General features: G+C 42.0%; 2 protein-coding genes and 1 pseudogene across 10 annotated transcripts; 1 reads left to right on the top strand and 2 right to left on the bottom strand.

Annotated features, from left to right (window-relative positions):
* Nucleotides 1–63,720: 63,720 nt before the first annotated feature.
* Bbs10 (Bardet-Biedl syndrome 10) lies at nucleotides 63,721–67,132 on the bottom strand. Its single transcript, XM_038314900.1, has 2 exons — nucleotides 66,593–67,132; nucleotides 63,721–66,246 (listed from the first exon to the last, which is right to left on the bottom strand). The coding sequence occupies exons 1-2, from the start codon at nucleotides 66,955–66,957 to the stop codon at nucleotides 64,293–64,295; spliced, it is 2,319 nt and encodes a 772-aa protein (XP_038170828.1). The 5' UTR covers nucleotides 66,958–67,132; the 3' UTR covers nucleotides 63,721–64,292.
* Nucleotides 67,133–72,289: 5,157 nt separating this feature from the next.
* Osbpl8 (oxysterol binding protein like 8) lies at nucleotides 72,290–198,683 on the bottom strand. 9 transcript variants are annotated; one of them, XM_038314591.1, is made up of 26 exons: nucleotides 198,372–198,683; nucleotides 197,331–197,372; nucleotides 156,905–157,010; nucleotides 149,657–149,695; nucleotides 144,160–144,196; nucleotides 137,975–138,112; nucleotides 117,949–118,019; nucleotides 111,569–111,646; nucleotides 108,850–108,951; nucleotides 104,749–104,952; nucleotides 102,990–103,074; nucleotides 101,152–101,323; nucleotides 99,574–99,811; nucleotides 98,737–98,921; nucleotides 94,410–94,491; nucleotides 91,627–91,725; nucleotides 90,885–90,981; nucleotides 89,174–89,272; nucleotides 85,897–85,994; nucleotides 83,856–83,945; nucleotides 82,164–82,300; nucleotides 78,988–79,173; nucleotides 78,226–78,313; nucleotides 74,636–74,741; nucleotides 73,983–74,085; nucleotides 72,290–72,424 (listed from the first exon to the last, which is right to left on the bottom strand). In XM_038314591.1, exons 3-26 carry the CDS (start codon nucleotides 156,944–156,946, stop codon nucleotides 72,292–72,294), a joined length of 2,709 nt encoding a protein of 902 aa, XP_038170519.1. In that variant the 5' UTR covers nucleotides 156,947–157,010; nucleotides 197,331–197,372; nucleotides 198,372–198,683; the 3' UTR covers nucleotides 72,290–72,291. The 9 variants fall into 9 exon arrangements, with proteins under 9 accessions (XP_038170519.1, XP_038170518.1, XP_038170520.1 ...); XM_038314590.1 differs by lacking the exon at nucleotides 197,331–197,372; XM_038314592.1 differs by lacking the exons at nucleotides 149,657–149,695; nucleotides 197,331–197,372.
* Nucleotides 198,684–224,187: 25,504 nt separating this feature from the next.
* LOC119803755 lies at nucleotides 224,188–224,283 on the top strand (annotated as a pseudogene).
* The last annotated feature ends 64,075 nt before the right edge of the window (nucleotides 224,284–288,358 follow it).

The following is a 288,358-nucleotide window of genomic DNA, read 5'->3' as shown; positions in this document are numbered from 1 at the left end:
CACACACACACACACACACACTACTTCTGCCAAGCACTGTTTTTAGGATGTTGCCTTTGAAACTACCTGAGGCAAACAACTCTCTTCTAATCTGTCATGAACATGCACTTTGTAGAATTCAACAGAAGTGCAAGTCTAGAAAAATTAAAAGAAAGGAAAGATTCAGGGCGAGTTCTCTATTCTTAGATTCAGTACAAAACAATGCTGGCATGCATGCTGCTTTAAAGCCTTTTGCTGCTTATGCTTCAGATTTGATTTCCATGTGTACTGGTAATAAGTATGTGTTTGGTGCCATCTCCTCTCCTTTCCCTTCCCCTCCTTTCTCCTCCACTCTTGTCCCTTCTCCTTCCCCCTCCTCTCCTCTCCTCTCTTCCTGTTCCCTCCCATCTCCCTTCTCTCCTTTATTCTCCCCTCCTCCCCTCACCTAAGCTCCCTTCCCTCCCCTCCTGTCCCCTTCCTTCCTCCTCCTTTCCTCTCCTCGCCTCCTCTCTCCTCCTTCCCCTCCCTTCCTATCCTCCCTCCTCTTCTTCCTTCTCCTCTCCCCTCCCTTCCTTCTCCCTTCTGAAGGTTGAACCCTAGGTCTCAGCAGGGGTACTGGGCAAATGCTCCACCATTGAACACCATACAGATTATCTGTTGGACTTTGAGTAGCATTGCCTCGATGGATGAAGAGTCTACCAAATGGTGTATTAAGTGTGTGTGGACATATATGTGCAATTTTGTATTCTCTGTCCATTCAGTTATAGGTTTGAAATAAAGCTAATCATTTTGTATCAATAATCTTTCAGGAAGCAAGATTTTGTTTGGAAAGATGTTTTGTTTGGAAAATAATTTTTTCTTATAAATATTCATGTGTAGAGGTTTCCAGGAGACAAAGGCATACAAATCAAAACATATTTGAGATGCCCGCCCCCAAGAAAACCTAATAGTACTAATTTCCCATACTTAGTATGCACCTAAGGGAGTCCAGCCTGGGAGAGCTGGGAGATCAATCACAAACTATGGCATAGTGTTTAAATTATATAAAATACATCTACATCCAGTAAACACTCCAAGTAATAAGAGGTTATTGAAGGGAAGACTTGTAAAGAAAGTGGTGTTTCAGGATGATCGCTGGAGGCAGGGGAAACAGAGACAGAAAGGAAGAAAGGACTCTTGATGGGTTTCCTAGCCAGCACATCCTATTTGTTCTTGAATGAAATCTCAGAAGACAGACACAACCTATGCTTACATTATAGTTCATTGTCAAGTCAGATACTGAGCTATCAATGGGTGACCAAGCTTTCACAAATATTTGTGATCACTGATGTATGAAGACACTGAGAATCAAGGCAGGCCAAGAGACAGGCAAAGAAGTCATTTTTTTAAAATGCTGTGAGGATCTATAAATGTTTAAAGTTCAGTTTTTTTTTTAAATTAAGCCCTCATTAACGCAACCTCCTTAAAGTTTTATTTACTTAAAACTTTTCCTTATTTGAATTTCCCCTTCTTGCTGTAAGTTTGAGGAGGAAGGTAAGATCAGAGCAGATGCTGACAGGAGGAAAGGTAGATGCGTGCCATTTAAGAGCGGTTTAGGAGCGGCTGCAGTCAAAGCTGGAACGCTGTTGGCATTTGCTCGCTCTTCGTCTCCCTAGAACTCGGAGGAAATTGCATTCTAGTTGGTGGAATGCCTCAGAATGTTAACATTTCCACGTTATATGAAGAAATCAGATTTGACCTTCAAAATAGTTGAGAAAAAGACTTTCTTAATTTCACTACCTCATCACATGATAAACCCTGACTGTGGGCATTTTTAAGGCGACGGGGAAAAATTGTTAGATCGGTTTAGTATATCACATGATCCTTTGGGGGGGGGTGAAAATGATAAGCAGGGTTTTAAAATAGGATGTTCTTGTTTTTAGGAAATGTGTGGTGTGAGACTCTCCAGGGAAGTCCCATGGGGTCTGCAACGTGCTTTTAAGTGGCTCAGCCTTAGAAAGATTCACATTGATAGAAGTCATTGTGGGAAATGCTGACAGTCAGTGTAGCTAAAAAAAAAAAAAAAAAAAAAAAAAAAAAAAAACATTCCTCTAAACACATGCAGGGCATGCGATGAATGGAGGGCTGTAAACCACGGATCTGATATTGTAAACTACAAGACAATCGTACAGAGAGTAGGATATCCTTACATCCTTTGTTTTCAACAATATACCCTTGCAACAATCTAGATGCTGAATTCAGATTTACAGTGTACAGACTCCTGCAAGTTTTGCACTAGACACGACGATGCAGGGAGAGCCAGCGCCCTGTCATCTGACCAGAACTCAACTTCCCTCCCCTCACCATCCCTATGCCCACTGCCAATATGCAAGAGCAGCCCAGTTTGTGCATCCAAACATCACCCACGCCACAGCCCTCCTCTCCCGTTCTCACATCTGATCCTTGGCTCCACCAGGATCTGGGCGGTCTACCCTCAGGAACAGACTCCAGAAGATGCAGGGAGCGGTAATCTTATAATTAAGATACCCAGAGCACGGAATTAAGATGAAGGATTAAGAACGGGAGAGAGGAGGCAGAGGCAGAGGCAGGCAGATCTCCGTGAGTTCGAGGCCAGCCTGACCTACAGCCAAGACCACACAGGGAAATGCTGTCTCAAAACCCCCACCCCAAAAATGGGAGATGGGGACCAGCAAGATGGCTCAATGTATGAAAGTGTTTGCCACTAAGCCTGATGACCTCAGCCCGATTCACAAAGCCAAAGGACAGAATCAATTCTGTGAATTGTCCTCTGACCTTCACACGTGTGTTGTCACGTGTGTGTGCACACACATTCATATCACACTCACACATATAAATAAATACATAAATATACACATACATAAGTAAATAATAAATTAAAGGTTTTTTTTAAGAGTGGAAGATACATCTCAGATGGCATAAGTCTTGACTCATAATTCCCCTCATCCTTTTGTAGACTGCAAGGTAGGGAAGGGATTAGAGAAAGAGAGGTTAGTAGCGACGGGAGGGGGCGGGCTACAGTTACAGTTACATGAACAGTCCACAGTTACAGAGAAATCTTCTATTGATGTCCATTATTTTGTAGGCTAACACACACAAAAAGGTTTTTTAAGACAAGTGGAAAGCAAACAGACCTCCCCCACCCTTTTTTTAGTTGGTTTTATTGAGCTCTACAGTTTTCTCTGCTCCCCTTCCTTCCTCTCCCCCTCCCCTTCAAACCCTCTCCCATGATCCCCATGGTCCCAATTTACTCAGGAGATCTTGTCTTTTTCTACTTCCCAAGTAGATTATTAGATCTATGTATGTCTCTCTTAGAGTCCTCATTGTTATCTAGGTTCTCTGGGATTGTGAATTGTAGTCTGGTTTTCTTTGCTTTATGTCTAAAAGCCACTTGTGTGTGAGTACATATGATATTTGTCTTTCTGGGTCTGCAGCCAGACATTCTTAAAGTATGATTTAGTCAAAGGGGTAAAGATTTTCATTGCACTTATTCTTTCAAAAGGCAAAATACATTTTAAAAAATTACTAAGCTAGGTTTGGTGGTCCACGCTTTTTGTCCAATACCCAAGAGAGAAGGGAAAGGACTGCCATGATTTTGAGTCCAGTCTGGACTAACGTAGCACGATCATCCAAGGAAACAAACAAAATGGGTCTAGAGCAATGATTAGCAGGTAGGTGAGCTTGGCAGGCAAGCACAAGGACCCGAGTTCAAATCCCCAACAAATAAATCAAAATCTGGGCATGGGCAATCATGCCTAACCCCAGTGTTGTGAGGCACAGAGACGGGGGCTTGCTGGCTGGTGGCTGAGCTCCTGATTCAGTGAGAGACCCTGCTTCAAAGGAGTAAAACGGAGAAGCATAGAGCAGGTTACGTGGCATCCTCTTCTAGCCTCCACGAGCATACATAGGCACATATACCTGTCACACATACATGTACATACACCACACATATACATCTTCCCACATACACACAAATAGAGAATAAAATAAGAAATTTTAAATTATATCAAAATTCACATTGCACTGGTGCCACTTATACATATTTAAGAAGTCATTGTCACATGACTAAAAGTTCTTTGCAAGTATTATTTTTAATATTTACAACCCCTAACCCAATAATTGTTCTAGCACACTATCTCTAATTTCTGTCAGGATACTGATTTTAATTTTTGCTTCTGTTATTAGTGTCATAACTATTGTATTTGTATAATTTAGTTCAGGGGATTCGGGCCTTCAAATGGAAACCTGTTAGCGCTCATGCCAGGAAGTGGCAAGGCACTTTATAGCAATGTTTTTGCTGTTAGTGATGGTGGTGGCTTTTGTTGTTGTTGTTGCTTTCTCTGTGTAGCTCTGCCTGTCCAGGAACTCGCTCTGTAGACCAGGCTGGCCTCTGCCTCCAGAGTGTGGGGCTTTAAGGAGTGCACCCCCGCCCTCTCTGCCTTTCTTTTTAAATGAAATTTGTCCGTTCACTTGTGAAAGAGTATTATATGCTTACTACCCTTTTCTAGCACACAACAAAACCATTTTGTTGTTGGTGGTGGGGGTACCTTTGGTAATATCGGTGATAGGTAAACCTACTCCTACTGCAGCTGAATCAGGCTACTGAAGGGACAGTGAGCACGGACTTGGAATTGGAGGTTAACCCTTGGCTTTCTGAGTTGGTTGCAGCTGGCTTCAGCGCACACGCGGTTTCCCTTGCTAAAACTTCCCCAATTCGCGTGCTGTGGAATCTAGAACTTCGCTGGTCATCTGCCTTTAAGTGAAACTGACAGAGTCTCCTTGCTAGCATAAACAGGGTGGGTCTGAAGTCAGCAGGCTCCCCATCTGACATCTCGCTGTCAAAGGAATGACTGTTCTGGGAGAGAGGACATTCTGCAGCCAGGAGCACAATCAGTCCCTTGTTTGTTTGGTATCTGCCGAGGCTGCGCAGGGGAGGTTGCGCAGTGGCTTTCCTTGTGTCAAGCGCTTCTTGAGAGCTCAACCTGGATACCAGCGAGAGGCTGCCCAGACTCCCAATCCTCCCCAGCACCAAATCCTTTGATTTGGGTGGATTTCATTGTCTGCAGCTGAATACAATTCACCACAATCCTGGTTTCTTACCACATCCCAAGGTCTCAAACGATACTTAGAAAACGTTTTATAGAAGAAAGTATATAGTCTTTTTATAACAATATGCATTTTTTCAATTAATATATTGAGTAAACATAAGATTTTTTTGCCTCCTGCTTAAAATTTGTTGTAACAGGATATAACCTATACATTAACATTTGAAATTTAAAAAGAATAATCTAGGGCCTTGGGTAAAGACATTCCTGGCTTGATCCCCAAGGCCCACAAAGGAGAAGAGAACATCACTGCCACAGGCTTTACCTTGACTTCCACACATACACATCATGGTACCTGTGCACAAACATACATACAAGTTGGTTTTTTTTTAATTTAAAAAATAGAAATGTGGCCGGGCAGTGGTGGTGCATGCCTTTAATCCCAGCACTCGGGAGGCAGAGGCAGGTGGATCTCTGTGAGTTCGAGGCCAGCCTGGTCTACAAGAGCTAGTTCCAGGACAGGCTCTAGAAACTACAGGGAAACCCTGTCTTGAAAAACCAAAAAAAAAAAAAAAAAAAAAAAGAAAGAAATGTGATAAATATGATAAAGTTGTGTGAAATATAAATGGTAATAAAGGTGAACTTTTTGTAGAAAAAATCTTTAGAGATAATAGTCCAACATATTGCAAAATGAAGTCATTACCTCCTTTATAATCACCATGGTTTGTGTGATAAAATGTGATAAATCTAAGTTTTTAATGGGTAGAGCTGGGAATTGTTGGTTGCATGTTATCTTAAGGTGTGTTGGTTTTGTTTACGCTGCATTTTGTTTAACTCTGTGAAGCTGTGATTCTTTGCCTGTCTAAAACATCTGATGGTCTAATAAAGAGCTGAACGGCCAATAGCAAGGCAGGAGCAAGGCAAGGTGGGGATGGCAGGCAGAGAGAATAAACTGGAGAAACCAGGAAGAAGAGGAGCAAGGGAACAAGGAGAGGGCAATGTCAGGGGCCAGCCACCTTGCTACACTGCAAGCCATGGAGAAAGAAGTAAAGAAAAGCATACACCATGAAGCCTGTCTTTGGATCTCAACAGAGAACACTGGAGAAGAATTAGGATTGACAATCTATCTGGGCAAACTGTCCCGGCTATTATCTGGGCTGGAAGCTGCTGCCCCTCTCTACCCTTCTCCCCTATATGAGAGAGTAAAAACTTCTCACAGGCTACTGAACCCTTGCTTCCTAGTCTCTCGTTTTCCCTGCTGGTATAGTTTTGTATTCCTCCTGCTAATCTGTCTGCTCTCAGCTTCTCCAGCCAGGTCCAAACCTTCAGAACACAAAGGGGGATTCCTTGGACCCCTATGCCAGATACTAGAAAACAATTTACATCCAACTAAATGGAGACAGGAAGAAGGTACCTTGTGGAGTTGGCAGTCTTGCTATTCTCGGGCGTTCGCTTGCCTTTCATTTAAAGCCTTCAGGGGAAACGGGGCCCCTCCAATTTTGCTGAGAAAACACCTGTAGAGGTCATTGGAAATGGACCTGTTAGGACGGCCCTCTTGTGCGTGCGCTTTAGCATCTCAGACAGGGATTTAATTCACTGTGGTCCCAAGTGCCGGCTGGGAGCGGACCGCTGCCCTGGGACGTGATGTGCTCATCCGACTTCCTTCCGGAGTGCAGACGTTATTGGTCAGCTCTGGTTCCCGAAGTTAACAGGAAAGAATCAATTTAGCCTCAAATGCAGTGGTCACGGACAGTGACCAAAAAGGAGCAAAGGAAAACAGGTCGGCACAGACTGACTTCCCCTGTTCGTGAATTAAGGTTGTCGAGGTCGTGAGCCCAGGGCATTGTGGGTCACGATCCACCACTTACGTGTTGGATTACAGTCATGTTACCAGACAAATGGGGCAGAAACCTTGGGATTTAAAGTCATTGTTAGCTGTAGGGATTACAAACTGACTTTGGATAAATGTACTGTACAGGTATGTGTGGCCTGGAGGGATTTTTTTTCTTTCTGTAGCTTTAAATGTGATTTGGTCAAGTGCGAGGGTGCATGCCATTAATCCTAACACTTAGAAGCAGGCGTATCTCTGTGAGTTCTAGGCCATCTGTGGCCCACATAGTGAGTCCCAGGCCAGCCCAGGCTGTAGAGTAAGCCTCCATGATGGTGTGAATGTTTATGCTTTCCCTAGGTTCGTGTATTTGAACTCTTGATGATGGTGTTCATTTGGGGAGGCTGAGTGGGTGTGACCTTGCTGGAGGAAGATCACTTTGCGGTTTCCACGCAGCTGCTTTGCTGCCTTGCTCCCCTTCCGTGTCTGGCACCTACCCCTCTGAAACCCTGAGCCCAAAAAACATTTTCTGCTACGAGTTGCCTTGGTGGTGATTTTTAGGTCATTTCCTCACAGCAACAGAGAAATAACTAAGATAAACTTTATTGGGGGGGGGGGGGATGTGGTTTGGTAGCATATCTAAGAGTCAAAAGATTTTATATAAAAATGAAGAAGATTCCTAGCTTCTCTTTAAAACATAGACTTCTCAACACAGATCCCACGTTGTTTCTTCATGAAATTTGTCTCCTGCTTCTAAATAACAGGAACTCAGTCTCGTTTCGACTGGGAAGTTAAGCAGGGAAGGTGGCTGTGGTTTGGCACCTTCGTTTCTCTGATCTCTCAGCATTTCCCCCTGTATCTGACTTTGGGCTTTTATTATTAAGATCTATTAGAACTCGTGCAACAATACACAGACCCTGCAGCCGAAAAACTAAGACAGTATTAGCTGAGACTGACTAGGATGGCCTCTGTCCCAGCACTGGGCCAGAAATGTCTATCAGACTTGCAAAGTGGAGTGGGCCAGCTGACTAGTTAAAAAAACAAAACAAAACAAAACAAAATTTATTCACAATTTTGTGGGGAATCAGGGGAGCAAGCACATGGTTTGGGAATTGTCTAGGATCTGAAGATAGCATATCCTAGGGATCTGGATGCCTGGCTATGGTTCAGTGAGGATCTGTGTGGGAGTTGCCTTTGTATTAGGGGTAAAGACCCAAATCACCTTCAGACCAGCTGAGTCGTGGCATTGAGATCCTGGGGATATGGTTCAGTCAGTAAAGTTCTTGCCTAATGAGCAGAAAGCCCTGGGTCTGATCAAGAGTTCAATGTCATTCTAGCTACAGGGAGAGTTCAAGGCCAGCCTTGGTTACTTAAGACAGCAGTAAAAAAATAACAGGAGAAAAAAAAATGGCTCTGAGAATTCTAACAATTTTGAATTCTTTTTTTTTTTTCCTGAAGGTAATTTTACTATAAATTTTATTGGGGCGGAGAGGGGGCAATTTTAGCACAGGCACACACACCTGTGGCACGTGGACGTCTGAGAACAACTTTCCAAGTGGGTTCCTATCTTCCACCATATTTGGTCCTTCTGCTACTGCCATCTCTGATCACAGGAGTGCGGGGGGTTATGGTTCCCACCACCTCGTCCTGGTTTATATGTGGGTTAAAGGGAACGGAACTTGGGTCATCAGACTTCCACAGCAAATGCTTTTATCTGCCGAAGCATCTTCTTGGCCTTCTTTGAGACTTTTTGTTTTGGTTTGTTCCTTTGCTTTTCTAGACAGAGTCTGGCTACATAATGTAGACTGGCCTCAAATTTGTGATTCTCCTGCTTCGGCATCCCTAGCGCTGGGATTACAGGGTTGAGCCCTCCCTGTGTGTTTGTGAATAATCCGACAGGCAGGGTGAAGGGTGGAGAGGCACAGAGACAAGAAACGGGGCAGATTCCCCCCTGCACTGGAAACTGAGCGAGGACTCAGCTCCACCCTGACCTGGCCCACCTCGCTGACAGACATGGAGGACCAACTTCAGTTTGTGAGCTCTGCAGGTAGATGACGCTTGGGGTCAGATACCTTACTTCAGCAGGTGTTCCCACAAGTGCTTGGGGTAGAACTTTTGGTACTTACACAACTCTCTGCTCCACTTTAAGGAAGTAAAGGAGTAAAGGCCCCTGCTTCACTTTCCCTGCTGGTCCATGTCAAAAAAAAAAAAACAAAAACAAAAACAAACAAAAAAAAAAGTAAAGATGCAAGAAAACCCCGAGCTCAGTCACTCTGCAGAGCAACCCTCGGTAAAGGAACTTCTTGGACCTGCAGGAGATGCCAAACCAGGCCAGGGACCACAGCCATAAACCACGTCCCATAGCTACAAGGCTGTTTCCTGCAGAGTATGCCTGCATAACCACAGCCCTAGGATGGCTGGGCTGCCATAGTTGGTGCATGGCTAGACTGTCATCTTACTAGGCAGAGCCAGTCGTGGAGGCAGGGTTGGTCGGGACCAGTGCCATTATTCCTTATTCCTCATTTCTACCCTGGATAACTGAACCTCTTAGAATTTAAAATTAAAGGTCACAGACAAGCCTAGTCCTGGTTAGTTCATAGGGTCTATCTTTCTTTCTTTCTTTTTTTTCTTTTCTTTTTTTGGTTTTTCGAGACAGGGTTTCTCTGCAGCTTTTTTAGAGCCTGACCTGGAACTAGCTCTTGTAGACCAGGCTGGCCTCGAACTCACAGAGATCCGCCTGCCTCTGCCTCCCGAGTACTGGGATTAAAGGTGTGCGCCACCACTGCCTGGCTCATAGGGTCTATCTTGTACAGGTAAACTATCCAAGCTTTTCATATGAAGCTAAAAGTTTTCCCAGTCCTTGTTGAAATATTTATGATCTCAAGGGTTGAGATTAAATTATGAATAAGACTTGTACCTATGAAGTGAAACCAGTCCTTAACGATTCTGAAATAAAAATATAGACCATAACAGGAACCATGCAGGGAGGCATTCACTGCGAACTCTTCAAATCCCCTCCCCCATCTTATGTACAGTTTAGTGCTATATCTGATGGGCAATTTTTGTTTGTTTTGTTTTGTTTTTCGGGAAAGGGTTTCTCTGCAGCTTTGGAGCCTGTCTGGAAACTAGATCTTGTAGACCAGGCAGACTTCGAACTCACAAGGATTCTCCTGTCTCTGCCTCCCGAGTGCTGGGATTAAAGGCGTGTGTCCCCGCTGCCCGGCTGCTGATGGGGAATTTTAAATTGCTGGTCTCTTCTTTCTGTCCTTTTTCAAAGAAGGTTGAAGCTAACAGAATAGTTCATGTTCCCATACTCAGTGAGAAAGGGAACGGAAGCAGGTTGGTCTTTGTCCTCACTGGCAGACCTATGCACCCTTGTTACAGAAATGGAAGCAACAGCGTTTGTAAATGTGCCTGCTGAGATATTTTTGATGAATTATTATTTTAACCTGGAAAGCTTTATTAATGTCTGTGTGTTCCCACAATCAATAGTGCATTTTTTCTTATGTTTTATATAACAGATAACTTCAGTCTACATATTTTTTTACTCAAGATTTTTTTTAAGACCCGAACAAAATGTTGACTGTGAATCTAGCCTGTCAATTTAATGTTGACTGTCCATTTATGACTGCATTGAGGACTACCAATTGGTTCCCGTGTTAGGAAGCATGATCTTTCCTTAAAGATAACTGGAGATTTATTTTAACAAAATCCCATCTGCAAATAGAGAAATGGCCAAGCCGGGCGGTGGTGGCGCACGCCTTTAATCCCAGCACTCGGGAGGCAGAGGCAGGCGGATCTCTGTGAGTTCGAGACCAGCCTGGTCTACAAGAGCTAGTTCCAGGACAGGCTCCAAAGCCACAGAGAAACCCTGTCTCAAAAAAACCAAAAAAAAAAAAAAAAAAAAAAAAAAAAAAAAAAAAAAAAGAGAAATGGCCAAATAGGTAATAAGAAATTCACATCAGAATGTATGTAACTGTTATGAAGAGTGAGGGAAAGATATTCACTTGGGAAGATGTACATGATTAATTACTAAGCATATAAAATAATCTTGTCTTTGTTTAGAATATCTAAACATGTATGTATGCATGTATATGCTAGCTATATGCATGGGAGTTTCCATACACACGGCAAACACAGCCAGTAAACTCAACAGTAAGCCAACAAACAAAATGTTGATTGAGAGGCGTCGGGACTGGGTAGGACTGGAGGAGACGGCAAACTTTAGTTTAATGCCTCTGTGGTATTTGATTTAGTAAGGGTTGTGATTATAAAACAGCAATCATTACAAATGTTAAAGTGGAAAAAGAAAAAACACGATTTTTGCTGCAGGCTTGTCTTTCTAGATGCTGTGTTAGAATGGCACCTTCCAAACAGGGTTCTCTCTCCTCCCAAATTCCAAGCAAATTCCTCACCCTGGTGCCAGATGGTGAACCATTTCACACCGCCATGTGAGTAACTGGTGTCAGCTCAGCTGGTACTCTTTTCAGAGATGCTGGGGCACTTTAAAGGGCTCTAGATATTTGCTGTAAGTGCACCTGCCACCTCTCTGATTAAACATGACCAGGGGAACAGCATTGGGAAAGGAAGGTTTTCTGGTGGTGGTCACTCCCACATACCTTAGTGCCTGCTACAAGTCCACATGACCAGGGCAGGTCAGGGTAGAGCCCCCACCCACCACTGGCCACTCACCACCCACTCCGGCTCCTTACAGCCTCACATCTGTCATACTTTCCTTTAAGAACTGGAGGGGGTGCTGGAAAGGAAAGAAGGTATACAGCTGTTGCAGAGGACAGGAATTCACATCTCAACTCACATCTGCCAGCAACTCCAGCTCCAAGGACACTTCTGGCACTTGCATACACATGCCCACACACACGGTACACATGTCCACACACACACGCTCACACACCCACACACACACACACACACACACACAGTACACATGCCCCCCCCACAGTACACATGCCCACACACACACGGTACACATGCATCCACACACACGGTACACATGCCCACACACACAGTATACATGCCCACACACACGGTACACATACTTAAAAATATAATTAAACCAGAAATATTTTTCCCTGTTTTTCTCCCTAACGACTACACATACACTCCTTGGGTCTGCCTAGAAATCTAGGATTAGTTATAAATCTTTCTCCACGTGGACTGGCTACCAGGATTGATTCCGTAAAGATAGCCGGGTTTGGACTGGTCTGTTCTGTGAATAGACCCAAGGCTGTTTATTAATGCCTGTGATAAGTGATACACCTTGGCTGATAGCTTGTCCCATCAGTTCCCTCAGAGCCTCTGAACTCCTGGTCCCTTGCTTCTGATGCTATCAATAGCCACTCTCCTATGGCCCACGTTCCTAACACCAACAGCCTCCAATTTCTGGGGAGCTCATTACCACCATATCAGAGATCTAATTTGGGGAATTTTAGTTGTCAAAGTGTGAAAAGTGTCAGAAATTCCATCCACATTTTGAAGACAGATAGTTTAAATTTTTCTGTCTTTCCAAAACCTTCCAGGAGGTTCTACTTATATGAACTCAGAATCTACAGGCTGCCTAAGGAAAAGGCCTTGTATAAAGAACAGTATCAGTTCCCAGGGAATGTCACTGGCACACCCCTCAGGAAATCAACTCCACAGTAACAAATGGCACATTTCAGTTGTTTTATTATTATTATTATTATTATTTTGGTTTTTCAAGACAGGGTTTCTCTGTGGCTTTGGAGCCTGTCCTGGAACTAGCTCTTGTAGACCAGGCTGGTCTCGAACTCACAGAGATCTGCCTGCCTCTGCCTCCCGAGTGCTGGGATTAAAGGCGTGCACCACCACCGCCCGGCTGTTTTATTATTTTTCCTTTCTATTTTCACCTGTTTTGTTTTGCCTGACAAGACCTCACTCTGTAGCCTAGACAGGCCTGAAATCACGGGTTCAAACCCAAGCCTCCTGAATGCTGAACAAACACACCCGACAGATGTTTAAACGTGCTCCTTGTCCCGAGGGGGACAACTAGAGTCTCCACGGCCTTCCTTAATACGTTGTCAGTTTTTTGACGGCAACGCAACATGTGAACGCAGCATGAGAGAAATTTTCAGACTCATTTTCCAAGGAAAGTAACAGATGCTGCAGCTTTGTTCCTGAAGATAGACTCAACACCTCAAGATACTGCCATGACTCTCTGTGGCCTACCACCCTGGTCAGGTCGAGTCTCCCCAGAGCTCAGTGTTCTGAGGAAACCCCATTCTTCATTTCCTGTGGATGCTGGTTCCCACAATTCTCACTGTCATTTTCTGGGTCTCACTGGGCTCAGATTCTCAGTGTCTGCTGATGTGGACAGCTGGTTGTTCAGCCAATTGTGAGCACATTTCCTCTTTATTAAAAATATTCGCCGTGGAGCAGGAGAGATGGCTAGGCAGTTAAGAGGACTTTGATTCTCAGCACATAGACCAAGTGATTAATAGGCACCCGTTCCTCCAGCTCCAGGGGATCTGATGCCTTCTTCTGGTGTATGTGGGCATACACACACACACACACACACACACACACACACACACACGGTATATATCCACCCACACAGACATACACAATACACACGAATTAAAATTAGAGTATTTGTGTTTACCTATTTTGTCTGAGGAAACACACAATAAACCTTACTCTACCTCTGCTCAAGTTCAAGGCTGGCTGGAGATGGGGCTCAGAAGTAGTTTTGATGTGTGGAAAGAGGCACCCTAATTTACTGCTGGGGGACAGATGGACATATACACCCAATGTGGCCACTGGAAATCTGCATAGAGATTCCTCAGAAACAAACAACAACAAAAATCAACTTAAAGTACAACTGCCTTCTGGTCCAGCTCTGCCGCTCCTGACATGCGCCTAGACTAGAGGGGTCTGAGTCAGGGCTACTTACACACCCACATTTACAACTGCGTTATTCATAGCAGTCAATGTTGTAAGGAGGGCCTGCTTGTTCATTCCATCCACCCAGCTAGTTTAGCCCCGAAATAATCACACAGAAACTGTATTAATTAAAACACTGCTTGGCCCATTAGCTCTAATTTTTTATTGGCTAACTCTCATATCTTGATTTAACCCATTTCTATTAATCTGTATATTGCCATGTGGCAGTGGCTTACCAGGAAAGATTTAGTATGTCCAACTCTGGCGGCTCTATGGTGGCTCCCCTCCGCCGCCTTTCTTCCTCCTAGCATTCAGTTCTGTCTTCCCCGACTACCTAAGTTCTGCCCTATCAACTAGGCTAAGGCAGTTTTTTTACTCATTAACCAATGAAAGCAACACAGAAACAGAAGGACCTCCCACACCAAGCCAAGATATGGAACCAACTCTAAATGTTTATCAACAGATGAAAGGGTAAAGATATGATATCTGTGTATAGTATTTATATATTACATGTGTATGTATTTTAAGTAGAGTTTTATTCAGTCACAAGAAGAATGAATTATGTTGTTTGCAGGAAAATGGATGGAATCAAGTCAAGTGAAATAATCCAAACTCAGAAAGACCAATAGCACATTTTTTCTCATGTGGGGAATTTAGGTTTAAGTGTAAACATACATGTGTGCATGTAAGGCATGAAAATAGAAGGTGTGAGTTGGGGAGGACTGATCTAAAGGATGGAAGAGTGGGAAACAAGAGATGGTATTGGGGCAATAAAGTCAAAATGTTGTACATTTTCTCTTACACACACACACACACACACACACACACACACACACACGACATAAAATAGACAGAAGATGAAGGGAACCAGTTGGGTGGGAGGCATTATGAGAAAGCAGGGTGGACTGAAAACGAGCACTGTACCAATGATATTCATGTCTGAAAATGTTACAATGGAATCCATTATCTATTTGCTGTCTAAGCAAATCAGTGAAACAAAAAGGACACACTAGGAGGAGGAACAAGAAGAAGTGGGATGCTATGGTCTTCGAGACCTTATGAACTTACTGCTTCAGGAGGTCTCACAGCAGGTAACTGTTTACACCAATCAGAAGTCTCAGCAGCATTCAAGAGAGCAGAGGAGAGCAACACTTCCCATCCCCCTGCTTGCCTAAGTGGAGGCCACACTGTTCCAACCGCAAGATCACACAACTCGGGCTTCTACAATTCCTTTAGATTCAGAAAAATAATACAAGGGCATAGGAAAGGGACGGCGTGGCTGGGCACAGGTGTAGACTAAAGTCCTAATGAAGTGGGTGTGAAGATCTAGTTGGCTGCAGCTAGTGGCTATACATCGCGCACCACCCCAGCCACAAAGCAGGTCACTGCAGGATGCGTTGGGTTTCATGAACTGCTTATACAAGAACAAGGAAATGACAGCGTAGAAAGAGGCACGGTCAACATGGGGTTGCTTCAGGTCACCTTGTACAAACTGAAACAAAAGGCATTTCCTTACGCTGGTGGTGTGTGATATTTTGTTTGTGTTTTGTCCAAACAAAGCTTGCTTTGAATCAGAGGGCAGAGCTAGCCACTGGTTAATCATAGAAGTCTGGAGGACTGGACAGAGAGACAGGAAGTAATAAGGTGGAGCCGAGAGAGGCTCTCTGCCCTTTCGGATGGCAAAATGTGGAGAGGTGGGGAGGTGCTGGCGGTTGCTCTGGTTCTCTGATCTTTCAGGTTTTTATTCCGATATCTGACTCTTGGTTTTATTGATTAAGAATAATTAGATTAATGCTTCACGCTGGCTCCAATAGACTGGGTCTCTTAGGCTTGACTGTGGGGCGTCTTCTGTTTGTGAGAAAACTGGTCATGAGTTTATCAGTTGTTTGTCCATTGGACAGGATCTGGAATCATCGAGGAGATAAACTCTTGGGATGTAGTGGGCAGTTATCCAAATTAGGTTGAGGTTAGGAAGATCCATCCTGAATGTTGGTGGTACTATACCACAGGATTCCAGGCAGCACAAAAAGGGGCTGAATGCCAACAAGCATCTCTCTCCTGACTGCTGATATAATGTGACCAGCAGCCAGCTCAGGCCCCATAACTTCCTACCACAGTAGACTGTACCTGCAGACTGTTAAATCAAGTCAACCCTCCTTCATTAAGTTGCTGTTCTCGTCTGGTTTCTGTAAGATGCAGCTTGGGGACAAAAGGGATGATTTGGCTTACACTGCTATGTCACTGTTGATCAGGAAGGGAAGCAGGCAGGAGCTCAGTGAAGCAGGGATCATGCACCAATGCTGCTTCCTGGCTTGCTTTTTGCTTCTGCTCAGCTAGCTTCCTTTTACAACCCAAGACTACCAACCCAGGAATGGCACTCCTTCCTTCCTGCACTTGCTCCCTGTCGCTCCCTCATCTGTGATGACCTGAGGAGAAAGCAGCCACCTATAAGCCTGGAAGAATCTCAAGAAACAACATCAGTTGACACTCTGATCTGATACTTCACAACTCTGAAGAACAAATGCTTGTTACTTTTGCCACCTGGTCCCTGGCATTTGGTTACAGCATCCGGGGCCAACAAACTCACAAGTCAAATATGTTACCATTTCTGCTGTGAAATAATGTTCAAACTAAGTGTGCTAAAGACAGTAAATACTATTCTTATTTATAATAGATCACTAGAAGAAGTAGTTAAATAAATATAGATTTGAAAAATACCCTAGTTTTACTCTAATTATATACTAAGATTGATCTAATTATATACTAAGATCTACCGAACCATTCTGCATGCAAATCCATTTAACAAATCTCCTTGTAGAGGAGGATTTGTTTGCTATCTCAGTTATCAATTACAGATGGAATGCCCACTATGCACCAGGAACTAAATTTGGAAAAGATTTTAGGTCCCTGACAAACCATCCCTTTGAAGATATTCAAAGCCAATAATGGAGAATCCACCCAGCACATCAAATCCTTTACTAGACAGATGTCCTCCTTTTCATACACCCACATGACAAGATCAGATGACCAGAAATGATCTCCCTTTCTTAGAGAGAACTGAATCACACACAGTGATCTAATTGCAGGAGTGTTTGGCCCATGACATTCACAGTTCATACCTCAGTGGGGGAGTATATAAAGATCTACACCAGGAATGCCAATATGGAGCTTAGCCACTGCCGTTATAAATAGTACCACAATGAGTGTCTACCTAAGACAGCACCTAACAAATTTATCAAGATGTCAGTTGCGCCAACATTAGCAGGAATGCTGTTCTGATAGGTTTTTAGGATATACTACCAGTGGGTAGCCGTGATAGGTTAACTTTCATATGGTGGTATATTAGATCCTGGCTACTTGCTAGGCCAAACACTAGTCTCCCTGGTGTTGAGAAGATATCTTGTAAATGTGATTGACATTCTACAAGCAGTTGACCTTAAGTAAAGGACATTAGCTTGTCAACGGGCTATGGAAGATTATGTATATACACATCAAAGTATCCCACCGCCTTTATTTTTATGAGAAAAAGCCAAGCTGACATGTTAACTTTCTGAATACCCCCATTGCTCTCTCGATTTATCTTTATTGTATTTTATAAGTTGCTTCTGACCAACAATTGGTGGCATTTGCCCACTTCCTTAGTGTGAATGCATTTAATTAATGCATGGTGAGGACCTTGCATTATTTCCCCGTCAACAATGGTTTCCCATTTTCCATTAGTTCTTGATCCTCCTCCTACTGAGCATCTCCTGTGATGCGCCAGCTCAGTTTTGAAGCGACACACCCTGTTTTGTCTTCTGACTTTTCCTTACAACAGATGACACCATCCACGACCCATGTTCTATCCTGACTCCACTCAGTGCATTACTGATTGCAACAGATAACTCCCGCTCCTTCTCTCCACCTACGGGTTCAGCACTAACACATTTTAAAATGGACTTAGCTCCAAATTTCACAATAACAAACACACACAGCGGGCACGGTAGCAACAGAGAACAATGCCGAGTCACGGGTAGCATCACGATTGCCTTTGCCATTAGAGCTTTGTCCTCATGTAACCAAAGGGGCCTCTGCTTTCAGCACTGTAATGGCAAGGAATGGATTGCGGACCTGTACCTGCTTCCTGACGAAATGCCGCATGTTTTGAAATGCGCTTGTCCTTGTTTGGATAAAGTAACAAGACAGAGTGTTCTCTGCAGAGAGAGCTCTTCCTGCCACCCGCTTTGGTTGCACATGGGCCATTAATAAGGCGACAGTGATGTCACCCTCCTGGCTCCAGATGCTGGAGATGAGGCAGAGCTGGCGGGTGAGCTTGCCCAGGCTGTCACAGCTCTTAGTTTTCAGCGTTTTAAGTCCCGGACAACCTTCATAATCTGAAGGAATCCTGTTTTTACTGATACCATTCTCCACAAGAGCTTTCTTTTCGCGCTAAGGGCCTCTGCTCTCCAGATTCTGGCCACACTATGTTAATTATCTTTCTCATCAGTGTGACCAAAGACCCCACATAAATAAAGTAAGGCAGGTTTCTTTTGACTCGTGGTTTCAGACTAGCCACAGCACATAGGGCTTCATCCCTCAGTCTGGCACTGCAAAGGGAAGGATCGAGAAGCCTAGCTATTCTCTTCCTTGTTATGGGTGAGATGAAGATGTGGAAGAGGAAGAAGCAGGGCCTGTCTCTTTGTCAACAGTATCTCTTGAGTTTTGTCCTCTTTGTTATTTGGTCCTATTATGTAATGGGTTTCACATCCATCCTCATTTAGTCTTGCTTCTGGGGGATGAAAAGTACCCAAAGAGTCAGGCTCAGCAGAACATCTTCCCCCAAAATATGCTACTAATCATGTAGAGCCTTCCACCAAGAGTGGGATCCCCAGAAACCTGCCTGAGTGAGTCATCCTGCTATTGACAGAAAGACAGACAACGCAGGAGGGTGGAACTCCGAGATGCTCAGGGCTGACCCAGGGGATGCTTTATGAAGTGAGACTGAATACATGAAAACAGCACATGTTCCAATCAGGAGCAGCCCTTATCACAGGATATAGTACAAAGAACACTGCTCAAGAGACGGGGGCCACAGCTTCCTGGTAGAACTCTTGCCTCGCGCAAGCAAAGCCCTGGATTTGTTCCCAGCATCGTAAGAACCATTACCACAGGCAACAACAAAAGTAGCTGCTCTGGCCTCTTGTTTACCCACCACCTCTGAGGAGGTAAATCTCTCCAGCCTGGGAAGCAAATTAAAGACAGTGACAATATAGGTACCAGCAAACCTCAGTAGGCCCTCTGGGGTAGAGGTCACCCCAAGAACAGAGCACAACCCACAGAGTACTTTCTCTTGTCCTATTTCCTCAATTAGAATCTTGGCCTGATGCACTTGTCTGTGTTCCTTCCAGAGGTGTCTAGACCTTAGATCTAATTACGCTGCGTGTTAGAACACCTGCACTGAAGGCATTCCGTCAAGTCCCGTCATCCCCGACAAGCTGCGTCCTTTGGCCTGGGTTTGTCTCCTATCATTTTACTTATGTCTGGATCTGCCTGGCGGGGGAGTTCATTTTGATATTTGGCGAGATTCAGGCTTATTCTCGTCTCACTAGAAGTTAACTGTTCGCATAAAAGTTTATTTGTTACTTCATTAGAATTCTACCTCTGATAAACTAATGATCCTCTTATTAATTATATGCCAAGTGGTCTGAAACGCCACCCCCACTTTGGGCATTCATGTAAGTGAAGGGTTAGTGAAGGTTGCATAAATTACAAGTTTAAACAAGGAACACTCCAATTTCATCCCTATCTAGGAGCCAAGAAATCGCTAGAACTTGCCCACACCTAATTTTATGTCATTAATTCTGTTTTGCTGATGAGGAAACAGAGTCACAAAGAGGATAAAATGCTCAATATCACATAACTAAAAAAGCTAGAATTTGAACTTCAGAGACACTAAACTCAAAATACTGCACACAATTGCACCTCCCCATCAGCCCACCTTCCCAAGGCCATGAGGCCTTCTATGCTGGGGGACTCCACTGACTCTCGAGGTAGACACAGCTGTCTTCCTCCCTGTGGGCCCTCTCAGTACCCGTTTCTAGTCCACTCCCTCCTGTGTCAGCCACCAATACCTGGAGGAACTCTGACTACCTGGGAACTCAGTGACCAGGTGGCTCAGGAATCATGTAAGCTGTATTCACACTCTTTCCTGTCCTCCATTGCGGTCTGACAGCTTCATCCCAGCCCTGAAGGAGACCACATGCAGGGCCCCCCCTTTTCACTCTACCTCCATTCCCTGGGGACTCTACAAAACCTTGTAGTGAGTGGGTCTAGCTTTCTTCCCTCCCAAGGACCCTCTCAGTTTCCCCTTCTAGCCCGTTCCCATTTCTTCACGTCACCCCCTCTGGTGGTCAGAATGAGAATGACCCCCATAGGTATGTAGATTTGAATGTTTAATCACTAGGGAGTGGCACTGTTTGAAAGGATTAGGAGGTGTGGCCTTGTTGGAGGAAGTTTGTCACTGTGGGTGGACTTTGAGGTTTCAAGATCCCAAGCCAGGCCCAGTGTCTCTCTCTTCCTGCTACCTGTGATCCAGATGTAGAACTCTCAGCTACCTCTCTAGCACCTTGTCTGCCTGTGTGCCACTGTGCTCCTCACCATGACGATAATGGAGTAAACCTTTGAAACTGTAAGCAAGCCCCAATGAAATGTTTTCCTCCATTAAAGCTGTCATGGTCATGGTGTCTCTTCACAACAATAGGACACAAAGATATCCCCAATACCTAGAAACATGTCTGACCTCCAATGCCCAGTAGCCGCACCTGGCAGGAACTCAGAAGCACTACCTACTAGACACTCCACAACCAACACACACTCGTCAGACCCAGAGAAGACAGCAGAAAACAAGGAAGAGAATATCCATCCACCAAAGCCAAGACCAGATACCAACACTTAGAATTACAATTTTCCCTAGTGGAAAAAACGCAATCATTAACACTGAAGATAATATGTCTCCACTAGAACCCAGCAACCCCATTAGAGTAGGCCCTGAGAAACACAATGTAGCTGGAGCACAAGACAAGGACTTCAAAATAGCTATTGCATCTACGTTCAGGTACCCTAAAAAGAATATGAAGAAATCCATTAACAAAGTCAGTGAAACCACTAGAATAAAATAAAGAGAATTGTTCAAGGCATGAAAGTAGAAATAGACTCACTAAAGAAAACCCAAACTGGGATAAAAATTGGACATGGAAAATTTAGGAAGTCAGACATGCTACTGCAGAGATATTTGCTCATCCCCTCTGAACGCTATGAATGTGTTTTATTTATTTTTTAATTTATTTTGATTTTTATTGGGCTCTACATTTTTCTCTGCTCCCCTCCCTGCCTCTCTCCTCCCCTTCAACCCTCCCCCAAGGTCCCCATGCTCCCAATTTAATCAGGAGATCTTGTTTTTTCTACTTCCCATGTAGATTAGATCCATGCATGTCTCTCTTAGGGTCCTCATTGTTGTCTAAGCTCTCTTGGATTGTGATTTGTTTTATTACTGTTGGTTATTAAAGCTGTTTTGGCCAATGACTTAGAGTAAAGTCAGGTGGGAAATCCAAACAGAAATATAGAAAGTATGCCATGTAACTACCAAAGGAGACAGATGCTGGAGCACCAGAACCTTACCTGGAAGCTAGAGCCTCTTGGTGACACACAGATTAATAGAAATGGGTTAATTCAAGATGTAAGAGTTAGCTAGAAATATGCATAAACCATTGGCCAAACGGTGCTGTAATTAATACAGTTGCTGTGCGATTATTTCTGGCCCGGCAGCCAGGGAATGGACAAGCTGTCTCCTTTTATATCCATGCTCAATACTGCTCTGGTCACAATCGCCAGACATTTGAAACAACTGAGATGTCCATCAGTGACAAACAGATAAAGAACATGTGGTACACTGACACAATGGAATATCACTCAGCTGCTAACAAAATAAAACCACAGAACTCACAGGTGAATGGATGAAGCTAGGGAAAAAATTACCCCAAGTGAGGTAACACAGACCCCAAAAGACAAATACGGTATATATTCCCTTATATGTGGATGCTTGCCTTTAAGTCTTTGATAAGCAGGTTATAATTCATACAACCACGGAGGTCAGGTATAAAGTAAGGGAATGGGGGTGAGGTCAGGGAACTAGAATACAAAGTTGTAGATGGTTGGGGGCAGGGAGTACTAATCAGAGATGGGGGAGGAAAGGAATATAGGAAGAGGCAGCTAAAACTAAAGGCCATTTGAGGGTTCATAGGGAAACCTAACACAGTAGGAACTTCTTAAAATATATACATATGTGAAAGAAAACTAAGTAGGATCACCAAATAGTAGGGGAGGCAAAGTCCCAAGTGGACATCTCTCATCACCAAGGAAAATCTCCAGTGCCAGAATGGCTTATTTCTAATTGGTTTGTTGGCCAAAGGAACCCCCCCCCGCCCAAATCTCAGGCTATTGCCAATGCTATTAGTTGCTCACCACAAACTCTGGTAAGGCGCTATTGCTGAAGACAACACCCATATAACACATTGAACATGGAGGGATGGAGCTGGTGCCTACCTAGAGCCTCCATCCCCACTGATTTGTGCTCACAGCATGCTCTGCATGCTCCCGGAGGAGAAAGGGAAACATCAACCCAGCTACACACCCTTTGCTCCACAGTGGTGACCTGACTACATGGTATGCTGGCAATATAGTGGTACAAAGCTTCTGAGAGTAACCAACCACTATCTGATTGGATTTAAGGAGATGACATGGCTTGCGTGGCTAAGAACCTGAGACTCGATAGACCTTGGACCTAGTGGAAAACCAAACACTACTGTTCTGCCATTGACCTGTATCTAGCAAATGATACTGTAATAATATTCTGCTATACTTCTAGGTCTTGATCAGCCATCATTGGAGAAGCTTCATCCTGCGGTCAATGGGAACAAATACTGAGATCCTCAACTGGACAATGATCAAAAGATGAGAGACCTTGGAATACCCAGCCCTGAATGCATGCCTCCATCAAATCCCTCCCCTGTGGAAGAACACTTTCCAGAGAAAATAATCCCCAAGTGTTTTTGCTCTGCGTTAGACAGGGTCTTACTATGTAGAACAGTGATTCTCTACCCTCCTAACGCTGCGCCCCTTAATACAGTTCTTCATGTTGTGACCCCCGACCATAAAATTATTTTTGTTGCTGCTTCATAGATGTAAGTTTGGTTCTGTTGTGAATTTTAATGTAAATATCTGATATGCAGATGGTTTTAGGTGAACCGCTGGCATAAGACTATGAGTCATAAATTTCATACGAGGACAAAATGAATTACTGCTCCTGTTTTCCTAAGTGTACTGGGTTGGACTTGTGTTCCTGTTAAACATGAATAAAACATGAGCATCTCTGGGAGGTGGTACTCCCAGGTCGCAGCAAGGACGAAGGAAGTGCTACCGAGGAGTTACGAAAAGACCAGAAAAGTCTCTTTTGTCCCTACACAGATAACGTGCAAAGAACCATGACGTTGTGAGAGATGACTCTGCTCTTACCTCTCTCCTTGCCGTGGGAATAAGAATCATCCAGAAGTAACATTTTATAACCGAGACGTGAATGGGAGCAGAAGAGGTCTGGGTACCTTTGTGCACGGAGTTCTCTACCTCAGTGGTTCTCAACCCATGGGCCGCGATCCTTTTAGCAAATCTCTGTCTTCAAAAATGTTTACGTTGTGATTCAGAAAATGATTTTATGGTTATGAAGTAGCAATGAAAAATAATTTCACCGTTGGGGGTCACCACAGCATGAGGAACTGTACTAAAGGGTCACAGCGTTGAGAAGGTTGAGAGCCACTGTTCTGGCTGCTTTCTGAGTCTTTATCAAGTAATCATCCTTCATGGGCCCATAAATATTCATTCGTTTGTTCATTCATTCATTCATTCATTCAATTCTTCAGCTATTTAGCTAGTTGGCTAGTTTTTTTTTTTTTTTGTTTTGTTTTGCTTTTGAGACAGTCTCATTATGTAGCCAGGATGGCCTCAAACCATGATCCCCCTGCCTTAGAGACCTACTTGCCAAGTGCCAGGGTTGAAGGCCTGTACTAGCCCATAAAGTCTATAATACATTTTAAATCAAGTTGCCTGCATATATACCCCCTCCCAGTACAGACCATGGGCTAAGACACCCCAGAAACAGCCCTGCCAAGACCCTCACTGCGGATTCTTGGACCTTTTGTAATCATATCCTAATCAGTCTTTGCTTTTTGCTCTCTTTGTTTTCTGGATCATCACCAAAGTTGTCAAGGTGCAAATTGGATCAAGTTTTCTCTTCTTAAAGACCCTTCGTATGTAGGAAAGCAAATAAAAATTTCTTGGCTTGGGATATAATTTCTTTTCTAATCTGGCCTCTAATTGTTCCTTTAAACTTCCCCTTTATAATACCCCACTCTATGTTTGAACCATACTCTTGGCGGTTTTCAGATCCTCAGGCCTCTAAGTGTTCTCTTCCCACTCTCACTGTATCACTCAGCTTTGTACGACCTTAAAAAATACCTTACAAAGAAAAAGGGCTAGTGCTTTGGACATACTCACTCCATGTCCTCCCCTTCCCCCTTTCCTGGTCCCCTTCATTGTTCAGACATCTGCCATGTCATTCATATATATACATATATGGTATATATATGACCTTATGTATTTATATATAGTCGATGATCCCATAAATGAGGAAAGCACATGCTACCTGTCTCTTTCTCTTTAAAGCTACTATAAATGTATTAACAATGTGTTAGTGAGCGTTCAAAATCGCTGGAGGTTTCAAGCTGACAAGCTGGCTTTATTATTTTGGGCAGCATCATAGCCGGAGTATGTGGACAATAAAACCACTCCTCTCTCAGACTTTGTGGTGGGAGGGAGGGTCGTGGGGAGTAGACAGACACAGACTGGGGTCCTGCTTTCACCTTCAAGGCTACAGCAATAATCTGAAAGCCTCCTACTAGACCCCACCTCCCAAAGGCATTACCACCTCCCCAATAATCACTGGGGAGCAATGGTCTTCACCATCCATACCATCTATGGGGGGCTCACCATCCATACCATTAGTGGGGGGCGGGGGTCACTGCCATTCCTTTAGCACTGCTTGACTTTGTTGGTGACCCTGCGTCTCTAGCAAGGCTCATTCAGTTCTCCCCTGCCACACCACATCCATTCCACTTTCCCAGAGAGAAGAAAAGCAAGAAGAACCAGCTTAGCGTGAAAGCAGAGGGGTTAGTAGTTGAAGTCAGAGGAAGTGGGGTACCTAGAAGGCCTCAGGACGTTCTATCCTGAAAGCACTAGAAAGCCATCTTTCATGAATTATGCTCCCCCGACTCATACAAATTATATAGTTGCTTCTGGATGCTCATCTGAGCTAACTGTCTCTATGACAACGGTCTGGATCCAAGTCACAGAAGGTACGGCAGCTTCTGCTTTTGTGCCTTGGGCATTCCTGGGTCACTTATAGGATGCTCAGCTACTCTGTGGAAGAGGCCATGGGAGGGTGCAGACGGAAAGAGAGGTCGCACAGGACCATATGGTAACAGGAAGGGACGGAGCCATCAGAAATGTCTATCTGTCCTTGGCAGGGGGCCAGACATGTGAGGAATTATCTTGGTTGTTCCCACCCCATCCATAGCTGCCAGAGAGCTTCGTGGGGGACTGGCAAGGTGACTCAGTACTGAGTAGTGTTTACTGCTCTCACCGAGGCCCTGATTTGGTTTCCAGCACCCACATCTATCGACATAGATCACAATTGTAATTCCATTTCCAGGAGGATCTGACACCTTGGGCCTCCAAGGGCACCTGCACTTATGTGCATATGCCCAGATGCAGACACGTCATTGAGAAATAAAGAGAATGAGAGAATTTACCTGAGCCCAGTGTACCCATGGAATCATGGGAAATGATGTTTATGCTGAGCTACTATGTGAACCACTAAGCAAACCAAGCCTTCAGAAGAGAGAGTGATCCTCAGCATCAGGCTTCTGTGTGAGACTGTGTAGGGAGAGAATGTGTAGCAACTATTAATGAGATTCGTGCTCGGTGGATTGGAGCAGGTGGGCAGAATTGATACTACACACCCAACAAAGAGTTACGCGCACACTTGTTGACCTAGACAAACCTTCTCGTTCCCCATCATCCAGTCAGTAAAAACGAACAACTTCAGTGTGACCTCTATCCAGAGCTGGAACAGACAGGAAGGGGAAGCAGCCATCCAGCTGGCAAGAAGCGGGAGAACAGGGAGCCAATATCCGATTAGATGCTGCAGCAGAAATGGCTGGGGCTGATTACCAGCTAGCCCTCTGAACTGCTGGTCAAGGGCACAGATTTCATCTCAGCTCATTTGGCCGTATTCCACAGCCACAGAAAAAACCTTTAGCCCCAGCCAGCTGTCCAAATTGGCTGTCCTCCGCTAGCCTTGAAAACGCTGGAACAAGACAACGTCCAATTCACAGCTTTCTCCCCCAGGAAAATGCTCGGCAGGATGAGCCCATCTTTACCAGCAGTAGCATCCCAACAATGGGGTTCTGACATTCATCTCCTCTCTACACCATCCTAAATTTGGTCCTCTACTTCAATTCCCTATTTTTGTTAGCAGGAAAAGTTGCTTCTTCCTCATCCTTCAGATTTAAAGCTTTGACATCATTTCATCTTTTTTATTGTGATTCTTTTATCCATCATATACCTAGAAGCTTGATCTTATTTGATAAGAGAGAGAGAGGGAGAGAGAGAGAGAGAAAGAGAGAGAGAGAGGAGAGAGAGAGAGAGACTCCTAATGTTAGGAGTATAGCTTTTACCACCAGATGTGGCTTCATCTCCCCCTTTACCTTGCTATTAATTTTTTAGATGGCATCCAACAATTCGTTTTCATTATGAGGACTTCACGTGTGTGTATCATTGCTCCTCTCTTGTATTCCCTGTGGATTTCACTCCTGGAACACTTCTTGGTGTGTCCCCTAAACTTATTTCTATAGCTCTAGCTTGGGCATCTGTAACCCTTACATGAGATCCAATGCTTCTTAATAGCTATTGCGGCAAGAGGCATGCAATCTCAAGAATGTTCAGGTCTTTTAAGCATGAGAGGCGACTGAATATAAGAAAACTGGGCATTCTGTGGCCCCTCTGGGAATCAGAAGCGTGGATCCTGCTAAAGGTGCTTAACACTGTCCTAACCGCATCACAGAATTCCATAAGATTAGAGCCAGTCTTCACCCCAAACACTTTAAGATGTCCAGGATCAATGGCATTCTGTAGCACGCGCGATGTGTGATAGCGTTGACAGGACCACGCTTCCACTCCGGTTAAAGAAATGCCGTCATGATTCACAGTGCTCTTTCCTGCGGAGCTCAGTACACCCTCAGGATCCTTCTCACCACAGCTTTCAGAGAGCAACTGCTGTCTGTAATTTTCTTTTAAAGATTTATTTATTTATTATGTATAGAGTGCTCTGCCTGCATGTGCCCCTGCAGGCCAGAAGAGGGCACTAGAACTTACTACAGGTGGTTGTGAGCCACTGTGTGATTGGTGGGAGTTGAACTCAGGACCTCTGGAAGAACAGTCAGTGCTCTTAACCTCTGAGCCATGTCTCCAGTCTCTACAGACTGTAATTTGAACATCCTCATTAACACCAGTTTGCCCCCGTTTGCCTGTTTGTTGTCTGAGGAAGTCCAACCAACTTAGCATGCAGGCCAGAGCCCTCGGGAATTTTGAATACACACAGGTTGTGGCTTTCCTCCGGCACTCAATCAGCCACCTCACAAGATGCTACGGTTCAGGCTCAGTCATGTCGGGTGAGCAGCTCTGTCTCTAGACTCACCACAAGGGACCGATTCTGGTCCTGGTAGGGTTGCCCAGAGGTAGCCTGGATCAAAGTTCCGTTTTAGCTAAAGCCCATTTCATGGAAAATCCCTACGGTGGTTTGAATGAGAAACATCTCCCATAGGTCAGATATTTTAACACTTGTTCCCGGTTGGTGGTGCTGTTTGGATAGGCTTAGGTAGTGTGGCCTTAAGGGGAGGAAGCGTATCGTTGGGGGAGGGCTTTGGAATTATATAGTCTTGCTCCATTTCCAGCTTTCTCTCTCTGCTGCATGTTTGTGTTTATATGAACTCTCAGCTTCCTGCTCCAGCCACCAGGCCTGACTGCTGCCATGGTCCCCTGCTATGGTGGACTCTTACCCCTCTGGAACCAGAAGTCAAAATTAACTTTTCCCTACATCACTTCTGGTCACGGTGTTTTATACATAGTGTTTCCAGCTATATCAATAAAAAGTAATTAACACAGTCCCCTCTCCCCACAGCCTGTTGTGTAAAGGGCAGAGTCAAATGCTGGCTTCTGGTCCACACCCCCCAATGATGATGTCTTAGGTTAACTCACTTGCAGCTTAGCCATTTCCCAGAATTCTGGACTTTGTGGGTCATTTGCCAGTATCTACCAGTTGGTTCAGCAGCATGAGCAGTGTGTGGGAGACGTAGCCAGGTTATATCATGGCCAGAACAGACACCGTGAATAGCAAGGTTTCCCCTTGAGGACTCATTCCACCCTGAAGATGTTGTTCCGGTGACTTTGGATCACTTTTATTATTTTTTTTTTCTCACTGAATCAAAGCCAAAGACACCAGCTTTCTTCCTTACTTGGCAAGGCTTTTATTCTTTTTTTTTTTTTTTTTTTTTTTTGGTTTTTCGAGACAGGGTTTCTCTGTAGCTTTGGAGCCTGTCCTGGAACTAGCTCTTGTAGACCAGGCTGACCTCGAACTCACAGAGATCTGCCTGCCTCTGCCTCCCAAGTGCTGGTATTAAAGGCGTGCGCCACCACCGCCCGGCTGACTTTTATTCTTTTTATCTAGACCAACTGGCTTTGTTTCTATCCTACAGGAGACAGTAAGACAGATCTTAACAGTATCTCATGCACTAACTCAGAACCTCAAGGGGAATGATGGGAAAAGGGACAGAGCCACTTAGTTTACGAGGTATTCGATGGAGTCGGCTTGTCCATGCTTTTGATCCCTTTAAGGGGTCTTCAGCCTTGTGCTTTCTATAGTGGATATTACACCTGTCTGATGTAGACATGATATCCTTACAGAGGCTTGACAATAGCAACAGTGAGTATGACAAAGAAGGGCTTCTTTCTGTGTCATTCTAAATGCTACCCTTATTTTTTATCCAGGTTAACATGCTTCTTACAAAGCTGTAGAATGATGGGGTTACCAGGGCAACCATAGCTAGAGATACAGCAGGTATGAGAGTCACACTGACGTGCTAGAGTTGGGAGCCCAGATCTTACAGATACCCAATTTTCAACTACTGAGCTTCGTTGGTCTGTTGTTAATTCCTGGACATTTGGACCACTGAGGAGTAAAGACACTTGCTGTATGAGTCTGTTGTTCCGAGTTTGACCCCTGGGACCCCATGCTATGGGTGAACCAGCTTCTGAAAGTTGTCCTCTAACCTCATGTGTGCCCACTTCACCCACAAAAATAATGATAATACATAAGTTAGAAATAATCCCTTTTCTTTCATGCATTTGCTTTTATTCAAAAATAAACTTTGCTGAGGACTAAATACTTATGTCCCTTTCATATCCAGATGCTGAGATCAGTGTGGTGGGATGGTATTTGCAGGAGGGATCCTTGGCACATAGCTAAGTCATGAGGTTGGAGCCTTTACGAATGAAGGAAATCACACCCTTATAAGAAGAGAAATGGCATCACTTGAAAGAAAGGCTGTCACTCTCTGTCATGGGAGAATACAGGGAGAGGGTAGCCACCTGTCAATCAGAAGACCTGCCAGACACTGAGTCCACCAGCACTTGGTCTAGAAGCACAGAACTGTGAAAAAGAAACATTGTTTCCAAGAGATCTAGTCTCTCCTGATTTGTAATCTCAGGCAAATGAAAACAAACGCCCAAAGAATTAGCTACAGGTAAAGACAGGAATGAGCTAAGATCCATGCTAAGGACCATTTCCAGAGTCTCTTTTTTAGGGAGAGCGGTTCTTGTCATCTACAGAAAAGGCCAGGGGAACAGTTCACCCATAGAAGTCCCTCCCAGCAAAAGAGAATGGTCTATGTCTCTACTTCTATGTTTACTAAAGACAAAGATATCACCCTGGGTGTTGACAACTAGGGTGGCTTTGTGCAAAGGTCAGAATGTGGTGGAAAATAGCCCCCAGAAGTACCTATAAGTCAACTTGGTTTGCTCCCCAGCTGTGGACTGTAGGGTGGCCCTCCCCGGTGCCCGCCTGCCTTGGTCCAAGGCCTGCATGCAGCTGCTAACCTCCCACCCCGACTCCATGCAGATATCCAAGTACAGGGTGCTTCTAAGCCTCACAGATTACCAAGCACGTGGGGCTGTCATTTATGAAAACTTGCGAAGGCTTTTAAAAGTAGTTATAGCTTCTAGTGACCATTTTGTTTCCTGTTTAATTGAAAGGATCACTTTCAGTGAAGACTATTCCACGTCTGCTCCCACCATGACAACACCAGGAGTCCTCGTTTCATTAGCCATAGGGTTAGCTCTGTTAATGTAAGCACCATGGTGATGGGTCATTTCTGAAATAACCTCTCCTCTCAGCTGAGAAGATGTAGGATGAGGGTGAGGACAAGAGTTGGGCAAGAGAGTCAGAGACTGTGGTATTTAACCCAAAGTCTGCCAATGATGGTCTGGAGAACTGGTTCTGCAGTCTTTTGCAATGTTGCAAAATTGTCGCAACCGTTTTCTGATGGTCCCAAAGACCATCAGAAAACACAGATGTTTACATTGTGATTTATTACAATAGCAAAATTACAGCTATAATAAAGTAGCAACAAAAATAGTTTTATGATTGGGGCTTACCACAACATGGGGAACTGTGTTAAAGGGCAGCAGCATTAGGAGGATAAGAACCATCACACTGGAGAATATAGTATATTGGACAACTGACAAAATTGTATCTCTCCTGATCACTGTATGGATTTTAGCTTCTGCATCATTAAGATATCATGAAATGGGGGAGGATCTGGGAGGAGTTGGGGGAGAAAAAAGAATATGATCAAAATATTTTATATAAAAAATCACAAAAAACACAGATCTTATTAAGATATAAATACAAACATCTAATAAATTTTTTTTCCCTAAATCACATGATGCCCTGAAGTAATAATTAGAAAAGAAATCCTGAAAGTGGTAACTTATGCTACCACAGGGAGGGGGTAGGGTTCTTTCAAGGCATGAGTAGTCAATCTCTATGCCATCATGGGGTTTCTTGCAAGGCAACTGTAGTTGCTCTCTTGATATCTCTACTTTTTTCAAAGTCCCCTTTTACCATCCTCAACATTCAGTTTACTTCTCAGCAGATGCCTATTCTTCCCTGCTGTATATAAAGTTCTAATAAATCTCCTGCGATATGACTTCGTCTTCTCCCCACTAAATGTTGCTGTAAATGGCAGACCAGGCTACAGGCTCCGTGGTGCTCTCTGAGTTACTTTGAATGTGGGGCTGGTTGTAAATAAATCATAAACGCTCCACATGGTTCATAAATTATTCATTTTGCTTGTGCTTTCTATAGAACATGGTGCATCAAAATCAGATCCACTTGACCGTTATCTGGTTGGGGGAGGAGGCTCAGATCACTCTAACAACAATTCAGCTCTGGAAAAGGATTTTTTTTTAAAAAAAAATCATTTCCACATAAAGAAGTAGCAATCTTTCCTACACCCCAGTGACAAAGAGAACACGAGGAGCTAAAGAAACAGAGTCCTAATGTCATGGGGAAGTGTTAATAATGTCATGGGGGTGGTATTCCAATAGAAATAAAAAGCATTGCTTTCTCCTTATGTGCATTCTCTGTCTTCAGCCTCGCAGGCCAACACCTGGCTGTCTACTAGGGTCTACCCTCTTTCATAAAGGAAGACAAGGCTGGACTCAACTTACTAGGAACCTCCCATCTCCAAAATTACAGCCAGAACTTGGTTGTTTGGAGAGGATTCACTATATTCCCCAAGGAAATAGGGAAGTGATTCCATCCCCACGTTAGCTACAGAGGACCCTAAATGGAGGCCAAATGACACCCTGGAAAGTGGCCAGGTCCTCTCAGGCAGGGTTCAGTATGGAGCAGGACAAGCTGCCCTGTGTTTCTGTCTTCCTCACTTATGCCCTAGCATCCTGCCAACTAGACCAGGGGTTGGAAGAGTGTGAGGAGAAGGCCAGAGTGGGCTGTACGCCCATATCGGGAGGCAGTCAGAACGGGTGTTTCCCCAGTATCAGAAAAAGCAGAAGCTTTCAAAAATAAATAAAACAACAGACTTATAAAGGCAGACACACACACACACACACACACACACACACACACATGTTTATGAACCTTGAGATGTGTTCCCTTTTAAAAACCATGATAAGAACCTATCTCCTATACCCTTACTTCAGAAAGCTCCATGGTTTGGTGTGTCTTCCTTGAGCCTGTCTGTTTGCTTGCCTCTGGTGACCCGTCAGCTGAAGCAGGAGAGGATTTGTTGAGGTAAAGGACCACATCCAACAGAGAAAATTGCAGAACTTATCAAGTTTGGGCCAAAGGAGCTCTTGAATTTTATAGTGAAAATACCTGAGTTAGAGAATATTTTTTTTAAAAAAAAAACCCCATTTATCTGGAGTTTCTCTTCCCAGTTTCAGTTTTCCATGGCCAACCATAATCCAAAAATATTAAATGGAAAACTTTAGAAATAAGAACGTATGCATTTAAAATTGCATATATTCTGAGTAGCATAAGTGAAATCTCACATTGCTCTGTTCTGTCCTCCCAGACCCAGATAATTTCATTGTCCTGCAAATCCAAATGACATATGCTATGTCTCTATTGATCACTTGGTAGCGATCTTGCTTGTCAGATCATCTGACAAAATTCCTACAATGTCTGTGTTCAAGAGACCCTGATTGTATACAGCAATGACCTCAGAGTTCAGTCGGAGTGACCCTGGCAATCGAGACACAAGAAGTGGAAAGTGCTTCCTTTAAGCAAAATAAAGTGAAGATATTCATAAAGAAAAAAAACCCTCAATCTGATATTGTAATGTCTACAGTAAAAACAAATCTGTCTTTGACATTATTGAAAAGGGAAACAAAATCTGTGCTGGTTTTTCTGTGTACACCTCAAACTATAGAAAGCAGTAGTCACAGGATGTGGAAACAGTTACAGTAGACAGGACAAGAAATTTGTGTGCATCTTGTGTTAGCTTCATGTGGCTGGGGTGCAATGCTTGATGTAAGTTAAGACATGAAAGATTTTGCTCTTTTCAAAATTTTCAAAAGTTTCAGTGCTCCGTAGTGAAGAGAGTACCATGGAGCTGCTCACCACTAGGCAGACAGGAAGCACTGTGGTGCAGTAACAGGAAGTGTAGAGGTGAAGTAACAGGAAGTGCAGCAGTGTAGTAACAGTAAACACAGAAGTACTTAGCAGGAAGTGCAACGGAGCAGTAACAGGAAGTGCAATGGTGTTGTGGTACAGTAACAGGAAGTGCTGGTGTGGTAACAAGAAGCAGCCAGTGAGGAAGGGAAAATAGAGGTCAAAGAGACATCAAGAGTTCTATCATATGTAATAGTATTTGCTGTGATGGTTGCAGAGACATATTCCTATTATACACAGATGTCCCAGTAAGAATGCTAACACAGCAATGAATCCTACTTAATGTCTAAGTGTCATGGCCTTTCTCCATTCCCACTCATAAATCTATAATTTAATAGCAATATCGCCAGAAATACTCTTTACAGTAAAGGTCATGTCTTAGCCTCCTTGTGTAACTTGTGACCCAAGGCTTCATCTTCTCAGATTATAATCCTGAAGGTCCTCACTAGTCACTTTATAATTTTATTTATTAAATAAGAGGGAACAGAGAGAAAATGGTTCTTAGCAACCCTTTGAGACTGGACAGCCACCAAAATCATACCTCCACCTATCACTGAGCTAAGCACAGCTGTTGTTTGAGAAGACCACTCTTTCCTTGAGAGCTTCTCTTGTTACTGACCCCTGAACTTAAATCTTTGCTCAAACTCCCTTTTAACAAACCTAACTCTGCTTCAGACTGGCTTCTTCAGAAATTCTTTTCTGCAGCAAAATCAAGGACTTGTTTTACCTGAGATGAGAGGAGGCCCTAAAGCACAAGAAAACTCCCCAGGTTGCTGGCGGCACTACTGGGCTGTGTTTTGCTGTATCACCAACACTGTGACAAAATATTCCCCAAAGATGTGGACCCGGTGACTTATTTCCCTCCAAGAAGTTCTCGCTTTTTACAGTTTTGCCACCTTCCAACAGTTTGTTCAAAATTTAAAACCATCAGTGGGTCAAACTACTTACCAGGTCAGAGCCTCTCCCCAGTCCTTTCTAGAAACATCCTCAGAGGAACACCCACAGTGCCTAGAGAACCTTCTGGGTGTTTCAATCCAATCAAGATTAACCTGGTGTGTATGTGTGTGTGTGTGTGTGTGTGTGTGTGTGTATGAAGAAACACTAGACCCAAGGCTCAGAGTTCTCCACAGTTGGGATTCTCAGCACACACTACTTGTGAAGAAGGAGAATTGACTCTAGTCAGAGAGCGACTGATTTGGAGACAGACTTAGAGACAAATGGCAAAATTTTTCCTGAAAATGGAAATTTAAGTTCCTCGGTTGACTGAGTAAAACTGTGATCTCAATGAGCAAGGAGTGGAATTACTGAATTCGGGCATTATGTATGACACAGAATATAGTGAAGTGGTCTTCAAGAGGACAGGAGCGTGTCCTCCAGGGATCCACAAACACTCCTCATGAGAAAAGGGCCAGCTCTTGGTCTTTTTGCATGAGAGATGTTCTGCAACCCAGAGAGATGTCGAAATGGCACTGACCAAATACTATTTTCTCCAAGTTCCAGCACCCTTCTTCGCCTCTACCCTTTGCTCCAAATGTGCAGGAATCAGTGGAATCCCGGGGACAGAGAAGGAGGGGGTTGAAGAGCAGCCCCCCTCCCGAAGTCAGGTTCTGAGCAAACACTCTTAATTAAGAGATGGAAAGTTTGCTCTTAAATCTGTCTGGATTGCACAATAAGTATAACTAAAATTGTTTTAATATTTAGAGGTGGTGGGTGAAGCAAAGGATCTGCCCAAGATGAAATCAAAAGTCAAGGGCTGATGTGGGAGAATCTTCTGTTTGTGTTGATTTCATTCCTTAATAAAGAAACTGCCTTGGCCAGCCCTTAGGTGGGTGGAGTAGACAGAACAGGAAGAAGGAAGTGAGGTAGATGGCTCAGTCAGATGCTACGCCTCTCCTAAGTTAGACAGACTGCCATGCCTCTGCTCAGGGAGAGAGACGCGATGAAGCTAGAAGCCAGGTCAGACGTGCTGAATATTTCCCGGTAAGACACCGCTCGTGGTGTTACACAGATAATTAGATATGGGTTAGTCAAGATGTGAGTAAGAGGCTGAAAATAATGGGCCAGGCAGTGTTTAAAAGAATACAATTTGTGTGTTGTTATTTTGGGTTATAAGCTATCAAGGCAGCCGAGAGCTGGGCTGCGGGAAGCAGCCGGCAGCTCATCACTACAAAGGGCAAAGAGAAGCAACAGAGGTTTGAGGCAGGGGAGGAAGGAAATAAGAGGCTCCTCCAGAGTGCCACCATTTTTAAGCTAGGTACCCTGAGACGATACACATACTGCAAGGAATGAGTAAAGTCACAGCTGCCATGCGCTAACTTAGACACGAACCAGGACTTGGAGAATGGGCACCCTCGTGCTGTACACCAGATCTCTAGATTTCTCCATCCTACAAAATTCACGTTGTTCTCTCTCTGGCTCTTGTCTCTCCATGTCCCCAAGCTTGTTCTACTCCATTTCTATGGATTTATTTATTTTATATAGTTTAGATTCCACGGGTAACTGGCAAATGTTACCAGGTGAAGGTTTCTCCTCGGTTCTTTGCAAAAGAAATAAATCAGCCAAGAGACACAGGTGAAACTGAAGTTTAAGCTAAGCGATAATAGACTCCAGAGAAAGCAAGGGGTGGGCTGAACAAAAAGGAGCGGTAGTGTAGACGCTCTCTGAGTTCTGTATATTGGAGTTTTTATAGTTTGTAAATATTCATGAAGCCCATGGAATATTCAAGAAAGAAAGGTGGCCCCTCCTTACATGCTGCCCCAAGGCATGATGGATCAAATCTTCCTTTAAGCATATATCTTCCCATGATTATTTTCAGATACCCAAAGGGTATCTGGGGCCTGGGTTTCATTCATACCAGGAGGATCCTAAACACAGCGTCAGTAATATTTAACCACAGGGCCATTCTTGGCATCAGGAGGTAGCTACCAGAGCGCAGCTGCAGTTTCCTTGGTTACCCGTTACGTAACCACTTACCTAACAGGCCAAGATGGTGCAGCGTATCCCTCAGCCTGACACCTTCCACTCTGAACCAAATTAGCAAAATTGTTTTCTTATTAATGACTGAGTAGCACCCAGTTGTGCACACACAGAACAGTTTCTCGGTCTCCTTGCCTGTCAATCACACACAGATGCTGTGAAGAAGGCGTGGATCAACGTGGGAGGTGTGAGTTCCTTGCTTTCAGTCACATGCCCAGAACAGGAACGCAGAACCCATGGCTGCTCCGCTTCTAGCTTTGCAGGAACCGTCCACACCATTTTTCAGAACAGATGCATTGATTTCCTAATTCCTCAGTGTACAGACACATGGAACAGCCTTTCTTCTTAATGTAGGCAGTCTGTCTTGCCGTGATGACCAGGCTTCCTTCAACCTGAAACCCTCTCACCTCAGCCTCCGTAGTGTTCCAGGTGCCATCACACCTGACCACAGACCCCCATCCTTCTTTTCCTCACCCTCAGTTCAAGAACCATCTTAGGCTTCTGTGGCTGTGACGAAACACTATGACCGAAAACAAATGGCAGGGGGGTTGATATGGGTTACAAGTCCACATCGCTGTTCATTGTTGAAGGAAGTCAAGACAGGAACTCAAACAGGGCAGGGACCTAGAGGTTGGTGCTGCTACAGAGGCCATGGAGGGATGGTGCCTCTTGGCTTGCTCAGCCTGCTTTCTTATAGAACCCAGGAGCACCAGCCCAGGGATGGCACCACCTACCATGGGCTGGGCCCGCCCACATCAGTCACTAATTAAGAAAATGCCCTACAGGCTTGCCTACAGTTTGCTCTTTCAGAGGAGTTTTCTTCATTGAGTCCCCCCCCCCCCACCCGCCCCTTAGATGACTTTGGCTTGTGTCAAGTTGACATAAAAACTAGCCAGTATAAGTACCTTACCGGCATGCTTGCTGTCGTTCTGCAGCCACAGCTCCCGTGGTTCTGATTTGCATTTTCAGGATCCTGACTGATGTTCTTCCTAAGGAAGCTTCTGCCGCTTCTTCACGCTTCTTCCCTCTTCTGAAAATTTAAACTAATCGTCAGTTAAGATACAAAATTCATCTCCTGTAACCCTTAGTGTTTCCAACTCGTATCGAGAATATTTAAAGCAGTTTGTACATATTTAACATAAGACAGCATGTTATAGATATTAGGGTCTTTGATGAAGGAAAACGTTATGTAGATAGTATTATTGAAACAACCACCTTGGTTGGGTCCACCGAGAAGCTGGTCTATAAGACCTCTGCTAACACACTGGATCCATAGGTAGTTTAGTGTTGCTATTATGTACCTTTTAAGGACTTGATTCCTTGCTTTGAAGTTTAATGTAGCGAAGAAGCTAAAACTAGGACAGGAAGCAGAGACCTATTGTGCGCTGGACTGAATACTCAATACTGTGTGAAGTCGGAAGCGGTTTATGTGGGCAGGTGCAGTCGACGGGGTTTTCTGCGGCTCTTTAGTCACCCAAAGGGAGAGCGTGGGCCTTCAAGGCGCGGATGAGAAGGAACACTTCATCACAGGGTGGGGAGAAAGGACACAAATGGGAGAGCAAGCACTCCCATCGTCCCAGTTCCTTTTCCTTAAAAAACGAACTGCCTACATCTGTGCCTTTAATTATAGCCTTAAAGGATAAACTCCAAAATGTCATGTGATTTAAGATGCCTTTTCTTCTCCAGCTTCATTTTTAGCCACCGCCACCCCCAGACTTCATTAGCAGAGCTGCCAAGGGAAGAAAATATCTCAGATGGTGCCCCATTCACCAAGTTTGAGACCAAACCCTAAAAGCCATCTTGGTTCCAACCTTTCGTTTTCCTGGCTTTTTTCCCAAAGAGACCCAGGCCCCAAGTCTAGAATTTCCACATTCTCTTTATAAATACAAACCAGATTGTTGACACTTCTCTGCTTAAATTATAAATAGATAGATAGATGATATATGCATACATACGTACATATACAGATATAGATGGTGGATAGATAGATGATAGATATAGATGATAGATAGGTAGATGATAGATATAGATGATAGATAGGTAGATAGATGATAGATAGATAGATAGATGATAGATAGATAGATAGATAATAGATGACACATATATACATGGTAGATAAATGATATATATATATATAGATAGATAGATAGATGGATAAATAGATGATAGATAATTGATATGTAGATCTCTCCCTTTTTTCTTTATGAGAAATCCTTATCTTTTCCTTTGAATAGATTTTCTTTAAGAAGTGCATCATGTTATCTCTACGTAGAGATCTCCCTCCCTCCCTCCATCCCTCTCTCTCTCTCTCTCTCTCTCTCTCTCTCTCTCTCTCTCACACACACACACACAGAGAGAGAGAGAGAGAGAGAGAGAGAGAGAGAGAATTTGATTTGACCGTATTCTCTTTTACCAAGAAGCAATGTGTAGAGTTCTACACAGGGCTTTAGTTTTTAACATTTATTTATTCATTCATTTAGGTGTGTGTGTGTGTGTGTGTGTGTGTGTGTGTGTGTGTGTACACGAATATGGAGATCAGAGGGCAACTTGAGGGAGTATGCTGTTTCCCTCCACCAACTGGCTCCCAAGAATTGAACTCAGGTTGCCAAGCTTGGTGACAGGCACGTTGACCTGCTAAGCCACCTCCCTGGCAGCATATCTCTTGATGAATGTATTACATTATGTGCCAACTGCTTGTTACTCTCCCCCAGCCAGACTAAGAACCCCATAGGGACAGAGTCTATGTCACAATTGTCTCTAACCCCCACCATGTAGCACACGCGCTAAACTATATTAAGAGCTCACTGTTTGTCAAATGAGTGAATGGGTTACAGGATAGATGAATTAAAATGTGGAGGGGGAATTCTCCATGATGCCAGGCTACTGCCCCATGCTGGTATGAGCTGTGAATGCACGGCAGGAGCAGAACATTGGCGGAGAGGTCAAAATACAGTGGAGAGTTAGCTCAGAGAAGAGCTTGAGGCAGCATCCCTGGATAACTTACTAAAATGACTCTCAGAAACCCAAAGCAGAGATGCTGAGGTCTTCAGGAACAACTGTGGGAGTGAGATTCAGGGGAGGGGGGCTCTTTTATTTACATACTAATCCCAGTTTCTCCTCCCTCCTCTCTTCCTGCCCTCCCATGCCTACGGGGGGTGGGAGCCTTTTTTCAATATTTTTAATTGATTTTATTGAGATCTACATTTTTCTCTGCTCCCCTCCCTTCCTCTCCCCTCTTCTTTAGTCCTCTCCCATGGTCCCCATGCTCCCAATTTACTCAGGAGATCTTGTCTTTTTCTACTTCCCTTGTAGATTAGATCCATGTATGTCTCTCTCTTAGGGTCCTCATTGTTGTCTAGGTTCTCTGGGGTTGTGATTTGTAGGCTGGTTTTCTTTGCTTTATGTTTAAAAACGGCTTATGAGTGAGTACATGTGATAATTGTCTTTCTGGGTCTCACTCAAAATGATGTTTTTTAGCTCCACCCATTTGCCCACAAACTTCAAGATGTCATTATTTTTTTCGTTATGTAGTACTCCACTGTGTAAATGTACCACATTTTTCTTATCCATTCTTAAGTCTAGGGGCGTTTAGGTTGTTTCCAGGTTCTGGCTATGACAAACAAAGCTGCTATGAACATAGTTGAGCACATGTCCTTGTGGCACGATTAAGCATCCTTTGTTTTTTTTTTTTTTTTCTCATGGTTTATTTTTTTTTATATTTAAAAATTTCCATCTCCTTCCCTCCTCCTCCCCCCTCCCTCCCCTCCTTCTCCCCTTTCTCTCCCCTCCTTCTCCCCCTTCCCTCCCCTCCCCTCCACCCATACCTCCCCTCCCTCCCTCTCAAGGCCAAGGAGCCATCAGGGTTCCCCACTCTATGCTAAGACCAAGGTCCTCCCAACTCCCCCCAGGTCCAGGAAGGTGATCAACCAAGCTGAGAAGGCTCCCACAGAGCCCGTCCATGAAGAACAATCAGAGCCCAGAGCCATTGTCCTTTGCTTCTCAGTCAGCCCCCGCTGTTGGCCACACTCAGAGAGACGGGTTTGGTCGCATGATCCATCAGTCCCATTCCAACTGGAGTTGGTGATCTCCCATTAGTTCTGTCCCACCGTCTCCATGAGTGAACGCACCCCTCTCGTTCCTGACTTTCTCCCTCATGTTCTCGCTCCTTCTGCTCCTCATCGGGACCTTGGGAGCTCAGTCCAGTGCTCCAATGTGGGGCTCAGTCACCTTCCCCATCTGTCGCCAGCTGGAGGTTCCCTCACGGTCCTGACTTTCTTTCTCATGTTCTCTCTCCTTCTGCTCCTCATCAGGACCTTGGGAGCTCAGTCCGGTGCTCCAAGGTGGGGCTCTGTCATTTTCTTCATCTATCGTCAGGTGGAGGTTCTATGGTGATATGCAAGAAATTCATCAGTATGGCTATAGGAACTGGCCTTTTCAGGCTCCCTCTCCTCAGCTGCCCAAGGAACTAACTGGGGGCGTCTCCCTGGAAACCTGGGAACCCCTCTAGGGTCAAGTCTCTTGACAACCCTCAGGTAGCTCCTTAAATTCAGATATATGCTTCCCTGCTCTCATATCCACCCTTCCTATATCCCAAGCACCCCATTCCTCCGAGCTCCCCCCGCTCTCCCCTTCACACTTTTCTCTCCCCATCTTCCCTTGGCCCAGTCTTGCCCAACCCTCAAGTTCCCAATTTTGCCTGGCGATCGTGTCTACTTCCAATATCCAGGAGGATTACTATATCTTTTTTGGGAGTTCACCTTCTTATTATCTTCTCAAGGATCCCAAACTTATAGGCTCGATGTCCTTTAATCATGGCTAGAAAACGAATATGAGTGAGTACATCCCATGTTCATCTTTATGGGTCTGGGTTACCTCACTCAGAATAGTGTTTTCTATTTCCATCCATTTGCCTGCAAAATTCAAGATGTCATTGTTTTTTACCGCTGAGTAGTATTCTAGCATGTATATATTCCACAGTTTCTTCATCCATTCTTCCACTGAAGGGCATCTAGGCTGTCTCCAGGATCTGGCTATTACAAATAATGCTGCTATGAACATAGATGAGCATATGCTTTTGTTGTATGATTGGGCATCTCTTGGGTAGATTCCCAATAGTGGAATTGCTGGGTCCTGGGGTAGGTTGATCCCGAATTTCCTGAGAAACCGCCACACTGCTTTCCAAAGTGGTTGCACAAGTTTGCATTCCCACCAGCAATGGATGAGTGTGCCCCTTACCCCACAACCTCTCCAGCAAAGGTTATTATTGGTGTTTTGGATTTTAGCCAATCTGACAGGTGTAAGATGATATCTCAAAGTTGTTTTGATTTGCATTTCCCTGATAGCTAGGGAGGTTGAGCATGACCTTAAGTGTCTTTTGGCCATTCGAACTTCTTCTGTTGAGAATTCTCTGTTCAGTTCATCGCCCCATTTTTTAATTGGGTTAATTGGCATTTTACCGTCTAGTCTCTTGAGTTCCTTATATATTTTAGAGATCAGACCTTTGTCAGTTGCAGGGTTGGTGAAGATCTTTTCCCAGTCAGTAGGCTGCCTTTGTGTCTTAGTGACAATGTCCTTTGCTTTACAGAAGCTGCTCAACTTCAGGAGGTCCCATTTATTCAATGTTGCCCTTAAAGTCTGTGCAGCTGGGGTTATGCATAGGAAACGGTTCCCTGTGCCCATTTGTTGTAGAGTACTTCCCACTTTCTCCTCTATCAATCTCAATGTGTTCAAATTAATATTGAGGTCTTTAATCCATTTGGACTTGAGTTTTGTGCATGGTGATAGATATGGATCTACTTTCATTCTTCTACAGGTTGACATCCAGTTATGCCAGCACCATTTGTTGAAGATGCCCTCTTTTTTCCATTGTGTACTTTTGGCTCCTTTATCAAAAATCAGGTGTTCATAGGTTTGTGGTTTAAGATCCGGGTCTTCTATACGATTCCATTGGTCAACTTCTCTGTTCTTATGCCAATACCAAGCCGTTTTCAATACTGTAGCTCTGTAATAGAGTTTGAAGTCAGGGATGGTAATGCCTCCAGAAGTACCTTTATTGTATAAGATTTTTTTGGCTATCCTGGGTTTCTTGTTTTTCCATATAAAGTTGATTATTGTCCTCTCAATCTCTGTGAAGAATTTTAATGGGACCTTGATTGGGATTGCATTGAATCTATAGATTGCTTTTGGTAGAATTGCCATTTTTACTATGTTGATCCTCCCAATCCACGAGCAGGGGAGATCCTTCCATTTTCTGGTATCCTCTTCAATTTCTTTCTTCAAAGACTTAAAGTTCTTGTCAAATAAATCCTTCACTTCCTTGGTTAGCGATACTCCCAGATATCTTATGCTATTTGTGGCTATTGTGAAAGGTGATACTTCTCTGATTTCCCTCTCTGCTTCCTTATCCTTTGTGTATAGGAGGGCGACTGATTTTTTGGAGTTGATCTTGTATCCTGCCACGTTACTGAAGGAGTTTATCAGCTGTAGGAGTTCTTTGGTGGAGTTTTTGGGGTCGCTTATGTATACTATCATATCATCTGCAAATAATGAAAGTTTAACTTCTTCCTTTCCAAATTGAATCCCCTTGATTCCCTTATGTTGTCTTATTGCTATTGCTAGAACTTCAAGCACTATATTGAAGAGATAAGGAGAGAGTGGACAGCCTTGTCGTGTTCCTGAATTTAGTGGGATAGCCTTGAGTTTCTCTCCGTTTAATTTGATGTTAGCTGTCGGCTTGCTGTAAATAGCTTTTATTATATTTAGGAATGACCCTTGTATCCCTAATCTCTCCAAGACCTTTATCATAAAAGGGTGCTGAATTTTGTCAAATGCTTTTTCAGCATCTAATGAGATGACCATATGGTTTTTTTCCTTCAGTTTGTTTATATGATGGATTACATTAATAGATTTTCGTATGTTGAACCAGCCCTGCATCTCTGGGATGAAGCCTACTTGATCGTAATGGATAATTTTTCTAATGTGTTCTTGGATTCGGTTTGCCAGTATTTTATTGAGAATTTTTGCGTCCATGTTCATGAGTGAGATTGGCCTGTAATTCTCTTTCTTGGTTGAGTCTTTGTGTGGTTTAGGTATCAGGGTAACTGTAGCTTCATAGAAGGAATTTGGCAGTGACTCTTGTGTTTCTATATTATGAAATACCTTAAGGAGTATAGGTATTAGGTCTTCTTGGAAGTTCTGGTAGAATTCCGCATTGAAACCATCTGGTCCTGGGCTCTTTTTGGTAGGGAGGTTTCTGATAACAGTTTCTAATTCTTCGCGACTAACAGGACGATTTAGAGCATTTACCTGGTCCTGGTTTAACTTTGGTATATGGTATTTATCTAAAAAACTGTCCATTTCTTTTACATTTTCCAATTTTGTGGCATACAGGCTTTTGTAGTAAGATCTAATGATTTTCTGAATTTCCTCTGTGTCTGTGGTTATGTCCCCCTTTTCATTTCTGATCTTGTTAATTTGCGTGTTCTCCCTCTGCCGTTTGATTAGTTTGGCTAAGGGTTTGTCAATCTTGTTGATTTTCTCCAAGAACCAGCTTCTTGTTTCATTGATTCTTTGGATTGTTTTCTGTGTTTCTATTTTGTTGATTTCTGCCCTCAGTTTGATTATTTCCAGTCTTCTACTTCTCCTAGGTGAGTCTGCTTCTTTTTTTTCCAGAGCTTTCAGGTGTGCTGTTAAGTCACCAATGAGTGCTTTCTCCGTTTTCTTTAAGTGGGCACTTAGTGCTATGAACTTTCCTCTTAGCACTGCTTTCATTGTGTCCCATAGGTTTGAGTATGTTGTGTCTTTGTCTTCATTAAATTCAAGAAAGACTTTAATTTCTTTCTTTATTTCTTCCTTGACCCAGGTGTGGGTCAGTAGTTGACTGTTCAGTTTCCATGAGTTTGTGGGCCTTCTGGGGGTAGCATTGTTGTTGAATTCTAATTTTAATCCATGGTGATCCGATAAGACACAGGTGGTTACTAATATTTTTTTGTAACTGTGGAAGTTTGCTTTGTTACCAAGTATATGGTCAATTTTCGAAAAGGTTCCATGAGCCGCAGAGAAGAAGGTATATTCTTTCCTATTTGGGTGGAATGTTCTATAGATGTCTGTTAAGTCCATTTGGTTCATTACCTCCATTAAGTCTTTCAATTCTCTGTTAGGTTTCTGTCTGATTGACCTGTCCATTGGTGAGAGAGGAGTGTTGAAGTCTCCAACTATTAGTGTGTGTGGTTTGATGGCTGCCTTGAGTTCTAGAAGTGTTTCTTTTACATAAGTGGGAGCTTTTATATTAGGGGCATAGATATTCAGGATTGAGACTTCATTCTGAAGGATTTTTCCTGTTATGAGTATAAAGTGTCCCTTTCCATCTCTTCTGATTGATTTTAGTTTGAAGTCAACTTTGTTGGAAATTAGTATGGCCACACCCGCTTGTTTCTTAGGGCCATTTGCTTGATAAACCTTTTCCCAACCCTTTACTCTGAGTAGGTGCCTGTCTTTGTGGTTGAGGTGTGTTTCTTGTAAACAGCAAAATGTTGGATTCTGTTTTCGTATCCAGTCTCTTAGCCTGTGCCTTTTTATAGGTGAATTGAGTCCATTGATATTAAGTGATATTAATGACCAGTGGTTGTTAACTTCAGTCATTTTTAGTAGTAGAGTTTGTGTGTTTCCCTTCTTCTAGTTGTGCTGGTGAAGGGTCACTAGATGCCTGAGTTATTGTCGGCGTTGTTGGACTCCTTGGTTTGTGATTTTCCTTCTATTACTTTCTGCAAGGCTGGATTTGTGGCTGCGTATTGTTTAAATCTGTTTTTGTCCTGGAATATCGTGTTTTCTCCATCAATGGTGAATGCAAGCTTTGCTGGGTATAATAGTCTAGGCTTGCATCCATGTTCCCTAAGTGTCTGTAGCACATCTATCCAAGCTCTTCTGGCTTTCATGGTTTCCATTGAGAAATCAGGTGTAATTCTGATAGGTTTCCCTTTATATGTTACTTGACCTTTTTCCTTTGCAGCTCTTAATATCTGTTCTTTATTCTGTATGTTTTGTGTTTTGATTATTATATGGCGTGGGGATGCTTTCTTTTGATCCAGTCTATTTGGTGTTCTGTAGGCTTCTTGTACCTTCATAGGAACATCCTTCTTTAGGTTGGGGAAGTTTTCTTCTATAATTTTGTTGAATATGTTTTCTGGGCCTTTGAGTTGTAATTCTTCTCCTTCTTCTACCCCAATTATTCTTAGGTTTGGTCTTTTCATGGTGTCCCAGATTTCCTGAATGTTTTGTGTTAAGAATTTGTTAGATTTGTTTAGTTCTTTAATCTGTGAGTTTATTTCCTCTATAGTATCTTCAGAGTCCGAGATTCTTTCTTCCATCTCTTGTATTCGGTTGGAAATACTTGTCTCTGAAGTTTCTGTTCGTTTACTCAGAGTTTCCATTTCCCGTCGTCCCTCAGATTGTGTTTTCTTCAATACCTCCATTTCATTTATCAGGTCTTGTACTGTTTCCCTTACCTGTTTGATTGCTTTTTCTTGTTTTTCTTGTTTTTCTTGGGTATCTTTGAGAGATTTATTTATTTCGTCTACCTTTTTGTTTGTCATCTCCATTTCTTTATGGCAGTTTTTTACCTCCTGTTTAAGGTCCTCTATTATTTTTATAAAGTACTGTTTAATGTCGGTTTCTTCTATATCTTCTGGGGTAGGGTGTTCAATTCTTGTTTCGGGATGTCTGGCTTGTGGTGGTGTCATGTTGCCTTTCATGTTGTTGGAGGAGCTCCTGCATTGGCGCCTGCCCATCTCTTCCTTCAAAAGGAGCGCGGAGGTGTTTGGTGTCCCCAAAGAATGATGGATCCTCCTGCAGACTGTGAGGTCCCCTTGCAGGCCAAGCAGCTCTCAGACAAAGGCCTACCTTGCTCCGGGCAGTCAAATGAAGGAGGGGACCTCCCACCGGCCTGGGTGCACTCAATTCCAGGTCCCCAGAGCCCAAACAGGCTGAGCTGTGGGATTTTGTGGCCCCAAAGACGGGAGGATGAGGCAGGGGGAGGGGGGGAGGATTCTGGGTGCAAGCTGGGAAGGGACAGGAAGAGAGAGGCAGTATCCGGGGAGAATAACCCCTGCAGGAAGAGCAGGAAGTGTGCTGGTGGCAGGGGGAGTTGTGGAAAGTCGGTGGTCCCTCTCCGGGCAGCTGCCGCGGTTCGGGCACTCACTCCTCACTCACCCCAAAGAATGATGGATCCTCCTGCAGACTGTGAGGTCCCCTTGCAGGCCAAGCAGCTCTCAGACAAAGGCCTACCTTGCTCCGGGCAGTCAAATGAAGGAGGGGACCTCCCACCGGCCTGGGTGCACTCAATTCCGGGTCCCCAGAGCCCAAACAGGCTGAGCTGTGGGATTTTGTGGCCCCAAAGACGGGAGGATGAGGAAGGGGGAGGGGGGGAGGGTTCTGGGTGCAAGCTGGGAAGGGACAGGGAGAGAGAGGCAGTATCCGGGGAGAATAACCCCTGCAGGAAGAGCAGGAAGTGTGCTGGTGGCAGGGGGAGTTGTGGAGAGTCGGTGGTCCCTCTCCGGGCAGCTGCCGCGGTTCAGGCACTCACTCCTCACTCACCCCACAGAATGATGGATCCTCCTGCAGACTGTCAGGTCCCCTTGCAGGCCAAGCAGCTCTCAGACAAAGGCCTACCTTGCTCCGGGCAGTCAAATGAAGGAGGGGACCTCCCACCGGCCTGGGTGCACTCAATTCCAGGTCCCCAGAGCCCAAACAGGCTGAGCTGTGGGATTTTGTGGCCCCAAAGACGGGAGGATGAGGCAGGGGGAGGGGGGGAGGATTCTGGGTGCAAGCTGGGAAGGGACAGGAAGAGAGAGGCAGTATCCGGGGAGAATAACCCCTGCAGGAAGAGCAGGAAGTGTGCTGGTGGCAGGGGGAGTTGTGGAGAGTCGGTGGTCCCTCTCCGGGCAGCTGCCGCGGTTCGGGCACTCACTCCTCACTCACCCCAAAGAATGATGGATCCTCCTGCAGACTGTGAGGTCCCCTTGCAGGCCAAGCAGCTCTCAGACAAAGGCCTACCTTGCTCCGGGCAGTCAAATGAAGGAGGGGACCTCCCACCGGCCTGGGTGCACTCAATTCCGGGTCCCCAGAGCCCAAACAGGCTGAGCTGTGGGATTTTGTGGCCCCAAAGACGGGAGGATGAGGAAGGGGGAGGGGGGGAGGGTTCTGGGTGCAAGCTGGGAAGGGACAGGGAGAGAGAGGCAGTATCCGGGGAGAATAACCCCTGCAGGAAGAGCAGGAAGTGTGCTGGTGGCAGGGGGAGTTGTGGAGAGTCGGTGGTCCCTCTCCGGGCTGCTGCCGCGGTTCAGGCACTCACTCCTCACTCACCCCACAGAATGATGGATCCTCCTGCAGACTGTGAGGTCCCCTTGCAGGCCAAGCAGCTCTCAGACAAAGGCCTACCTTGCTCCGGGCAGTCAAATGAAGGAGGGGACCTCCCACCGGCCTGGGTGCACTCAATTCCAGGTCCCCAGAGCCCAAACAGGCTGAGCTGTGGGATTTTGTGGCCCCAAAGACGGGAGGATGAGGCAGGGGGAGGGGGGGAGGATTCTGGGTGCAAGCTGGGAAGGGACAGGAAGAGAGAGGCAGTATCCGGGGAGAATAACCCCTGCAGGAAGAGCAGGAAGTGTGCTGGTGGCAGGGGGAGTTGTGGAGAGTCGGTGGTCCCTCTCCGAGCAGCTGCCGCGGTTCGGGCACTCACTCCTCACTCACCCCAAAGAATGATGGATCCTTCTGCAGACTGTGAGGTCCCCTTGCAGGCCAAGCAGCTCTCAGACAAAGGCCTACCTTGCTCCGGGCAGTCAAATGAAGGAGGGGACCTCCCACCGGCCTGGGTGCACTCAATTCCAGGTCCCCAGAGCCCAAACAGGCTGAGCTGTGGGATTTTGTGGCCCCAAAGAGGGGAGGATGAGGAAGGGGGAGGGGGGAGGATTCTGGGTGCAAGCTGGGAAGGGACAGGGAGAGAGAGGCAGTATCCGGGGAGAATAACCCCTGCAGGAAGAGCAGGAAGTGTGCTGGTGGCAGGGGGAGTTGTGGAGAGTCGGTGGTCCCTCTCCGGGCAGCTGCCACGGTTCGGGCACTCACTCCTCACTCACCCCAAAGAATGATGGATCCTCCTGCAGACTTTCAGGTCCCCTTGCAGGCCAAGCAGCTCTCAGACAAAGGCCTACCTTGCTCCGGGCAGTCAAATGAAGGAGGGGACCTCCCACCGGCCTGGGTGCACTCAATTCCAGGTCCCCAGAGCCCAAACAGGCTGAGCTGTGGGATTTTGTGGCCCCAAAGACGGGAGGATGAGGCAGGGGGAGGGGGGGAGGATTCTGGGTGCAAGCTGGGAAGGGACAGGAAGAGAGAGGCAGTATCCGGGGAGAATAACCCCTGCAGGAAGAGCAGGAAGTGTGCTGGTGGCAGGGGGAGTTGTGGAGAGTCGGTGGTCCCTCTCCGGGCAGCTGCCGCGGTTCGGGCACTCACTCCTCACTCACCCCAAAGAACGATGGATCCTCCTGCAGACTTTCAGGTCCCCTTGCAGGCCAAGCAGCTCTCAGACAAAGGCCTACCTTGCTCCGGGCAGTCAAATGAAGGAGGGGACCTCCCACCGGCCTGGGTGCACTCAATTCCAGGTCCCCAGAGCCCAAACAGGCTGAGCTGTGGGATTTTGTGGCCCCAAAGACGGGAGGATGAGGCAGGGGGAGGGGGGGAGGATTCTGGGTGCAAGCTGGGAAGGGACAGCTAAGCATCCTTTGGATACATACCCAAAGGTGGTATTGCTGGGTCTTGAGGAAGATTGTTTCTTAATTTTCTGAGAAATCACCACACTGACATCCAAAGGGGTTGTACCAGCTTGCATTCCCACCAGCAATGCAGAAGTGTTCCCTTTTCCCCACAACTTCTCCAGCATAAGTTGTCATCAGTGTTTTTGATCTTGGCCACTCTTACAGGTGAAAGATGGAATCTCAGAGTTGTTTTGACTTGCATCCAGCACTCTTAATTACCAAGCCATGTCTTCAGCCTGCAAATTTATTATTTATTTTAAATTTTATTTTTTGATTTTCAGTTTTTCAAGATCTGGAGTAGTGGATGATTCCCAGAGAGCTGCTGGTCTTTAGTCTACACTGGAGCCTCTGAGAGGTAGTTCTAGCACCAGTGAAGGAATGCCCCAGCAGCAACGGATAGACAAACTTGCCAGAGAGGAAGAGGACCAGCAGGTAAAAAGGAAGCAAAAGCTTCCTTCTCCCATGTCATTTTGCGTGGCTGCCACCAGAAGATGTGGCCCAGGTTTAGGGTGGGTCTTTTCACCTCAAATGATCTAATCAAGAGACTCTCTCTTAAGGCTTTTGCCCAGCTCCTTGAATTTAGCTCATTCCAGATGCAGTCAGGTTAATAAGATCAACTATTATTCTAGGCAAGTTCTGTTCCCTTGAGCATTCTTGAGAAGGACATACACAATTGATGTTGGCTTGGTATATAGGTAGAGGTTAAATTTTACCGTAACTTCACAGAGATTGGTTTTTTTTTTTTTTTTTTGGCACTCCATGTCTCTGAGTACAACAACTCTAGGGGCCTCGTGACTTCCTGACGAACCTCTTGACCTCAAGCAAACCAACAACCAAGGTTAGGTCCCAGCTTAGGAGACCCACAGAACCCAGCCATAGCTTGTCTGTATTGACCTATCAATTCCCTGTCAAACCCAGTGTCAGGTTTTTGAACGATGGTCTTGAAGCTGAGGTTTTGAGGGGGGAGGCTCTGCAGTAGGGTATAGAGGGTTGGAGCAGACAGGCCCATAGCAAAGGGATTCAGCAAGTCTGATGCCCTTAGGAAGGTCATGATGTTAAGTTAGCTTTCTACCCTATACCCTATACCTATACCAAAACATCTGACATAAGTTTTTAAAGAGAAAAACTGGCTTGACACCCAGTCTTGGAAATTTTCATTTATAACGGAATCTAGATCTAGAAGGAAGCAGCAGATCATGGCAGAAGCACGGGTAGGCATTAAAGGGCTTGTAACACTCCTGGGAAGAAGGCAAGAGAGAGGTCAAAGTCAGGGAACACCTTCAGGAACCTGAGGATCTCCCATGAGGAGCTAACTGTTAGGTAGATCCTAAAATCTCACTACTGCTTAAAAGTGCCTCTGATCCATGAGACTTGGAAAATATTTAAGATCTAAGCTATAACAACAAAAGGAGGAGTCAGACGACAGAAAACTGATCTGAGTGGTCTCGCAGCCCGAGAGGAGCGAGGGCTCTTTCAGTGAATGCAGGTTGAGGGCCACATCTCAAAGGAGCAACAACAGGTCAAAACACAATCCTGTTTCCAGACTAACATGATCAGAACAGGACTACCAGCCACAGCAGCCTAATTTAGCTTATTCCTGTATCTGGAAGATTTAGGTTAGGAGACACAGCAAATTCCTAGTGCAGTCCTCTGTGCCTTTACAGGGCTACAAAGATGTCTGAGCAGTGACCAGACTGTCTCAGAGTTAAGAACACAGAAGGAAAGGGCTCTGTTACAAGATATTTGATCACACTGTGAACCCCGACATTGTGTTATTTAAATAAAATCGACCATAGGTGAAGAGGCAGAGCAAACAACCAATTGACTGGAAGTAATATGGGAGGGTAAGTTGGGAGGTGGGAAAAGGGGGGGGGCACAGGAAGGGAGGGACATCCGCTTGGAGGACTTTTGTTTCAGATATCATAGGTGAGAATCCTCCTCTGGGAGGACAGTGACAGCAGAGGAGAAAGTTCAGTTGGCTGTTTCCTCTGCCTCTCTGAGCTAGCAGGTTTTCACCCCAGCATCTGACTCCCAGATCTTTATTGCTAAAAATAATAAAAATAGAGACATAGTTAAAACAACATTTACCTCTTACTTGGAGGTGGCTGAGGCAGCAGAGGTCGGTCATGAAGGCTTTCCCAGCAGTGGCCTCAGCAGTAAGGTAGTGGCAGCTGCAGAAGGGGCAGTCAGCAGCTGAGGCAACAGGAGGATCAGGTGCACTTACTGTGCCTCAGATTAAAAAATCAACAGGGCCTAGCAGAGGAAGTCGGTGGTCACCGATCAAACCAGAAAAGCATGTTATCAACGCAAATGAAGACGGAGAACAGACACCAACTCTCTGATTCTGATTCCGAATGACAAGAAGTGAGGCTACAATGGAATGAAGAATAAAACTGAGGTAATATGCGAATCTCTGCTTCCCAGGATTCACCAAGAAGAGGTGCAGAAACATCAGAAGTGTAACTGTAGCCAAGTGGTTATAGGATACATCAAGGAAAACTCAGAGAGAATGGACACAAGGTGGCTTCATGTTTTATGTTCTTGGTCATCTTTTAAAATCAAACACTGACAGCTGGAGGGAGGGGAGAGCATTGTTGCTTTTGTTTTGGACGACAATAAATACTGAGCAGGAACAGTATCTCAGCTGGACAGAAGGCAGCAGCAAGGCTGAATTTTGCACCTGTACCAGATGTAGACTCAGACTCTTCTGGAACAAGAGAGAACATGGAAAATTCTGGAACAAGAGGGAACATGGAAAATTTGGGCCCATTAAGCAGACATTCTGTCATACCAGGAATCAACAGCAGGAGTTATTCACAGGGTCAGAATCCCACTTCCTCTCAGAGGAACCATGAAAGTGTGAAGTAATTATATGAGACCTCTAGTTAACCTCTTGGAAAATTTTAGGTCCATGTTTTCTAGCTCTTTCATGATTCTTAAATACAAAAGAAAGATGTTCTTTCTTGTGGCATGGCTTTTAAGTTTCATCAGTGCCTTCACGTCCAGTGACCTTGGCTTTCACTCCCATCACAGGCATAAGTTTGACTAGGAGTACTGTGGAATCCTGGTACCATTGGTGGGGAGGGGAAGGAAGACCTTCAGGGAGGAGGGATAGATAAAATAGTTTATACTAGTCACATAAGAGTCGTTGTTGTTTTGTGTGTGTGTGTGTGTGTGTGTGTGTGTGTGTGTGTGTGTGTATGTATGTATCTGTGTGAGCTTAATTGGAGTTACCCTACACAGGCTTCCTCCCAGAAGCTATTGGCTGCCAACTTAAAAGCCCAATGCCAGGTATGGGATACCACCTTATGATTTGTTGGTTAGGGATATCACAGAGAACGCCCCCCCTCCATACAGGATATTGTCATTGCTCTTGATTGCCCACCAGAGCTTAATCGCTGAAAATGCCCCATACTTTGGTCACAGGACTTGGAGAGATCATGTTGGCACTAACTAGACAGGAATCTTTCTTCCCACTGTAGCTTTCACAGTCCTGGATGGTGCCATGTAGGCTTCTGGTGACAAAGTAATCAACCATCTACCCACCGGTGAACCACGTGTTCACAGGAGTGGCTAGTGTAGCAAGATGTGCCCATGATGTAGTATGAATGTTATTGGGACAACCAAACTCTTTCTAATGGGATTCAAGATTCAGTATACAAGAGGAAACTCATGTCGGACACTACAAATCACCATGATTGGTGAGCTAATGCTCTTTAAGGGTGAACCTAATATTACTTTTCTGCTAGCTAGACATAGTATCAAACTTTCTAAATGTGTGTCTCTTTACTTACAGATTAATGAAGCTCTCAGACCTCACCAGATGAGTTTCTTTGTATAGTGGATGGCAGTTAATTAATAAAACTTCCAACTTATCAGTGCACAGAGGAGTCAGTAGAGGCCTGAGTGACTAATGGAACATCTGTATTACCACCCTGTCCCAAGGCTCAGTGGGGGACATTTCAGTAAAGGGATAGGGGAAGATTGTAAGAGTCAAAGATTTTTAAAAGCGAGAAGGAAGCTGAGTCTTCTGGACATCACATTTCTGTTGCTGTGAGTGCCTGCATGAGACCTGTATAAGATCAAGCCAACCAAAGTCCTATCGTGGACGGAGGAGGAGTTCACAAGTTCCTACCCTTAACTGAGAAGATAATGGCATTGAAGGTTTCTAGGGGAGGGTCAGTTTTCTTTAAGGGTATGTGCTGGTAGGTCAATCCATGCTCTAGGGAATGTATATATGGTCAGCAGAAATTTAGCTTAGCGAATTGATACAAAAAGAAAGGACACAGAGTTGGGAGAGGTTGGGGGGCTGACCTGGGAGAAATTAGGTGAAGAGTTGAAGGATAAATATGATGAATGAGGTGTGTAAAACTTAAGCTATCACATATTCTTCTGTCCCGAACCCTGCAGTGGTATCTCCCATCTGGGAGAATCAAACCCAGCTAGTTGGCCACGTCAGCATGGACACATTTCTGGTTCTTTCTGGCACCACTGCCTCCTATGTCCCAGTCCTGACTATTGTCATTGTTAGGACAAGATTGACCCTTGGTCTTCTTGCACCTCAGATATTCGTCCTCAAGATTCCCCATGAGTCTCTGCTTAAAGCTATTTCTTAGGAGATGTTTTCTCTCTTCCCAATAGACAAAATGGCAGCCTTACCCAGGGGTGTAGGGGTTTCCAGGAGTCCTGCAGAAGGGGAGTAGATTAGCACAGAAATTATTCTTATGCAAGAACACCCTGTAGCGGGGTCTATCAATGCCTAGTTAGAGGCTGGATTTCCTGGTCATGCTTCTGGCTACGTGTGTCCACGTGATTGTAGCATACACAGACAGTGATTTAGGGAGCAAGTGTGACTTCAGGGGAGGCTGGAAGGAAAGTTGTCGGTGCAGACTATGCCATTTTTGGTTTTGAATTATTTGACTATAACTGACCCAGAAACAAAATAAACCTTTCAAGCGCAGATCTGCCGCACACAGAGAGAAAGCCTGAAATAGTAATAAGGACCTTGCTGTAAGCCATGCCAACTGTGTGGAGGAGAAAAGCTGAGACGCACATGGTGAACCAGCGAGATGGTACAGTACAAAGGATGCGGCCAAGAAAGAGAATATCCATCAGGTCTACCTGGCTTGAAATTTCTCCCTATTTGTGGAAATGTGGGAATACCCTTCCCTGGCAGGCTACAAAGAGAAGAGCACAGTGGTGGGGGGAGTGCGGGGAGCAGCCAGTTGTGCAGTTCATTTCCTTGGGGAATTTCCACAGTCCTCTGCTGGCTCCTCCCCAGCAGATACCAGCTCAATTTGGTCAGCATACCAGATGACTGTCTCAGGAGCTCACTGAACCAAGGTGGTGGATGTGGTCAAGTTATTACAGAAACTGTCCCGGGAACTAGGCTATGGCAAACCTAGGTGGTCACCTTGTAGGGACTAAGCTGTATGCCAAGTCAAGTCATATTCTTTGTCAGGAAGCATGAGATCAGACCAGTAAGAATCAATGCCCTGTACTTCTTTCCAGGCTGCTCATGGCCCAGTTCCCCAAGAACAGACTGGGCCTCCTCTCTGACCACACCCATGTCCTAGGAGATCCTTGTTAGCTCCATAGTTTAGATATCACGGGATGCTCACATATCAAAATTTTATCATTTTAGCCCATGTGAATTTACAACAAATCTCTCTATATCTATCAAATGTATGGAGGATGATCCTGAAATAACACTAAGGACCCTGATTTAAAGAGACCCAATTTATGTGTGGAAGGACAGACTGTGGCCCTCTGGGAAATGAGCCCTTTCTCCCTCCAAGTTGCTTTTGCCCAGGTGTCCCAGCAATGGAAGAGTAATTCACCCACAAAAGATTGAAAAAGTACAGTGAACACGAAATACTGCCAATTAACTTCAACCGATGTCACATATATACACATGAACATGAACACGCATGTTAGTGAACCATCTCAAAGCAAGCTGTAGACATACTATTTTTCCCCAGCTGCAATGTGTATATGTCTCATAAATAAGGTTCTTTCCCTACATCACTAGGTGTTTCTTGGGAAATGCAAATCAAGTTATGAAATGTCTTTTCTAAAAATTCTCCAGAGGTTTCCCTCCACACAGAATTGAGGAAGAGAGGGATTTGGGTAAAGCAGGTGTTAAGTGTGTGGCTGTGCATGGGAAGGACATAAATTGAAGGGCGGTGGGAGCAGGGCACAGCAGGGGGCAAACACAAGGAGACAGGCATGTGCTGTGCATCTGCCTCCAGCTAAGCTTGCTGTGCCCAGTGATGTGAAATCAGCAGCCGGCAGGACAGGAGGAAGACCATGGGGGAACTTTGGGGATGATGGATTTTTGTCAGTCTTGATTATGATGGTCATAAAACTGAATTGCTTGTTTAAGCTTCCAGCACTATATAATGACGGAGCTCTGCTTGGTTACCATATGTAAACCATGTCTCAATAAACCAGGCATTTAAAAATGCTCTTTTTGTGTTAGCCAGCTTGTCTTGGTGTCATCTCGGATTTTGTGATTTTGCCGATAAGTAGTAGTATGTTGGAAGGAAGGGGTTGTGTGGCTTACAATTCTACATCACCGTTTACCATTCTGGGGAAGCCAAGTGGGAACTCAGGCAGCAGGTCACACCATGTTCACATTCTGGATCAGAGAGGAATGAATACACTCCCACTCCCTGCTTGCTGCTCGCCTAGTTTTCTTCTGTCCCACATAAGTCAGTACCTCCTGCCTGGGGAGTGGTGCCACCCACAGTAGGCTGTTCTGCCGACACTCATGAACAATCATGACAATCCCCTATAGACCAACCTGATAAAAAAAGTAATCTGGGGGCTGGTGCAAGGACTAGAAGTTCAGAGCACTGGCTGCTCTTCCAGAGGTCCTGAGTTCAATTCCCAGTAACCACATGGTGGCTCAGAGTCATCTATAATGAGATCTGGTGCCCTCTTCTGGCAAGCAGGCATACATGGAAGGAATGTTGTATACATAAGAAATAAATAAATATTTTTTTAAAAGAAAAGTAATCTGTTGAGACTCTTCCTTGATGATTCTGAGCTGTGGCAAGTCAATATTTAAAACATTCACGGCAGCTTTCTGTTACTGTAACAAAAATGCCCGAGACAACAATTTTAAAAGTAGAAAAATTCATTTTGGCTCACAGCGTTGGAGGGTTCAGTGTGGTTTCAGTAGACCTTTTTACTTGAGTCTCTGGCATGCTGACCCATCACAGTGAGAACATGAAGCTGAGGAAACTGATTGGCTCGTGCAGCTAGGGAGCAAACAAAAGAGAAGAAAGGAGCTAGAGTTGGTCCCCTTTGAGGAATGCCCTCAATGACGTAAAAACTCCTACCTAGACCCCACTTAGAAGCTCCACAACCTCTCAGTAGCATCAAGTTGGAGACTAATTCTGATCCAAACATTAGCATTTTTCATTTTGAAATTTTAGTGTCAATGCATTATAATAGTGAACTTTTTTATATGTTTTTTTTCAATTCAAGCAGTTTCGATTCCTAATGTAGCAAAAAGGCAACAGCAATGAAGTTTAACTCATATAGTGATTTACCTATAGTTACATAATGTGAGGTGTGTGTGTGTGTGTGTGTGTGATCAGCATCTTTCAAAGTAAACTAAATACAATGGTTTTGGCATCAAAAGTAACAAGCTCTCAAGACTGTAAAAATCACAAAGAAGAGGATTTTTACAGGTAATAAATCAAAGAACTTAATGTAAAGGCTGTGCTTTGTTTTATTTTATCTTGAAAAGCTGTTACATTGAGAAAAGAGTTCTAGGCTCAAAATCCGAATAAAGAGACTGTTGCTTTGTTTCAAACTCATTACCCACATGAAGCAAAACAGATTTTCCTGACTCAGAAGCTGATACAGTGGTAGAGATACCATCCCTGGTAAAGAGATGATGCCTGGAGCTCTTGTCATTTCAAGAGTGATGTGGTTGGTGGCAGCTCTGGATTTAATTTTCAGCAGCCAAGCTCTTCAGAATTTCAAGGTAAGATGCTGTTTATGAAAATATGAACTATGGAGGGAGGCCAGTGAGTGAAGAAAGACACCTGCACCCAAACCTGAGGACCCGAGTTCAATCCTCAAGACCCTCAGGGTGGAAGAAGAGAACGGACCCTTGTAAGTAGTTCTTTGACCTCCATCAGTGTGCTGTGGCACGTGTGTACAATCAGATGCACCCACCCCCCCACACACACACAATAAATAAATAAATGAAATGTAGTACAGACATAAAAAGAACATACAATTTGACGTGGGATTCCCCTCTGTATACTGTGAATACTATTAGTTAATGAATAAAGAACCTGCCTTGGCCTGTGATAGGGTAGAGTAAAGCTAGGTCCGGAAAAGAATACTGAATGCTGGGAGAAAGAAGGCGGAGTCAGGAGAAGCCATGGAGCCGCCGCCAGAGGCAGACGTATCAAAACTTTGCCGGTAAGCCACAGCCACATGGCGATACACAGATTAATGGAGATGGGTTCGTTTAGGTTATAGGAGTTAGCCAGAAATATGCTTAAGCTATTGGCTGAGCAGTATTGCGAATAATATAGTTTCTGTGTGGTTATTTCGGGGCTGAGCAGCCGGGAACAAACAAGCCATCTCCTACTACAACAATTGATAGAATTCCATTGTGCAAACATACACAGGCCATCTATTCGCTGCAAGGCAATGAGGATGAACAGCCCAAAACAGCAGCTGCACAGGACACAATAACGGACTCTCGCAAACAGAAAGACCGATGCAGAAGAGCACAAATTCATCTATCAGATGTGTAAAACCTGGAGAAACTACTTAGCATCACAAGTGTGTCTGTTGCCGGGGGGTGGGAGTTGGCAACTGAAAGAGAGTGTGATGGGGATTTCTTGGTGTGGGCAGTGGCTACACAGATACAGTATGTACTAGTTGTTGAGCTGAGGGAGTTGTCATCCCTCTCGTATCTGTGTGTTTCTTGTCCTTTCTCAGCACCAGGATGCATTACCTGCCCCCAGAAAAAGCCTCATGCGTGCATCCTCTCCCTTTCCCATGCTCTCTCATTGACTAAGGGGGAGCCTCTTAGTGTCAAGGTGCCCAGAACCAAGAATGGCTTGGAGGGTCTTGGAACTGCAGCCGAGAAAGGAGCAATAGAATGACTGTCTACCAATATTCTTAGTCTTCTCTCTGGATTTCTATTTTTGAGACTTGGCTAAGATTTGAGCAGTTTCTCTGGGCTCTTGTGTGTTGACTGAGGTTTCAGTCCTGCCTGGTTCCCACAGTCCTTAAGTCCCAACGAAATCACACAGAGGTCTGTATTAGTTATAAACTGATTGGCCTAGTAGCTCAGACTTCTAATTAACTCTTATAACTTATATTTGCCCATTATTCTTGTCTATGTTAGCCACGTGGCTTGGTACCTTATTTGGTGAGGCAGTCACATCTCGCTTCTTCTGTTACTGGGTCAGGACTGCAGAAAGAACTTTCCTCTTCCCAGAATTCTCATTGCCCCACCCCTACTTCCTGCCTGGTCATCCCACCTATACTTTCTGCTTGGGTACTGGCCAATCAACATTTATTTAAAATATAAGTGACAGGGTACAGACCATTGTCCCACAGCACTTGTGTGTATGTTGCATGTGTTCCTGTGTGTGGGTGTGCATACATGGATATGTACGTGGATACAAAGTACAAAGTACAAAGGTCAAAGTCAGGTGGTTTCTTCAGGGGCCTCCTGTCATATTTTTTTTAAGATTTATTTATTTATTTATTATATACACAGGGTTTAGCCTCCATGTATGCCTGCAGGCCAGAAGAAGGCACCAGATCTCATTATAGATGGTTGTGGGCCACCATATGGTTGCTGGGAATTAAAGTTAGGACCTCTGGAAGAGCAGTCAGTGCTCTTAACCTCTGAGCCATCTCTCCAGCCCCTGTCTTATTTTTTTTAGACAGAATCTCTCGTTAGGACCTGGGGCTTGCTCTTTACATTTGGCTGACTGGCCAGAAAGCCCCAGGTCTGTCTTTGCCTCCCCTGGGATTACAAGCACTCCCCACTATGCCCAGCTTTTACTTGATTCTGGGGATTAAACTGTGTCCTCATGCTTGTGTGACAAACACTTTACCAACAGAACCATCCCCCACCCCTGTGTTCTTTCAAACTGTTTTAGTTGTTAAAGCCACAAAGTTGGGGCTCATCTGAACTGTAAACACGGCAGGTTTCCAGGTCAAGATGTTCAAAATGGCGGACAGGGTGTAGCTCGACGTGTTTTTCCTCCCAAGATCCCTTCAAATGACTGAAAGAATTTAAAACAATAACTTAGAAGCACTGGGGACTCAAGAGAGACTAGGGAAAGGCTTTGAGAAGCCAAAGAGAAGTCAAAGATGTTGAGGAACTAGAAAAGAAACAGTAAAGAACTTGGGTTGGCTGAAAGAGCCCAACAACCCTGGCCAAGCTGAAGCCCTGTGTTTTGAATTGGGTCCATTGTTTCATCATTGTTGAGTTTTAATAGATCTTTGTATAATTTTTGGTAGAAGTGTTTTGATGAGACGTTTGCTTTGTAACTATTTTTGTCTTAGCCTGTAACTTGCCTTTGCTTCTTACAGTGTTTAAGTCAATCTAAGAGTAATGTATCAGTTGTTTTACATAGCTCTTACCTATACAGGTGTTCACCCATCTTTTCTCTGAGATGCTCTATAGTATTGCATATATTGTGTTTATGATTAAGTTCAAGTAACCTTTGTGATATCTATTAATGTTTTTTTCATAGACTTTAAAAACTTTTAAATTCTGCGTTTGGGTGAGTCTGTGTATGAGTGTGTGCACATGAGTCCAGGTTAGAGGAATCCCATCCACCCACATCTGGAGTTACAGGCGGTTGATGAACCACCCAGTTCAACCCTAGGAATTGAACTCAAGACCTTTGCAAGAGCAGCATTGCTCTAACTGCTGAGCTGCGTTTCCAGGCTCCTGTCTACATTTAAGGAAGAAAAGACAGGAGAAGAGGGAGTAGAATTTCTGCCCTTCAGGCCTAGTGAGAACACTGGGCCATGAATCCTCAGGATTTATGAAGCACTATTTCACAACTGCTCTCCTCAGTTAATTATCTAATTCATCTCTAAGGATGATAATCCAAATGGCTTCGTTTGAAAGCTATCATTATTTATTAACATTAGAAAGTCGATGGAGAGATTTTTGTCTGGGTCTCTGCAGGCAGACTGGAGTTCATTGGAAACCAAATCCCAGTTCCCTCCAGGTCTCTTTACCACAAATCAATAGACCCCAAACTCACTACAGCAGGTGGAACCCACAGAAATGACACACTGGAGTTGACGCATCTCCCTGTATGAAGAGCAACAACCTCTGAGCTTCTTCTGAGAACCACGTTAGGTTTCTGCCTCTGCTGGCTTGCTTCTCTACTTGTTGTGTGTGTAGGTTGGGGCTGGGTGGGCATTCATGTGACACAGTATATGTGGAGGTCAGAAGACTGGCCTTCCACCACGTAAGTTCTGGGGACCTGACTCACGCTATCAACTGCTGTGGCACGTCCCTTTGCCCACTGAACCATCTCACTGGCCCTGACGTCATTACTTTCTTGTTAAACTGACAAGAAGTTGAGGTCTTGACCGAAATGAAAATTAATTGTTGAAATATCAATTTAATTATATACTAAGTTAAATTGAAACAAACCATGATTATGCAAAACCATTTCTAAATTATGGAACCCTAAAGTACTATCTATTTATTACATTCCTGGCTGTCTTAGTGATGTCTTAGGTGCAGGACACATGCCAGATTGCTTTGCACAAATGGCTTTGGGAAGATTACCTCTCTGCCAGTCTCTTCTTCATAAGGTATGGACATCTTGATAGTCAAGGTGGGATAATTGTTTTAATATTTTATTTTTATTTTGAAAATGTGTATGTGTGTGTGTATCTGAGTGCCGGAGCTCTCAGAGGCCAGAAGAGGAGAGTGTTGGAGCGCCAGGAGCTGGAGTTATAGGCTGTTTTGAGCCACTGCAGGTAGGTGCTGGGACCTGGACTCAGGTCCTATGCAAGAATGGCAAATGCTCTTAACCACCATGCATATCTCCAGCCCAAGGCAGGGTAACTCTGAAGGTTAAATGAGTCATTATACTGGAAAGGCTTGAGCCTGGGTCCAAACCCATGGTAAATGCCCAGTAAATTACACATATGATCCATGAATACTTAGGTATTTTGTGAGAATGAAAAAGAGAACATGATTGTGTTCTTGTTCTTTTACTCTATGTCCAGATGGACACCAAGCAATGGTCTGATACATGGTAATCTCTCAAGGTTCCCTTTCCTTCTGACACCTCTTTGTCCTCTGTTTCTTTGTCTTTGTTACCTTCCTTTCTTCCCTTTCTTTTTTCCTTCTTCCCTTCCTTCCTTCTTTTCTTCTCTTTCTTTCTTTCTTTCTTTCTTTCTTTCTTTCTTTCTTTCTTTCTTTCTTTCTTTCTTTCTTTCTTTCTCACTTTTACTGTCAACTCCTTCCCTGTTTTTTCTCATCATGTAGACAGTGGGGAGCCCATCACCAGGTGACTTATCTTGTGGGAACTCTTGGATCTAATGAAGTTTCAGAAACAACCATGGCCACCATGAAGGCTTCCAAATTTGCTGTTTTTACCAAATTTATACCATGTCTGCATCCTTACCATGATTTTTCTTAAAAAGATTTTTAAAATTATGTATCTATTTGTGGGTTTATGCAAGCATGTGGAGATGCCCAAGAAAGCTGAAGACATCTAATTTCCCTGGAGCTGTCAGTTCCAGAACCATTTAGAGTTGTGTCCTTGATAGTCTCTAAATATTAGGGACTTTAGGCTACATGTCTGTGAGCAGATGGTCATGCTTCTCAGGTCTCGGGCTGAACGGAACTGGGGTAGAGTGCCTAAGTGGCCAAGACTGCTTACATGGAGTGAGGCGGGCATTGATACACAGGACTGCCATTGTGTGGCATGGTAATAAAGAATAAATGGTGAGGGGCAGGTGGCAGTGACTTACTACACTATTTCATAACTAAGTTTTATTTCCCCTTGCAACAATGCCAATTCACAAGTCACTATCATCTATGATCATAGGCAATGTCAATAATTTCCTGATGTCACATCCTGTTTGATCACCACATCTTATGAACATACTAAGATGCAAGCACACACATACAACACACACGATGCAACATACACACTCACACAGGCATCTGTATGGGTGACAGCTTGTAAGGCCTACAAACCATAACAATCACCCACACAGCAAGCTACTCCTAAGGGTGCAACAGTGGCATTTACATCCCTGGGGTAACCAGCAACTGTTGATGGAGAGAGGGCCCACTTGTTTTTCCTGGCCACCTGACTAGCTTACACCCGATATAATCACACAGAAACTGTATTAATTTAAACACTGCCTGGCCCATTAGCTCTAACTTCTTATTGGCTAACTCTTACATCTTAGTTTAACCCATTTCTATCTATCTGTGTATCACCACGAGGTTGTGGCCTACCAGAAAAGTTTCAGCACATCTACCTCCAGCCGTGGATCCATGGTATCTCCCTGACTCTGCTTTCTTCCTCCCAGAATTCAGTACTGTCTTCTCCGCCTTCCTAAGTTTTGCCCTACCAGGCCAAGCAGTTTCTTTATTGATTAACCAATGAAAGCAACACATAAACAAAAGGACCTCCTACACTAAGCAACCACCTGATTGGACTTAAGGCTTGCTCAGTGGGAGGCAATTCATATGCAGTGCTGTAAACTTACCCAATACCCATGGCTGGGGTGGTCACAGACCCCTGGAGGAGAACTGGGAGGACTATGGGGGCTATTTATTTATGAGGGCAGCATTAGTGTTTGGTCAAAAGTGAGACCCCAGCCCTCTAACACCCCTATATCTAAAGAGTCTGGAATGTAATATTGAGTTTGAAGTGTCACCTCAGCCCCTGTCCTGGGAATTGCCAAGCACTTGGACTCCAACTCCCAGCCTGCCAAGCGCTGACCCCTCCCCAGGGAGGGTCAGGACCATTCCCGCAGGGTATTTAGGCTCTATCCATTAACCTCTGAAGAAACTTCATGACAGCAGAGTAGAGCCAGCATCTAACCTAGTATTTGCACAGTGGGGATCTACTGACTGAATAAGCTAGAAACAGGTATTGGGGAATGGGTGTGATAACACTCTGCTACTTAACACACACATTTAAACACTTGGTGTAAACAAAACACAGTTTTGGGTGTTACAGGGAATTACTGAAAGTAGAAGACACCGTTCTTATTTGTGACTAGATGTACGGAACTGTGGTTTGCACCCCGAAGCTCTTAAAGTGACATGCAGACGCTTGTCAATTCACACTAGAAAAACTGTCAAACTATTGGTTGCTATTGAATTCTGCCAATACATCAAAACTAAGAAATACAAATACTAGCTTAATGCAACTGCACTAAATGCTTACCAGAGTTCAGGAGCCAGAAGAGGAAGAATACGTTTCCCATCTTTCTTGGCATTAACTTCCAGTTATGAAAGGTGAATTTACAACGTCGTCATTTTTGAACAGATTGTCAGAGGTGCAGATTTGGAAACTTGACTCTTTTCGTGTGCATGCAAAGTGCCACAGTGTACATGTGGGGCCTGGAGGGCAGCTCTGTGGATTCGGTTCTCCCCTTCAAACTCAGGGTGCCAGGCTCGGGTGGCAAATGCGTTACCCACTGAACCATCTCCCTAGCCCCCAACCGTTTTCACCAGAAACTAACTAAATGACACACAAATGCTTTCAGAGAAACTTGGACTTTTATTTACTGCTTTAAAAAATTTTTCCCACAGAAAAACTATTTTAAATAAAGCATAACATTTTATATCATGGTGAGAAACAACCTTTTTCAAACCGGGAGATGACATGACCTGGAAATACAGAAAGTTCAAGGAAATGAAGTGGAAAAAATACAGCAAAGGGAAATATACAGACACACTCCCTTAGACACAGGCTAACACAGACCTGAGACAGGTATATAACAGGAGAGAGACATTTTTAGCCAGGTTTTGTTCCCTAGAACTGATATTTGTGTGCAAATAGTCTGGGACTCAATGTACTTAAAGACTGGATTGACTTGAAAGTCAGCCAGAAGTCTGTTTTAATTTTTAGTTTGAGTTGAATAAATCTTTTTTCCTGACATTTATTGTTCGTATCTGTGAATGTGTGTGTATAGGACACAGGACAGTCCGAGGACTCCACACTCTTCTCCTTCCAGCCAGTGGGCCCCGGGCATTATTAACCACAGGTCCTCAAGTTTGCCTTCTCCCTGTTCCCCGATTCGAAGTTGGAGCATCAAAAAAACTTGGAGTGTTAAAGTTCATCTTCTGAATCTTCGTCACTACTTTTCTGAGGTTGTCTCTTAATATTGATTATTAAATCAATGGTTAGTATTTTCGCCAAACACTGCAGAACTGAAGTTAGTAACTGGTACTTCCCGGCTACTGGCTCCAGTCCTGACTGGCCACTTACCACGGGTTGACTGGTTTGCAGTGCGTGGAGAGAGCGTATATATGTGTGTGGAAAGCTGGCCTTTCCCTTCTGAGGCTTGCAAAGGATTATAGGGATGCCTAAAAGTGCATTAGCTATCAACGTACCGACCGTGGCTTCAGCTGATTGTCGACACTGCTTGGCATAGTTGAGAAGATAGTAATGCAACAAGATCTCGAAATTACCACCCACTGGCAGAACACAGCCCGCTGGGATAGTTGATGAACAATAACCCCGGGAAGTACATGCCTCCAGGGACTTGTATATCACCGGCAACGTGTACCCTTTCCCAGGATTACTTATGGCCTGTACATTTTCATGAGAAATTTCTGTTCTAGTGTCTTCTGCTGTAGGGTTTCCAGTGGAATTTTTCTCAATCGACAGTTCATGGCCATCAGTTATCCAGTTTCTTTCTGGAGACAAGCACTTCCGTGTATCACCTGTTGGAGATGCATCTATTGGTGTCTCCTTCTGTGCTGACCATGGCACAGGCCTTTCTAATTCTGTATCGGAAGCCACCAGATTTGAATATACTTTTAAATACGTTTGAGTGTTTTCCGATTTATTTTTGTTCTTTACGGTTATGTCTTGAGACTTACCAATTTCTGGCAGGTGATGACTGTCTCTGCTACTGTTAGAAGCAGGAGGACTGGAGTCGCACTGATCCTCGGTTTGCATAATGTAATTTAGGTCAAGGTCGGTAAACAAGTGCTGGAGCATCTTAAACGCTCCATGCAAAGCACTCTCATGCTGTTGAACAAGACCCGGAACCGGTCCACAAAGGATCATACAGTGAGGTATGAACACACGTGTGCTCATCAAGCCAAGATGAACATACCTTTTGGACCTAAGGATGAGGGGCTTACAAAATTTCACCGAAGTCGTATGCGAAATCTCACCCTGTGAAGTGACCTGTGGCAGAACACAAGGAGGAAGGCCGGCAATCTTCTGGATGAGAGAAACCTCTTCAGCTGATAAGCACTCCACCACGGATATGCTATGTAGTCTTGCGCAGTACACAACCAGGTCTGGCTGCTTCACACTGGACAGGAGCAGTTTTATATTCTGACTTTGCAAATGTTTCATTATTGCCTCCGTCCTCTCCACGATCCAACACTGAGACGCCTGAAACTGTGCCTCCGAATTTAGCATCAACTCTGATTTGGACGATGACAACGGAGGCTGGAGGGCTTCTGTGACCATCACCATCCTAATGTCACCATCTGCTGGGCAATACACAGAGAAGTCTCGGTGAAGCACAAGGCCGTCCACAATTCTAGAAGAGGAAACAGGAAGGCCTGAGACACCAACATTCAGCTGGAAAAAACAGCTGTCCATCAACTCAAACACTTCGATCCCATGTTCACAAGCCATGCACTCGAGAACGTAGTCACACGTCAACTGCGAAATGAATCTGCAATTGTTTCGTCCCACTCGTCCACAAAAATATGCTTCTAGGAGTGACTCTAAAGAGCGCCTGCGCAGTGTTCTTCCTTTAGCAGATGAAGAGAAGACAGACAAATAGTGCTTGCTTAAATACTGATCCACAATACCGTCTAGTATTTGTGTCTGAAACATTAGAAGAGCCTGGGAAACAGATTTCCACTGACTACAGTTTTTCCAGTGCCTTTCATGGGTTTGAATATTTTCAGGAGTGAATGGATCTTTTTCTCTGATTGCGTCAAGTCCTCTGAGTAAACGGCAAAGAAAAATGACAAATGTTTTAGCACCATCTCCTGTTTTTTTAAGGTGACTGGAAACACACGCCACTATCATCCTGTATAGGGAGGGGGAAAAAAGTAACTCAGATTTTCTACGTTGGTGCAAAGTTAAAAGCTTCAGACAGACATAAAGACTATCGTCTTTTTGACACACAGACTTATCTTTATTTTTTTCTAAGCTACTTTGTTCTATCCTAAGATCCCAGGGGCTGAAAAGAGAAATGTTCTAGGTAGCTGATGAGGTTTGGGGTCCGGGACGAGTCATTTTGGACAGCACGCTAACCCCGTGTGTGCACTGGTCTTATAAGATCATTATTTCCCCCCCCCAGGATCCCCGGTCTCAGGGATGATAGAGACCGAGGGAGACTGCGGGCCTGGCGGACGGCAGGGGGCGCGAGGTACCTGGCTAAGGGATGCTCTAAGTGCAGCGCCTCCAGGAGGCGGCCTCCATCCCGGCTAAGCAGCACCTCGCCGGTGGGCTTGGTACACAACACTAGCCCGCCCTCGGGCCCCACGCAGCGGCTCGCGATGGCTTCGAGCACCTCAGCCACCCGCAGCGCCGCGGTCACGGACCCCGCACACGCCATGGATTCCGGGTCCCGCGGACCGCTTCTGCGTAGCTGAGGGAGGAAGAGCCGGACCGCTGGTGGGCGGGGCCGGAAGAGGCGGGGAGGAAGCCGGAAGTGCAGCCGCTGGGCTCGGCGACGCGATGGAACCCGCCCGGCGCCCGCGGAGATTGGGGTGACAGTGGTGTCTCCTGACGCCATCCTGCGCTCACCGCGCTGCTAGGTCTGCACTCCGCGGGTTCTGTCCCCGTCCCGGGTCTGTCTGTCTGCTCCTACGGGGACCACACTGTATTAACCGCTCTCCCTGACGTCACGCACGTGATTTTAGGATGCTGGACGGCCGCGGAGATTGGCCACCGCCCTTTTTAGGCTGAGTTCCGCTGGGGTGTGCTATCTTTACTGCGTTCAGGTGTCTAAGACACCCCGACTAGTTTAACCACTTGGGCAGAAATGATAGACGTTTGCCTTTTATTCACAGCGATATAAATTAACCCTGTGTGTTGCATACAACCCCCAAGCAGAAATGTTTCATGTTAAAACACAGGCTTTTGAGGAGGTCCTTCCAGTCGATCATCCGTGACATTCAGAAAATAACTTCTGTGGTCCCTGATTTCCTCATATATGTATTATATATATTTAAAAATGAACATTTCTGAGGTGGGTACAATAGAAAGTACTTTGTATAGTCTCTAACTCAGAGCCAGTAGAATCAAGAATTTGTCAATTTACTCACAACATTCTTAGGGCGGACCATCACTCCTGGACTGTTATATCCACAAGAATGCAGAACAAACATGTCAATATTAGCAGAAAAGTGATCTAGATACACACTGATGTTTAACAGGTTTTCCCCTACTCCATATTCCCATGCAGAAAAATAAAACTGTAGGTTATCCTGTTATTTCTAGAAGTAGCAAATAAATTCTGAGGGGTAAGCTAGAAGGGGAAGAAAGGAGGAGGAAATCAGGTAAAACTTTTCTGAGGTTTAGGTGATTGGAGGGGAAAACATTTCAATGTTTAACGGTAATGCTTTTTTTAAACCTGGTTGTATTCATCACGTGACATTATCTTAATATATAGACTTAAGTAGTGAGTTATTTCAAATATCTAAATACTACAATCAAGGTTCTACTTGATTGAATGCACTGTGTAGACATGATTCAAAACACTTGTAGCTTTTCAGAGACTGCTTTCGTCCTTATTGTGTAGTTCTTGGGGTCATTTAGAAACTCTGAGCCTCATTTTTAATGTATGAACTATGTATAATAACTACTTATTTAAGAAAGAAAATGGGGGAGGGGAGGGAAGGGGGAGAAGGAGGGGAGGGAAGGGGGAGGAGGAGGGGAGGGAAGGGGGAGGAGGAGGGGAGGAGATGGAAATTTTTAAATATAAAAAAAATAAACCATGAGGAAAAAAAAAAATAAACCCTAACAAATAAAAACTGAAAAAAAAAAAAAAAGAAAGAAAATGAAGTGCCAAGTAAGACATACATTAGGGATTCTGTTAAATCCCTGTCAAGCCTGTACCCATCTTTTGCACACATACCCCCCAAACAAAGCAAAATAAAGAGAGAATTTAGTTACTACATTATATCAGGAGTCATTGGATCACAGATTGCTTTTAAAAAGTTTATTTAGAATACCTACTTGTAGAAGTTAACATAATTTTACAGATCATTAGAAAAATTCTTTTCTCTCTGCAAACATAACAGGTTAGGAATAATAGATTAGAAATGTATACATTACAAAACCGCCTGTGACTATCTATACATTAACTATGCACCTTAAGAGAATTCAGCAGTGTGCTATACTTACACTGCAGGTAACAACACACTTATAGCCTATCATACAAAACTGACCAGTGGTAGTGCTTGACTTTATAAACAGCCATTAACTGATGTATTTAAAATTAAATGTGTATTTAACATGCCAAAAGTGAAAGTAAATCCAACCGAAGGTCTGTGGCTCATCATTCAAATGTTTCATGGCATTTCTTTCAAATAAAGAATTGCAATATTATGGTACTGAAAGAATTTTCATGACAAATGAAGAGGCTAATTTTTCTAAATACCTCAGAGTATAGACACATTCATTTTTGTCAAGGTTTTCCTGTGGCTCTTACTAAATATGCTAATCTTATTAATAAGACACTGGTCCTGTACAATTTTAAAAGTCCATCTTCACTTAAAAACTGTAACAAAATAGTATCATAATTGTAACAAAAAGTGGATATACTAAACCCACAAAATATGTAACAAAATGAAACCAAATTATGCAGTGGTGGCAGGTCATACATTTTAAGGAATCTCTTTATACACTTAGTCAAATAAGAAAGAGATTGAAATGTAAACTTATTGAATTATGGGAGGTTCCCCCTATAGGTCAAATTGGAAAATTTGATATAAACATGAATATTTTCTTTATTTATATTTAACATAATTCCAAATAACCTGCAGACTCATGTATGGCTCATTTTATGCCATCATCCTTGTACATAAGACAAAAAAGCAAAACAAAACTATTTACTGCTGACTAGAAATGCTAAACACTGGAAAAAAATGAAATTTTATACATTTGCTTTTAAAATTTTGATGAAGATATTCTTCAAAAAGTTAAAACTGCCTTCCACAAGTCTGTGAATATGGCACGAGTTGACACTCAAAACAGTGTGAATTCCATCAAAAAGGCACTGTTTACAATACTCAGAATAATCTGACAGGTTTACTTTAATGATGTCTGAGTAAGAATATATTTGAAATAGGTAACTAGACAAATCCTTATAAAAGTACAGCGTTACTGTTTACATATTCCTCAGCTATAGAAAAGGAGATGAAGTGACAGAGGAATGACCCTCTTATGACAAGTAAGCCTACAGACACCTTGAACAGATTCTGTAACACAAAATAAGAAAAGTATTTCCTTAAAGGCACAAAAGCATAAAATAGTAAATGAGGACTGTATCTTACAAGGCCAACTTTTCAATGGAATGCAGTTGTCAACTGAGCTGTGACAAAGATTACCACTGTACCTTTCTAAGTCATATAAGAGAAGTAGCGACGGGAATCACACGCTGACTGTGTAGGCTGTCACACACTACAGCTCCACTGCTCTCTTTTCTAGCCAGCAACATCTCACTGAATGGGGGACAGCTAGACATTTAACAACTAAAAAATGAAAATGCCAGTAATTATTACTTCTCATCTAAATTTTCATGTGAGAAAATAATGTTTTAGATAAATGAAGAAAAGTGGTCATAGAGTCACAAACCCGAGAAACCATGTGGAGTTTTCAGACACTTTGGAACAGTGAGTCACACACGTTATGAATCCACTTATGAATAGAGATCACCCTCAGGTCAGAATGTTCAAAGTCAAGCCACACTGTCTGGCTAAACTCAAGGTCAATTATACACGAGTTTAAGAACTTACATACGAATCCAGCAATTCCTGAGTTTTGGGTTCAGTTCACAGAAAGAAACTCATACCACTAAAAGCGTCAGAGAAACATCTGACTGAACGCAAGCTTTTAGTGTATAAGAAACAGTCACCCTGTTCATTAGTTTCTGACTCCTGGGTAAGGACCCATTAACATCAGCTCTGAAGTGAAATTAAAAAAACAAGACAATTACCTTTCCAGTCTCAGATATCAATACAAATAAAGCCCTGTTCAAACACATGAAACAATACAAAGGAGTAAGACAGAGCCCTAAGGTCACCAACAATTGAACATTTCAGGGCTTAACGATGAAACAACTTTTAGCGATCAACCAATTAAGTTATATATAATATAAATTAATACTAATTTAAAATCATATAAAGATCAAGTTGTACAATATTTACAAAATATCACATCAATGAATAGGCAGTTGAGCATAATATTGGTAGTAGAATATGAATACAAAAAATATATTGACAACTATGAAATATGACCCAAAACTCCATAATGATGAATACTGGATACAGGTATACCTTGTTTAAGCTGTTACAAGTTTAAACTATTTTCATATGAAAAACAGCATTGTTTTGCTAACACCGCGTGGGGATGGCTTTTCATGGAAACCCAGGTACTGAAGACAGCTCCATGTGGTCTCAGCACTGTGGTGGCCATCTCTGGCTTTGTATCCCTCACACAGAGCTGACTGACTTGCACCTCAGTCTCTCCTTAGCTGAAGGCAGGTGGAGCTATGCCAACAGCTCGCTCACAGTTTTTCACTGTATAAACCTTTCTGAAACCTGTAGTTTGGAGAAATATAAATTTCATGACATGTTCCAAAACTTAATTACCTTTTAAAGAACTGTTTTTGACAATAATAAAAAGTCAAAATATTGAACTGAAGAAACAGGCAAAAACCCTTAGGAACAGACTCGCCTGAGCAGGAACAAAAGGACTCGTACAGAACTAGCTTGCCACGGGACGATGGAAGGAGGTGATAAACTTCATAACTTGATATTCTCAAATGCTCAACTTATTGCACATGTAAGCAAACTGATTTTAATGTTTTTAAAATAAAGGCCACTGCAGTGTCTTTTCTTACTGCCTTTTTTTTTTTTTTTTTTGGCTTCAGAAGTAAAATATCAGAATTTTTCTCTTCTATTTTCTCATTGAGCACTCTAGTGTCGAAATGAATGCCAAAATGTTTTTCATAAAGAAAATGCTAAATTATCAGGGTTTCACATACCCTATAAACACTAACGTCTGGAAGACATCCTAGGCCAGCTGACTTAAAACCAGGAAAGGATGGCAAATAAACTTGATCATTTGTCAGTCAGTGCTTAAGGTGGGATTGTAACATACAGATCCATGTAGCTACATACCAATCTTTAATATTGATATATATATATATATATATATATGTGTGTGTGTGTGTGTGTGTGTGTGTGTGTATATATAAGTACGATACACCTATATCTGCAACATTAAGTTCTAGGAGTTAGAAATGCTTGTGTAAACTCTTTAAAACATTCTACTTGTTTCTCACGATATATTAATTCTTACCACTCACACTTTTCTTGGTGTTTCTAAGACAACTGAGCTAGATACCTTGGAGATGGTTTTAACAGCATAATGTACTGAATTAGTCATAGTATGTCTATTATATATCTATCATTTCCCACTGTAATTCCTTAATTAAAGTTGTATGCCAGTCTCCTGAAGAAAACAGTTGACTATACATATTTATAAGATGATGGCATTTTGTCATGAACAATGGTATCAGAATATGTCATAACATACGGCAGAGCAAGACACTACTGTCAGGGAAGAGTTCTTGTGTACACATGTGGGCTTATCATACGCACATGTAGGCACAGTCTCACAAAAGTGTTCTGGCACTTAACACAAAGCCAATTTTAATGATCAAATAGAATAGCTCTTGTTTTGGGTGAAGGATAAAAGACGTGAAAGGAGGCAGACACTTCTACATTGATCTCCTAGTTGTCCGTCTGGTTGAGAAATGCGGTGTTTACTACAGAGCAAACCAATCAGAACTGGTCCCAGGCTCATCTTTCCAGTTCACGGAGTCAACTGTTGAGAACTTCTATTTAAACATAAAGTTTATTATGACCTGAAGCAAAATCAGAAGGAAAATGACGAAGTAGTCTTTCTGTTGCAGAAAATAATCCGTAGCAGGTGCACTTGAAAGTAAGTGATTTCGAAGAGCCATAATATTTCTAAAAAATAAGCAACAATAAATTTCATAATTATTTCTCAGAAATGTTAGCACAAAACATCATTATAATAGTTACTATATTGTCACAAAGTGTCTAACTACATTACCTCAAGTAACTAGTTCAATCAATTACTATTCTAACCAAGACCAGAGATGCCAGGATTCGGGCTAATCTGCTTTAAGTACACTGGATTGATTTACTTTGACATATTAAACAGAATTAGCACAGTTTAATGATAATGATACAAAAATATATTATCATCTCTGTTACAACAGTGGTTTTAAGAAAAGTATTTGTTCTTAGTTGCCTAGGTTTCTTTTATCTTTAACTGAGAGACAAGAGTGGAGTAAAAACTGTAAATTCTCCAAGGGGAAAAAAATGCAACAGATTTCCTCTCAAGTTGAAGAATATTCAACAGCCTTTCTTATGCTACAAAAATGTAAATTTAGTCATGAAATATAACATCTTCATGACATCTTAAATGTTTTTGGCTAAAAGCAACTTGTGAATGAATCACTGTCACTTTTTTTTGGGGGGGGGGACACCAACTTAAGGCTTAATTAAGGCAGGATAATAGCCAAGATGCACATGTCATTCCGTCTGCTCTGAAGGAGCTACAGTCCCGTGGGGGCTAACAGCACACAACAGCACCTCTGCAGCGTCCTTGGAATGCTCTGCAGCGTCCTTGGAATGCTCTGCCTAGACCAGGCTGGAGATCTGCCTGTCTCTGCCCCCCAGTGCTGTGACCAGAGGTGTGCACCCCACAGAGGAAAGAGGGGCAATCTGTGAAGCCTGCTGCAGTAAGGGCAGTGGTCCAGATATGGGCATACACATAGCATGGTCGATGTGAGAAGCTTCATAGGACAGCATGGGGCAGGGCAGGTCCAGGGAACAGCGATGTGGCTGGAGATAAAATAGCAGCTCCAAGAACAGAGAAAGATTGCTTGTATTTAATTGCCCTGAACATATATCCAACACTAATCCATGCATAGAAAGCAAGAAGGCTTAATACTGAACATTTAAAAAGTTCATGTAGCTAGTTTAAGTAATGGAACAGGAACAGGAACGTCTTTCCTCCAGGATCTTCTGTTAAGTGTTAGTAACTATTAGGCACTAGATCATGAAGTGACGTGTGTGCGCGTGCATGTGGACAGTCCTGGTCTCAGGTAGTGACCATTTACCCACTGCAGTACAGGTACTTGAGGTATTTTAAGACGTGACACATTACACTTACACATCAGCCATGCACGCAAGAACAAGCACGTCCGTCAGCTTTCTCAAAACTACCCGGCCTCCACATCCAACACAGCTACGTTCCTAACATGCTATTAGCAATAAAACATTCTACCCTCAGAAAAAAAAATCTCACAACTCCATCTCCCCTACTAGCTAGTTCAGTGTGGGAAGAATTTTGTAAGCTTCAGACATCAGGCAACAGAGGCAAGGACTCTATTTTTAAACTTTACAATGTTATAAAAATGTAGAGTTCGCATGATTTCCCTAACAGGGCCTTTACTCCTCTGGGCTCAAACAGCTGGTCGCTGTCAGAACATGTTACCTCTTAATCTCTTCCTGTGTCTGTTTTATAGACTCAACGGAGCTCTGAATGTCTCCCAGGTCGATTCCCTTCTTTCTTCGTGCACTTGGCTTTACAGATTGAGCTAAAAGACATTTAGATTGAAGTTGTGGTCACAGTCTATAGATGAATTTAATAACTTGTCTAATAAAAATTTTCTACACATTGGCTTGAATGGCCTACAGATTATTAAAATAAACACTGTGTTTATAAAGTCTGAACATATCAAATCAAAGCTGGAACAATGCACAGAGTACTTTAAATTACTTAGCTTGTGGAATCAGTTTTATTTTTAATTCATTAAAACAGACAAAAATAATTCATTTAAGACCTGTATTCATTTTGAGAAACTAATACTCTCTTCTCCTCCTAGCCACTGGCACAGATCTGAAGAACTCAGCTTTCTGGGACCTTCAACTTCTAGTGCTGCTGTTAGCTTCATTCCCTTCCTAGGCTTGCTCAGATCTTTCTCTCAAGGTTTTTAGACTAAGGTTTAAAAACTAAGGACCTGATTCCTGTCTCCTTACAGACTCTTACACTCTTGACTTCATTTGAAAACCACTTACATATTCCTAACAGCACAGTAAAAAATTTAAGATTGCTCCCATCCAACAGTCTGCACTAAACATCTTTACCTTCACTTCCAGATGAGTCCTGGATGTCGGGCTCTGGGGAGGAGTAGCCCTTTGCCACCTTCTTCTGTTGTCTTGTTGGTTTATGCTTCATTTTTGGAACACTAACCTGAAAAAAATCATATTATGCAGGTTTGTACTGTCCTGCAGCTAAACCACCTGCACAATGTCAACAGCACTGATGGCCGTGATGTTTGGGAGTCAAAGCACAAACAATCTAACGAAATTTAACAAGAAAGATGCACTGTACTTAGCAATCCACTCTCTTAGTTGATCCTCACTGGGTACAGAGACTACAGAGAAGAAATGTATGAAGTCATCTCCCTCCCATTCCTCCCCTTCACAGAGCAGTGCTGAGGCTATTAGGTTGGTACCTTTAAAACAAATACATCTCCCAACTGCTGCATCTCTTTCTCATAGCATCACCAGGGTTTTCAACAGCAGCGTTGAGAAAACATTCCATTAGATGATGTTAGGTATACTTAGGCAGTTTATGGTAAACAGAAAATATACTACTATTTTGCAGTACACCTAAGCTTACTAAAAACATCTATGTGTAGGCACAAGATTCAAATGTAATTTAATTTAAGTAGGATTAAATTTTCTGTGGAATAATAAACTGTAGACTAATAATAGTTTGTAATTCTGGTCACCAGTCTACAACTTAAAACCTAAATGCAAAGGAGGAAGGAATCACAAGCTTTATTTCACAAAGCTGTGTACCCATCTTCAGATTCTCTAGCTCTTCACTCTCTCCTTCCTCAGGTAGCAGGGACACTGTAATCTACCTTTTGACTCTGAAAATTTGCCTACTTGGAAACCGTAGAATATTTGCTCTTTAGAGTTTGTCCATGTTGTAGTGTGGAGCAGAATTTAATTACTTCATGCATAAATAATATTTATTAATAGGTAAACTCATTAACAAATACATGATATATTTATTAATCATGTACTATTGATAATAAACAATAAACTATGAATAGCTGTTTTGTTTATGCATCTCCTGCTAGTGGATCCTGCACTCCTCCTCTCTTCTGGCCACTGTGACTATCCTGCAATCAATACTGTTACCTTTCCAGTTCTGATTTTCAGCTCTTTTGGAGTAGAAGAGCTGGGTCACGTGGTAATTTTGTAGTATATGTTCTTTTAGGGCCTGCTAAACTGTGTCTCCCCATTGGCTGCAAAGTTTTCCATTCTCATCAGCAATGTACTGGGGCTCTGGTTTCCCCACACCTTCACCAACACTTTATTTTCTATTTTAATTTCATATTAAGTGGGATGAGACAAACTAATTGTGGTTCTGGGTTGCATTTCATATACTAATATTAACAATTTTAAGTGTTTTTGGTCATTTATGTATCTTCTTTGGAGAAATGTTTAATCAAGCCATTTGCCTGTTTTTAAGAACTAGGATGTCTTTTGTTAAGTCAGGGACTCTTAAATATTTTGGATATTTAAACATGGTTAGATAAACAATTAGCAAATGATTTCCCTCATTCTGTAACTTGTCCTTCTGCCTTCTTCATGGCATCAGCTGTTTGATGATGCTTAAGTAAGGTTGCTTTGTTTGTTTGTGTGTGGTGCTTTGCCTGAAACTCTGTATGGACCACACGTGTGCCTTGCTGCAGGGAGAGGCCACATGGGGGCATGAGATCCCCTGAAATGGGAGTTATGGACAACTAAGAGTTGCTGCGTAGGTGCTGGGAACAAACCAGGTCTCCTATAGGTGCACCAAGTATTTTAACTGTCCAGCCAGCTCTCTGTCACCCATAGTTTAGCTCTGGTTGTTGTTGTTATTAATGATTTTAATGTCTTATTAAGAATCTATTTTCACACACAAATTCATGATGACTTAGATTGTTTTCTAAGAATTGTATAGTCTTACATCTCATTTTATGTATAGATCTATTCTAAGTGACTTTCTGTACAGTAGAAGTCAGGTAGATTCGCCTCAGTACCATTTGTTCAAGAGACTACTATTTTTCTAAGGAGTGGGAGAAATCATTGACAAAAATACATTTTAAAACGTTCTTTGAAAACTTATTTTATGTATATGAGTGTTTGCCTGAGGGTGTCTCCACATACATGCAGTACCTGAGGAGGCCAGAAGAGGGTGCAGATGCCCTAGAACTAGAATTGTAGGTGGTTGGAGCTGCCATGTGGGTGCTGGGAATGGAACCCAGGTCTTCGGGGAGAATAACAAGTGTTCTTAACTGCTGCGCCATCTGTCCAGCTCCTTACAATGTGATTTTTATGGGTTTACAACTAGACTCATTTTCTTCCACTGGCCTATCTACCATGCCTATCCTTCTATCCAAATGACTGCTTTGGTTACTGTGGCTTTGTGATAAACTTTGGAAATGTCTTCAACTTTGCCCTAAAACAAACAAAGATTGTTTTATCTATGCAGGGACCCTCCCAATTCCACATGAGTCTGAGGATCAGCCTTTCCATTTCTATAGACTGTTCTGGGGTAGCACTGCATTGTAGTGATTTGAACTCTTCTAGTCTAGGAATAGGCAGTCTTTCTACTTCTTGTGTCTTATCAAAATTCCTTCGCACAAGTCTTCTACATCTTAGCTCCATTTATTGCCAGGATTTTACTCTTCTGGATGCTATTTTAATCTAAGTGTCCATTTTATACCCTGCAATGTTGCCAGAGTTGCTCATTAAAGTTGTCCTGGGACTTTTAGGAATCTTTAGTATTATCTAATAAAAACATTACATGTTCCTTCCTGCTGCCTTTAAGGCTCCATTTTCTGGCTTTCAACAGTCTGAGCTCACTCTACTCAGACAGTTGGACTTCGATTTACAGATTCCTACTGTCAACGCTGGGCGTATGGGAGCCTTTAATTAAGCATGTTTTATCCATTACTGTCTGATCTCCTTGTGGACTCCGTAAGTTACATGACCCACCAGAGGGTGCTCCTGTGGATCTTTAAGGTTCTATTTACCTCTCCATCCATTTGTCCCCTCTCCTTTTCATACAGGATAATTTGAATAGCTTTATCTCTCATGTAACTGATTTTGTCTTGTACCTACTTAAATCTGTTGTTAGATTCTCTAGCAAATTTTCCTATTACTCTACTTTTCAGCTCTCACATTTATGTTTAATTCCTTTGTATAATTTCGTGTTATTGATACCCTCATGTGCCTCTAGGTAGTAGGTACCCCGAGAGGTGGTGTGTGTGTGCCCGCACGCCTGTATACACATGTATGGTCTGCTCTCTTCCTTCTGGCATCAGGGACTTACACTGGAACACAGACCTCACAAGCCTGTGAGTGTGCCCAGGAAGAGGTGAGGAAGGACTCCTATAATGCTACAATGTCTTCCTACTGCTTTCAAGTCCTTTCTTGGTCCTTCATTCCTTTAGTTGCTGGAAATGGTTCAATATTTGGAAACTTTTGGTAGATTCTATTTGTGTGTGTGTGTGTGTGTGTGCGTGTGTGTGTGTTTGGGGTGTGTCAAGAACTTGGAGTTATCTATTATGTCTCTTACCTAAAATTTTAAATTTTAAATGTAATTATCATGGATACTAACAATTTAGCAAATTTATAAGCCTATTGGACCTAGCTCCTTTTCTGTTACATACCATTGGAGTGCGATGTTTCACTTTGGTCTGGATAACACCATCTTTTTCAAATTGTATCATATCATTAAGTGGGTCCCATGGTCGGGTACTAAATAGAAAAAAGAAATTTAAAAACCACAGGACTCAATTTCTTTTTATTAGATTTTCATTAAGTAATTACAAAGACTGGTTTGTCTATATCTAATATTTGTCTATATCTAATATTCTTAGCTTATTTGGAAAACTAATTATTATCATAGAATGTAAAGTAAATAACAGAACAACAAGTTTAAAATGTCACACCGTGAACCCAGATATAATGGTGCATGCCTTTAATTTCACTACTGGGCAGAGGCAGGCAGAACTCTAAGTTTGAATCCAGCCTGGTCTATATAGCAAGTTCCAGGACAGCCAGAGCAACATAGTAAGACCCTGTCCCAAATAAATAAATGAATAAATAAAAGTAAAATTTTACACTATGGGCTGAAGAGGTGGCTTGGTGGTTAAGAGCACCTACTGCTCTTGCAGAGAACCAGAGTTCAGTTCCCAGCACCCACGTGGTGGCTCACAACCGTCCACTACACCAAGACCAGGAGCTCTGAGTTTCATGGGCTCCTGCATGCACATGGCACTCAGAGCACAGAAGCTGGCACACATACACTTACATTCTTAAAACGTCTGTAAAAGTTCACCCTAATTCATGTTGATAATAAATATACTAGAAAAATAAAGCCAAAAATTATGCTTATATTTTTTTTTAAAATAAATGTTTAAATTACTTACTCTGAAAACTTATAGTGCCATTCTCCTGTGAGTGGATCAAGTTCAAATAACTTACAAGCCCACTCTTCATTTTTTGTTTTCCGATCTCTGGCAGCTTGTCTTTGAGCTTCTTCCAAAACATACTTTTCTTGAGTAGCTTCTGTTTGGTCTTTGGCATTTATAGCTCTTGTTACTCGTTGCCAGAGTCTAAATAATAAATAATAAATAAGTGTAAAAATAATATTTTAAAAAATCAACTAGAAAAATCAAATTATACAGATTTTTGTTGAGAGCAAACATTGCTCATGTGGATTTCTGACAACACTTATACTCATATGATAGAAATGAGTTAAGAAATAAAACCCAATGCTTTGCATAGGCAACAACCACTAAATGAAGGTTAATTTCTTTTTGGCAAGAGAAATCAATGGCATGTGTTCTAAAATGGTGTGGGAAGTCCTTCTGTATATGTGTTGGTTTTATTGGTTAATGAATAAAGAAGCTGTTCCAGCCTATGATAGGGCAGAGTAGAGCTAGGTGGGAAAACTAACTGAATAATGTGAGAAAGTAGGAGGAGTCAATGAGATTCCATGTAGCCACCGAAGGAGACAGATGCCCGAGAACTTTACTGGTAAACCATGAGCCTCATGGTAAAGTATAAAATAATAGAAATGGGTTCATCTGAGATGCAAGAGCTAGCTAAAATATGTACAAGCTAATAGGCAGAGCAGCATTTAAATAATACAGTTTCTGTGTGGCTATTTCAGTTCTGGGTGGCTGGGAAACAAATGGGCAGTCTCCACCAAGAGAATGGCACACTGACGTGGTTTGAAACATTTGGGGCTGATGCCCGCTACCCACTTCAGTCCGGATGCTTTTGTGCCCTCTCAGGAGTTGGGAGGAAAGTAGCTGAGACCATGCCATGACTCATTCATTGCTCCTCGCCTGGGCAGGTGGCAGGATCAGGTCTGCTAGGAGTGCTCAGGCAGGAGAACATGGTGGATTCCTGCTGCCATAGAGCTGAGGTGAGGATGGCTCCTACCTTGCAGTCCCAGAGCTGGAGGTGAACGTACCTCCACCATATTGAAAACCTGAGAGAGGTGGAGCCAGCATCCAGGGCTGCTGTGACCAAGATGCTTACCATTTAAACAACGCTTTTGGTCAAAAAACTATTATCAATATGCAATAAAGACAGATTCATATAAAAATGACCTCTAAATGGGTCACAGTGTTGGATAAATGTACATAGGCTAGAGAATGAGAGGGGGGGGGAAACGAATATAGACAGTTATAAAAGAGTACAGATAGCCATAGATTAAAGGAGTAAAGAAAATAAAATAAATATTAAACTTGTGAAAATAGAAATAGAGTAAAAAATAAGCCACATAAAGATGGAATATACAGAGATTATGGATTATTGTGTTTTCTTTGAAGTTTTTGACTGTAAATGAGCTAAGTACAGAGAGCTATTTCATTGTATGGGCTGCTCAGCTAAACCAACACATATATTTTAAATGTATCCTGACTTCAAAATTTGAGTCTAAGGATTTGTTGCTTTGGAAAAGAGGTTCTACTTTTGTTTCCACAGAGGCTGAGAACCTCTGTGGAATGAAATCCGAACAGAGATGTAGAGAGAGAGTAGGCAGTCAGAGAGAAGCCATGTAGCCACTACAGAAGACAGACCCTCCATCAGACCAAAACATTGCCAGTAGGCCATGACCTCGTGGTGACGCACAGATTAATGGGGATGGGTTAGGATATTAAGACCTAGCTAGAACTACGAAGTTTCAGCTATCAGTCAAATGGTGCTGTGAATAACACAGTTTCTGTGTGACCGGGAATGAGCACAGCCTCCGACAGCACTAAAACACCGTGGAGGCTGATGGCAGGGCTGAGGGCTGCAGTGGAGCATTTCTCAGAGTAACCTCAGGATGAGCCACCAGAGATCCTGGATGCATGAATTACCAGAGAACGTTGAAATTCAGTCTCTAGGACTGGGCCAAAGAATAGACTCTAAATGTTTCCTAGATTGAAATCCACAAATACTCTTGGGATCCACTGATGTAACAAAAAATAGCACGAGAAAAATGATTCCCCTATTAAAATTTATCTTTTTTCATCAGCCAAATAAGAGCATAATATCTGTATCTCATCCATCTGAGAGGGTAACATGTAAGAACTGAAACAGGCCTTGAAATTTGTTATACACAAGTTACTTTCCTATGCCTTCCACTTAGCTGATAAAAGTTTCCTTTTCTAAGTTTTATTGTCTCAGCCTTAACATTTGCTGAGATGGACTCAGCAAAGGACACCTGTAGGCCCAGTACTGGGAAGCAGAGGCAAAAGGACAGTAATAACAGTTCAAGGTCACTCTCAACTATACAGCAAGTTAAAGGCCATTTTGCTCTGCATAAAATTCCACATTAAAAAAAACATTGAATTATATACATTAGAAATGGCTTCATGTCCCTTTGGACAGGGAACATCACGTGGTTACACCTGAAGTAGGACTTTGAAAATTAATGCATACATATTTTCCAATGCTGACATTCTGTACTTATGTAGAAAATAAAGTACACGTAGACTTGGTTCATGGAAGCAGGACTACAGAGTAAGAACTCACAGGTATCAAGTGTGTAGTAAAGCAACATTTATGCAGAATTCTTAACACAAAGAAATATAAACAGAAACCTTATCCGAAAGGGCTAAGAGTTCTAGAGAGAATTTCGTGGCTGAATAACAGATGTGATGGCATTAACGATGGCACTGCCCAACTGGTTTACGTCCTTTGGAAATCAGGGCACTGAGTGGCATTATTCTTGTTCCAGAGGACAGAACAAAGGCAGCTGTTTTACATCCCACGACACCGATCCACAGGCGGATACCAGATCAGGAAGCAGGTGCCAGGTAGAAACTGAACTACGAAGAACTGGTTCTATAATTTTATGCAAACAGATATTTAGAGCACGGGAGTAGGAGAGAGACCAGGATATTTCCGTTCTGAGCTGCAGAGAAACAAGATGATCTGTGAAGTATTTATGTCACTACACCAACACAGAACGCTCTCAGTCCCACAAATGACAAACTCTCTTGCCGAGTTAACTCAACAGCATATAGAGAATAGTGTGGCTACACTATTATGCAATTTGAAATACTCATTAATGTTCATGAAGTTAGCTAAAAAATTGTTTACTTACTTCTCTGATTCAAAATCATCCTGTTCTTCAAATTTCACAGTGTGCCTTGTTAATCTCCACTGTTTAATGTCAGGCGTCGGATTCCAGAAAACCTCTGAGCTGTCAGTCTTTTTGTCATTGATGACAACTTCACTGTCCTATGTTTAAAGGAATCAAACACCAATAGAGTTATCTTTATCTACAAGAGGACCACAAAGTATTTTCAAACAAATGTAACTAGTACATTTCTCAAAGTCCCAAATTCTTTCCATTTGTATAAAAAATAGTTTAAAAAAGTAATTCCAATCAATTAGAAAAACAGGCTGATTACAAAGAATGTTCATAAAATTTTTGCTTCATTTAACAAATTTCAAACATTACAGGCAAAACCTAAAGCTGCAGACCACAGTGGATACTGTGGACAATGCAGATCAAATCACTGAAACATTTCTGAGACCCTTAGCGTTAAAAATTGAACACAATCTTAGACATTTTATATTTGTAGAACACCTATTTTTCTAGGTGTGGTGATGCATGCATTTTAATACCAGCACCCAAGAGGCAGGGGCAAGTGGATCTCTGTGAGTCCAAGGCCAGTCGGGCTGCAACATGAGACCCTGTCTCAAAAATTTTAAAATATGACAATGATGGCTTATCAGTGTTCCAAATAATACTCAGATATGAAGTCAATTATAACATTTTGCAGGGAACCAGGGAGATGACTCTATGGGTAAAGGCAATTGCCACCAAGCCTGACTACTTCTTCCTGAGACCCACACAATGAAAGGAGAGAACACACACACACACACACACACACACACACACACAAATTTAGAAATAAACATTTTGCAGAACCTATGTAGCCATTGGCTGAGTCTCCACATATAGCTTCATTTTCATCCTATTTTTTGCTTATTATACGCAGAATAGCATATACTTAGTGTTTATAGTAAAAATGCATCTAAGAAATATACCACAATCATATAAACTCCTTGTAAGGCATTATATAAATGTGAACCTAGACTGGCAGAGAAGTAAACCAAAGCCAGTGCCTGTACACACCACTGCACCTTCCCATCCTCCTCCAGAGAGACGCGACTAACTGGACCCGTCAAGTGCCGCGCAGCCAGAGGCCCAGCGCTCAGCTTTCTCAGCTCACTGCAAACACTTCAGATTCAGATGCTGTCTGCTTTAGTTTCCTTCCCTTTCAAAGGGGCGCATACTCTATGTGTGTCCGCTCGAAGGCTCAGCTGCTGAAGGTGCTTGCTACCAACTGTGATGGCCTGATCTTGATTCCTGGAGCCCTCATGGCAGAACAGGAGCCCTGAATCCAGGGAGCTGTCCTGTCTTCCACATATGTGTCATGGCACACACGCACACACATGCACATACACACATACACAGAAATTAAATAAATAAATACAATTAAAAATGGGCATCTATGTGCCAAGTTTATAAAATCAACTACATATTAAATGATAAATACAAGCTATATACTTAATAAGGTACATAGTAAGTGCCACATGATAGCCACTTCTACTCATTTAAAGTCTTAAACATAAAACAGTAAATAAAATGTCACTGGGAACATAGTAATACCAAAATACCTGCCTTTAAGATAAAGTTTATTTAGTGATACTTTTGTAATATGATTATCTATTTTCTCCATCAGATATAATTAATTTTGTAATTATAACATATAAAAATACTTACCCAATGGCCTTCCAAAGTAGCTAGGACTTCTTTTCCCAATTTAAGTTTCCCTGATATTTGATTAACGTAATCACTACTTCCTAGAAATGGCTTTAAAAAAAAGAAAATATTGAACATTTTATTTTATATTTACATATCCTGTAGATACCTACACATCAAAAAAAGAATTATATAGTTAGTATATTCTTGAAAGTAAAAACAGTAAAATCCTGACTCAAATTTAAGTTAGAGACTTTTAATAAAAACAAATATGAATTATGACTATGAAATATAGCTAAAAATAGACTGTGAAATTTAAATAATTCAGAACGATCACATGGGTATAAAGACCTGTAGTCCATGCAGTAGGAGTGCCGTTCTTGCCGACCCGCCAGGACTGAGCCCATCAATGTGTAACACACCAAGAAAAAGAGCTCAGAAAACTGAGGGAATTAAAAATTTGAAAACAATTCTTCCAAAAAATAAAATCAGAAGCAGAACACTTTGGGTCACTGTTGTGGGACATGCTCTTGTACACTGTAAAGATTTGTCACTTGCATTGGTTTAATAAAATGCTGATTGGCCAGTAGCCAGGCAGGAAGTATAGGTGGGGCAACCAGATTAGGAGAATTCTGGGAAGAGGAAAGGCGAGATGTAGTCGCAAGCAAGAAGGCAAAAGAAGCAAGATGAGAATGTCTTACTGAAAAAAGGTACCAAGCTATGTGGCTAAACATAGTAAGAATTATGAGTTAATTTAAAAGATCTAGTTAGTAATAAGCCTGAGCAATAGACCAAACAGTTTATAATTAATGTAAGCCTCTATGAGTTTCTTTGGGACTGAATGGCTGAGGGACCAGGCGGGAGAGACACTTCCATCAACAGGTCACTATACTGTCTTACTAATGTCTTTCCTCAGAGACACAATTTTGATGTTTCAATACTTAATGACATGAGTAACTGTTTAAGACCACTTTTTATCATGATGTTTAAACTAGTATCTCCACATTTATAAAACTGGCAAAGCAAAGGGCACAGCATCAAATAAGACTTAAGAGTTTCTTTTCATTAGAAAAGAGATTCTGGTTACTAGAATATCTACATGGAAGCAATTAACACCTATTTTTAATAGTTCCTATTTTTTATCTGAACACAATGTACTAAATTATAACTGACATTGTGAAAATGTTTCAGACATTCCATTTGTTGAAGCAGACCGAATTTTCCAAAGATGGCTTCAACAGTTCCTACTCATTTCCTCTCCGGCCCCCAGGCTCTTCTTTAGTGAGACCTTGCCAACCTCCTACTGAGAAGTGCGTCACTGCATCCCTCTTCCCCTGAGCCTGGGTGGGTGTACAACTCTCGACAGAAGAGACAAGATGCTGATGGAAGGCAGCTGAGTTCTCTGTGCTGCTAAGAAAGACCTCCAGCTGCCTTAAAGCCGCCAGGCAAAGGCCACATGAACAGGTGCTCAGAGTAACAGCTATGGCCTTTCAGGTATCAGACTCACAAGTGAGTAAGTCTTAGATTCTGGTCTCAACTAAATCACTCATATTTTCAAGATTTCCTGATACCCAACATTTTTTAAGAGAAAAGCCATCTCCAATATTATCTATCCAAATTATCCAAAAAAGTAGCACATGATTATTCTTAAGTATGTAAGCTAAAATAACTTTTTATAGAGAAATAGTAACTAATATGAAATTGTCTTACTGTAAGCAACCACAGTCTCAATTCACATCTACTTTCTGGGGTTTTATAAAGCAATGTTTTAATTCACAGAGATAATTCAATTATTTAATTCTCATTTCCTCTATAGCAGCAAGTTATATCATCAAAATTAAAAACAAAAGGAATGGTGGCTTTCATGCTAATTTATATCTTCCAAGGCTGTCTCAGGCTAAACCAAGATACTCACAGAGAATGCCCTTGGATGTATTTCTCTTTGATCTGGCATAAATCATGTTTTTATATTTAGTTATTATACAACTAATTTGTGGTTTTTTTTTGTTCAGTATTTACAACACAGCTTCCCCTTAATTAGGTAATAGCATCATTTACTAACCTTTAACTTAAATTCAAGTACTGCACTGTATCCAGTCTTTTGGCAGGTAATATTGACAGTCCCACCAAGCTCCAATGTCATTGTGCCATAAAGAATTCCTAAAGAAAAAGGACAATTGACAGAAGCTCAGAGACAGTTGCTGACACAAAATAAGCAGGGCGCTGTAACTGATATACTAGGAGAAACGTCCTGCCGCACTCAACAAAAAATGTGAAATATGGACATAAAATTTGTTTTAGAACATAAGAAAGCACATTCATGTCATGCTTAGTTGGCAATTCTACAGACTTTCTATTTGATGTGCAGTGGCGAGCCAATGAGACGAGTCGGCATGAGAAAGCACTTCCTGCCATACCCTAGGATCCGAGCTGGACCGCTGACTACGTGGTAGCTGAAAAAACCCTACTCCTACAGGTTACAGTCCGACCTCCACACATCCACAGTTGATCACATAGGCAGCCTTCAGCCGATGCCCACTGTGCTGCTCCAAGGCCAGCAAGGGCCGTGACATGCTTTTGCTGTGGAAACTGACTGGTGGATGCCGAGGTGCTGTGGGGCAGTGTTCTGAGGTGCAAGGCTGTGGCGAGCCTTTCAGAGAGTACATGCTAAGGCTTCATTCAGTGGAGTCACAGTGTTAGCTGACAGTTCAGCGGCAGTACTCAGTAACATACAGTGAAGATCAAATGTCTGAGAATATAAACCCTGTGTGCTTATTATGTTATGTGCTCATTAGGTGATGGGCACACTGCGTAAGAGACTCGGAGTAATGTCACCTCATTACCTTCTCTAGAAACCATGGCTCAGGATGTGCTAATTCAGGGTTTGTTGTTGCTTTATAGAGTATGAGCACTACACATACAAGAACCAACTCCAGGAGAGTTAAGCAAGCCAGGGAACTCCTATTTTATAAAATAATTCGCAAAACTTAGCAATATAGAAAACACACAGAAAACTTTGCTTTAAAAAAATTCCCTGTGCTTTAATCTCATTCTGTAGAGTGGGCCCTGCACCTCCCAGGACAGCACAGTAGAGCTAGGGAGCCGGCCTAAGACGAGAGAGTAGGAACTTATTCCCACAGCCTGTCACACGGTGGCGTGGGTGAGGGAGAGACACTCTATGCCCTTCACCACCTCCTACAGGTGGGAAAAATTGGTCCGTGGGGTACAAGAGTGGAAGAGCCGATCCTGGTGCTCCCCAGCTGCAGGGTGGCCCTGCATCTAGCTGACAGAGGCTCAGGTGACCCCGTGCTGGGAATGTGCCTAGGAGATCTGGCTCCACTCCTCCTCAGCCAAACGCGGCCTGTGGCCAGGGGGAGAGCTGGCCCTGAGGTCATCAGAGTGGGAGAACTGGCACTGCCCCCACCGGCAGCTGCACATGGGAGAGCAGGTTCTGCACCTCGCCTGGACAATGCAATAGAGCTGACCTGTTGACGGGGTACAAGTGAGAGGCCTGCAGGGCATGAGAGCAGGACTAACCTCCACCCCCAGGCCATGTGGTGGCATGGGTGAGGAAAAATGCTTCCCTTCCCCTTGACACCTGAGACAGGTAAGAGAGCTGGCCCTGCCCCTCCACCATCAGCAGCACACAGGAGAGTAGGTACGGCATTTGGCCTGGGTAGCACACTAGAGCTGACCCTGTTGGCACAGGCATAAGGGGGCTGCCCCTGCCCCGTCCCTTATATGCCATGGGATAGCAAGGTGCAACAGGTGGTAGAGCCGACCTCAGGGGCATGAGAATGGAAGAGCTGGTCCTGCCCCTCCCCACGGGCAGTAATCTAGAGAATGAACCCTGCAGCTGGCCTGGGCAAAACAGTAGAGCTGGCCCTGGTGGTGTGGGTGTGCGGGAGCTGGACCTAAGCGTGTGGGAGCAGGAGACCTGGCCCTGCTCCTTGCTGCCTACTCTATGAGTTAGCTAGCAGGAGCAGGGCTGGTGATGATGAGGGAAACCTGGCAGGCTGACCAACTCAGCTACTACCCAGGCTCAGAGTCAGGGTTACAGGGTAGCCCACCCATCACCCACCTAATCTATGAACTGTTGGAGCATATCAAAGGGCTGAACCTGAAGATCCAGCACTACAGAATCTCCATGACACAAGACAACAAGTGGATATCCGACAGGAGTCCAGTGAGGCCACTATCAAGGGGGCAGCAGAAGCCAGAGGCCTCAAGCCAGACCAACAACTCATTGCAAATAACACTTGAAGATGTATAGACTGTGAGACTCACTGGAGTCACGTGCCAAGATTTTTTCATTTGTTTTTGCTGTTGTTTTGTTTTTTATTCTTTGTTTTTGGTTTTTACTTTTAAGTTTTGTTTTGGGGGGAGGTTGCAAGGGCAGAGAGGATGGAAGAAGCAAGGGACAGGGAGATGAGAGGGACTGTAATTCATAATGTAAAATCCACAAAGAACCAATAAAAAATTAAAAACATTGATTCCTATTCATTTAAAATGGTATGCATTGTACTTCACTCCTCTTTTAAGAACTATATACAAAACTCAGTATTATCTAGCTTTTGTCAAATAAAAGCTAGGTGTTGCATCACACAACAGTGACCTCAACACTAGGGAGACTGACGCAGGAGGATCCTGAGTTCAATGGCAGCCTGAGCTATACTGCAAGGTTATAATTCAAAAGAAACCGAAATCCAGATTAAGGAAAAGAAATTGTCAAACCAGAGTGAAGAAAAACATTTAAAGAAATTGATGTATTGAAAAACATCAGACGGAGCTGGAGAGATGGCTCTGCGGTTAACAGTAATGACAGCTCTTCTAGAGGACCCAGGTTCAATTCCCAGCACCCACGTGGCCGCTCACAACTGCCTGTGACTCCAGCTCCAGGCCTGCTGACCCCTCACACAGGCACGCACGCACACAAAACACCAATGCATAGAAACAAACGTAAATCATTAAAAAAGAAGAGCAGATTAAACTTTATACAGGGTGTTAATGCAAGAGTTCATGAAGTGGCTTCCAAGGGTTCTGAAAAAGGCAGATTCATTTAATTACAAAACCTACACAGGAGATAAATGCAAGGAAATCCCACTATCACAACGAAATTTCTCACAATGGATGTATCACAAAAATAGGCATGGCTATTGTGTGTGAACGATTCACCACAGAAGTCGTCCACAAACAGCGATGCTCTCAAGTAACTGTGGACCAAGGTTTCTACATAAATATGTCTATCCCAAAGACAAATGCCATTCACATACATTTATTTACAACAAAAACAAAACAAAAAGCCAAGAAACACCTGCTATAGATATGGAAACTTTTACCTTTACAATGAGCATACGGCATTGTCATTACGTAATCTTCACCTCTGTTCAAGAAAGTTAACCGTGCTTCTCCCTCTAATATCGCGGACAGTGAGTTTCCTAAAAAAACATTGTTACATTTCACAAAGCTAATCCAACCAATTCAAAACAAAACATATTATTTGGGACATCTACATTCCTCCAGGAGAAATATTTAAAATATCTCCATCTTAATGCATGTGTGAAAAGACATCCTCATCCCCTCATAACTAAAACATCCCTTGATTCATATTCCCAATCTTAAGGGTATTTTCAAAAGTCTGCAAATATTTATGCACAACCATGACTTGCTCCTATCTCTACATCAACTTCTCTAGATTCCGACATGAGCGATACCGTGAGATATGTGACTAATATAACTTCATAAGTTATACACCACCTCTTCAGATGTCTTTACTCAAAGAAAAATAAATTGTTGGGACTGATTGAGTCCTGGCCTTCAGCTGCTCTTCCCTGCTACAGCCTTCTAATTGAAGTTACTAGAAGCTGTGCCTAGCCTAGAGGATCAGTGGATGGGATTTTCACCTGCTGGCCATTGACGGCTGTGTATTTAAGCCTCCGTGGTGCTATTAAAGAGGGGCTTTTGTACCAGCGATTGGAGGTCCATGTGTTGGTCTGTCTCTGCGTGTGTTTCCTCAACCTCCAGCCCCTTGCCCGAAGCTCTCGAACTGGATTCTAGCGCATAAAGCGCAGACCGGTGCGGTGCGTGGCAATAAATGAGAATTTTTTTAAACTTTAAAGTACCCTTGTGAACTCTGGGTTATTTCATATTATAAAGAGCTAGCCCTGATGCACATAAGTTCTGTTAGCATGTAAGAAAATAGAAATCAAAGTGCAGAAGCAATGCCTGAACATAAGCCACGCACCTGGGGCTCAGTAGAAAATGTCTATGGGGTGAAACAATTACCTATTAAAGCCAATTACACTGTAGCTGGGTTGGGGAAGGGGCTGAAGCGAGAGGGGGAAGAAGTAGTATCAATATAGAACACGTGGAACTGTAGAAAAAAAGAGAAACCCAGTCCAAATCAAAAGAAAATTAAATAGGGGGAACATCTTTAAAAACAAAAGTCAAGTACCATATTCCTGACGGAAAGTTGTTAGACTTTAGATTTCCTGTCGCAGACTAATTTCTGACTCTCTCCCCTCTTGTGTAATTAAAATTTAGACTTCTGTTTACAGATTTTATCTTTTCTATTTTACCCTTACGTTTGTTTTCTCCCAGGTTTAAAATTCCTTAGTTGAATTTAATTCTCTGAGTTTTTAATAGTATGTTATTTGGCTGAAGGTTAGATATCATTATTGAATGACCTATAACCAAACTGGATTCTTTCTATACTCAAAGACTAAAAGAGAAAGATCAATTCCCTCAGGTATAGGGAGACAAATCTAAACAAACTGAAGGTAAAAACAGCATAAACCCACTGTGCACGAGAGGCACGTAGGCACTCACTATGTGTTCCCACAAGTGATGCTTTTACACGCATGTTAGAAGTTAGATAAAACGCACCTTACTTCTAAATGTGCAAGGTTAAACAGGAAACAGTATTAAAGATGATGCTTAAGCGACGTGAATTCCTTGCCAAAATGACAGAATTAACTTATTTACAGATAAAAACTCACCAGAAAATACTACATTTTGGAATAGCACAGTTTAGGACAAGGGGAAACTCACCATAAAACTTGGACTTAGCCAGGATGCTACCACTAAGGCAAAATCCATCTTTTCGGTTACTAACATAAAAGGCAGATATTGGTGGGTGATGGGACACCTATTGAACACAGGAAAGGGCATACATTTAACAAAACAAACATACTACTCTGCTAGCATTAAAAGTTCAAATCTGAGAATGGGTAAGAAGGAACAGCTGGGAAGCAAAGATGAATGTCAGTAATCACAGCCTGGATCTCTAGCTCCAAGGAAGCCTACCTCCCGGCATGCACACCCAAGGCAGGGTGTGAGTCAACAACAGTTGTGTGGGAATGATAATATAGCACTTCTAATTTGAGATTATAACATAGCTTCCATGGGGGAGGCCTTAAGGACACTCTCTCCCTCCCCAAGCCCTCTCCTGCATGCACACGCACACACAGGTGCTTAAAGTTCGAGTAACCAAGTTTTTGTGTTGTAAAAACTGTATGGAGCGGCCACATGCTGAGGAACTAAATTCTCCTCACAACAGCCATGGGATAATCATGAAAAGCAAGTGCCCACTCCAGTCAAGAGTAAGGCTAAGTATAAACTGGCAGACATCCTGATGACACCCACGCAGACGGCCAACCGTGATGGGCTGTGACAGCCATGCTCACCAGTGTGGTCTGGAGCAGCAGCCAGTACTACAATGTTCAGTGCCTATCAAGCCTTCCCTCACAAACAACTGAATAACAGTGATTTACCAGGCTAGCTTTTCTCATACCTGCTCAGCAATATAGAATGTTTTGCTGTTTGTTCTGGGATGAATCCATAAACAACGGAAAGTCTCACCAAGGATAGGATTATATGGTTTCTTCAGTCCCTAGTTAAACAAAAACAACAACCAAAAACCTACAAGTTAAAAATTACAAACACAGGTTTAAAGTTAAATTGCATTGTCTGGAAGACCACCTTATAATTCTTCAGAGTAATGAAATTTACATGGAATAAAAATATAGCTTTACTCAAGATATGGTCTAAATATAAATTTTTCAATTTCTGCCAGCAAACAATCTAAAGATAACATATTAAAAGGCAAAAACAAAAGAGCTCAAGAATTAATGGGGTGAAAATTTCCAAGATATAAGATTAAACATGTCTGAATATCTCAAAGAGTAATAAATAAAATAAAAAAAATAAGAAAGCAACTCTTGAGATGCAGGACATTCCTCTAAGATGTTGACTCAAGAGAGCAATGGTTGCTTTAAAAAGCCCATAACTTAAACTGACTAGTTCACCATCTCTATCCATGCATCTGCTGCAGTCTGGCCTATATTTTGGTTACTGCAATTAGTGCAGTAATGAACATGGGGTGCAAATGTCTTTTGAATATAAAGATTCCATCTCTTTCTTGTATTTAGCCAGTATTAGAAATGCCAAATAATAAAGTATTTGTATGACAACATCTCCATATTTTAGATTTTTTGAAATATGCCTAAACTTAAGTAGTTTTCCAGGTTTATACATATAGTTCATAATATTCTTAGAAATAAAAACTAAATTTTCAAAATTTGTTTTGAGATTCTTTCCACGAAATTCTACTGTGTAATAATTCTCACTGCTTGACCAGCACAATGCAAAGGCACAGATTCCCGTCACTGAAGGAGGGTGTGGACACAGAGACTGTCCTATCATTAAGTTAGCGGTGGTGTTTCCATCGTTGTAGGTTAAAGCACTTTATTCTAGTCTCATAATCTTCCCACCACGTTTCTCACCCCTGCTTTCTGACTGTTCTCCGTGGGGTAGAGGGATAAACTAGAACACAGAAAGGCTATCTTGGCTGTTGCTGTGGTCCACAGAATTATACAGTGAGAATGCAGCTGACAAAATCACCAGGCTACCCAGGGGGTCACACATTCCAGTGGAGGACACCCAGTTTGCAGAGCTTTGGGGATAACTGCCTTTTGAACAGTCGCTGTCATTTCTGTAACTCTTTTGAAGCTATAACGCTCCCTTTCCATAGCAGGATTCGTCCCCCAAAAGTCTCATCAGTTTATTAACCAATTATTGGGCATAACACCCTTGTACTGGTAACTGGATGACTTTCCCCCACACTGTGGGACCCTGGTATGAAAGTACTCACTCAAAGAAACCTTTGTTCTCACAGTCAAATCCACATAAAGCTACCCCCACAGTTCTCTTCTATGGCAGGACATCCAACAAGGAGAGGAGCCTTGCAAACAGACTGCACTCGGAGCCTCAAAGGACAGGCACTGAGGAGGAGGGCTGGGCACCTGATTTCTCTAACTACTGCCTTAGGAGAGCACAACCCAATGGCCCCTGCTCTACCCTAACAAGCTATTAGTGTTCTGTACTTCCCTTCACCTCAGTTACAAGATCTTAGTCTAGGAAATTAACTGTGCCTTCACCCTAGAGTTACAGGAGGAAGCTTTGGATCACTCAACCAGTCCCAAAGAAAGGAATTCCTTCTCACCAGGGTAGGGTAACAGTGGGTACAAGCACCCTCCACTTAGCGCAGGGCTGGAAGCAGCAGCCTTGGGTTTTACACTACACAGCCAGTTTTTCACTTCGCTCTAGTGCTGAAAGGTTCCCCTTAATCAGCTAAGATTTAGTGAAAATACTAATGTGGATTAAGCCATTTTCCTCCTCCGGTTTACACGGGTTGCCATCGCTACCACAAGGCTATGGTCCCAGCCTCAGTGGAAGGCGGGGGCGGGGAGGAGGAGGCTCGGAGACTGCGCAGCACCGCCACGTTTTCTTCCTCTTTTTTTCTATTTACCAATCACAGACTTCTAGCTTAACTAACCACACAGATGCAGTTAAAAGGCAAAACTCCCTTTACCCTCTCTTAGAAATCACAGCCCCTTTCTCTCTTTACTCTTTCCAGGTATGCCCGGACTCTTCAGAACCACGCTCCCTCAAGACAAAAGTAAGATGATAGTCGCCCTCTTTGTCAGCTTTATCTATCAACTTGGCCCTGAACAACACACGTTTGGTCTCCTTCCTATTGCCAGAGAATTGCTAATTGTGCCTGTGTGGGTATATAAACTGGAAACCTGTGGGATCGAGAGAATCCTGGAAGAAAGAGACACGAGGAGAAGACCTGTGTGAGCCGATTCACTCCTTTTACCCTCGGGTCCCTTTAGTATATCCCCGCTAGCTGCAGCGCTCCTTTCCTGATCCTGAGAGGCTGACTGGGCTGGTCCCCAACACCCCCGACAGGCTATAGTTCCCACATAGATGCTTTTTATTGTGTGACTTACAGAACACTCATCTATTATAATGACTAAGGAAATAAAGGATCACAAACATGAACTGTTTAGACGCCCTTCAGAGTGCAGCTGGGTTTTCTGTGTGCTCAGGCAGTGAGACACCACAGCAGGTGAAGGCTCTGGTCTCCAAGTCTGGTGACTTGTTTGATCCCTAAGACTCACAAGATGTAAGGATAGATTGGCCTCCACATGTGCACCATGGCACCCAAATACCCATACAAATATATAAACATAAATAAAAAGGAGGAAAAAAGAAGCAAAACATAAACATTACCTTTGGCTTTTTATAGAACCCTGACAAATACCATTTTACAACTTTCTTCAAACGGAAATACGGATTTTCTTCTAGAGCAGCCCTAAAAAACAAAATGGTAAATATAACCATTTTGTGCAATCACAAATTCTCTTTCATACTTACTATGATTTATAGCTGGAAACCTAATTCATGCTTAAGTAAACAATAAAAGTCATGTAAATTTACTTCTAGAATACCTTGCCTTGCTGCTGGAGGGATGGCTTCCTCTTCTAATAGGGAACCAGAGGTCACTCCCGGCGCCCTGTCCAGTGGCTCACAACTGACAGCAACTCCCTCTCTAGCCTCCTCCTCCTCCGGCCTCTGCATTCATGTGCATATACCCACACCCCCAACAAATACACACGCAATTTTTTAAAAAAAACTATTCAAAATAAGTCTGTAAAGAATCATGTTTTCTTTTTTAATCTGGTTACCTTATCCCAGTTTTCTGATTCTTTCATATACTACCTAGGACACTGCTGAATATTTTTGAAAGTTCCAAAGCAAAGTGTCCGAAATGGAGCTCAGGAGACCCAGGATTAACAAGGAGCTCTGCGAATAACTGGGATTAAAAAGCAAACACTCTCTGCTTTCCAAATTTCTGTTGCCTTGCACAAGAACCACAAGCCAAAAAACAAACAACCCTAGTTCTTCCATAAAAACAAATATGGATTTTTGAGATTCATGCCTTGTGTGGTGCCTTGAAGCCCAGGCAACAGCTTGATTAAAGGGCTTCAGGACCATTTGCCAGAGAAGGAGCAGCAGTCGCTGTTCACCTGGTTGATGTACACAGAAGAGAGGACAGGGGCCTGATGGTAGCCTTTCCGATCAAAAACTGTGTGGGTTTGTGTCCCAGCTATAAAGCTGGGTTTCATGTTGCAAGTGTGAAAGAAGAAAGAAGAGTTAAGATCATTTCAATCAGCTGTGTTTTCCCACTCAGTCCCTCACCCTTATGTGTTACAATTTCAGCCAACAGGGCTTGCCAATCATAGCCCTTCACTCTTCCTGTGTGTTAACAGGCCATTTTCCACCTGAACCAACTACCAGTGTAACATTTAGTCTATAGAAGAAATCTGGAGGAGCCATGACTCAGCTTCCCCCTCCCTGACCATTTGACCACTACTGCAACTGATACAAAGTACTGACTGTGAACGTTCACAATGACTTTTACTGACAAGCTGTTTGCACTTTTGTTTGTGATGCAGCTATTTATAAAGAGCCATTCTCTTTTACAAGTGCATCTGACCATGGAATCTGATTTTTGAAGATAAGGTGCAAGGTGACAGAGGCTAGACCCTGCTTTATTGACAACCAGAAAGGTTGCATTTGGATACTTGGTTCTTACTTGTAGGTAGTGCTTGGGAAAGTTTAGGAGGTGTGGCTTTGCTGGAGGCATCACTGAGGGCGGGCTTTGAAGAGTATATTGCCTCTTCCCAATTCTAGTCTGCCTTCTCTGTTTCCCACTCCTGCCACAATGCCTGCTCCTTGCTGGCAGGCCAGCTCACCTCCCATGTCATGATGGGCTCCATTATAACTCTTCTCTCAGTAACTTTTCTTGGTATTTTGTCATAGCAACAGAAAATTAACTAATACAGGCTTATTTTTAAAAAGACTCTTTTAGGAGAGAACTCAGTGGTTAAACACATGAGCTGTCCTTGCAAAGGGTCTCAGTTTGGTTCCCTGTACCCACGTAAAGAGGTTCACAACCACCTGTAACTACAGCTCTAGAGGCCATCTTCTGACCTCCATAGGTACCTACACTCATGTGTACTCATATGTGCCTGCATGCACAGACAAAATACATAATTTCAAAAAATAATATTAAAACGGTGGTGGCGCACGCCTTTAATCCCAGCACTCGGTAGGCAGAGGCAGGCGGATCTCTGTGAGTTCAAGACCAGCCTGGTCTACAAGAGCTAGCTCCAGGACAGGCTCTAAAGCTGCAGAGAAACCCAAAAAATAAAAAAAATAAAAAAATAAAAAAAATAAAAATAAACAATTCTTTCTTTTAAAGTTTTCTTCAAGCGTAAATGAGCAAATACAAACAGTCCAACTTTATAAAAACAATGTAGTAACTTCTATTTTTTTGTGCCTTGGTGGCTTGCTAGAAACCATTATCATAAAACAGTAGATGACAATTAATATTCAAGGTGTCAACCACCAGAAGAAATTCCCTGATGGAAGAATCTCATTTAAGCAAGGTTATGAGACTAGGTTAAAAGACCTGAAATGTCTTTTGCATCTGCTGTCCCTTTACATGTTTGCTCCTGCAACTTCTCTCTGATATGGCATGGTGTGAGTGGATGTGGGGAGATTCCCCACTGGCATGTAATCTCATGAATACATCCTGATCTACTGGGCTTTTAAATCTGTGGATTATCAAGAAGGTGACCCCTCCTTAGCTGTACTGTCTAACCGCTAATAATAATGTTAGCTTATGCAGAGTTCTGATGAATAAAAATGAATACAAAGAAACGCTACTCAAGTGAGGGGTTATAAGATCCCCTAGGAGCTGTCTTGGATCACAGCTCAGCCTACATTAAGAAAACAGCTGTATTTCCCCAGCTGCCAGATAGTTGTACACTATTAGCTGATTTAAAACTTCAAAGTAGCTTTAGATGCCTTGCTAATGGGTTTTAAGATAAACTATCCCAGATAAAACAGCCCAAGGACGTAGAACAAGCTGTTCATCTGCTGAACTAAGGTAAAAAGTGCGAAGCAACCTAATTGCTATGCCAGTCTCTCTGCTAGGTCTGGCTGATAACCTAGCACAGTGATTAACTCTCTGCACAAATTCCTAACCTCAGGTTTATGGCTTTTGTTCAGATACACCACAAAGAAAGATTCTCTAACTGGCCAGGGATACAAAAAATAATCTGACTTCATAGCCCCAAGAAAGAGTTACAAGTTTCCTTCTTTATGGTCAAGGGTTACACACGGTGCAGAAAGTACACTCTGATATTTAAAGCACTGTGTCTCGAGAAGTGCCAATTTGCGCAGACACCAAGAGATTTGCAGTAATCTATCTGCAAACAGACAGTCTCCAAGTCTGAGAAAGCCTGGCTTTTATAACCACAAAACATTAGTTTAAAATGTTTATACACTTATAAGTATAGGATATAGCACAGAATTTCTTTATTTTTCTTATACTCCTTAGTAGTTTAGTTTAATAAGGCTACTTCTATAGAAAAGAAGATAAGGGCTGGAGAGATGTCTGGAAGAGCGTACTGACTGCTCTTCCAGAGGTCCTGAGTTCAATTCCCAGCAACCACATGGTGGCTCACAGCTGTCTGTAATAGATCTGGTGTCCTCTTCTGGCCTGCAGCATACCATGTAGGCACAATACTGTATACATAATAAATCTTTAAAAAAAATAACAAGACTGATTCTCATTTGCAGCTGCCACCAATAAGGAAGCTGACCGAGAGAAAGCACTCCTCCCTTGCTCTGTGACAAGTTTAGATTTACTGCATGTGAATTTTCGGGATGACTCTGTTTCCTATCATTTACTTAAGAAATGAGATGTGACCCACAGAGGAAGCAGAATGAGCGCAAAAGCTTCTACCTCGATGTGACCTTTGAACTAGACTATTTTGCTACAGCCTTTACCTGCTTTTCCTTATTTTACATGAGGTTCACGTTTAAGAACTGTTTCTGTTTCATTTTTCCCATTTCTTTTCCTATAGGCTATTGGATATCTTCACTCTATTGCTAGCTGGGAGTTCTTTTTACTGGAGGGAGCGGGACAAATCAGTCATGGCGGGTCTCTTGCCTAGCCCTCGAGAGCTAGGATCACAAATGTGCATCACCATGCTGGTATTAAGAGCTCTTTTTATCTTAGGAGAATTACTACTTTTATCTACTACATAATTTGCAAGGTTTTCCTGTGATACACCAATCATCTCTTGATTCAGCTTATGTTTTCAATGTTCACTAATGTAATTAAACACTACAACTGAAAACAGATATGGACAACAGATATTGGTGTAGATTCCTAAGTTCAAATAGCTGGGCCAACATCAGGAGCACAGAAAACAGTGCCACAAGACTCCGCAGATGTGGCAGCAGGTGAAATATGGAAGGGTGAGCACAAAATTGCTATTACATAGAGGATGACTTAACGTGTTACCTACCTGGTTTATTGAGGCAAAGTCTCTCACTGGCCTTGCTGAACCCCAGGAATCCACCTTTCCCCACCTCCCTACTGAGATTATAAGTGCATGCCACCATGCCTGGCTTTCCGTTACATTCTTGAGACACTCTAAAACCATGCAGGGATCATCTATTTCTAGAAGACTCTACTTACTCAGACAGGAAATCTGCATGATAGTAGTAATCTGAAAGTTTATCCAGGAAAGACCGGGGCTCCAGAATAAACGTAGGGAGAACCACCCTGGACAGGTCCATGCCGGGGCGAACTTGTTTGAGCAGAGTCCAGATAAGGCTTTTGTTTTCTTCAGAAACAGTTTCTGTTTGAGAAGCCTCACCTGCCTTTAACAATTATAACATAGGACACTGAGATATTTTATTTATCTTAGACAGACACAATAGATGATAAAAACATGACTCGCCAGGACTATTCCAAGCATTATGGGAACGTGCAAACAACCATTTAGCTAACAAAGTCTAGGCTATAAAAGCGAAAGGAGAGCTACAAGGAATATCAAAATAACAGCATACACAAAAGAATCAAATTCTACTTTTTGTTCAATTAAATTTATTTTCTACTGAGAAAAGTAGCCCAGACTGCCCTGAAACTTGCAGACGTCCTGCTTCTTTCTCCCAAGTGCCACCAAACCCAGCTTAGTAGTTTATTGCTTTACATACGTTTACTTCTATGCACTGGTAATAACAAGCAAGTTTTAAATTTATACTATTTCCATATTACTTTTATACCTGGTAATGACACCAAGTAATATTCTATTCCAAGAACAAACTTGAAAATGTAAACTTAAAGTTTAGCAAACCACACTGGCATTCAGGTACGTTTTGGATGCTTAAAAATGTAAATAAATTTCACAATACACCTTTGAAGAAACACGCGGCATATAGATATTCTTTGGGGAAAACAATAAGCCCAGGCAAAAAATATCTACAATTCCGTGTGGAAATTTTCTAGAGTCTGGCACTAGAAAGTGCTCACCTCACCGAGCTCTTCATGGCTCTGCTCCATGTAGGTGGTCTCCTTCAAAGGCTCAGCGGGCTCGGGTTCGATGTAGGAGTCGTCTTGCCTTTCCGAGGTGTCTGTGTCACTCTCCTCGCTTTTCCCCATCACCTCATTGTCAGATTCGTCATGCTCTTGCTCGTTTTCTTTGTCGGATTTATCAGAATACATATCCTGGTCCTTAAAGTGCTGCCTTTCAATTTCACTATCATTCAACCTTAATGGAATAATTACATGGAAGAAAAAAGGAGGCTGAGAATACAGATCCACAAACTAGGCTAACGCGCAATATTTACTGTAGATTTACTATGTGCTGTGCACAGTTCTAGATGCTTTACTTGGCTATCAGGCAATATTGTTATTTCATAATCAGTGAGAAAAGGCCCAAAGAAATTAAACAGAAGCCTGCAATGAAAGATGACAAACTGAGCATTTGTCTCTACTCTTGGGGCTAGCATGTCCTCACAACAGGATGCAGACTACTTCTGGCCAGGTCCACTGCCCTGCTGTTTTACAAATGCTATTCCTGGAAGCAGGAACACCACCACATCTGGCTGAAGAGAAACAGTAAGACCATCAGGTTCTCAGCTTGGGAAATTACGACTTTCCACTGAAGAGACCTCCAGGGTCACCAGAATAGCCTCTTCGAGTATGATGGAAACATGCTTTGAGATATATTTAACATTTATCTGATCGCTTTGTGAGGAGAAAAAGTGCAGGAACAATGGGAATGACAATTTCACCTAAACAATAAGCCTATAGCCCCAAAGTGAAGCTTTAAATGAGAGAATGGTGGTTTTTTTTAATTCAAGGGAATAAAGATACCAGCACCTGAAAATTACCTGTGCACTGCATCGCAGTTTTGCCAGAGAAATATTATGTTAGTGTTAGCTACAACAAATGCTCAGGAGGCAAAAACCACAAATCAGACATGGTTTCTACTAAAAAATGTGTTCACAGGAACTGGAGAGACAGTTCAGAGGTCAAGAGAACTGAACTGGCTCCTCTTCCAGAGGATCCAATTCAATTCCCAGCATTCACATCATCTGTAACGCCTGTGCCAGGAGACCTGGCACCCTCTTCTGGCCTCTGCAGGTACTGCAGGAATGTGGTGCACAGGTAAAACACCCCACACATAAGACAATAAACATAAAAATGTTTTACAAATGGCAGGAACAATCCAGTGCCATTACAAAGCATGCTAAGAAAAGAACAATGGAAGATAAGATGTTTCTCATTGTTTTGAGGCAGGAAAGCTTCATATGGGATACAGTATTCAAACTGATCTTGAAACAGGAGTATGGGAGTAGGAGACAGCAAGAAATAGAAACCATTCTTAATGGAAGGTACACTATGCACAAAGACAAGCTCGCTGTACCTAAAAGAAAGAATAGTGCACAGTGACTAAAGAAAATAAATCTCTGATTCATAAGCCATATAATAAGACAGGCAAATTTCAACACTATACTCATTACTGAGGTAGTAGAAATGACAACCGCCTTAGTGGAGAGGAGAGTCTCCAAAAGCATCACCAAATTCGTAGCAACAGCTACTTACTGGAAGTTGTCGCCACTGTGGAGATTGTTCGCACGCAGTAAACCATACAGGGTCACATGTGTGTTATCTGATGAAATGCTCAGGTCGTGTTCCTTCCCTTCCCTGATCATGGTGCGTTTAAGAAGACTAGAACATTTCAGAGCCAACTCCAAGGCATCCATCCAGCACCTTCCTAGAAGAACATGGGTTTATAAGCAAGAAAATAAATGAAGCCAGCATTGATTTAATTTAATCCTCTTAACCTAAAGCATACTGTCTCTTTGAGAAACAAGCACCGGAAAAGTTAATTTAAACATAAAAGTTTGCCAGGATTTTAAAGCAATCTTTTCTTTAATAAGTGCTTTTTAAACAATAAGCATTTTAAAAATTATAATAGGAGAAAGTATGGATTATAAAAGTATGTCCAATCTAAAATAAGATATGTCAAACCTTAGAACACTAACATGCAATTTCATTCATTCATTCATTCATTCATTCATTTTTCAATTTCTCAAGACAGAGTTTCTCTGTGTAGCTGCCATGGCTGTCCTGGAACTTGCTCTGTAGAGCAGGCTGGCCTAGAACTCACAGAGATCCACCTGCCTCTGCCTCCCAAGAACTGGGATTAAAGGTGTGTACCACCAACACCAGGCAATATGCAATTTTAAAGTATCAAACAAGGTCCATAAAATACACTGAAGAGAATGTGTTTCCTTACTATAAACTAACTGAAATAATGTTTTGCTGCTGGCAACAGGTCTGTCCTCAGGTTTGTCCACTCTTTGCACATGTGAGTGTTCACCAGTCAAGCACAGGCTCTGCTGTGGCATTTCCCACTGCTCTAATGTATGGAGAGCACATCCACCCCCCCCCCCCAACGGTTCCTGCATTCTCTTTACTTCCAGTTGTTTGCTTCCCCCGTCACACTGTCTCTGGAGTTTTGTTCAGGTCTCACATACAGAAGAAAACATGCAACCCTTGTCTTTGAGTCTTGGCTGTTTTGCTTAACACAAAAGTTTTAAGCCAAGAAAATACTATACATGCTATCATTAACTGCCATGACTGTCAATATCAATAGCTTTCTTATAATTTAGAATTTTATTAGTGGAATTAGGAAATATAGTGATATATTTAAATACTGCTAAAATTCATATATACTTGTTTCAAGATCTGGCAAAAAAATTAAACCATAAAAACATTTTCATATTGAAGTCTCAAGTCTATATTTTAATATAAACAGTAATTCTCTAGTATTACAAGAGTCAGCACTAGAAGGTTTTAAAATTTCCTACATCAAGCTAATCTAAACTATAAAGTGTGACAGTAAAGAACAAATGCATTATCACTTAGAAAGCTATTAAGGTATGATGCGTGCGCGCACACATGTGTGTGTCTGTGTGTGTGTGTGTGTGCGCGCGCGTGCGCGCATCTGCGTGCATTTTGCTCTCTGTATTATTTGCCAAATGAGTTGTGGCTCTGGCTCCAGGGCAAGAGTGTGTGTGTGGATCATTGTGTCATGTGCTCCATAATCACTGTTGATGCAGCGACAGCTCACAGGTTGAATGTTCTCTTAAAATGACAACGTTCAATGAATTACTACAAAAAAATACTACTAAGTCCCCAAAGCACTGCGTCAGGGGAGAATGAGAAAACCCGAGCTGCAGACACCATCCAGTTACACGTGTCCTCCTATTAGAGTTCTTTGTCTGCAGAGCTAGCAATGTAGTTTGCAGTTCACAAAGTTTATGGTTACTTGCTTCAAGTGTTCTAAAAAAATCTGATTTAATCCAAGGTTAACACAAAATAATATGTAAAATAATTCCTGAAAGATGAGAGCCAATCCACCAAAAAATACTTACCATCTGACTCTGAGGTCGCTCGGATAATCAAGTAACTGCTAGGTAAGGGTTGAGTTATGGATCCAACTGCTTCACCCTTTGGGCCCTTAATAAGAAAACAGATGGTACAGGTACAGGATAAGCATTGAGATAGGCCAACAATAGGTTAGTTTTATTATTTCTATCAGATATGGGTTATATCAGGCACAATTATAATCTAAAACCAAATCAGTTTTAATTACATGTTTTAAGAATACCAGTTTTAGTATTCAAGTATTCTCTCCTAACAAATACAAGTAACCCTAAATAAAATTGAACAAATGATAGTATTTATCATTTAAATATTATCTGTACATAGTGCTCATATACTAAAGAAAACCTAATATATAACATACTGATACAATTAAGGAGAATTCCCATTTTACAGATTTTACTACGTAAGAATACTGTATTTCTAGAAGTTTGAAAAAGTCACTGAAAATATAATTCATTAGATAAAGGGAAAAGAATATTGACTGGGTCTATGGAAGAATCAACATTCACTTTATCGTAAATTACTATCTGTTTTAAAGACTGATCACAAAAACCTTCAAGAAAGAAAAGAGAATTGCTTCACTGACTGTGGCTATTAAAAAAATTAAAAAGCAAACAAACACTAAGACCTAGAATCAGACGATCTGGATTGTAATCTTGTCACCTACTAGGAAAACTACTACAGGATCCAATCTTATCTGTACTAGGAGAATTCTACATCCTCCTAGGTATGAGGATGAAATAACAGATTCCATACAACATACATCATCTGTGGGTTAGGTTCTTTGCTCTGTGGTTGGTCCACACATGTTGTTCATATCATAGGAAGATCTAAAATTTACCATACTAATACATTTTTAATTCTAACAAGAATTTTCATTCTATAGGTATCACCAGAAGAGAAATACTAGGAGTCTAATTAGGTAGCTGGACATTTAATCATAATTCACTAGTAAAAAAAACCAGAATTCCAAAACAGAAATAATTCTGTAATCTTAAATTTATTCCTCAATGAATGTAGACTACAGTAACAAAACTCCCAAATCCTTCCCAGGGACATCAGCACTCTCTGGGTAAACAGTTAGTCCTTTAGTCAAGGTGAACATAATCATCCCAGAGACTAAAGCAATGATTGATCTCACTGTGAAAATTTAAGATTTGGTGATTTGATTAATGTAAGCTATATTGTTATTTTTTGTAGAGCTCTTTGACCATTAATCAAAGAATACATTTCTGTTTTCCTCCTTATTTCTGCTGCTCCAGCATTCAGGGACCATACTAATACCTTCAGTTATAAAAACATTAGTTCCCTGTCTTTAAAGAAAGCCACATCTCATAAGACCAAATAGGGCAGCTTCTCACATATCCCCATCACTACAGGGAGGGCCACAAAAATGTGTCAGTTTTTGTTCCAGGCTGCCATTCAGATGAAGAATAAAAATGCAGTCAACATTACACAAAGTTACACAGAAGTAGCAGGAACCACAATTAATAAAAAAATATAAATTTAATCTTCAGTAACAAAAGAGAAAACAAGATCCAATACATTGGGAAAATGTTCTCGGGAAAATTGTTTTAGGTCCTAAAAATACGCAAAGGCTCTCTGTCGCCCAGCTGAGCACAGAGCCAGAGGACAAATGCAGCTGCGGGAGGCAGGAGCAGGTCCAGGAGTTCTGGCCAAGGACAGAAGGCGTCTGGTGGACCCCTCCCTCCCACTGTCCGCTCTTCCCCACAAGAGCTCACGTACCTTCACTGCCCAAATAGACTGCTCCAGAGGATGGAATAGCTTGAAACAAAAGCCATCCTTTTTTGATGGACGTTCAATAATCTCACAAGCATTCAGAAGGACTGTTCCAACCCACTGGCCATTTTTTTGTGTTTTATAGATCAGAAGCACCCCAGGTTTCAACACACACCATAACTTGGTCCAGCTCTTTAGGGTACCACGAATCTACAGAAAAATATATTTATTGTAAGATTAATATCTGCTTCTCTTTCTAGACTACAGAATAAGAAACTGAATAACGACTACTGGGACACTTTAATCTTGAGTTATATTACACATACATCACACTGAACAGGTCTGTAGTGAAAAGGTTACTTCATGCATACTGTGCAGATGAATGTAGAGCTGACATGGCTCCTGATTCGGAAAAGCTCGGATTTTCATAAAATAGTAGGCCAAAGCTTCAAAATTATACATTAAGTACAAACCTAACCTCCTAGATCACTTCAGGCATCAATAAAATAAACTTCTAAAGTCCTGAAATTATTCTTTTGGTAGCAGTTGTTACGAATGTAATTTGTGGGAATAAATGATTATTCTGCCTTTTTAAACTTTCCTTTTCTGAACACTTTTGGCACAACCAAGACATTTCCTAAACATTTGGTAAATAGTACGAAGAAGAAAGATTCTCTCCCAAACCAGAGTCTACCTAGCTCCTACAACTGCCCTCCTTAGGTAACTGTTCCCAGTCGTTACCTCAGGTGTGCTATATAAATGTGTAGGAGGAAGTCTTTAAGTGTAAGCACATTACTTATTTTTATGAACTGTTCCTTATCTTAAGCTCCATTTCTGTCAATACCTTTAGCAAGTTTATCTATCACTTTCTACATCTGTACTCTATTAAAAATTGATAATAGGCAATTCACTGGCTTCACAATGCTGAACCTTTACTAGTTGCATGTACATGAATTATGAAATGAATACAGGACTCATTGAGGAGCAAAATGGGCAGAACCACTGTAACTCCAAGATACAAAAAGTTAGGGACACTCTGGAGCCAGGAATAAAAAGAGAAAATTATTAAGAAGAGGAGTATGCGTGTGCGCGCGCGCACACACATCTCTCTACATAAATGAGATGGTAAGCCGAGAAAAATCAAAGGAAAGGTAGCTGCCCTGACCTAACATCCTTGGTCTTGGAGATGTGACAACAGAACAGAGAGTCAACTGTCAGAAATGAAGGTAAGGCCAGCCAGAGTCAGGGGTGAAGATGTATGATGTAGGATTCCCTGTATGCTATGAATATGTTTTATTGCCATTGGTTAATAAAAAAGCTACTTCACTGTAAAAAATCAAGTGTTCAAAGGTATGTGGATTGATATCTGGGTCTTCAATTTGGTTCCACTGGTCCTTCTGTCTGTTTTTATGCCAATACCAGGCTGTTTTCAGTACAGTAGCTCTGCAGTAGAGTTTGAAGTCAGGGGTTGTGATGCCTCCAGAAGTTCTTTTATTGTACAGGGTTGTTTTGGCTATCCTGGGTGTTTTGTTTTTCCATATGAAGTTGAGTAACATTCTTTAGAGGTCTGTGAAGAATTTTGCTGGGATTTTGATGGGCATTGCATTGAATCTGTAGATTGCTTTTGGTAAGACTGTCATTTTTAATATATTAAATTCTACCTACCCATAACACACCTTTGAAAACCTGATTTTTGACAAAGAAGCAAAACAATATCAAATGGAAAAAAGAAAGCATATTTAACAAATGGTGCTGGCATAACTGGATATCAACATGTAGAAGAATGAAAACAGATCCGTATCTATCACCATGCACAAAACTCAAATGGATCAAAGACCTCAACATAAAGCCAGCCACACTGAACCTTATAGAAGAGAAAGTGGGAAGTACACTTGAATGCACTGGCACAGGAGACCAGTTCCTAAATATAACCCCAGCAGCACAGACACTGAGAGAAACAATTAATAAATGGGACCTCCTGAAACTGAAAAGCTTCTGTAAAGCAAAGGACACAGTTAACAAGACAAAATGACAGCCTACAGAATGGGAAAAGATCTTCACTAACCCCACATCAGACAGAGGTTTGATCTCCAGAATATACAAAGAACTCAAGAAATTGGACAAAAAAAAAATGGAGTACAGATCTAAACAGAGACCTCTCAACAGAGGAATCTAAAATGGCAGAAAGACACTTAAGGAAATGCTCAACATCCTTAGTCATCAGAGAAATGCAAATCAAAACAACTCTGAGATTCCATCTTAAGAATGGCCAAGACCAAAAACACTGATGACAACTTATGCTGGAGAGGTGGTGGGGAAAAGGGAACACTCCTGCATTGCTGATGGGAATGCAAGCTGGTACAGCCCCTTTGGATGTCAATGTGGCGATTTCTCAGAAAATTAGGAAACAACCCTCCTCAAGACCCAGCAATACCACTTTTGGGTATATATCCAAAGGATGCCCAATCGTGCCACGAGGACATATGCTTAACTATGTGCATAGCAGCTTTGTTTGTCATAGCCAGAAGCTGGAAACAACCTAAATGCCCCTCGACCGAAGAATAGATAAGGAAATGTGGTACATTTACACAGTGGAGTACTACACAGCAGAAAAAATGACATCTTGAATTTCGCAATTGGGAGCAAATGGATGGAGCTAGAAAACATTATTTTGAGTGAGGTAACCCAGATCCAGAAAGACAATTATCACATGCACTTACTCATAAGTGGTTTTTAATCATAAAGCAAAGAAAACCAGCCCACAAATCACAATCCCAGAGAACCTAGACAACAATGAGGACCATAAGAGAGACATACATGGATCTAATATACATGGGAAGTAGAAAAAGAGAAGATATGAGTAAATTGGGAGCAAGGGGACCTTGGGAGAGAGTCGAAGGGGAGGGGAGAGGCAGGGAGGGGAGCAGAGAAAAATGTAGAGCTCAATAAAAATCAATTTAAAAAAAGTGGAAAAAAAAAAGCTTCTTCAGCCTATAGCTGGGCAATATATAGCCAGGCTATATCGAGAGAGTAGGCAAAGTCAGGAAGACAACATGTAGCTATGAAGGAGACAGGCGCCAGATCCTCACCAGTAAGCCACAGCCTCGTGCCGAAACACAGAGTAATAGAAATGGGTTAATTTAAGATGTAAGAGTTAGTTAATTAGAAGTCTGAGCTAATAGGCCAAACAGTGTTATAATTAATATAGTTTCTGTGTTATCATGTGGGTCTGGGTGGCTGGTAAACAAAGCAGGCGGGAAACAAGCAAACAGCCTCCTGTTTCAAATGTATACCTATATAATCCCAGCGTCTGAGATGCTGAGGCCAGAGGACTGCCATGTGTCCAAGGCCAGTCAGGGCTACATAAAGCAATACCTTGTTTTAAAATAACAGAGTGGGTGGGGAGATGAGGCAGAACCCTTCCATCCTAAGGATGTCTGGGGACTTGGAGAAAATATGGAAAAGAGCTCTGGGAAAGAAAACAAGTGGGATCCGGAGCTTTGAGAAGAGATAAGGTAAATTGGAATTTATTTTCAGCACAAAACCGAAGAAAACCCTTGCAGAACTTGAGCTGTGTACAACCGTGATTAGGACTCTCAGTGTAGTGGAAAAACTTTTTCATAGGTTTCTAGGAACCACTGGGTAGCAGCTTTGCTAATTCCAGAAAAAAAAAAATCTTTAGGGCTGTGGAAAATGTCGGACACTAATGCTTCCGGGGTTAAAGATTCCCAGAGCTACCTCTCTGGTGAGCCTGGATGAGGAAAAGGAAACGGAACAGCAATGTGTACTGGACAGTGCTTCTGAGGTTCAGCTTTCATATCAACTTGTCCTCCTTTTGTCCTAGCAATACAAATTCCAATCTGCAATAATATCAAATGATAAGTGGAACAATAAAATATCTTAATAATGAGGTACAGTATGCAACATAGTACCACGCTAATCAAATGTCTTTTGAACAGAATCGCTGTCTGTACGTGTCCTTGTGAAGATTGGCACACAGGACACAGAAATACCTTCCCTCCCACTGAGAACCTAGCTTTTGTTCTGTCTCGCACTTTCTCATCCCAGTGAATAAGCTCTCTGCGAGAGTTCAAACCCAAGCCTGACCTTCAGCCAGTCGGCCATGACAATGACAGAAGGGTCTGTGATGGTGCTGAGCAACTCCTTCGTGGCTCTCTTCTTCTCTTCACGGTAATTTTTCTTTTGTACCTAATTTAACATAGAAACAAAACACTCAGTAGAGGAAACAACTTCTTAGAACTCCAACACTTAGGATAAAAAACTGGACAGGAGCTTTTGACGGCACAGGCAGGGGTCTGGTTTCTGGACAGCACTGGTCCAGCCCTCTGTATCATGTTAAATGACTTTTATCCTTTCAGATACACACAACCTGTAGAAATTCACAGCTTCTGTGTTTTTAAAAACAAAGAATCCATTTGATTTGTTTGATTTTGGTTTTGAGACAGGGTTTCTCTGTGGAGCTCTTCTGGAACTCAGGGATCTGCCGGCCTCTGCCTCCACTACGACATTTGAGTAGCACTGTTGGCTTTGGGTCTTTGGTTTGTTTTGAGAGTTTCTATGTCTACCATATTCTTTCACCTGTGCTAGAGGATCCCCAGCTCAAATAAAATACTGAGAGCACTGACACCGAGTGCATTTGGTGAACTGTCATCGTAAACTCCTATCTATAACATTACTTCATTCAATCATCACAATTAGCTTTTCAAGTAGAAGAATTATTAGCTTTATTACATTCAAGAACACTGAGGTAGAGACAGCAATGTGCCCAGAATCACACTGCTATCAAGGTGTGAAGCCTGATCCAAACCAAGACAGACTGCCTTCCACAGCTGCGATCTAAAGAGCCAGGCTGTTTTCCTAATGCACTTTTCCTGTTGAACTCGTCTTAGCTCCTAGCTTTGTTTATTACCAACAGTGCTGCGACTGCTCCCAAATGGAAGTTGTGACCTTTCATTTTACGAAAATCTAAGACTGAAATAAATAAGAAAAACAAGAGATCAATTTGTTCAAAATATTAACCATTTTAGTTTTATAGGTAAATTACTTCTATGAATTAACCGAAGAAAACAGAAGTGAACTAATAGTTTTATTATTGTTTTGTTATCTGAATGGAGGAAAGAGTAATAACCTATTAGTGTCTACAGTTTTTCCTTAAATAAGATAAAAATCTATCAAAATTAAATTTGAGTTTACACGCACATAATAAAGTTTAAGTGTTATATACTTCTACTGCCTTAGACTTAAAGCCATTTTATTTTTTTGAGACTTTACTTTTATTTTGTATATTGGTGTTTTCTTCCAGCCCACAAGTATGTCTGTCGTATGTATGCAGTGCCCGTGGAGGCCTGAAAAGGCCCTCAGATCTTCTGAACAGGGCCATGTGGGTACCGGGCACTGAACTCAGGTCCTTTAAAGAACAGCGTTGCTATTACCCACTGTGGTCTACTGTGAGACGGTCAATGCAGATGCACACAGGGCCAGCCACAGAGCACAGATGGACGAGATGGGTCAGCAGGTGCCATACCATGGAGAGCATGTGTCCTGTAAGCTCCAAGATCTTGGCCATTCAAGAAGGCAGCCCCAACGCTGCACATTTCTCAAGAGAAATTAGAAATCTGGACTTTTATTGTCTCAAAATTTAAAATGCAATACAGATCAAATAAAAAACATACTCCTATGGGTCTGGTAGTTGGCAAACTAATTTAAATGGATGCCAGCAGTGTCCACTGGGTGCTCCACACACAATGGGTGTCACGCTGTTGTTGAGGCTGGGAAGGGACACTGCTCCTGAGCCTGTGCTCCAGCCAGCTGAAGCCAGAAACAGCCTGCTCTCAACAGTCATCAAAAATCATCATCAGCTGACCTCACACTATAAAAATAGGAACATTTTGCCTTTCCATCCCTCTGGAGTTTTTTCTTCTCCCTTTAGAATCATACACATAAATATTTTGTATTAGACCACTTTCAAAAGCACATACTAAGCACAATGTGATAGGATCAGGAAGTTCCTGAGAGTTTCATAGTAACACCAGACGCTATACCTGTAAAGTTCCACCAACACGACTGTCCAAACATGAGCTGAACAAGATAACTGTGGTGATATCTTGTTTGTGCTCTAACAAAGAAAGCTTGCCTGAAGATCAGAGGGCAGAGCTAGCCACTAGTTAACCATAGAGGTCAGGCAGTGATGGCACACATCTTTGATTCCAGCCCTTGGAATCTCATGCCTTTGATCCCAGTACTTGGGAGGCACAGCCCTTTAACCCAGTACTAGGGAAGTGGAGAAAGGACTATAAGGCGGATGGAGACAGGATTTCTTGCCCGTTCAGTCTGAGGATTTGCAGAGATCCCTTTGGGCTAAGGAATTGGTAGAGATAAGAAGTCTCGCTAGTGGCTGGCTCCTTCTCTTATCTTTCAGCAAAACCCAATATCTGACCAATTAGAATTCACGCTACACAACACCAATTGGCATGTAAGGGGTGGGGGGGGGACGACAGAGAAAAACGTACAAGGCCTCAATCCCATACAAACAACTATAGGCAACTGAGAAAACCCAGGATTAGAAGAGGTGGCCCTCTTCAGGGAAAAATACCTCAACTGGCTTTCCAGTGCCGAATGGACAGCCTTGAAAACACATTTACGAATGACACTGGCTGGACTGAGTAGATTATATTTTGGAATAGATACATATGCATGCAATAATAATTAACAAAAGAGGCCATGAATTTAGGAGAGCAAGGAAGGACATACGGGGTAGGAAAGGGAGAAATGTCATTATAATCTTAAAGCAAGCACAGAAACCGACCTTGAGAGACTCCTTCTTGGTGAGTTTACTCGAACTGGAACTGTCCTTTTCTGAGCCATTGTAAAGTTTAGATTCAGACTGAGATGGAAGTGAAATACAGGGATGAGAATTAAAACTTACATTTATTTCACATACCACATAAAACGTAACGTTACGTTTCTTACACGCTTCCCATTTGCTGCTATGGTTTAAGCAAATGCAGATTTTCAATAGAGGTTTTCCCTAGTTGGTATTTGTGTTATGACACATACACAAACACACATGCTCAAAAATTAATCTGCAATGTGAAGTTAATATTTCTAAATTTTATACTCTGTTTCTCAGATCATTTTTAAAAAATATACAATTATTCAGTTATTCTTAGGATAAAAATTGCCAGAGCAGTGTTAAAGTGACCGCTGAAAAGTGCTAAACAAAAGAGGAAAGTTTCATCAGACCGACATATAGACAACCCAACCCCAGTCATCTGCACAAACTAAGGCTAAGACACTTTAGCTGTCCGATGTTTCGACATCAACACTCCCAGGCTCTGTGCCTCCCACCTTTCATTTTGTCATTAACTATTAAATTATGGTTATCATCAAATTATTAATGACAAAAATAATTAATTTAATGATTAATAACAAAAATGTAGGTTTTGAGTTTATAGTTAATAGTTATTTAATCTTCATAAAACCTTAAAAATTGAACAGCATGGTTTTATATTCATTTCACATGATCAAAAATCATGTAAGGGGTTGATTAGTCACAATCATTAACACATCAGTAACCACAACCCAGACCTCCCAATCTAGTGCCCGTAGTAATCTTTCACTACAACGCAAGTGCATACGCTTGAAAGCCATTTCTATAAATCTTCAAACAACAAAATCTATCTGCTTCTTCAACATCCTATAATGTTTCATTTTTACCATTGTCAGACATAGGAAAACATACTAGCATTCTTAGTAATACTGTTAGCATCAAGGATTACATGGAACTTGATCCAAATAGCAGCTTTTAAATGTTAAACGACCAGACCTGCAGAGTATCACTGACTAAAATCAAGGATAAAAACATTTGAATATTATTCAGTGATGATGGCCAGTGGACCAGCTGAAGAAAATGAATGAGTTAAGCATTTTTTGATAAATCAATGGAACGAAAGTGTCACTAAAGTTTATCTATCTTCTCCGTACTACAAACACTCCTGGTGGTTGGCATGAAATACTTTACAGAAGCGGGGAATAAATGAGATTACGTTGATGGTAGTAAGGAACAGGGAACAAACTGCAAATACTTTTCAATACAGAAGACAGAGACCAACCTGGTTAAACTTTTATGTTGCTGACCTACTATTTACAAAGTACTGTGTTAAGCACTGTGGACCACTTCAATTATGCACCACTTCACTTCATGCTTAAAACAGCCCTGAGACAGCAGAAGTAACCCCTCTACTAATAAGAAGACTATATCTACAGATTAAATATATTTCCCCAGATCATACAGACACCAAGTAGATAAGCAGGACTTCGTACCTCATTCTGAGCCTCATGTTCTCAGTAGTCTCACTGTTTGTTTATTGCTTTTCAAAGCTCTTCATACAATGCAGCAACCAGAATCAAATGTAAAACTTTCTTTATGAAAAAGAGAATTTTTTCATAAACATGAAGTTGTATGTGTCCCCAACAACTCCAAGTGACAAGATCTGGTTTGGTTATTATAAGATTGCATTGTCATATGAATAAGCAGACTAGAAGCATGTCCCGTGAGACTGGTACATCAAGATACACCTTCAGCAGGCTCTGACAGTACTGTGCAGTCTAACTGTGGGGAACAATGAGTCAGCAACCATTTTCCTACCCAAACATCACTACCTCAGCTTTCTGAGCCAGCACACTACTTCTCTTCAACTTTGGTATTAGGGTTGAACCTATTATGTCCTCTTGCATGCTAACAACTGCTCCACTGTAGGAGCTACACCTACAATCCCCCTTTTCTGTTTTTACATTTCGAGAAAGGGCTTTACTAAGTTGCTCAGGATGGCCTTGAACTTATAATCCTCCTGCCTCAGCAGGCTCCTAAGCAGCTGGAATTCCAGGCATGTTCCACCAGGCCTGATTCTGAATTCATAGACCCAAAACATGAACCATCTTTGTTTCTTTGTTGAAAATATTCACTGTAGTAGGCTTCTCTTCCTGCATAAACATGACTGCTTTCCACAGGATTTTTATTACTTAGAATTTCTTGAATCTGTTAAATGGCTTTAGAATGCTAGCGTGCCTCTCCCCCGCCCACTACTCCTATGGCCTTACAGGCAATGCAACTATAAGAAGTTATTTATCTCTTAGTTCTTAGTGTCCTGATTAGTAAAATATCCTCATTTACTGCTAACTCACAAGGTTGCTTTGGGGGTTAATAAGGTAACACATATAAAGTGTTTAACATAATACTTGGCATACGCTTTGATTCAAGTTTCTAATTATATTTTAGATTGCAGATGTAGTTAAAATCCACCTTTCAGAGTAAGGCATTAAGGTACAAAATGTCTTGTGATTTCCTATAGAAACTACAAAACACTACATTCATAAGGAACAATAGTATGTCACTGTGATTACAAAGATATTATGGGTTGGAAAGAAACTTTAAACATTGAGGTAAGCATATCTTTTGAAAACAGGAGGTAATAACTTATGAACTGCTTATACGTTTATAGATGTTGGAGGATCAAGTAAAGGGATCTGTATTACAGAAACCCCTTATCCTAGCAACAAGATTCCATTTATCTTACTATATAAGTTACTCATACTGGCCCTTCCCATCATGGACATAGACTGATTAAAAATTCATTTTGAAAATGCTGTCTGAGGGGTGAAGAGACGTCCTGGCCTTTAAGAGCACTGGCTGCTCTTCAAGAGAAGCAGAGTTCAATTCCCAGCCCCACATGGTGGCTCATAACTCCCTGTAACTGCAGCTCCAGGGAGCCCACAGCCTCCTGTGGCTTCTTCAGGCACCTCACACGTGGTGCACCGGCACACATGTAAAACACCTACACACACTGAAATAAAGTAAGTTTTAAAATTTAAATTTATTCCCCCAAATTACTTAAATAAGAATAAAAATACCTAGGAACAAATTAGCTACTATAGATCTCTTGAAAAACAGCAGAATAAGTGCAATGTTACTAATACAAAAAATTATCCTGTTAAGAGATATTCTCTCTAAGCTCTGTTTCTCCAGGATAGGGTCACATGCAGCCCAGACTGCTCTTCAATTCACTACATTTGAGTTGTTTGACAGGGCAGTCACTAGCCACATGTAGTTACTGAACATGTGAGATGTGCCTAGCTAATATAATGGAGACTTTAACTTCCTATTTAACTTTAAACATCAATGCACTAGATACTCTTTTATACAAAGCACAGGGGTAACAAGGCACATGTCTTACGCATTAGTGTACATCAAGGGCTGCAGAGTTTGGTTCCGTGGCCCCTTTTCTATTTCTACAAGCCACACAATGATGGCAAGTAGCAGCTGTGCCACATAGGTCTTTGTGCTTATGTTTTATAGCTTCTGAGCAGTATTTCTGTTACACCAAACATTCAACAATTCTGGTAGTAAGTGCATAAAGACAAGCTTTGCATTTCTAGCAATGGTGCTTAGGATACATTTTTCTTCAATGTTGAAAAATTGCAAGTCATAAGCCGAGTGGTGGTGGTGAACGCCTTTAATTCCAGCACTTGGGAGGCAGAGGCAGGTGGATCTATGTGAGATCAAAGCTATCCTGGGCTGCAGAACAGAGTTCCAGGACAGCCAGGGCTACAAGAGAAGCCCTGTCTCCAAGAACAAAACCCCCAGCACAAAAGCAGGTGATATAAAATGCCCAGGAGAGCCTAGCACACAGTACTTGGACACAGCATCTGCATCTTAAGACGATGGACTATGAGACAGTGCAGAAGGAAGGGGAGGTTTTCTGGATCTATCTTATTGTTTGTCTTCCTGGAAACAGGCCATAAAATAAATCTAACACTTCCCTTCATGAAGCAAATGCTCTCCTATACTTGGAGACAGTGACACCAAGAATCCCACCACAAGCATTACCCTCTCTGCTATTTAGTTTCGGTCAACTCGACACAAACTGGAGTCACCTGGAAAGAAGGACTCTCAACTGAAAAATTACTGCCGTCAGATTGGCTTGTGGGAATTTTCTTGATTAATGACTGATACAGGAAGGTCCAGTTCACTGTGGGCAGTGTTACCCCTGGGCTGGTGGTGCAGGCATATATAACAGAGCAGACTAAACGAGCCAGTACGCAGCACTTTTACCCCCACAGTTTCTTCTTCAGTTCTTGCCTCCAGGTTCCTGACTGAGATCCTGTTCTGACTTCCCTCAAAGATGAACTCTGACATGTGAGCCAAACACACTCTTTCCTTCTGAGAGCTAGTGTGGTCAGTATTTTGTCACAGCAATTAAAAGCAAACTAGAACATTCTATTTATTTATTCATGTGTTTATTGCTCATTTATTTTATTTATTTATTTCTCTGGAGCTGGGAACTGGACCTAGAGCACAGCACTCCAGACAAGGAGTGCATAACTGGTTTAGATCTCTAAGCCTTTCGTTGTTCTTTCTGCTCAACCATACCTGTACTCATACAAGTTTCCCTACTTGTTTCTTTAGAGGAAGGGTTATCTTCACTTCTGAAGGCTTCAACATGGCACTTAAGTGAAGTGGGATGTCCTGTGTATGTTTTGCTTTTATTGGCTGATGAATAAAGCTATTTTGGTTGATGATTTAACAAAGTAAGTCCAGGCAAGAAATCCAAACGATAGATAGATAGATAGATAGATAGATAGATAGATAGATAGATAGATAGATAGACAGACAGACAGACAGACGGAGTGATTGAGTTGGTGTGGTGGAGTCAGGAGAAGCCATGTAGTCGCTGAATGAGAAAAGATGCCAGAACCTTTAACAGTAAGCCACAGCTTCATGGCAAAACATAGATGAATAGAAATGGGTTAATTGAACATGTAAGAGCTAGTTAGGAATACATCTAAGCCACTGGTCAAACAGTATTGTAATTAATATAGTTTCTGTGTGATCTTTTGGGTCTGGTCAGCTGGGAAATGAATGTCTATACTTAGCGTTAAATAAATAGATATATTTTGTCTTGTTAATATGCCTTTTATTATGAGTGACTCAGCTACAAACCTTGCAATGAGTAAGAAAAGAAATGCTATATAAATACAAGGCATGGATCTTGAAGACAGCTCATTTGGTAAAATACTTGCTTGGAAAGCATGAGGTTCTGGGTTAGATCCCAGAACCCGCAGGAGATAGTGGTGGGGGCAGGGACAGGTATGGCCATGTGTGCTTGTAATTCTAAGGCTGAAGAGTGGGGAGGCAGATACTCTGGGGCCCACTTAGCTAGTCTTACCTACTTGGTGAATTCCAGGACAGTGAGAGACCTTGTGTGTTAAAGAAAAGATGGACAGTGCCTAAGAAGAAACAACCACGGTTGCCCTCTGGCCTCCACATGCACACATGTACACATGTACCTGCACATATATGCCCAGTAAATAAAATGTGCTATTCAACATGCACCTTTAAGTTACAAGTACTTTTAAACTATGAATAGTATGTACAAAACATGCATCAAAACATACTATGTAATCTTCTCAACTATTCTCAAGAACAGGAGCAAACACACAAGGCAGGAAGAGCAAAGCCCACTGCTGCAATTAAGTGAGTTCACTGGAAGAAGAGGCTTCTTCCAACCACTGAAGTGAATTCCAAAACCTTTACAAAAAGCTCTTGTTGCTGCTACTAAATCTTATCAGAAAAAAAAGCCAAAAGTCAAATCCTTTGACAAATTTTGAAAACTCGCTCAACTTTTATCCATCTATAGAGGGGCACCACATCATTATAGTGGTTTTTAAAAATACTGATTTAGAATAATCATGCCCTATTTTCATTATAGGATAGTACTACAAAGATCTTTGTTCATTACCTGGCAAATTTATGTATTTTGACTGCCATATAAATAAGTTTAAAATACCTAAAAATGTTTTGCTAAAACCATGAAGTCTGAGGCATCTCTGAATGGAGCTCTCAGATTCCAGTTTGAGACATCCTGCTGTAGCCCTCATACCAAAACCAGTATCACTCTGAAGAGAGCAAAAGCTACTAACCAGTACTTTCCAAATACTCAACAGCACCTCAATCAGTCCAAATATAGACCTTTATACTTTCAATATATACTACAAGGTTGAGACATACCAACATAAAAATTCTTATGAACACTTACAGGATTTCAATTCAGTACTCTCACTTTAAATATTGGAAAATGTTTAAATTTTAAAAATACTATTGCATATTGGGAACAATAATATACCTACCTTGCTCTTTGACATTGAAAGTGAAGAATCATCTTTATTTTGAGAAATATCTTCTTTTCCTCTTTCAAAACCTTTGGGGGGAAATGCCAATATTGAATTATTACAACTTTTGAGTATATCATTAACGTTAAAGAGTAAATATGAGCCATTCCATTTAGATATACTTGATATTCATCTGTGCTTACAGAGCTCAGACTACTATGGCTTATTGTCATCTCACTGTATTTCTTTAAAATTAAGATGGAGCCAAACTAGATTCTGTGTGTTTTTGTTTTAAAGGGGGTGGGAGCTTGAAGAGGTGGCTCAAGGGTTAAGAGCACTTGCTACTCCTCCAAAGGTCCTGAGTTCAGTTCCTAACACCCACACCACACAACTCATAACTGCTTGCAACTCCAGCCCAAGGGCTCTGTCACTCCCTTCTGGTCTTTGCACCCATACACACATAGTATTCATCAACTCAATCAATCACATGTATACATTAAAAAGAACTAAAAGAACAAAATACAGAAGGGGGTTAAGTGGAGGGACAAAGGTGTATATCTAGGAAGAGTTGGGGGAAGCCTGGAGGGTGAATATGATCATATAGTAGAACTATGTTTTATGCATTGTGAAATTCTCAAAGAATAAAAGTGAGTTTTTAAAAAGAATTACCTCAGAGAGAGGCAATCAAGAGTTCCCCTGAGTCCACCAATGTCAAGCTGAATACTACTTTTGTGCTACTGAACCACTTTACATGAAATCATCCGCTCAGAGCTTTCCTCCTAGCAAGCTCATTTCTTAATTCCCCATCCCCCTCTCTCTTTCTTCTGAGACAGGTCCTCGTGTAGCCATGGCTGGCCTTGAACTTGCTGTGGAGCCAAGAAAGACCCAGAACTGATTCCCCATGAGTTTACACAGGTTAGTACCACTTTACCCAGTGTATACAGCAGTGGGGGGGGGGTGCCAAAATCAACATCAAGTTCATGCTAGAAATGCTCTCTACTGAGCAAGATATATCCCCAGAAGTCCAGTGAGCTGATTTCTGAAGTGACAGAACTATCCAAACTAACTTTTATCTCTTACTGTCAAACTGGAGAGATTCCTGAAGGTGATAAAGAAGAGTGGAAAATACATCTTCAGTAAAGGATAAATCAAAGAGAGGGAGAAAGCACAGGAGAGGACATGGGAGGAGGAAGGGGGAAGAAAGAAGTAACAAAAGAAAAGAAGAAAAGGAGGGGAAGAAAGAGGCAAGAGACCTCAATCAATCAATCAACCAACCAGCCCTGGTGTGAGGCGTGTGCCTGCAGTACCAGCTATTTGGGAGGCTGAGGCAGGAAGAACAGCTGAATCTGGAAGTCTGAGATCAAATTGGGTAACATGATAAGACATCATCTCAAAAAGCTAAAGAAATAGCTAATAATGTATTGTAAGAGTTAGATGAACATGCATATAAACACACAGCATTGCATGTAGATTATATTGAGTTAATGCTGACTCTCATCGTTTCTAAATGGTCTAAAAGCAGGAATCTAAAATTCATAAACAGGGCTGGAGAGACAATGGCCAGGAGCACTTGTTTTGGCAGTCTGAGTTCCAAGAGATCCTACTCCCTTTACTTATCTCTGGGGATACCAGGCACATACAAAGTGCACATATATACACAAAGGCAAAAGGTAAACAAATCTAAAAATAATAAATTTAAGTGCATGAACACAGTGGGGCAAACATGTATTATTCCATATTCAAATACAGCCTAAAAAGCGATTCAATTATTACTGCAAGAATCTCATTAGAGAATTGACAGTACTAAAATCTGTGAGGCAGACGTGGATGGTACATACCTTAATGAAGTTTCTCTTACCTCTAAGGGCAGGTAAGATTAGCCACTCCCTATACTGACTCTGTCTATACATCACAGAGATGTATCAACAACAGAATCAATTCCTGAAGCATTTCAAAATTATATTTAAAATATCAGTGATAATATATTCTGCTTGGGATTTGTAAATAAAAATCTATTTTATTCAGATATTTTTAATAAATTAAATTTGTAGTATGAGAAAATACTTCTCTAGAAAAAGTAAAAAGTATTCAGTTCTAATATAGGGAAGGGGAAATTTTCATAAATGGAACACAGATTCTTAGATGAAAGCTTATAGGAATTTGGAACTTAAATATAAAAGTACACTAAAAGTTACAAAATTAAAATAGAAATTTAAAATTTTATTCAAAGCAATAAATATAGCAATAAAGAATTTCGATACTAATGACTAACATAACTTCAAAGAACTTCATATTTCTATGCTAATTTTGCTCTCATGAATAGGCTTCAATTTCTCCACCAGTACTGTTTTAGTCTCGGCTCAATCTACACAACCCATTTACTATGTTATGAAAAATGTCCATCTAACTGCACCTACATCCACATATTATTTTAAAACATAACATCAATGAAATAAAGCTATAAATTAAACACAGTGTATGTGTGCCCGTGTGTATGTGTGAACGCATGTGTGCTCATATGTATGTTTGAATAAATTTCCTGAATGTGTGTTCAGAGGCTGATGTCAGTGTCTTTCCAGCCACAGGTCTTTCTCTGAATCCAGAACCTGCCCAAGGCCAGAAGACCACAGCAAATCTCCCTGCTTCCACTTCCCCAGCACCAGGATTACAGGCATGCTCTGTTGTACATAGTTTTTACCAGCCTACTGGAGATCTGAACTCAGGTCCTCACGTCTTCATAGAGAGTAACTTACCAACTGAGCCATCTCCCAGTCACAAAGAAAACTTTAAAAATGCAAATGATATATAATATTCCAAATGTTAGAAAATGACATTCATGAACCTAGATCACATATTACTTGTTAAATCAAAGAATTTCATTTAAAAGAACCTTATACTTTGAACTTGCAAATCATATAGTTTCATATCATATAACTTCAAATTATTTATACTTTTAACTATAAATGAGTGAAGTTAAATGCTTTCTAAAATATGCAAATCTGACCATATTTTTTTTAATTTCAATTACAGTTTAAAAAAGCCCTAAAACTAAAAAAATTCTCAAATCGCACCCTGGGTTTCCAAGAGAAATTCTAAGGCAGTAATGTAAAAAATTGTTGCCAGTGTTTATGCTAGGTCTTCTTGTAAGATTGGATAGATCTGAACTCCTAAAAGGGTACAGAATAATCATGCTTTCTATAAAAAAAAATCTGCTATTAAAGTTTATTTATCAGGACCTTTTCCTTAAAACTTAGGCCATGAAAGTCTATTTATCAGGACCTCTGGGGCTCTGTCAAAAGTATTTAGTAGTGGCCAGGTACGGTGGTGCACACATTTAACTTCAACACTTGAGAAACAGAAGCTGGTAGAACTCTATGAGCTTGAGGCCAATCTGGTCTACATAGCAAGTTCCAGGAAAGCCAAGACTACCCAGAGAGAGCCTGGCTGAGCCCTCAAGTGCCCAGTTCACTGTTCCCTATTATTCATTTGGCAGAAAAAGTTACTGTCTAGAGAGGAGCGAAGCACCTAAACACAGACGTGTGGCACTGTACTAACTGCTTATGATGAAGGCGGAGGGACAGCGAAGAGAGCGAACGATGGAGTCCAAGCACTGGCACCACCATTCCTGAGCTGTGGACCTTGGGCGAGCAAGCAATTTAGCCCAGTGGTTCCACTCGGCTCTAGGGGAGAATGCCAGAGGAGTCTAAAGAGAGCGCCATGGGCACTCTCTAAAAACAAAACATATTGATACCTTTCCAAAATGTTCTCTTCAAAGCTAATACAAAAGAGTTTCCTAATTATAGTTCCCAAACACAAATTAATCGCACTCAATTTGGCATTTAAAACAGCTATCATATCCTTTTGTTCTATGTTTTCACATTTGGAGCATCATAGGCTCACAAGAATTCCTTGAATAGAACTTATCCATCATGCAATTATAAATCCATGTCGCTTTATTTAGCTTCTATAACTTTAGTTTCTCATCTAAATAAATCTGACATTAGAAAAATGACTGTCATATTAGTACATAGAGTTTATTTCTAATAGAACAGAATACTGGTTCTAAGTAAAACAACTTCCTCAAGACTATGCATCATTGACACGGTGCACTGCAGGAGCAAACTTGGCTTGCTGATCATTAACAATTACCTATAACATAAAAACAAATTATATTGCTTTGGCCTTTTAAAAATTGGATATGCTTCTATAAATGCAGGCTTAACGGCCATCTACTAAGAAAATATAGGATTGTCATAAACATTTACTATGCTGAATATCCGAGAAGTAAAATTTGCATGGGAAAAACTCCTAAGAGAGCCAGAAGATGGAGAAGCAGAGGGCAGCACTTGCCACCACACTAAGCATGGCAACCCGTGTACAATCCCTAGGGCCTGCAGGGCGGAGAGAACCAAATCCTGCACGTTGTTCTCTGACCTCCACACAAGCTCAAAGCATGCTCCCAACACACACACACACACACACACACACACACACACACACACACACACACACAGAATAATCGTTATTTTTAAAGTTTTATTATATATGTGTGGGTATTTTGCCCACATGTATTTATATGTACCATGTGCAAGCTTGATATGCAAGGAAACCAGAAGAGGGTGTCAGAAACCCTGGAACTCAGGTTACAGGCATTGTTAGCCACCATGTAGATGGGTACTAGGTATTGAACCTGCATCCTCTGCAAGAGCAGCCAGAGTTCTTACCAGTGAGCCATCTCTCCAGTCACAAATAATTATAAATTTTTAAATCTAATAAGTATAAAAGTATTTTTTAAAGCCTTCAGTGAAGCTTAAAGCCTTTTAGAGGCAATTTCTTTGCTAAAGGTTTCCCACAATTCTTAGGTAGTATTCTAGAAACAAGTACAATGACCATAGCTGAAAATAAGAGCTAAGATTTAGAGACATAATTAGACTTAAACTAAGCAAACCACACTGCGCCACAGTGCTATTATGAGTACAGAAGCAAGGCAGGAGCTCTGGGATACAGCTCATTATCAGGGCTAAGACAACACACTTCTTGGGGTAGAATAGTAAGGGGAGAGAAAGAGATGGAAGCAGAGACAGATCAACTTCCCTATGAAAATTAAAATAAAAAACTGACATGTAAGACAAAGTTACCTTTAAATATCAACAATGTAGAACTAATTTCTACTCTAATGCTATTAGATGAAAGCAAATGCACTTAGGATAACTTTCAGTACAATGAAGTAACTCAGAAGACAGCATGTATATTTCTTTTTACCTTTACCTTAAATACATAATAAAAGTTCTTTCTGTAGAGTACCTGATTCTACTGCTTAACTGATAAAGCTGGTATTTTGAAGAGCCTTTATCACAGAATATGGGAGCAACCCTAAATGATTTTCTATACTGGAAGATTTCAGAGACACAGCAAATCATTTACTCATCTATTAAAACAGAACTATCAAAAAATTATCTTAAATACATTCTTTGAATGTATTAAACTTACAATTATGTCTTTAATCACATAATTAAATATATGTCACCTTTCTAAAAGTAAATTTTCTATTATTTTAATACTAAGGTCACTGGTTGGTCCTTAATACTAACCAGATTTGTGGTATGAAGGTCAACAAATGGTATGTGCTATTATACCTAGCAACGGTTTAAAAAGATACAGTCGAGAAGACAAATACAAAAAGAGAACCAAGTCCCACTGCACAAGCAAAGGCAATACTTAACATTACCTAAAAGCTTCAGTATGCGATATCTGAAAGCCACTTCTGAATAAAAACACACCAAACAGGACACTACTTAAGGACATAAACAAGACGCACGATAATAACTACACTATTCTAAGAAGACAATACGGATTAAGTACTGTTCAAAGCCTATGCTACTTAGGTACAGCTTAGAGCCATGGATATTTTTTTAAAACATTGTTAAAAAGAATATAAAATTAGTGAATTCATAATTAATTGCTTAGGTATCTCAAAATAATACATAAACTTATCATCATGATTATTTACAAAGAGCCAAAATAAAAGGTATAAAACAGAAACTCTATTGCAAATTCAACAAATGTAAATGTCAGAAAAATACATATAAGTTCTAGTCAATTTTTCTTTAAGATGAATATTTTAAATTTTATTGTAGGAAAAACCCTGTTCGAAAAACCAAAAAAAAAAATTCATTGTAGGAAAAAAGCTGTATTTTTAATTTTCATAATCTGAAAATATAAAAAAATAAAATGTATAATCTAATATTTACCTCAATAAATCATTTTCAAATAAAAGCTCAAGTTGTTTATATCTGATTGACCAATCACTTAATGCCTAAATGATAATGTAAAGCATCTAATTTTATTTAATATTACTGTGTATACAACATAACTTTCTTAGCAAAAATTATCTTCGCATGAATAAGCCTAGAAGCAAATATATACATAGCTGGAGAACCTTACTATAGTCAAGAATTAAAAGACTAAGCCTGGCACATACGTTGAACATCAATTATAATTATTACTTTACAGAAATGGCTAAATATAAGTGTTAAATATCTGGGCTTCATCTGCTAAAACCTCCATCGATACCATTTCTTTATAGAAATACATATGTATAATGTCAAATTCAGAAATGCCTTAATTTATTTCTACAATGAAATCAAAACGCACACAATGAGAAATGAAGGTTCTTATTTCACTGCCTCGTTAGCTCAAGTTTTAGCTGGAGACTATTAAGAGAGAATATGGGAAGCCCAGCCACAGAGAGGCAGGGACGGAAAGCTAAGCTTTCAAAAGAGAATTGTTTACATGAAGCACAACATTAAGATTTTTTTACATTGCTGGCTTATTTTCATTAAGAATATGCAAGAAATTAAGGCAAGAATGCAAGATTAGACAGACAAACCTTGCAAGGATGGAGAAAGTTCATTGTATCCTCCAAAGGAAGCATTCCGGACAAGCTTTCGGCCATCAATTCGTGGAGGAAATAAAACCGACGAAACCCCAGCACATGAAGAAAATCTACGCTGCTGTGAACTCTCTTCTTTCATGGTTTAAGAGATCTGTTTAATATATATGTTCACCCAGAGGGCTAATTAGCCCAATAAAGCAAGACAGGCTTTTCTCTCACATCCAAATGTGGCAAACCCCACCAGCACAAACAAAGGACACACACATTTAACAGCAAAGGAGAACTAGAGACTGTCAAATCAGCAATAAACAGATAGGGCGACTGACAGGGAAGGCAGGGAGCCAAGCTACTGACTTCTTTTTTACAAATGAATTGATTAAAGAGCTATCCCACTAATGTTTTACGTTTGTAGCAAGACAAAGATGCCCTCCCCTGAGTTGCTGCCTTAGCAAAACAAAGCAAGATCAATACTTAGCCATTTTGGATGAAGTAATAGGGTCTCCTCTCAAAATGACGAGCCTTTTACCAACCACATCTTTTATGTGATTGTAGTATGTGGCCACACTTCCCTCCTCTTCTGACTCTTTTTCTTTCCAGCTTTTGGTTACTTCAAAAGTAGATCTCAACATTATACTTTCTACCTTTCCTGAAGCTTCTAGATTTGTATCTAATCTGCCGCTTGTCTTGGCCATGATTAAGAATTCATAAGGAAAGATATTCTTTCAATTCTGATGGATCACAACTGCTAAAGCAGAGGATTAACATGTTTTACTTCTGGGAGGAATACAGGAGTCATTAAGACAGCGTTAATGCGAGCCAATCAACACAGCAAATTAAAATGACACCATAACAATGCCGTGTGCTCCAAACACTCCCTTGAAGTGTTTTTAGCTGTTATAGTTCCTCTTCACTGTGTTTGAACTATTCATAATCTACCAATGAGTTTGGTCCACTTAAAAACAAATAATTTGCTATTTTGAAAGTAATAAACTATACCGTCTCCTTATGCCTATCTGTTAAAATTCCCAAGAACCCTTTTCATCTTATCCTATACCTTAATTCATTCAAATTAAACTTGAGGATTTAATCTTACAAGAATTTTTGCCCTAAGACTCAGTTTCTTCTTTACCATGCACATACACCAAGACTGATTCTTAGTTCATATAAAACATTATTTCATATAAATCTAAGAGTGTTTCCCCTCCTTATTAGAAAAGCCATTTCTAATAATTCATATCAATTTCTGATAGTTATGGTAGTACATGCCTTTAATCCCAACACTCGGGACAGAAACAGGTGGTCTACATAGTAAGTTTCAGGTCACGTTTTTGACACCCTGTCTCAAAAACGAAGAAACAAAATACAGTTGAATTCCTATGTAATGATATGTGTTTTTTTCCTTAGCAAAGGCACTTCAAAATTATTTTGAAAGGAAATTTATGGCCAATCCCATAAAACTGCAGTTCTGTTGTCTGAGTGGGAGAAGGTCTCTGTTTTCCTCTTCACCCATATCATAAAATGTAAATTACTATTCACTGGAGACAATAAGAGAAGTATAATTAATTCATGTAGTTGGTGCTTGCCTTTCAAGGAATAAAAAAGATATTATCACAAAAGGCATTATCCTCTAATAGTTAGGTAGTGTTTAAATTTAATGAGTCTCCATTTCCTTAAATATAAAATGCTAAGAGTATCATTATAGGATTATTATGTAAAGTTTACCAAGGGTCCAAGTTGAAAATGACAAGGTGAAAATATTAGAATGTGTTCTCTCCTACAATTCAAGGGATGACAGAGGAAAGAATTTTTCTAAAGAATATAAGCAAGTATGGGAATACATCTACAACATACATTTGACAGCTGAACTTGAGAGTAACAAACAGTCATGGCCGTGCAGAGGCATGAAAGCCAAGTCACATGCCAGCATTTATATCAAACAGTTCTTTTGTACAAAATTCACAGTAGCAAATTACGCTAGATCACGTGTCAAATGGGCTGATTAATATTTTTAAATATTCATTAATAATGCTAGAAACATACAAGCCCAACATACAAGCAATGTCTTCCCTATCTCAAGGAGAATGATGCCTCATTTAGAAACCCAACACGCCATTATGCACTAGAATACCCTAAAGATATTTTTAGACACGACAGAACTCAAAATACAACTTTTCACATGTTTTTATTTTCTTTGCTTTTTAAAGACTTCTTTAGTGCACCTCTTGTCGGTTCTGGTTCTACAGTAGAACCCAATATACTGCACAGTATCCACTGTTCGGGATGAGTCCACTATCTCCCAAGTCTCCGTAACATCTCCAAACACATACTATCGCCTTTTTTTGTCAAGAGAATTGAGAAAATACTCATGCAAATAATTTTCTCTAGGACTTACTTCTGTCCCAGGACAGCAGGTTTGAAAGACTGTGCCAGCATACATACTATGCATAAAGTAACAATAAACAAACAGTGTGTGGCATATAAGAGATCACCAAATGTATAAGAGCTACTTTCACCAAAAAGTCCCTTGCCAGGACATCATCTTTCTCAAAGAGAAGTGCTTGGATCAGCTTTGCCCAAGTTCTTCTCTGACCTTAAGCTTGTCCTAGAGTACACTAGAACTGTCTCTTTGCCTAGACCCACATTTGAATTAGCTGAGAATACTTCTAGCACAACCAAGTGTCCTACTTTTCATTTATTCTTGATAGGATATTGTGAGCTACATGGTACAAAATACTTCTGCCTCATTCCTGTTATTGTCCAGAACCAAACTGCAAGCAATGCTAAACCCCATGTTTTCTAAGACTCACTAATAATGATTCTGCCCAATCTTTTCCCCGAGAACCTCTATGACCATAGCAAAATAACCGACAGAAGCAATTCAAAAGGAAAGGAGGGTTTTAGTCCATGTTTGTTTTGGCTTGCAACATTGCTAAGGCATGTAGTGAGACAGAACATCATGATAGCAGAAGCATGTTGCAAAAACCTGCTCACTTCACAGAAGTCAAGATGCCAAGGCAGACTACAGGAAAGTTTACGGACAAGACATACCTTCTACTGGTCTGTTCAGAACTAGGGAATTATCATGGTTTAATTTATTGATGAACTGAAAGCCCTCAGGATCCAATTACCTCTCAATAGCACCAATATTAGGGGACCATGCCTGAAAGACATGAACCTCTGGATTCATGTATGTTCAAACCCATGACAAGACTTATTAAATTCTCAAAGAATTCAAAGATAAGCTATAACCCAGAGAGTATCTAGCATATTCTTCTCTGGTAATATTGCCCCTTCTGAACAAGTAAACTTGTGTTGGGAGAGGCTGCTTGTTCATTTCCCGGCTGCCCAGACTCCTGAAATAATCACACAGAAACTATATTATTTGCAATACTGTTTGGTCAATAGCTTAAGCATATTTCTAGTTCTCTCTTATATCCTAAACTAACCCATCTCCATTAATTTGCATCATCACGTAGCTGTGGCTTACCGGGTAAAGTTCTGTCCTGGAGTCTGTCTCTGGCAGGGCTACATGGCATCTCCCTGACTCCGCCTTCTTTCTCCCACCATTCCGTTTAGTTTTCCCTGCCCAGCTCTATTCTGCCTTGTGCAGGCCCAAAGCAACTTCTTTATTAACTAATGGTAATAAAAATATATTCACAGCATACAGAGGGGAATCCCACATCAAACTTGTTAAATAGGCAGAAAGTATTTGGACTGAGTTCCTACAGAATGAACTATAAAAGAACTTGCTTACAAGTGAATGCAAACTTAATTTGATCTAAATATGCAAGAGAAAGCCAGATCTCAGCCAAGACACTAAAGCTACTGAGCTTTCTTTCGCAAGTCACAGGCAACCAACTGATCAGGCCATGCTCACAGAAGAAAAAAAGCTATTCTGTACCCCACTTCTTCATTCTATCTATCAATATTCACTGCCCACATTGCAGAAAACTCTGAATCTCTTTATGATACCTAGTGCTGCCTGATATATGAGTTATCCTTGCTTGAATAAACTACTAAATTTATCTAAATATTTTCTTTGGACACTACTTAGTGATTCCAAATAATTATTTTTCCCCTAAGACAGGGTTTTAATATGTTGTACCCCTGGCTGTCCTGAAACTCACTCTGTAGACCAGACTGGCCTTGAATTCATAGAGATCCACCTGCCTCAGCCTCCCTCCCTAGTGCTGGGATTAAGGTGTACACCACCACCAACCAGCCTAAATGTCTTAGGTATGCACACATGATAATACCATTACTATAAATACAAGGCAAGGAAAAACCCGTAGGTGAGGACTGTGTGCATCTGGTGAGCAGGTGTGACAGCAAATGGGGATTAGAGGGTAGAGCTGAGGACGTCTACGTGCTACAGTGATCCCTTCTCAATCTGCACTTCTATGTAAATAAGTACTGATTTTATTATTCTGTAAATGTCAAGTATATTTTACACTTTTACATGGACTAGTTCATAGTACATAAAGATATCAATTTCCTGCTAACAAACACTGTTAAATGTTACCTAATGCACAGAAAACACAAATAGAAGCCACTATGGTGACCAGAATTCAAACCACATTTATTTGTGTGTGTGCACGCATGCACAGCCATGGATGTGCAAGTAGGGAGGCACAATCGCCCACGGCATACTTGTGGAAGTCAGAGGACAAGTCGCAACAACTGGTCCTTGCCTTCTATACCATTCAGGAACCCTAGGACAGTCTGACAACTCAGACTGCCAGGCTTGGTCGAAGAAACTCTTACTCACTGAGCCATTCACTGGTATATTATGACAATAATTTTATTATACACTTATTAAAATATACAGAAAATCTGGCTCTATATTCCTCAAAGAAGAAAGTGAAAATGACAGAAGCTAACTGAACTGAAGCCCTGTTATTACTTGATAAAGTGTGTGTGTGTGTGTGTGTGTGTGTGTGTGTGTGTGTGTGTGTGTAAAGGAGAGTATACTCTCCCAGATTTTCCTAACAAAGAAAATTAAATCTCAATAGCAAGAACTAGCTTGTATAGGTAATATTTGATCGTCCTTCAATACCTTAAGTTAAAAATACTTAAAACATTTTTTCAAGAAAAATATCCCTTATTATTCATATATTCATCTTTCTCGTTTGATACACAACTCAAAGGGCCTGGCAATGGTAAGCCAGACCACCTCCAGACCTCGTCTCAGCAAAGATGCTTAAAACAAAGCTGGATTAGTCATTTTAATTTTTCAGTAAATATGTTCATTATTTTAGTTTCCCTTGTAAAAGCAGTGTTAAACATAGATTCTGTAACATTTTACAAGAGGATTTTAGAAATGCTCTATTCTTATTTTCTTAATTTGCAAAACATGATGTTGACGTTCACGATGCTATGAAACGACTCCCTGAACACAGGGAACGACACATCAGAAACTAGTCTCCCTCAGAACATCAGCGAGTGCACTGGACTCAGAAACTCGGGGCAGCAGAGCCTGTAATTCACACTGTTTCTAACCCAACTACTTATGGCTGGCAGCCAGCGCAAGTGCTGGACTGGGGGTGGGGAGAATAAAGATGGGGAAAGGAGAAAATCAGAGTCCTTTTTAGGCAACACAATTTTCCTGAGCTATACTACTCAAGAACATATTTGTGTGTTTATGGTCCAAGATAGGTTCAGATGTTCAAATGTCTTACCAAGAAAAGAAGAATTGCTTCGATTCATGGAAGAAAGTGACTTCCAGGTGTCTTTATCTGTGGAACCACTTTAATGATGGTTCTCCTGTGTTTGTCATCTAAGATTATACTAGCAACACCTAACACAGTCACCTGGGGAATATGATACAACCCTTTACAGTTGAAAGCTGCTTCAGAGAAATCCTGTCTTTATGCTGATGCTTTCTATTAGCTCTTGATGTAGGCTTCTGTCATTTTTAATGCGCCAGAACAAAGAGGGAACTGACTTTAGGTTTAAGAGAATTTACTATGGGACAACAGAAATGTAATACTCAGACAGTCCAAGTTAACTTGAATGAAACAAGGATAATCGCAGAACAAAGACTTTTGCTATAAAATAATTCAAAACTTTAACATTTAAGAATTAGTTCGAGCCAGGTTTAATGTGTATGCACCTGTAATCCTAGCTTTCTCAGGAAGGTGAGACAGGAGGATTATAAATTCAAGTTAGGCTGAGATGTATGGGGAATCTGTGCCTCAAAAACAAAACAACAGCAAACAAAGTCCAAATGAAGCAGGCTGGAGTTTACAGCACGGAGATAGCCTTGTGAGAACAAAAGCACTCTATCTACATACTAGCTTAAAAATAAAATGCAGAGAACATCAGCTGCCAATCCCAGTGCTTTGTAAAGCTCGATAACAAATCTTAAACATGATCCAGAGGGAATGAGCATCCCCAAGAGATGAGCTATGAGTGAGTCCCATCCTCTCTGGTACTCCTGTTCTATAAAAACAGACAAAGGGAGAAAACAAGCTTGCTTAGTCAACACCTCTGCCTTTCCTGACAAACGAACAGGTCATAATGAAACAAACCCTACCCTTTCTGAGACTGTAATAGTTCTTAAACTCCCAGGAAGAAAGCTGATTTTAGAGTGGTGGTGGTGGGGGGGGAGTGCTGAAGAGATGCTCTGTGGTTGAAAGCAATGGTTGCTCTTCCAGAGGACCTGAGTTCAATCCCTAGCATCTATATCTGGTGGCTCACAACTGTCTGTAACTCCAGTTCCAGGGGATCTGATGTTGTCTTCTGGCCTCCACAGTACCAGGCATGCACATGATGCATGGACACACACCCAGACAAAACATCTATATACATAAATTTTACAAAAAATTGTAATAATTGATAAGAAAAAATGTGGAAAATATGCAATTTTTGGAAGAAACTAAGGCATTGGTTAGACAGACAGCAAAGACTACCCTGACAAAATGTGGGGTGAGCGAAGAGTCAGTCTCTCCTGCTAGTCCAAAGGAAAACAGGAAGAGCCCAGAAGATGGGAAGAAACTGTGCTTCGGAAACCAATTGTTTTAAAGCAATTATGACCTCTCCTTTAAGTCGATATAATATACATGAAAGAGACACAGCTAGAAAAACAGAACAATGAAACTAAATGAATTTATTTAAAAGTGACTACTTATGAAGCATGTAACTGAAGGGACTTAACAAATCTTGTTGAATTTGAAGCTAAACTCTACTGAAATAACCACATAAAGGAGCAAGTTATAAAGTCTCAAAAGTACTGATAGGGATTTTGAAAAAGAAGGCAGCAGGATCATGCAATAAGGTCTGATAAAGCCAGAAAGGGTAGTGTGTGTCAGTATCTCAGCACTTGGGAGGGTCCTTTGTAGGTGTTCAAGACCTTCCACAGTGTGGGGCCACCCTGGCTTACATGAGATGCTGTCTCAATGAACACAGGAATGGATAAAGAAGCAAACTGTGTGGTAGAAAGGATCAGCAATTACAAGGGAGAAGGACATTTTACTATGGGAAACCAAGAAAAAAGCACAGCCCAACTAAAGAACAGTGAAAACCTTCTAGCAGGGTTTAAGGAGAGAAATATCAGACAAAATTGGGAGAATAAAATTGTACATAATTAAGAGCCTTGGCTAGCAGATAAAGAAGTCACAACCTATGTTCTCAGGATGCTCAGTTATTGCTTTCCATTTGCTGGTTCAAACAATGCTGTACGAGACAGACTTGGAGATCTTTATAAACACGTGTTACTATGCTTCACCCCAGAGATGCTGAGTTGAATACACTGTGGCTAAGCACAGCTCCCAGGTGATCCTCAGACACAGCCCAATGCACGCCACAGCTCTTAGTAACAGTAAGCCGTTGTCTTTTCACTGATGGGACTGATGCAAATGCAAGTCATCCAACCAGCTTTCAATTATAGGGTTGAAGAATTATAATTTTTTATTTTTATTCATGTTATTTTCTTGGAGACATACATATAGGTCCCATGTATTCTTTGGCCATATGCACACATCTGTAGGAGCCTGTTTCACCATAGCCTCACTTAATATTGACAATTTTTGTTTGTTTTATAAAGAAAGATGAACCTGATACACTAGAAGGCAAGAGCATAGGAGAACAGTAGTAGGCCATACAGCTATATAACATTAGAGACCTGACCTAAGACAGTGATAATAGGAATAAAGGTTCCGAGAGAGAGAGATGAAGCCAGGCATGGTAGCACACCTCCCAGAACTTGGGAAGCAAAGGATGGAGGATCAAGGGTATACAGTGAGTTGATGCTAACCTGAGTTAAATAAGACCCTGTCTCAGCAAATGCATGAAGGGGGTGAGGAGGGAGGGTGCATGAGAGAACGAATATATCCTGACAATGTAAAACTTGTAAAAGAGAAGATCTCTTTAATATGAAAAAAAAACTTGGAGGAAATTATAAATCTGTCCTCATTAAAATTAAAAACATCTGCTTTGTCAAGGGGACCATTACCGTACTGATAAGGCATGCCAAAACAGGAAGAAAATATAATACAGAGTCACCAAAAGATGGCACAAATATATTTAATACTCTTAAAATTCTAATAATGTGAGAATCCATTATTAGTAATTTTTAAGTGGGCCAAATAAGAACTGATATTTCATAAAAGGTACACAGTAGGAATAAGAAAGAATGCTCAAAGTGAGTCAGTAAGGAAATACAAAGCCAAATAACAATAAAACCCCACATGCAATTCTACTACACAGCCAGTAGAACCAAAACGAGAAAGAGTAAGCAAGTAGAACAGTTCCGCTACCAGGCGGCTGGCAGGAGTATGGGGTGATGAACTACTCTCAGAACAGTGTGCAGGCTGTAACTCCAGCACTCAGAAAGCAGAAGGTCAGGGCCTGGGCTAATCGGTGAGACCCTGGTCCCAATCTTATTTTGATTTTTATGTGTGTGGTGAGATGTCTATGCACATGGGTGCAGTATCAAAGCCCCTTGGAGGACCCCAGAAGACCTTGAGTGAATCCTAGACATGGAATTTAGTTACTCACACTGTTGGAAGTTTGGTTTTGCTCTGTTTAAATCATGACTGTGCCCTGGTTCTTCCTTCTTGAAGAAAGTACCTAACTTAATTTTTTTTTCTTATAGGAGCCCAAAGTTGAAAGGCTTTGAACTTTTAAAAATGATTCTGGATTTCTAAAATGATTGGATTTTTTAAAGAGACTGGATGTTTAATGTGTTTGAATTCCCAAGTTCTGTGGAACTTTTAAAGTTAGTATGTCTTATATTGTGATATTAACATTCCATCTTTAGGATAAATGAGAAAGGAAAGGTTCTAATTGAAAAGTGATGTGTTTGTGTGTCAAGTTGACAAGGAGTCAGTTATACTGGCTAGGTTTACGTCAACTTGATACAAGCTAGAATTATCAGAGAGAAGGGAGCCTTTGAGAAAAAAACGCTTCCATTAGGTTCAGCTGTAAGGCATTTTCTTAATTAGTGATTGAAAGGGGAGGACCCAGCCCATTATGGGTGGTGCCATCATTGGACTGGTGGTCCTGGACTTTTTAAGAAAGCAGACTGAGCCAGCCATGAGGAGCAAGCCAGTAAGCAGCTCCCATCTATGGCCTCTGCATCAGTTCCTGCCTCCTCCAGGTTCCTGTCCTGCATGAGTTCCTGCCCTCACTACTTCTGAAGATGAACTGTTATATAGAGCTGTGAGCAAAATAAACCCTTTCTTCTCCAAGCTGCTTTTGGTCATGGCATTTTATCAAAGCAATAGTAACCATAACTAAGACAACAACCTTTTGGCAAAAAGATTTATAAGTGATTAAGAGCACTTGTTAGGATTTCAGAGAACCTGAGTTTAGTTAGCAGCACCCACACCAGGCAGTTCCTCATCGCCTGCAGCTGCAGCTCCAGGGAATCCAGATAATCTGCAGGTCCCCACTCAGATGCACATACCCACACATAGCCACACACACAGATGAATAAACCAGTCTTAGAAGATTAAAAAGAGACACTTGCAGGTACTATTAGGTAAAAGGTTGATGGAGAACAGGATGTCTGTAGGGCGCCAAGTGCATCATTTCTGTTTTATTCAACGAATAACGTGACACTTCATCCACATCAATCTCATGTCCCCACTAGTGGGACAACCAGAAATTACGAGATTCCTCATGTGTGATGGAACATGCTGTAATATACCTCCCTATAAAACACTACTTTTCAAAAACAGTCAAAATTCATGTAATCAAATTTTGACACTTCTCCAATTTTACAAGAATTACAAAGGCAAAGAAACAAATTAATAATCGACGAAGGAATCAAAGAGTCAACACTGTTTAGGACACTAGGCCAACTTACTGAAAAGTCAAAGGCACATGAGACAAAACAAACAAGGTCACTCTTCAGCACTGAAGATGTAATAGCATAATAACCAAATAGTTTTGATTTCAACAAGCCTCCTAAAGACCTGGGGCTGGGATGTAGCTCAGTGCAGAAGTCTAACCTAGCATGCTGAAGGTTCTGGGTTCAATCTTCAATATGACATAAATTGGGCATGGTGGTACCCACATGTAATCCTGGCACTCATGAGGAGAAAGCGGAAGGATCATGAACTCAAGGTTGTCCTCCAAATCACACAGTTGGAAGCCTGCCTGAATTACACGGGACTCTAGGGAAAGAGGGGCTGAACAAGCCTGATTTCAAAAAGGAACTCATAAAGTCACACTAAAATCTGACACAGATAGTGTAGTTATGATAGATAGAGGTCTAAATGTAATTTTAAAAAGTACAAGATAGCTAAATAATAGCTCCCTTTCCCCTTATCCATGGATATTACATTCCAAGACCACAGAGGATTCTTACAACCATTAATAGTACTATTTTTATGATTTGTTTATTATGTATACAGTGTTGTGCCTGTTAAGTATGCTTGCCTGCCAGAAAAAGGCACCAGATCTCATTAAAGGTGGTTGTGAGCCACCATGTCGTTGCTAGGAACTGAACTCAGAACCTCAGGAGGAGCAGCCAGTGCTAACCTCTGAGCCGTCTCTCCAGTCCCAACAGGACTGTCTTACTATATACAGACACACCTAACAATGTTTAGTTTGTAAGTGAGTGCCATGAGGGATTAACAATAACAAAACCAATAATTATAGCAATATGCTATAATAGAACCTATAGAGATGTTTCCCTCTCATCCATGGCATGGCTGCTGCATCCAGCAGAACACCCTGAATGACGGGATGATTCACATTCCTGGAAGGACAGAGCAGGATCTTGGACAAGATTTCATCACAAGACTCAGAATTAAGTGCAACTTAAAACTGAGGAGTTTCTCATTTCTGGAATTTCCCATTTGACAATTTCAAACCATAATTATGAACAGATAACTGAAATCAAGCAAAATAAAAAGTGGAACAATAAATTCAAGTTAAGGTTTAAAGGCAAAAGCTTTTCCACTGCAGCTATGGAGGCCATGGGGAAACAGAATATTCAGTCAGACTCTAGCTGAGTACCAGAGCCCGGCATAAAGTAGGAAGTGCACTCCATGGGCTTGAGGGAGTCTCTGACACCCTTTTACAGGGTCTGCGAGGCCAAAGCCAGCTTCATAATACTACAGTATTAGTCACCACTCTCTGCTGCCATGTACTCACGGAAAAGAATGCTTTGTTGATGAAAGTCAAAGCACTGAAAAAAACTATTGCTCTTGAACCTTTTATACACAGAGATTTCAATATTCTGTGTGATAAAATGGGAAATGTATAAATCACTACCGTGTAGCATTTTAATACAAAATTCAAAGCAAACCAGTTTTAATTTAGAAGAATGCACAAAGTTCATAAATGCATTTTCCAATTCCATTTGGCAGCCAATGTTTAAGAGTACTGTTCACCAAGTTTTGCTGGACTAAAAACAGAACAATGCCTGATTTGTTATGTGTATATAACTGTATGTCCAGATTTTATTCATATACTTAAATTTATCATATTAAAACACATTGATTATATAGAAGCAGAAATAAAAACACAGGGCTCCCTTTTTTATTAAGCTAGACATTAAAAAGACTTGTAAAAATACCAAGTAGTAAGGAAGGAACATCATTTTTAATAAAAAAAAAAACATGATCCAGCATTTCCAAATACTAAAATGAAGGTAATCAATATTCAAGCAATTTTGCAATTCAATATTTTCTGAAGTCACAGTAACCATGATATAGAATCAACCTACAGGCTCCTGAATAAATGAAATGTTATGTATGTGTGCAATGTTCACAGAAAACTAAATCCTAGTAACAACATGAAGAGAACTGGAAGATACTACATTAGATAAAGTAAGCAGACACAAAACTCAAGTAACCAGAGGTATGGGAGCTAAAAGAATCAATAAGGTAGCAGCTAAAGGAACTGGTCTAACAGAAGTGAGTGTAAAATAGTGGTTATAAACTAGTGGAAATGGAGAGGAATGAGGGCGGGTAGAGAAGAATGGCTAACACTCACCAGCTTCCAGTGCGTAAAATTACTTCCCTGTTTCTGCAGGCAGGTTATCACTATGTAGCCTGGTCCAGCCTTGAACTCACACTGCTCTTCTCTGCACTCTGACTGTTAGGACCCTAAGTGTGGACTCCTGTGCCAGCAACAGGGGTGACTAAGTGTTCTATGACACAGCACAACAACTGTGGGTGATCATGACCAATCATGTACTCAAAATAGCTAGTAGTGAGAATTTTGTAAATTCCCAACACAAAAGTACATGAAGGGATGTTAAACACAATTTCATTAATATTAACATGTGTTTATTATTTTATTAATATTAACATGTGTTTATTATTTTAATTCAATTAATAACAAACATTTTCTAATTCCACAGGGTTAATTGATATATTATAGTAAATATCAACAAATGCAATTCACATAAACAGAACCTCTTGGAAATTTTCAATGTTTTATGGATGTAAGGAGGCCTTAAGACCAAAAAGTAAAAGAATTCCTGGTTTACAAGAATGAGACAACTAACAAAACATGTTGTTGAATCTAAGAGAAGTTGAATAAGTAGAAAGGAAGGTGTACTAAGTCTGTTGCAAAGATCCAAGCAAAATAAACAGCAGCAGCGAATCTACACAAATCCGCGTGGAATACAGTGTGGACAGCAAAAGTCAGGCTTCTGCGGACAAACAAGAACTCAAGCCTGAGGCTTCTTACCCTGGCTGTGAGGACTTGCGGGACTGAGAGATGGCTGGTGCGGATCTTTAGTTGGTGTTGGGTAAGCCTCTTTCCCTTGGCGCTGACTCATCTTTCCTGGGGTCAAAAGCTGAGGTTCCTCACTGTTTGCTACAACAGCTCAAGAAAAGAAAAGAAAAGTAATTACCATTAAAGCCATGGGTTTTGTAGCATAACGAATAATTTGAATAAAACTGAAATTCCTTTATGATTATAGTAATCTTACCACTTTAGTAAGCTTGCATAATCATTTTGTTTTTATGTTCAGATACTATAAATCCAAGAAGAATAGACACGTAAGTCTCAGTTAAATAAACAGATTATAGACATTGTATATATCCAACTGGTAGGGCCCCTATGTTTTACTGTGTATCTTTCACAGGGTAACATTAACTTTTCATTATCTGTCAATATAACAGGGAAAGACAAGTCATTTCAGAGAAGAGACACAGAGGGTCAAAAGTATAAGGGAAATGTACAGCTGTATTAATGATCAGAAATTACAAATCGGTGGCTGGTGGAAACCAAACTGTACCTTCAACTGAATTTCTGCTCTGGTTTCTAATTTTTGATGGCAAGTAGTAAGATCAGCACATAACAGGCAAGACTCGCATTTGTCCTAGGTTTCAAAGTCTGTCTTCAAAAGGCACCCTGATAGGGACTGGAGAGATGGCTCAGCAGTTAGGAGCACTTGTTGCAAGTTCTACGCTCACCCGGGCTATAGAGTGTTAAAGTTCAAGGTCTGCCTTAGCAACTTAGTGAGACTGTTTCAGTTAGTCTCCACAGCTTGGATATAGTAATGATGCTAGCCTGGGCAGGGTTCTGGGTTTCATCCCTAGTAAAAAGAAGAAAAGAAGAGGGGCGGGGGAGTAGCCCTCCTTACAATAAATCCATTGCCTCAAGAGCACATTCGTATCTTTTCAACCTCCTCTTGGTTCCTTCAATAAGGGCCACCTCAGTTTTCCTTAAAAATGCCATCTTGCAATTTTCTGACCCTGTTTTATTTCTTTTTAATTTTTTTTAAATGTGTGTTGTATCTATGTGAATGTATGCCACAAGTGTGTGGATGCCTATGGAGGCAAGAAGCGGGTGTCAGATCCCTCTAGAGCAGTGGTTCTCAACCTTCCTAATGCTGTGAACCTTTAATACAGTTCCTCATGTTGTGCTGACCTCAATCAGAACATTATTTGGTTGCTACTTTATAACTGCAATTTTTTCTACTGTTATGAATCAATGTAAATATCTTATATGTGACTCCATGGAAGGGTCTTTAGACGACCAAAGGGGTCATGACCCACAGGCTGAGAACTGCTGCTCTAGAGCTAGGGTTACAGGTGGTTGTGAGCCAACAATGTGGATATTAGGACAGAACTCAGGACCTCTGGAAGAAAAGCTCTCTTAACTGCTGAGCCATTTCTCTAGTCCTTGGGGCCTATTCTCGTTCCTTCTATCAGGAATACTCTGGCCCAGATTTTTACTTATAGTTTCCTCTTGCTTGTTCTCTGTATTCAAATGTTATCTGTTTGGAAAAGTCTTTTGGCTTCTTCATGGTGCTTGCTGATAAACAGGTTCTTGGTTTTAATAAAGCACAATTCATCGATCTCTATGTGTTAGTGTCCACTCATCTCAAGCTATTGTCTGTCATCATGATTTCCATGGTAGCCCGCAGCACCACCTGAAATATTTAACTATTGTCCCTCTTCTCCTCCACTAAAACTTAAAAATTTCATGACGCAAGCTTTTTGTCTGCCTCATTTCCCCATAAATGTTTAATTCTGATTTGCTTCCTGACACATTGAAGATACTGCTTTTTCCTGTTAAACTAAAGGTATGTGATAAAATTTTACTTAAAAGCCAATCAAACTAGCTTTCTTATTGTTATGAAGCTTCACCATCATAAAGTATATATTTTGGTTCCTCGAACTACTAAATCTGGTTTGTTTTGTTGATTAAAAAATAAACAGATTTGTAATTAATAGTAGGAATGCACAAAAACTAAGTCACTTATACAACATGATCCCTTCATATGTGTAGTCTAGAAACATAACAGAGGAAAGACAAGGCACTAGGCCACTTGACCAGGCACCACACACACAGAGTCCATCCTTCACTGCAGCACACACGAGCAATTTCCCATGAAAACTAAGGAAACAAATGAAAATACAAAACTTGAAAACTTTTAAAACAGAGTATTTATATAGATTTGGGGCAGGTAGTAATCCCTATACAAAGATGTAATAACACTACTTAAAAAGGAACTAATAAATACTAGCACTACAACATTAAAATTAGGAATTCAGTCGTTAGATAATCCCATAATGAAACTGAAAAAACACTGAGCAGGAGAATATACTGACAGCCATAAAGCTAACAAGGGTTGTGTCTAAAGTGTTTTCAATCTATAGCTCCTAAATATCAATTAGAAAAGACCAACAGCATCACAGAAAAATAGACGGGAGAACTGAACAGCATTTTGCAGACAAACAAAATGTCAGTAAGCACATGAAAACATTCGCTCTGCTTAATAATCAGGGAGATGGAAATCAGTTTCACAGTAGGATATTTTATAGTCGTCAGCACAAAAAAATTAACAAACTTGATAATATCGAATAAGGAAGCGGGATCATCAAGATCTCGGGCACTACTGGAGTATAAGATGATACTGGCACTTTGGGGAATAACTTGGGACTAGCACATACTTGATGAATGCAATACAATCTTATTCTTACAGTACCTAGAAAAACTCCCATGTATTCTAAGAGACATGAGTAAGAATTTTCAAACAACACTGTTCAGAAAAAAAAAAAAAGAAAAACCTTCAAAAAACTTAAGTGCTCACCAGTTCCAAATAAAATGGAGTGGGGTGAGGAGTACTGGAGAAACAGCTCAGCGGATAAGAGCACTCACTGCTCTGCTGACAACCTGGGTGAGATCCCCATACACGACAACTCACAACCATCTGTAGTTCCAGCTCTTGGGGTACCAACACCCTCACCTGAACCTCTGCTGGCACCAGGTATACAGACATGCATGCAGGCAAAGCACACATACTCATAAAATAAAGCAACAATAATAATTCTAAAATAAAAAAATTTAAATGAGTTATCCAGGTGTGTGGTATGCATCATTAATCCCATACATGGAGGGCAAAGGCAGTCTACACAGTAAGACTGTCTCATAAAAATAAAACAACAAGATGGGCTAATAATCCGAGGAACAAGCATAAGCTAGACTAGTATATGGCATCTATTTCTGGATCAAACAGCACAGATGAACCAGAGAAATACAACTACAAAAATCAAGTTCTCAACATATTACATATACCATGATACAGTCCTTTAAAAAATAGGAGGGCACTTGGCTAGCATAAAAGAGGTGTCTTGGATTTAATCTCTCATATCAGAAAAGAAACAAGTAAGAAATTTTTTAAAAAAAAGCAAAACTTAGGAAAACAGGGATCAGGGACCAGAGAGACGACTCAGTGGTAAAGGCACTTGCCGGCAAACCTGACGACCCAAGTTCAGGACTCACATAGTGAGACAAGAGAACTGACTCCCACAAGTTGTCCTCTGACCTCCAAAGCACGCTGGCCACACAAATGTTAACACACACGCATGCATGCACACACGCACAATTAATGCTAGATTAAAAATCTTAGAGATACATATGCAATTAATTTTTTTTTAATTTGGAAAAACAATACTTTTTAAGTGAAAAATAAAAATAAGATAAACAAAATAGTCGTAATGTATGGGAAAGGCCACAAGGTAGAGAAAAGGAGTAGATTAAAGCATGCTTGAGTATCTAATGCACAGGTGTGTATCTTAAATAACTCTACTCACAGGGAACAGTTCAGTTCATCTCTTCACAACTCAATGGCCATGTGATTTTTGGAGACACACTTTCAACACAGAACCCAAGCTGTATAGACGCACACACTCCAGTCTGTCTGCCTCCTTACGTCTTACAGGAAACTGTTAGATGCTGGAATTACAAACCTACGCCGTCATGCCCAGATCTCAAGCAATCTCTTCTTTCATAGTGTTTCACAGCAAGACAGAAAGCCCATCTTCCTATCTGTTCTGTCTTAACCCATTTACAAGCATTAACCATTTACAGACAAAGGAAGCTCTCATAACACAAATCATTCAATGTCCTATAGAAAGTGCACAGTAGAGGAATACAGAAGCTTAAGAAGCATAATGACTTTGTTTTTGTGTAACCACTGACGCAACTGATAAATATTTGCTAAATAACTCAAAAGCTATTTGCCATTGCAGTGTAGTTTCTGTCAAGTGATTCACCCGCCAACGGTGACATTACAGTGCCCTCTGCTGGTTCCACTTACAGTGCAAGTAGCCTACTTTGCAGTTCCTGCTACTTAACAGAAATCACAGGGGAATAATTAATATTATGGTTACTGTACAAGGTGTGAATCTATCACTTTCCTTAGTTCCTAAATTTAATTTAAACACTTCAAGAATTTTTCAAGTTCTGATGTTTGTCAGTAGGTTACATGAAAGCCAAGATAAAATGCCTAAGAAACCTGTATGTCAACCTGAACATTTGCGAGTCTTTCTCTTTGGAGATTATGGGTGATAGGATACAGTAATCCGTAGAGGCTTTTTAGGATTTAAAAATATTCTTGGCAAAATAAAAAACTGGGTAAAAAGGATTTATGCTCTACTTTAAAATTCTCCACTACCTGATAATATTGCTATTTAATATGCAACATATTTTAAACAGTAAGACCTGTTGCAATTTTAAAAGTTAGTGCATTACTTTAAATCATCATCTTATTAAAAAGTTAAAAATATATTCTAACCAGTATTTGAGGAGAAAAGCAACTAACACAGACCAAAGATTATATATGGTCTACTTTTTATTAAAATATACTACTTGTGGAAAATAATGGGTTTCATTATGACATAATGTATATAATCATACTCATGCCACAACTACCCTCTCTCTAGAATGACAGCAGTGACAAAAAACCTCATTATGAAGAACTTCTGCCATTATCTTGCTCAGTCCCTTTCTTTGAACCCCAAAGGACAGAGATGGCTGGCAACAAAGAGCTGACTACTAGACATAATTACCAAAACTTCTAAATCGGTTTCCTATGTTGCCATTCAATAAAATCAAATCCTCTGTCCAAGTTTTGACAGAACGATGCCTTGACGATTTAGCTAGACCTGAACTCAGGTGGCCATGCCTTACTCTCGCTCTGTGGTTCGGCAGCCGTCAACAGTGCATGACAGCAACTGCAGCCTCCTGGAGATTAAGCTTTAGCTTTAGACTTTTCATTTATAAAATTAATATTTTATTAGCTATCTAGGAAGTTCTTTTCAGTTCAGTGTTGCTAAGATTTCTTTAATGTAGCAACTGCTCCTGTCACTGTTTGGATGGACTGAACAACCCCGAAGTGCCGTGATTTATTTGCTGTGCTTATTCAAAAGCTACCACAATGTGCAACCCTATTCAGAAAACAAAAACAAAACCAGCAAAATTTGTTCCAGTAAACTGGACATAATTACATTTTAATGTGTAATCTTCTAGACTTGCAAGATAAAACATATTTTCAAAAATTAAACAAAAACATCATAAATTATATTAAAATTCTACAAACTAAAACACTATTTCTCAGTTTGATGAGGCAGTGGAGTCCTTCTATGACCTCTTCATGTGATGACTGAGCAAGGGTCTAACGAGAAGTGGTCCTAGATAGTGAACCATCCACCCTCTAGAGCAGTGGTTCTCACCTTCCTAAAGCCACGGCCCTTAACACAGTTTTCATTGCTACTTCATAACTGTAATTTTGCTATTGATATGAATCATAATGTAAATATCTGTGTTTTCTGATGGTCTTAGGTGACCATGTGAAAGGATCATTCGACCCGAGAGGAGTGGGACCCACAGATAACTGAGCAGGAGGTACAGGTGGTGATGGACTCAGTCCTCTGGAAGAGCAGCAAGTGCTCTCCGCGGCTCTAGATAATGTTACGTCAGTACAGGCTCTGTCCAGGGCTCTTGTGTGTACGACTGTGACAGATGAACAGTGGGCACTGAGCATTTTTACAATCAAAACCAGAAAAGTGTTGTTTACAAGTAACACCAAAACATTATCATGTCCCCAAAAGCATGGCATCCCAACTTTAGCTACTTACTTGATGGCCCAAGGACATCTTTGCTATCACCAAGAAGCTTTTAATGCAGAGGAATTGAGCAGCAAACAAACACAATCCAAACCAGGAAGAAGCAAACACCGGACGGAAGCAGCAGAGAGACAAAAGGACAAGAGGAACAGCGTTAGTCTGTGAGTGGGCAGCGCATGCACATTAGTGTCAATCATCATAACTTACAAGACATCTTCTTCTCTATACCAAAAGAACCTTGGCCTAGACAATACCAAATGTTTGTTTTAACTTGGGAAGTGAGGGTAGGAAGGGAAAACGGAATCACCAAAGTGCATTGCTTTGTGATGACTCAAGCCAAAAGTTCCTTTAGATTCCAATTTAAGGTAGGGATTAGGAGCTGTAAAGTTCTTCAGAAACCTAAGAGCACTGAGCACTCCTTTTCCATCTGAAGCTTTAAACTACCTACCATCCATCCTCTGCTGGGCATGTGCTATGCATGCCACCAGAGCTCTCTACAGAGACTTAGTCTTACACAGAGAGGAGAACCTTTACTTCACGCTTATTGTATGATGAGCGATGTGCAAACGGTTTCTACAAAGACAACAACAAATAGATCATTGTTTAACCAAATGGCAAAAAGAAAAAGAGGAAATTATTGTCAGATAAATCACCCAAGGTTGAGTTTTAAGTCAAGACATAATTTTCTTAGGACTTGCTAAAGACAAGCATAATCTGGAGCCACTAGGAAGTTCAGAAGACATTCCATAACCCCCTGGCCCTAGCCCAGCCTCACTGAGGACCTAGGCTGGCCCCAGTCCCACAGTGCTGCTCCTGCAACCTCCTATGTTCTCATACTAAGCAGAAGATTCAGTTCTTTAATGAAGAAGCTAAAATTAACATCAACAGGAAAAAAAAAAACCCTGCAGATCTCTACCTAGAAACTCTTTTAACTCAACTATAGTCAGGACTCCTTCCTGGGCACACAGCTCTCTGCTGTCCTCAACTTCACAAACCAGACTAAAATCTTCCCACTGATTTGACTACATCGCTCCGGACACAGTGAAGGAACTGTAGCTGGCTGTGACCACACGAGATGACCTGCTTGCTTCAGGTGTCTGTCATCTCCTTGGAGAACTCCTACCTGCCACTTTCCTAAAGCGACAGCTGTTGAGCAATTCTGGATATCGTGTTCTGTGTCTATTTTTCTTCAGATGTTAATCCATGCATATTCTTGTACGAACGGATTTCGGTTTCACAGAATACAGCTTGCCTGACAATGGACTCACTGTGCTCAAGTCCTTATTACAAACAGCAAGCTTGAAGGAGGAGATTAAGTCCTTGTGAGACGGGGCGGGAGAGATGACTCGGCTGTAGGGAGCACTGGCTGCTCTTCCAGAGGACCAAGCTCACAACCGCCTGTGACTCTGGCTGCAGAGAATTCACTCCTGGGCTCTGCAGGCACCGCACTCACACATGCACACACCCACAAAAAGGTTCACACATAAACACATAATTTAAATTAAAAAAATCTTAAAAATTAGAAAAGCAAAAGTATCTGTGAAGACAATCTAAAATGACACCCAGTGGTCCTTATTCCCTGGTGAAGAATACCTTCTCTCCCAGAGTGTGCAGAACTACTGTATGTCCTTTCCTTGCTTTTGCTTTGGGGCAGGAGGAGGTGTAGGCTTGGTTTGAACACAGTGCCCAGGCTATTCTGAAGCCCTTTGACCTTCCCGCCTCAGCTCCTGGTCTGTAAAGCACGTACTAGCTCACTGATCATAGAGAGAACTGCAAAAGGACAGCGGCCTCTTCTGAGTTCAGGTCGTGCTCACAGTCCTCTCACGGCCAGTCTCTAAGGTGGCCAGCCCTCCAGAGGGCGGCCTTGCAGAGAGGCCCACAGGCAAGCACTGAGGTGAAGCACTGGCTCTCTCCTCTCCAGCCAATTAATGGAGTTAACAGTACAATTCCCTCCTAATTTTCACTGTAACCAGCTGCTCCTGGATTCCTGAGTCACAAAGTTTGAAATAAATGCTCATTGTTTAATACAACTTGACTCTAGGATCACTTATGAGACGATAAATTGTAAATAAATAACAGCAGAAAACTGCAAGAAGGCAGGAAGCCGACAGAGACAACTCTAGCCAGCTTTAAACATGCTTCAGAGACACCTATGTCTAAAAATCTTCTTGCAATGATAAATTTAGAGAAAATCTACATTTACTTGTCTTAAAACAAACCTCAAAAAAAAAATCAAAAACAAAGAAAATCAAATACAGTAGTCTGTCTACTCGAGGAAAGAAGGAGATTGTTCATCAGGGAAAAAGGACCAGTGGATGCCAGTTTGGACTATCACAAATACTTTTTTGCCTTTTTAATTTCTTAGACTTCATTATTATTATTTTTCCCTAGCTTAATCAGTAAATTCACAAAGGAAAACTGTAGTTTTAATCACACAAAAAGTATGAGAGCAAGAATGTGTGTGCACATGTACCTAGACCAAAAAAAAAAAAAAATTTACAAACCTACATATTTGAAGGGTTTAGGAGAGTAAAGGGTTAACACGCTTATTTTTGCTGCACAGCTTTGTTTTATGTTCTCCAATCCTGTTGGCTCACAGCCTGGGCTGACTTTTGTGCAGTTTCTATTCCTTACCTGTTCACGTTCAAAAACTAATTTTCAGCATAGACAGTAACTTTAGGTATTGTTCCCAAAACTGCATTAAAATACCAACATTACACCTTTCACCATGCATGTACCATTTGTGCCTTATCCTGTGTTTGGCACAGTGAATGATGACCTGAAAGAATACTGCCAATACACCCAGTAAATAGTTATAGTAACAGCTATAGGCATAACATTTTAGCACCAAAGGATACTAGCAGTAAATGATACAGACAAACATCCTGTCCTGGGCTGGGCTCTGTACCTCAGTGGTACAGTGTGTGCCTACTTCTGGGCCCTGGGTTTGACTCACACACCACCAATATCAGAAATCTGTCAGAGCAGTATTAAGTTTTAGTGGAGAAAAGGTAGAAGACCATAATAAAGATCCTATAGTTTAAAAATAAAAGAAGATAAGCATAGAATAGGGGCATACTGAGCATCATGGGAAAGCAGCTCTGGGCTTCAAACAGGCAGCCTAAGAACACCCTATTAAAGTGTTCAAATAGGATACGGAGAACTGCCAGAAAGAATTCTACAGGGAACAGAAAGTAAATGCAGAGGACTGGGGTATGAGCCAGTGCCAATGGCCTGGGAATCAGTGTGAATCAGAAGCTAGACTGCATCAGGAAAGAGAACTAACATTGAAGTCAAGGAGGTAAAACGATGCCAGACTATGAAGTCTTTGCACAGCCTTATTCAGGCTTTGGTTGTATCCTGAATGGGACTATGGGAGCAATAAATGGTTTTGAGAAAGGGACTGACAAGGTCTGATTGCATTTTAGCAGGATTATTCCAACTTGCTCTTTTGAAAATACTCTAAAAACAAGAGTGTAAATGGTGTTTACTGAAACCGTCAGGGGACAGCACGGTGGCAGCAGTGCAGGTGACAAAAGGTTTTTCAGGGCTGAACACGGAGTGAAAGGACAGCAGCAGGATTTCCAAACAGACCGAGGGGAAGGCAAGAAAGGAGCAATCAAGATGATTTCAAGTGGTGTGCACTGAGCACCTGCATGATGAAAATGCCATTAACTGAGCAGCTGTGTTATATGGAGAACACCAAGGAGCTCAGGAAGGCTACGCGGGAGATATCTGTTAAGATATCCAAGGGGATGTCCAAAAGGCAGCTGAATATATAAAGTCTGTACGGAGAAAAGGTTCAGGCTGGTAGAAGAGGCAAAAATGATGTTATGCGTGAGTTAGGTTCATGACCTGAATACCTTAGTCACTGATGCCTGACAACTGTCATAGCATAAAGGAACAGCCATCAGAAAACCAACTTATAATGTAAAACAAACCTAAGACTCAAGTGAAAGCACTCCAAAACCAAAGCTGAAACACCGAGGCTTCAGAAACACTTCCCTGGAAGATCTGGATAAGAGGCATTATGGCTTATTGGTAAGCCATCCTTCCCAAGCCACCTGAGCATCATGCCAATGGGACGCGGGACACAAGCAAGTGAGTATCTTCTTGTTATCTCTACATTTTTGTTATCCTTACACTTTTGGGATACAGCACCATGTTGTGTGACACAGAAAGAAGGGAAATAACTAAAGTACTCTATACAAGCATCTTGTACTTTTTTTTATAAACTAGGCACTCTTTGGTTTTAGTTAAAGCACTAAAATACTACTCACATCTCAAAGAATCGCGAAACTTCTCAGAGTGAAAAACCATTAAGTCAGATTGAAATATTTTCTTTTTATTCAATAAATATTCAAACTCATTTCAGTAATTTGTTACAGAAATCAATTTTCTAATTTGGCTGAAATACTGATGTGACTGGAAACTTTCATTTAAAGGATTTGTGGGCACTTTCATTAAAACAATATTTATAAGAATTCTTTAAATCATTACTCTGAGTCTCAGAAAACGATGAAAACTGTGATCTAACTGTATTGTATATCTAAATGCGTGGCACCTAATCTGTAAGTATTCCACCTTTATGAAACACAAAGGACAAAGCAGAAGTTTATCACCATGCCCTTCAACCTAAGAACTCCTCAGTCTCAGCCACACCAAGACAGCAGCTGCCCCCGGGGTACAAAGATGATTCCATGAGACTACAGTTTCTATCCTGTAGCTCTGCACAGCCCTCTCTTCCCTGGATATGCATTTGCTTGACTGAAGCCATCTGGTGAGCGTGAGGGAGAGCGCAGAAGCTGATCCAGCAAGGACACAGCTGGCGGCACCTCTTCCCCCAGTACAGTTAGCTGATCAGTCATTCTCTGAAGCAATCCTGCTGCAGGCGGCTCCTAGAACCCACATTTGGAAGGATTACACAATGCATCTCAGGGTTCTATTCAGTGTTATCTTTGGCTCCGAGAAAAAGAAACTTCAGGGAAGAATATATGATGCAGCTGGAGCTACTTGTTCTTAGAACAGAAGTCATCATTCTATACTTAGTTTGAATTTCTCATATTCCTCTAATCTGCAAAAATGTGCACATTTTATACTTGAGTTTTACATCAAAGATTTTATTTTTTTCAGTGAACTTGAGCTTATCACTAATGGCTAGAGAATATGCTTTGGTCCATTAGGTACCTATCCCATTTTTACAACACTTAATATAAGACAAATACATACAAACTAAGGAAAGATACACTAAAAGCATTAACAGGGTTGTTTTCAGGAGGCAGAGTTTTATTTATTATGTTTTCTGTGTTTAATTATGGTACACTAGTATGCATTACTTTTATAGTAAAAAGTAAGAAGTGGAAACAAAATTTTAAATAGGTCTATCTTCACTTGCTGTGTTATATAATGGCAATGCACAAAGTGCAGTAGAAAACACCACTTCCAACTTGAAATCATAGAAAAACCCAGAACTGCTAGCATTTTAAACACAGGGTCATATATTACTCACTGTCTCTTCAACTGCAGCAACTTCTGAATATGACATGATCTAAAAAAGAAAACAAATTTTCTCAGGAGCAATTTAATCTCAAATAGCTGAGGTCTGAAAGTAGAGAGCACCCAGTGTTCACAAAGGACTCAGGTGGGGGAACAGTACCCTATATGGAAACATTCAAAGCAGGGCTGGGATGTGCAGGATTACTTTCACACTAGCAATTAGACCCTTCACTTTGTTCTTTTAAATCCTGTGGTTTCTGGAAATTGCAATCTGTCAAGCTATGAAGTTCTCTGGAATGTTCTGGAGGGAATTTCTTTTTTATTTTTCTGGGTATTTATTACATTCTATCAACTTTTTCACTATGAAGGGCTTCATTGGTATTTCCTGTTGTCTTACTGCACTGTGTCCAGTAACTGTGTGCAGGTAACTGGCAAGTCTGCTCTGCAGGTGGAGCTTGCCTCGCCAACACTTCTACCCATGCATTTGGAGACAGCTAGGAACTAACTTCTAGTTCTAAAATTCTACTAAGAAAGGAAGGTTTTTGGGCTTATTTTTGAAAGCATTTTTTTTTCTGTGAAAAATAACACTTATGAGCTCTCTCTCCGAAACCAGTTCCTATACACATGTATCCATCTTCTTCCTTCTACTCAGACAGACCACCCCAGCCCCAGTCCTAGTCAAGTCATTAGGCTCAGATTATTCCTCTCTTCTACAATGTTCTAGCTCACATCCAGTCTCTAATTTCCCAATAGTACATCCTGCCATTTCAACATCTCCCCACTTTCAAAAGCTGGACCCACAATGACTCTCATGCACTGATTCGTTTACCGTGCTAGACACCGGAATTCAAAAAGGGACAACGCATGCCTCCTACTACCAAGACTAACCGTGTGGATTGTACTTGACACTAGACGAGTTCTATCTGAACTACTCAATTTTAATCACTATCCAAGCCAGGCCCTGAACTCCTGTGACGTTTCTTTTCTCCTTTGTGAATGCATTAGTTATTAAACTTTCACTCCCTGGAGCTACTGTGAAGCTTCATAATAGTTTGTTTAAGAATGCTGTCTAGCCGGGCGGTGGTGACGCACGCCTTTAATCCCAGCACTCGGGAGGCAGAGGCAGGCGGATCTCTGAGTTCGAGGCCAGCCTGGTCTACAAGAGCTAGTTCCAGGACAGGCTCTAGAAACTACAGGGAAACCCTGTCTCGAAAACTCAAAAAAAAAAGAAGAAGAAGCATGCTGTCTAGTGTCCTTTCAAAGCGTGACAACACAAACCCCGATCTGGACAGTATTCAACCTAAGATAATTTCCTAAATGATCATGCTGTTATTCCTCCACTCAAAAACATTTGATACAGTGTTCGTTACAAAATAAGCCTCAAACTCTGGTATGTAAAATGTACAACTCAGCTAAACTCTTCATCCCCCAGAAATGTTCTGCTCTCCTGTAAGAAAGCCTAAAAAACCCACTTACCTAAATTTCGGCTGCCAGAACTGATTGTGCATAGCGATTTATAATCTGTGCCACCCACCCACCACACAAGTTTTCTTTTTGTCTAGCACTCCAACAATTTGAAAATCCTCTGATCTTGATGGCTCAATTTACATAACCAATTCTGTTGCCAAAATCCAATCTGGAGCTATCCCCTTCCGAGTCTCTGGCTCCCTCGGAGTATTTCCTTATCGCTTAGTGTATAAGCGTGCTATTCCATCTGTACTGTCACTGCACCCTTCTGCTGTCATCAGACAGGACTGTGACAGAGTCCAGTGCCACCTATTCCTTAAGACACTGGCCCTGCACCTAGCAGTTATAGCCCAATTGCCAGGCTTCTCAGCAGACACGAAAGCTCACTATCACTACTCTCTGCTCAGAAAACATCCCTGATAATCAGGCTTGGTTGTGCAAGCCTTAATCCCAGCTACTTAGGAAGCTGAGGCAGGAGGATTATGAATTCAAGGCCTCCCTAAACCACAGAATGAATACAAGGACAGTCTGGGGAACTAAGCACATTCAGATCTTATCTCAAAATAAAATGTACAAAAATGGGCAGAGCACTTTACTAGCGTGCAAACTGAGAGTCCCAGCACCCACACTAAAAAGCAGACATACCATGATGGCAGGAGTCTGTGACCGTAGCTCTTCCATGCAGAACCAAGCCCTGAGGAAGGTTCACTTGGTCACTCACACTAGCAAACCAGGGAGCTCCAATGAGCTCTTGGTGAGAGATCTCATCTTAAATCATGTCAAGAACAACAGAGAAAAAAATCACTCTCTGATCTATACAGACACACACACTTATGTGTGCACAGCCAAACACATATGCCAACAGGAATACATGCATATCCCCCACACACAGACGTACAACTTTTTATATGAGTATATGTATACATATACAACCATGTGTATGTGTATGCATAAAAATATAAGGTGATAATAAGAGAAAGTAGATACAAAAGATATAGAAACTATCTTTGCAATTTTTCTGCAGCTTTAAAAGAAACCTCACTTTAAAAGTCAAAACATTGGGGCTGAAGAAATGGACCTTCAGTTAGGAGAACTTTTTCTTGAAAGGAACCCAGGTTCCATTCCTAGCACCCATATGCTCACAATGATCCCTAACTCCAGTCCCAGGGGACCCAGTATTCTCTTCTGGTCTCTCTGGATCAGTGCACACACAAACATGCAAGTAAAACACCCACTCACATAAAGACAAATAAATCTTTCATAGAAAGGTCAAAATATCCTGTAGAAAAAAATAAACTAAAAATTGAAATCACAAGATTTCACAAGCATGCCTTCAAGAAAAAAAATTACCAAATAAGTGTACAGGTACAAGAAAGTAAGAAAAAAGAAAAAAAGTATCAAATACCATGGTGTTATTATAAGCATAATTTTGATCTCATATTTGTGAAAGCCTTTTGGAAATCAGACTCCTGGGAACACACATAAAGTTTTCAAGCAAGTAATAAAGCATTTCCCAGCATCCTCCAAGCCCTGGGTTCTATCACCACCAATGGGGAAAAGAAATCTTCAAGTAAAAATGCAAATCAAAATACACAACTTTTAAGCTGAGACATCTGCTTATATACTGTTTAGAGGACTGGCTAGTTTTCTACCTCTCCTGTAACTAACTCTTCCTCTTACTGGCTTCCCCAAATTCACTGAACAGTCTCACTGTGTAACTGCAATATTTTATTATTTACATAGGGAGACCTACTTTGCATATCAACAAGAAAGTATGTAATTCTGGAAAATCAGTTTCTAACTGCATTTTGCTAAGATTTATTTTCTTATATGTGTTGGAGAACACATGTGTGTGGGAGCACACACCACAGCAAGTAGTTGGAAGTCATGGATAACTTGCCAGAGTCCATTCTTTTCTCTTTTCTCCTATCAAGTGGGTTTTGGAGATCAAACCCAGGCTGATCAAATTCAGGTGGCAAATGCCCTTACCCAGTAAGCCACCTTACCAGCCATATACCTGGCAAATTTTACTATCACATTATTCAAGCCTTGAATATCAACCTCAAACAACTACAAAAACGTGTAACAAAAAGATGAACTCTTTAGTACCTATTCAATAGGAAATAGTAGACAGCATTTTCCCACTTTTGAACTCAATGACAAATAATTATTATTAACATAACTTTTACAAGTTTTAAAAAGATATAAATAAAATATAAAGTCTTTCAAATTATTCTACACTTTAAAAACTAGAATTATCTGAAAGGAGGGAACCTTGAGAAAAGGCCTCAGTAAGATCAGGCTGTAAGGCATTTTCTTAATTAGCAATTGATATGGGAAGGCTGAGCCCATTGTGGGTGGTACCACCCAGGGGCTAATGGTCCTGGGTCCATTAAAAACTGATTTCCCAGAATTATATAACTTCATGTTGATATTCAAAGTAGGTCTACCTTCATTAAAAAAATAAAAAGGCAGGCTTAGTCAGAGGTGGTGGCACACGCCTTTAATCTTAGCACTCAGGGAGGCAGAGGCAGGTGGATCTCAGTGAGTTTGAGGTCAAGCTGGTCTACAAAGTGAGTTCCAGGGCAGCCAGAACTGTTACATGGAGAAACCCTGTCTCGGGAAGAATTATTTTCTACATGCACACAATGCATTTCCAACCTAGTATACTCAACTTTAAACAGCCAATCTCCTGGTGATCCTCGCGTCACTACTTCATCCTGAATGTTCTAGCTCATTTTCAATCCAATGAGCCCTCCTCACTTCTGCTATTCACAATAAAGCTTTTCCAGGCTGGAAAGATGGCGCAGTGCTTAAGAGGACTAGATGCTCTTCCAGACGACCTGGGCTAGACTTCTAGCACCACACGACGGCTCTCACACGTCTCTAACCCAGGGTTCTGGTGCACTAGACTTCTCGCACCCACACGACGGCTCTCACACGTCTCTAACCCAGGGTTCTGGTGCACTAGACTTCTCGCACCCACACGACAGCTCTCACGCGTCTCTAACCCAGGGTTCTGGTGCACTCTTCTGGCCTCCCCAGCCCAGGTCTGCTTCAGCATGCATGCAGGCAAAACACCCATACACATAAAATAAAAATGTAAACAATAAAGCTTTTCCAACTATCCAAAGTACATAAACAGACTTTACAGACTTCTCCTCTTGATCCCTTTGGAGATTTTATAAGTAAAATTTTATAAGTAAAAGCCATACTAAAAAACAATAGTAGCTTTTATTTAATAGATGTTTATAATTTGCCTAGAATTGCAATAAGCAACATAAAGGCTTGGTTTCAATCAATACTCAAAATCACTCTGGGAGACAGACATTACAATTACCTTTCCCTATTTCCTAGGGACACTGCAACCCTGGAAATGTGTATTCATTATCCACATCACACTAAAGGACAGAGCGCTTTTCTTTGTCTTATTTTCTTTATGAGACAGGGTCCACTACTTAAAGCTGCCTTCAAATTCATGACCTCCTGCCTTAGCTTTCTGAGCAATGAAGTTGCAGGATCACCCATACAGCCAGCTCTGCTCAGATCTCAGCTACAAGTCTGGAGAACCAAGTTCTTATCCACCTCTTCCGCATGTAACTAGCTCAATGAATGGAGCCCAAAGGTGCTGTTTTTAGAAATAGTTAACTCAAAAGTGAATGATAGCAGTAGTTCTAAATTCACATTTCTGCAATTTACATTGAAATTATCAATATTAGTCTTGCTTCAATCAACTATAGACTATCGCAGAAGAAAAATGGACAAGAACAAAACAGTTTCCCTACTTTAATATCTTTGCTTCAACTTCTCAAGTAGCAGAATTTAGAATTAAAAAAAAAAAAAACTACTGAAATTTCATTTGATCTGGCACTGAATTTAAACTATGTAGTTTGCATTCAGTTTCTTTTCTGTTGCTGTGATAAAAACTGAACAAACAACTTAAAAGAAGAAAGGATTTACTGGCTTACACTTTCAGATCACTGTCCATTCTTAAGGAAGGAACGCTGCGTGCTGGTTCCTTAAGCGCGTGCTCAGGTAGCTTCCTTACATCGCGCAGGACCACCTGCTCAAGGAAGGCACTACCCACCGGAGGCCGGGGCCCACCTGTATCCCAGGCCCTAGTATGGACAATTTTATCATCACTAGGGCATCAAAGACATTTCAGCCATAAGAACAATGAAATAACTTTTCTAAAGATGACAAGACAATCAAGCAAATATAAGCTAAATACAAGGTGTAGTCTTAACTTCTTCTGAAATCAGATTGAAAATCAAATAACCTGCTCTTTAGCTCCCATTTCTGGCCAGCTACCGCGCTCTGTATAAGCCACATTATTTCCAACTCATTTTATTCTCTATTAACAAGTGATCACTTTTAACTTTTTAAAAAATGTTTACGGAACCAAAACAATCTAAACCAAAAATTCAAAAACGGACTGAATCAAGTTAATCCAAGTCACGAAAACTGCATGTTGCTATTCATTACTACACTGTCCCTACACTGGAGCCTGAACAAAAGACAACACAATTTAAATTTACAGTCACCTTGATGAAATAGTAACTCATCTCCATAGTCACAAAGTGGGCCACAGCCTTGCTCCAACAAGGAATTTTCTTGGGGGGTGGGCACAAATGTCTAGGGAAGGTAATTTAGCTTAGTGGTAAAACACCAGTTCCATTACCACCACCACCAAGAACTACATTCACAAATACACAAACCATGACTATATTTCACTGAGGACACTTTTTTAAAAATAATTATTTTAGTTTTATGTGCACTGGTGTCAGGGTGTCAGATCCCCTGGAACTTGAGTTACAGACAGTTGTGAGCTGCTGTGTGGGTGTTGGGAACTGAACCTGGGCCTTCTGGAAGAACAGCCAGTGTTCTTGACCACTGAGCCATCTCTCCAGCCCCTATCACTTTTACTTTGCATAAGAGCAACACTGCTAACAAAGAGTCTATAAATCAGTATTCAATAGACTCACTCAAATATAAGAGTTAAAATGATTACTCTGGAGTAAAGCCTTTATTTTATAATAACATATTAGCCACTTAATCTATAACAGGGGTGAATTTTTTTTTTAATTATTGGGTAGTATATACTATCCCTGATACCCACATTCACTTTAATTTCAGAATTTAATTCAGGAAGCATTGTTGATTAAACTTTCAAGTTTCCATACCCTCAATAGTGCGGTTGATTTTAATTCTTATTAGTTTAAATGTTTCATTCACTCTCCTTGCTCAGAGTTGCACATGGCTTGAGAATTAGGGATATTTAATAATTCCTCAAAGGTTAATTATTGTCTTGATTTAACTAAGATCTAAAAAGGGTTTGAGAAAGCAAACACAAACTATTACATCAGCATGTCTGGGACAGATGGTTGGGTAGGAACAGAGAGGAAAAGGATATGAAGCAGAAATACCAGAAATTTGACAGGGCTCTGCTCCAACAAGCTTTAAACAATCTGTAATTCTCACAACAACGTGGGAGTTAAAGTATTATTTGTAAAATACTTTAATTTGCTTTTGCAATGCGTGTGGCACTTGCCTTTAATCCCACACGTGGGAGGCAGAGCAAGCAGACCTCTAGGAATTCAAGGCCAGCCTGGTCTACACACTGAGTTCCTGGCCTGCTAGGGCTACATAATGAAATCCTGTCTCAAAAATAACCTAAAATCAAATAAACAAACTTTTGCTTTCATTGCATTTTTAAGGATAAAGTGATGGCTTACATCAAGCACTCTACAGCTGCAGATAACATGTCCTTATTAATCTTTTTTAAACTACTCACCGAAGTCCTGTCAGGTTCTCCGTCTGCTAAACCTGCCTCCATAATGGAAGATAGATTTACGCTTCTCTTTCCATTAATGTTTAGCCATTCTATAGGTCTGGAAACCCTAGAAAAGGAAAATGTATATATTAGGACTGGCTAAAAATTAAGGCAAGTAGAAAACAAGCATTAATTACAGCAGGAGGGGGAAAACATTTCATGCTAAGGTTACTGGAAAATTAAACAACAAAACATCTTGACAAAGTTTGTGTTTTTAAGGATTAATCTGGAGAGATGGCTCAGTGGTTAAAAGCACTTGCTGTTCTTGAGGAGCACCCATGTTCAATTCCCAACATCCACTTGGCAGCCAGTAGTCGTCTGTTACTCCAGTCAGCACCCTCTTCTGGCCTCCATGCACACATGTGGTAACAGATACACATGTAAGCAAAACACCCATAAACATAAAATAACAAAATAATGTAATCAAGAAAAACTATTTTATTTCACTAATCACATAGAGATTACAACTAAAAGATTTACAAATATAAAACGAAATACTATATAAATATAAAACAAGTAGATTAATATGCAATCAGGGAATAACAAAGCATTATTAAAAACTAAAGACAAAAATGGTGGTGGACAGACTGAAGTTGAAGAGAGGTCTTGGCAATACAGTTGGGAAGACAGCTTGTGTACACTGACATGCAAATAAATAGGGTTTGAAAATAGCAGAGAGAAACCAAGAAGCATGGAGGTTCAGCATTTGCCTAATAACAAATCTATCATGATCCAGGTGTGACACATGGGTACCTGTATTCTCAGTACTCAGAAGACAGAAACAGGAGGTTCACTGAAAGTTAAGAGTTCACTTTGGGATACATTAACAAGAAAAACACAACAGAAAACCCAATTCCAACAGTTAATAAACAATAGAAAGGGAGAAGTAATTAACAAAAACAGAAGAAACTACCTGCACTGCGAATATATAGTTCTTCATAATGAGACCTCTTTGAAAGCCCAATAGGATCATGAACAAAGAGGTCAGGGTGGCAGGGATAGAACTGAGTTTAGGAATACTGACTTTCTAGTCACCAATTAGTTAGGCAGCAATACCTTCCTGGAGCAAGGCTCACCAAGAGTTCCCACACACATATTCTGAAAACGGCATCTACTACATGGGACTGTTTCTCCACTGGTTAGGACACACACTTCTAGGAGTACTTTTTCCAAAGGGAGGAATGCAACATTTAGAAGACACGTGATGGTCTCACTTGACTAGAGACTGAAACTACACCCCAGTCATGTTAGAATATCAATGCTCCTGATGTTACTACAGAGACATTACGCTGGTGCTCCACAATGGAGGTAAGAAAGGCTACATCTGAAGTATAGGAAAACCCTTGGTAATCTCTTCTTGTTACTATTTCTTAAGATTAATGTCAATGGAAAACTACAGTAACACAATACAAACACCACAACCAGACAGGATGTTTCTAGAATGTAAACAATATAAAATGGACATACTAGACAATATAATATTATGTGTGCTGTGATTATGATGTTACAGAGAACTGTAATTTCTTATTTTGAGTATGTCCATGTGCAAATCAAATACATATGATTTCTTTCCTTTCATTGGCTTATTATGTAAGATATACTGACCTCACATTATATTTAAAGCCATTGTTAACTCTGTGTCTGTGTTGAAGTTACAAACATCAACATCACTCACATATTACGCATCCTACTCTAGAAAAAGAAAGGGATTATTATGTTGTTTACAAGGGAGTTGTACCACGTCAAATGAAGTATGACCTCGTTATTGCCTTTGGAATCAAGCATATTATTGGTTTACTAGGGCTGTGGGACGGCTATTCTTAGCTGTCAACTTGACCACATCTGGAATTAATGAAAAACCAAATGGCTGGATGTACCTGTGAAGAATTTTTTTCCTAATTAAATAATTTGAAATAGAAGACCTACTTATAATCTGTTTCTCTGAGGTGTGAGGATCCACCTTTAATCTAGACCACACCTTCTGTGAGCAGCCTAAAGGACATGGACGAAGGTAGTTTGTTCTCTCTCTGCCTGCTTGCCTTCACTCTCACTGTAAAGTCCAGCCCTTCATTGGCATCAAAGCCAATGGGATTCTGGGGTACACTGAAGACCACCTGAGATATCCAGGCTTGTGACCTGAACATCTACTGGATTCTCGGACCTTCTGTTGGTAGGCAGCCATTGTTGAACTAGCTGGACGCTGTAAAACATTCTAAACCCTTATAATTACATTAGCTAATTCCTCAAAATCAAACATTTGATATCCTACCCCACTCCCTTTTACACACACACACACACACACACACACACACACACACACATTGGTTATGCTTTTCTGTATGTTTCCAGTGTGCTCTTTCTATCCTGTGCACGTGGTTCAGGGTGTGAGCTCTGAACTCTTTCTGCTGCCATGCCTGGTGCTGTCAGACCTCCCTATGATGCTGATGGACTCTTACCCTTCTGAAGCACCAAGCCTGAAATAAACCTTCCTTTCTATAAGTTGCTTTAGTCACTGTGTTTTATCATGGCAACAGAAAACTAATATATATTCATGTTATCTGCATAGGCACAGATACATTTCATCATTTGTTCTCAGTGTCTTTGTGCTTCCCTCTGTATCATAGAAGCTAAAGGTATAAGTGCTAAGTGTAGTCACTTTGCAAACCTCTTTGCCTCTGAGATTCTGAATGACTTACACTGAGACAATGCAATGCTGTACATGATATTTGGAAGGTCCTAAGGAGATATAAAACAATCCATTGTTCATCTGAGCACAGTGAACCAGACTTTGATAGGCATGCAGTTTTGCAATGATCACCAAATGATTCCATGTCACCTACCACTTGGCACTGCCACATTATCACTAGTGACAAAATTAAAAGGCAGAAACTGTCTTCTGTTTTCACATCTTTACTTTTCCCAATCAACTTACCAGTATCTAACTCCTCATTTTAATTTTCCTTTGGCTTTAATTATTTTCAGTACATACATATATCAAGGAAAAAACATTCATACAAATAGAACAAATCCTCAAAAAATAAAAAGGTAAAGGAGGCAGTTGAGGATGTTGAGGATGAAGACATGACTCCGAGGCAGGTCAGTCTAGGATTCTGAAGTCACAGTCGACACATGCAGCAGAATTTAAATAGCTGAGATATTGTTGAGAACTGGAGAGGGGCAAGCTCAGTTCAGGGACATGTGATACTTATATTTTAAAGAATCAATATCTACTTTTTAAATCTTATTTTTAGTTTTCAATTTGAAACAATTCTATCAGTTCTCTTTGCAAAGGCAGGCTATTAAAAAAGATAGATACACACAAAACAAAAATTTTAACGTGTAACAATGGAAGCAGGAAAAGGAAAGGAAGCCTAAAATTAAGACTATGTACCTTAAACTCATCACCTCTAAAAACAAAGTTAAGAAACGTTGCTAAGAGCAAAAGTCTGGAGGGAGAAGGCGGTTGAGGGCTGTGAGAGTTAATATTCATTTCAGCCTGACTGGATCAACAACCACCTAGTAGTAATGTGAGGGTCAAGGTGGGAGTTTCCAGAAAGGTTAAACCAGAGGGGGTGGAGGGAGCACCACGCTGATTAAGGTACCAGCATCCATGAAGTAAGAGCTCAGATGGAATGGAAGGAAACATAAACTAAGCACCAGCTTTCATCTTTCCCTGAATCCTAATTGTGAAGGTAACATGACCAGGGGCCTCAAGTTCCTGGGCCATCCATGCCTTTTGCACCATAAAGAACTGGACCCTCCACACATGAGCCAAAGCACACACGCTTCCTCACCTCACTCCCAGTGGTCAGCTACTTTGTTACAGCAAGTAGAAAAGTGACTAATTCAGAGACAGCGTTATCTGTGCGCTCAGGTATCTGTGTGGTCATCTCATGATCTTTTTTGGTGTTTTTTGAGACAGTCTCTCTGTATAACAGTCCTAGCTGTCCTGGAATTAGCTCTGTAGACCAGGCTGGCCTCGAACTCACAGAGATCCACCTGTCTCTGCCTCCTGAGTGCTGGGAATAAAGGCATGCGCCACCACCACCAATCTCTTAGAGGTGAAAAGTTAAAGACATTTATATAATCCTAAATCAGAAAATAGAAGTGTGTATTTTTTAATTAAAACAGAAATTGAAAACAAGTATAATGGTAGCAAGTTCCAAACAGCAGGCTTGAGGAAGACAGTCTCCTGTCACTCCGCAGCTTTCCAGAGCTGCACTGTGTCTACGACCAAAGCAAGAGCTTCGGGACTGAATCGAGTTCTGTGTCAGAACGCTGAAGTCTCACTTCTCAAAACTGCCAAGTGAAGCTAAGGCCGTATGTTAATTTCAACATAATTACTAGCTGAACTCAAAGTTTAAAAAAGGCCATGTTCTCTCTTTTGTTATCAGTACTCTAAAAACACTTCTCGGAAAACTGGTGCCTCAATCCCTATACTTAACCTAACAAAGTTCCTACAGAAACTAAGTATAATAAAATTTCTTCTGTATTTTGGGCTTAAATTATCATTTTGGTCACAGAGAAAAAGGGAGAGACGTAAGTACCGAGCAAGGCTAATGCCATTTGAAGCCATCCTGCAGGACACCCCAGAGGTTTTTGTTTCATTTTTATAAATACATACACAAGAAAAACAACACTTTTTCATTTTGATAACTAAATACACTGTATTTTTAAATATATTTTTATCACTGAAGATAGTAATTTCACTCTGTCAATTTGACTTAAACAAGTTAAGGTTACAACTCCAAACTGGGCTTAGCGCATCAGCGCTCATCTTCTGAATCTGCAGTACATCAGGGAGTGTCGGGGAGGACTGCAGAGCCTCTGACGCTGACGCGAGCCAGGGGAAGCAGCCCTGGGTCAAGGAGCAGGCAATGGCTGTGATGTTAGGAGTGGCTTGGATCTACACAGACAAAGACTGTCTCAGAAACTGAACATGACACATCTGCACTCATTCACCATGAATTCTTTTAGCTAACTAGGAAGGGGTAACCCTCTGAATCTAATAAACCTGCAGAAAGCATCACAGTCAATGGTGAAATACTGACTGCTCTTCCTTCCCTGTAAGGTATCGTGCCAAGATCCTTTCCATTTAATGTCACACAAGGGATCCTAACAAGGGTAATAAAGTCAAGTCTAAGTTCTAAGAACTGAAAGGAGAGAAATTATATTTGCAGATAATGTGATTGCACACAAAAGAATATGAAAATTGGTAGAATTAATAATTGTGTATAATGACTAATCTTGATCACCAACCTGACTGGATTGAGAGATGTCTAGGAGCTTAAGAAAAACACAATACTAGCTGTGTCTGAGAGCATTTCCAGAGATGAACATGCCCATAATGGCTCTGACAAAAATCAATGGTTTAATCCTTTGATGGATCAAATTCTTTAAATGAGCTTACTCAGAAAGATGGAAGTGTAGATGGGACCAAGCTGGAGGACGCCGGTTGGGATGTCTCTGAAGGGCTTCTTTTGGCCTAGGCCAGTTCTTGCTACTCCCCTCTGCTGGCTGGCTGTGGTGACCTCATGCTCGCTTCATCGTGCAGCTGAGGCTCAAACCACTCCAGTGAGCTGACTATGGACTGAAATCTCTCAAACTATGAACTAAACAAGTCTTTCCTTTTAAGTTGTTCTCTGAGGTGTTTGTCACTGAGATCAAGTTTAACACAGTACAGTTAGCAAGATTATTATACATAAAAGAAATTATTCTTACATATAGCAACTGTCAAAAAATGCAAATTGAATAATTTGCAAATGAATATATATCCCATACTTAGAAAATAAACTCAATATAAATATTAAAGACTTCTACAATACATAAAAAGCTGCAAAATGTCACAAGAGAAATAAAGAAACTCTAAACAAATAAAAATATAGCATGTTCCTGGCCTAGAATGCCTTGACATTTTTAAATTGCTAATCAGGCTGGAGAGATGGCTTGGCAGTTAAAAGCACACACTGCTGTTACAGAAGATACAAATTCACTTCAAAGCATCCATATGGGGCAGGGGTTTCTCTAGCTCCGGGGGTATGGGGTGTGATCCCACTAGCCTCCATGAACACATATATTCACAAGCATATGCCCAAGAAGAGACACAGAGACACACATAATTAAAGATAAATTAAATGTATTAAAAGTTATTACTTCTCAAATCAATTTAGATACTCAAAACTGTAACCAATAACCCAACAGACTTTTCCTCCTTTTTTTTGGTAACTAAACATTGCTTTTTATAAATAGTATGTAAATTCAAATGGGAAATGGGGACCAGAGTTCACTTTGAACAGACTTTTGTTGTTCTTGCTGTTGTTTTAAGGGAGTAAATGAAATACAGGAGAAACATCCGGTCATGGTGGTGCCTACCTTTAATCTCAGCTCTGAGGAGACAGAGGCAAGTGCTCTCTGTGAGTTCCAGGCTAGTCAGAGCTACACAGTGAGTGCCTGTCTTGAAAACAAACAAAAAACAGAAAGAATCATTCAATCATCTTAAGGCAAGAATAATTTCAAAAGGTACCAGGAGTTAGGGTTAATGGTTAGGGTAAGGGATTCATCTCAGTGGCAAGACACTTGCCTGTCATCTGGGAGACCCTGGATTCAATCCCTAATAATTAAAATAAACAAGTGGAAAAGAATTTTAAGGTCTTTTTATAGGATTCAGATTCTAAATTTCTTTTTTTAAAATATTTATTTATTATGTATACAATATTCTGTGTATGTATGTATGCCCGCACGCCAGAAGAGGGCACCAGACCTCATTACAGATGGTTGTGAGCCACCATGTGGTTGCTGGGAATTGAACTCAGGACCTTTGGTAGAGCAGACAATGCTCTTAACCTCTGAGCCATCTCTCCAGCCCCTCAAATTCTAAATTTCTATTAAAATCATTTGTGCAACAAAGTGGCCCAGCAAACCTAATACAATAAACCAGCTAGTTTTATATCAACTTGACACAAGCTAGAGATATGAGAGATTCTACTGAGAAAATACCTCAGTAAGATCAGCTATAGGCAGGTCTGTAGGGCATTTTCTTAGTGACTGATGGGGGAAGGCCCAATCATTGTGGGTGGTACCATCCCTGGGCTGGTGGTCCTGGGTTCTAAAAAAGGTAGGCTGAGCAAGCCATGAGGAGCAAGACAGTAAGAGCATCCCTCCATGGTCTCTGCATCAGCTCCTGCCTCCAGGAATCTGCCCTGTTTGAGTTCCTGCCTGACTTCCTTTGATGATGAACTGATTTGGAAGCTTAAGCCAAATAAACCCTTTCCTCCCCAATTTGCTTTGGTCATGGTGTTTCCTCACAGCAATAGAAACCCTAACTCCCTAACTAGGACAATAATGTGAGAGCTAGGCAGTTTTCTTATATTAGCTGCTGTTGTAAATACAGCTTATAAATGTATGAAGGGCCACTTTTGAAGTATGATCACTTAAGATTTATTTTTATTTTTTGTTTGTGTGTGTGTGTACTTAGATAGAAAAAAGAGAGAGTACTGTACCTGCAGGAACCAGAAAAGGGCATTTGATCCCCTAGAGCTGGAATTACACAAGGTTGTGAGTCACGCAACCTGACTGCCAAGAACCAAACCCTGGTCCTCTGGAAGAGCGGCAAGTGCTCTTAGCTGACAAGCCATCTCTCCAGCCCCAAGTACGATCGCATTAAACTACAGCTAAGCTGTTAAAGAGAAGATACCTTGGATCTTCTCAGAATTCCGCTTGCTCGACTTCTCTCGGTGTCAAGCTTGTCTCCCCTATTGCTGCTGCTGCATCTACACTCCCTGACCATCAGAGCTGCTCTCATACCCTTTATTCATCCCCTGAAGCGTTTACAATTTCTCTCATTAATGGTTTGCAATCCTGTACTTGGTTCTAGACTTCTATGTATCCCTGGGATGTTATCAGACTAATACATTGAAATATTCAACATCTTTCTCATTTTTAAGGGCTATAGTTTATTTGTTAAATTATGTGTGTGCTTGCTTCTCTATATGGGTACATGTGCTTGAGTCTCTGTGTGAGTATGTGCATGTATATGTATAGGTGCCCATGGAAATCCAGAGGGTCAAATGCCTCAGGAGCTGGAGTTACAGGCAGCTGTGAGCCTTCTGAAATTGGTGCTGGCAACTGAATTCATATCCTCTGCAAGAAGAACATGCACCTCTTAACTGATGAGCCATCTTTCCAGTCCCCAAAAGGCTACAATTGAAATAGTAAAAGAAGTAAAAATAGAATCATTATGCAGGAAACAAGAGCAGGTGGTACTCCCTAATATAAATTGCACTAAACGCTTTATTAAAATTTATTTTTATGTGTGTGAGTGCTTGCCTGGATGTGTATCTGTATTCCACATGGGTGCCTCGTGCCTGTGTAAGTCGGGACGGAACACTGGATCCCCTCAAACAGGCAGTTGGTCAGCCACTACATGGGTGCTTGGAACTGAAACGAAGTCCTGTACAAGATCAACAAGAGCTCTAACCCCCGATCATCTCTCCAGCTCCAGCACTGAACATTTTCCAAGGTAAATTTTTTTAAGCCATTAGATTAACAGAGACACAGACTTTGATTATTTGTCTCAGCATCTACAGGGATTCTGAGTTCACAATGCTAAGAAAATCCTTTAACATTCTATTTCCCCGGTGTAACAAAACATTCTGTGTTTTTCTTCTCATTTCTCTGGTGTGTACTTCACAGCGCTAATGAAACTTCCCTGCACCTCCCTCCTTCCTGTCACTCTAAACGTCAGTGGCTTCAGCTTCCATCACAGGCTGATTACCCCCAGTCCTGTCTACTCTGAAGGGCTCATCCTAAACCCACCATGCAGTTCTTCCAAATCAGAGCCTCATGTTCTTCAGCTGTTCTCTCCTCCACCTGCTCTCTGCAATCTTCCCTCTTCTACTACACTCTTTAAAGGGGCAAATGGTCTTTTCTTGGTGTTTTCAATTTCATATCATCTATTATTTCTCAGAAATATAAATCCTACTGAATCTATTATGCCTTTCCAAAAACTGTTTAAAGGTCTCCGTCACCTGTCATGGCACTAGATCTCCTCATGAGCTCCTCTGGTCCCTGTTCTCTAGGACCTGCTGTTATGAAGGCTCAGCTCCTCTGCCTCAATGGACACTGAAGAACCTGGCCACTCTTCCTTTTCCTAATGCCTGCCTGTTTCCAAACTTTGTCCAAGAACCCTGTCTTCTGGGAGAAAGGTGATTTCTTCGGCCTGAGATAAATCCAATATGCTAGGGAACTTACCTTTCTCACAAATCACAATAGCCAGATGTGATGGCCCGTGCCTGTAATCTCTGCACTCAGGGTGGTGGCAGGAGGAGTGCTGGGAGTCCAAAACCAACCTAGGCTCGCTCTCTCTATATAGGACGTTACAGCCTGGGCTAGAGAGTGAAACTCTGCTTCAAATCTTTTTCTTTATACTTCTATTTCTTCTTTTATATTTTTAGGATATAAATCTCATTTAATGTTTTTGTAGCAACCATGTAATTTCCATACCTGGGAAAACAAGTTAGCTCTTATTTTATTTTGGGCACCTGGACATCTTATGTAATAATACCCACCACAAAAAAAGAAAGAAAACTCATTAAATAATACAGGGGAAAGGTAATTAAATCACTCATTCAATTAAGAGTAGCAATCAGTGCTAGAAAGATGGCTTAGTGGTTAAGTGTACTTACTGCTCTTGCAGAGGACCAGGGTTCAGTTCCCAGCACCCACATGTTGGCTTAATCCCTTCAGTTCCAAGGGATCCAGTGGTCCCTTCTGGTCTCCAAGGACAACAGCTATGCACATGGTTTAGAGGTGTGCATTCAAGCAAACACTAATACACATAAAAAAGAAAAAGAAAACTACACTTCAAGCTGGACTTCAGTGTAGCTGAATTTTCTTTTACTCCTGCCCCTCACTGGAACACTAATATGTTATTTGGTTTACTCTTTTTATTCTTTTGGCTTTTGGGAGGGGGGGGCAGTTCCCAAATAAATCACACGTGGAGGCTTACTCTTATCAACACCTGGCCTTATTTCTAGCCAGCTTTTCTTATCTTAAATTATCCCACCTATCTTTTGCCTCTGGGTTTTCATCTTTCTCTACTTCTGTATCTCTTTTTACTCTTACTGTGGCTGGCTGGGTGGCTGGCCCCTAGGTCCTCCTGTCCTCCTTTTCTTGCTCCTTCCCTCTTCCCAGATTTCTCCTCCTATTTATTCTCTCTGCCTGCCAGCTCTGCCTGTCCTTTCTCTAAACTCACTATTGGCCATTCAGCTCGTTATTAGACCATCAGGTGTTCTAGACAGGCAAAGAATCACAGCTTCACACAGACAAACAAGTGCAGTCTAAACAAAACACACCTTAAAATGTTATTCCACAGCACCTCAGTCTCCATCTCACTCTGTGAAAACTGTCTGCTTCATGGACAAGGAGTGGACACAAACAACTGGTGACTAACCCTCCCAAGGCACCTGACCACAGCTACAGGAACAGAAACAGTGAAGATGAGACTCCAGTCTCCAAAGAAAAAGTGGGAAAGGGCTCACAAAAGACCTTGTCTTTAAAAAAAAAGAAAAAGATGAAATTCGGGTGTTCAGAAATCATACTACTAACCTCTTATCTACTTATCATCTACAAACTTTTTAATTCCAGGTTGTGTCAAATACCAATGTATTAAAGAAATGTCTTTTAGCAGGAGAAATGTAATTTCGGTAGGAAGAAAATGTACTCCAACGTTCTCCTCCACCTTAGCAAGTATTAATCCTCCTGAACAAATTAAAGTGGACACCCAAGATCCATCAGCATTCACATTATGTAAAAACTTAAGATCAGGAAAATAAAATAGACTATTAAGTCTTTATCGTCTCTTCAACAACTTAATTGGAGAGAGCAAAAATACATATGACAAAATCTAGAAAAAAACCCACCTATAATCCTAGTGCTTAAGAAGTTGCGGCACAGAAATGTCACTGAGTTTGAGGTTAGCCTCGGCTGTGTGATTTCCCTGCCAGTCTGAGCTACAGAATGAGAGCCTGTCTCAGAAGCCAACAAGCAAACAATAACTACAAAGGCTGGAGAGATGGCTTAGTGGCTAAGAGCGCTGGTTGCTCTTCTAGAGGACCTGGGTTCGATACCCACACTGTAGCTCACAACCGTCTGTAACTGCAGTCCCAGGATCGGATGCCCTCTACCAGCCCCTAGGGACATCACAGTGGTGCACAGACAAACTTTCAGGCAAAATTCCCACACATATAAAATAAGTTTACTTTTGTGGCTTAAGGAAAGAGACAAGCAAAGTATTTGGGTGACGTTCCCTAAGCATGCTAGGTGTGCACACTGGCAGTCACAGTGGCTCTGGCTGCAACTCCAGCATTTCAGTGAGACAGGTGGAAGACTGTGAATTCAACCCAGCCTGGGCTACATAGCTAGACTCCATCTCAACTCAGCCTAACCCCTCCACAAAACAGTCATTAATACGAATCTATTACTTTCTTTTATACCTACTCAATCTGTATCTAAACTTTTTCTTCAGTTCAATGTGTCCCCACTGAATACCACTACCATATCAGCAATTGTCACTGCTGTTCCTGCAAAAGACTGTTTCAGGTAAAACTGGGATGTTTCTATGAAAATGTACAAGTGAGGGCTGGAGAGATGGCTCAGTGGTTAAGAGCATTGCCTGCTCTTCCAAAGGTCCTGAGTTCAATTCCCAGTAACCACATGGTGGCTCACAACCATCTGTAATGAGGTCTGGTGCCCTCTTCTGGCGTGCGGGCATAAACACAGACAGAATATTGTATGCATAATAAATAAATATTTTTTTAAAAAAAAGAAAATGTACAAGTGAGGGAAAGTAACACATGGTTCTAAAGTAACTGAAAAGCTACAAACTCATTTCTTGACAAATATCAGGTCTTCACATGGGAGGCATGGAACCTGAGATCTGATCTAAGATAGAAAGGTTTCTAGCACTGAGCTATTCCCCAAGTCCCAGATTTAATATTTAAGTACTACATTCCAGAAACATAACTCTAGTTATTGTAGCCCTAAACTATCCATCTTCTTAAAAATGAGTAGGCTAGTCGAGTGTGGTGGTACATGCCTTAATCTAGTACATGGGAGGCAGAGAAAGGTGGATTCCTTCAGGTTCAAGGCCAGCCTGGTCTACACAGCATGTTCCAGGAGGCAGCCAGGGCCACATAGTGTGACTATCAAAAAACCAGAAACAAAGCAAAAAGCAAACCCAGCAAGCTATCATCAGTTGCTCAAATGAATGAAGCACAGCTAAAGAAACCAGCCGCTGGCTAACCCCTGCTGACCAGCTCTAAGTACTTTGCTCTTCCTAACACAAGCAGCACTCAACATCCTAGAAAACAGCAAGCACAAGGAACTGATAAAAACAACAACAACTTCCCAGGAGACCAAAAGTATAAACCCTGAGGGGAGTCCCTCGGTTTCATGTGCCAGGCATCATAAAAATTAAACTCTTATTCCACAGCATAGCTTTAGGGATGGAGATGGAGTTGGTAGAGTCTTGGCATGCATGTGTAAAGGCCTTGGGTTTACTCCCCACCACCATGTAAATCCACAATGACAGTACATACCTGTAATTCCAACACTTAGGAGTCAGAGTCAGGAAGATCAGAAGTCCAAAATCACCCTTAATTATGTACAGCCTACTCTACATGAAACGTGTCTCAAAAAAAAAGTATTAAGTAATTCCTATTGGAGAGGGACTGGAGAGATGCGGTTGGGAGCACTGGCTGTTCTTTCAGAGGACCTCAGTCCTGTGCCCAGTAACCACACGGTAGCTTACAACCATCTTAATTCCAGTTCCAAAGAATTCAACCCCCTCTTCCAGCCCCCCGGCTCAGGAGCACGACAGCATATGATACACAGACATACATGCAGATAAAACGTCTATATACATAAGATAAAAATAAATAAAATCTCAAGAAATAATTTAAGTCAATAGAAGAATTGAGTTTAAAAGAAAAACATGATGAGACATGCTAATTTGAAAGCAGATTAAAGATTCTAGAGCCAGGCTTAGATCTCTAATCCAGCGCTCAGAAGACTGAAGTGGGCCTGCACTGAGTGCGGAGCCATCAAGGGCTACATTATAAGACATTGTCTCAAAACAAAACAAAACAAAACAAAGTTTTATTGATTTAAAAAAAATTAAGATATATATGGCTAATTCAAGCAAGATGCTCAATTCCACTAGCCATCAAAGAAATGCTGAAAAAGGCACAATGACACACTACTGAAGTGCGACAAGGACAGCTAAATTATTTTTACATGACAGTGTAAGGATTGATGAGGGTGAGCAAGAACCAAATAAAACACTACTACATTGTAGGCCCAAGAGAGATGGGAAAGTAGCCAGCCAAAGACCAGTGACGTGGATCTCATTCTATAACAGCTTCATTTATAGTAATCAGAAACACAGAGTAATTAACAAGTGAGCAGATAAATGAACTGCAGCAGTCACACAGTGTCCAGCCCTAAAAAGGAACAATCTAAAACTTTTGCTGAGCAAATGAAGCCAGACTAAAGTACACAACAGAAAGAACAGTGTTGAGACAGAACTGGATCAGCTGTTATCTGGGGAAGAGTGAAAAAGGAGAGAGACTGGGGAAGATGAGGAAATTTTAAAGGGCCACTAGAAAAACTGTCTACATGTGGTGTTAGTTCCATGGGCGTACCAACTACAGAAATGCAAACATCATTTAAAATGGGTACATTTTTAAATTTCATGCACACCATATCTAAATAACGTAGTCTAGGGTTTTAAGTTGTACTTTAGCATATGACAACGATTACAGAAAGAGGAAGGCAAGACTATACTACCACAGGCAATGCTGCTGGGCACCCTGCACACTTTCATAAGTCCAGCACTCCAAAGGTGGAGACAGGAGGATCATCATGACTTTGAGGCTGGCCTGGGCAACCAAGTGAGATTCTATCTCAACACACACACACACGTACACACACACTTTAAAATAAGATGAGGGGAAAATGTTTAAATTGTAGCACAGCTAAACCTAAGAGTATGCCTAAAGGAAAGTGTGTGGTAAAGGAGAAAGCGTGTGTGTTCTGTTGCCCTCTGGAAATGGAAGGAAGGCACAGAACAGCGGTGAAAATTAGATGGGGCAGTTAATCTTAACACCACACAGGTGCCAGCAAGTCACAGCAACACAACCCATGGGCATCTGTGCTAAGGTAAAGCCAAGAAAGTAAGAGTTACATGGAGGGATGATGAAGGCTTCTAGAGGTGCACGCTCCGAAGAAAGGAAAGGAAGTGGACGGCAAGAAGGGACTGTAGTGCAGGTGAGGACTGGTGATGTTCAGGAGCACGGGGGCGGAGAGCAGCAGCCGTAAGGAGATGGTAAAATTAGTGTGCCTATGGCATCAAGCCCATATATACGGGAGGAAAAAAATCAGTGGCTTTCCAACTGGGAGAGAGCTCTTCCTGTTTAAAATGTGAATATCCATATCCACCAGTTTCACTCTCTTGGATGCTATCCATAGCCCTTCTCTAAAGCAAAAATAATGATTAACTGTAATAATAGCTACACAACATATGGACCTGCTGTGCTTCTGTCACCATGTGCTTCACAAATTTTGAAAGCCTTTACATTTTTCAGAAACTCAATTCAGTTCATTTGGAAATCAAGATGAAAAAACTTTCCCCATAAAACTATGCAGGCATGGTGGCACATGCTGCAATCAAAGCACTGAGGCAGAAGAATCAGGAGCTTAAGGCCAGAAACTCCTTTTCTTACATAGAAAACTCAAGGACAGTCTAGGCTACAGGTTACTCTGTTTACAAATAAATAAAAACTAAAAACTAAATAAGACAATGATCTTATGACATTACATATAGACTGAAATTTCTGTCCTGCCTGATCTCACAGCCATTCAGTTCCAAAGAAACACACAGAGGCTTATATTAATTATAAACTGTTTGGCCTATTGGCTAAGGCTTATTATTAAATAGCACTTGCAACTTAAATTAGTCCACAATTCTTATCTATGTTTAGCCACATCGCTTGGTACCTTTTCTCAGTGAGGTGTTCTCATCTTGTTTCCTCTGTGTCTGGCCAGTGACTGATTCCCTTTTACTTTTCCCAGAATTCTCCTAGTCTTTTTGCCCCACCTATACTTCCTGCCTGGTTACCAACCAATCAACATTGTATTAAACTTATATGAGTGACAAATCTTTACAGTGTACAAGAACATTTTCCCGTATCAATTACATCTATACTTCAGAGACACAGGGGGTTTATGGTTTTGGAGGGGAGTTTTTGTTTTTGTTTTGTTTTTGATTTTTGGTTTTTTTTTTGGGGGGGGGGTATGTGTGTGCACGCGCAAGCATAAGTATGAAGATTAGAGACAGTACTGCTATGCATCCCACACTGGCTTTAAACTCATCATGTAGCCCAAGGTGACCTGGATTTCTCAGAGAGCCATGTGACTCAACTACCCAAGAGCTAGAATTAAAGATGTGGGTAAAATAAAGTAAAATTTTCTTCAATTCTGAAGTATTTTTGTATTAATATATTTAAATGATTATTTCTCCACCATGAATATGTTCAAATGTATAACTGATAAAAGAATACAGATCTTCTTAAGATACTCAATAGATTTTCATTAGGATTCTGCACATATAATAGTGATTTTCTTGTACATTTTATATAGAAAGTGTTCTTTTTAAAGTCTTGTTTCTTAGAAAGGACAGCAACAATACCTAGCTAAAAACTTGAGCCATTTTATTCTCCGCATAAGAGAAATGTGTGATGAGAAAACGAGACACACAATGAGAAATTTATCTTTAGATCAATAATGCTGACCTTTAGAAAAAGTTGTAGCAGTGAGCTGCTGCAGGAAGCAGAGTCGCAAGGTGGTCTCTGTGCTGGCTGATTTTTGTCACCGTGACACAAGCTAAAGTCATCTGAGAGGAGGAGACCTCCATTAAGAAATGCTTCCAGAAATGTGGGGCATTTTCTTAATCAGTGATTGATGGTGCTCTATCTCTACCATCAAAACAAACAGAGAGAAGAATGAATGGAATACAGCATGTTAGTGGGCAAGGAGCATGTGAACAAGTAAGATGCAAGCTCACCATGCTGGGCCAGTGAGATGACTCAGTGGATAAAAGCATTTGCTATCAACCCTGAGCCAGGACCCACATGGTAGAAGATCACTCCTGCCAGGTATCCTCTACCTCAGCATGTGCACTTATGTGCACATACACTGCCAGGTATCCTCTACCTCAGCATGTGCACTTATGTGCACATACACTGGAAGAAAGAAATGTATGAGAAAAACTGAAACAGAGACAAAACTTAAGAGCATACGAAGATAAAAAACTAAAAGGAAATAAAACCAACAATTTACAACAAAAAGGCAAGAACCCCAAACATACATTTATTTGTTCAATTTTTAAGACAGTCTTATGTAGTCCAGGCTGACTTCAAACTCCCCATATAGCCAAGCAAGACCTTAAAACCTAATCCTCCTGTTGCCATAATGCTCCCAAGTACCTAGACTAAAGATATGTGCCCCCACCCTCGACCCCAAAGTTATGCTTAATAATCATAATCAATAATTAATAATAAACTAGGCCGGGCGGTGGTGGCGCACGCCTTTAATCCCAGCACTCGGGAGGCAGAGGCAGGCGGATCTCTGTGAGTTCGAGGCCAGCCTGGTCTACAAGAGCTAGTTCCAGGACAGGCTCTTAAAAAGCTGCAGAGAAACCCTGTCTCGAAAAACAAACAAACAAACAAAAAATAATTAATAATAAACTAGTAATGATAATTCAAAAACATCACCTTCACCCAGCAATTCTTAAAGCTAAGACTGCTGTCGCGGGCAAGCTTGCAGAATAATGTTAAACCTGAAGAAGTCAGAGTGGAAAACATACTTTCTATCAGCGGCTCTCACGCCTGGACCCCACCCTGCTTTTCCAAGGCATACACTGTGAGATGACAAAATTTTCAAGGGTAAAAGGTTGGGCAGATCAAAGGTTGAATCTGTTTGACCTCCCAAAAGCAGTCAGTTATACCACCATATTCCCAACACCTCCCCCAAAACGTGATTTGAATTTTTAATCAAAAATATATTCAAGCCTGGTATAGTGGTGCATAGCTATACTCCCACCATCTGGGAGGTAAAAGCAGGAGGATTAGGAGTTCAAGGCCAGCCTTTAAAATATAGAGAATTCAAAGCCAGCCTGGGCTAAACGAGACACTATGCAAAACAATGCCCCCTGCCCCAGTGGCAAACACACACACACACACACTCTCTCTCTCTCTCTCTCTCTCTCTCTCTCTCTCTCTCTCTCTCTCTCTCTCTCTCTCTCTCTCTCCTACCATAATCTTAAAGGAAGCTATTTTTCTTTCCCATTTTAGGCCATTGTTACCTTAAAAGTAGCAGATCCACCTACTGGGTACACTAGGAAATAAATTGTCTTCTTGAACCCTGTTAATTTTGTTTCTGACATCCACTCCACCCCCTTCTCCTCTCCACCATCATTTTTAACTTGCCAAGAGTTTACCCCTTTAAGTGTTCACAGCTGGATTGAGATAATCGCTTTCTATATATAATACAAAGTCTGCTCTTTAAAACCCTAGCATTCCTCAACAGAATTTGAGAGCAATTAGGAAACTTCAAATCAACTTTTCGACACCATTTGTTTTACATATGAAGAAACCAAGCACAGAGTGACTACGTCATCTGCCTAAACTATAGGGCAGGAAACAAGGTCCTAAGTTTCTTCAGTACTGAGCTAATGTTTTAAGACAAAATCAGTATGAGGACTTATTAAGAATTAAAACTGACCGGTGGGAAAACTGAAAAACTAGCATTATCACACAGCTCTGGCTCGGCATCTAAAATATCCCATATACAAATATGTGCATGTGCTTGCTGTGTGCACAGAAAGAGAGAGTAGGAAGAGAAGACAGAAAAGAGTAAGACCAACTGGGACTATTCAGACTGCTTCAGACAACGAAGAGCCTGGTAGCCAAAGAACCAGAGTCTCCATAGTTGCTGGATTTTACACTGAGTGCATGCTTGTATAGGACCATACTTCTTTTCCTTTAAAAAAAACTTGCTGGTCGTGCTGCAGCACTCAGAGGCAGAGGCAGGGGTGAATGGATCCTGTAGCCTGGTTTACAGAGATACTCTATTTCAAAAAATCAAGTGCGTGTGTGTGTGTGTGTGTGTGTGTGTGTGTGTGTGTGTGTTAAAACTAGAAAAATTTGGTTTAAAATCAGAAATTGCTTAAGTTTATATTCTCTTCCCCCTTCCTCCCCTCCTCTTGATCACACACACACACTCGGCCCCTCTCCCTGCTGAGTACAGCCAGCACTGACACTGAAATGGCCTTAACTAGTCTTCACATTAAATGTGATCTTCCCAGCTGAGTGAGATAGAAAACTGTAAACTGTTTTAGTTTAAGGCTAGCCTGAGACACAGAGTCAGACAGTCTCAAGAACAACATAATTTTTTAAAGTGCCTTTCCTTTTTTGACTACCATAACCTCAGCAAGGTGTGGTCTATGCCTGTAATCCAATCTACGTGGCAGGAGGCAGAGGCAGGTGGAACTCACTGGGAGTTCAAGGACAGCCTGACCAAAATAAAAAAATAAAAACAAAACAAAACAAAACAAAAACAAAAAAAACAAAACAAAAACAAAAAAAACCCAAAAACAAAACCAAAAAAAACATAACCTTTATTAAAATTATTCTAACAAGTTAGAGTAAAGAAAGGTTTGAGTTATAAAATATATATTTGTAATCTTCATTTTTAAATGTACACCAATTATTCAAGTGTTTTGTTTTGGGACAGGGTCTCACGCAGCTAATGATGATCTTGAATTCCCAATCTTCCTGCTTCCATCTCCCTGGTGCCAGGCCTGAATCACCATGGCCTGTTTATTAAACTGGCTTTAATCACGTTTAACCAAATCTCCTCCATAAGTGTAAATATTATGTTATCCATACCTTGAAGGCTGGTGAAGACAATGATGAACAAGCTCACTTCTAGGAGTAAACTATGGACTTTAGAATTAGTAGGCACAACAGTAAGACAGTATTACACTTACTGTCTTAGTAGAGCAGTCCAACCTCTGGGTCAAGACCCCTTTGGGGGTTGAAGGACCCTTTTGCAGGGGTCACCTAAGACTACCAGAAAGCACAGATAGTTACACTATGATTTGTTACAATAGCACGCTTACAGTTATGAAGTAGCAATGAAATAATCTTATGGTTGGGATCACCACAACATGAGGAACTATATTAAAAGGTCACAGCATTAGGAAGGTTGAGAACCACTGTCTTAGTCTGTTTTCTGATTCCATAACAAAAACCTGAAACTGAGTAATGAAGAGAAAGCTAATTTGGGTCAGCCCGGGAAGTCCAAGATCAGGTACCTGCCCACGAGGGGTGAAGGCAGAGAGCTACATCAGCACCTGTGGGAAGGACAGATGAGGACATCTAGGGAAAGGGGGAGGGCAGCCTCACTTGGCAACCAAGGAGAATGAATATGATTCCATAAGAAAGCTCTTCATCGCTTCTAAGAGTCTCTTAAAGGTCCCACCATCTCTCTTACATTCATGTCCATATTTCACTTTGAGGGCAACGAACTATACCCACAGCACAGCACAGGTCCATAGACTCTAGCAGTGGCATGTCTTCAAGGTTACTTACTTTTCATAATTTAAAGAGAGATGTCTTAAGTGAGAAATTTATGTTTTCTTCCAATTCCCTTCTAACACATGGAAAAGTGGTACCCATCTACTATTCACACATAGCTCATCTATCACCAATCTAATGCTTACTTTGCTGCTCCATTCTCTAGAGCATTCTTGATCCTCTACACTGGAGTTTACCCCATGCCCAGAGACTGGCCTGGAATGGTCAAAATGCTGGCCTCAGCTTTCAGACGTCGGGATTACAAGAGCGTAACAGCCCTGGCTCTTTACACACGTTTTAAACTATTGTTTTCATGTAGGTATTTTCTCTCCTATCACCAGCCTAAAACTTGCATTCAAAACCGTACATCAAAAGGCCTAGAGCAACGATTCAAACCCTTTCTTTAAAGACAGAGTTATTTTTAATTATGTGTGTGCATGCATGCGTGTGGGTGTGCCATGTGTGCAGGTGCGGAAAGGCCAGAAAAGGGTATTGGATCACCTGGAGTTGAAGTTACCGGCAGCTGGAAGCTACCTGACTTGGGTGTTAGAAATCATACTTAGTTCCTCTGGAAGAACACAAACCACTTTTAATGCTGGGCCCCTGGTTCCAAACCTTTCAAGATCAATCAGAATCATCCTAAGGATCCTGAGTCTGTGGGTCTTCAATAAAGCCAAGGACCTGCATTTTATTTTGGTGCTGGGGATTAAACCCAAGGCCTTGCCCATGTTAATTTAGTAAGTGCTTTTCCATTCCCCCCCCCCCACCTTCTTGCTTTTTATTTTCTTCCTTTAAATTTTATTTATTTAATCTAGTGGAAGGGAGCATAAATGTGGAAGGTCCAAGGAGAACTTGCAAGAGTTGGTTCTCTCCTTCCACCCTCTGAGAGCATGGACTGCCTAGGGCCTTAAAGGTGTGCTAAGGTGAACCACCTAGGTTGGTTCCCCTCACACATGTCTATCAAGAAACCTGGAGGACTGATACAAATGATAACCTTAGAAAGGGCCTTTGGAATGCACTGAAGCATTCTGACAATTGAGAAAATGAGAGGTCCAAACAGAGGGAGATTCAAAAGGAATGTTAGTGCATGGATTTTATCTATTTTGATTTGTCTGACCAATGTGACCCAGCCCCAGATGGAGATGGACGAGCCAAGCTGATCAGAACGGTAGAATAGTACTTGACTGGCCATAAAGACACCCATATGGCTAACCAGGCCCGCAGAGCACATCGTGGGGATAAGCAGGACCTCGTGGGTTTACAAGGCAGAGAGGAGCCCCATCCAGAATTCACATGTGGTGGAGATTCTTCCTAAAGGCAGGGAGCAGGTGACAGTGACCCCTCCTCTATTTGGTGACCACTAGAGGGACCCTGTCCAGGTCCACATGACAGTTGTCGTGTCTGGGAATGCTGGTGTGGCCAAACCCCTAGTTCCTGGAGTTGTGAGGAGCTTTGGGTATTGGACTAGGATAATATAGGCAGCTCCCTCAGAGTCTCCCTGAATGCAGCTTCAGTCTACTCTTGACAAGTCCAGAGTGTCTGCTGACAGCTCAATGAGCTTTTCCCAGATGTAGAACAAGCATCCAGTCCCTGAATTGTAGCTCCAATCCAACCTACTGAAACAATGGATAGCTAATGCACGGCAAAGGAGTAATTAGTAGAACAGAGGGCCAAGAAGGTCTGAGTGTGCTTTTAGATCACGGCCTGTCCGTACTTGGACAGAGTCACTGTAGAAACAGGGCCAGACAATCAGATGCAATCACAGAAGCAAGGTCACACTTGAGCTTCCTTCCTTCCCCAAGACCACACCTCCCATCCCCACAACTGACAGCAAGACACTCTCTGCCTCTGTGGAGGTATGGTCGAAAGCTTAGAGAACAGCAACAGCAGCCCTATACCAGTGGGCTGTGACTGGCTTCACTGCAGGAATGCAGGGCAGGGAGCAATCCAGGTAGCTCACGGTCAGGGGAGGACCTCCTCCTCACAGCGTTGCTCCTCCCGCAGCTCCAGGATCAGCGATCAGCGCACCAGAGGCTTCTGCACGTGCCATCTCTGCTCTTCACAGTGGGAGGATGAAATGCAGGATGTGGAGTGCTCCTTCCGGCACAGCAAGCTACAGGCTATGCTGGGTCCCTGAACAGACGCTCATCCATAAACAGTCGAGGGTCTGCCCAGCCTGGACTGCCGTGAAGGGTACCCTAGCAACACAGCAGCTCCATACTGATAGAACAAAAATATAGGCTTGTGAACCCAAGAAACCTTAACACGGAAATCTCAACTCTTAAGTCGGGTGTGGGAATACAGATTTGTAATGCCAGTGCTTAGGAGTAAGAGTATCAAGAGTTCAAGGTGGCCAGGGAAACGGGAACATACTTTCAAACACTACACTTTGGAGTCAGAGACAGACAGGTTGATTTCTGTGACTTCTAGGGCAACCTGGTCTACATACCAAGATCTAGACCAGCCAGGGCTACACAGTGACACCCTAACACCAAAAAAAGAAAGGGAGGAAAGGAAGGAGAGAGGGAAAGAGGGAGGGAGGAAGGGAGAGGAGAAAGCGAGAAAGCGAGAGAGGGAGAGGGAGAGAGAGGGAGAGAGAGAGAGAGAATAGTCAAGGTCATCCTTGGGTACATGCAAAATTTGAGACCAACCTGGTCTATCCGGCTACATAATATCCTGCCTTGGTACCCAGAGCCTGGAGTCTGGCGGCAGACAGAACTCTATCTAACTCTTAGATGCTCTCACGCCTCAGATGACCCAATCTCTTTCCACAGTATTATCACACTACTACCCGATCTCCTTTACACAGTTTCCCCAGGTACTGTGAATTCTTTCAGTTCCTAACAAAAGCTGAGTTCCTTGTTTTTGCAGAGTTGTTAAACAGGAGTACTCCTTTTTCCTTCAGTTCATGCCTTTGGATCCTCTCATCCCCTAGGTCAGCAAATCCTTATAGCATCCTCTACTCTTGCCTATTAGGAATTCCCACAATGGAGATTTCAAAGTGAGTTGTAGTTTCAGTTGTAAAATTAGTAATTTACCAGCGTTCCTTCCCGCCTACACACACACACACACACACACACACACACACACACACACACACACACACACACGCACGCGCGCGCAGGGGAAGGGGTCAGAGCACATATCCGCCTAGCATCTGCTGAATTGTATGTCAGCTGCTGGTACCGTGATCTGTACTCAAATTGATTTGTGGTCTTGTAACGGTGACTTATGCTACAACCACAAGAGCAAATGTATTATTCAAGAAGTAATAGAAAGCTAGGCATGTGCACTCACAATCCTAGAAATCAGAGGCTGAGAAAAGAGGGCGGCAGCAGTTCAGTGCCTGCCTGTGCCACAGAGTACTCCATCCTGCATAACAGAAGCAAGTCCCTGTCTCAAATACAAGTTAATAAAACAAAAGTAGAAAGATGCAGCCGGGCGGTGGTGGCGCACGCCTTTAATCCCAGCACTCGGGAGGCAGAGGCAGGCGGATCTCTGAGTTCGAGGCCAGCCTGGTCTACAAGAGCTAGTTCCAGGACAGGCTCTAGAAACTACAGGGAAACCCTGTCTCGAAAAACCAAAAAAAAAAAAAAAAAAAAAAAAAAAAGTAGAAAGATGCTAGAGATATCTTTCTTATCTTTTAATTCTTAGAACCAAGATACATGCTTAAACTCAACCATCTGGAAGCTTTAAAGGAAAAATAAACACCTTCCCAAGACAGAATGATAGTACAAACTCCTCTGCAATCATATCTCTTTATTATTACCTGAACTTAGTACTCCAAATGCTACACAGGTAGGGATAATGCAGCCTATAAAGGGGGGTTGTTGTCTGGTTCTTGTTAGTTTTTGAAATAGGGTTTCAGCCATCTGAACACAACCTCCAGCCTGCTGTGCTGCCATAGATGACTCTGAGATCAGAGTGCAGGCAGGCATGCGCACCAGTCTGGTTTATACAGTGCTGTGGGCTGGACAGGGTCATCTGAATACCTGGCAAGCACTCCAGCAATGCAGCTACACCCCCAACTTCCATTATCAAAATTCTTAAGAGAAAATTAAATTTAGATGTAAGACTGCTTTATGGAGTACACTCAGATGGGGTATCTGCTTGGATTTGTACTAAGCCACAGACAATCAAAAATTATATAACACTAGTTATATTTAACCAATAATTACCATGCAAACTTCTGCAAACTGTTCTACAAAATCTGACAATCTTTAAAATGGAAAGAATTCATTCACCAACTTATTTCTCTAAAGCACAGTGCCAGATCAGCACAGCATCAACCAAAACAGGAAACAGAACTAATGAAAATAATCTCAGGGTATATTTTAACTAATGAGGCAGAATAAAGGTTACCACAAGCAAGGCATGGGAACACAGACCTATAATCCTAGACTCTCGGGTCCTGGGAAGCGGAGACAGGAGAACCAGGAGCTCAAGGATATACAACCTGGAGTACACGGGACCCTGCTCACAAGACAAGACAGAAAGTCACCTCTATTTAGTTGTTTTGTTTCCTAAGACAGGTTTTATGTAACCAGGGTGGTCTCAAACTCCCAACACTCCTCTCCCTGCCTCTAGAATGCTCTATTATAGGTCAATGCTCAACCAGACCATACCATTCTAGGGACCATTCAAGCTGCTAGTACACAAAGCAATCTTGAAACAACTCTTTTCTTATGACCTTCTAAGAGACACGAGAATATGTGTTCTCCCTCTGGTCTCTGCTTATGTTTAACTAAATCTGACACTTCTCATTGTTTCCTAAGTGAGGAAGGTTTGGTTCAAAACGAGCTCTTATTTTTTTTCAAACGTCAAATTTATTCTCAAAAGATCTAATTTGCCATGCAGAACATATGTTAAAATAATGAGGTCAAAAGCATTAAGAGGAAGTCAGAAGAGCTGGGCATAGTGGTATATGTCTGCAATTCCATTCTTGGGAGGTAGTAGTCAGACTTGGCTACTGGCAAGTTCAAGGCCAGCCTGGGATACGTAAGGTCCTATGTCAGGGGTAGGGGTCCTAAATATGTTTCTGAATGATATTATTGCTGAAATAAATACAAGATAACTTTGGACTCACTAATTGCCTCTATATATAAATTCTGATTTATCTGTTTAAATCTGGTCACATTTGTACTCTGGGCACAAGTCATAGACAGGTCTAATATCTGACTTCTGGTTTTCCTGAGTGACATGCTGTAACACAAAACAAGCTCATTACAAACTACAGACTATGAAATGAACAAATTTTAAGAATAAAATTTGACATCTAATGTACGAACATGGCTCAGGAAAACAGTGTCCTGAGGCACAGAACAAAACAGGCCAAAGCTCACTTGGTCCCTTACCAGCTCATAAGCAAATGTTTCCTGTAAACATGGAGTCTATAGGAAGTGAAGGCATCCCATTTATAAAATGCCTATATCATTTATTCCAGAACTGTTTAAGGATTATGTAGTTTAGCGCATTTCCTGATGCGGATTCTAACCTCTAATATCTTCCTCAGAAGAACCCTCAAGGTCATCTGTTCCCAAGGCTCTCCCTTACTAAGACCAGAGCAACTAAGAGGTTTGTCAAGGTCACACATCCACTTAGAAAGATAACATACCTCTGGCAGGATCCTTATTTTCCTAGTGTATCTCTTTTCTAAATCAATATGGAAATGCTAGGTTCCTCTGGCCCATCAGAGGTCTCAAAAAGTAATTCAAGTCTTAAGGACTATGCTCACAATTATGCTGCTATTAACCACATATTAACAATTTAGTTCTATATATTAAATGTTTAAATGTTTTTAAAAGATCATATCTTTAACTTATAGCTAAATTTTACCTGGTTCTACAAATTTTTCTGTTTTCTTCAAAGTTTTTTTTCTAAGAAAAATATTAACCTTGTTTTGACATGAGAAACTAGAAAAGATAAGTGTGTTTCTCATTCATTAAGTATGGCAAACAGTTATAATAAACTTAATGAGTTATCCAGTTTCCCACAAGTAAAAACTCATATCCACACTTAAGTTGAAAAATCTATTAATAATCATATCTTAAACTGCAAGATCTAATCTTAATTCAAAATAATCTTATATAATTTTATCCACTGATATTCTATTTCAAAAACACATTAGAAAAATTATCCACTATGATCAAGTAGGCTTCATCCCAGAAATGCAGGGCTGGTTCAACATACAAAAATCTATCAATGTAATCCATCATATAAATAAACTGAAGGATAAAAACCATATGATCATCTCATTAGATGCAGAAAAAGCATTTGACAAAATTCAGCACCCCTTTATGATAAAGGTCTTGGAGAGATTAGGGATACAGGGGTCATTCCTAAATATAATAAAGGCTATTTACAGCAAGCCGACAGCTAACATCAAAAACAATTTCTTCAGACTTAATGAAGATTTAGAATGGCTTTCAGATTTGGCCATAAAAGAAAAATATGGAATTGAATATCTACCTAAACCTGGCCTAGATGTTCCCTGACTGTAATTGCTAGGTATAAATATTACAACCAAAGTACCCATTGCCTTTCATTTACAATGCAAGTAAACAAGATACTAATTACACTTCTGTATGCCAACTCAAAAAGATCTATGAAAACCAACACAACTTCTACTATTCAAATTAAGAATAACTACCAAAAATCAGCAATGGTGGAGATGACTTTTAAAGTCTATTCCTAAAGGAAATTCTGATCAATCTCAAGGGTAGAAAACTTATAGTGAATTGTTTTGTTACTATTGTGTGTGTGATGTGGGGGAGGGCGGAAGGGGACACACAAGTGTCGCAGTTTATTTGTCAGAGGACAACTTTCACCGTTTTGTGTTCTAGGGATCAAACTCCAGGTCCGACTTGCACAGCAGGCTCTTTAACCACTGAGCCATTTTATCTGCCCTAAGAGAATCACTCTAGCAAGAGTGTATCTTCTGTATTTAATCAAAATCACAAAATTATTAATTTCAGTTGAGAAGTCTAAAGAAACAACTATCATGAGCTACAAAGTCCTCCAAAATAAGCAATGGCTTACTAGTTAACATACTGAGGGCATCAGGCAACCAAGTTCCACTCTAGGTTCCAAGCACTGTTCCCTCGGAAATGACAACTCTTCCTGTGGGCTGTGTTTGGGTTTTGTTGGTCTTGGAGATAAAACCCAGTACTTCACACCTGTGCCAACCACTCTACTCACCGTATTTTTCCTTTCTTTGATCCCTACATCTTTTCTCCAAAAAGAAAATGAAAGTTAGGTAGGAATGCTGACACCAGGTAAAATTGCCTGGCACTTAAAAAGCCTACAGCCCTACTTGCTAGCTACCTCTCCCTTTTAACCTACAACAAAGCCGGCCAAAGGACAGACTCTATTGCCCTGATCTCAAATGCTCCACCTAGAACTCCTACTCACCGGAAAAGCCTAACACAGAGAGTAGTTCACATCCGGTAGGAGGGAAGGATGCCTAGACTTTGCAGACTCTAGGCCAACCAACAATTACCAGGCGCCTAAGGGAAAAGTCAGCCTGCAAAAGAATGATTACAAAAACAACAACAGGCCATGGGGGATAATGCCAGTACAACATAATGGGAAAGAGAATCTGTGGATTACCCTCAGGAAAATGCTAGGAATGGGGTGAAAGGAAGCCCCTAAAGACAGACAAGAATCACAAGCATGAAAGTTAAAATAAGGCAAGCAGGATCATCCTAAGAAAGCCCACCAAGCAAGTAGGAAAACAAAGGCAGAACATTACCAAGGGCACAGGCATTTCATAAAGCTGGAAAAGCTTAGGATTCAGACTACAATGGCAACTGTGTGGAACAAGTTCATATTCCACCTTTTGGAGGATGGACTGGTTTCAAAATAAAAGTCTATAACCAGGCTCTCTGATTCCCAGGCAAGAGACAGAGAAGAGAGTTGGAAATAGAATGTGTCACCACAAAAACAAAGCCCCTTTGATGAAACTCATTTCCCCAGGTAAAAGATCCTGTTAGCTGGAGACTTACGGACAATGTCTCAGTCGGGTACCTGCTGGTGTCTGTAAACGGGAAAAGCTGTGTCAACGGTGGCCATGGCCAGAGTGACAGCTAGATTCTAACATTATATTCTTACAAAAGTTCACGATCATCCCCAGCTGTAAAGTGAATTCAGGAAAAGTGTGAACTACATGGGTCCCAGTCAGAAGAACAAAAGTGAGCCGAGGACATGGCTCAGCAAAGAGCATTTGATGAGCAAGCATGAGGACCTAAATTTGGATCCCCATCACCTAAAAAAACCAGGTGGTGTGGCCTGAGCTGAAGGGGCGTAAACCAGAGACTGAGGCAGAAAGATCACTGGGGCTTGCTTGATAGCCAGCTTAACTAGAGAAACAGAAAGATCCAAGCTCAGTGAGACCCTGTCTCAAAGGCAAAAGGTGAAGAGCAATAAATCAGGAATCCCATCAATTGTCCTCTGGGGTCTCTCGGTCTCTCTCTCTCTCTCTCTCTCTCTCTCTCTCTCTCTCTCTCTCTCTCTCTCTCTCTCTCACACACACACACACACACACACACACACACACACACACACCTTGGGGATGTAGACTTCAACAAGAATATAGAGGGGAGAAAGGAAGCTATGTTATCCAGCTAAAGAGACTTAGAATGAGGACCGGCATGCTGGCTCACTGCTATAACTGTAGCACTCAAGGGACTGGGGGAGGAAGACTGCTGTTCAGTTTGGGGTCGGCTGGAGTTCTAAGTTAGCCTGGGCTACAGTGTGAGACCCTGTCTCAAAAGAAATAAACAAAGTACAACAAAGGGAGTTATAGGAAGAAACCAAAAAGGCAAACTGTTAAACTAGAGACTGACAATTCAAACTGAAAACACAGTGCAAGAGGTAATGGGATGGAGTACGGGGACTTCATGATAGCGGCATATACTGTAAGCAAAGCGGACAACTAAAAATAAGGAAAACACCAAGTCCTGTCCGACTTTCTTTAAAGTGCAGTAGTCAGAACTGATAAAGTCTATGAATCTTGATATTGTTAACTTTTTTCTAGTAACTCATGGGCTACATAATAAAATCTACAGAAAAGGGATCATAATTTGTGCATACTGCCTAATCCAAACTTAAATAATATTTCCATAGTCATAGTATCAGCATTACTTGCTTTTGTCACTTATAAACAACCTCAGGACATGATGTAGAGCTACAGTTACATAGCGGAAAGGGTGTTTACATAGGAAATTTAAGGAAGCCATAATTTTAAGAGATGAAATAGGAAAGGGAAAAGTTTTATATTATCTTCACCTGGGCTGAGAGTTAACTGGTAGAGCGCTGGTCTAGAGCACGCAGGGTCCTACATTTGGTTCACGGGGTTAAGGGAGGCTTTAGATCAAAACTGAACAGAAATTAGACAACAGAAATTATAGCACAAGCTATAGCCAGCATTTGAGAAACAGAAGGACCACATCAGCCTAGTCCAAACAGTGAGTTCCAGACCAGCCACAGCCACACAGTGAGAGCTTGTCTCAAAAGGAAAAACTAAATGAATAAAAAGCAGGCAGAAACTACAATCTTTACAAAAACACTACAGCTTTCCTTCCATCCATATTCATAAACCATCTCCCTCCATGAACCCTCATCGGTTCCCTAACAGAAGGAAACGTTCTTTAAATAAAAAGGGTGATTCTTTACAGCTTAAAGTGTCTTTTTCCTGCAGGTTTGCTCTATCTTTAAGGCACCGATTCTCTACTGCACGTGACCTCACTTCCCCCAGAAGACCTTTAGCAATGACTGGAAACATCTTCCATTTGTTACAGCTAAGAGAAGTACTGGAATCTTCGGGGAGCAGGGATGGGCTACTCATTCTCTAACACACAGGAACTCACAACCAAAACTTACCCAGCTAAAATACCATGTGCCAAGCTGAGTTCTGCCTTAAGAAACTCTTCTAGTTTTTAGTTTCCTCTCTTCCTAGTTCTCATGGTAATGTCTGCATACAAGACAAAGTTTTCATGGGCGTGGAGACTGGCAGAATCCATCTAAATACAGACTCACAGGCCTCTCAGGTCTGGCCCCTGTAACAGCATCATCTCAGCGCCACTCCTCTCAGCTATGGTTCTTACAGATATTCTTAGGACCTCAAACATGTCATCTCTTCAATGCCTTACAGCTGTTACTGCATTAGCTACCTAAGCCCAAATTTTCAGTAGCTTCCCATAATCAAAATTACAGACTATTGTGGTGTGTTCCTGTTTAGGATACAGTTTTCTTCCGTCTGGAACCAGTTTGTTGACTTAGCAGGTGTGTGCTCATGGGGGGAGGGGCTTAAGTGTATATGCAAGTACAGGAGTGTGTGCAGGAACACAGGGACAACTTGTGTGTGGAGGCCAAAGGACACCTCGGATACCACTCTTCATGCACTGTTCACCTAGTTTCTATCTGAGCCCTGAGGCTTACTGATTAGGCTAGGCTAACCGGCCAGTGTGTCCAGGCATTCACCTGTAATCAGCTCGGGTTCTCAGGCTTGCAAGATCCTCAGCTTGTGCAAGCACGAGCTAGCTACCTAAGCAGACAGCCCTGTGAGCACTCTACCTGTTAATTTAGGGACTCTGGATCCTTGGAGCCTATGTCTACTACCCATAAGACCTCAGCCTCCAGACCTGGATTTTCACCTGAGAGGAAAAGTAAAGAACAAGCACCCACTTCTCTGCCATTTGATCCGGCAGCGACAGCACCTCATTTTCAGCACATTCAGCAGATGACAGGGAGGAGGACTATAGTGAGCAGGAACAGCAGCTGCCCTTCCCACCTCTCTCCAGCAAGGCCTCCTCCCTCCTACCAGGAGCCTCAGGACAAGGTTGCTGGCTCTTACTGCTAATTTCTGTTTCCTTCACTTTCTAGTAAAAAAATTCCTACTAAGTAAGAACCACGACAAACTAGCCCCCAGGGTGCTGGCCCTGGCCTTAGGCACAGTTTCCCTTGCAGCCTATCATTTCAGCCAAAATATGCATTTTCTTCCCCTGTGGCCACCCCAGGTCAAGGTAGAGAAAGTAAGAAGTTCTGAACTCACAGTCTGGCACCAAGCCAAATCTGTTCTGCTTCTTTGTAATTCTAAAATAAAGGTGATAAGAGAATCTATTACACCAAAATTTGTAAGCAGTATCCACATACTATTATAAAAGCCACACTATGATGCACAGTGCTATTTTTCCTTACATCTGAACTGCTCATCTTAAACGGTAGGATAGTCACAAGACACAAAAGTACACACTTAGCACACCCAGTTTCTGTAAATTCTTCCCCTAATCTCACTTGAACAAGGTACCCAAGCTGTCTTGTCGCCAGCTTCCCGCCTCACCGTTCCTGCTCCAAAACACTGCTTATACCATGCTCCTCCCGCCCCAGAGGTGGCACACTCCCACTAGAGATTCTATAACTTAAGGAGGCCTGGATTTCGTTGCAAGACACTATAAAATTTTATAAACTACTACCCACATACAAGCATTTGGCAGCCAAAACTCAAGTTCCCTCAGTGACAGTCATGAGAAATAACTGCACTGAGCATGACAAGGTGCAGGACAGATTCCACCGACAGGTTGACCTTCAAGCCCAAGCCTTCAGTGGGCTCCATGCCTGCAACCCAACCTACACGTGTCTTTCATTTTTAAAAAGAAGAAAACCTTGGCTTGGGAGGATTAAACATGATACGTGTCAAGAACACTTAGGAGTCAATACACATTAGCTATTATTATCATGAGCAATGGACTATTCCTCAAAGGCACCTGCAGGAGCTATAACTCCCTCAGGCTATCAATTTTTAACAACCCTAAATAAGAGAGCTGCTTTTTTATTTGAAAACAGTCACGATCTAAAACCATAACCCTTTCTTCAGTCTCTCATTAAAATAGAAGATTTGTGGAAACCAGCTTTTTTACTATTTAGAAACACAGTATATCTCAAACATTACATATACATATAAGTGTATATATGTATATTATCCCAAATAGCAATACAATATATATAGATATAAACATATATATGTATATATGTGTGTCAATATATATATTGACATGGGTATATTGTCAAGTGAGAATAGAATAAGGACTTCCAAAAGCTAAGTGTGTTAAGAGTATAATTTTATATGTATGTGTGTATGTATATAGATATAGATATCAGAGTGCGCCACAGATCATGAAAAATACAAAAAATTACAAAATATAATGAAGGTTTTTAAGTTTATTTATTTGTATTTAATGTTTGAGTGCTTTTCATGTATGCCTACAGGCCAGAAGAAGGCATCCGATTCTATTGTAGATGGTTATTAGCCACCATGTGGTCACTGGGAATTGAACTCAGAACCTTAACCACTGAGTCATCTCCCCAGCCCCAGTATAATGAAGTTTGAGATTCATAAATAACAAACAGATACCAGAGTAAAACGCTTAGCTAAGAAAAGCTGCAAACCCTGGCTTGGGAGATAGTTTGGTCATTGAAGGACTTACAAACAAGGACACAGTTCAGTCTCCAGAACACAGGAAAAAAGGTGGACAGTGGCCTCCTGAGTGCTGGGATTAAAGGTGTGTGTCACCACCGCCCAGCCAATTGCAGACTCTTAATGACTTCCTAAAATCGCTAGGACATTTCCCATCTACAGCACGCTACTGGTACAGGTCCAGATGACCTGATTAATTTAAACAAAATCTTAAGATAGTGCCAAGGATTTAAATAGTCACGGAATTATCAGCTGAAGCTGAGAGAGAATTGACTTTGATTGAAATTACAGAAGGCACATGTGGATCCAAATCATAACTGAATTCTGGTCATATATTTCCCTCCAAACATTCCCCTACAAGAATTTTAATTCAGAGGGATGATGTTACCTTAGAATGGATCTTTTTACCATATAAACTGAGTAAAAAAATTAAAAATTTATGTGGAAAAGGTCTCTGAGTTAATTCTAATAGGAAAATTGAGACTTTGTCAATTAGCAGAAATAGTCCCAGCAGAAATTATACTACCTATTAATAATGATAAAATTGACAACTTATAAGAAAAAAGTGAACTCTGGCAAAGAGCTTGCAGTAATTTTTTTGGGAGAGATTAAAAACAATCTTCCTAAAAGTGAGAGAATTCAACTTATAAAGAGAACTAACTGGATCCTTCCTCGCATTGTAGGGGACACACCAATAACTGGAGCCCCTACATTCTATACTGATGCAAATAAATCAGAAAAAAACAGGTTACCAATCAGAAAATTTAAGTAGTGGATCAAAGCCCTTAAGATTCTGTACAAAAGTCAGAATTCTATGCTATTCTCATGGTACTAAGGGATTTTAAAGAACCTCTCAACATAGCTACCAGTTCACAATATGCAGAGAGTTGTTTTGTATATTGAAACAACTAAATTTATAATAGATGATACAGAACTGACTTAATTATTTATTTGGTTACAAGATACAATCAGGAATAGGAATCATCCCATATACATAACACACATCCAATCGTTGCCAGGTCCTCTAGAACAAGGTAAGGCAGAAATAGATCAATTATTGATTGGAAATGTGCTGAAGATCTTAGAATGTCATAAAAAAATCATGTTAATAGCAAAAGTTAAAAAAAAAACCTTTTCTATCACATGGCAACAAGCCAAGGAAATTATAACAAAATGTTCTTTATACAACCAAATAAAACACAGGATGTAACCCAAAGGGTACCCAAAGAAATGAAATCTGGCAGATGTATGTGTCCCATTTTGCAGAATTTGAAAAACTAAACTATGTACACCACACCATTGATACCTATTCAGGTTTCAGGTTTTCAATGGGTAACTACTTTGAGTTCAGAAAAGCCTGCTTCAGTAATCACACAGTTGCTAGAAGTTACGGCCATCATGGGTATACCTGTACAAAAAAGACAAACAATGCCCCAGGATACGTCTCTAAGAAAATGAAACAGATTTTGCTTATTATACTATAAAACATATTACAGGTATGCAACACAGGTATATACCTACAGGGCAGGTAGTTACAGAAAGATCAAATTGAATTCTAAAGGATATGTTAAATAAACAGAAAGGGATGATAAAAATCCCTTCAAAAAACATTGCTATTAACTTTGAATTTTCTAAATGCTACTGAGAAAGGAACAAGAGCTGTGGAGAGACACTGGATAGTAGAAACACTACAGAATTAAATCAGTCGATATACTTTAAAGAGGTACTGACCTCAGACTGGAAGCCAGGACATGTGTTACCTTGGGGTAGGGGTTTTGCTTTTGTTTCCACAGGAGAAGAAAAGCTATAGATACCACCAAAATTGATAAAGATTCAATTTGAACAAGAGATACCTCTTAATTAGAAGACATGAAAGACATGCTTTGTATTTGATCAGATATAACTTGCCAAAGAGAATCTCCCCAAAATTAGGGTTGGGGAGGAATTTTGTTTTTGTCTTTTCAGGAGAATGAAGACATCCAGTTAAGGAATCTGAAGACAACTGAACAAACAAGACATCTGAAGAAAAAGGACACAGCATCCAGAAGAAAATGTCCCAATAAAAGAGAGTAAATTGACCTATTGGTATATAACATTTCCAAATGGATAAAATTTTATAAATCTTTCCAAATGTTGTTTCTGCTATTCTCTACAGGCATATAATCCAAATAATCTTTTTGTAGTCCCAGTCTAGTTAAAGATTAAAACTGGCTTTGGAGTTTAGAGTCTCTCTCTCTAAACCCAAGCATGCTTATTAAAGTGAAATCCAAAATCTCTGTCTCATGAAAGAAGAGCCACCTGATATGAAACAGAAGAAAAACAAATTATTTAAGGACTATTTTATTCCCACTGATCTTATAATCCCTTTGGTTTTATATTGACTCTAACAGCTTTCTTAAGGTATAAAATTTATCATTTTAATTATTATATACATTCACACACTAAACTTTTTGTCATGATATTAATGGTCATATAGAGTATTAACTAATTCTAGAAAAGGTTTCCTCTACCCTTCTGTACATGATTTTTAAGGTTTGAGCTATCAGCTTCTGCAGTGAACCATGAGCACACCTAACAATAACCTCTGAAGACTCCAAAAGGAGGATGGGGCCCCACAATTACAATTCCACCAGGACTAGGATAACACCACTAAGCAAAAAACACCACTTAAAGATTGGCTTTGGACTACAAACTGCTCAGAACAATTTCGAGGTGGCTAGCTGAGATGATTCAGTCTAACAGACTATTCTAGCCAGGACTTGAAATAAGTCCTGCACTTTCCCATTACGCAAAGACTGGACAACAAATAATACAGCTACCTCTCCCAGGACTTGACAATCTATTTTTTTCTTTTTTTGATTTCCTAAAGATAGTGTCGCCCTCAAACAGCAGGAAGTAAATTTAAGAATACGATGCCCACATTCCCAAGAGGTGGGTGGTTTTCGGCTGTTCAATGGGGTATGATATTTATCATTGTTTAGAGGGGGATTGGTTACAAGTTGTTGTTGGTAATGAACAGGAAAAGGGTACACAAAGGAAATTAGACTCAAGGTTCTTGTTTTGAAAAGAAAAAAAGTGGGATATAGACATGATAGAATAAAAGGGTAGAAAAGAAAAAAGGGAGGACGTAGATATAAGATTAAAAAGGTAGATTATTGAATCTACTTTTAAAAAGCAACTACTAATTTCTAAATGTTTTATATTGATTAGATTTTTTAAAATCTAATCAATTTGCATACTGTATACAAATTTTGTATATTGATACAAATTTAAGATTAATTTTGTTAGAACATACTGTACATACATTTTTACTCTTGTTCAAGGTATTGTACCTATACAGCTCATTTAACAATGTAATGCAAATTTCTAGTCCTTGAAAATTATTACCTACTGTTTAAGATAATAACAAAATGCAGATTAGTAGTTAATCACTTATTATAATTAAACTTGTAGTCTCATTAGGTATATTTTCAAGGTAAAACAAAGAAATATTTTAGATAGGTCATCTCCAAAAACTTCAGAGATCTACAGAATATGGCATTTAAGGTGTTTTAATAACATAGACTCTTCCCCCCACCCACACACAAAGGGTTTCTCTGTAGCTCTGAAGCCTGTCCTGGAACTTATAGACCAAACTGGCTTCGAACTAACAGAGAACCACCTGCCTCTGCCTCCCAAGTGCTGGGATTAAAGGTGTGCACCACCTGGCACATAGACTTTTTTTTTAAATGGGATATGTTTGTTCCTGGCAGCACCAATCTACTTCAGAAAAGATAATGGACATCAAAGAAACTCCACATGAAGTTTACATTCTTTGTGGTAAAAGTAAGCACTGGGCAAGAAAATGCCCTTGTCTGGACTGCTGACAGTATGCTGTTGTAATTAAACAAGCAGAACACAAAAGAAAGTGACTGCCAAACATTCTCAAGACAAGGCAGGACAGCCCTTCTGAATATCCTGCTTCATAGAAAAGTCTGTCAAATATGCTAAGCTTGTAGGCCAAGGAACTTTGGGTGATTTTCCAGGCAGCCAGCTGTTTCTGTCATTTCTCATTTTGTGGAAATAATTTGCTTGCACTTCATGCTTACTCAGTTAATATTATTTCCTTCTTGCGTCTCTGAGGGAGGTGAAGACTAGATAGTTAATAGTTTTCCTTGTTTACCTGACACAGAAAGCAAGTTATGGAGCCAGGCAGTGGTGGTGCACACCTTTAATCCCCGCACTCAGAAGGCAGAGGCAGGCTGATCTCTGTGAGTTTGAGGTCAGCCTGGTCTACAAGAGCTAATACAAGGAAGGCTCCAAAGTTACAGAGAAACTGTCTTGAAAAACCAAAAAAAAAGTAAGTTATAATAGAAAGTGAGTTAGGTACAAGACTTTGAACTCACCAAGAGAAGGAAAAATATGGAGTATTTTCTCTGAATTTGTCAAATGCAAATGGACTAGACATTACTGATGTATTTATTGTCTGTATATATTGTATATAATTATTGTACTTATTGCATATAGTTATTCCTACATTAGTTATAGTCTTTTTATTTTAGACAAAAAGGGGAAATACAGAGGTATTTCATTTGTATTTTAATAAATAAAACTTGCCTGAAGATCAGAACACAAAGCAGCCACCTAGTCAGCCACACAGGCCAGGCTGTGGTGGCACACACCTTTAATTCCAGCAGCCACACTAGTTAGCCACAGAGGCTGGGCAGTGGTGGTGCACACCTTTAATCCTAGCACTAGAGATGAATATAAAGCGGATGAGACAGGAAATCTCTCTTTCAATACGAAGAGCTCTCTAGTGGCGTGGCTGCTTTCCTTTTCTGATCTTCAGGCTGAATCCCAATATCTTTCTCTGGGTTTTTATTATTCATGCTACACATGTATGCATGAGTGCATACAAATATCTCATACATACAAGCACACACAAAGAGAAATGTTTTAGAAGCCTATTAACTGAAAAACCACTGAATTCTAGAATAAAACAGAGAGGAGACATCGTCATGGTTTAGACTCACCTATATCTCTAGAGAATTGTTCAAAAAAATGTTACTTGAAAACTCCTTGGCTTTTGTTTTCCAAAACAATGAACATAAAAGTGCGGTGATAAAGATAATTTCTTTTAAGACAAAGTCTAGGGGTTGGAGGGATGGCTCAGCAGTTAATAGTACTTGCTGCTCTTCCAGAGGACCCAAGTTTGGTTGACAGCACCCATACCAAGTGACTCAGCATAGCCTATAAACTCCAGGTCCAGGGGATGGATACCCTCCTCTGGTCTCCATGAGCACCTGCACTCATGTGCACACTGACACACATATATACATAATTAAACAATACATATTTCTAAAAATTTTACAGGGCCAGATTTTCTGCCACTCATATCCCTTAAAGTTTTACAATTCTGAGGAATCTAGCATTCCTTGTGATCTATGACAAGAGACAGTAACCAATTAAGATTCACTTCTTTCAGAAAACATTTTCACTCAAAAAAAAAAAAAAAAAACCTACCTGGGGGGAATGGTGGGGAACTTCTGTAAAAGGAGCACCAGATCAGGAATTCAGTGTCAAGTCTGACTACAAAGAATTTTCTTTTCTTTTGTTTGACTAATCTATCACTCATTCCCAAAACTATCTGGGGGAGGGAGGATGCTTTTTTAAACAGGATTCTCTGTGTAGCCCTGGCTGGCCTGGAACTCACTCTGTAGACCAGACTGGCCTCAAACTCAGAGATCCGCCTGCCTCTGCCTCAAATGCTGGGACTAAAGCATGTGTCACTACTGCCTGGTTCTCCCTACTTTTAACTAAGTTGCTAAGCCAGCCTCTTGTTTTGCATTTATTTATTAATTTATTCAGATGGGTAGTGCTTGTGTCACAGAGGAGTGTATGTACGTGTGCATGCAAGTGTGTGTATGTGAGTGTGTGTACATGTGTGTGTGTGACGGCCAGAGTACAATTTAAGGAAGCTGGCAAAGCTGGCAGTCAGCAGAGCTCAAACTCAGAACTCAGGCTATCAGGTTTGTTCACAAATGCTTTTACCAGCTAAGTCACCATGTCAGCATGCTCAAGCTGATCGTGAACTCATTCTGCAAATCAAGTGGGCTTTGACCTTGTGATCCTCTTATCTCAGACTCCCAAGTAGTCTGGGATTACAGGCCTGCACCACCAGGTCTGGTTTTGGTCCATTCTGTCCCATCCTCTTTAAGATACCAGTTTACCTTCAGACACACAACCTACTCCAAAGCGAAACATAAAAAATGCCCTTCTCCAAGCAGTTCCCAGGTTAAATGACTTGTTCCCTTTATCATCTCACTACTTGTACCTACTTTGAAAGACACTATCACACAGTCCAATTGTTCTCCAGCCAAGTATCTGGGATTACGTTTTTATTCATACAATAACTGATAAAGTGGGCTGTTGCTATTTTGGAGAGTTTTCACTGCTGGTGAATAACAAAATGGATTATTGCTATTGTGGAGTGTTTACATCGCCTAGAAAGATAACAAACGTAAATTTAATCAGGGTAAAGCCTGGGCGTATGGAGTTCCAGATTAAAGACTTCTTCCCTTTGAGGTGTATAACTCACAACATGTTTGGTGAAGAAAAAAGAAAAATCGCCAAATCTTCTAGATTCAAATTTGATTTCATACTTTTTGTGAGGGTCTGCAGTATAGACTAAGTCAGAAGAATAAATCTAACATCTCTGATGTGGTTATTATATACTGACACGAGATCTACACACATTAGTCTGTATATTTACCCATGGTTCCGCCCACAAGAAAACTACTTTCAACCATAATTGCTTGAATTAAGTACTTCTGATGATCTCCTTGCATGCAGTCATCAACATTAAGTTTCTCAGAGGTCTGTGGGGTTTTTGTTTGGTAGGTTTTTTTGGACAGGATCTCAGGCTAGCTGCAAATCCAAGGTGTCCCTCCCTCCTCTATCTCCCAAGTGCAGATCAGCAGCAAACACCACACCCAGCATGTCAGTAGCCCAAAGTTGTACTTATGTCTCATTTGTAGGTCATAGTTATAAGAATAACGTATTATCTTATCCTCACTTTTGATTACCTGGTATTCCAAGATTATTGTTATTCATGTTTTCAACTTTGGGTATAATACAAATGTCAAAATATACCACTTCAAGTATTGCTGTAAGGGCAAACGTTTTCAAAAATAATAATGCAAAACATCTATAAATTCTTTGTCTAAATTATCAATTGCTGATGAATTAGTAATTGCCCAAACCAAGTTGAAATGTACTATGCCCACTCAATGTTTAGTTAACATCTTGCAACAAAGATCTTTGTGTAATGGCATATTTTATAAATTTACAATTGTCTCAATTTTTTAAAAGGCAGCCGAAAAGAAGTTCATCTCAAAGGACTGCATAGCTCTCTCCAAAGTACATATTTTTAACTGTCAATTTAAAAAAGAATTCAGAAAATTTTGAATTTTTTCTAAGTATATATAAATTTTTATATTTTATAAAAACAATATTAAAAATGTAGATATTTTACCAAATATCTAAGTCATATGAATATGTTAAGAAACATTCACTTGCTTCAAAAATACAACAAAAGTCAGGCAGTGGAATACACATGGCAGACAGAAGGTTGAGACAGAAGGATTTTGCCAAGTTCCAAGGCCAGCCTTAGCCTTGGTATAATGAATACCATGGCCAGCTAGGCAACACAGCAAAACCCTGTCTCAGAAAACAAAAGCAAACAAACAACAAAATTGAAATGAAAAGACATTTGCACAGATGAGACATTCAGTAATGACCACAACTCAATGAAAGGAGTAAACCATGCCCAGTTTTAATTAGATAATCATTTCTAGGCACCTGTGTTGATCTTTGTGGCTCAAACCGTTCAAACGGAATTTGACCGCAACAACTTAATCTCCATAATTAAAGACCTTTACGTAGGTCTTAAGTTTCATCTATTCCCTGTACTGGCACTTTAAACAAGCATACTGTAGTCATTCTGCAGACTTGCTACCAAAAGAAAGAGTAACATATTTGAAATTGGTTGCGTTTTTAATAGAGTGCATTTTAAAATTGTATGGCCTTTTCCTTCCTTCGCCAACCTGTTCTATAAAACTAGCGTCTTAAGAATCTCACTGCAAAGCAGGTTCTAGCAAGCGTAGCAACTGATCCCAGTCTCTCTGCATGATCAAATTTAGATGAAACCCTAAGGGAGAAGAAAACATAACAAGCAATTTACCTGTTCCTCTCTTGCTCTTTGAAATTCTTAAAGTGGCAGAAACTGTTTTAAACGGAAAAAAAAAAAAACACTTTAAGTTGCACTAAATGGGGGCTAATTACTTGGATATAGCTCTGCTATATCCAAGACATTCTAACACTACTAAATGTTACTTAAGTCTTCCAGCAGCAAAAAGGCAAAAACTTCATTAAGTTATTTAAAGCAGATCTGCTCATATCATCAGATAACTTTTCCCATCTGTTTAGAGAGTAACCTAAGTTACTTACTTCAGACGGCATTTAGTTAAAATGAAATTAGGTTATGTTTCACAACGCAGATGTCGCCCATAAAGAAGTGTTAGATGACTTTAGTGAATGGAAAATCTGCATCTACTGTTGCTTCGCATCCGCCGGTCTTGAGTGGGTTGCTCAATGAACCAGAAGCATGCTCCCTACCAAACTCCCTGGCACCTGATCACTCTTTCCACAACGCAGCAGCAAACAAAACGGAAAGAAAAATAAGTGCAACGAAGACCCCGCCTTTTCTCCTGTGTGGCAAGAGGGCCACCGGAGGTGAGGTTGAGGGAACACCGCGACACTCTCTGCAAAGGCGGGTGCGGTCTGCAGAGAGCGGCACAGCCACTTCAGGGGCTGTCACAGGAAAACCCCGAAGCCTTGTCTTAAACCGCCCCGAGCGACAAAGCGCCAGGTCTTTCCCCCGCTCGCGGGGGGCTTCCGGCGAGCCCCGCCATCGCACTGTCAAACTTCGGGAGGGGCAGACACTCGGGACCCAGAACGCAGAGCCGCCCCCGCCCCCATCCCAGGTCCCCGCTGGGCTTTGTACCGCTGCAGACGCACCTACCATGGGCCCCAAAACACGCCACCCCCGCCAGCCGTGCCAATCTCCCTTCCCGAAGGGACAAAGGAGCGGGGAGAGGAACTCGCGGCGCGGGGTGCCCAGGAGTGCCCACAGCCCGAGCTCGGAACATGGGACAGAGGGAGTACAGTCAACCTAAAGGCACGACTCCGCTGCCTCCCAACTCCAAGGACGAGCGCCACTCACCGATGCGGAGCCCCTGAGGCGGCGGCTCGCCGGGAGCAGGCTTCCGCGGGATCACGGTGACCCCCGGGCCAGGGGTCCTAGTGTCCGGTGGGACCCCCCCAACTTCTCTCGGTGGCGGCGGCCGGCGGCAACTGCGAGCGGCGGAGGGCGCAGGGGGCTCGGCCCCGAGCGGCGCGGGAACTCAGGTCCCTCGGCCCCGCGGGCCAGGGCGGGCCCCCCGTTTCCTCCCCTACCGCCGGCGGCTCTCGGCAGCGGCCAAGTCGAACACCGCTGCCGCTCGGGCTGCCGCTGCCGCTACCACCGCCGCCCAGCTGGGAGCGCGTCGCAGCCGAATGCTGTCATCCGCCTTGACGCCGCCTCGCTGGCAGCCGCTAGCCGCCACGAGCCTCCACCTTCCAGGCCACGCCCCCTCTCGCCCCGGCCCAGCCCCCAGCCCCCGGCTCTCGCCACGCCCCCTTCCCGTCACGTGACGCCGCAAGGGGGCGGGCCTGGGTATCGGCTGCGGACCCGGAGCCTACCGCCGTGGCAGCGGCCCGGACCCTGGCTGTGATGGCGAGCTGTGGCGATCATCTCGCCTCCGGGTGCTCCTCGGGAGGCCCTGACGTCGAGGGCCCGGTGTCCGTTGGTCCCCTGAGCGAGGCCTTGGGGAAGGTCGGAACCCGGCCGGCCTCACCTGAGCCGATCAGGACCCCGCCTCCCAACCTCCTTCCTGCTCGGTCCAGATCCCCAGCCAGCCCTAGAGGAGGCTTCAAGTCGAAATTGTGGCTTGAAAAGCTTTTGGGAACTGCTGCTTCCTGTTCGCAGCAGAACGCTCACTGTGGCGTCTCACTTGCTGTGTTCCTCTGAAAAAAATAAAAAAGGTTTGAAACGTGGGTTTCGGTCACACTGGGATGAAAATAGCCTTGCAGGCTTTTTTTTTTTTTTTCCTAGTCATGTTCAGGATCCTCGTGCCAGCTTTTACAGTCATTAAGTTTTACAGTGAGATCGGTGACAGTTTAAATAAATACGTGGCAGTTTGGCATTGCCTCTCAATTTGAAAATAAAGCCTGAGTTTATTTTTGAGTACCTCAACTCGTACACTTTATCTTTGGCCTTTTTTTAAAAACCATGACCCCCAGGAACCCTCTCCATCCAGTTGATGAGAGAACGGGGTACAGGTGGTCATCTGAGGAAAGCACGTTACAGTACAGAAAAACAGAAAGAGGACACTCAGCCCCGCTAACAAAGCCGTTTTCTGTGATAAAAATTCCTTGCTTCCCCTTCTACTTTAGAACTGTGTGTTTTGTTTTAAATTTACACAATTCCCATTACATTTCCTGGACAGGAAATCAGATGACATTTGGATCATCTTCAAATGATACTTCCGAATAAATAGGCCACAGAGTTTGGCCTGTTATTGATCTACCTCATAGCGGTAGAATCAAAGACTTGCCTGGTCATGATGCTGCCCAAGGAAAGAGCAACTTACTGCCCAGTTAAATTATGCCAGGCCCCTGATCTTTCAGACACGTCTTGAATCAGATATCTTTCAACATTTGAAAAACTACCAGACTGCCAGACTGCCGTGAAGTGCTGCTACAGTGGGATACTGTCATGTGAGGAAGTTTGTCAGCAGATTGGAACGTGTCGCCTGTTATCGGAAGCAGTGTGGTTTCGTTGGTGGTGGTGGTTTTGGTTATTTGTTTTTGTTTTTTTTGTCAGACTGTAACTGAAAAGCCAGTTTTCGATTTTTTTTTTTAATGAATTAGGTTTTAATAGAATACCATTTAGAAGATAAGAATGCATCACATCTAAACCGAGCGAAGATTAGTTTGTAGGAGGCCAGAGAGATGAGCTCAGCAGTTGAGAAGGCTTGTTGTTCTTGCAGAACCTGGTTTCTCTTCCCAACACCCACATGATAGCCCACACCCATCAGTTCCAGGGAATCCCACCTCTTCTGACCACCCCAGTCTCTGGGCATGTGCAAGCAAGTAAAGCACTCATACACATGAAATAAATCCTTTTTTAAAAATTACTTTCTGAGTAGCTGGGTGTGGTAAGCCATGTCTTTAGTCTACGCTTGGAAGGCAGATGCAGATCTTGGTGAGTTCAAAGCCAGACTATTCTACGTAGCAAGTTCCAGGACTACATAGATTCATAGAGACCCAGTATTTAAAATAAATGAATAATCAGGGTAAAAGTATGTCCCCTGCTGTTATTTAAATTGCATTTCTTACTGTGAACTGCAGTCAGATATATTTAAACAATGCTCCTAAAATATTAGATAACGAGAAAAATAAACGATCCCAGCTGTTTCTTTGTGCTCTGCTTTTACTCCGGTAATTGAGACAAGAGGCAACTTGCTTTGCATAATTCTTCCCTGCCTCCGCCCCAATTTCTCGAGTTGGCCTTTGAAAATCGGACCATTTGTTGCAGTGGAAAACAGGATCTGAGAAGCAAGGAGACCCACATTATAGACATAGCTAATTAGATATGTGTCAAGATAAATTACTCGCTGCATTTCCAGTTCTGAAAAACAAGCGAGTTGGACTACATACTCATTAAGGACTGATAACTTTGTTTTTTTTTTTTCCCTCAATGGATGATGCTTACATGAGAAACAAGCCATTAGTATACAAAGGATTATACAGATTCTTGACAGATGAGTAGAAATTTTTTAGCATCACTTTTTTTAAAAAAAGTATGGGAAAGGGACTAGGAGGCTCTCAAGAGTTTAGTTACATAGTGATGAGGCTGATGGCCCAAGTTTGATTACTGGAACCTACAAAGGGAAAACCAACACATACAAGTTGTCTTTCACACACACAGGTGTGCACCACATACACACAATAAATACATATTCTGTCTTTCTTTTTTCAACTATCCTATCATTTTTTTATTTTTTATTATTAATAATTTCCCGCCTCCTCCCCACCTCCCATTTCCCCTCCCTCTCCCTCTCCAGTCCAAAGAGCATTTTTTTGGTTTTTCAAGACAGGGTTTCTTTTTTTTTTTAAAGATTTATTTATTTATTATGTATACAACATTTCTTCTCTATTTACTTGCATGCCAGAAGAGGGCACCAGATCTCATTATTGATGGTTGTGAGCCACCATGTGGTTGCTGGGAATTGAACTCAGGACCTCTGGAAGAGCAGTCAGTGCTCTTAACCTTTGAGCCATCTCTCCAGCCCCAAGACAGGGTTTCTTTGTGTAACAGCCCCAGATGTCCTGGAGCTAGCTCTTGTAGACCAGACTGGCCTTGAACTCACAGAGATCCATCTACCTCTGCCTCGCGAGTGCTGGGATTAAAGGCATGTGACACCACCGTCTGGCTAAAAAAATCTTTTAAAGCAAGAGATGTGACGTAAGAGAAGAGCACTTTCTGCTCTCCCAGGGGACCTAAGACCAGTTCCCAGCACCTGTATTAAGTAGCTTGCAACTACAGCTCCAGAAGATGGGATGCCCCCTTCCGGGTTCCATGGGTACATGTACTCACAAGCACATACGGACTCAAGTACACGTAACTGAATATGACATCTTTTTTTTTTAATTTAATGCAGGTAATTGTAAGTAAGGAGCTACTGGTAAACAAATGTAAGTGCTAATATCCGTCATGAATAACTAATGGTTTTGACATCCCTCACAGATGATTAGAGCAAAATATCCATGCATAGCCAGACCTGGAGCCTCAAGCTTGTAATCTTAGTTACTCAGAAAACTGAAGATTGAACGTTCAAACCCAGCCCAGTCTAGTGTATCATAGTTTCTGTCGGCTTGACACAAATCTAGACATACCTGGGGAAAATGAATCTCAAGGAACTTCTATCAGATGGAGCAATGGACGTGTCTCTGGGACAGTTTCTAGCAGACCCAGCCTACTGTGGGAGGTGCCATTCCTAAGAAGATGGGCCTGGATTGTACAAGAAAAGCAGCTGAATGTGAGCCTGAGAGAAGCCAGGAAGCAGCACTTCTCCGTGAGCTCTGCTTCAGTTCCGGCCTCCAGTTTTCTGCCTTGAGCTACTGCCTTGGATTCCCTTAGTGATGGGCTGTGAGCAGTAAGCCAAATAAATATATTCTTTCATCCCTAAGTTAGTTTAGTTTTGGTCAAGATTTATCACAGCAACAGAGAGTAAATTAGATAAGAAATTGGTACCAGGAACATGGGTTATTTTTATAATTAACCTGACCCATGGTTTTAGGAAGGTTAAAGAAGAAATTTGGACTAAAAATCATTGATGAGTACCCAGAGCTTGGTTAACTGTTATAGGAGATTACAAGATAAGAAAACTGGTAGAGGCACAGACAGTGGAGGGGTAGTGTGTGAGATTTCAGAAGCAAAGACTTAGCAGGGGCATTCATGTCGTATTTTGAATGAAGACTCTGTCAAAGGAAAATCTTCACCAGAATAATCGATGCTGTAACATTAACTGGGGCTGAAAAATCGCTGTGTCCAATATCATCCAGGTGAGGATGCCCATGATACCATGAAATACTGCAGGGAAGCATGTCCTCAGCATCCACACACAGAAACTGTGGTCCATGGGGACTGAGGATGCAACTCAAACTGGCAGCTGATTTTGGCAATGTGTGTCTTCCAGGTGGGCCTGGCTTCATCCGCCTGAAAGTTACAGGACTGAAAGGGTCATGGCACAACCCTATGAGGACTGGCACTATGAAAGGCCAAGAGAGGCCATTGGTGAAGGTGAAGCCTCAGTTACAGTGGAAACACTAGGTTTGAAGGAGTCATGGAGAGAAGCTGAAGTTTGGCACCATGTGGTACACAGACAGACACACATAAATAAAAATAAGTGTTTTTTAAGAAAATAACATTTAGCCATGCAATAATGCTTTCTATTCCACATTTGTTTTTTATTAAAACATTTTTTAGATTGATTTATTGTATGTGTATGAGTATGGTGATATTTTGTCCATGATCTAACGAAGCTTGCCTGAGGATCAGAGTGCAGAGCGCCTCACTAACTGGCCGTAGAGGCCGGGCAGTGGTGGCGCACACCTTTAATCCCAGCACTCAGGAGACAGGCAAGCGGATCTCTGTGAGTTCAAGGCCACCCTAGGCTACATAAAAGTGATCTTTATAAAAATATTTTTGTGTTTTCCTTTTATCGAAAATGTATTTTTTTCCTCAAATAATATATCCTCATTATGTCTCCCTCCCTCAACTCCTCCCAGATCCTTCCTACCCCCCTCCTATCTGGATCTACCCCTTCTGTCTCTCGTTAGAGAAGAAATGGGAGTCCAAAGGATAATAATAAAATATAAGATGAAACAAAAACTAACATGTCAGAATTGGGTAAAACAAAGAAACCAAAAAAAAAAAAAAAAACAAAAAACAAAAAAACAGAAGGAAAAAAGTCCAAGAGAAGGCACAGGAGACAGAGACCCACTTGTTCACACCATCAGGAATCCCATAAAAACACCAAACTGGAAACTATAATACATATTCAAAAAACCTGTAGGGTAAAAAGAGAGCAGAAAGATATATATGTAAATAAAAATTCTAAAAATAAGATAAAACTGGAGGATGGGTGGGGGATGATGCCAGACAGAACATTATTAGACAGGGGTCCTCCAGGGATGCCAGAGTTCATTTCTGTTGGCCATCCACTGCTGGGCACACAGCCTACCCTTAGGAGTAGTTTACTTCCCCAGTGAGACTCCCTTGGATGGAACTCAATTTACATTTCCAAATGGCTATCCGTTGGAGACAGAGGGTTAGGTATAGGGACGTGTGTCCACTTCTCTTTTCAGCTGTCAGACCACATCTGGCGCAGACCTGTGCAGGCCCTGTGCATGCTGCCTCGGTGACTGTGAGTTCACGAGTAAGTTGACCACGTTGATTTAAAGGTCTTGTTTCCTTGGCGTCCTTCATTCTCTCTGGCTCTAACAATCTTTCCACCTCCTCTTCTGAGGGGTTTCTGGAGCCCTTAGGGGAAAGAATTGATATCCATTTAGGCTTAAGGGTCCCATGGTCTCTCTACAGAATGCCTGGTTGTGGGTCTCTGTGTTTGCTCCCATCTGCTGCAGAAGGAAGCTTCTCTGATGATAACAGAACAAGACACTGATGTAGGAGTATAGCAGAACACCACCAGGAGCCATTTTATTGCTACGTTGTTGTTGTTGTTGCTGCTTCAGAACAGTATTGTTTGATTTTACCCTAGCTCCCTGGGCTATCTATCTAGTCTCAGGTTCTTGGTTACCCAAGCAGTGCTAGGTGTGGGTTCCATCTCATGGAATGGGCCTTAAGTCAAATCAGATATGGGTTGGTTACACCCACAAACCTTGTGCTGCCTTTGTGCTAGCATATCCTGCAGGCAGGAAACCGCTGTAGATCAACAGGGTTGTGGCTGGGTTGGTGTTGGCATTTCTCCTTTGGTAGTGTGCAGAGTTAGGGTTAGGATACCTTTATGTACCAAAGATGCTAGAATGTGGGGGTGAAGGCTCTATGAAGGCACCAGCCCAACTTCTCCATGTTTATTGAGTTGCACTGATGCTTTTAGCAACAGGGCTTTACCATCAGTTTGTGAGAAGCAACCTATAGTCTTGGCAGCAGCCTGGGTTATTTGGGGATTCTCATGGGACCTCGTTGGCCAACAGCTCAATTAGATGTAACCCAATCCCTGTACTGGAAGTTTCATCTAGTGACAAGAGGAGTCCAGCAGGACCTCTGTCTTTCCCTTTACTTGGTAATTTCATTTAGAGTGCCTACATAAATGTGTATACATTTAGGAAACTTCTACTGTATTGGGTTTCCACACTACTCCTCAAATGGCACTTAATTTTAGCCATCTCTGTGTTCCCTCTTCTCATCCCACTCTTTCCTTCTCCCTCCACTTGATCGTCCTGTTCCCATCTACACCTGCCTCCTATTTATATCCAGAACTATTCTATTCCCGTTGCCCGGGGAGATCTATCTGTCTCCCCCAGCCCCTTGCACTATTCCTAACCTCTGTGGTTCTGTGGATTGTAAGCTTGATTATCATCGACTTAACAGCTAATATACATACATAAACAAATATATTCCATATTTCTCTTTCTAGTCTGGGTTACCTCATTCAGGATGGGTTTTTTTTTTTCTAGTTCCACTCATTTACCTGCAAATTTTATGATTTCATTTTTTTTAGCAGCTGCTTCTGTTTCACTAGATGTCATAGGTCTGTTACCTGATCTGAGGTGCTGAGAAGAAAGTATATTCATTTGTATTAGGTGAGATGCTCTGTAACTATCTTAGGTCCATTTGGTTTATGCCGTCAGCACTAGTGTTTCTCTGTTTAGTTTCTGTCTGGATGACATCTCTGTGGGGGAGAGTGCAGCACTGACGTATGGGGTTGATAGTGGGTATTGACCACTGTCAGTGTGTGAGGGCCAATGTGTGACTTAAGCTGTAGTAGTGTTTCTTTTGTGAACTTGGTTGCCTGTGTTTGATGCATAGATGTTAAAATTGTAATGTCTTCTTCATGAATATTTAGTTTGCTTCCCTATGACTTTTGATTTGCTTTTGTTCTATTTGTCAGACATTAAAAGGTATTGGGGGCTGGCAGGAATGGGGATGGGGGCTGAGGGGCTCCATAGGAGAGAGGAAAGCAAAGTGTTCCAAGGGACTAAGGATTTACTTAGTCCCCTGAGACCGGGGGCGGGGGCAGAGAGTAAGGAGAGGCCACAACAGGTAGTCTGCCTCAGAGTTGGGGACAAGACTGGGGGTTGGATATGGAGAAGAGGAGGGAGAGTGAAAATCTGAAGCTTGCTTGCCTACTGTGAGATGCAGCGACCGAGATAAAACAAGAAGAAAACACCAACATTGGTATTGCGAATCACAAAGATGTTAGGACTGCCTTTTATGTAACATAACCTCATAAATTAGCTGAAGTGAGCCCATCAATTAGTGATTTAGAGGCTAAGTGTACTATAGAATAATATTTAGGCATCTATTTAATAAGATTAAAAAATCAGAAAACTACTCACACGAATGGTAAACATTCATCTAAAATATAAGTTTAAAAAGTGGCCTTTCCAGGAAGAGTACCATATACCTATAATGCTAGCACTTAGGAGTTGGACTCAGGAGGGTCAGGAGTTCAAGACCAGCCTCATCGATACAACCAGTGTAAGGCTAGTGTGTGCTACCTAAGACCTTGTTTCAAGAAGACGGAAACAAACAAAAGGAACAGGATGGTGGTGTGCACCCATAAGTAGGAGTGAGCGTCTCCAGAGACAACAGTAGTTTAAAGCCAGACCTGGTGATACCTACCTGTAATCACAGCGCTGGAGAGGCTGACACAGGAGGATTGGATGCTCGTGGCCAGTCTGTGCTACACAGTGAGTTCTAGGATGGCTCAGACTGTATAATGTAACCCTGTCTTAGGAAACAAAGCCAAACCCAGTATTTACTGTAAGGATCTTTCCATTTACTTTGCTCAAATCATTTAAAGGACAGAATATTGTGGTGTTTTTATTTTTATCTAAAGAGCACTTTAGTAACATTTTAGGAGGAGCTGTGAGGCTCACTATACAGGTTTACAAGCTGTAAAATAAATACACAGGTCAAAAAAGTCCAAAGGAATAATCGCTGTTCGTGGGTCCCATGGAAGCGAAGACAGTTTTTGACTATAAATATGGTTCGTAGTCTTGTTTGTGAGATTTTTCTCAGACAAGCGAGTATAGTCCTTTGCAAGCAGTTTGGAAAATCTTGGCAAGATACTCAAACAGATGGTTGGGTAAGCAGTTCTTTTCCCTTACTATGACCCCTTAGTGTCCCCTGCATTTTGATCTGACCTAGAAATGAGCCTTGCTTTCCACATCTTATGGGAGATAAAAACAAGAGCCAAATTACCAGGGATGTTTCGTGCGTTGTAACGATAAGTTAAAAATAAGGTTGTCTTTGCTGATGTTCTCCTCTGGAGTCTACAAATAAGAAAATAAGTGAATGGCTATAAACCTTGGCACCTAGTAGCCAGGGGGGGAAGCAAGGGCCTGTCTGAGAATTTAGAGACACAGTCCAGTCCTCACACAAGCACCTAGGTAATCCCAAGAAACTTTAAACTGATAATTATCGATTTCGACTGATTGCTTCCTCAAACACCTGCAAAGCCAACAGAGATCATTCTGGAGGAAACTACCCTCATTTAAGCCTTAAAAAGGATACTAGCAGCCAAGCAATGGTGGTGCACGCCTTTAATCCCAGCACTCAGGAGGCAGAGGTAGGAAGAATTCAAGGTCAGCCTGGTCTAAAGACTGAGTTACAGGACAGCCAAGGCTACACGGAGAAACCCTGTCTAAAAAAGGAAAAAAAAAATACCTTCAGTAGAACTCTAAGAAAAAATGACCTGCTCACACTTTAAATGTAGTAAAAAAAAAAAAAAAAAAAAAAAAAAAGAAGTAGTATAACGTACTGGCTAGCTTCATGTCAAGTTGACCCAAGCTGGAATCACTGGAGAGGAGGCAGACTTCTTATCTTATTGAGAAAATGCTTCAATAAGATAAGATTATAGGTTGGTCTTTAGGGCATTTTCTTAATTAGTCACTGATGGGAAGAGCCCAGCCCATGGTGGTTGGGGTCATCCATGGGCTGGTGGTTCTGTGTTCTATAAGAAAGCAGGTAGAGCAAGTCAGAGAGGAACAAGCCAGTAAGCAATACCCCTCCATTGCCTCTGCATCAGCTCCTGCCTCCAGGATCCTGCCCTGTTTGAGTTGTGTCAAACTTCCTTTGATGATGAACTATGATGTGGAAGTATAGGCCAGATAAATCCTTTCCTCCTCAATTTACTTTTGGTCATGGTGTTTCATCAAAGCAATAGAAACCCTAACTAAGAGAGATGCCATTAGTGAAAGCCATTTTAATAGAAGACAATAATATCTACAAGGAACTAAGATACTGGATTCATGGAAGACAAAACTGTAGTTTGAAAAGTAAGAACAAAAGACAAACATGAAGGCTGGGAGTGGCGATACATATCTTTAATCCCAGCACTCGGGAGGGAAAGGCAGGTGGATCTCTGTGAGTTTGAGACCAGTCTGTTTTACACAGTGAGTTCCAGGACAGTCAGGGCTAAAGAGTGAGAGAGACCCTGTCTCAAAAAAAAGGTGGCATTATGTGAAGAAAACAATAAACTCTAGTAATGAGTGAGGATATTTAGGAAAGAAAGATTTTCTTCCTGTGTGTGTGAACATGTGTGTATGCTGTACATGCATGTCTTAGGGTTTCTGTTGCTGTGAAAACACACCATGACCACCGTAACTCTTATAAAGAAAACATTTAACTGTGATGGCTCCCTTGCAGTTCCAAAGGTTCAGTCCATTATCATCATAGTGGTGTGCAGGCAGACAGGGTGCTGGAGGTGGAGCTGAGAGTCCTACATCTTGCAGGCAACAGGAAGTTGACTGAGACACTGGGCCATATCATGAGCACAAGAAACCTCAAAGCCCACCCCCACAGTGACTCACTTTCTCCAACAAGGCCACACCCACTCCAGTGAAGCCACACCTCCTAATAGTGCCACTCCCTATGAGATTATGTGAAGAAGGACGCCCTCAGGCCATCCACCCGGTAGGTGTGGAGTACAAATCCACGTGTGGCACCAGATGAAGAAGGACACTTAAAAGAAATCCCACACTAACTCAAAATTGAGAATAATAGAGGGTTATTTATTTAGGGGTAGACTCACAAGTCACAATCCTCTGCCATAACGAAGAACAGCAACCAAATCCCGCAGCCAAAAAAGAGGCCAGACAACGCTTTACGCATAAATAGTATAAGAGGCCATGCCCAAGTGGGTGGTAACTTAAAGACTACTGGCAGTAGGAATTCCTACAGCAATTATGGGGCTCAATTACATTCAAGCTACCACAAGGCGCATATGGATGCATGTGCATAAAGAGATCAGAGAACAGCCTCAGGAGTAATTCCTCAGGAGCCACCCACTTTGTTTTTTGAGATAGGGTCTCTCAGTGGCCTGAGGCTCAATAGTTTGTCTAAACTGGTCTACACTGACTGACCAGCAAGTCCCAGGGATCTGTTTGTCTCTGCTTCCTCAGCACTGGTATTACAATTCAGCATATTTTTTTTTTTTTTTTTTTTTTGGTTTTTCGAGACAGGGTTTCTCTGTTTGAGCATATTTTTTATGTGGGTCCTGGGGATTGAATTCGAGTCCGCGTTGTAATACTCAGCCTCCATCTTTGGAAGCCCCTCCCCTGGGAGTTGCCTTGGTCCGGACTCCACCTCCGGGAAACCCTGCCAAGCGCTGACCCCTCCCCAGGGTGGGTCAGTACCACTCCTACAGGCTATTTAGGCTGAGAAAGAAACCCGTTGTCTCAAGTTTTGCATGGTCTCCCTTCTCTCTCCTCCCCTCGCCATGCTCCCGGCCATCCAGAAGTGCTGAATTTAACGTGGGCATCTTTTATTCGGTCTAATTTGATCTGATTGGAATTATTTGCATCGGCTGAGAGACTCCTAACACTTATTCCTAACACTCATGCTAGCAGGACAAGAACTTCCCAGGCTCAGCTATCTTCAAAGACTGCTAAGTAGAATTTAAGGAACTAAAACATAAACAATATCTTAAAAATCAATGAAGAGGTGTAATAATTTATTTAACACGGGTAAAACAGAACATAGAGGATGGAAGACAGAAATAAAGAAGTATCCCAATGCCGCAGGAAAGGTGACATTTTAAAAAGATTTGCAGTGGTAGCATGTGTCTATGAAACCAGCACTCAAGAGGGGAAGGCAGGAGGATCAAGAGTTCAAGGCCATTCTCAGCTACACAGTGAATTAAAAGCCACTTTGAGATACCTGAGAACTTATACAAAACCAAAAAGACTAGGGAGAGAGGAACTCCTTGGCAGTTCAGAGTGTGCATTGTTCTTGCTGAAGACCTGAATTCATTCCCATCAAGCCTAGCTTCTGAGGGCACCGGCACTCATGTGCACACACCACACACACACACACACACACACACACACACACACACACACAGAGGTAGGGAAAGGGAGAAAGAGAAGTTTTTTAATTTTAAATTAAAAACAAAAACAAAAAGATGTCCTTGTAACTGTGTAGGAAATGCACATGAAAGAGAATCTAAGTGACAATTGAAGACATTGTGAGATTTAAAATAAATCTAATTATGGTTTTGGAAGAAAAGCAAAAAGACAATAAGCAGAAGCAATGTTTGACAAGATAATGGTTGAGAACTTTCAGAAATGATGATAGACTCCAACGCACAGACTTAGGAAGCTCTCCAAATCCTAAGCGATTTGAAGAACAATAAATCCACACTTAGAGACACCACAGTGAAGCTGCGGAATACTAAAACCAAAGGGAAAACCTTCAGTGTGAGAAAGAAAAGTCTGTTTTATCAGCAGCAATAGAAACCAGAAGATTGTGGGATATGTTCAATTGGCTAAAAGAAAATGACTCGTTGGGTGTAGTGAACCATGTCCACTTTCCCAGTATTCAGTGACAGAGGCACCGAGGCAGGAGGGCTCACAAGGTGGAGGCCAGCCTGGGCTACCTAGTGAGTTTGGGGCCTGCTGGGATTTAATGAGACCTCCCAAAACAAAACAAAAACCTGTCAGCCTTAATTCTAAGACACCTTGAAAAGCTCTTTCAAGAAGCAGGCTAGCTGGGTGTGGTGGTAGAAACCTGTAATTCCAGTGATTTGGGAGACTGAAGCAGGAGGATAATAAATTCAAGGCCTGCCTCGGCCACACAGTGAGTTCAAGGTCAGCCTGGGCAACTTGGTGAGAGCCTGTTTCATAAATACACAGTGCTGTGGATGTAGCTAGCAGTAGAACAGTTGACTCAAGGTAGCAAAGCCCTAGTTTTCCACCCCTAACACTGAAAACAAAACAAAACAAAAACTCTAATATTGCAAAAATAAAAAAGCATCTTAGAAAAAGCAAAGGCATAAATTACAGCAAAGTTGCAAACATGGTCAATAAAGGAAAACCTAAAGAAATTAATTTGTTTAGTTAGGGAAAAAAAGATCCAAAATGAAAGGCCTGAGAGTTGAGAATAAAGAGCATTGGAAGTGACAAATATTTTTGACAGTCAAGGCTGAAGAGATGGCTCAGTGGTTAACTGCAATAGCTGCCCTTCCAGAGGACCCGGTTTCCATTCCCAGCATCCACCCACGTGATGGTTTACAGCTGTCTGTAAATCCAGCCCCAGGAGATTACACATCTTCCTTTGGCCTCCAAGGACACCAGACAGTCATGGCACCCAAAATTACACTCAGGCAAAACATTCATACATATAAATAAAAATAAGTCTTTTTTTGGGGGGGCGGGGGGGTTCAAGACAGAGTTTCTCAAAAATAAGTCTTAAAAAGTCTTTTTGTTGTTTTTTGTTTTGTTTGTTTGTTTTAGTATTTTGAGACGGGGGTGGGGGGTCTCATTGTGTAGCCCTAGCTGGCCTGGAACTCTATCTGGAACAGGCTGGCTTTGAACTCACAGTGATCCACCTGCCTCTGTATGTGTCTCCACACACCTCTCAGTTTCTTTTTTTTAATTCTTTTGAGACAGAGTCTTAGGTGTTCATGCTGGCCTTGAACTCACTATACAGCTGAGAAAGACCTTGAACTTCTGATCCTCCGGTCTCCTGAGTGCTACTATTACAGACACTTCTGGAATGCTAAGGATTGAACCCAAAGCTGCATACTCAATGAGCAAGCAATGTGTCAGTAAGTCTAAATCCCACCCCAATATTTGTAAAACTCTAAAAATGTTCACTGTACAAAAATCATAATATTTTTAAAAATTGGTCTAGCAATAATTTCAAAAGTATAAAATAATACTAAGAAAAGTCTGTTATCAGAAATAGATCTAACCAGATTCTCATTCTCCACCTATTGTTAAATAAACCTCATCCAAGTATGTTTTTCTATATTTTTCTATCTGGCATATGACTTAAAAAGTAAAAATGCCACACACTACCCCTTGCTTTCTCTTCTCTCTCATCCACATAGGCAAAATTATATTAGTATTCTCTCTGTGTTCTCTTTGGAAATAACTGTGCTACTCTCTGACATTTTAAGTGTTTTTCTTCATAATGATATCCTCATTTCAAATTTGCCCAGTGTACCAGTGAAGAAGATTTATTATACAGTCAGTAATTAGTATATATTTAGGAGCTGATGATATAAAGCCATAGAAATCAGAATTATATGATTTTCACGTACGCATTAATGATTCCGACCGCAGAAGTCTAAAAAGGAAAATTCATCATAACAAATTACATAATTATGCATTCACAGCTTAAGAACAATTAAGGCTTATTGAAAAGCTCCGCCTACTCTTTCCGCCCACATTACCTATTTGAAATTAGGTATGCTAAGTTTTAGCGGCTTGCCCCAAAATAGCTAGAAATTTAGGATCAAAATATAAAGATTGACTCCTGAGTTTTAATTCAACTTATAAGACGTCCTGAACTCTAAAAAGAATACAAAGCCGAGGATGGTTGTTCCTGTCTCTAACCCCAGCTCTCTAGAAACAGGTGCAGAAAAGTCACCTAATGTTCAAGGTCAGCCCAGTCCACAGAACAAGTTCCAGGCCACCCAAGGCTACAAGTTAGAGTCCATCTCAAACGAATAAAATAAACGAAAAGACTAAGAATTCATATTTTTTCAGATGATTACGTAGATGACAGACATTCTCTGCTGCAAATGTGTTTTTCTTTCAGTTCTAGGAGGGCAGATAAAAAACAGCTTATCCCAAATGCAACTACACATTGGAACATCTCAAAAAGATATAAACGCGGGATAAGCATAACATAATAATGAAGTTGCAATTGACCAGTGCAAATAAATTGTACTTAGAGGGTTTTCTGCTTTCTTTCTTTCTTTCTTCCTTCCTTTCTTTCTTTCTTTCTTTCTTTCTTCTTTCTTTCTTTCTTTTTTTTAAGCTCTCACTATGAGACTGGTCTGAACTCACTAGGGTAGACTAGGCTGTCCTCAAACTAGCAGAGATCCATCCACCTGCCTCTGCCTCTCAACTGCTAAGATCAAAGGTGTGTACCACCACACTAGGCACTTCGTATATTTTCAGATTTTTGTTTTGTTTTGTTTTTGTTTTTTCGAGACATAGTTTCTCTGCAGCTTTGGAGCCTGTCCTGGAACTAGCTCTTGTAGACCAGGCTGGCCTCGAGCTCACAGAGATCCACCTGCCTCTGCTTCCCGAGTGCTGGGATTAAAGGGGTGTGCCACCACCGCCCAGCCTGATTTTCTTTTTGTTTTATGTGTGCAGATCTTTTGCCTGAATGTATGTCTGGGCACCACATATGTGCAATGTTTGTGGAAACTAGAAAAAAGAATGGGAGCCCCTGGAACTAGAGTTACAGGTTAGTTATATTACATCATATGGGTGCTGGGACTCAAACCCAGGTCCTCTGGAAGAACAGCCCAGTGTTTGTAATTGCTGAGCCATTTCTCCAGCCCCACCTTGCATTTTTTTCTAAATCAAAGCCCTACTTCTTTTGCCTATATAACACTAGAATTTTCAAACTTTGCCTACTTAATACATTATTGATAAAACCAGATCTATAATTTCTCTGTAGAATGCCCAAATGACCCCCTCCCTCCCTCCCTCCCTCCCTCTCTCTCTCTCTCTCTCTCTCTCTCTCTCTCTCTCTCTCTCTCTCTCTCTCTCTCTCTCGGTTTAGTTTGGGTTTTTGAGGCAAGCATCTCAAGTAGCCCAGAAAGGCCTCGTATCCAATATGCAGTCAACCGTGACATTGAACTTCTGATCCTCATGGCTACATTTTTCCTGAGAGCTAAGGCTATTGACACGTGTCAGTAAAGACAGTTTATTCAGGGCTGATGATCATGCTCAAGCCTTTGTGCATACTAAGCAAACAATCTACTAACTGAGCCGTCTCTCTAGCCCTTCTATCCTTCAATATAAATAAAATGTACATATTACTTATATCCTAGTTTGTGCCCAAAAATATTAGACTGTGTCAGTTAGTTTTTTCCCATCTGTATTTATACAAACCTATTAGCTACTGAGAAGTCTCGATTTTATAAGCTATGTTGGATATAATTCCTCCAACTTAGTAAGCTGTAGTTTTTACTGAGTCCTAGACTCATCCTAGTCACATACAATCATCAAACATTTGTATGTTCTTCTACCTTTGTTCTGAAATAAATGCAAAGCGAGCAAGAAGCCGTAGCCCTGAAAACTGTAATGGATCAGCGTTTCAAGGTTCATTTGCATTGTTCTCCGAGAGCGAACGTGCCATGCAGGCTTGCAAAATTACCAAGAAGCTGACATCTCTTCGCCTCTTGCAATGACAACCCTCCATGCCTTCTACCAGATCTGCCAGGTGTCTTTTTACCCTCCCAAACCCAGGTGAAATCTGGGGAAAACTTGAAGGAGTGGGTTCTTTTTTTCCAACCTGTGGGCACCAGGGATCGCATTAGCTTGTTGCGTTTAGAGGCAAGCACCTTGGCTCACTGAGCCGTCTCATTGGCCTGAGAAAGACACTTTATGTTCCAATAAAACCCCTTTAATGAATGTCTTCAGGGCTCATCCTTCTCTGGACTCTGCCGACAGTCTCTCGCCTCTGTTTTCGGTGGCTCTCTAGAGAAGTCCTTTCTTTTGCCTGTTAGTCTCACGTGCATGGCTTTAATTCGATTCCCAACCCCAGGCCTACAAAATAACTCTATGGAAAATAGACCGTGGTTAATAACCACCCCACTTAGAACTTCATCCTTCTTCTGTTCTCCTCTGGTGTTTTTTGCTTCGTTTTGTTTTAACGTGGATGTGTGTATCCCTGCTTGAGTTCATGGGCACCTTGAAGAGGTGGTGCCATCAGAGGTCAGAGAGTTGACTGTCTATTGGAACTGGAGTTACAGGCCATTGTGGGTCACCGGGTACTGATCTGGGAACTGAATCTCATTCAAGGGCAGTAAATACACTGAACAGATGAGCCATCTATCTCTCCAGCCCCTGTTTTTTGCTTTGTTTTGTTTTTGAGACTTGTCTCATGGAGCTCAGGATGGCTTCAGACTCACTGTGTGGCTGAAGGCGACCTTGAATTCCTGATGTTCTTGCCCCTGCTTTCCAACTTCTGGATTACAGATGTGGGCCACCATCTCCACCTCAAACTACCTTTGAATATCAACTCCTTTCTAGAGATCACCACTCCATAGACGTTTAGCGATCTTGCAATGTTACTAACTTCACTTTGCAATTAGCCAAATCTTTGACCAAACATTATTTACATCTAAACAGCTACCTTTACTTTCTTAAATTGCTAAGGTATACGATTTGGCTATATCTAAACTGAGGGTAGAGAAAACTCTAGAGCAAAATGACCTTTATTAGTTAAAAACACGACAGGTGCATATACATCTCTATGACCAGCACTTGGAAGATAAAAGCAGAAAGATCACTGTAAGTTTGAGTCCATCCTTGTCTACATAGCAAATTCTGGGCCAGCCTATGCTACATAATGAGACTTTACTGGGGAAAAATGGGAAAAGACAAAAAACACTATAGGGCTCAAGCCATAACTCAGTTGGTAGAGTACTTGCATAAAATGCAAGTGTGTGATCCCAGCACCTACACCAGGAGGGTGCTACACCCCTGGGATCCCAGCACCTATACCAAGAGGGTGTTACACACCTGGGATCCCAGCACCTACACCAGGAGGGTGCTACACACCTATAATTCCAGCAGTTGAGAGGTAGAGGTAGGACAAAAAGTACGATTAGTGCGGTTGAAATAGATTCATCGGACCTGTCAGCTAAATGCAGAGTATAGACTTTTATCAGGTCCCGATTCAAACAGACTGCTTTTCCGTCGTGAATGGCACCCAAACCTAGAATGTTAACACTTAGAAGAGTGAGACAGGAGGATGACCTGGAGCTTGAGATTGGCCTGAGCTACACAGGGAGTTTTAAAACAGCTTAGACTACAGATTAAAGTGTTATTTCAGGAAAAAAAGAGAAAGAAAAATAAAACAAACAAAAACAAGTATAAGAAGGCATCGAGGGCCAACTGTGCTGGTGCCCTTCTGTAATTCCAGCACTGCAGAGGTGGAGGCAGAATGACCAAGAGTTCAGAGCTATCCTCCGCCACTCAGTGAGTTTGAGAGCAGTCTGGGCCACAGCAGTCACTGTCTCAAAATAACAGTGAAAAGCAGGGGAAATAGAAAGACACCAAAATAATCAGGGAAGTTTTAATACTGTCTAGGAATTGGATGATGTCAAGGAACTACATGTGGTGATCATACATGACTGCATGTTTGTTTGTTGAGAAGGGTCTCATGTCGCCCAGGGTGGCCTCAAGCTTACTAAGTGGCAAAAGATGACCTTGAACTCCTGATCCTCCTGCCTCCATCTCCCAAGTGCTGGCTTTACAAGCTCTTGTTACCATATCTGCCCTAAACAGTGCTAGGGCCTCGTGCATGTTAGCCAACTAAGATACATCTCCAGCTTCATACGTGGAGTGTGTGTGTGTGTGTGTGTGTGTGTGTGTGTGTGTGTGGTTTCTTGGGTTCCTTACTTGGGGAGGAGGTACATCATTTATTTTCTGTACATGGAGGTCAGTCACATGAAGGATACACTATAATTATATTATTTTTTATCCTTAACCAAATATAGTTATAAAAAGCATTGCCTCTTCATCATATCTATTTAAAAAAATAAAGAGTGCAAACATTGCAGAAGAACTATGGTAACTGAACACACTAACATGTTCTAACGTATACCAGGCAATCTACAAACACAAATTGCTCTAGAGATGTGAAGAAACAGATGTAGAGACTCTTTTGTCCCTGTGATTCGGCCACAAATAGAATTTAAACAGGTTCCAAATGCACAGCTGTCAAATTCTTAAAAAGTAGCAAAAACCATCAAGTGCAAGTTTAGGCTTCTTCTTGAATGGTTACTGTCATTTGAAGATGAAAAAAATGTTCAGTTAATGTTTTATTTTTCCAGTGCTAATGTTTGACAAGAACTGCACTTTGGTTGCACTTTGATTTTATGCATGGATGTCCCTGTTGGGTTAAGTGAAAAAAATGCTAACTCAGAAGCTGTTGGGAGTTAATGTTATTAGGTCCAATGAAAATCTTTTTTCAAAACCTTTTGATGTCATGAAGTTCATTAAGACAGACAGACAGACAGACAGACAGACAGACAGATAGATAGATAGATAGCGTTTCACTATGTAGCCGATGAGGGCCTCATATTTTCCAGCTTCCTTCCTCAGCATCCCAGATGAGGACTGTGACTATAGGTATGTGCCACCACACACACACACACACACACACACACACACACACACACACACACACACATACATATTTAATTGATTGATTGGCATGCTATATTGTAAAGGAGTTGAATTCCCAGACAAAAGTTAATCAGATCTTAGTTCTAATCCTGCCCTCTACCACTTGCTAGTTATGTCACCTCACGCATCCTTTCTCAAATGTAAAACCAAAGGGTCAGCCCCTTCCCCAATAGGCAGTGGTGGTGCACACCTTTAATCCCAGCACTCGAGAGGCAGAGGCAGGCAGATCTCTGTGGGTTTGAGGCCAGGGGTAGAGGGTTTCCAATTGGGGGACTTAGCAGGGATATAGGCGGGGTTACAGAAGTCTGCTTCTGTAACAAAGTGGTCATAACAAGGAGGTCATAACAACCTCCTGAAGCAAAGGTAGGGTTACAAAGTGATGGTAGCAACTTTTTGAAACAAAGGCACAGTTGCTCTTTCCTGGAACAGGCAGTACAGAACCATTTGTAGTTAAGGTTACAGGTGGGGCATAGCCCAATCCTCGAGAAACAGAGATTTAACCACGAACAGAGATGAACCTAGTTTGTCTTTACTGTAAGATGACTTTCAAGCCCAAGAGGGAGGCAGGCTGGTTCATTACTAAAGAATGAGATCTAACTCCCATTCTTTCTCTTGTTGCACCCAACTGTAAAACAAGTTGGCCCTACACAAGTCTGCTATCTGAGTTGATCAATCACCTCCCATTTCTCCTATCTTCCTTCATTCCTTTCTTCTTTTTTTCTTTTTTCCCTGAATTTCACTTTTTCTATGTAAACTAAGCTGGCCTGGAACTCACAGTAATCCTCCTGCTTCCGCTGCCTGCATGCTAGGACCAAAGGCTTGCAGCATTACACACAGCTCCCATTAGTTCTTAAGGAGAATTATTAATTTTTGAATGGTTGTAGTTGTACATGGGAGTCGTGTTGGTGAAGCAGCTTTGTCAGTAAGAGCAGCAAGTTTTTCTGTTGTAGTTTGAGTTTTGTTTTTATGATTTTTTTTTCTTTTGTGGTGGGGATGCTCCTATGGATTGATCAGCAGGGTCCCACATACGCTAGGCTTTGCCACTGGGCTATAGCCCCAGACCAATGTTTTCCATTTCATCCTCTTCCTCCTCCTCTTTTTCCTTCTTTCCTACTTTCTCTGTACCTTCCTATTTGAACTCGGATTACAGTTAAGATACATGACAACAGCTATTACTCTCATTTGTGTGTGTGTGTGTGTGTGTGTGTGTGTGTGTGATATACATGTGTGAGCCCACAGGTGCCATAGCGCTTGTGTGGAGGTCAGAGGACAATGCTGTGGCTTGGTTGCTCCCTTTCTACCTTTACCTGGGTTTGGGAATTGAATTTGGGTTCTCAGGCTTGCACAGCAAGTGCGGAGCCACCTTGTGGGTTCCATCCCCATTGTTTGAAACGAGATTTTCCATTGAGTCATCACCCCAGCCTCCTACGATCTGTGGAAATATTTTCCCTATACTGAGAATTAAACCCAAGGCTTTCTACATGTTGAGTAAGCACACTATCTCTTAGATAACATCTCTAGACCTTCCTCATTTCTTTGTATCTTATTCAGAAACCGGATCTTGCCAAGTTGCCTAGACTGGCCTTGAATGTGGCAATCCTCTTGCCTCAGCCCCCCAGATAGATGGTATTGCAAGCATGCACCTTCATGCCTGGCCTCTATATTTTTCAATTCAATTAATTAATTTATTGATGGATGTTCTATGATTATTATGTGTGTGCATAATACATATGGGACATTTGGGCCACAGTGCATATATGAGGTCAGGGGACAACTTTGTGAACTTAGTTCTCGCTTCCTACCTTTTCTTGGGCTTTGGAAATTGAACTCAGGTTATCAGGCTTGTCCAACAAGTACATTTATCGACTGAGCCATCTCACCAGCCCCTACTAAAGCTTTAAACACACACACACACACACACAAACATACACACACACACACACACTCAGTGGGTCTCACTATGTAGTGCTAGTTTGTCCTGGAACTCTATATGTAAACCAGGCCAGCCTGGAAGTCACAGCGATCCACCTACATTTGCCTTGAATACGCTGGGATTCAAAGGATGAGCCATCATGCCCAGCTAATGCTGCTGTCTTTACATGAATCATTTTTCAAGGGAAGAAAAGCCAGGAAGAAAGCCCCTGGGAACTCATATTGGCCTTTCACTAGCTCAGCCTGAAAGCGACACATGTCATTTCTTTTTTTTTTGGTTGTTCTTTGGGGGGGAATATTTGTTTTTGTTTCTGGTTTGTTTGTTTGTTTGTTTTGAAACAGCATCCCATGTAGTACATGACCTGGAAAGCCCATGAAGCCGAGAAGGATGATCTTGAACTCTTGAACTCTTGATCCTCCTGCCTCCGACCTCCTAAGTGCGGGGAGCACTGGTATGGATACCATACCCGACTGATACAAGTCGGTTCTGCAACATTTCACCCATAAGATTGAGTCCCACAGCTTTCAGCTTGCAGGAGCACTGAACGATGCCAGCCCACTGCATGCACACTGCGAAGAGCCGTGATTGCTGCTTAACAAAGCAAAGCGCACCACGAGTAATAATCGTTCTCTGTACAGGTGAGGAAATGGAGCGTTACATCCAAGACAAATAACTCATCCAAACTGCACAGAGGCTTAGCTGGGGAGCCAGGAGGTGACGCTGCACGATCCAACCAGAACTTTCCCTTCATCCTTATCTTCCCTTGTCCACCAGCACCACACCAGAAGGCTGGCAGAACCCAGAAACCTCCAGGGATACTTAATTCAATCATATAAATTCAGTTCATACTCTGTGTGTGTGTGTGTGTGTGTGTGTGTGTGTGTGTGTGTGAGAGAGAGAGAGAGAGAGAGAGAAAGAGAGAGAGAGAGAGAGAGAGAGAGAGAATATGAATATATGAATATCACAGTGCAGGGGGGAGAGAGAGAGAGAGAGCATGAATGCCACAGTGCAGAGAGGGAGAGCAAGAGAGCGAGCAGCATGCCACAGTGCACACGTGAAAGTCAGAAGACAACTTGCAGCCTCTCCTCCCACCATGCATGTCCCAGGAATGAAATTCAGGTTATAAGGCTTAAGAGCAATCACATTTACCTAGGGAGCCGTCTTGCCAGCCTCACATATGGTTTGAAAGTCAGCCTACACTTGCTGGACGGTCTTTGTTCTGGTATTGTAATTCAGCCTGGATGGGGCTTGGATGTTCTGACCATGGAGGAGTGTTTCCAGGTTTTTGACTGTGACATAAACAAGTGAGACAACAGTGGTGATTAATTTTGTATACCAAGTTGGCTGGGTCATGATGCCCAGATAGATACTTGGTTAAACATTACTCAGGATGTTTCTGTGATGGTGTTTTGGGAAGAGATTAGCATTTAAATAGGTGGACTTTGGGTAAAGCAGAGATTGCGCTTCATAATGTAACCGAACCACATCCAAATTGGCCGACAGTCTTATTACACCAAAGACTGACCTTCCCAGAGCAGGAAGGAATACCGTGAGGATCTTTTGCCTCAAACTGAAACCCTAATAGGTCACCCCAGCCATGTGTGCCAATTCTATAAAATAAATATTCATCCCTAAGCGACAACATGTATACATTTTATTGGTTTGGTTTCTGTGGAAAGGCTTAAAAACCAGTCTCTGTCTGGTACAAGCCAAAGGGTGAGGTGGCGCTGTGGAAGACTGTCTTCCAGGTAGTGGCGTGGTTGTTTCACTCTTGGGCTCACAATCACCTAAGACCGCACATGACTGAGTCTGTCATGAGAGAAGAGGGTTTACAGCATCCTACCCGCCACCGGGGGATCCATAGTTAATGGTTGCTAAGACAGAAATTTTTTTTTTTCTGTGGTGTTCTCACCGGGCAGGTGTCCGTATCATTGGAAGCATGCCCTTACCCATGCTCCTGGGAGCAACACTTAAAGCAACTCACCGGGGCTGGGGGACAGGGACATGGAAGTTCAAAGGCAACAAGCTGAGCAGAGGATGGAGATAAGTGGGAGGGGGGTTAATGGGGTGAATATAATCAAAGTGCATTATGGACATGTAAGGAAATATGACGAAGCTCATTGCATGTGATATGTTAATAAGGACATAAAATTAACCTCCTCAAAGAAGGCTAGAAAACGATTCAGATACTTTCCTTTTTATTCAAAGATTTTTGTTTGCAAGCAGTTGGGAGTCCCCCCCATCCCCAACGTGGGGGCTGGCAACTGAACTTGGGTCTTTTCCAAAAACGCCAAGTGTTGTTAACCATGGAGCCATCTTTTCAGGTATGATACAATAGGGTTGTTTCCAGGTGGAAATAAGTTGGAAATATCTTAAGTTGAAAGTACATTTAACGTACCTAACCTTCTGGTCATTATTACTTAGCAGTGTACGGAGAGTTTTTGTTATGTACCCCACAACTGCTGTGTAACACGGGCCAGAACTGCGCTATCTATCACGAGCCCAGGAAGAAGTCCAAATTCAAAACCTGAGGCACAGGTTTGTTTCTGTGGTGCTGAGGGATTCAGGCCAGAGCTTCCCACATGCTAGTTAAGTATGGTTCCTACTGAATGAATGTCCCTATCCCACCCGCGAGAAGTATAAAATCATTAAGTTGAATCGTTTTAAGTAAGGCACTCTGCGCAGCAAGAGCACCCCCATTTCCTTTAACCCTAAACTATCTAGTGAAACGCAGGACAGTCCTAGAACACCCTATGGAAACAAGGTGATCTTTACTATTCTTTCTGTAATACAGGAAGTTAAAAAGCAATCAGTTAGTTATAAAGACATAAAATACTGAAAGTCCAACCCCAAAGCTCTAGCCCGGAGAGACCTTGGAATGTGGTTTTATAATCTGTTTTCTTAGAAGAGTGGAATACTGAAAGTCCCACCCCCAAACTCTAGCCCAAATGGACCTTAGAATGTGGTTTTTACAGTCTGTTTTCTTAGAAGAGTGTTTCAAATATCTTCACAGATTCAGCGTGTGAATGAATGTGTGACTAGGCCAGCTCCCCAAGGTCTCTACTGGCTCTTCAAGTGCAGGAGGCGCCCCTCTCTGATGGCAGAGGACTCGGCTCCCAGAGATGGGAGAGTCACCTGAGGGCCAGGGTCACAGCACGAGAGAAATAACTTGACGCCTTTTGTTGGAAAGGGCTGTCACCTTCAGCATGCTGGACCAAAAGGCATAAGGTAGACGATAGGAGACGACTGGTTTCGCAAGGAGGAAGAGAAGCCAACGGCTGCATTCCAGCTCTGGCTGTATGGTCAAATGACATACAGATAGTATGACTGCATGGTGGTCAGACAGCAAAGAGTTGAATGTGAACCACCCCCATCTTGTTGCAGAAGCTGTCCCCTTCTGTGGCATTTGAAGACTGGGCGGCATTGTGTAATGATCTTAACGGTATCAAAACATGATTTGGTTCCTAGGCCATTTTTAGAGTTTATGTTCAAATAAGGGGGATAGGCAAATGCAAATTGACTTTAAAAAAAGAAAGAAAGAAAGAAAAAAGAAAGAAAGAGAAAGAATAACTAGACAAGTTTCCTTCTTGTGTAGTTGGAAATTAGCTACAGAAGTTCCCCATAGCGTGGCAATAGGAGCCTTGGCAGGACAGGTGCATGGTGGAGGTACACTTGGGGCCGCTTTCTTCCCATGTCTCAGTGTCCTGAACCATGCAGAATTATCAGAAAGGGAGCTCCAGCAGGCTCGGATGTGGGCAGAGAAGCCAGTCTGGGAGAGAGGCAGAGCCCAGTGTGCCTGTGTGTGCATGGCTGTGTGCATGGCTGTGTGCACATGGACAGCGCTAAGATGCGTCTCACACCGGATGATATTCTACTTTCAGAATTTTTGTATTTAATAACTCACCATGGTTCTGATTTGTCTTCTAGTCATTATTTCTTTCTAAATTCTCAAATGTGTTATAATAAAATATAAAAGCAAGGTATACACACTTGAATACTGAAACCCCAAACAGTGTAGCACAGACAGGCCTTAGCATGTGGTTTTATAATCTGTCTGCTTAAGAGTGCTCAATTATTTTCACAAATTCCAAGTGTGAACGTGTGCCTAGGTGTTAATTACCATTTTAAAAAGCATTCAGCTGTCTCGCACAGCACAATGTGAACAGACAATCCTAATTTTAACTTTTTTCCTTACAGAGGGTGATTTTTTTCCAAGTATTTAGTTGCCCCCTGCTGGCCATATAAGTACAGAATTTCTTTTTTAAAGTTCCCAGTAGATTGATCATATTTAATAAAGATAGACTTCTGAAGAGATGTATTTGCCTTTTAAAAATACGTTGCGGGGCTGGAAAGATGGATCAGTGGTTAAGAGCACTGGCTGCTCTTCCGGAAGACTGAGTTCAATTCCCAGAACCCACGTGATGGCTCACAACCATCTGTAACTCCAGATCTGATGCCCTCTTCTGGCCTCCATGAACACCAGGCAAGCTCATGGTGCACAGACAAACATGCAGGCCAAATACCTGCACATAAAATGAAAATATATGTTTAAAGAAACCAAACAAATAAACAGAAACGCTGTTGGACCCTCACTTTGACATCACATATGACAAAATTGGAACAATACAGAGATTTGCATGGTCCCTGTACAAAGAAAACATGCAAATTTTGTGAAGCGCTCCTTATTTTTATAATAAAATTCACTTCGTCGTAATGAATTCACAAATAGAAATATCACACGGCTAGATCAAGGCAGCTACTCAAACACTTGTCCAGGCTAACCTCTATGTAGCTCAGGGAACTTTCGTACAGTTAGAATGGACATTCTGAAGCTGGGAGGTTTACTTTGGGTTTTACGCTTTCATGATCAGCTCAGTTACAATTTACATACTTATCCACCACAAAAGAAAGAGAATAAAACATAGCTTTAAGTCCTCTTTTATGATTATTTTCCCTTCTTGGTCTTCTTTCTAAATGTTATACTATATCCAAACTTACAGGCATTGACACACACACACACACACACACACACACAAACACACACACACACAATAAGCTAAGATCCATGCTTTAGAGAGAACGTGTTTCTTTTCTTTTTCTGAGATTGGGTGACCTCACTTATTTCCATATATTCTAGGTTCATTGATTTTCCTGAAGACTATGTGACTTCATTTTTCTTTAGAGCTGAGTAACACCACACACACACACACACACACACACACACACACACACACACACACCATATTTTCATTATACATTCATCTGTTGAAAGACATCGACTTTGGTTCCATTTCTTTGCTGTAGTAAATAGAGCAGCCGACAAGACGGCTATGCAAGTGTGTCTATGGTGAGATATGGAGCTCTCCGAGCAGTATGCCAGGAGCAGAACAGCTGGGCCATATGGCAGTTCTGTTTTTGTGTTTTGAAGAACCTCCAAATTGATTTCTATAATGACTGTATAGTCTGTGCTTCACCAGCAGTGGACAAGGGTTTCCCTTTCCCTAAGCTTAAAAATGTGTGTGTGTGTGTGTGTGTGTCTGTGTGTCTGTGTGTGTCTGTGGTTTAGAGACGGAGTCCCACATATTATCAAGTTGCCCTCAAAACTGGCTGTGTAGCAGACAGAGGATGACCTTGATTGAACTTCTGATCCTCCTTCCAAATCGGAAGATTATAGGCATACCCTATCCAGCCTAGAAATATTTTTTTTAATCTTTATTCGTTTTGTTTTGAGACAGAGCCATACTCTGTAGCCCAAGCCAGCCAGGAACTTACTAAGTAACCTAAGCTAGTGTCAAATTCACAGTAATCCTCCTGTCTCAGCCTCCTGAACAGGATTACAAGAGAGATGGACACACGTGACTTTACTCAATAGTCTTAGAAGACGTGTTGCCGTGTGGGTGGTGTGGTGGAGCGTGTCCTTAATCCTAGCACCCAGGAGGAAGAGGCAGGTGGATCTCTGTGAGTTTTGAGGCCAGCCTGATCTATATAGCTAGTGTCAGGACACTGTCAAGAAAACAAAAAACAAAATGAAAACAAAGCAAAATAAAAATAACAACAACAGATTATTATTCTGTGTCTTCTTGCATCTCTCTAGCTAATCTTGGACAAGAGTCTTAACTTTCTCTTTTACCTGTATGCGTGTTTGCCTGTGTGTACACATGTGCACCATGCGCATTGCTGGGTCCCCGAGTTTCTCTCGATACCTGACACTTCCTTCTCTAAAGATGACATAGAACCTGCACTGAAGAAACTGCATATACCTAACGTTCATGACTTGACAGCCCTGACACGCACTGTAAAATCCTCCTGACATATGACGAGCACATTCATTGGTACCCTAGGTGTCTTTCTGCCGCTTTGTCTTTCAGGCCTCTCCCACTCTCAGGTTCCTACCTGTCTGTCTCTGCTGACAGGATTGAGTTTTCTAGTTAAAAAAATGATGTTTAATTCAGTAGTTTGAGAGTAAGATGAGATATGGGCATGGGCCTATAACCCCAGCTACTGGGGAAACTGAGGCAGAAGGATCACAGATTTAAGTCCAGCCTGGGCTTCAGAGTGAATGAAACACAAAAGTTCATCGAAATGCTTTTCAGTACACACGCATCTATACATATAATGTATATTTTATGTATGTCTATAACAGCAATCCTGTTTCCCCAGCGTGACCCCCCAGGCGGTAGCACAAAGCTGTGGTTAAAAGCTCGGGCTTCTGAGTCAGCGGCCATAAGCCTGAATCTCAGCTCTGTCATTGACTAGCTGTGTGACTTCGGGCAAGTTACTCAACATCCTAGCTGAGCCTGATGGTTGCCCCGTGCTTCGGAAAACTAATAATAGCATCTAATCTCATGACGACGTTGTGAAACGGCATGCGAGTGCTTGGTTAAGCCTGGCCCGGTCACTTGACTGGCCGTCAGCACCTGTCTTCAGTCGTTTTGAAGAGCACCGAGTCCGTTCTAAGGAAGGAAAACGAGAGCTCTGGCTAGGAAGCCAGTGTTAAGCTCAAGGGAACATTTCTGAACCCTCAGTGGCACCCATCTGTCTGACATGGTGTCCAGCTGACTCAGGTCCTTTTCTTAAGCACCCCACTAGATTTTCTTTCCCACAACCCTTTGCCAAGGGTCATGCTATCTGTTTCTTCGTAATCCCAACTCTAAATTTAGGACCTTAGAGTCATTCCATCTCACCTTTCTGCTCTGACAAAAGAGAGACAGTCACGGTTACTCAAACACTTGAGGGGGCGGGAATCTTGGAAACACAGATGTCTTAGATAAGTTTTCTGTAGATGTCGTGAAACTCCTCACCCAAAAGCAACTTGGGGAGGAAGGGGTTTATTTTGCTCACACTTCCATATAATAGTTTATCGTCTAAAGTGGCGAGGACAGGTTAGGAACCTGGAGGCAGGAGCTGATGCAGAGACCATGAATGGGAGCTGCTTACTGGCTTGCTTCTCATGACTTACTCATGAGGAGCCTGCTTTTTTATAGAACCCAGGACCACCTATCCAGTGTTGGAACCACCCACAATGGGCTGGGGCTGGGCCCTCCCATATCAATCACTAATTAAGAAAATGCCCAAGGACAATGACACTGGATTTGGATCCTACTATGCATACTGGCTTTGGGGGGTGGGGGAGACCTGGCCTGTTTGGATGCTCACCTTCCTGGACCTGGATGGAGGGGGGAGGAACTTGGACTTCCCACAAGGCAGGGAACCCTTACTGCTCTCTGGACAGGAGAGGGAGGGGAAGTGAAGGGGGAGGGAGGTAAATGGGAGGCAGGGAGGAGGTAGAAATTTTTAATAAAAATAAAAAAAAGAAGAAAATGCCTTGGAGTGGAGGGGAGAGGACCTTTGGTTGGTATGTCCAAGGAGCATAATAAATTAAAAATAAATAAATAAAAAGAAAGAAAATGACTTACAACTGGATCTTATGAAGACATTTTGTCAACCAAGGCTTCCTCCTCTCTGATGACTTTAGCTTCTGTCAAGTTGACATAAAACTAGCCAGCACAATAGAAAACTGAGGTAACATACTTTTTACGGTAATATTCTTTTTGTTGTCGCTCTTTTTCGAGACATAGTCTCATATAGCCCCGACTGGCATTGAACTCACTATGTAGCAAAGACTTCCCATGTGCTGAGATTATAAGCATCTGTGGTTTGTTATAAACACTCTTGACTAGTTTTCTCTTTTATATTCACTACTATTGCAGTTCTCTTTTGAACTGCCACGAGCTGCCAAATTCACACTGGGTCAAGTTCTCTCCCTACAGTATAAAGTTCTTGGGCTCGGCCTGCCAACCTAGGTCGGGTGAGTACGTAGAGATACAAACTGTCTGGAGAGCTGGATCAGCAGATGAGTGCTTTCTGTGCAAGTGTGAGGACCTAAGTTCAGATCCCCAGAATCCAAGTAAAAGGACAGGAGCTGTGGTGTGTGTCTGCAATCCCAGACACAGGAGGGGCAGACACAGGAGGATCCAAGGCCTTTCTGGCTGGTCAGTTTAGCCAGTCAGTGAGCCCTATGTTCAGTGAGACCCCTGTTTAAAGATGAAGACACCTGATGTCAAACTATGACCCTCACATGTGCACGAACAGGTTATGCACACCTGAACACATACATGTGCTGTGGCCTGCCTGTGGAGATGACCACCTGTAAAGGGATTCAGCTTCTAGAAGCTCAGGTCAACCTCCAAACACTGAAACTGTTATTGACTTCTTACACAAATATAAGTGAGCCTGTAGTTGGGATTTTCCTTTGGTCACAAACCAGCTTCCAAATAAAGACACAGAGATTTATTAATAATTACAAATGCTTAACCTTAGCTTAGACTTCTCCTACTACCTCTTTTAACTTATTTTAACCTGTTTCTATTCATCTACATTTTGCCTTGGGGGTTTTTACCTTTCTTTCATTCTGTATGACCTACTTTCCTGCTTCCTCCATGTTTGTCTGGCTAACACCTGGTGTCCCCCTGTTTTCTTTCTTCCTTTTAAACTTAAATTCCTTCTCCTACTTACTCTCCTTGCCTGGAAGTCCCACATATACTTTCTTCCTCACTATGAGGCATTCAACATTTTATTAGACCAAGAAGGTGCCTTAGACAGGCAAGGTAAAACAGAAACACATCTTTGTATAGTTAAACAAATATTCCACAACATTTCCCCCTTTTGCCTAAATAAAAAGGTTTTAGCTTTAACGTGATAAGACTATATTCAATAAGAATAATTATCAAGTAAGAACTACATTTACAATATCCAGTTCATTTGCAATTGGCAAATTCAGAGAAAATACTCTATTATCTATCCTATATTGGTGAATCCAGGTTGTGTACCTAATTTGCTTTGTATTGTAACTTGTATTATCTTTGTAGACCTTAAAACATTTTTTAGATGATAAGCTAAGCATTTATGTTTCTCAACCTTATAAATTTTACATCTCTTATGTAAGTTTTTTTTTTCTGAATTTGGAAAGAAGGAAAACTATAACTCTCTCAACTTCAACTCCATCAGACACCCAAAGGGGTATAATATTACCTGAGTAAACAGGAAGTGCAGAGCAAGCGACTTCCAAAACTATAGAAATGACAGAAACATCTGGCTGCCTGTCCAGTTACCCTAGGTTCCTCTGTAATGTTGGGGCATCCATCTTTGGCCTATAGGCCTGGAATATCTGATACATTTTTTTCTGTGAATTTTGAAGGACCACCTTGTCTTGGCAAAGTTCAGCAGTTTTTTTCTTTTGTGTCCTGCCTGTTCAGTTTATACAGCATACTGCATGCATACGCACAACAGTCAAGGTAAGAGCTGTTTCTTGCCCAAATGGCTAGCATTGTCATAGTGAAACTGAACTTCCATACAGAGGTTCTTCAGTGCGCATCATCCTTTAATGAAGTAGATTGCTATTGCCAGGAGCAGATCATAAAAAGCCTTAGGTTATTAAACATCTATCTAAAATATGTCTGTTTAACCTTGAAAACATACCTGACAGGATTACAAGTTTGATTGTTATAGAAGACTAACATGCATTTATTTATTATCCTAAACAGTTTGTAATAATAGTTTTCAAGGAGTAGAACATTATATTACATTTTAAAATGCTTTGGTACGGTACCTTAAACAAGAGTACACACACACACACACACATATATATATATATATATGACTGTGTGTGTGTGTATATATATAAATATATATAGTTATGTCATATATTATGGTATAACAAAAATAACCTTAAATTTGTATCAATCTACAAAAATTCATAGCAATATAAAACATTTGAGATGAATAGTTGTCATTTTGTCCTATATTCTTATATCCCCATTAGATGATGACAAACATCCATAACCCACAAAATGACCAAAACCCACCCACCTCACCTTTTGGGAATGAGGGTATTATGTTCTCTAGACTACTACCTGTTGTCTGGAGGTGACAACATCCCCAGTGGACCCTGAGACATTTGAGATAATGGTCAATTCCCAGGAAAACTAGCTATAACATTTGTTGTCCAGTCTCTGGGCGATTGGAAAGTGCAAGGCTTATCCGAAATCCTGGCTGGAGGAGTCTGTGAGGCTGGACCATCTCAGCCAGCAGCCTTGAAGTTGCTCTGAATTCAGAACTCTGAGGAAACAGCAACAGAGGCACTCTGAAAGGGTGGATCACCTGGGCCACCCATTTTCATTGGTGTCTGGTTCCCTTGCTCTGAAAACACACAAACTTTCAAAGCCAACATACATATATGTATTAACACAAGTATGGAGTGTGCATTGTACACAAGCCAGCCAAAGCTGTTTTGTTGCTTTTGTTGTTTTATGTTTGAGCAAGTAAAAGACATCTATCAACTTTATAGGCTTGTTTGGACTATATAACCAACCCTCTATTCATGCCATATAAAAGGATGACGTGTAATAATAAGTCACGAGGACCCTGTAACCAATAGTATTTATCATGTCTCATCCGGTCTCAGAGCTGCTCCCATGACAAGGGGTCAGTGTATATGTCTCCTGTCTTGTAGTTTTTCTAGGTTTGCTTTTTCAACGTCGGTAGCCAAGATTTCTCCCCCAATCAAATCTGATCTCTATTAATTTTGAAAGAATCCACAGCCTTTCACTTCCTGTGGAAACAAAAGCATAACCTCTCCCCACCCACACCCACACAATACATTTTCTAAATTATATCTTAAAGTTAAGACATATCTAAAGTATCTAGGTTAGTTTAATTCAGTAATTCCTTTTACAGTTCCATGTCTCTGGGCAACGGTTGTCCACTCATTAGCATTCAAAAGAGTCCAAAGTCAGCTAAACACCGTACAGGACCAGACTCCCTGTGTAGTTCCCATCTTTATGTTGCTTATTCTATTTATATTACTCTACCCTTTCTTTAAAGACTTTAAATTATTTCTTTAAATTACTTTTAAACTATTTACTTTCTGACTACCTGTAGCTGTTTTCTTTTCTTCCTTAAACATCTATGCACACTGGAACCTGTTTAAAGTTTGTTTCTCTCTCTTTTTCCCCCTGGTCTGGTTCTGTTTTACTGTGCACCTGACTGTTGTCTGACTGTGTGAGTCAAACCTCAAATTGCTAAGTGGGAGCAAGATCCTAAGCTGTACAGCTCTGGAGGTTGACTCTGCCAGCTCCTGAGCTGCATTTAACAGGAAGCTGCGTTTAACTGAGAGCTGCCTTTAACTGCCCCAGCACTAGGAAGTTGGTGCCCACACTGTGGCAGGCGTTTTTTACTTAGCTGTTGTTTTTACTTAGTGAGCCAGCTGCTCAGTGCTCTGCCACACAGCAGCGCCTCTTAAAGGAACCGTGTCTGTTTTCTTTTGTTTTCAGCTTTCTCAGGCCCTGTGTGGACATCTGGGTCCCACATTGGGCACCATTTGTAGTTGGAATTTGCTTTTGGCCAACAACCAGCTCCCAAATAAAGACACAGAAACTGATTAATGCTCACCCTTAGCTTAGGCTTGTTCCACTAGCTCTTTTAACTTAATTTAACCTGTTCCTATTCATCTCTGTTTTGCCTCGGGGCTTTTTACCTTTCTTTCATTCTGTCTGTCCTACTTTCTGGCTGCTTCCATGTCTGTCTGTCTGGCCCCAGGTGTCTCTTTTCCTTTTCCCATGTACTCTCCCTACCTGGAAGTCCCATCTCTACAAGTCTATTTTTATGTGCTGTTTTTGTTTTTGTTTGTTTCTTTGAGACAGAATCTTACTCTGCAAACCAGTCTAGTCATGAACTCATAGCAACCCCCCAGCTTCAGCCTCCACAGTGCTAGAATTATAGACATAAGCCACCATGCCTAGATTGCCTTTATCTGCTTATTTTTATTTTGAAACATGAAAAGTTAAATAATCCATGCTGCACATTCTTGTTAGTATGGAGGGAGACATCTGCCTCTCTGCCTTCATCCACCCTGATACATTATAAACCCTCAACAACAAAAATAAATCTTTCTTCCCTTAAAAAATATATATATGTTTGTTTATATGTATGTATTATATTATATATATATACATATATATATGTATATATTTTTATGGCTGAGCATGGTGGTGCACACCTTTAATCCCAGCACTTGGGAGACAGAGGCAGGTGGGTCTCTGTGAATTTAAAGCCAGCCTGTTCTACAGAGTGAGTTCTAAATCTTGTATTGGAAATAAGCTTGGCTAGATCATAAGGGGAATGTAGCTATGATTATCTAATCTTCAATAGCATTGAAGGCCTGAGATGGAGGTAATATTACTTGAGCAGGCAGGAAGTGCAATCAAGCAGCTTCCAAAGCTAGCAATATATGACAGAGACAATTAGCTACCTGAGCAATCACCCAAAGTCCCATTTGCAATGCTGAAGCAATCTCCTTTGGCTAAGGCCTAGCGTAACTGACAGACCATTTTCAGAGGCAGGAAAATTTTCAGAACCATCTTACCCTGTCTTGGCAAGATTTGACAGTCTTTTTCCTTGTGTCCTGCTTATCCATTTCCAGATACCATGTACTTTGTCAGTGGTTGAGGCATGGGCAGTTCCTTGCCCAAAGGCCAAATGTGCCAAGAAAACAAACTGCGAGTGGAGTGTCTTCAGTGCTCAATCATTCTCTCAGGAAATGATTAGTGCTGTCAGGAGCAATCATGTCTCAGGTCAACAGTACCCTAAGCTCTTTAAATGCTGTGTTCTACCGATCCTTGAAGTGGTTGAAGATTACCTATCTAGACAAAATATAATATCTGTGTATCTAAAGAACCTAATTAATCTGACTGTATGTATAGCAAACATGAATAACTATTGACCTAATATTTAATACTTGTATAACTTAAAGACTAAGGAAGGGGAAATAGAGAAGATTTCCTAATAAAATTGGGAGCATGGGGGACGGGGAGAAGAGAGGGTTGAAAGGGAGGAGGAGGGGAGACGGGGTATAACTTGAAGGAATGGGATAGTCGAGATGGGGAAAGGACAGAGATGGAGAGCAAGGAAAGAGATATTTTGATTGAGGGGGCATTATGGGGCTAGCAAAAAACTAGCATTAGAGAAACTTCCAGGAATCCACAAGGATGACCCCAGCTAAGACCCTAAGCAATAGAGAGAAGGTGCCCTAACTGGTCTTGCCCTGTAGTCAGATTGATGGCTATCGTAAGTGTCACCATAGAATTCAGCAATGGATGGAATCAGGCAGATACCCACATCGGAGAACTGGGCTGAGCTCCCAAAGTCCAGTTGAAGAGTGGGAGAAGTGAGAATATGAGCAAAAAGATCAAGACCATGATGGGGACCCACTGAATCAGTTTACCTGAGCTAATGGGAGCTCACCAACTCCAGCCAGACAGGGAAGGAACAAGCATAGGACCAAGCTAGACCCTCTGATGGGGGTGACAGTTGTGTGGCTGGGGCAGACTGTGGGGCTACCGGCAGTAGCACCAGGATTTATCCCTACTGCTTGCACTGGCTCAGCCTAGATATAGTAGGGAGGAGCCTAGATATAGTAGTCCTTCCTCAAAGCAATGTGCCTTACTCTGGTTGGAACTGTCACCCCAGCCACTGACACTCCTATATCCAGAGTCTGGAATGTTTGGGTGGGGCTTCACCCCAACCTCTGGCATCCATTTTGGAACGTTTGGGTGGAAAGCTCCATTCAAGCCCCCCAGGGAGTTGCCTCAGCCCAGACTCCACCTCTGTGAGAGTCTGCCAAATGGTGACCCCTCCCCAGAGAGGGTCAAGACCACTCCCACAGGCTATTTAAAATGTCCCCCCCCCCAGAACAAACACATGGTCTTCCCAGTTATCCTTTCCCCTCTCCGTGGTTTCCCCATCTTCCTTACCTGGAAGATCACAGGGAGCACAGGAATCCATTAAACCTGGACTTTTCCTAATTCAGTTTGATTTGGTCTGATTTGGATTATTGCGTCGGTGGAGAAGTTTGTTGGGCTGCAAAAAAACCTTTACACTTACCCTCTCTGAGGAGTGGATTGGGGGTGAGGTGGGGCGGGGGAGGTGGAGGGGATGGGAGGAGGGGAGGATGTGGGGACTGGGGTTGGTATGTTTTCCTTTTTTAAATTTTTCTTTTAAAAAATACATAAGAATATTATGAGGCTCGGAGAAGCTCACGTTTGAGGCCAGCCTTGGCTAGTTATAAAATGATACCCATTCAGAAAGCCCCGGGGTGTGGTGTGGGGGATTGTGTAAGGCTGTATCTCGTAGAAGTGTTAGCTAGAACCACACTATTTTGTAAAATCTCATTCTGGTAGCATTGTGACAATTCCAGTAACTACAGTGGTTTAATTTCTGGAAATAAATTAACTTGTTTCTCTAAATGCTGGAATTCCCCATGGACCCCAAATAATGGCCAGCCAGGAAAGACGTTTGTGGATCACCTAACATTCTTTAACTGACTTCACGCCAGCTACTCCCAGAAACCACCAAACTTCAGCCAAAATAGGAAAAATTTAACCTTCTTTCCTGCCCCCATTTCTGCCCGGTAAGTACCCTAGCTAAGTAAACAGATTATGATTGCAACAGAGAGCCCTCTGCAGAGCTGCCCCCTGTAAACATGTGTACTGTCTTAAGTCGCTGTTTTCCCTGACTGTCTTCCTTTCCAGCTGACGTCTCAAGGGGGCATTGAATAGTCTTTGACAAGCAGTGGGCACTCCACGGATGTCTGAGTGAGTACAGGGGTGACATGGTGGAACATGCTAAAATGTTTTTGCTTGGATTTAGTCAGCGACTGCATCATGGATAAAATTTGATGGGGGGGGGGGCGGGAGTGGGGAGGAAGCTAAAGCAAGAAAACCAAGTTGGAGTCCTGAACTAGGGTGGTAGCGGTAGAAATGGCGATGGGTGGGGCAAGTTTTGAAAACAAGGTTGAAGACCAGTAGATGATAAGACGGAAGTTGTAGGTCAGAAATAATCACTGTGTCAAACACGAGTTTCTGGGAGCTGGTTCTACCACTAACAGAAATCAGGAAGCCAGACAAGGAAGTTCGTGAATTCAGTTCTCCGCCTGGGGACATTTAAGTGGTTATATTGAAGGAGGAACCGTATAATATTTTTATAGTATTTATGAGAACTATATCCTCACAGACAACAGAAGATTTGCCTTATAAGGCAGTGGATGTAGTCAGTGGACAGAGGATCTGCCTAGCATGCATGAAGAGCCCCTCTGGCTGGGTTGTATCTCTAATACCACATAAACCAGGCATGAAGGTTCAGACTTGTTTGTCCCAGCACTGGGAAGGTAGAGACAGATCAGGAGTTCAAAATCACCCTTTGCTTAAATCCATAGCAATCTGGGCAACAGGAGACACTGTCAAGAAGAAGAGGAAGAAGAAGAAGAAGAAGAAGAAGAAGAAGAAGAAGAAGAAGAAGAAGAAGAAGAAGAAGAAGAAGAAGAAGAAGAAGAAGAAGAAGAAGAACAACAACAACAACAACAACAACAAGAACAACAAGAACAAGAAGGAGAAGGAACAAAACGAAAAAAAAAATGTTTATTTGCAATATAAATGTCAAAGAGATTAAAAACCACCACTCAGCTTTGTATTTTCTCTGTAGTTTCTCTGTATACAAATTTAGCAGCGATCCATATCTACCACGAAGACAGCTCTTACAAAGTGGTAAATATTTATTTGCATGATGGTGTCATTTGTGCTCCATTTCATATATTTTATGTTAATTAATCTTCTTAGCACCTCAGATATTTTCATGAGAGAAACTGGTGGATGGAAGCCCATTAAAGAGACTAGAAAAAGCAGTCTTTAGTCCCCAGTGGGAATTTTCCCAAGCATAGAATCCTGAACGACTTGCCAGGAAATGTAGGTGACCCCCACACACAACTGAAAATGTGCACAACTGATACTGGCTCAGCAAGTCTTCCTCCTCCTGTAGTCTAAAGGGTGAACTCACTTGCCACCTGAATGAAAGGAAGATAAGACTGTTTGGGTGGAGTTCCGCCCCCCATCCCCACTCCGAACCCTGCCCAGTCTCAGAAAGCCCACCCTTGGCCGCTCCTCCCCTGAGACGCTCAAGGCCACGCCTACAGACTATTTAAGGCGTGCTCCTCCTCCTCCTCCTCCTCCTCCTCCTCCTCCTCCTCCTCCTCCTCCTCCTCACCATCATCCTTCTCCCTCCCCCTTGTGGTTCTCTGTCATGGTTACTGTTCTTCCTCTGGGACCACCCGGGAATGCTTTGCGCTTTAAACCTGGACTATTAATTCGGCCTGATCTGATTTATTGCGTAGGCGGAAAGACTTAATACCGGGGAATGGAAACCTTTCAATGACTATGTGATAGTTTAGGTGTGGGGAAGGCTTTTGTTGTAGAAATGAGAGAACAGCCAGAGACACCTGGAAGAGCCAAGAGCGGAGAGAGAAGTAGACTGGAAAGGGCCAGAGCCGGCTGTGAGAGAGGAGAAAGCAGCGGGGCATAGAGAACAGAGAGCATAGCGAGAATAGCAAGGGTTATAAGGAGGGTGAGGAGCTGGGGGCAGGGAGGAGCCAGGAGACTGGCATGGGGGTTTTGAAATATGTGACAAGTACTTGTGAGTAGGGATTGAGGGAAGATTGAAGCTTGCATGGACCTTGATGTGCTAATAGGCGCCATAGTTATAATTTAAATTGGAGAGCCTTGTGCCCCTTTTGCCACGAGGGGAAATGACTCCTTTTGGTAGCCAGGCTTCACAAATTCCTGAGGAATGTTTGTTAGGTATATTTCTTGAGAGGAGCCTCTCCACCAAGCAAATAATTTCAATCAGACCAAATTAGACGAAATAAAAGATACCCACGTTTAATGCAGCGCTCCCGGGTGGCCGGGAAAGCATGGTGTGAGAGAGAGAGAGAGCAGGGGAGATCTGTTCCTTTTCTGGGCGGCAGCCTAAAATAGCCTGTGGGAGTGGTCCACTGTTTGGCGGCTTTTCCTGGAGGTGGAGCCTGGACCAAGGCGACTCCCAGGGGAGGGGGCTTCCGAAGATGGATGTCGGGGACTAGGATGAGGCCCCGAACTTGATATTGCCATGTTGGCTTTTGTCTAATCACCAGGTATCCTCCATAGTCCAGGTTGAGCTCATTTCAGAATTTTAGGACTGCCCTTTGGAATCTGTGAAATTGGCGTTTCCTTTGGACCTGACACACCCCTCCAATCCCTTCCTCATTAGTGACAAGACACCATTAAAAAGCTTTATTGCCAGAGGAAGAGGAGGTTTTAAACACAGCTCAAAGACGGGAACAACCCAGGCTAACTAGAGCACAGCTTCCACCACTGAGGGCTAGGCGAGGAGCAGGGACTCTCCACCGGAGAGAAGTACTTTCCCAGCTCGGGCACCTTTCTTCCTGGCATAGAAAGGACATGCAAAGCCAGGCCAAATGGCTTGGTGTGCACTTCTGGGAGGTGAGCTCCAGTTATTGCAGGCATACTTTCCGGTTGGGCAATCTTTAGCATGCAAAGAGGGGCCATGCAAATCAGAGCCGTCCAAATAAGGATGTTCCTGTTCAATCAAAGTTGGGTCCTGGTCAAAAGGGTCAGAACAGTGCGTGTTTTGCTGCAGTTATGGCATCGGGGGACAGCATTCCTCCAAAAACAGTTTTGGATTCCTGGGCCGTGTTTGTAAAAATTCCTAACGGGGTTTGACTCCATCTTCTGACCTCTTGTTAACAAGCTGCCCTCCACAAAGTGGGGGTGTGCGCTGGCTGGTTTTATGTCAGTCTGACACAAGCTGGAGTCATCTCAGAGGAGGGAACCTCAATTGAGAAATTTCCTCCACAAGATCGGGCTGTAGGCAAGCCTTGGGGGCATTTTCTTAATTAGTGGTTGGTGTGGGAGGACCTAGCCTGTAGTGGGCGATTCCACTGTGGGCTGCCGGTCTTGAATGCTTTAAGAGAGGAAGCTGAACAAGTCATGGGAAACAGGCTGGGAACGGCACTCCTCCATGGCCTCTGCATCAGCTCCTGCCTCCAGGTTCCTTTCTTGGCTTCCCTCATTGAACTATGATTCAGGCTAGGTAAGCCAAATAAGCCCTTTATCTCCAAGTGGCTTTTGATTATAGAGTTTCATCCCTGCAAAAGTAACCCTAAGATGGGGTAAAGAAAGAGGCTACAGCCGGGCGGTGGTGGCGCACGCCTTTAATCCCAGCACTCGGGAGGCAGAGGCAGGCGGATCTCTGAGTTCGAGGCCAGCCTGGTCTACAAGAGCTAGTTCCAGGACAGGCTCTAGAAACTACAGGGAAACCCTGTCTCGAAAAACCAAAAAAAAAAAAAAAAAGAAAAAAAAAAAAAGAAAAAAAAAAGAAAGAGGCTACTAAGCTTCCCTAGGATCAATCAGGAATGAGATTTGAACCAGGTTCTTCCCGCAAGGTTTTAAGGTGCTATCTTTCCATCTTTATCGCTATTTATTTACCTTCTCACCCTATCTTTTCCATAGAATGAAAAAGAAAGAAAGTCTGTTGACACAATACTTGGTATTAGTTATGTGATTATGCCGAGGGACTCCTTTGTTACCCACTCAAAGGAACTAACTTTCCCTGTGACTGATAATTCCTCTATTTCTCTAAGACTAAGAGAGTTATTTTTTTTTTTTTTTTGGTTTTTCGAGACAGGGTTTCTCTGTAGCTTTGAAGCCTATCCTGGAACTAGCTCTTGTAGACCTGGCTGGTCTCGAACTCACAGAGATCCGCCTGCCTCTGCCTCCCGAGTGCTGGGATTAAAGGCGTGCGCCACCACCGCCCGGCGACTAAGAGAGTTATTAACTAAGAAAATAAACGCCAATGAAACGCCACCCTTTAGAAAACACAGACGTAGCCATGCTGCACAACTTTAATCCCAGCACCTGGGTCTCCAGAGGTCTCCAGAGGTGGGTTTGAGCCCAGCCTAACTTACAGAGTGAGTTCCAGACTAGCCCACTCTCAAAACATAAAAAAAGGGCTAGCCCAGTCTCAAAACATAAAAGAAAAAGGGCCTGACACTGGTGGCCCATGCTTTTAATCCCAGCACTCGGGAGACAGAGGGAGGCAGATCTCTGTGAGTTCGAGGCCAGGCTGTTCTACAGAGTGAGTTCCAGGACAGCCAGGACTGTTTTACAGAGAAACCCTGTCTCAAAAAACCAAAAAGGAAAAAAAAAAAGGGGGGGGGGGTGTGGTGGGGGAAAAGATTGATAGCATACTAGAATGAGGGAGGTAACTCAGTATGTATAGTACTTGTCTACTATGCGTGAAGCCCTGGGTTTGATCCTCAGCAATGCATAAAATGACCACTGCTAATGCAATGTCAGCAATGGGAAGCAGAGGCAGGAAGGTCAAGAATTCAAGGTCATTTTTGGTTTCGAGGCCAACTTGATCTAGAGACCGTGTCTCAAAATAATAGTAAAAACAATATAGAAGTCAATAGTAATAAATAAAGTAACAGAAAGCTAGTCAAAGTTCCTTGAAGTCACCATAAATTTAGACAGATGAGAACTGGGATGTGAAAAAGAAATTAGGTGGGGCTGGAGAGAGGGCTCAGAGGTTAAGAGCACTGACTGCTCTTCCTGAGGTCCTGAGTTCAATTCCCAGCAACCACACGGTGGCTCACAACCATCTGTAATGAGATCTGGCACCCTCTTTGGGGCAGCAAACATATAGACAGACAGAACACTGTATACATAATAAATAAATAAATCTAAAAAAAAGAAAGAAAGAAATTAGGTGAACAGCAATAAACACCTTCACAGCAAGTCTGACCAATAAAGTCCAATCACTTTGTCAGAAAGGAAGAGGGAGGGGGCTGGCGAGACGGCTCAGCGGTTAAGAGCATTGCTTGCTCTTCCAAAGGTCCTGAGTTCAATTCCCAGCAACCACATGGTGGCTCACAACCATCTGTAATGAGATCCGGTGCCCTCTTCTGGCCTGCAGGCATATACACAGACAGAATATTGTATACATAATAAATAAATAAATAAATAAATAAATAAATACATAAATAAATAAATGAAAGGAAGAGGGAGGATAAAGAATCTTGGAGGTGAATGATACGGGTAGAGACTCCAAAACAGCGAGGGGCAGTGAGCCAGAGCCACATGCAGGTCCTGGAACCTGCTGCATGAGTTCCGGGCCTTACCTCTTTATCACTCACAGGATGCTCTCCCACATCCCCCTCAACTCTGTATGTAAAACAGGATCCCCTGGGGAATAAACTGCCTTCCCTGTGGTAGGAGTACCTGGTCCCACTGCTTGAAGCTGGGAACGGTGGGATAATTCTGTGGCTTGGTTCCTCTGACCTGGGTGTCCCCGTTTGACCATCTTCCCTTCAGAATTGCTTATTTCTTCTTCGACCACTGAGCTGTGATAATCGGAGGAGGTAGGACGGAGCATCTTCCTGGACTGAGAACACTTTCTGGGTAAGGTGCGTACATGTCCCTTGTGCAGTAGCAACGGGTGATACCGTTAAAGCCTTTATGTTTAGAACTGCACGTGTGACATATTGCACGGCGGAGATATATGAGCTGTGTAATTTCACAGTTACCAAAGGAAGCATCAGGGAAAGTCTCAGACGTGAGGGGAGCTTTAAGCACTGGCAGGATTTGTGTAAGTCAGAAAAACTCTGATGGCTTGCCAGATGGAAAGAAAAGCACAACGGCCTGGGGATAAGCTCAGCTGGAGAGCCGTTGTCTCGTGTGCACAAAGTGAAGTCACCACTACCAGGCGAAACTGAACACGGGTGGCACACACCTGTAATCCTAGCACTCAGGAAGCAGGGGCAGAGGGATCAGAAGATCAAGGTCATACTCAGCTATATAGTGATTTGAGACAAACCTAGGCTATGTGGGAGCTTGCCTTAAAAAAATACAAAATACAGAAATCAACAGTGTGGTGGTGTTTCACAATAAAGACTAACATGGCAACAGCAGAAAGGGAAATAGAAAATCAGGTTAGCTAGATCTGCAGAGGTACATGATTGGTGATGTTAACTTACAAGGTTATTATACATGTTGGCTATGATGTATGCAAAATAACATCTGGGATTTTTTTGCATATGTTTGTTTATGGTATGCATGTTCTCCTGTCTGTGTGCATTTTGTAGTCACATGTTGGGGTGATATCTGTCAGGGTCCAGCCTCGACAGAGTTAAAACGTTCCAGAGTAGGGGCATGTGGATTAGAAAAATTAGGTAGGAGGAACAGAGATACAAAAGAAAGTCAGAGATATAGGATAGAAACAGAAAGGCTATCCAGTGGATGCTGAAAGCTTATATACCCCAATCCAAAATGGGGGAAGAAGGCAAGACTGCTTTAACATGACACAAAGGACAAACATGTGGAAGGATGGTTAAAAGAAATCCCACACTAGCTCAGAATTAATAAATAGATGGTTGTTTATTTAGGGGTAAACTCACAAATCAGAATCCTCTGCTTGAATGGAGAAGAGAAACTGAAACTAGAAAGAGAGTGGACACGTGTTCTACATTGGCTTATATAGTATAAGAGGCCACGCCCCAGTGGGCAGGCAACCACTGGCTGTAAGACTTTCTACAGCACAAACAGAACAATTACTTGCTTCAGTACTTGAGACATCAAGCGGCTCGTTCCTGAGTTAAGCATTCTGATGTTTTAGGCAGGATATGCAGAAAATGCACCTTAGACCAAGTATCCTGTAGGCAGTCACTACCTGGGTCAAACCTCCTGTCTTCAAATGAAGGAGCAGGAATAGGCTTGAATTCTCTGATCTTTTTTCAAGGTGGAGCAGATCCACCTCTATGGGCTATCTTAATATCCAGACCACCAAGTAGCCACATCCTTAAGAGGTCAGGATCTCTTGTTTGTAGCCACTCCTTAAGTCAGAGTTCTTCTCAATAACTTTGAAAGAGCAAGAGTAAGCTCGAGTTCTCTGACCTTCAGTCAAGGTAGAGTGGACCCACTTCTATGGGCCCCCCACATGTGTGCATGTGGTTTTATACAGGATCTCTCAACGAACCCAGAGCTCAGTGTTTGGAATAACCTGTCAAGAAAGCTTTCTCTGGAATACTCCGTATTTATTTCTCATACTCTGGTAATACAGGCAAACTGCCATGGCCACATGGCTATTACATGGGATCCAGGGATCTAAGCTCTGGTCCTTAACACCTATAAGACAAATGCTTCACCCAATGAGCCAACACGTGGTTTTTCAGATGAAAGATTATTTATGAGTAAATTTACATTATCTTTGGCATACCCATGTCTTTATTTCTGGACCCTCGTTCTGTGGAAGGAGGAGTAACTCCTCAGAAGCAATGCCAGGCAAACAGTCCCTAAAGAGGAGAAGCACAGGTAGTCTCCAAAACAGTGCAGGCAAACTGTTTTCCCCTCATCTAGTGCTGGGTAAGAATCCTCAGAAACAGGAAAAGTGCCTTGCTGCACTGAGTTCAGTCTCTTACATAGAAGAATGTTGTGAGGATGGTAAGTGAACCATAAAAAATTACAACAGATTACGTGGCTCAAATGACAGAGAAATTTCTCACTGTCCCAGAGAGCAGAAATCTGAGATCATGATGCCGGTATGGTTGGTTTCTGGTGAAGGGTTTCTCCCCTGGGATTGTAGATGCCTTCTTTGACCTGTGTGCTCACAGTGCATTGTGTGTGTGTGTGTGTGTGTGAGAGAGAGAGAGAGAGAGAGAGAGAGAGAGAGAGAGAGAGAGAGAGAGAGAGAGAGAGAGCACTAACCTTTTGATCTAGGCTCCATATATTTGTAAAATATATATGTAAAATATGCATATGTAAATGTATGCACATGTAGTAATGAGGCGAGCAGGCCTGCTTTTCATCCTGCCTGTCTCTCACACGGCTAGCTTAGCCCCGGAAATAATAACATGGAAACTGTATTCATTTAAACACTGCCTGACCCATTAGTTTCAGCCTCTTATTTGCTAATTCTCACATCTTGCTTTAACCCATATTTAGTAATCTGTGTAGCACCACGAGGTGGTGGCTTACTGGGAAAGATCCTAACCTGCGTCCATCTTGAGTAAGAGAAGCATGGCACCTAACTCATTGCCTTCTTCCCAGCATTCTGTTCTGTCTACTCCACTCACCTAATTTTCTGCCCTATTAAAAGGCCAAGGCAGTTTCTTTATTAACCTATGAAGGTAACACATAGACAAATGACCCACCTACATCATGCACATATGTGTGTAAATATATATGTGTTTATATGTGTGTGTGTATAAAATCATTAGTCACATCCTGACAGCTTTCCATACAACTCTGTTTCCCCAAAGTCCCTTCTTCAAATACCATCACCTTGGGGGTTACAATTTTAGTGTATGAATTGGGTGGCAAAGAGTATTCAGTGCACATGTTATCATAAGGTAATAGAATAAACTTTTCTAATTGCCATCATACAATTCCCTTTAAAAATACTAGGGAAGCCCAGTGCGCTCCCACAAGATCAGCACAGGGGAGTGTGGCAGGAAGATCAGAAGTTCAGTGCCAGCTTCAGTGACATGGCAAGTTTGAATTCAGCCTGGACCTCGTGAGATCCCATCTCAAAAAACAAGCAAACAAACCCAAACAACAACAAAAACCCAAGATTGCATTTGAGTATTCGAGGATGTCTGGAATCAAATGCCCGTATTAGATATAATACATATACATCATACTTTATATCCACATTCTATTTGTTTACTTAACAAATGTTTATGATGTCACTATTATATACTAGATACAAGTTACAGTCTTCACAAAAAAGACACAATTCCTGAATTTACAATCCCTGGATGAGGGATTAACATTTAATAATATAAGATTTAATGCATTTTTCTCTTAGTAAGTTTTTTTTTTTTACATGAGTCTCATGTAGCCCAGATTAGCCTTGAACTACCTATATGGTGAGGATGACCTAGAAGTTCTGAACCTTTGCCTCCTCCTTCAGAATCCTGGAATCACAAATGTGTCATGCCCCGCTCATAAAGACCTAGGGATTCCAACAGGGCAACATGTATGTTAGGCAAGCGCTGTACCAGTTCAAGCACTGAACAGTCATCTTTCAGCAACCCTTACTGACCTGGAACTCACTGTGTTGACCAGGCTGTACTCAAATCTGTGGCTCCTGCGTTCTGGGATTACAGGTGTGAGCCACCACGCCATGTCCAGTATTACCCATGTCCAATATTGTCTCCCCTGCCTCCAAATTCCATTTCTAGCAGCATGCCATAATCCCTAATCCCTTCATTCCATTAGCACAATTATAGACCATTATTACTGTGGCCAGAGAAGGCAATAAAGGGACCTTTAGAGTCTTTGCTGAGACAGCTTTCTCTGTCAGGCACCTCGGTAGACACAGAACAGGCCCTTTCCATTCCTGTTTTAGAAAGAGAAGTGCTGTATTTTCTCTGGCCAGAGAGTTCATGGGACCCATGAGGTCTGAAAAGCCTGTCTCTCTGAAGATGATACAGCGGAGAATGCAACACAAAGACTCTATTCAATAGTGGGAGGCTTTGCGTGTCTCCTTTGGTGTTAATCAAAGCTCTGGATTTTTGAAAGATGAATTCTCTCAGGTTTATAGCTTAGGTCCCGTTGAGGAGATGAAACCAAGCACAGGGATGCGCTGAGTGTACTGCCCTCAAAAGCATTAGAAAGGCTTTTTCTGAGCGGCCTGATGGGCACAGTAGAAATTCCTGCGGACAAGCTGGGTCTTAGGGTGCCCATCTCTCCATTAAATATATACAGAATTTTCAGAACTTTGGGTCTAATGTGGGTAATATACTGTATTTTCATTGTGCCTCCAAGCTGACACCCTCTGTCACCAGAAACATGGATGCTAAAACTGCTAGCACTCTCCTGCAACCCTGCAAACATGAGAAATCATATTACCTTTTAATGTTTGTAGAGGGGTCACACATGCTTGTCTCAGTGCGTGTGTGAAGGGTATCTGGGTGCCAAATCTCTCCTTCCCTCATGTCGATATTAAGTAGCAAACTCAGCTTGTTAGGCTTGGTAGAAAATGCCTTCACGTGCTGGTCCACCTCACGAGCCTGAAATCTTGTTCTTATGTAATGTTTTTAGTCATGAATGATGTTGATTTTTTTTCCTCTGGGATCCTCCAACTAAAAGAAATGAAAAAATATACCCAAATAGTATTTCTTAAATGGTTCCTTTGTTCTCTAAATTTGGAAATATGCCCTTAAATAAAATGAATTGAGTTTTCTATATTGTTATTCCTTTTCTTTTTCTTTAATTGGCAGGGAGAAAAGAGATAGTGCACTTAGGAAAAGAGCCCCTGGGGGCAGAGGCAGGTGCATCTCCGCGAGTTTGAAGCTGGTCTAGTCTACACAGTAAGCGCTAGACCAGCCATGGCTACAGAATGAGATCCTGACTCACAGCAGTAACCAACATAAGAGGGCAGTGCAGGGGCAGATGAGGTAGAAGAGAGAGGAGGGGATTGAAGGGAGGCTTGGGCAAGGCTCATGTATCTCCGACTGGCCTAAAACTAATGATATAAGCAAAGATAACCTTAAACTTCTGATCATCTTGCCTCTACTTGGGATTATAGGTGTGTAGTTCTATGTTCTCTGGTTTATGAGTGCTGGGTACAGAGCCCAGGACTTCAAGCATGCCAGGAAAGCAACACAAACACGGTCCCCAGCCTGTGTTTGTGTTTATATGTTTAGTGTATGTAGTGTGTACGTGTGTGTGTGTGTGTGTGTGTGAGAGAGAGAGAGACAGAGAGACAGAGAGACAGAGACAGAGAGACAGAGAGAGAGAGTATATGCATGCCATGGTGCACATGGGGACTTGGTTGGAGGACAAGTTTTAGGAATTGCTTCTTGTCTTCCACATTTATTTTGAGGCAAGGTCTCTCTTGTTTCTGTTGCTGTACTGTGTATTTCTGGCTAGCTGGCCTGGGAGCTCCCATGTGGTTCTTCTGACTCCGCCCCCATCTCATCATCGAAATGCTGGGATTACAGGTGCATTGTATCCTACACCTAGCTTTTGACGTGAGTTCCGGGGGTCAGGTTGTCAGGCTTTTTACCCACACATCTCTCTGACCCTGGAAAATACTTTAAAACCTGGATGCTTTGATGTGATTTAAATGTAAATTAAAGATACTGAAAAGATTCATGTGGTTTAGTTTGGCCCAGATGTTTCTGTTCCTGCAATGACAGACTTACGGTTTTTTTCCACAACTGTCCACCAGGTGGCACAGCTTTCGTGGCAACCTCAGAAGTAAGTAAAATCCCCTTTATTTGTGCCGTGCTGAACTTGAAGATGGTTAAACACACACACACAGGGGATGGGAGGCTGGGTAGCAACGTCTAGTTCTTTTTCCTTTCCAGCACACATTTTTCAATGGGGTCTCAAGGGTTCTTCTATCCTATCCTGCTGTTCTCTTTGATGTTTTCATTTATGGAAACACTTTTTTTTTTTTTTTTTTTTTTTGAGACAGAGCTTCTTTGTGTAACAGCCCTGGCTGTCCTGGAACTCTCTTTGTAGACCAGGCTGGCCTCAAACTCACAGAAACACAGAGATCTGCCTTCTGAGTACTGGGATTAAAGGCATGTGCCACCACACCTAGTTGAGACAGTGAAATGTGAAAACTAATCTAAATCTCTGATCTGTCTTTTCTCCTCTGGTCTGTTTATCTTCCAGCCTCTTAGCTGTTCATCCAGAAACTGGAAAGCCATCATTGGTAGCTCTCTTTCCTCACTGCCCACATTTTAACCCATTCTCAAATCCCAACGCCTCTTAGCCATAGGATTGCCCCGTGATGACAGCATGTTGACTATACTGTGTCCTCGACCCTGTAGTCAGCATTATTGTAAACACACAAATCCGCTACATTTTTCTCCCCGTGTAAATGCTCCAATGATCTCCTGTTCTTCTAGAGCAGCCTTCTCAGCCTCTGGGTCGCCACCCTTTGTGGGTAGAATCATCTTTCACAGGGGTCGCCCGAGACCATCAGAAAACACAGATATTTACATTATAGTTCATAATGGTAGCAAAGTTACAGTTAGGACGTAGCAATGATAATAATGTTGTGGTTGGGGGTCCCCATGACATGAGGGACTGTATTAAAGGGTTGCAGCCTTGGGAAGGTTGAGGACCACTGCGCTCAAAGATTCAGCATCTCTAAAGTGGTTTCTGCACCTGAACAACCTCACCTCTTCTGACGCCCACCACCCTTACTGTAATACTCAGATTAGTCACTGACATATTGGTTCCTCAGACATACTGAGCATCTGGCCTAGTAACTGAAACAAATTCAAAGCCTTTCTATTGATCTTAAAACCAATTTCTAAAATTAAACCGTATATGGAACACTGAGTCTAAGACATTTCTGACATCTTGAGGAAAATCTTTTATTGAACTTCCTTAACATTTTATTTATGGTACCAGATTTTAGAATGGGGTATTCGGTATAAACAGAAGAAGGCTGTCTCCAATGGGTCAACTGAAGCCAGGAAGAGATTCTCACCAGAAATTAAGTGTGGGTTTAGCGTTCTCTGGCTCACAATTGGCATGCCGTTTACCACCAACCTCCCCACATAAGAAATCCACTGCTGTGGAACTGGAGAGATGGCTCAGTGGTTAAAAGCACTGGCTGCTCTTTCGGAGGACCCAGGCTCAGTTCCCAGCACCCACATGGCCACTCACAACTGTATGTAACTCCAGTTCCAGGGCTTCTGACACCCTCACACAGATATGCATGCAGGCAAAACACCAAATGCACAAGAAATAAAAATAAATAAATAAAAATTTAAAATTCACCACCTTTCTTAGGGACATCAAAAGCATATCTTTGGTATGGAGAATCAGCTCAGCAGTTAAAAGCATTAACTACCATTCCAGACCCAGGTTTGGTTCCCAGACCGCCTGTAGCACCTCACACCAGAGATTGGATGCCCTCTTTCGGTCTCTTTGGGCACTACACACATGTGGTTCTTAAAATACATACACTTGGCATTCACATAAATACATAAAACAAATATTTTTAAAAATCTTATGTCAAAGGTTATAAAAATCCCTTGAGAGAGCCAGACATGGAGGCCCGTGCTGGTACTCTCAGCCTTCTGTATGCTAAAGCAGGAGGGTCGTGAGTTTAAGTCCAGCCTGGGCTGGCATTCTCCCTACTCCAATTAATGTTTTTATTTGCTTGTTCAGAATTTTATGCAATACGTTTTGATTATATTTTTCCCTCCCACCCCCTCCTCAGATCCTTCTCCCCCTTTCTACACACCAATATTCTAACATTCTCTCTCTCTCTCTCTCTCTCTCTCTCTCTCTCTCTCTCTCTCTCTCTCTCTCTCCCTTTCTGTTTTTCTCTCTCTCACACACACACTTGCGGCGAACCCCCCTGGCCAGCAGGGAAGAACAACCACCGAGTCGAGGATTCTTCTCAAATCACGCTTTATTGGAGCCTCTTGGTTAAGGGAGAGCTGAAAGCGAAGGGCCCGGAGCACTAAACGGCAGCCGCTTATATAGGGAGAGTGGACACGGGTCATGCCTGCGGGAGGTTCTGTCTAGAGCCTTGCCTAATATGGAGTTGTTTACTCGGCGCTGCAGGGGCTCAGCGCCATCTTGTGATGGTGGCTGGCAAATCGGCTCCCTGCACACACTCTCTCTCTCTCTCTCTGATTTTAAGACAGGGTTTCTCTGTGTAACAGCCCTGGCTGTCCTGGAACTCACTCTACAGTCCAGGCTGACTTCAAACTTAGATATCTGCCTGTCTCTACCTCCAAGTGCTGGGATTAAAGGCACGCACTACCACTGCCCAGCCCCAGCTATAATTCCAGGGAATACTCTTCTGATGATCTCCAATACAAGGCACACACATGGTGCACACACGTACTTGTAAGCACAACACTCAAACCTCAAACATATCAAACAAATAATCTAAAATTACATTTTAACTTTCTCTCTCTCTCTCTCTCTCTCTTCTGTGTGTGTTGTGTGTGTGTGTGTGTGCGTGCATGTGTGTGTGTGTGCGTGTGTGTGTGTGTGTGTGTGTGTGTGGTGTAGCAATAGGGATTCCTATGTACCGCTGGGACCACAACCCCTTCGTGCTGTAATGCAGCGAACAATGCCTGTCTGCACTCTATGCGCTACCATACAGTTTGCGAGCTTCGGGCAAGGGGCTGGAGGTTGAAACATACAGAGACATACAGAGACACACAGAGACAGAGAGACAGAGACATGGACCTCTAGTCACTGGTAAGAAGCCCTTTATTAAATAGCACCACGGAGGCCTATATACCCAACAGTCAGGTGGGCCGACAGGTGAAAACCTTATCCTCTGATCCTCAAGGCCAAGGCAACACGTGCTCGTGAAGTAGAGCTGGTAAACAACTTTGACACAGCTTTCAGTAACTCAAATCAGAAGGAAAGTAAAGATCTCTAGCAGGGAAGAGCAGCTGGAGGCCAGGACTCCAAATGGTCCCAACATTGTAATAATTCCCTTGGGGTTTTTAGTCCCCAACTTGGCTGTCTTTGTTATCACAACATTGCTTGAGGATTGGTGCTGCAGAGCCTGGAACCAAGCAGGTGGAAGAAGAGGGAGAAAATTCTCTACTTTCTCTGACCCAGAAAAACCTTGTTGGGACCTTTGGCCAAAATAGAGGAGCCCTGTTGGAGTCGTTTCTGCTGGAATTCACTGAGAAATTCCAGCTAGGAGGCCAGCTTGGTGTACATAGTAAGTTCTAGGCCACCCAGAACTGCATAGCTAGATCCTGCCTCTTGAACATCAACAACAACAAAAAAAAAAAACAGTCCATTGAAAATGTGGGGTAGGGGTGGGCTCAGTTGGCAGAGTGCTTGCCTAGCATGTATAAGGCCCTGGGTTTGCTCCCCAGTAGTATAGAACCTGGGTACAGTGACACATGACAATAATCCCAGCACTGGGGAGCTGGAAGCAGAAGGATCGGGGGTTCAAGGTCGTCCGTCCTCAAATAACGCAGTGAGTTTGAGGCCAGTCTGAGTTCGAAAACCATGTCTTTAAAAATGAGAGACAAAAGCCTGGTGGTGGTGACACACACTTTTGGCAGACAGAGGCAGGTGGATCTCTGGGAGTTCGAGGGCAGCCTGGGCTACATACAGAGCAAGTTCCAGGACAGCCAGGACTGTTGCACAGAGAAATGCTGTATCAAATAAAATTCTATGGTGCGTGGGGACTGTGGACATGGGGATGCAGGTGAGCTGGTCCTGAGAATTTGAGTTGTGGGAGATCTGCCTCCGCCCCTTATCTGCTATATGGTGGCAGGGACAAGGGAGAGATGCTCTCCCACTCTCGCAGCCTGTCGCTGCTGCTCGAGGCTGGTGGGAGAGTTGACCCTGAGGTATTAAGAGCAGGAGAGTTGCCCCTGCCCCGCACCAGCTGCAGCAGCAGCAGCAGCAGGTCTTCAACTGACCAGGGTGGCACAGTAGAGCCGACCCTGTTGGTGGGGGCGCAGTTGAGCCAGTCCCAAAGGCATGAGCCTGGGAGAACTAGCCCCGCTACTTTATTTGCCATGAGGCACCATGGGTGAGGGAGAGAACGGCCCTCCCCCTTAGCAGCTGCAGCACTCAGGAAAGACGCCTTGCCCTCGGCTTAGCTGCACAGTAGAGTTGACCCTGTTGACAGCAGGGCTGGTGAAGCAGCGGGTGAACTTGGAGGATCCGGCCACACCCATCATCTGCCATATGGTGGTACGGACAAGGGAGAGACACCACCCCCATCCCTGCTCCGCGCTGCCTGCGGCAGTTGGGAGACCTGGCCCTGAGGTCATTAGAATGGGAGAGTTAGCTATGTCCCTCATCAGCTTCAGAACTCGGGAGTGGCCCTTGCACCTCACCTCTGCCACACAATAGATCTGGCCCTGATGGCGTAGGTGTGGGAAAGCCAACCCCGAGGCCATGAAAGTGGGACAACCGGCCTGCACCTTGCTCATTGCTACACCGTGGTGAACCTGCTGGGATGGTACTGCCGGGAGAGCTGGCGGTTTGACCAACTCTGCAACTACCCAGACCAAGAACTACGTTTATGATTTAGCCCACCCCAATTTCTACCCCATCTGTGGTCTGCTGGAGCACAGGAAGAGGCGGTACTTACAGACTCAAAGCTGTAGGATCGCCACTACACAGAACAACAATAGGAGATCCAAGAGGAGTCCCAGTGAGGGTCCAGCGTTGATAGTGTAGCAGAAACCAGAGGCTTCGAGCCAAACAATGACCCCCTGCAATGAACACTTGCAAGTAATACATGGACAAAAAGGATATATGGTGTGACTCACTACGGCACACTACAGCTTCCATGACGAGACTATTTTTCCTTCTCTTAAATTTTATTTTATTTTGGCGCGTGGGTGGGGTGGGGAGGGTGTTGCAAGGGCAGAAGGTGGATATGAAAAACCGGGGAGATGAATGGGATCAAGACATATGATGTGAAAGACACAAAGAATAAAAAAAAGAAAGTTTTTAAAAATTGAACTACAAATTGAAGATTTCTACCATAGATAAATATTAAGATCTTCTCTGAGTTATAAATAATACATGTCACGTGTTTTATGGGATTAGAGGGACATTTAAAAACTAGAGTTAAATGAGGTAATAGGGCAAAAATCTTGCTAAAATAATCCCAGGGAAAGTCAGTTACCCATTATGGCCAGTAGGTGGCACTAGAGCAGCTTCGAAGCCAAACCAAACAAAAGGAGGAACCAAAACCCAGTTAAATCCTAACAGCCTTTTGTTGAAAACCAGGCAACCCAACAGCATGTTTGTTTTTGAGTATGCCTCATTTGTCTTCCTAAATTGCCCACCGCTTGAAGTGAGGGACACTTTAGGCACAAGTAACAGCTGAGTGGAGCTTTCCTGTGCTTTGGGTTGCTTCCTAAGAACGGATATAAAAATAACGTGTACTTAGATTGCTACAAACACGGAAACGCAGTGGGTACTGAGCAAGTGGCCAACCAATGTCAGTCATTTTCACGCTACACAATGAGGCTGAGGTACATGTAGCAGGAAATGAACGAAAGTGAATGCAGAAATGAATGGGATGTTTACAAACCTAGTGTTTGTAATTCAGAGCTTACTGTGTATCAAAATGCCCATAAGAAAGACCAACACAAAAACAATCCTTTACATTGGTAATGTGACTTTATTTTTATTTTTTAATTAGTCTCTCGTGCAACCTAAAATGGCCTCAAGCTCACTTATTTTGTTGCTAAGGCTGCCATCTTGATCCTCCTGTCACCAGCACACCCTTCTGGCAGTGTGGTAAATTTTTAAATAAGTATATAACCTCAAGAATTCATAGAAATGCAAACCTATTTATTTTCTTTTGCTAAGAAATGTCAGTCTCAGTGACTTCAGCCCTGTTCCAATACAGATTAAAACAAAAACAAAACCAAAAACCTTTCAAATTTGTGAGCACAGTTTTACCATAACCTAGAATAGTGGTTCTCAACCTGTGGGTCAGGACCCCTTTAGAGGTTGATATGACCCTTTCACAGGGGTCACCTAAGACCATCAGAAAACACAGATATTTACCTTATGGTACATAACAGTAGCAAAATTACAGTTACAAAGTGGCAACGGATATAATTTTATGGTTGTGGGAGGGTTTACCACAACACAAAGACCTGTGTTGAAGGGACTCAACATTAGGAAGGCTGAGAACCACTGAGCTGGAAGGTCACTGGTTTAAGATGCTTGGATGTGAGAAAATGGAGCTGGGAGTCTCTGCTGCTCTAAACCTATGAGCTTCATCTTTTGTAAGCCAGAGAGGAAACCTGGGTACCTGTTCAGTGATCCAGCTGACTTATCCTTCCTACTTGTCTCTGTAAACCTGGGGGGATGTGATAATATAAGCCTTTTGACACTCCATTATGCGTGTATGTGCATGCACGCTCTTTTGTTTGTTTTGAGACAGGGTCTCAACATGCATCTCTGGCTGTCGTGAAACTTGCTATACAGACCAGGCTGGCCTAGAACTCAGTGATCCGCCTGCCTGTTTCCTGAGTGCTGGGATTGAAAGCAGTGCTGCCACCACCTGGCAGACTCTCAGATCTTAAACTTCTAACTTGCATTGAGGTTTACATGACAGTTTTCCCTGAGAATGCAGCTGATCCTAACCCCAACCCGGGCTTCAACTACTTGCTACTTTTTTTAAAAAAGATTTATTTATTTATTATGTATATAGTGTTCAGTCTGCATGTGGGTCTACAGACTAGAAAAGGGCACCAGATCTCATTACAGATGGTTGTGAGCCACCATGTGGTTGCTGGGAATTGAACTCAGGACCTCTGGAAGAATAGTCAGTGCTCTTAACCTCTGAGCCATCTCTCCAGCCCCTACTTGCTACTTTTTAAATGTCTTTTCCTGCTATTGAACCATAGTACTGTAGAGGCCCAAAAATATGACTCTATTTCCACCTTGACCAAAGGTCAGAGAGTTGGAAGTTATCTATATTCCTGTGTTTCTACCTCAAACAAAGGTCCCACCTAGATTTAGGTCGGAGAGTTCTCAAGGTTATTGTCAACAGTGTGGCTAATACCCAGACCTCATTTTTCAGGAATAGAGAAGTAGGTATGTTTCTACCTCAAAGTCTAAGGATCCAACTAAGGCTCCAGGGAGTGGTTTGCCTACCGAATGTTTTGGTCTAGGGTGTGAGTGGGACTTGTTTTGTTCTAGCAACAAAATGTTTAACTATGAATGTAGTCCATGACCTTCAACTGGTCTATTCATTTCCTTGTATCTTGTTAATACAGTTTTTTTTCTCCTACCTCTTGGGGTCTGGGTATCTTAAGCAATTAGAAATTAGACGCAGGAGATTTTCAGTATTCGCTGGAACTCCCTCCCAGTACTATTCTATGTTTTCCTGTGTCTTCATATTCTTTACTAATATTTCTAAATCCCCACACCTCCACCCTGGTAAGAGGTTTTTGTCAAGGCTGGTCCCCGACACAGCACTGATCCTCAAACGTTGGATAGGATCCTATTTTAAACCACATGGGTTTTCCTGGAATGATTATTCTCTAAGTGCTAACACTACCATGGGCACAGGGACAATAACTGTCACATAGCCTGTCAGACATGGTCCCAGTCCAGCTTGACACATCTCTTACATCACTTCTGGTCTGTTATTGGTCCTGCTGAGTTTCCCCCAAAGGGTCAGGCTAGGGACTGCACTGTGTTTCCTTTACATTGTGTGGCTCAACCTTCTTCTTTCCTTTCTCTGCTAGTTCAGAAAAATCTCCTTCATGGTCTATAGGAAGGGCAGACAGAAATGGAATTAGAGAAATACAAATGGTAAAAGAAAAAGGGGGAGATAAGAATGCTTTTACCCCAGAGAGATGAATGCTCTATGTAGGAAAAGGGAAAAATAAGGTGATTCCGAAGTTCTAAAGTGAGGGAGGAAATAGAATTTCATGGAGAGGCAATATGAAAATAAAATTGGGGTTTAGCTGCATCTCCTCTACTAACAGGGCATCTAATTTATTCAAGCTTAAGCTCTCTGCTTCCTAACTATACAATATGCTCATAAAAATGTCTATATTGCACACACACACACCAAAAACTAATGGCCTGGGATGTAGCTCAGTTGACAGAGTTTGCATGCATGGGGCCCTGAATTCTCTCCCTAACATTGTGTAACCAGATGTGGGACACATACCTGTAATCCCAGCACTTGCGAGTTGGGGGCAGGAGGGTCAGGAATTAAAGTCATCCTTGGCTACATGGGGAGCTGGAGGACAGCCTGGGATAGAGACCCAATCCCAGAACAAAATGAAACAAACAAAAACTCTACAAACAGCAGACATCCTGCAGGGCTGTGGTGAGGGATAAAGAAGACAATGAATGCAAAGGTGTTTTCTTAATGGGAGGGTAGCCATCTTGTCATGGCTGATTCCGGTTAAAGACGGAGAAGTCATGCTCTGTGGGTGGGACTGGGTTCAAAGACATAATTTTGTCCAGCTTTGTTTGGAGGAGTTCCTATGACTACCCTAGTCTGGGTCAATCCCTTGAGGGACTGCAGGACTCCACATGTGGTAGTACTCAGTGTAATGGTCTGTCCTGTCCCTTTAAGAGATAAACCCTGCCCATTTCCCCCCATCTGCTGAGGCAAGCAGATCTTCCTTCTGCTTCCAGCCTGAGTTCCTTCTGCCTCTCTCCCCTTTCCCCCACTTTTCCCCTTCGCTCTCTCTCTCTCTCTCTCTCTCTCTCTCTCTCTCTCTCCCTCTCTCTCTCTCTGCCTCTCTCTGCTCTTCCCCCTTCTCCACTTCCCCCCTTTTCCTTTCCCCTCCATAACCCACTAAATAATACCCACTTTCTCTGCACGGCATGCCTACTAGGTCTCTGTCTCTCATCCTCCGTCTCCCACCTGCTTGGGATCCAGGGAGGCCTCAGGTGGTGGGACCGGCTGCCCTCATGGTCCACCATGGTCTCCCACCATCTGCTGCCCTAAACCACCCACAGTGGCCTACTGCCACCACTCAGGGACCCACAGAGTTTTATTTTTACCATAACACTCAGGACTAGGGTGACAGTACTCAGGACTAGGTGTGGCAGTACTCAGGACTAGATATAACAGTATCTAAGACTCCATGTATGGTAGTACCAAGCAAGAAATAGGTGTGTGGTAGTACCCAGAATGAGGTGTGTGGCAGGACTCAGGACTCAGTGTGTGGCAGGACTCAAGGTTATAGTAAGAATGTTTATGGTAAAAGGACATAGAGCACAATCCAGCGAGGGAAGAGGCACATGGGACCAGGTACAAGGGAAAACCAGGTGCAGATCTCCAAAGATCCCCCCCATAAGCCACACAGGATGTGCTCAGTTGCCCCACTGATGAATCATGACAGCATTTGTGAAATGCCAACAACCAGGAAGCTCATTAGAGACCTTCATGTCCTGAGTTTAATTGGGGACTTGCAAATGTAGGCAACCTCAGCCAGACACCTACAAATCCCCAAACCTTAGACACCCAGAAGAAAGGCTGAGGATGGTAGGAATCCTTCTGGAATCTACCCCCCCCCCCAGGCCAGCGGAGGGGGAGCTTCAGAAGCTTTCCTTAGTTCTTCTTTATATTGGCCTATACAGGGTTTCCCACCCCCTTCAATGTTTTATTCAAAGTCACTTAAGTTAACTCAGAGTTGAGTTGATATAATTTAAAAATTAAGAAATTTCCACCAGAATCTCTAACTTGTGGAAAGTTGGTAAATGCAGGGATCTGGATCCATATTTCCATATGGCAATAATTAACAAGTCCATATCAATGATAAAAGGATTGGTGTTGGCTCAGGAGCCCCAAGACCAAGCTCTCAGCACAAAGTAGGTTTATTTGCCTCAGACGGACAGAGGGCAGGGAATAAGAGACAAAGACAGGAGGTAGAGGAAGAGGGAGAAGGAGAAGGGAACAATGTTGGGGCAGCTGGCCCAATCCCTGCGTTCAGGGGCGTGGCTGCCCCAGCGGACTAGGATACCCCTTAAATAGGATCGGGGCGCCGGGAGGAGCCCTGTTTTGCTCTCCCCTGCGTACCTTCTGCTCCGCTGGACCCTAGGTTCTGTAAGTTCCCTTATTTCCCCTTTTATTAAAACTGATTTATTATAAAAGGACTATCTTGGTTATTTCCTAACCCCTCTGACCGCCGGCAGACGGTACATTTGGCGCCCAACGTGGGGCAAAACCCCGGGCAGCCAAGCCACCTGAAACCACCCGTACCCCACAGTCTGCTGCGGTCGGCAGATTCCTGCTCAAAATTCACAGGCGGGCAGAGCCGGCTCAACTTTAATTCAGCTGATTGAGCTGGAGCACGCATTTTTCCCACGTCTCCATTCGGAGCAACGCAGTATCCTTTACTGTGCCAGGCCTGCTGCTTTGCTCCGCCCAGGAGCTGTTTGCCCGGCCTCACGGGCCGCTCCGCGGGACCAGACAAAACCGCGGCTCGCTCCTGAGCTCTGCGTGCATCCCCGTAGCCAGGTCCAGCCACCGGCTGTTGAGAGCCGCCTCCCCCCTCCCCCCACCTCAGGGCGCCGGGTCGCCCGCCAAATTGTTTGTGAAGCTCTTGTAGATACTCAACGTTGATATTAAGCTAGCGGATTGCTACCCGCTCGCCCGCCAGCTGTTTGTGCAGCTTTTGCAGAGGTTCACCGTTGATTTTAAGCTACCGGAACATCGCCGCCGCTTCCCCAGCTACTGTGCTCTGCGCGGGACGCCATCTTTGGTTTCCCAAAACACGTGAAACTCAGTGCACTGCATCATCTAGTGGCAGACAACGGTAATTACAGGTAATTTTTCATTTGATTGAAATCAATCATTTAGATTGAAAATGTCTGATAATATCACTATTAAAGGATTCTATAACTTGTTTAATTACACGATGACTGAATTTTTGAGCGATACAGATGTGGTTTCCTTTGGCTGGATATTTACAGGGCTTGGTATCTTCTTTATTTTTGTTTGTTTCATTACAGCATGGTTGGAAGATAAAAAAGAGATAGAGTCCTTACAGGCAGGAGCTAAAAAACTAAACAAGGACATAACTGGTTTGGAAAACACTAATAAACAGCTTGAAAAGACGGTTGCAGCTCTCGAGGAAAGGAATAATAGACTTTCCTTTGAGATGGCTTTGTTACTTGAGAAATTTGGAACTTTCGAGGAGAAGTTTGAATTTCATGAGGAAAGGAATAACAGATCTCTCTCTGAGATGGCTTTATCACTTGAGAGGAAAATGCAAGGTATGGAGGCAGGAACAACGGATCTGAATCATAAGTTACAATTCCTGTCGGTAGAAACTGAAACATTATCTGAGAAGATTCGAACCGTTGAATGTATTAACAAGACTTTATCAAAGAGCTATGAAAGATTGCTGGACAGAATTTCAATACAAGATGGCACCATTCATGCCATAAAAATTCTGTCCAAGGATGAGATGTTATCGGTGTTGGACAAACTTCATACCCTTGAATCCTCTATGAAAGCCTTGGAACATAATACTGGGCAAGAGATTGAGGCATTGCAGAAGGCAATGGTAAATAGATTTGAAAAGATCGAGGAAATTATGGACTCTCATGAACAGGAGCAAATAGTACAAAAGAAAGTCCCAGCCCCATCGATAAATAGAACTCTCTGGGATAGCTTCAATAGAACTCTACCTATTTTCCCAGTGATAACTACAGAAAAGGTGACTGGTTCTAAAAACCCTAAGATCACCAAGGAATATACATGGGAACCCATCCGTATGAATGATCTGAAAGAAATTAAACAAGCTGTTATGAATTTTGGGATGCATAGCTCCTTTGTTAAGGAGATGCTAAAGTCTTGGTCCCTTACAATTAACCCCACCCCTAGGGACTGGTTGGACCTAGTCTCAGCTGTTTTAGAGAACGGACATCAGTTGAGCTGGAGGTGCATGTTTAGACAAGAGGCTAGGCTTTTAGGACAGCAGGAAAGATCAAAGGGAGTTGACATCACCCTAGATCAAATTATGGGTGAAGGACTTTATTCTGATCCTCTAGAACAAGCTAATTATGATGAACACACTCTATCCATATGTACTACCGCAGCCTTGAAGGCTTGGGACAGGGTTCAAGACCCAAGACAGAGAACGGAATCATATATCAGAGTTAAACAAGGTCCAAGAGAACCATTTGTTGACTTTTTACATAGACTAACTAAAGCTGTACAAATAGGGATATCTGACCCAGAAGCAAGGCAGGTAATAATTGAGTCCTTGGCTTATGAGAATGCCAATGTAGAGTGCAAAAGGGTTTTGACGCCTCTAAAGATCAGATCAGCACCCCTGGAGGAATGGGTCTTACATACAATGAATATTGAATCGAATGAGCTTCACGCCGATACGTGGGTAGAAGAAGCCATTGCCAACGGTAGAAGGAGATATCAAAATACCAAATGATTTAATTGTGGCAGAATGGGACATATGAAATGGAATTGCAGACAAAGGACTTACAGAAATAATAATAATAATAATGCCTTTTCCAGGAATAACAGGAATAGAAGGCCTCAGCCTTCAGGGTTATGTAGGAGATGTGGGAAAGGTAGACATTGGGACAGTGAATGCAGATCATCAAGAGATAGGCAAGGAAATCCGCTGCAGGCGGGAAACGCCATGGGGGGCCTCTCGCAGGCCCCCATGGCGAATGTGGTCCAGTCATTTCCCGTTACAACGGAGAACATGCCTTGTCAGGACAATTAGAAATCCCCATGTCTGCTGTTGGAAGCAAAAATAGCCCAAAAGATGAATTACGTGTATTTTGGCAAACTTCTATAAGTGATCAAAGACCAAAGTGAAGAGTGTGTGTAAATGGCATTTTCATTACTGGCCTGCTGGACACAGGAGCAGATGTTAGTATCATTACTTCAGAATCTTGGCATCCGTATTGGCCACTACAGGATGTAAATGTTCGACTTTTGGGAATTGGGACCCTATCTCGAGTAAGGCAAAGCACGAGATGGGTCGAATGCATCGGTCCTGAGGGACAGATAGGAAAATTAAGGCCATATGTAGCTAATATTGCAGTAAATTTATGGGGTCGTGACCTATTGCAGCAATGGAATACTCAAATTAACATTCCTGCTGCCTCTAGAGCATATATTGCTGAGGAAAACATCAAAAGGTATTACAGATGGCGAAAACCAGCCATTCGGGCTGTACAAGAACACAAACCAATGGATGCCCCTCCAGAATCACCAACGGCCCTACCTCTAAAATGGTTGACTGAGAAACCGATATGGACAAAACAATGGCCTTTATCTGAGGAAAAGTTGCAAGCTTTAGAACAGCTAGTACAAGAGCAATTGGATGCTCAACATATAGAAGAATCTACCAGCCCTTGGAATTCTCCTGTATTTGTGGTTAAGAAAAAATCTGGTAAATGGAGAATGGTGACGGATCTCAGAGCTATAAACAGGATTATTCAACCTATGGGCTCTCTGCAATCTGGACTTCCTTTGCCTTCTTTATTACCAAAAGGATGGCCTCTCATAGTTATTGATTTGAAGGACTGTTTCTTCACCATACCTTTACAAGAAAAAGATAAAGAAAAGTTTCCTTCACAGTGCCTACTTATAATAACTCTCAACCTACCAAGAGATACCAGTGGACCGTCCTCCCACAGGGCATGTTGAACTTTCCTACCCTGTGCCAATACTTTGTGAATCAACCATTACAATAATACGCAAGATGTTTCCCAAATCCATTGTTTATCATTATGTAGATGACATCTTATTGTCTGATTCAAACATGGATACCTTAGAGAGACTGTTTGAAGAGGTAAAAATAGTTCTACCTAAATGGGGATTACAGATTGCTCCCGAAAAAATTCAGAGAGGAGATTCTGTTGATTATCTAGGTTATAGAATAGGTTTACAAAAAATTAAGACACAAAAGGCACAAATTAGAAGAGATCAACTGCAAACTCTTAATGACTTTCAAAGGTTGTTGGGAGACATTTCCAGCCTTCGACCGGCTGTTGGGATAACACCTGATATGATAATTCACTTAAACAAAACCTTAGATGGGGAAAGAGACCTAAACAATCCCAGAGAATTAACAGCTGAAGCAGAAAAAGAACTGACAATGGTTGAAAAAAGATTGCAAGAAGCACATGTGGATAGGGTGAATCCAGAACTCAGTTGTATTCTCGTTATATTGCCTTCAAAAATTTCTCCTACAGGAATTTTAATGCAAAGAGATGATATTATCTTAGAGTGGATCTTTCTACCTCATAAGCCAAGTAAGAAATTAAAAACCTATGTGGAAAAGGTTTCTGAACTAATCATAAAAGGCAAATTGAGACTTCTTCAACTAGCAGGCATAGACCCAGCAGAAATCATAGTGCCTTTCACCGCTGATGAGATACGAAAATTGTGGGAAGATAATGAACCATGGCAAAGAGCTTGTGCTAACTTTTTAGGAGAAATTAATAACAACTATCCAAAAAGCAAAAGGCTTAACTTTATAAAGAGAACTTCTTGGATTCTTCCTCGAATTGTCCGTGATGCTCCAATAACTGGAGCCTGCACGTTTTATACTGATGCTAATAAATCAGGGAAGGCAGGCTACAAATCAGAAGACTTGAGCAAGGTGGAACAAAGTCCTTACGATTCTGTCCAAAAGGCAGAGTTATTTGCCATTCTTATGGTGCTAAGGGATTTTAAGGAACCTCTTAACATTATTACTGACTCACAATATGCAGAAAGAGTTATCTTACATATTGAAACTGCTGAATTCATACCTGATGATACTGAACTAACCTCATTGTTTATCCAGGTACAAGAAATGATCAGGAACGACTTTGCGCTATGTATATAACACACATCCGATCCCATACGGGTCTGCCAGGTCCTTTAGCACGTGGCAATGCAGATATTGATTAGTTATTGATTGGTAGTGTGCTGCAGGCTTCCGAATTTCATGAAAAGCATCATGTCAATAGTAAAGGCTTGAAGAAAGAGTTTTCTATTACATGGCAACAAGCTAAGGAGATTGTAAAGAAATGCCCTACTTGCTCTTTCTATAACCAAGCACCACTGCCTGCAGGGGCTAATCCAAAGGGCACCAAAAGGAATGAAATCTGGCAGATGGATGTGTTCCATTTTGCAGAATTCGGAAAATTAAAATATGTACACCATACCATTGACACTTATTCAGGATTCCAATGGGCAACTGCTTTAAGCTCAGAAAAGGCCGATTCAGTAATCACTCACTTATTAGAAGTCATGGCCATCATGGGTATACCTGCACAAATAAAGACGGATAATGGTCCAGCTTATGTCTCTAGAAAAATGAAATGTTTTTTTGCCTATTACAATATTAAGCATGTTACAGGCATACCCTACAATCCTACAGGTCAAGCAGTCATTGAAAGATCAAATAGGACTATAAAGGATATGTTAAACAAGCAAAAGGGGGTGGAGAATACCCCCAGAAATAGATTACATAATGCTTTACTAACTTTGAATTTTCTCAATGCTAATGAGAAGGGGACAACGGCTGCAGAAAGACATTGGATAATGGAAAAGTCTGTTGAATTAAATCAACCAGTTTATTTCAAGGATGTGCTAACCTCACAATGGAAGCCAGGGGATGTGCTGCGTTGGGGAAGGGGTTTTGCTCTTGTCTCCACAGGAGAAGAAAAATCGTGGATACCATCAAAGTTAATAAAGGTTCGGTTCGAAGAGGAGAAGCCCCTTGGAAAAGAAAAATAACAATTCATGCACAAGGATGGTGAACATACTGATGGTAAGAGACCTATAGTTCGGGGGCAGGGTTCTTTTCTTATCCCCACAGGAAGACGCTCACCTTCAAAGGACCTGAGGGACCCTGGATACCTTGAATATTGATGAATTGGAACCAATTGCAACCCAACAAGGATCAGCATTAACATTGGGTAAGCTCTGTGAGTATAAAAAACAATTTTTGAATGTGTGTCAATATGCATTTCTTTATAGATATTTAGAGCTGGTTTCTTGGAGTTGGACTCTGGCCCAGTCCCTCTCCAATTCCAAGCTTGTTTATAAGAGATTTCTCAGAGTTTCTGTCTCAGGTTAGGAGTCAAATTATGAGACAGAATATTAATAACAATAATGTTGATAATGGTACCAATATATTTGCCTTCTTTGCCTTCATTCACATCTATGGTTGTCTTTAATGCACCTTTCATTGAAGATATGCACGTATACGTCTGTATGTGTCTTTGTAGATAATGCTTATCTCTCTCGCAACAAACGACAAAAATTTTTCTTCAGTAATCTTTGCAGTTTCCAGGATGAAGACGGGGCCCCACGACATCAACTCCAACTGGTTATTATGACGTCATGTTTTTGTAGCGCTAATATTTGGCCTGTTTTTTGGTACCAATTGCACAGAACACTTTTGAATGGTGCACATTTTTGACAACATTCTGGCCTCATTTTCTAAAAAAATTCAGAGGCTGGACACATTTTTCCTAGATGAAATGTTACCCTGGGTATTCTACCATCATTTGCTTTCACAGGAACCCCTGGGAAGAAAAGTCGCCCCTATGTCAGCTGGAAGCAATCTTGGATGACGACGCCCCCCCTCCCAACAAAGTTTACCCTCAGGTTTAGGGACACTAATTGGTGGCTGGTATAGGGTGGTCGGGTTGTGGAAGGCTTTATATGGACTCAGGGGTATAAATTATGTATATATATATATATATAATATTTATATATATATATATATATATATATATATATATATAAGGGAGGGAGGGATTAACTGGTGATCTGAAGGAATAATTGATTTTTGTGAGTTATTGTTTTTTAAAAAAACTATATGAGTGTTGATTCTTGTATATTGATATATTGAACATTGTATGAGAGTATGATACTACCTCTGTTTGAAACAATTGTTATATTGACATTGTTTACTATATTGCAATGTACATCTCTACCTCTGATACTATTTATGTAATGACATTGTTTACTATATTGCAATGTACATTTCTACCTCAGATATTATTTATGTAATGACCCTGTTTACATTTGGAAATCATTGTCTTCATTTATTGCACAGTTGTCTATTCTATTAGTCATACAGTTACATAAGTGTTGAGAATTATATGTTGGTCATATTCATATTTAGGACAATCAGGTTTTTTAGACACATAGAGGTTGTATTTAGTATAGATAGCATAATCTTCAACCTCTTTGAAGAGCTGTAGAACATGGCCTTTAATCTAACCTAGAGTTTTGTATTTATGAGACACAATCACTCCTGGCAACAATGCTCTACTCCCGAGAGAACGTTGAGCATCAAAGACACTCCACTGGGAGTTTGTCTTCTACTTGGCAGAACTGGCCTTTGGGCAAAGAAAAGCCCATACCTCCATTACTGACTAAACTACGAAATATCCATAAGTGGATAAAACAGAATTGTCTTATCTTGCCAAGACAGGATAGGGTTGTTCTACTAAAGGTTCCTTGCCGTTGTATAATGGTATGTCAGGTTTTTTCAGGCCTCAGCCAAAGTTGGTTGCCTCAACATTGCTATCAAGACTTCATGTGGTTGCCCAGGTAGTCAATTGTCTCTGTCTTCTGTTGCACATTTTGGAAGTTTCTCATTTGTGCTTCCTGGTTGCTTTGGTAATTTTACTCTCCTTCTCGGATCTTTGATGGGGTTGAAGATTAGATAATGGTAGCTACCTTCTAGATTATTTAGACTTCCCAAAGTAGAGTGATTAGAAAAATTTTTTGTTATATACTCCTCGCCTGATATTGTTTACTTCTTGTAATTTTATATGATCTGTTCCCATTGTATATAGTTGTATTTGGTTTCTGAATCTGTCTTATTTAGACAAAAGGGGGAGATGTTGGGGCAGCTGGCCCAATCCCTGCGTTCAGGGGCGTGGCTGCCCCAGCGGACTAGGATACCCCTTAAATAGGATCGGGGCGCCGGGAGGAGCCCCGTTTTGCTCTCCCCTGCGTACCTTCTGCTCCGCTGGACCCTAGGTTCTGTAAGTTCCCTTATTTCCCCTTTTATTAAAACTGATTTATTATAAAAGGACTATCTTGGTTATTTCCTAACCCCTCCGACCGCCGGCAGACAGTACACGTCTGCACCTGGCAGCACCAATCTACTTCAAGAGGAAGATGGGCATCGAAGAGGCTACTTATGGAGTTTGTTAGCCATTTGGGCAAGAAACTGCTCTTGGCTGGACTGTTCCATAAACTGGACACAAAAAACCCGCAGAGAGAGGACTGCTGAACTTGCCTAAAGGTGAGATGGTCTTTCGGGGTTCCTGATTCATGAAAGAGTCTGCGAGATGTTCTGCAGGACACAGCAGAAAGTGACTAAACTGTCTTTGGAATTTCCTGCTTCATGAAAAAGTCTGCTGGACACTACGGGCCTGAAGGCTGAAGATGGATGCCCCAACGGTACAGAGGAACTTTGGGTGACTGTCTAGGCAGTGAGTTATCTCTGTCATTTCTAGAGTTTGAAAGTTACAAATGACTTGTTTACTTAGGTAATATTATATCCTTCTGGAGTCTTTGATGGAGTTGAAGAATAAATAGATAGTTATAGATTTCCTTAGTTATGATAAAAGATAAAATAGATTTAAATATTGTAACTGTAATACTTGCTTGATAACTGTTTTGTTATATGTAATTTTGCTATGTTAAAGTTGAAGCCTTCCTTTTTTGTTTAAACAGAAAAAGGGGAAATGATGGAGGAGAGTTATCTGTCTATGTTTCTTTCATTGGTTAATTAATAAAGAAAACTGCCTTGGCCCTTTAAGAGACAGAAAATTAGGTAGGTGGAGTAGACAGAACAGAATTGTGGGAACAAGGAAGTAGAGTGGGGGAGACGCTTCAGGCAGTCGCCATAGTGAGTCTCCATGCTTCTCCTCTCCGGGATGGATGCAGGTTAAGATCTCTCCTGGTAAGCCACACCTCGTGGTGCTACCCAGATTACTAAATATGGGTTAAAGGAAGATGTGAGAATTAACCAATAAGAGGCTGAAACTATGGGCCAGGTAGTGTTTAAAAGAATACAGTTTCCGTGTAATTATTTCGGGTGTAAAGCTAGCCGGCGGCCGGGTGGCGGGACACAGCCCCGCTGCTTCACACTACAGAACAAGGGAAAGGGGGCAGGGATATTTGTTCCAGAGGGGAACAAAGGACTGCCTCTGGAGAGAGAGGAGACAGATGTGGCTCATAGGAAAATAGTTGTCTATAAAAGGTCAAAGGAGAAATCCTGTGTTAGGACGAGGTGTTTAACTTTAATTGGGTTTGTTAATTAGATAAGCCAAAGGGGGCTTTTGATTACTAGACTCTAATATTTTGATAGTTGGACCTTGATAGTCAATCTCAGGAGGAAGAAGTGGCCAAATAAGGAAAAAGACCTTGGTGGCTTGCTGTGGGATAATGCTTTTGTACATTGTAAAGATTTGTCACTGTGTTAGTTTAATAAAACACTGATTGGCCAGTAGTCAGGCAGGAAGTATAAGTGGGGCAATCAGACTAAGAGAATTCTGGGAAGAGGAAAGGCAGAGAACAATCACCAGCCAGATACAGAGGAAACAAGATGAGAATGCCTCACTGATAAAAGGTACGAAGCCACATGGCTAAACATAGACAAGAATTATGGGTTAATTTACGTTATAAGAGCTAGTTAGTAATAAACAGAAGGTCCCAAGGAAGCCTAGCGGTGTTATGCTAGACACTGGGAGCAGAGTCTGGTCTCCTGAGTATTCTCTTAGTGGCAATTGGCAGGAATTAGAATAATAATTGAGTAAGGCACAGCTGGATCCAGGTTTACAAGTGAAGTTGCCAGAACTCAGTAGTTCCCTATTTAGGGGGAATTATTTGCTCTCACTGGGTGGCCAGGTAATCTCCAGCATCTCAGTGTTTCTAGCCTGCTGTGTCAGCAATGTCGTTAGAAAGAGAAAAACTCTTTGCCCAACAGTTTCAACTATTGGATTAAGTCTGGGATTTCACATGTGTGTTAGGCACCCATCCCTACACCAATTAAGTGAGCTGGGTAAGGACCCAGAGCAAGAACATGCAGGAATACCCCTGATGAAGTGAAGGAGGGAAAGGAAGCACTCACTGAACCACAAGCGTGAAAGAGAAGGAACAATTCTGTGAAGGAAAAATTGAAGTACTAATGGAAAGAACTAGAGATGATTTAGTGAACACACACCTACTAAGGGCCTACCCCAGGTAGGCTTATTTAGGGTTTTGAGTGTGAGCTGGTGAATGATACAGGCAATACCACAAAGCCAGCGAGACTGGCTTCTGCGAAGCTGTAGGCAGGGAGGTGGGGTCATTCAGATGGAGTGAGATTTCATGGACAGCCATGGATCAACAACAGACAGAGAGAACACGAGTACGTGTAAGAACTGGCCTAGAGCGTAGTTACACAAAGATGCTTCCATGTGAGCGGTTTGAGCGGCAGACCAGTGGAAAAGCCCTACCAGTGCCCACTTAAGACCTAACCAACAGATTCAGGGTGTAGGTCAGTTAGTAGAGTATTTGCCCACAGTGCATGAGGCACTACAGAAAGCCAAGGGCAGAATCCAGACTGGGACTTAAAACAGAAAAGAAAAGAAGAAAGAATGGATGAAAAGAAAAGAATCTGGAAATTGACAATACAGAATTAAAATAACAGCTTCTGTGTGTTTTGAAATAAAATAAGGCAGTTACATAGCTAACTAGTTGCAGCAAGAGAAAGTTTGTATGTGTCCTCCAATTCATTATCCTCCTGTCTCAGCCTCGAAGACTCTAGATGGATGTTACCATTCTTGGCTGGCTGGCTGTTTGGTCTGGGGATCTAACTCATGGAACTGTGTAGGCTAGTTGTAGCTCTAAAGCTGAGCTCCAGCCCCCCTCCCCGTGGAAGCAGGAGAGATGTGAACATTGGAATGATACAGTGGAGAGAGAAGGGAAAAGTGACGCTGTAGTGGAAGGAAGACAGAACCGACGAAGGGAGCAGTGTTTCTGAGGAGGTGCGCAAAACCAGCAGGCGCCATCTTCAAGAGCATAGGGGAAAGTTGTAGAAAGCCAGGGTTTTCCAGGAGCTCAAAGTAAAGATGGCAGTGGCCCTTCGGCCAACTTCACTAACCAGGGAAAACATTCAGAAGCTGCATTGGAGGTAGCAGCCTCAAGAGTAGGAGGGGATTTTACACTCTATATCTCCAGGATGCTTTAGGGTGGGCACACCACTGAGACACTGGACACTGGTGGAAGTGGCTGGGGGTAGGCAGTGTCAAGTGACTACACAGAAACCTTATCTGTGGGCACAAAAATATCAACCGGGTCCAAGTAGGAGATACACATGAACATACAAAGCAGGAGAAAGCACAGCCAAGTAGGGGCAGATGGAGAGGGTGTGGCCATGAGGGATCCACCTCATTAGTTCTAGTAGTTCATGACCAGGAAGTAAATCATGGGCCAGCCTGTGGTACATACCAATTCCCTATCTTGTGAGTGTAGTATTACTGTGAATAATCCCTGAACTTGGAAGGTATAGATAGGAGGATCAGGAGTCCAGGACCATCCTTAGCTACATTGTGATTTCAAAGATAGTCTACGTTACATGAGAGCCTGACTCATAAAACCGAAAATAAAATAAATCAGATAAAGACATGTGCACACAAAAATGAAAATTATAAACAATCTCTCTGATGAACACAGTTGTGTGACAAAAAATTTCCTGAAAAGACGCAACACACACATCCACTCACCCCAAAAAAGATCCCATGACAGACCAGAGTATGGACGCCACTGAAGACCAACTGGTGAATCAACTAATTTTATTAAGATGATTCACAAGTGAGGGGTTACTTTCAGGAACAGAAATGACTCAAAGACAGCTGTGCCACCAAGGCCCACCTCTGCACAGGTATCAAAAGTCAGGAACCTGGAGCACACTGCACATCCCTGAAGGACAACAGGCTGCATAGGGCCCTTTTCATGTGACTCAGCTGGTCTAAACCTCTTCCAGGAGGCTAGTCTGGTTTCTGCTTTTGCCAGGCCGCTGATCTTTGCTACTCAGCTTCTTCCCTCTGAGAGGGACTCTCAACTTGCATTGTTTACTCTGGGAGGGAGGGGCCTATTGAATCTGGTCAGCTTTAGGAACTTCCTGGAGCTATTTGAGTTGTTTGCCTTCCTGTTTAAAGAATTTCCCCTGCAGAATGGAATGTTTGAATCTCAGAGTAAACTGTTATATAATACATAGGAGGCGGTGAAGGTGGCAGGGGAGAGATGACTACAAAAACCACAAAACCTCAATAAAATATTTGCAAACCTAATTCAAGAACCCACCAGAAGGTCATCCACCATGATCAAGGTGCCTTTCATCCCAGTGACAGTGGAATGATCAATATATGCAAATCAATAAATGTTAATTCACCACATTAATAGACTCAAGGACAGAAACCATGACCATTTCATTAAATACAGAAAAGGCCTTTGACAAAATCCACCATCCCTTGATGGTTAAAGTACTTGAGAATATTGGAATACAGTGGGCTTACATCAACATAATAAAAACCATAAACAACATGCCCTTCCTCACATCATCTTAAATGGAGACAGTCTGAAAATCCTTCCACTAAAATCATAACAAGGCAAAAGAGGTTCACTCTTTCCACTCTAGTTAGCACAGGGCCTTAAGTCTTAGCTAGAGCAATATGACACTAGAAAGAGATAGAAATAGTAAAGGAAGTCATCAAAATATCTTTGTTTGCAGATTTCATGTGATCCTACACATAAAAGACCCCCAAAGACTCCACCCGAAAACTCCTACAGCTATTAAACACGTTCAGCAAAGTGGCAGAATAGAAAACTAACATAAAAATTAGTAGTTTTAGCCGGGTGGTGGTGGCGCACACCTTTAATCCCAGTACTTGGGAGGCAGAGGCAGGCGGATCTCTGAGTTCGAGGCCAGCCTGGTCTACAAGAGCTAGTTTCAGGACAGGCTCTAGAAACTACAGGGAAACCCCGTCTCGAAAAACCAAAAAAAAAAATTAGTAGTCTTGTTGGATGGTGGTGGTGCATGCCTGTAATCCCAGCACTGGGAGGCAGAGGCAGTCAGATCTCTGAGTTTGAGGCCAGCCTGGTCTACAGAGTGAGTTCCAGGACAGCAAGGGATACACACAAAATCCTGTCTTGAAAAATCAAAACAAACAAAAAGGAATATTTTAGGAATATTAACTCTCTACTCCAGCCTTTATAAAGACATGTTGGAAGTCTCCTTTTATTTCTTTCTTCCTCTTCCTCCTCCTTCTCCTCCTTCTCCTCCTCCTTCTCCTCCTTCTCCTCCTCTTTTCCTCCTCCTCCTCCTCCTCCTTCTCTTCTTCCTCCTTCTCCTCCTCCTCTCCTCCTCCCTTCCTCCTCCTCCTCCTCCTTCTATTCCTCTTCTCCTCCTCCTCCTCCTCCTCCTCCTTCCTCCTCCTCCTCCTTCTCCTCCTCCTCCTCTTCCTCTTCCTCCTCCTCCTTCTTTTCCTCCTCCTCCTCCTCCTCCTCCTCCTCCTCCTCCTCCTCCTCCTCCTCCTCCTTTTCTGAGACAAGGTTTCTCTGTGTAGTCCTGGCTGTCCTAAAATCACTCTATAGACCAGGCTGGCCTTGAACTCATAGAGATTCACCTGGCTCTGCCTCCAGAGTGCTGGCATTAAAGGTATGCATCACCACTGCCTGGCTGGAATTTTCACATAATAAAAGAAAATATTAAATAAAAAAAGGCTTTAAAAAATTTCTTGCAGGCAGATCTCTGTGAGCTCGAGGCCAGTTTGGTCTACAAGAGCTAGTTCCAGGACAGCCTCCAAAGCTACAGAGAAATCCTGTCTCGAAAAACAACAACAACAACAACAACAACAACAAAAAAGTTCTCAAGACAGCAATATTCCAGGTTCCTGTTGGATCTCCACATTGAGAGTGGCCTGCATTATTGGAGGACATCCATCTCAGAGGCTCTCCGCAGGGATCCAGAGCTGCATCCATCATCACGTTCTCCACCGAGACCTGAAATATGGCATCTGGGCAAGAGGCAGACCCTCAAAGCAGTACAGTTTTAGTCCCAGAGGCAGTTGGATGGCTGTGAGTTCCAGACCAGTTAGGACTGCATAGTGAGTGAGATCCTGACCCCAAAAAAGCCACCAATAATCCCAGCTGGTCTCACCATGTTGTGCCATTGCTCTCTCTAATGCTGTGAAAAAATCAATAAAAATAATTTTCTAGGAACTGAGAAATGGTTCAGTGATTCCTACATTCCAGCCCTTGACTCTCCTAGGGCCCCAGGTTCGGATCCCCTATATGACAGTTCAGAACAATCTGTAACTCCAGTTTTAGGGGCATGCCCTCTTGTAGCCTCCATGGGTACCAGGCTCACATGTGGTACACAGAGATATATGGAGGAAAGTGCTCATACACATATAAATATTTTTAAAGTAGTAATAATTTTCCAGTCAAAACATTGGAGACTGTCAGTGCCATATACAAAGCAGGGCTGAGCCCCTGGGGAGGGGGCTGCATCTCTGAGTTTGGTAAATACCGAATATTCAGATTCTTAAATATTTCCTGCTTGTTCCTATGACCTGTACCTTTTTTACAGTTCAGTCCATTGAAGATGCTGGGCCATTCACGCTGTAAGAACACTGAGTGCCACCTGGAAAGGCAGTTTTGGACCGCCTCCCCTAGCAGGAAGTTCGGGAGGTGGTGCTGTTCAGTCCACGTGGAAATAAACTCTCTAGGTGACTTGAGTGTTGTTTTATTTTGTTTGTTTGTTTTTCTGGGAACCACATGTTGGGCCTAGGGATATAGCTCAGTGGCAGAGGTTTTGCTTCATTTGGATGAGGCCATAGGTTTAATTCCAAGCAATACACTAATACACACACACACACACACACACACACACACTTGAGAACTGAATATTGCTCAGGACTGGAGAGGTTGAGTAGAAATAATTAGGACTGAAGGTATCTGTTTCTTAATACTAAAATAGTGATTAGTATAAAGGATATTTAAAGTGTTCTTCTCAGGACCATAATATAGGTTCACAACTCAGTCAGGTCCTGAGACCAACAGGATTGTCTTTCCAGGAGTTTGTTAGAAATTTAGAATTGAGGGGCTGGAGAGATGGCACAGAGGCTAAGAGCACTGGCTGCTCTTCCAGGGGTCCTGAGTTCAATTCCCAGCAATCAAATGGTGTCTCAACAACCGTCTATAATGAGATCTGGGGCCCTCTTCTGGCTTGCAGGGATACAGGCAGGCAGAACACTGTATACATAATAAATAAATTAAAAACTTAAAAGAAAAAAAAGAAGTTCAGAACCAAGGGTCCACACCCTGACGTATGGAATCTGAACGAGCTTCATGACAAGGTGATCCCCATGCAAGGCAGCACTTGACAGACTTGATACAGAAAACAGCTTGGAAGACACTTGCTGTAGAATTCATTTTCAAAACGCTAATTGTGGCTGGGCGGTGGTGGCGCACGCCTTTAATCCCAGCACTCTGGAGGCAGAGATAGGTGGATCTCTGAATTCGAGACCAGCCTGGTCTACAAGAGCTAGTTCCAGGACAGGCTCTAGAAACTACAGGGAAACCCTGTCTCGAAAAACCAAAAAAAAAAAAAAAAAACCGCATAAGATCCAATATCCTTGGCCCTTCAGCATCCGTCCCGTGCCCTAGCTTCTGTAACAAGGATCGGAGCGCCATCATTTTCCAAGCCTTCTTTCATCTTTGGTCATTCAATTATTCTTCTTTGAAGTGCCCTCCTTGTCTCTCAGGTCTAGGGTTCGCCTGTCAACAGTTTTCTGTGACTCAGTAATTTTCCAACATTATGTTCACTGACTTTATGAGCCATATCTAAATCCACTTTTCAGGCGATTTCCAGTACCGTGTTTATTTATATCCAATGCGGGAGGGGGGGCACTGCTTCCTGACAAGCTCGTTGACAGGATGGGTTGGGTTGGAACCTAAAATGAAGCTGCAGGGTGTTTGGGTGGGGACTGAATCCATCAACGGTATATCTGGAGTGTGCTGACTCTGGCTTCTTAGTAATACCCCAACTGAGCAGGCAGGAGAATAAAAATCCAGACAGCAACAGTATAAATATTAGGAGAGGTTGATTATCTTTGGCTTATAAAGAGCCATGGCGATTTTATTTTTTCTGTGTGTGACTGTGTGTGTATGTCTGTCTCTGTGTGTCTCTGTGTGTGTCTATGTGCCTCTGTGTGTATGTCTTTGTGGATGTCTGGGTGTGTCTATGTGTCTCTGTCTGTGTGTGTGTCTGTCTGTGTGCCCGTGTGTGTGTGTGTGTGTATATCTGTGTATTTGCCTGTGTATATGTCTGTATATGTCTGTGTGTCCATGTGTGTTTGTGCATGTCTGTGTGTGTGTTTAGGTGAGTGGATACACATACCTGTGAGCATGCATGCACATAGAGGCCCAAGGTTGACATAGTCATCGTCTTAATGACTCCCCACCTTCTCAGTTCAGCAGGCCTCACTTTTCATTGTGACCCAGATTCTCCTTTTTGTTGTTGTTGGTTTTTTTTGTTTTTTTCTTTTTTTATTATTGATTTTATTGAGTTATACATTTTTCTCTGCTCCCCTTCCTTTCTCTCCCCTCCCTTTCAACCCTTTCCCATGGTGTCCATGCTCCTGATTAACTCAGGAAATATTGTCTTTTTCTACTTCCCATGTAGATTAGATCCATGTATGTCTCTCTTAGTGTCCTCATTGTTGTCTAGGTTCTCCGGGACTGTGATTTGTAGGCTGTGTTTTTGTTTTTTTTTGCGTTATGTCTAAAAGCCACTTATGAGTGAGTACATGATACTTGCCTTTCTGGGTCTGGGTTACCTCATTTAACATGATGTTTTCTAGATCCATCTATTTACCTGCAAATATCAAAATGTCATTTTTTTTTCCTGCTGTGTAGTAATCCATGTGTAAATGTACCACATTTTCCTTATCCATTCTTTGATCAAGGGCATTTAGGTTGTTTCCAGTTTCTAGCTATGACAAACAATGCTGCCATGAACATAGTTGAGCACATGTCCTTGTGATATGATTGAGCATCCTTTTCTCCTATGCTCAAGATATGTCCAGTGTCTCAGTTCACTTTCTATGGCCTGCATGTCAAGATATAGAATTCTCAGCTCCTTCTCCAGCACCATGTCTGCCTGCAGGCCACCATGTTCCACTATGGTAATAATGGACTGAACCTCTGAACCATAAGCCACCCAATTAAATGCTTCCTTTATAAGAGTTGCCGTGTCATGGTGTCTCTTCACAGCAATAGACACTCTAACCAAGATAGCACACATGCATGTGTGTCATGGCATACCTGTAGAGGTCAAAGGGCAATTTTATAGAGTGTGTTCTTATATTCCACCATATGGATTCCAGGGATTGAACCCAGGTCATTGGTGAGTGGGATTAGTGTTTGACCTGACGAGCCATCTTGGAGTGGCATACCTGTAGAGGTCAAAGGGCAATTTTATAGAGTGTGTTCTTATATTCCACCATATGGATTCCAGGGATTGAACCCAGGTCATTGGTGAGTGGGATTAGTGTTTGACCTGACGAGCCATCTTGGAGTGGGGCTAGCATTTGACCTGACAAGCCATCTTGAAGTGGGGCTGGCATTTAACCTGATGAACCATCTTGGAGTGGGGCTGGCATTTGACCTGACGAGCCATCTTGGAATGGGGCTGGCATTTGACCTGATGAGCCATCTCGAAGTGGGGCTGGCATTTGACCTGATGAGCCATCTTGGAGTGGGGCTGGCATTTGACCTGACGAGCCAACTCGAAGTGGGGCTAGCATTTGACCTGACGAGCCATCTCGGAGTGGGGCTGGCATTTGACCTGATGAGCCATCTTGGATTGGGGCTAGCGTTTGACCTGACGAGCCATCTTGGATTGGGGCTGGCATTTGACCTGATGAACCATCTTGGAGTGGGGCTGGCATTTGACCTGATGAGCCATTTTGCTGGCCCTGAGCATCTTATTCCTTCTTTCTCTTGGACCTTTGCCTTTTCTGTATTCCTAGAATTATCTTAGAGTTGCCTCTGAAATTGTTTGCTCTTGGTCTTTAATGTTAAACATTTCCTCAGAAAAATCTAGTGACTTTTAGTTATTCTTAAACATGCGGTACTGAAATGCTGATAAAGTCCAGCTTACACGTCTGGAGCTCTGCTTGTGGACAGACTTCTCTGGACCCCCATCAGGTCACTGCACGGTCCATTTATGAAAAGGCTTCCTGCAGAAGCAGTCAGCTTCCTTACAGAGTCTTGGTCCTGTCTTTGACCAGGAAATTGTACATCTGAAACTCAGGCTAAAAAAGGAGATGGCCTTACCTTTGTGTACGGAGGGGCCTGGAGGAGGGCAGCAGGGTTGGGCAATGGATAAGAAGAAAGTAGGTGTGACACACAGGTGTGAAGATGCCACAGCTGCAGTCTGTTGATTTATCTGATAATCTGATAAATGAATTTAAAGAGAACTAAAATGTGGCTTGAGGTGTGCAATTCACTGTAGCCGATAAGCAAGTGCTTTGCCTGTGTTTGCCGGAAGTCTGCTGCCTTACTGAGAAGAGCTGTTCATCATTGACCAAGATGGTTAAGTAAGAGTTTAGATTCTAGATTCTGCCAGACAAGGATTTGAATTCCAGTTCCACCCACCAGGGACAGGCCACTGGTGAATTGCCTAATCCTCCTTGGGTTTATTTTATTCCTCTGTAGGGCAATGGGGACCACATATAGGACTCACCTAGAAAAGGTTCCTACGGAACAGTGAGAGGTGTGTGTTTAACCCAGTGCCTTGCACGTGGGCATGAGCCACGTGTGGTCATTTTATTAATCAAATCTAACTCAGTAGCTGTGTGAGCCTGTAGGGCCCGGGTCTGCCCTTGTTCCTGGGGCTCATTTTGAGGACAGTTTTTGGTCAGATGACTAAGCATTCTGTTTGTTCCTGTGTTCCCTCTGCCCCGCCTGGTGATTTGCTGTAGGGCATTGTTGACTCTATTGTTGGTATGGTAATTTCCCACCTGCCTAGGTGGAAGTCCTTGTGCAGCAGTTAGATATGGTAATTTCCCACCTGCCTGGGTGGAATTCCTTGGGCAGGAGTGGGGTATATAAGATTTTCCCCAAGGCTAAATAAACATTCGGCAGTTGGCTGATCTCCTTCCGAATGACTCAGGTCTCTTTGTGTGTTCTTTCAATCTCCAGGCCCTTGTCCGACTTGCGTAAGGTACAGTGGCGTGCAAACTGTACCGAGGGGGTAACACAGAATCGGGTGTTACATGAGCCTATTTCTTTTTATGAAGGTTGGCATATGATTATCAAAAACAGCCTTTTAAATACAAAGAGATAGAGATGGGAGAGTCAGGTGATTTCACAAAAAGGAACTCTAGAAATACGTGTTTTGTTTGTGCCTTTGAGCACAGCAGGTGGCAAATCTTGGCTTGTCAATCACTACCCTGGAGGCTACTGTGGACTAGGGGAGCAGGTTCACAATAATCAAAGTGGAGGTTTTAAAAGCCTCCCCAAGAGCAGGTGGTTTGGTTTCTTCCCTGAAGTGCATTGTTGGTGACCAACATCAAAGGAAAAAAAAAGATACCGGGTTGTAAAATAATAGTATTAGTGATTTTTTTTTTTTAAATGGCTTTGAGAACTAATTGGTTTTGAATCAAATTGGCAGATATGGATGTTGAAAATTCTGGCTTTATTATTTTGGAAATTTCACACTTTGATGAGTATATCTTGCCATATCTCTCAGGGAGGAGTCAGAGAAAAGTACCAAACGGAGTGGGGGCTGCAAAAGGGTGATGTCGGCTGCTTTAAACCATGATGGCTAGTGTACGGAAGGCCAGGTAAACTCATCTGTCTGTTACTCATCTCCCTCAAAGAAAAAAAGGAGAGGGTGGAGGAGGAGAGGGGTTGGGGGTATGGAAGAGGCGGAAGGGGAGCCCTGCCAAATCTTCCCGAGTTGGCAGAGTTGCTGGTGACTCATCTAGCAGCCAGAACAGGCTTGAAAATGAAGACAGAAGACTCGGGAGTGAGAGGCTCCCTTCTCGCATAGACATTAACACACGGAGTAAGGATGGATCAGAATAGCAGGCAGGGATGATGGAGACCACCTGACACTGAAGACGGAATAAAACTACAGGCTGGGTTGAATGATACGACCCCCAAAGCACTGCTTTAACCAAGATGGTTATAGTTTTACATCTGAGCAGTAACTGTCTCGTAGAGGTGAGAAGTCTTCCATACATCAATCAATCAATCAATAGAAGCCCAACTACTGGGTGCGCGGCTGAGAGCAGGCTGTGGTCACCAGCGTGGACTCCAGAGTCCCGCATTCTGGCTCAGGTCCAGTGTGCAGCTATAACCTTGACTGTTCTGTCACTCTCTTAGTGCCCCTGTTTTCTCACCTGCAGAATGGGCATGATAACAACAAGACTTACTTCATTAAACTTCATGTCATTTGGGAGAGGGGCTTGTGCTCCCAAAAGAAAGACCTACAATAGGTAGCTTGAGCTGAAACCAGCTGATACCTTATGTAGGCTCACAGAGGTTGGTCCAGTTCTGTAGGATGGCTCACATGAGCCTAAAAACAGGTCTTAAAAAGGATTTATTCAGGCCAGGCAGTGTTCGTGCATGCCTTTAATTCCAGCACTTGGGAGGCAGAGGCAGGCAGATCTCTGTGAGTTTGAGGCTAGCCTGGTCTACAGAGCAAGTTTAGGGCAGGCTGTTATACAGAGAAACTCTGTCTCAAAAAAAAAAAACAAAACAAAACAACCCCCCCCAAACCAAGCAAACAAACAAAGAAAAAGATTTATTAATTATATTTTATGTGTATGTGTGTTCTGCTTACATGTATGTATGTGCGCCATGTGCATGACTAGTGCCCATGGAGGTCAAAAGGCACCAGATCTCCTCCAACTGTTGTGGATGGTAGTGAGTCATCATATGGGTGGTGGGAACTGAACCCAGGTCCTCTGCAATAGCAACACATGCTCTTAACTGTTGCACCATCTCTCCAGTCTCCTGGCAGATCTATTTATTTATTTATTTATTATGTATACAATGTTCTGCCTGTATGTAAGCCTGCATACCAGAAGGGGGCACCAGATCTCATTACAGATAGTTGTGAGCCACTACCATGTGGTTGCTGGAAATTGAACTCAGGACCTTTGGAAGAGCAGCCAGTGCCCCTGACCTTTGAGTCATCTCTTCAATCTCTCCTGGCAGGTCTTTAGAAGGTGTAGTGAGGAGCTGCGGGTTGCTTCCCATCGCCCGGCTCTCGGCTGCCTTGCTAGCTTATAACCCGAAATAACAACACACAAATTGTATTCTTTTAAACACTGCCTGGCCCATTATTTTCAGCCTCTTACTCACATCTTGACTAACCCATATCTAATTATCTGTGTAACACCACGAGCGGTGTCTTACCGGGAAAGATTCAGCATGTCTGACCTGGTGGCTGTCTTCATCGCATCTGGTTGTAGAGGCAGGGCAATTGTCTGAACCATCTACCTCACTTCCTTCTTCCTGTTCTGTCTACTCCACCTATCTAAATCTTGCCCTATCAAAAAGCCAAGGCAGTTTGTTTATTAGCCAATAAGAATCCTCCATCATTTCCCCTTTTTCTGTTTAAACAAAAAAGAAAGGTTTTAACTTAAACATAGTAAAATTACATATAACAAACAGTTATCAAGTTAGAATTACAGTTACAATATTTATATCCATTTTATCTTTTATCATAACAAAGGAAAACAACTATAACTATCTATCTATTCTTCAACTCCATCAAAGATTCCAGAAGTATATACTATTATCTAAGTAAATGAGAAGTAAGCAACTTATAAAACTCTAGAAATCACAGAGACATCTCGCTGCCTGGACAGTCACCTAAAGTTCCTCTGTACCATTGGGGAATCCACCTTCAGCCTTCAGGCCCATAGTATCCAGAGACATTTCCATGAAGCAGGAAATTTCAAAGACAGTTCAGTCACTTTCTGCTGTTTCCTGTAGAATGTCTCGTAGACTCTTTTACGAATCAGGAACCCCGAAAGATCATCTCACCTTTAGGCAAGTTCAGCAGTCCTCTCTCTGAGGGTTCTCTGTGTCCAGCTTATGCAATAGTCCAGGCAAGAGCAGTTTCTTGCCCAAATGGCTATCAAACTCCATAAGGAGCCTCTTTGATGCCCATCTTCCTCTTGAAGTAGCTGGTGCTGCCAGGAGCAGACGTGTCTCATTGCCATGAAAAGCTCTAAGTTATTACAACATTTAAATGCCATATTCTGTAGCCTTTGAAAGATATGAAGAATGTCTATCTAACTGAAATATATCTCTACATATCTAGAAAATCTAACATGACTACAAGCTTAACTATTATCAATGATTATCCATTAACAACCGATATACATTACATTTCTAAATGAACTACACAATCACAATACATTAATCAGTATCAGAAATACATATACATATAACAAAATTGACCTTAAAATCCATACCAATGCAAATTATTCATACCTATATCATATCCCCCTTTAAATGTAAAGAACATTTATAAACAATGTTTGGGAATATGGACCTAGTTATTTCTCTCCAAACTGCTTCCTGCTGAATGGGGATGCTGTTAATCAGATCTTTCATGGTGTAACCTGTGTGCCAGGTTCATCTCAGTGATCAGTTGGGTAAGTAATTTTCTGAAGGTGTTCACAGCAACCTTTCAGGAGGACGTGATCTATCATACCATATTGGGATAGAAGCAATCCATACGGTCTCATTTTCTGTAAAAAACAAAAGAAACTCCTTTCATGTCCTTAGATCCAAATTGTAAAGTCAAGGTATTTTCAAAATATCTATTCTGGAATAGTTTAGCAGCATTTGTAAACAAATATCTTTTAGCAGCTGTTGCTCCTTCCTCAGCATTCAAACAATTCAAAGAGAGCATAATAGTATACAGCATCAAGATTCTTTGTGTATTTTCCATCTTTGTACGGCTTTATTTTAACCTCTATTCCATTTATTTTTACTTTTATTTTTTTATTTTTTGACAAGTTTTCTGTATATCTTTGTCCTGGAATAACTCTGCAGACCAGGCTGTCCTTGAACTCTCAGAGATCCACTTGCCTTTGCATCCCAAGTGCTGGGATTAAAGGTGTATGCTACCACACCTAGAACTCACACAGATCTGTCTGTCTCTGCCTCCCAGGCATTGGGATTAAAGGTGTGTGCTGCCACACCTTGAAGTCACAGAGGTCAATCTACCTCTGCCTCCCAAGTGTTGGTATTAAAGGTGTGTACCGCCACAACAAACTACTTCCTTTTTTTTCTTTTTCTTTTTTTTTACTTTTAAGAACTTTAACCTTTAGCCTGCATATATTTTTAACACAGTGTAAACCACTTAGACATTTTCTTCAACTTTGAATTTTTCTTTTACTGTATATCTCTCTTTCTGACTACACGAGTCTTTACTTTACCAAACAATATCAGTAGGACTAAAGCCGTGACTTTGGCGGCTAGATCCAGCCCATTCCCTAGCTTTCCAGCCTCATGGCAGAGGTACCACAACTCTTTGGCTGTTCAAGGTCCCTGCCAGCAAGCAAGCTGCAACAGTGTTAAATAACACTCAAAAGCTCCATAGTCAGGACCGCCTGCTTGAAAGAGTCAGAGTTTGCCCTGGCAGAACGGCCCAGAAAGCTGGCCATTTTAAAACAACACCAGCTTTTTTCCTGCTACGGCTGAAAACCGAAAGCATGCAGTTAATTTTCATCAACAGCATTTAAGTGTTTCGTAGCCGAACCTCTTAAAAGAGCTGCAATGTTTTGCAGCTGAAGCTGAGTCAGGAAGCCTCTCTAGATGAGAGCACTTCTTGCCTCTAGCAAGCAGAGCCAGACCCGAGAAATGCTGTTACCAAGAAAACATGCTTTACTCTATTCTTTCCCAGCTTTCTCAGGCTTTCTGTGGATTCAATTATCCACGTGGGCACCATTCTGTAGTGTGGAGCTGCGGGCAGGCCTGTTTCTTATCCCACCCGGCTCCGGCATGGCTAGCTTTACACCCGAAATAACTAGTTGGGCGCCATTCTGTAGTGAGGAGCTGTAGGCTGCTTCCCGCCGCCCGGCTCTCGGCTGCCTTGCTAGCTTATAACCCGAAATAACAACACACAAATTGTATTCTTTTAAACACTGCCTGGCCCATTATTTTCAGCCTCTTACTCACATCTTGACTAACCCATATCTAATTATCTGTGTAACACCACGAGCGGTGTCTTACCGGGAAAGATTCAGCATGTCTGACCTGGTGGCTGTCTTCATCGCATCTGGTTGTAGAGGCAGGGCAATTGTCTGAGCCATCTACCTCACTTCCTTCTTCCTGTTCTGTCTACTCCACCTATCTAAATCTTGCCCTATCAAAAAGCCAAGGCAGTTTGTTTATTAGCCAATAAGAATCCTCCATCAAGAAGGAATAAGAAGATGGCATGGGCTTCTGATATTTAAGGTTAGGTTCATGAGACCCTTTCTCTAAAGAACAAAACCCTTTATGTTGGTATGGGACAATCTTGTTTAAAAAATATTTCCAGTGGCTGTATTTTAACAGTATTGGTTTCTTTGTAATCCTGTGATACTGTTCACATATTATTCTGAAAGCGTCCATCAGCTTCACTGCTCACCCAAGGGCTTCATGGCGTTAGACTTTTATGAATCCCTGTCAAATTCCTTGTTTATGGCCCAGGCCATCAGATACTTTAAGGTGGGTTTAGCTCTGCTGTTTACAAACTGAAAAGTCCCTATCATTCTATTTCAAGCTAGAACTTGTCATTAAGAAGCAGTGGCTTGGGAGGGGCTGGAACAGTAAATGGGATCCTCCTGCTCCTGAGACAGATGCTCACACAGCTGTGCTGTCCAGTAGCAGAGTTCCGGTGGGGGAGGGGAGGCCAGCAAAAACAAACAAAATGGACGGACAGACAGACGGACAGAATTTAAAGAGCATCGTCCAGGTTCCTGGGAGTGTATGGGAATGTGGTTGACACCATTACAGGAGTTCCTGCTACCACACAAGGGGGTAGAAATCGTACGTGGCAGTATGTTCCTTGACTTAGGTGTGTTACTGGTTTTTAACCTCACAGTAAATAGCTTTGGTGGAGCAAACCCAAGTCCAGAAAAGATTTGGTTAACTAACCTAGTTCAACCTAGACAGAGGGGTGGGAGCCGTTGGAAAATTCATTTAGCTGGGAAGCTGGATCCTGGGTGTGGTGAATGGTTGTCATGTTTTTTTCGTGGTCAGAATGGGTGGAGAGATGTGGAGTAGGTTGTGGTTCTCAACCTTCCTAATGCTGCAACCTAATGCAGTTCCTCGTGCTGTGGGGAGCCACAACCATAAATTACTTTCGTTGCTGCTTCATAACTGCAACTTTGCTACTGCTAGGAATTATCTGATATGCATGGTATCTGTTCTTGTGACCCTTGTGAAAGGGTTGTTCGACCCCAAAGGGCTTGCGGCCCACAGGTTGAGAAACACTGGGCTGAAGGAACTCGGGGAGTTAGGAAGATGTCCGAAGCACCTAGACCCAGGAAAAAGCAGAAGCCGTCCATTCAGAACTCATTCCAAATGGTACTCGAGTCTCCACACCAAGCGTAGCAGACCTTGGGCCTTTCCCTTCTGTGTCTTTTCTTCTGGCTGGCTCCGTAGAGCTTCCCTACATACATCTAAATCCAACCCAGATGTTCTCCTCTGAACAGAATAAATACCTGTCAATAGAGCTGGAGATCTCTGTCTCTAGAGACCTCAGCTGAGCCCTCTCTGTTCCTTACCTTTTCAAAAACTTAGCTCTCAACTGAGTGCCACTTAAGAAAAGCTCTCAAAGTCAAGCCATTCCTCTTCAACTGAGATCGCCAGCTCATCTGCTCAATCCCACTGGGGCGGCTGTGACTTAACTCACTCAGAGAAAAAATTTGAATACACAATAAAAAATATTCGTTTTTATTTAAAAAAATTGAATTTTTTGCTCTGTGTTTTTCCTTCAAGTGATATGAATTTTGCAAAAATTCTGTTTTTGCATATATGCTTATTATTCATACAAAGGTTAACTGGACACAAGTCATTATACAAGAAGCATTTCTCAAGCAGATGCCATTCATGGAAGGAACTCTAGGAAATTAGTAAAGAAGAAATATTCTCTAGCTGTGTGGTGATGGCACATGACTTTAATCCCAGCACTTGGGAGGCAGAGGCAGGTGGATCTCTGTGAGTTCGAGGCCAGCCTGGTCTACAGAGCGAGTTCCAGGACAACCAGGGCTGTTATACAGAGAAAACTTGTCTTGAAAAACAAACAAACAAACAAAGATAGAAAAAAACAAGAAAAGAAACATCTATTCTTTGCCTCAAAGAACTGCTCACTAAATGATAGGGACAGACAGAATTCAGAAGTGCTTACAGAGGCTTACACAGTGTTATGACAGCTAGTTTGGGGTTAACAGGAAGGCTTTGTTCTTCTTTCCTGTGGTTAGTTCTTAAAATCATTTACAGCATCTATGATACATGTTTCCTGTACGAGATTTCCAATAAACTTTAATGGATGGGTTGAATCCAAGTATTCTCAAGATGACGGGCTTTTTAAACAGGCAGTATTTGGTGTTGTATCTAGGTGAACACTGGATAAATATTTTTGTATGCTATGAGTTATTTGTTTATCCAAATTAAAAGATTATTCAAGACAATCTCTCAGGTGATTCTATTACTGTGCTGCTATGATTTACCTTTAGAGACAGGCTGAGTAGTATTGCCTTGGATCAGTTTCTCTGAACTTGGTGTCTTTGCTAGTGAATGGCATCTCTGGATAGGTCATCTCTGAGGTCCCACACAACTCCAGTGTTCCTGTACTTCCTTGATGCCTACCAGGAGAGGCCCCACCTTTCCTGAATAGCCCACCACTCAGGTTTCATAATGGTATTACTTCCATGAGGCTTAGCATTCAGAAAGTGTGTGTGTGTGTGTGTGTGTGTGTTTCATTGACGAAACCAGTCTCTAAAAAAATGCCCACATGAAATAAAATCCCTCTATAACTTTATTAACTGATTATGCCTGCAAACATCTATTTGGCATATTTCTCCAGGCTTTTATTGAATTAAAGTAATTCTCTCGTGCGTATTAACATTTAAACTTTCAACCCCATCCATGCAAATTCTTTTCGTGTGTATTTTGAGATGGAAAGAAGACGTGACTTTTGTCTTCAGATGGTTTTAAGTTTACATTGTTAGATGTAAAGTATGAGTAGTCTTAAAATGGAAGTTTCTTTCTTAAAAATTCATTTCATCGAATCAAACCCTTGGGTACTTTGGAGTAAAATGGAGTATACGCTGTACAATTCAAGAGAGCTCTTTCTGCTTACAGAACTTTACAAGTGTAAAACAATATAGACAAAGCATTAACTCTGGCTGTTCACGACACTTCTCTAAGGGAATGGAAAATGGCAACCTTCGAAACGTTTTCTTTGAAAGATTCCAATTCCCTAATTACTAATAGCGAATGTCTCTGTTAAGTGCCATACTTTCGTGTTAAGCCAATAATGTGTTTAAATCTGAGAACAAGCTACATGCAGAAGCAAAGTGTCCCCCGCACCCCAGATGTGTAAGTAGAAAGGATGTTCTCAGTCTTTGTATCCACCCTGGTTCCTCTAAGGCTATTCCTTGGGCCCCAGCAGAGATTCCCAGTCCTCCAGAACACACCCAGGATTGCCAGTTGCTTCCCCAAGCCTGTGATTCGGGCCACTGGAAGCTGTGAAATATATAAATGTAATAATGATGACAAAGAAGTGTGATTTGCTGCAGAAGGACTCTGCCTTAGGTGTTATAAAAAAATGTCGTGAGTTATCATATCGTGGCAGGACAATTCTTTTTTTTTTTTTTTTTTTTTTTTGTTTTTCGAGACAGGGTTTCTCTGTGGCTTTGGAGCCTGTCCTGGAACTAGCTCTTGTAGACCAGGCTGGTCTCGAACTCACAGAGATCCGCCTGCCTCTGCCTCCCGAGTGCTGGGATTAAAGGCGTGCGCCACCACCGCCCGGCGTGGCAGGACAATTCTTGAAAACCTTACACTTCTCTACTTTTTTGTCCCTTGTCATTTTTTTTTAACCAGGCACTCTCAAGAGAAAAGAAAAGCAAACAAAAAATTAAACTGTTGTTCAAATAACATTCACGTGCAGTCATCATCAGTTGAAATGATAGCTCTAAATTACAGTGTGAGGCTCACTGGCCTGAAGGGACTCACAAGTATAGTTTGTATATCAAACTTTCTTGAAATTTACAGTCCTGGTAATAACTACATATGCTGTCTACCAACATAGATAAAAATAACAGCAGTACTACCCTCCCCGCACCCGGCCAGTGCTCTCTGTTGAGGGCTCTGTAATTATGAACTCTAAATGAGCTCTAACATGAGCTAATAATACCACACTGAGTACTCGAAAGCCGTAATTATATGGCAACACGATGTGCACTTGGCAAGATTTCCAGTGTTAGGGAATCTATTGTCAAATGGCATCTGGCAGAGTGAAAAGTCAAATTTGGGGCTTAGAATAATTGGTCTAGACTGAAGCAGGTCAGGGCACTGTGGCTCAATTAGGGTACGTCGTATGTCGTAGACAGTCAACCCCCAGGATGACAAATATGTCTGGCAATAGCTGCAAATCCTAGTTACATACAAAGCCTCTCTAGGCTTGAACATCTGTTACATCCCTGTGTGCCTCAATGCACATAGATTTAAAAAAAATCCAAAAAGAGGGAGAGGGGATAACATCACAGTTAGTTGCTCATAGGGTAACATATAACTGTGACACAGGACATACGACATGTGATCTGGACATACGTACAGTCTCCAGTGAATCGGCAATACCACGGACAGCTCTGCTATCCTTAAAAACAACTTCACAGTAGACCAGCACTGTGTTAGTGGGTTTGAAATCATTGCCATTCTGCCCCATCCTTTTCCTCTTATAATGACAGAGAATTACCTTCACCATGGTGAGTGTTATGGTTAGAAGTTCGTTCTTTTGGATAAACCATTGTTTTTATACAGTGTGCTACCTCCTCTGTGGGCGGTAAAGATGATACGTTCCTCCAAATTGGTCTTTCCCTTCTCCCTGTGGACAGAGGGAATTCTGTTTCCTTCAAAAGGGTTAATTGCTGTGTTTCCATTGTATAGTTTATCTCTGAATTCCATTTAGCTTATGAAAAGCCTTATGTAAGAATCTGCTTGGTAGTTGTTTAAAGCATGTTTGCTTAAATTTCACCAAGTACCATCCCACTATTCTGGTAGAAATTACTTAAGGCTTCAGTGAATTTTGGGTTTCCTAGGAATGCCTGCCCTCCCTCCTCCCCCTCCCTCCCTCCCTCCCTCCCTCCCTCCCTCCCTCCCTCCCTCCCTTCCTGTCCTTCCTATCTTTGTTTGTTCTTCCAGTTTTTCTCTCTGAGTACACGTGTGTATATGTTTGTGTGTGTGTGTGCACTCGAGCATGTGCATACCAACCTTGGATCTCATGTCTCAGGAAATGTGTGCCTTGCCTTTTGAGACAGTTTCTCACTAAGTCTAGGGCTTACCAATTAGGCCAGGCTGACCAGACAGTGAGCCATATGCTCCAGCCACTGAGCCACCTCCCCAGCACCTGCCCCCTTCAACAGATTATTTTCAAGAACTCGCCACTAAACGCATCTAGATTTCTCAAGACTGTTGTGAGTCATACCCAACTTCCACAGTCACATGTTTACAGAGAAATCTTTCCCAAGGTTTTTTTTTTAATCTCCCTGAGCAAGCATAATTTGATTTTGTACATTTTGTTCAGTTCAGGAAATGACGCGTGTGTTTTGATGAAATTCATCCACTATCAGTGAACCTGGATCGTCCAGAAGCAACGGTCAGTCTGAGCTCTTAGGTTTGAGAAGGTCACCATTCCAGAAAGCTCTGCGCTTCACTCCCCTCCCCCACTTAATATGAGAGTTTCCCATTGTGAATACTGGTGATGATGTTGAGAGGTGAAGCACAACTGTTGACAAAATAAATAATAAATAAAACATGCTGAAGAACACTGGTTATCACCATGCTTGCCGAGGTGAAAGGTCACATGTCCTCTCTCTTTGGTAACATTGCACGTTCCAAAAAACATTTTAATTATCTGTTGCAAAGGAATCTACATATGAATAAGAAAACTAAAGGTAATTATAGGGTTGTATTTGGCAGAATTGAACAAACGGATAATTGAAATGCAAAGCAGAGACTACCTGTGCCCTTAGAATGGACCAACGGATTATTAGAATATGCCCTACGGAGATTCAATTTGCCGTGGCTCTTGTTATATGCTGACCACGATTGTTGGCTTCTCCTCTTGAATTTCAGAGAGAGTATGGTTTCTATCTTTTTTTTTTTTTTACTTTGCCCCTCTCTTCCTTCTTCCTTTTCTCTCTTCCCTCTTTTACTTCTTTTGGAAAATGAGACAGTCTATGAGAAAGGCAATAGATCTGGTAAGAGAATTTAGTAAGAATGCTCAGATAGAAGATCCACTCACAAAAATCCATAACGTTCCCCCGCATCAGCCCTAATCAGCGAGGACTATAATCATAGATTCTGTGATGTCACTCATCACAGCAAACAACTTCACAATTAAACCAGCAGTTGGGGGCAAGGGTTAAGAGCACTGGAGAAGATCATGGAATCAAAACACCAGGGTGGTGAAGGGTACTGAGTGCGTTTATGCTCTTTTGGAGATCCCCTGACATGAGAGGATGTAACCTAGAGATTATAGATCACTTCCACAAGGACGTGTGATCTGATGGTCCTGGCTTTAGACACCAAGTGCTTAAGGAGGAGAGATACCATGACATAGAAAGAGTCCTCCAAAGACCTTGGGGTTTTACTAGCCTTGCAAAGCAGACTGCTCTGTTTTGGACTACTTATCCAATCATGTTCTGTAGTGAACTGTTTGGAATACAGAAATGCCAAAGGACACATAACATTTCCAGAACATGATAGTAAAAATGATGTCTATTTTTGGGGCGAAGATCAGTGGAGCTTATGACTTGTAAGATGTGAGATGTGGGATCGGCGCTGTTGGCCTGTCAAAGGCGGATCGTGGTGCATGAGTATACTTTTGGGGGAAAAGAAAAAGAGTAGGATGTTTCCAGAAGAGCACAGAGCTCTAGGCTCCTCCCCACCCAGAAACACAGGCTATCTGCCTCATTTTGATGAGTTCACTCCTAGCAAAGAGACTGCAGAGTCCAGGGCGTGTGGGTAAAGGACTCTGAGTCCTTTCAGGCCAGTGTCTTTCTCATGATTATTTGCTTACAATTTGTAAATTGCAAATGCAAAGCAATACCATATTTTCACACAGATGTAGAGATATCCAAGGGTATATATGGCCGACACACTAGGATGAGTTCTTATAAACAGAATAGGGGTGAATCAATGAATGAGGAACTAAGCAGCCATGTTATCAAAGGGCATCCTTACAAAGACGAATGACGGCGGTGTGCTGGAAGTAACAAATCCCCAAACCAGAGCCAGGTAGGTCTGTCTGTCTGTCTGTCTGTCTGTCTGTCTGTCTGTCTGTCTCTCTGTCTATCTCTGCCTATATCTCCTATAGCTTTTGTTTTGTTCAGACAGTGTCTCCAACTAGCTATAGCTGAGGATGACCTCAAATTCCTGATCTTTTTGTCTATACTTCGTAAGTGCTGGGTTCAAGGGTCTCTCTCTCTCTCTCTCTCTATATATATATATATATATATGTGTGTGTGTGTGTGTGTGTGTGTGTGTGTGTGTGTGTGTGCGCGTGCGCGCGCTCGCGTGCGTGCACATTGGGACTAAACCCCATGCTCGGCATGCTC

This window comes from Arvicola amphibius, chromosome 17 (assembly GCF_903992535.2).
Source record: "Arvicola amphibius chromosome 17, mArvAmp1.2, whole genome shotgun sequence".
NCBI classification, from domain to species: Eukaryota; Metazoa; Chordata; class Mammalia; order Rodentia; family Cricetidae; genus Arvicola; species Arvicola amphibius.
Note: the sequence above shows the minus strand (reverse complement) of the source record. Positions and strands in the feature narration are given on the sequence as shown.

Coding starts and splice junctions, on each gene's coding strand:
- Bbs10 (XM_038314900.1), bottom strand. CDS start 66,957: ATGGCGTCAGGAGACACCACTGTCACCCCAATCTCCGCGGGCGCCGGG. Junction 66,247..66,592: donor TTAGAGCATCCCTTAGCCAG/GTACCTCGCGCC, acceptor CTCCCTATACAG/GATGATAGTGGCGTGTGTTT.
- Osbpl8 (XM_038314591.1), bottom strand. CDS start 156,946: ATGGAGGCAGGTTTAGCAGACGGAGAACCTGACAGGACTTCG. Junction 89,273..90,884: donor GGCTAAGTCCAAGTTTTATG/GTGAGTTTCCCC, acceptor ATGTTTTTTTAG/GAAACTCACTGTCCGCGATA. Junction 72,425..73,982: donor ACACAGGAAGAGATTAAGAG/GTAACATGTTCT, acceptor CTTATTTTTTAG/AAATATTATGGCTCTTCGAA.